We start from the raw sequence: 271,408 nt of genomic DNA, 5'->3' as shown, positions 1-271,408 counted from the left end.
CAGTGAAGCAGTATTTTTACTAAATAGTTAAGTGTCTGGGCTCCTCATTTAGAGGAGCTAAAGACATTAGGCAACAAGTCACTCAACTTCACCCCACTGCATGGACAAGCTCCTGAGGGTTTTTGCATTTTCCAAACACTGAACAGATTTAGCTTGCCATCTATTCTTTAAGGAACAGATCACTCCTGGACAAGGAGACCAACCTCTTCTGGATGGCATAAATCTACAGTGCATCTGCCAGCCTATAGAGAAATCCTTTTGGGGAGCAGCATTTTCGTTTGCCTGAGTTGAACCCAGGCTATCTCACAGTCTTACAGGGTCAGATTAATTCTATATATAACTGTTTCAGGGGAAACACAATATTTGTTTTGTCTGCTACGGGATAATGAACTGGGCATTTTCTCAGCTGGCATTTCACATCCTCCAGAGACGGAGGAATTCCCGTGAGCTGACAGCTACGTGGTTGTTGGGAGACAAAGCTGTCAAAGCGTGATTCTTTAAAAGTCAGCGTTCAGCAGCATTGTTGCCATGACACATGGCTCCAAGGAGCCTGGACAACATGCAGAGGCATAGGGCATTCCTCGCATTTATAGTCTTCCCACGTGTTTTTTCACAATAGGTTGCATTAATGCAACCAGGATCAACTTTTGGATTCACTTAGCTGACCAAATAGATCATTGGGTAGAGAGCTGCAGAACTCTTGACTATTTACCTCCTGTGCTCCTATTCCTCACCTTCACCATGCCTTGTGTCCACTTCTGCCCTTCTTTCTCTGCAGAGGAAAAGCCTCTTGTTGAATTTAAAACAAAAAAGAATGGGTTAGGTACCACAAGTTCAGATGACCAGGACTAAAATGTGAGATTAGTACTCTGTGGGAATTTATGCTGAATTACAATGGCGAACATCTTTCTTATGGAAAAGAACAGAGAGACACCATTTGTTTCCTTGATGTACATACTTCCCAGAAATATGCCAGAAATACTACACCAGCCAGAGATAAAGAGGGGACAGGAGACAGGGCTAGGGTAAGTGCTTTCTAAATTGGTCTTGTTGTGGCTGCTCTGGGAAAATTAGACAGTAAGACTTGTCCCTGCTATCAGGCAGCATTTTTAAAAAACTATGCGATTTTATCAGCTTGGCAAGAAAGCATTAGCTCCAGCAGTAGAAGAGGGGGTGGCTGATGCCATTTGCACTTATGCAACTATTATTCAATGGGTCTCAGGAATCCAAAACCAGCAGCTGTGAGCTGCTGCAGGTGCCTCCATGGGCAGCACAAAAACGCTGCCTGAGGGAGGGGTGGGATAAAGTCTTTGATAAGTCAGGGCTGCTAAACCGGGCTGCCTTGATACAAGAGGAATAATGCACATGCTGGTTTTTTCTCCCCTTCAAGTCTTCCACCAAAACTATACCTGTATTCCCTAAAAACCCAAGAGCTTAAAAATGCTGACTGATGCAGGTTAGTATTTTCTAAAGGACCTAAGCCCTTTGCAATGTAACTTGAGTTACTTTTTAATGTTTATCCTAAGTCTCCATTTGCCTTTTCTATGGAGCCAGCTAACGAGTTGGCAGCACCCCGCAGGTGTGGCAGGCTGTCCTTCCCTCTCGTTGCCTGAAAAGCCCTTGCAAGCTCAGCAGTAAGTTGCAATGACATTTGGCTGTAGCATTTCTTGCTTTTCTTAGTTTGCGTTTCCCATTCCTTTCAGGAGCCAGCTGCCTGAGAATGAATTCCCAGCCTTTCTTATCACTTAGGCGTCTATCTTTTGCCTTAATTGCTTGGTGCATTTTTGGTGTTGACTTGCTCAATAACTTGCAAACGCAGCTATGAAACTGTATTTTTACATGAAACTTGTTAAAGTGGAATTAGCTTTTGTACCCACAAGAAAGAGAATATGGAGAGAGAGAAATACATACACACGTCTACGTATGTATGCACGAGTCAATAACTTTGTGGTTTCCCTTGTGTGCTTGCAAAGGGCAAGCAGTTCTTTTGCCAGCTTCCTTGACACTAAGATTAGCGCTAGAGACAGAGTAATACATCACAAATCAAGCTAAGAAAGTGAAAGATTTCCAATAGGGTTTTTTACTGAGTTTATGAATATGCTGTCCTAAGTGTCAGAGTTAAGAAGCTATAAAACATGAAAAGATACACAGATTAGCATCAGTATTAATGTATCCAGGTTGGTGGCAATAACTCTTGCTGTAATTCACGACAGAATAGACATGAAATGATCTTTTCTTCTTCAAAGGGAACTGTTCGATAGCTGTTTGCCCCTTTGTGGGACAACGACACGTAGGTGCTTCCATAGGAAGCAGGTAGTACAGAGGGAATGACACCGGTCAGAAGGCTTGAGGCAGCAGGTGACCAATTTGTTCCATTTGAACTTGTGCTGTTCCTTATCACTTAACCAAGAGGTTTCTGGATGCCTCTAACTCACCAGCTGAAAAAAGAATGGAGAAATGGAGCAGTTAAGGTGCAGTTCAGAAAGGGACAGAACTCCTGTCGTGGGTTAGGCCGCTCCAGCAACCGAACCCCACACAGTTGGTCACTCACCCACCCCCACCCCCAGGAATGAAGGAGAGAATTAAAGGATAAACCGGAAACCCGTGGGTTGAGATAAGAACAATTTAATACAGATGATTTAATACACAGGGTAGATGCTCACCACCCCCTCTTATCCGCAGCCCGTCTCATCCCGAAGCTGCAATCCCGGATGAACACGAGGCCCCGAAATAGAGAGGGGCAGAGAGAGAGAGATAGTACTCCGAGAGTGGGAGTACTGGGAGAGAGAGGAAAAAAAAGGCAATAGAGCAAAAGCGCAGCAAGCACAAAAGAGCAGAAGCGGCGAAAGAGCCAAAGCGCAAAAAAGCCCTTCTTCCTGGCTGACCCTCACTTTTGTACTGGGCATGACGCTGCATGATATGGAATACTAATTGGCCAGTTTGGCCCTCAATCTTAAGTTCCACCACAAATCACAAGGGGAATCGTGGCCCCCTTGTCCCAGCTATGCTCCCCCCTTATCCCGCCGTGCTTCTGCACTCCGGCACACTGAAAAGTCCTTGGCCAACTACAAACATCAGCTTGCTATCAACATTCTTCTCAGAGCGAGCCTCTGAGTAAAAGCAAAACACGGAGCTCTTCTAGCTGCTAAAAAGAAGAGTTAACTCTGTCCCAGCTAAAACCAGGACACACCTCCTCACAATTTCCCTGACAAGTAGTGCCACTGCACTCAATACACCAGCAGGAGATGAGGCACCCTTGATACCATCTAACATTTGATTCTAAGGAAACACTGAGCTGAAGGATCTATGAGACCTCAAGGTCTGTTTTCTGAATGTCAGTAAGAAGATCGAAGCCTATCTCTGTGTATTCAGTGTTAAGATCATGTACCCTTGTAGTGCAAAAGCTTTTCCTAATGTTCAGTTCGAGCCTCTCAGGCGCAGCTGCTGCTTAATTTTTCCTCTGCATTTATTAAGAAGAATTTGTCTCCATTGTGTTTGTAACTGCTTTTCAAGTACCCGTAGGTTGCTATTAGTTCCTTCTCAAACTTGCGTTTTCCAAACCAAACAAGCCTAGCTCTCCAAATCACTGCTTCCATGCCACATGCTTCACATCCCTCATTATCTTCGTAGTCCTCTGTAGGGCAATCTCCAGCTTCTCAAATCTCTCTCTTGACTGGGGAGCCCCAGACTGGACACAGTATTCCAGGTACGGCCTCACCAATATCAAGTAGAGAGGGATAATAATTTCCCTCAGTTTATTGGCCATGATCCTCCTAGAGCAGTCCAATATATCTATTTGCATAGTTGGAGAGTGTGAATCTGGAGCCCACAGTAACCCTCAGATACTTTTCAGCAGGGCTCCTGGTCGGTCGGTTCCTATTTTGTACAGATCCATCCATTTGAAAATCTCTACACTTCTCCTTGTTGGCCTTCGTGAAATTGCTGTTAGCCCAGCGCTCAGGTTTCACAGGATCCGTCTGAATTCTCCCACAGATCAGCACAACTCAAACTGAAGATTTGTACCTCAGCATATCCAAACACAAAGAACAATAGGGTAGATCAAATTGAATTACTGCTGTTAAAAACAACAGCAACTTTCTATACCTAACACAAACCCTCCTGTCTTTTCACTTGATTAGCAGGTATTCTACCAAAAATCCGCTCCTCCCATTTGGTTCTATGGAAATGACACACCTATATTCAGCTCCAGGGAACTATGCCTAGTTACACCAGTAAAAGATCTCATTCACTTTTTCTTGTATTACCTTGAAACTGATGTTAACAACTCTTTTTCTTTTTTTTTTTTGTGAAATCCTGAGGACTTGTGACTATCTGTAAATTACTGTTTGCTATGTGCTGCAGATACTCTGCACTGACACACTTCTGTCTGATCTGTTGCTATTTCAAAATCTCTATCTTTCTACAGTTGATAGCAACTTAATATTTTATGGAAATCCAACTGCTTTAATTTTAGGTAGACATACAAACATTGCCAGCCACATTATTGGAAAGGAATAAATGTCATCTTAATAAACTGCTAGGAGAAGTCAGTTCACATAGTGAATATGTTTGCCGATAGCTTTGCTGACCACGTAAATTCAATTCTGTTTGAAATGTGTTTGTGAAATCAAGTGAAGAGGACCAGTTATGCCTTTCACAATATAACTGCAAAGACAAAATCAACACTGAAAGCAGATAGCTCTCATATTGATTTCTCTGAAAGCAGTTAACAGAAAAGTGTATTTCATGCACTTTGGCAGTTCTACTCCTTACTGCTATAAACACATACAGAGTAGTGCCTCAAAATGCTCATCATCTTATTCCATTCAGGATCAGAGAGGAAGTACTATATGGTAATGAGCAGAGCAAGTGGGAATTTTTTGTGCATCTAGATAAAATACAACTATTTAATGATCATGGTCATAGTTTTACAGGACAGATGAAGTATAATTATCTGCTCACTTTAACAGATGCATTAATGGCAGGAATGGAACTATATACTTATTTATTCCTTTCAGTTACAAGTAATGTAAAACAGCTATTTTAATAGCAGAAGGAAAAGCGTTTATTTATTTTTCACAAGAGAAAGACATCTTTTTAAAGATAACTAATGGTTTCAGGCACTTCCACTTATGGGTACTCTTCTTTCAAAACTTGAAAGTCAAAGGCTTGGGGAAGCACCTTGGAAAAAGCAACATCTGAAGTACCCTAAGTAGGGCACACCGCACTGTGACTCATTTCTCAAAGTCTCTCCAGAAACAGTGAAGATGACAAGACAGTGTCATGTGGGAAGGATTTTGTTACAAACAGTAGAACTGCTCTGCGTATAAAACGAGACTATAATCCAACACTGAATAACAAAGGAGATGTATCAATAACTGTTGTATTTTAACAGCTGTCTGAGGTACCAGATGACTTTTGCTGCACATATTGTCATCTCCTGATTAGAAAGGGAAATATATAGACACACACACAAAAGTAACACAGCAGTGACATAATGATTTAAAAATACTCTAATAGCACAAGATGAATTTCAAGATCTAACCAACCAACAGATAATGAATCATTTTCTTATTTTTAATTTGGCAAGTATGAATCTAAAACTTGCCTTTTTTATCTCTGCTATCTTGTCCGCATATAAGGTTTGCTTTCCACTACAGGCTATTTTAATGGAATTAGATATTAAAGTCAACAGGAAATAAATCACTGCTTCCAAGACGGCCTGTTTGAATTTGGAATTATTTTTTTTCCTACTGCATCAAGTTAAATCTTTCTTAAACAAAGACAAACAAAAAATCGAGATATGACTAGTCAATGACCATATTAATCCATGTTAGGCATTTCTTTCCCGGTAAGTCAGAAAAAGCCACTTTTAAAATATAAAACTTAATAGGCAATATTACTTTTAGATTATTACTTTTTAGACATTAGTCAAGTACTGCTTTAATTTTAATTTATAAGCCATCACTTAACTTTACCAACTTACTCAATATTTAGATATCTGGAGGCTGATTCCTCCCTACCAGTGCTGTCAGTGCAGAATCATTCCAGTAAAGTCACTCCAGATCAAAACCTGACCAAAAGGAAAACCAGCCCTGTATGTGTTTATGTTTCTTCCCATTTGGTATACGAATAATTTTGTTAGAATTGGGTGCATCTAACAATTTTTACTATTGACCACAATTATTTTTACTGTATAGTGTCCAATGCCCCTGGGACACTATAGGATGGAATTTCCTACATGAATAAGTTGCATCTGCTGAATATTACCATTTGACTAATTATCCCTTCCTCGACAGAAGAGAATTCACTATCCTAACCTTTATCTTTTTAACTTCAGAAAACTATACATGTCTACCCTGCACAGGCACCCCAATCTCCATTACATGCACAATGTTAGATTGATTAGTTGTATAAAAATCTGTTTGTGCCTAATGATGCTATTTGCATAATGCAAATTGCAGCATGTCTGTTTTTTTGGTGGCATTGCAAAGGTAATTCTGCCTCCTTTTTCTCTCTTCTCAAACTTTTCTCCCAAAATACCACTGATTTTTTTTTCTAATTAAATTGCTACATTTTGTGTCTGCGTATGAGTTTTCTCATTGTGTCCGTGTTTCAAGATCATGACCCACAGCAGCTATGCGCCCCTGGCACAATGAAACTGTCAACGACAGGGCAAAAATGTGGCATTTAGCCCATGAAATTTGGAAGCCGCCCCCGAAAGAGATCATGTTGACCATGGACATCTGTGTTTTCAAAGTGAAATGCAAAATCCACTTCTTTGATCTAGTCTTCTGCTCAGTAACACCACATTTATAAACAAACATGCATCGTATAAAATAAACATTGCCTTGCTCCTGTTGAGCAGAGAGAGAAAAAGGCTCCTTCTGTGCTCATTTTATTTTTGGGAGGCAACAGGACATTACAGCAAAGAGGCGCTTTATATAAGGACCTAGAGATGTGGAGATTTTCCAGAACTAACAGCACATTGTGCACTGACAGTGTGGTAAGGCAGGCAGGTTTTACCAGTAATGCCTTGCAATTCTAGCCGCATATTCAACTGAACCCCCACCTGAAATCTGCCAATGAAAGCAGCTTTAGCTTGCACACAGCAGTGACAAGGAATGAAGATACACATCAGGCTGATGAGCACTAAGAAGTAAATTGTTTGCCCAGATGGAAATCAATAGCTCTCTTCACTCTCTTCATTCTTTGGCAAGATCAGGAGCTTTGGATGGCAATTAAAGCTTACCCAGCTGCCAAGCGTCTCAATTACACACACAAGAAATCCCACATTTCTCCTTCTACCTGAAACATCCCTTGTGCCACATTCATTAAGCTCATTACAGTCAAGCCTGCTGCTGTTGCTAGCACTGACGTTTCTTTTTTACAGAAAAAAACCCAAAACAAATCCTTGCTTGCACCTGTCTCCACCAGTGAGTGGTCGTCCCAAAGCCCCATGGATGCCCTGCGCCGGCCATCGGCCCCTGCACCACACAGAGATTTTGACAATGCTCTTCCAGGCAATGTCTTCCCTCTCCCACTCCATTTTCAGTGCTTTTCACCTCCCATTCAATGTCTTCCCTCTCCCACTCCATTTTCAGTGCTTTTCACCTCCCATTCAATTTCGCAGCCCACTGTCCTCGCCCAGGGCATTTTCCATCAAGAATCGCCCTCCTTCTCATTCATCAGTCGCTTGTTTCTGTTACTCACACCAAACTTCACCGCATCCTCTCTATCCGTCGCTCTCGCCACTCAGACTCCGCATTACTGGCCGCGTTCGGAGCAGCATTTATAGACCGTGAGAAGCAGCACGGGCCGCGGGCGCGATGCAGTGCTCACCAACTGCGCGTGGGATCGCGCACGCGGACTGCCCGCCCGTGCCGCCTGCGAATGCTCACCGGCACGAGCAGGAAACCGGCTTTCTAGGCAGGCATGTCATTAGCTGCGTATGCCACTGAGAGTGTTCCAAACAGAGCAGAGAGCGGTTTCATTTTGACGCCCATGGACTTGTCTGATTCTCCTGGAAATGAAGCACTAGCTTTTAAGTGTTTTGTCATTACAGTGTTCATCCATCCTTTGTGAACTGAGGCAGGTCTGGATTCTAAGAGGAAAGAGCAGATTTTACTCCCCTTGTAAGGAACAATATAGCAAAAATTTCTCATAGAACTTCATAAACACTTTAATTTTTCTGGCACTTTTTTGGTGCTGTATAAATAAAAGTAACTAATGGACAGCTGAACTTGAGCAACGCAAACAATTTCCAGGAACTCCTCCTAATTGTCCTTGTCCAAAATACATGTTTTTTTCAGAAGCCTTCAATAATTCAGGTCTGAGTCTAATGCAATTAGTGAAGCTGTGCAAAACGTACTGAAAAGAAAAGCCACTAAAAGCTCAGGCCTCTTATTTTATCATTATGATTATCACTTTATTATGAATTACAGTGGGAAAACCCATTAAGTACCTGTGGATCTAAGAACAAAAGCTCTATAAAGATGAAGGTAAAATAGCATCCCACTTAGCCCAACAGCACAAGACCACAATGCCCAAGACCTTGTGCTGTGTAAATCGCCTTCTGTTTGCACAAAATGGTTAGATTGTCTTAATTAAGCCACAAGATTAGCTGAACAGGGTTCAGCTACATTCACCAAAGAACAAATAAGCTATGGGATACATCAAGGGAGAAAAGAAAGGGTAAGAGGTAATCTGTCATTCCCTCGGAGCCATCCGTAACCTTCCAATTACATGTAAATGTCTAAGGAGGACAAAGGTTAGAATGAGTATTATGAACATTAAAGAGTATTAATTTGTGTTATGCTTTTTTTTGGGTCCTTTTAATAGCACTTTGATTCTCATTTATCCTCAGCCTCTGCTGCACTGCTCTGGAAGGGCAAAGAGGCCTTAAAGGCAAGTATAAATGAGTTTACACTGCCAGAGAAGCACAAGGGCACCTCAGAGCTAATGAAAATGATCTCCATTATCAGAGAAAGAAAAAATACTGAACAGCCAGTACTATTATTGACACAAGAAATAGTTAAAAATTTCACTTCATCTCAATGCATTACATTTTGCCAATAAATACCATATTCAGTCTCTTTTAATACAAATAATTCATATGGACATAAACCGTTGCAAATAAAGCCTGATGAGAATTCTCCTTGAAGGAGAAAATGACCATCTGTCCCTCATCAGCCCGGCACAAACGAGATGCCTTGCTATTTTATAAAAGCTGCCAGTCAATTTTAGGTGTGGGATCATCTATCACAATAGGCAACATGCCATCTCCCACACTGGTGAAGTGCTGTGCAATTTGCAGCGCTGTGAACATGGTTTGTAATTATATTTGATAGGGCCGCGGGATGTATTATATAGTTTTTACATTTAGCAGCTACCGCAAACTCTTGCCTGGCATTAGCTCCTAGGGGTTTGCAGTAGGAATAAGGAGGAAGAGGGGGAAAAGACGTTCTGAACTTTTTAAGAGAGTTTATTAAAAAAAAAAAAAAAAAAGAGAGAGTTTTAGGAAAAAAATTAATAGTATCTATGTGGGAATGTTTTATTATTATTCTTTTGTTGTCAGTTCAATTGGACAACATTCCAATACGACTATCGAGAGAACAAAAAAGACAACATTTTTTAATTTTACTTTTTACTAGTAAATTTTTTACTAGTAAAATTTTTTACTTTTTACTTTTTAATTTTTTTACTTTTTGTTTTTAAAGTCCAAGGCTGGCAATATCTGTCTAGGTATGTCACAGCCAGACCAGTTTTCTTCTGTTTGCAGTGATTTGTAAGCACAGCTGTCAGGAAATATTGAGGCTGAAACAGCGGCATGGCGAGGCCATCCTTAAACACTGATCCCAGGGAAACACTGGATGATTTAAGATTAGCAACTATTTAATCCATTTTGGCTTGGAAAGAATTTAAGACTAATGAGAAGCTCGAATCGAAACTTGAGTAAGCCTGAACTAAATTCCCCTCCTGACACTTTTCTATTCTTTTGGTTCTTGGGTCATCATTCTTTGCATGCTGGGACCAACAATGCCATTTATTGTAGCCTGCCCCATTTTCCTCTTGCATACAAAGGGAAAGCTCCCTCGGTGAATGCCAGAGGCAAATACTGCTTTCTCAAAAAGTTACATGGGAGAAGTATGCTTCGGCTTTTGTTTGCGTACTGTAATTTTCAGCTGCACTGAGAGCAGGCTGAGTCATTCATAAATACAGCCTTCAAACTCTAAAGGTCAGCTGTGCTTTTCATAATAAAAACCTGTTAACACAGAATCATCCTGGCAAACCCAAACATCATTTTAAGTAATGTTATCACAAATGACCCACCATGATAAACACACCACCCATAAACTGCTACTCTGCAGATTACAACAAGCAGTACCAAAACAGGAAAAAGTAATGGGGATGAGGTGGTCTTGGAAAGGTCTAGGAAAATCTGTGACGTTTTTCACATACCATAGCTTGATGAAAGAGTTTGCAGAAGTGCCTGACACAGCTGAATATGAGAACACGTAGACTTCTGAAGCAGGAGGACAACTTAGGAAAGAAGCAACGACACGCAAAGAATCAGCTCATGAATAAGAAGCCTTGTAGTGAAACAACAAGGGCTAGATGCAAATAAGAGAATAACATTTGAGATATAGAAAAGAAGCACAAGCTATTTTCCAAACATAATGAAAAATTCAAACTCTTTCAGGGGCTTAAGGGAATTTGAGCTTCCTTCACCCAACTCAGAATCAAGAGCTGCTTAGAAATTGTTGCTTTACTTTCTGTTGGGTAATCATAACTTTCGAGCACCCAGAGTACTCCGACAAAGAGCTGTAAGCATGGTGGCTGGGTGAGTGTGGGATTGTCTCCTCCCAAATAGAGTGGCTGGCTGTTCTAAATGCTGTAGCACCTTCACAGCTGGATTTTGCCTGCACCAGGTTAGATGAGACTAATTCCCTTACACATGTGCCTGGGCCTCAGCGCTCACTGGAAACTTGTTATTTTTATGAAAATAAGTTAGAAATATGTAGAAAGATTAGCACAGGGTTACTTCCATATGAGAGCCATAATGTATCTTAAAATTTATGACTGGATTTGGAGCTGATGAAAGGCTACAGGTTGACCGACAGAACCTAAAGCTCACACGAGCGGTAGCGGGCAGCAGCTGTCCCTAGCCTCTCGCACCGGGAGAGCCAGCTGCCACATCCCGAACGGCCTCGTCCCTTGCAGCCAGTGCCAGCAAGGATGCAGCTCGGTGCCAATTGTCACCGAGATGTCTGTGTCCTGGAGAGTTTCCCAGAGATGGCCAGAGTGACAGCAGACAGGCAATGCTGAGCTGCGCAAAGCGCTCATGCACAAGGGACTGAATCCTCACATATCTCCTAAGTCCCTTCCTCCTGCCTCAGTCATGCCAGTGGTCTCACCATCTTTCCATCCGCTCAAGCACTTGGAGTCAGACAACTTTCCTCTCCTTCATTTCCTTACCTTTCCTGTCCTCCCAAAGTGTGTTTTTACCATCTGCAGATCTACTCCTTGCTCCTCCTTTGAAAATCCATCCCTGGTCTCATCAGACTCTAATACCATCTCTTACATACACATCCCTGGTGCTCCTTTCAGGCTCACCCAGACTGATGTTTTCTTCTCTTTCTTCTGCACCGCCTCTCCATAAGGAAATGTTTTGCTAATTCTGCTCAGCTTACCACATCTTTTCTTTTAAATCTCTCCTCAAACTCACTCTCACCAGCCTGCTCACAATGCGGACAAAGTAATGCCCAGTTACATGCATTAGTTTCTCAAGAAGTTACATCTCATTGCGATATAACTTAACTTTTCTTCCATGTGCTTGGAGACAGGGCTGCCGAAGGAGCTGTCTGGGAGACAGGACACGTCCCCCGCACACATGGGAAGGCTGAGGAGGAAGAAAACACTTCCCCCAGCTGCCCTGCTCAAAGGGTGGCCACCACAATCCCCATCCAGAGCCAGTGATTAGACCCCCAAACTGCTATCTGTGGCCCTGGCCCCTGCTCTCCATCCTCACTTCTGTCGGAAACATTCAGCTCTTGGTCTTGCTTAAATTTGGATTATTAAACTCCCTGGCCAGGAAACTTGTGCCATCTCCAACAAGAGAATTTTCCTTAAAGCATTTAGCTAATTTCTGGGCACTGACAATTTACCAAATGGAAGGCCATTTCTATTTCCAAATAGTATAGAAATGAATGGATTTGGCAATACTTGTTTCTAGTATTTGTTAAATATTTATTCATGCTGATTAGAAACAACACTGTTCCTGTGCCCAGTTAATTCTGCAGAGTGGGATTAGCAGCATGTATCATTTCAGCTGACTGACTCTTAGACCAACTACAAAAGCCAAAGCTGGAAGCCTTGGAGTGAGCATGTGTAGACGGAAAAAGAAACAAGAACTTATACACATTTTAAAATATTTGTGCTACGGGATTTCTATTGCAGATATCTAAATACTGAAATGCCTCACACCATACTGCTACCCTGTTTCTACATCCAAAAAGGCACCAGAGCTATTGTCACAGTTTCTCTGTTTGAGAGCTTGTTAAAGCTTGCTCTTGTAACCTCTACAGGTTATAAAAAGGCCTATCCCTAGTGAAATATGTATTTAATTTGTATTTTAAATCATTTTTGGAAACTAGACCCAGACTTGTTTTATACAGAAGAGTACAAAGGCTTATGGCTGACATTTGCCTAAGCTTCAAACTGTACTCCAGTGAGCTAAGATCTTATTTTAACTTGCTTCTATAGATTTCTGTTGGTAAGTGGCTGTAATGTTATTTTATTTGCAGCTAATGTCTTGAAAAACAGAAGGTATCAAAGACAGCAATTACAGAGCCTGTTTTCTCCTCTGGTATGGGAGCATCAGTGAGAAGCTGTGCCACTGATGATTGAGGGCATTTACAAGACAAACTGCCATGAAGATGGAAAACAGGAGAAGTACAAGCGATAAAAAAGTGAGCGAGGCAGTGCAGGAAGGGTGCTCAGTGTCCATGGAAGCCACACCATCGGGTAGCCCTGGCTAGAGTGCTGTAAGATTTGTATTGCCTCAGTAATGAGGAACAAGGCAGGCACCCCAACCAGAAAAAAATGAGCTGAAAATAGATAACAATGACTGGATACAAATACAATTTATAAAAGCATGCTGTAAAGCCAAGCAGAGAGGTACTGATACCATTTAGAGACCCAATCCAGGCAGCCTGAGCCAGATTAGAAGCTCTTCTGAAAGCATAGGTGTGTCTGTGCTTTAACACACCAAAGAAAAACTCTGCTTTAGGGGATCACCTAAGCACATATGCTTGTATCTTCAAGCAGGATTTTTCGCTGTCAAAGCACAGGTGATAGCCCAAGGATATGTCATTCCCCGCAGAGAAAAACTGATCTTAGGCAGAGCGGATCGCCTTTCTGCCTTGAGCCTGCGCAGCCCGGAGCATGCAGCCTCCAGGGTGTGAGCCGAGGGACACTTGCCTAGGAAGAACTGAGAAGGAAGGTGAGGATAAAGTAACAGGTGGAAGAAAAACCGTAGGGACGGTGTGGGTATGTTTCAGATGCCAGTAGGAGAAGTGGGTTAGAGATGGGAACCTTCTCAAGTGTTAACATCTCCGCAAGAATCTGACATGAAAAGCAGAGTTCAGCATGGCACTAATGCATCTTCTGTGTGTCTGGGTCTAGGGAGGAAAGAAGTCAAATCCATTTCTGCAACAGAGCCAGGCTCTTTAGCTGGGACAGCCTTCCCACATCTCCCACCCAGTGCCCAGGCAGTCACCTCACAGCTCAGCACACACAGGTACAGGATGGAACTTGTTTTTGAAAGTCAGATGTCAAAAGGACACCTCTTTTTCTTTTCCCAAAATGGAAGACTCCTTCTGCTGGAATCAAATAATTGAAAAGTTGCTGAAACAAGAGAGTAACAGTTAATCCTGCCCAAAGGGTAGATCTAAATTTTCCCTGGAAAGGCTACTGCATGTGGGATTATATATAGTGGTTAACCAAATATTCAAGGGACATTAGTAATTACCATAACATCCCACCACTTACTCTGTCAAATGCACAATTTATGCAACAAGCCCACAACTTCAAAAGGAATTTGTTTACTTTAAAAATAGTTGGAAATACATTTCCAACCCACAGTTTTTTCCCCAATACCTTCCTGTCCCCACCTCAAAAAATGCCTGAAAGGCTTCTAGGTGTTTTGTGCAAACACCTTTCCCAGTGAATTTTCCCCAGTGCCATTCATTTCTAATGCATGGCATGCCGGGGCACACAGATCCTTCATTTCCCCACTCTCCTGGCAGAGCTGCGCACCGGCTGCCAGTGTGAGATGACTGCTCTTGACACTGGCCCCCGGGTCCAGAGCCCTCCTGCCACCCCAGACACCTACCTCAGGGGATCTCCCCTCAACTTTCACACTCATCAGGGCATGGAAGAGGGTCACAAAGAAGGTGGCTGCACAGAAATTGACCTTTATGCTGCAATTTCTTAAAATCTAAGGTTCATAGAAAATACACAGTTGGAAGAAGAAATACACCAGGGAGTTGTAGATGGGTGTCAGAGGCCAACAGTTCCCGCCACTCTGCAGCACCAGCACCCCAGGCACCAGAGGTGCACCAGGATGTGGGACAGTTCACGCTCCCCTGAGCTGCTTTGCCCCTGATTCGGAACAAGCTGTAGCCCCAGCCCCAGGGAGGGCAACCCCTGCCCTTGCCCTTGCCCAAGGGAAGCAGCCAGCTCTTCCACCCGGAGCCAGCAGCTGTCAATGGGAAACCTCCCAGCCAGGACCGTTCCAGGCTGCACTGAGTCAGGACCCTAAAAATAAGAGCAGTCTGGTTCCACTCCCTGTGCTCTTTGATCTCCCGGCCCTAACGCTGTGCTGATCCACGGCTTCTGGAACACTTTGCCAGCCGGGCCGGTGGCCTGCCTGGACTTGTTGTAACCTGCAGCCCCATCGTTTCAGTGATGTGCCAATTGAAAGCTTACTCTTTAAATCTGATATGTGTTTTGGTGACTTGCTTCTTTCTTACCTACGCTCTGGGAGCACCAAATGCTTTTAGGGACAGGGGATCAGGACGTGTCCCTAATAACATCATGTTTTTAAAGCAGCACTTCAGTTTCTGGTGGGATTTATTTAAAACTGTGGAATATTTATAGTGAAATGGAACTGAACAACGGAATAAAAATAGACTTAGTAAGTTAAACATATGCCATTAACTGACTTGGTACCGATAACCAAGAAAGAAGTAGTGCTTGGTAATATAATTTCACCTGATCAGTCTAGCTTAAAAAACATGCCTTCCTGAGCTTGTGCTCATGACCCTCACCTGGACATTTGTCATGGTTTGATGTGGGGGGGGATTCTGGTGGCAGGAGAGGGGCTTTGCTCCCTGTGACCTCCCTGGTTTTGGAACCGGGTCAGACTTGGTTCTGGCCACCAGATCGGACTGCGATTCCCCTCAGGGTTGATCCAATTGGCACCTCTGCGAATTGCCCTATTTAAGTCGGGACCAAGGAACCGGAAAAAAAAAAAAAAAAAGGTGCTTTGCCCAGGAGCAAGGAAAGAAGGGAGGAGGGCACTGCCCCCGCTCCCTGGCTCCCAGCCAGCACCGCCCACTGAGGATGGCGGCAGTGGAGCCGTCTGGGGAACTCAGGGAGCGCCCCACTCCCGGGGTGCCCACTGGGCTGAGTTCACCTGGAGAGGACTGAGAACTGAGAGAAACAGCCGCATTGACACCAGGTCAGTGAGGATTGAGCGGGAGGAGGTGTGCTGGAGCAGAGTTTCCCCTGCAGCTGGTGGTGAGATGGCAGGCGGCCCCCCTGCAACCAGGACGGCCTGGGTGGAGTAGAGACCCACTTGCAGCCCGTGGGGAGAAGATGCCTGAGCCTGAGGATGGTCATGTTGGGACGCACGACAAGGCAGAGAGGCATCTGGAGTCTGTGTGACGACCCACGCCGGAGCGAGTGGCAACAACTCCCTAAGTATCCGAGACTGTGGTAAAGCCCGCACTGAGGTAATCCGATGGGGAAGGATTGCATCCTGTGGGTAGGACTCACGTTGGAGAAGTTTGTGGATTTTTCCTCGTGAGTAGGGGATCCACTGGAGCAAGGGAAAAGGGTGTAAGGACTCCTCCTCCTTTAAGAGAGAAGTGGCAGTAACAGCACGGAATGAACTGACCTGCACCCCTCCAGTCCCTGCCCCCTGTGCTGCTGGGGAGAGGAGGTAGAGCCGGGAGGAAAAGGAAAGGGGGGCCAGGAAGGAAGGTGTCGGTTTTAAGATCTGGCTTTGTTTCTTCTTACCCTCTCAAGTAACCGGTTTTGTTCCCCTTTGTCCTTTTAAGTAACCGTCAATAAATTGTTTTGCTTTAAGAAAGCCAAGTCTGTTTTGCCTGGGACCATGGTTGGTGGGTGCTCCCTCTGTTCTTGTCTCAACCCTCAGTCCTTCCATTATATTTTTCTCCTCTCCACTTTACTGGAATGAGAGACCGGCTGCGTGGAGTTTAGTTGCCGGATTGGCCTAAAACCACAACAACGCTGAACATGGTCCACAATCCCTGCCTTTCCCCGGTGCAGGCACAGCTCACTGTGCCTCGCGGCATGGCACGCCCGCAGGAGAGGACCTCCGCAGCATGGGAGGCAGCTTCCACGCCCACATGCAGCCTGTGCCCATCCCCCTGCCTGGTCCTGAGCTCGCCGTCACCCGCAGAGCTCTCCCAGCCACCCCTCTTCTGCCCCGTGTTCCGCTGAGTTTCGCCTCTCACCTCCACGGCTTTGCAGCTGAGCCTGTGCTGGCCGAGGCTCCTTACTAAGCCTTACAAGGTTATTTTGAAAACCAATCTTGCAAAGATATGGGAACTGAAAGCCCCACTTTGTTCATATTTGTCTTCCCTTGGCTGTGTGCATGCCAAAGGGCTATCATCTTGCTTCCCAGCTGAAATAGAAATTCAGTAATGCATACTTGGGGAGTTCTGTCACTGCAGTTATCATTTAATAGTGACAAATAAGCCAGGGAATAAAACAAACAGATGGAAAATGGTCATCCTCATCTATGGACACCTGCTCTGGGATGCAGTCTGTAACAATCTATATACACTTCAGAGACAAAATTACTATACCACATGGTGGAGAGTATCTGTTCAGATCTGGGAATGAGTTACAGGAAAGAAATAATGAGTACCAAAAATGGCATCAAATCAACAGTCTAAAAAGTACCTAGTTGTAGTTTTGAAAATAACAGATTATCTCATTCACAAAAAAGCTCTTGAATTGGGAAACAAAACAAGGGTAAAAATATCACTTAAAGAAAACCAGTATGAGCCCCAGCACTACTCACCCTCAGGATGAGTCACTGACACCACAAGCTTCCAGAACGTTTTCAAATTTGGGTTACCAAACCCGATTTTGTTCAAAAGAGGCATTCCTCTGATTAGGAGCAAGGTGGAGCCTTCCATGCACTTCATTTCCAGGCTCTGGCTTTAAGGCATTTAAGCCGAAGTTAAGAATTTTAAAGATTTTTAAGGCTTCTGAAGCCCATATTGAATTTGGAAAACCTACACGCTCAATACTTCCAAAAGGCAAAGCCAACCTGGTTGTATGCCTAAACAAGATTTTAGGAGCATAATACCACTGTCAAGCATCCCAGTCTGAGTATGGTTTACAGTAAAAAAGAAGAACCTTTGCAAGAAGACCTTGTATCTGTTCCCTCAGCAAAATCAGCTTTATTAGAGAAGCAGACAATGACACAAAGAAAACTTGCCTCTATTCAACAGCAGCCTCCCAGCTAAAGTTTCCAGTTTCCATCCTGCCAAAATGTATTTTCATTCGTGCGTTTTGAAAGTATCTCAAAACGCAGATAGGCAGAGCACTCTTACGTAACTATGATGTGGCCTCATGCAATGAAGTCACTATCTGGTAAAATTTCAGCTGTTTCAGTACATAAGTATTTTAAGACTGGGATTGCCGGTCTTTATTTGTGGGAAGGCTAGATTCAGGTTTCCACAAAACGAGTAGAAAGAATTCTTTTTCCCTGCTCTACCCCTCCCCTCTTGGGTTTAAGAGGAAGCAGAGTACGTCCTAAATATACATACATTCATTACCTTGACTTTCTGAGTGCATATAAATACGTCAAAATAGCTCACTAGCTTTCCCCCTCAGAAACAAAGCCTAAGTAGATGACATAAGGTGACAATTAATGTACTAAGACATCAAGACTTTTGCACAAACAGAACAGATACTACTGCAGCTCTGGACGTCGACTTGAATCCTTGATGTCCAACAACGTGTTTGGAAAACTTAATAACAGGAAGGAAACAAAAGCAGATGTAAACACGGAAAGAAAATTGAAAGCAAATGGGCTGAATTTTGGTGGCAATTACATAAAACAAGTGTGAGCACACAAAACATATATAAAAGCCTTATTGCATGCTTTAACATCAATTAAAACCATCATTCCAAAAATAACTTTCCCATCAAAAAAACATCCACAGGAGGAACAGAAAACTGTTATATAAAGGGAATCAAGGTCAAAAAAGAAGGTCCAGGAACAGTGATCTATTCACAAACCCTGAATTACTTCAGGTCTTTCATGGAAAAATACAGGGCAAGTGTAGGCTTTCTCACTTCATGTGGTTACAACTATAAATACATCTTCTGCTGACCTGCAGGTATTTACTGATGCCAGGCAGACTAAAGGGGAATTCTTGCCAGCTTTTTGCTCCTTTTTTTGATAACAGGTACATGTCCACAGCCCTTAGCCATAGCAGGGTCAGAAATTACTTTGGGACTCTTACCAGTGTGAGTGGCTATTTTTACAATCCACTTGTCTAGATTGGTGGGATTTTCCCCATTAGATAATTGCTATTTTAAGATTAACTTGTCAGCCAACACGAGCCAGAAAGATGAGATCCAAACTTTGCACTGTTTGTATCACCATCTTGAGTGAGTAATCTGTAATGCTGTAAAACAACTCATTTTAGGCAACCGAGGCACATAAGCAACCTTGCAACATTTGGCAACATCAGCCCAACCAGCACCACAAGTGGGCTACCTGGCCCAAACAGAAAAGCATTCAACTTGTTTCAGATGCTGCCCACTGCTATTTGGCAGCAAAACCGAATTAACCATATATCAAGATGCAGATAATATTGCTTCTAAGCCCCTGTATCTGTCGCAGGGTCACAGAGAGCTTGGAGGTGCATCACTTCACTTACCTTTGCTTGCAAAGAGCGTCCTGACAGATGACCGTCCTTGCTGCTGCTGGCTGTTACTTGAGTGCTGAGCAATGCAGACTGGGAAAGAGCTCAGTTGTACGGGAAATATATTGTTGTTTTTCTTCCTGCATAGAAAGGAATGGATTCAGCATGTGCCAGACTTGCCTCTTTTTTTTTTTTTGACAACTTGCAGGCCATTGTTTATCAAATGGCACCCTGAATCTTCTGCGTCATATTCTCTTTGACTTAAATACTTTTCACTAACACAATGTGTATGATGGCAAACAAACAAATTTTAAAAAGCAAGACTCCTGTGGAAACAAAGTTTACCATTTCCCACACAGATTAATGTTGATTTTCCTAATGAAATAAAACACTTGCATGTAATTCCGCTCCTCTGTACTCTAGATGAACTCACAGCCTCATGCTGGATCTTTTCAGTTTGACAGCTGATTACAAACACACTGGAATCGCCTCACCTTCTTACCTTTTTTTTTTTTTGGAGAGAGGCTACATTTCCATTTCGCTTCTGACATTTTTGTTTCCTCCAACTAGAACAAAACCATTCCAAAAAATATCCATATCACCTTCCCCACCAGGGAGCTTCAGGGCAAGCTGATGTGGCAGAGGCATGACGAGCCCCTAAGCCCCATATCTGTGAACTATCAGGCCATTCTGTGGGGTTGCAGATGGCTGCAGCCCTTCTAGACTAACAGCCTTGCTGTAAAGGATTAATGCATCAAAGGGTTCAAATATTTATATGAAATGACATAGAGGGTGCTGGGGCTGTTACATTCATTTAACATTTTTAAATGGTATCTTCTCCAAAAGACAATATTCATGGGTTTGTTTTTGTTTTGTTTTAAAAAAAAACAATATTCTTTTGAACTTAAAATTTTCTTTGGAGATCTGTTTCTTGAGGCAGCCAGGTGATCTGTACTTACAGAAGCTCTACAGTGTTTTGCTCTGTTATTTTTTTTTTAAGCAAGCTACAGTTGTAAATAAGACCTCTGATGACTAAAGTGGCATGGGATCAACGTGTAAAGCTTTTTCAGGCTGTTTATTAGAACATCTGAGAAAGCCTGGTTCACTTTTTCCTCTGCACAAGCAAGTTTCCTCTGCCTCTGTGTACAGCAACAGAGGGCAGAAAAACACTGGGAAGATGTTGGAAAATATGATAGTAAAACTGCAAACGCTGACAGGTGGGCTCAGAGGAGGTAAATCTCTCCATCATCTTGTTTTTAATGGACTAGATTTGATATTGAAGCATTGCCTTCCCCTCCCGTTTAAGAAGGAGTCTATTTAGAGGGGCAAGAGGAAAGGATGCAGGGCGGGAGCGAAGAAGGATGGTGCTGGCATTTCACTCGAATTCCTCTGAGCTCTGCGGATTCACTCGAGTCATATGTGCTCGCCTGCCTCCCAAACCCTCCCATCCCCGGGGAGCGCGGGGACCCGCCTGTGAGCAGGGCTGGGCTGGCTCAGCCCTGGGAAGTGTACGGGTTCATCCCCAGGAGCAACTCAAACACCCTTTCCAGATGTGACGTGTCTGGGCTGCAGCTGGGCCACCAAGCTCTGGCTGCCCGTTTCAGCCAGGCACAGCCCTCAAACCTCATGGCAAGGCGGCTGGCCAGAGACGATGGCTCAGGCAGTGCCGGGAAGGGTGTCGAAGGCACCTCCCCAGCAGTAACCCGCCCCTCGGGGCACTCTGTGTTTAGAGCCAGGGCTGTACCCACGGCCTCGCTGCGCTCGCCCACGGCCACAAGAAGTAGCGGAGTTTCTTGCTAGGAACATTGCAAAGCGATTTTAGAGAAACGTATCACATTCGGAAAACCCTCCTCAGCCCTTCCCCGGCTCTGCTGCCTCTGCGCCTGCGCAAATGCACGCTCCACTCTGAAACGTTAACAGTCCCCCCCCGGTTTCTTTGCACCATGAATAAGCTGCAAAGCTGCCAGTGAGGGACGAGGAAGGGACGTCCCTTCGGGTCCCCAGCCCCTCTCGTCTGGCAGCCAAAGGCAGGGCAAAGCCCGTCCCATGCCCATGGTGGCAAGGGCAGCAGCAGGAGCTCACCCAGGGGTGCTGGCAGGCATCGGGAGCGGATCCAGCCACGTCTCTGTGCCCAGGCTGCAAGGCCAAGCAAACCAGCTGGAGTGTGGAGGAACAAGGGCTGTTCAGTGGTTTTTAAAGGGGAAATTATTTTTCTGCCAGACCATCCCAGGCTTCCAGCACTCCCCACAACATCTGACCACAGGCTACATTTAAAATATGCTCTCTGGCTCTTTCTCACCGGGAGGGGACGCAAATAACAAGCTGGTACAGCTTCTTATACTGCCACATTTTTCTGGTTAGTAAAATCTGTGGCAAAAACATGAAGATCCAGATGGATTTCAATGTGCCAGTACACCAGACGCAGGTTGGATGCCTGTACGATGATGGGCAGCTGGACATTGCCTCCTCTAGCAGCGCCCTGGCCTGCAAAGCACCTCAACTTTGGGGAGGTGGAAAGGCAGGGTGACTCAGGGATATCTCTGCCCAGTTTCCAGTAGCCCTTCCACCAAACTGAATGCCTGGAAGTGCTGGTGGAGCCATGAGCAAGTTGTGGGCAGTGGAACTAATGAGATCTCATTTCCTATGGATTTGTGTCTTGCGGTGGACTTCTGGTGTCTGAAGACCACACAAGTGCCACGGAGACACTTTCTGTGGTCAGGGTGTTCATGCCCTCTCCCTCTGTCTCCCCACCGTGGATCCTTTCTCCAGTCTCTAACTGGAGCCGTGCTGGGGCTGCTGACTCTCCCAGGGCATCGGCAGGGTCTCCTTCCTCCCCGGCTGCTCACCTGCCTGGGCTCTACCTCCAGCTTAATCTCTCGGAAACAAATACCTTCTTGTCACAGTTGGCTGAAATTGATCCAATAGCTCAAAAATAGAGGGTGAACTAGCAGGCAACAGCGACTAAAAAAAAAAAAGCATTTAATAAGAAAGCCAGCATAACAACGTTACAAAAACATTATACCATAAAGAGGGAGCAGTCCAGTCTCGAGTCTCGCAGCCACAAAGGAAAACTTTCTCAAGGCCAGCAGGCACTGGGCACATACTACACACCTTTGAGCGCTGAGGACAGCGAGGGAGGGAGCCATGACGGGGGCTCCCAGTGACCTTCCTGGGCAGCAGCACAGCTGCCTCCCCAGGCGCCCAGCTGCATCCCCAGAGCGAGGACCGGCAAGCGTCCGACTGCCGCACAGCTTGGCCGCAGGTCCCCCAGTGCAGCAATAGTGGGGTGAGCGGAACAAAGCCGGTGGCCTCCTCTGTTCGGTACACACAGCTGGGCAGGCACGCGCCGTGTTCCCCATATTAAAAGTGGATGTGTGCTTTGCATATGTGTTTACCCTCAATGAGACTAATTATGTCGCACTGGCGAGGAAACACCTTTGAACTCTGCTGACTTGCGTGTGGCTCAGTGCCACAGATGGGCTGTTGTCGCAACAAACGCCACTTCACACTTATCTTTGGCAAGAGCGGTAAGAGCAGATGCTTCTCCATGAAGATACACGACACAACTACTGGAACAAATTAAAAGCAAATGAGAGGCTACCTGGCCTAGTTTACAATGCTGGAGGTGTGACATGCCCTAAAGCTATATAATTTTTTAAAAAGACCGAAAACGAAGGCGAGCACATTCTAGTGACCATGAAGCGTGCTGTCGCAGGCAGCAGCAGGACCGCGGTACAGCCACGAGTGCACCATTGCGGCGCCCATTGGAGGAAACCGATGATTCTCCCTCCGGTGCTCAGTGGCTGCAATAGGGGTGAAGAGCAACGGAGACGCAGGCTTCCTGCCCACCCACTGGGCACCAGCTGGCAGCAAACACAGCCGTTGGGCTGCTGGGCCAAGGGAAGGGGGCTTGGTCGTCCTGGAGAAGGGAAGGCTCTGGGGGGCCCAAAAGCAGCCCCTGGCACCTCCGGGGTGGTTATCCAGAAGGCAGGGCCAGGCTGCTCACAGCACTGGGCACAGGAGGGACACTGGGCATAAACAGGAGTGAGAGGTTCAGACCTGGATTTTGAATTCCAGCCTGAACTATCCAGTGATCTTATATTTTCCCTGTGCCTTGGCTTCCTACATGTAAAATGCAAAGGCACATATAGATAGCAATTCCCGCTGACAGTCATTTCACGAGCACGCACGCACTAAGACTGTATGGCATCAGAGACCACAGAGGTTTAAAAATAAGTACCTTTTTAAGACAATGAAGAATAAATACCCATCACATGAACAAGTGCAAAATTAGCTGGAAGCATGTTGTCTGTGGGACAGGAATTCACTTTGCTGTCAAGCTGGTTTGCGGCAGAGCTGACGGGCCGCAGGGTGCGATCCGACGGCACATCCCCTGCCGCAGCAGGCAACCGGGACAGTGGGACACAGCCTTAGTCTGTAGTTACAGCTTAGTCCATGCATCCCACACCTTCTCTCTTTGCGTGATAACCTGCTTCTCAAAATATTTTCCTTCCTAAAACTAACATGAAAATGAGAGCAGAAGAAACGCAGCTTCAAACTGCTGTTCAAACAGCACTGTTACTAAAAAGCAGAAGAAAAAAAAAAAAAAGAAAAAAGCTGAGGATGCTATCATGTGGTATCATCTGGAGTAGAAGAGAAGAGACTGACAGGCAGCAAGAGGCTTCCAGATATGCTCAGGGAAAGATGGCTCCCATTCACATCAACAGCAAAATGTCACTCGGCATCTGGATCAGGACCTCCCTGCGCTGGAATTCAGCTTTCGGATGGGGGCCGGCTGCTCTTTTGTATTGACTTGTCCGTGCCACAGTAACACTGCTGCTAACACTTAATTTATTTTGTCCATTTAGGAGACATCTAGTTATCTCAATTATTTAACAATGTGTAAAATTACAAACATATTCAACTACAATATGTTCCTCTTGCGTAAACCTCTCCTCTTGGCCACATACATAATGAAAACCCTGTTGAGTCAGTAATAAAATCCAGAACGCTTTCAAGTCTCAGAACTGAATGTTCAAATTTTGTAGCTCACTTCCTTTTCTAACCAGACAGCAGGGCTGCCAAGAGAATTTCTGGGCGTTCAGCCCCTTTTGATATACATATACATACACACACAAATATATATAGCATTTTACCAAGGTTGGCAGAAAGCAGGCACTAATTGTTTTTAATGCAGTTATGAACAAATACATTTTTAAAAGAAATCAGAATACTACTTGTTTTCATCTGATGGAACAGACAGCTCAGACCCAGACAGGGAAAACGATCAGCTCCAGCTCTGTCAATAAATAAATATTTGCATTTCACTCCAGCAGAGGAAAAATGCAGCACTGATTTTAGGAACCAACCTCAAAAATTCATGTGTGGAAATACCACGGTTCTTTATGCAAATGGACCAGTTGCACATGCAAATACCTGATTTGCATGAATAATGGCACTATATGCATGTACGGGTCGGGCATATCATCTAGCACACCATGTTTTTGGAGGCTAAGGCACATTCCCATGAAGACCAGAGCATCCTCATCCTGCACTGAAGCCAACCAGTAATGAGTGAACCCAGCCAATCGCTACTGGGAAAACTTCAATAGATAAAGACAAGAGACTTAAGATTATATTACACAGAACTCTTGTGATTCCTGCTCAAAAGACTAAATAGCTTCTAAATTGTTTGCACTATTTGTAACTATTTATAACAACAACCACCACCACAATAACATTTATTTCTTTTCAGAGGCACTGTCTGCTTTTGTATTTATACTGTAAGGAGCATATGAAAAAGGGGACCAAATAGATTTCACATATGTCAATGCAATACAAGAGCAGGCAGCAGCCACGTGAAGGGAAGGACAAACATTCAGTGAGTCTCATATGGCACGGAAACACAAAGTGAAGTTCAAGTCTGAGAGTTTTCCCACACTTGGGCTAAGTACATTACCAACAGCCACTGAGGTACTCGCTGCCATTGTACGGGAGCGGGATGACACAGGGCATGATCCAGCATCCCCCCAATGCACATGGGTACTTATACTGGTGTGGCAATGAAGAATAACCAAATGTGAGATAAACTGGCAAATAATCATTGGCTGAGGAATGAGACCCTATGGCTCTTCACTTGACAGGCGGAGCAAGGTCATCCTAACCTACCCCGTGCTCTAAACTAGGAGACCTTTGCATCGCTTTCATGATGAAATCTTTCCACTGTCAGTGGGCAATGAGTCAGAAAAGGAGAAGGATGCTGTTTACTGAAAAGCTCTTGGAACTAGAAGGAGGAAAAGGGAAGTACACAGGAGAGGCTAAGGATGGGTTCCAAAAACAAGATAAGAAAAATAAAACACGGACAAAATGTGGGAGTGAGGATGGAGGTGGAGGCACAAATACCAAAGTGAAAGGAGAGGGGGAGATGTGCTAGAAGAACCCAGACAGAAAGCTGAATACAGGTAAGGAACAGCAGAAGGGTCTGAATGGGAACACGAGAGATGAAAAATGGGGAGACAAAAGGTGTGGGGTTCCCAAGGTGTGCACCATTGATGTGCATGCACCCTTTTTTGAAGTGAATGCATAGCCAAGTTGGCCCTAGTATCATCAGGACACCAGCGACCCTACCAGGACAGGCAGCTTGCACTGGCAGAGAGTATAAAATACAGGTGTCTGCGCAGGGAGAATCATGGCAGTGACTAGAACGACTGGGATCAAAGGGAAGACCCATCACATCCTCCCAAAATGCCATTCCTCCCTGTGCGAGGGGTCAGCTTGTTCATTGGAGCTGCTCTGCACACGCTCTTGTCATTCGCAAGCGCCATTCACTCATGCTTCAGTATTTCGATGCCTCCTAGACCTTAGCACACCCTCCTGACACTCCTGTGAGTCATGAAATAACATTTTATCTTCTCTCTACAGAGGGGCATTAAACACAGGGATGTGAATGGTTCATCCAAGACCACACTGGCAGGCTGTGGAAACCCAGAGCTTGAACCCAGCTCTCCCAAGTCCCAGGAGAGAACTGCAGCTGCTAATGAGAATGAAGAAAATTCAAAAAATGCAAATGAACCATCTTGAACGTTTTATAAGTGAAACTCCTGCTGCAGGCATGAATGGAGGAAGCGCAGACTCCAACAGGCAAATTCTTTGCCACCCCATCTCCCGAGTCCCAGAATCCTGTCAATCTGGGCCAATAAATTTCCCCAAGCCCAAGACATTCTCTTGGCCCTCATCCCAAGCTCACATAAGAAGCTATTTCATAGGCGAGGTTCTTATTTACAGTTACTCAACTCCCATAATATTTTATCTGAGGTGGCATTTTTAACACTCCCCTCCCCAATACTGGATGAACCGTCTCTTTTCTTCGCTTTATAGGTTTCTAACTAATCTAGTTTAAAATCCCATAAATATTGGGATGTTTCTGTGCTGCCCATTCAGACAGGAGGCTGGCTGAGGAAAAAAGCCCATTAGCATTAAAATGATGGTGACATCCAGGCTGAAGCTGACAATTCATTCATTTTTTAAGTCCACTGTCATCATGCCAGCTGCCCTTCAGAAGCTGACTGCGTGTCGACTGTGTAGCCTCCTGAACGCGCGGTGCCAGGGCGAGGGTATCCTGCCGTAAAATCCAGAGAGTCACAGGTCCTTGCCAGGTCGCACGGTGAGTTAATGTCCTGGTTTGCTACCCCTGGGAGACACAGGCTGGAGCCTTTGTTTTCAGCAGCCCTGGGTGCCACTCTCACAGGGTTTAATCTCCAGGGCCAGGACGAGCTCACAAACGCCAGGAACGGGGCACCAGGAGCAGCCACGGCAGAGCAGGGTGCCTCAGGCCAGGGCTGCTGCCGGAATCAATGAATCCTAGTTTGGGTCTAAGATAGCTGCGTTTGCTGGAATAGCCGGTGCTCACAGCTCATGCACCATGAAGAGGTGTGGGTGGGCCACACTGACCCATGGCTTATAGCTCCACTTGCGAATTGAGAGTTGCAATATTCCACCACTTCTCCTGGCTGTGCAACAACCCCCGGTGCTGTTGTGGGCAATACCAGCGCTGGCAGAGGAGCCCCCTTCTCTTGGCATCCTCCTTTCATGGTGCTCCCAGGTGCAACGGGGGGTGGGGGGGGTGGGGGGAGCGCGGTCTACACGGTGCTTGTCAGAAAAGGAGCCTGCAGACAGGGAAGCTGCAGGCAAGGGCAGCCCAGTGCCCCTGCACTGGCAGCCCCAGTGAGGAGAGGTGCTGAGCTGCCTGTACCAGGATGATGGTGTCCTGCGTGAGCAGGCGCCCACGGGACGCCCTTGTTGTCACCAGGACAGCAGGTCACCTGCAGTCAGGGAAAGATGTCCTCTGCAGGCAAAGCTGGTGGGAAAGCAGAAACCTCACACGGACTCCTACCTTTATTCACACACTAAGATGATTGTTACATTTTATATATATATATAGCTATATTTAATCATAGTGTAGCCAGCCCAAATACAGATGTCTGCTTCCTAACTACTAGTATTTCTTCAACAGAAAACTTTCCTGAGAAGTTAGCCCAAGAATCCCTTTTTAAATGTTAATCTTTTTTTTCTTCAAGAGTTAAAGAGCTGCTAGCTGTTTAATCAGATTAACAAAATAAACTCACTTCTCAGCAGAGGATAACTTCTGAGGAAGTTAGAGGGAAGCAGATGCCCACTCCTTGTGAGCTCTCCAGAAACTCAAATGTCAGTTCAGTTAATTAATGTGTAGTATTAATTAATTAATGCTATTTTTGACCAGATAAATCAGCTTCATCATCAGTATAACCAAGATCAGAAGCTAGTGCTCAGGTAATACCTCATCCAAGACCAAAGCTAACGTGTAAGATATCTCCCTGAAAGTGGATTTCCCTCTGTCCCATCAGCATCCTGCAGGTGTGGGAAGCGTGGGGAGGGCTTGGCACATTTTTGCTTTTCCTGCAGCATCTGGTCCCTCTCACCTGTCAGGAACACGTCCGCTGGTAAGTGTCCAGGCTCTCAGCCATGGTCCTGAGCCCCAGCTCCCAGTACATGGAAAGCCACAGGAACCACACCCCAGCCTGTGCCCCCACCCACCCCCCTTCCCCGTGCAGGGGGTTGCTGCCCCACTCTGCTCGCTGCTGAACTCTTCATTTCACACCTGCCTTCATCAGGGGCACTTCAGCAACAACCCTCTCCTCCTGCAGGAAGCGCTGCCTCCTGACCATCTCTTTCACTGGCTACATAAGTGAGGAAAGGCTTCTTACCCCACATCCTCACTGGCCACCATCTAGTCCTCTATTTTTGAAATACGTTAAGGCCCTGAAACGTAAAATTTGGGGTTTTACACCAGCTAATATTAATAGAAACATTCTCAGGATTTTTTCCCCAGTGTAAATGGAATGCTTTTATTTTTTCAAGCATGCCCCTGCAGTGCTCACAGGCCAAACACTGCAGCATTGTACCCGTCCACGCAGCTCGCTATAAACACATCTGTCCAGCTGCTCTGTCAGGCCCGCTGAGCTCTCCATAAACCAGGAAAAGTAACCTGTACATTAAATATTTACTGTTTTCAGCGTGTATAACCTAAAAGTGTTCTTAGCAGCATAAGTAAGGCACTCTTTTAATCAATGATTTTTATTTTGACACAGCACTGTTACCTCCTGAAAAAGCCCACTCCTTGAAACCAGAGGCTCTCCTCTCACAATTGATTACAAACATTATTGTGTTATCACACACCGCTCACCTGAAAGACCCATCCTATCTCCCATTTTTCTGCTCTGATCCCAAATTATCCTGTAAGCCTAAAAGCTGAGCTTGTGGGGAGTTTCAGAAACAGACTCCAGGTTAGGCAGTAAGAGAGGACAGTAACAGACCCGTAGTTGGCTGTGTACAGAAGGATATAGACAAGTGCAGAGAGTTAAACGAGTGAGAGAGAGAGTTAAAAACAACACAGAAGCAAACTTCTTTGAAAGTAAATAGCTGCCAGCCAGCACTCTTTTTTTTCTTTTTATTAAGGATTAACGTAAAAGCTAAGTTTTAATGCTTGCTCCATGCAAAAGAGCTTCTGCTTTCATCTCAACACTGACACTCAGAGTCATAATTTCTGTACAACAACAGGAAAAGATACGTTCATGCAATCGTAAAAAAGTCTCCGCACCAAAGTAGTCTGCTGATAGCCCCTGCTAACCTTTACTTCCTAAGGACATCAGTCCCTGGGAAAACAGTGGGCAGCAGACAGGCTTCCTGGCTGACTCAGGGATGTCCTGCTCCCTGTGGGGCTGCACAGGACACCGGGAGCCTCATTCCTGGCTGCTGGATGGAGCCCACCAGGACCCTTCCACAGAGCAGCCCACCAGCTCTCACCAGCCAGCTCCCTCCAGTGTTATTTTAGCCCCCAGCAGAGGTAAGGAAAGAAGAGATGCTGTTCACGTAGTATCTTCTTCACTTCCCTAGAAAAAAGACCCCAACCAGGACTACAGCACAAGACACATCTTTCAGATTTGGATGCTCATCAAGCCTTGAGATGGTTGAGCACTTCTCCCTAATCGCAGGCACGTAAGACTGGGATGGGCAGCTATTTGCACATTCTTGGATCGTAACTCCGTCTCCACAAACATTCTTAAAGCATATACATGATCTATTGGCTGCCTGCAAGTCCTCCCTATCTGCAAGGATGACATCGTGTCTACTTATTTGTCTGCTATTGATTTTTTCACTACACTATCACGGACTAGAAGAAAGGGGCACAAACCAGAGAACGGTGCAAGTAACCAATCCCTAGCAGCAGAGTAGCCCTGGAGGAGGTTGCAGCTGGCTTCCTTCCATCGGTTAGCTCACGGGTGCCACAAAATCAGCACACACAACAGAAGGACACAGGCTAGCTACCACTGCAAGGTGCTCACATAACATGTTGGTAGGCAATAGGTATGAGCCCAGATGGAAGAGAATGGAAATAAACAGTAACGCAGCAAAGACAACTACAGTCTCACCGTGTTTTAATAAGCTTGTGTACGTAGCAGAGAATGAGTAATGACTCTGGACAAAGCCAACAAGCACCTCAGGGGATTCTGAAATTAATCCTGTGACATTTCAGCAGCTAGCCTGGAAGTGCAGTAAGTGACAGAATTCACTGTGTGGCAGAGCACATTCAGCATCCTGCAAGATCAGGCCTCCCCTTCTACTTGCATGCAAAGAAAAAAATTACATTAATCAATACTCACTTTGTTTTTAAAAAAAAAATAGCTACAAAAAACACATTCTTAAAACCAAAGGCTAGGCAAGTTCTTACAGGTCCCATGTATCAGTGACCAGAAACCCGGTTCCATCAGGTTCATGAACAGCCGAGCAGGAGGGAAGGCATCAAAAGGCAGGCTGAGGGTTCCCCTAGCTCTGACACAGACCTAACCTTCAGGAAACATAGCTGTAATTATTGACTATAATGAAACAAAATTACTCTGAGGAAAGAACAGTTTGCGGGTGTACTTCAAATGTCGAAAAAGAAAAACAAACAAGCAAACCTGAACATACTGAAGAGAGCTCTTCTGGGGGGACACAGTCCACAACACAGCTAAAAGCAGGAGGCAGTGCTCTTGCAGTCCTCTCCCAGGGGCAGTTAAGCTGCAGAGTGCAGCAGACAGCAGCCTGACAACCATGATGGACCACAGCCTGGAACCTGTGCTTTGATCAAGGATTTCTCGGGCACAACCCGACTGATTGCAATCAGGTTTTGGCTACCTCCAGTAACATCTTGCAATCATGAGCAATTTTCTTTGGTGCTTGCTCATTTCGTCTTAACAGATGTCAGTTTTGCATGCGTTGCTCCACTGGGAAACACCGCACTCATGAGGACCAAAGCTTAAAGTTTAAGAAGTTTCTACTGAGGTCATTTGGGATGTTTAACTGTCTGGGGTAGGATCTCTGCCTGGGACCTTTGCTGGTGCTGCGAAAGAACCTGTGTATGCTGCTGACACCCCAGTCTCCTTCATGAGACATAGCTGTGAAACTTTTTTCCTACAATATATAAAGAAATTTCAGGCTATATTGCTATCATTTGCAAGCTGCATCACTGCATCAGACGAAAACAATAGACATGACTAAGAAATCCATGTGTAGCCTGGTGCTAGCTAGGACCACCTTTTTTTGTGTGTGTGTGGCATGGAGAGCTGAAGTCTGTAATGGTCTTTTCATTGCAGACTTCAGCTGCGAGGATGTGCCTGATGCAAATCGCATCTTCTGAACATAGCCTGGTTTAAGTACACATGCACAAGAGTAGGTGAATATATATGAAGTAAATCCACCTGTCTCACTGAGGAAATGGAAGTGGCTGATACTAAAATTAAGTTAATGTCAGATCCCTGAATGACAGTGACAAAGGTATTTTGAGTCTCCAACTGGGCAGGGGCTAAGCAGGAGCTGCTGTAACTGCTTTGCATTTCTGCATCCATCTGAGGGTGAGAAAGCCGCGTGGTGTGGACAGAGGAGAGGGTCAGTGGCTCAGCAGGGACACCCTGACCGTCAGCAGGGATCCTCCCTGCCTCTGGTACGCTGCCACGTCCCTTGTGTCTGTGTACAGTGTATCCGTGTGGCAGCGTAGTTTGCATCCTGAAGCAGCAACGAGCACAACTGAACAGTCCTGCAAATTTTCCTTCCCCGTTTTCCCACAGGGCGCAGAGGCTCACAAGTCCCCCTTCTGCTTCCACACAATGGGAACCTCTGGGACACCTTGACAGCAGCTAGAGGAAAATGCAGCGCGCCTACAAAGCACTGCCTCTCTGTGCACAAATACTGCAAAGCCAACACCCCCCTCCCCAAATATCAGAAACCCCAGGCGAGGCACAGACTATATAAAACCTGTCGGGCATTGAGCACAGCTAAAAGTAGGGTAGTAGGGAAGAAGAAGAAAACAAACAGGAAATGCCATACTCAAAGAATTCGGCATAAGCTCTGAGCAAATCAAAGCAAGAGAAAAAATCTGAACGACTTGAATTTTAGCTGCCGAAGCCTTCTGGCTACTCGGCCACTCTGCCTGCGCCTCGCTGTGCTTCATTTGCCCCGCTGGATTTGCACCTCCTGTGAGTGACTGAGGAGCCATTGATGCTGAGAGGACTGATTTAGTGCGGCAGGAACTGGTGGCCTGGCAGGGGCTGCGGGAGAGGCCCAGCCCGAGGTAGGTAAACATGGGAAGAGGAAAGGACACAGGGAAAAAAGACTGGAACAGGGAAAAGAAGAAAGAGGAGAGACGGAAGAAACACGCAGCAAAGGATGGGCAGAGGAAAAAGAATGAGAAAGAGGAAATCGAATGCAGTACAAAAATGGCTGGACGCTGGGTTTAGTAAGATCTTTGCTCAGAATTCACATGGCTGTAAACCTCCGGTGTGCTCCGGTTTGGTGCTGGATACTTACTGTCAGTGGGAGCACCAGCAGCCGGAGGATCCTCCGTCCTACACAGTGCTTCAGCTGCTTGGCAGCCCTGTGCATGGCAACGGAAAACTGAGGCTGGGCAGAGGGAAGATAAACCATTTGGTTATTTTTTTCTTCATTTGTTTCGCTGGAAAGTCCTTTCCCTAGAGAGACATAGGCCTGTGAAAATGACAGGATATACTCAGTAAATCTGTAATACCCACTGCATAAGCCAACCGTTTCCAATTCCTGCTTTGCATTAGCCAAGCTCCCAGCAGACTTTACCTGACAAACAGCAATTGCCTATGGCACGAAAAGTGAGGAGCCAGGAAAATACTCTTCATGACGTGAAGCAGCGAGCATTTCCTGGTTCACTTAGGACAACAAAGGTCTGGGACAGTACATTACACTGAATAAAATCTAAAAAAGGAAGTTAACTCCAAACTTTTTCCTGTTTCCTGACGTACATCCAGGAGATGTAGGCACAGTCTGGAAGGTAAATGCTGGGTCACGGTTTGTGACAGGGAAATGCGTGCAGGGAAAGCCTATGAAAGGGTCACGGTCTAACCTGAACTCCAAAGAAACTCAACCCATCTCAAGCGTTGTCAACTACTTGAAATTCAGGACAGGTTTGTGAAAAGGTGCTTCAAAGCTTTCGCAGTGACCTTTTTTTGAGCAAATGTAGGTTCAGTTACAGTTTCCCATCAAAGGTGTCTGAATGTGCGGTAAGACATGAAACCAAGTGAGAAAAGGCGCTATTCATTGACTTTTCCTGTGGCATTTGCTGAATGTTGTGAAAGTCATAGATCAAAGCTAAAAGCTTGGTGCGTGTCCTTAAATTAGATGTAATTAAATAAACAAGCGTTTGCATAAATCCCTGAAAAGCGAAACTGGCCAATTTAACCATGCATTGGTGCGCCAGCCTCTTCTGACTTCCCAAAATTTTTGAAAAATTTTCAAAATTTTCATTAATCGAGGTGTGTTGAATCACAAACTCCTTTCTCCTGATCACAATGCTGCTGTGTAAAGAGTCACCCTGGGGAAAAAGTACCACTCAGATTCTCCATCTGAAAACCACTGTTTAGAGTGTTAAAACTGAAGTACCACAGAAAAAAACATACACCTACAAAACCAAGGGAAGCCTGGCATACTGGATAGCTTGGAGTCTAGAAATGGGACTGAGCCTCACTCCTCCTCGTCACCAGCTGGGGCTCAGCCAAATCAGTAGGGATGGAAAGTCGTTACTACCATTACTGGCAACCATCTAAGTTCGCCAGTGGTCTCTGTCCAATTCTTAATGGACACATAAAATAACTCCTGTCATCAGAAATGGCACTAAATGGTATATATTGGCAGTCTCAGGAGATAGCTGCATGTAACTAAAGACTGAGTTTCCCTTTCGGCTACTGTCCTTTCTGGTCAAAATGCTCTGTATGCTTTTGAGGCATACAGTGATGAAAAAAACCACTGCCGCCTTCTGTAGCGCAAGTTCTGGGCAAACGGGGCCTGGAGCTTTCATCCCACCACCTGTCCCAAACCACAAACCCACCACAAAGTAAAAGGTCAATCTAATTTATTCGAATGCAAAGAAGAACACGAAGAGAATAAATTGTGGGAGGAAAATACCCACAACGGGAACCCTCCATCAGGCCTGGCCGAGGCACGGGCCTAGTCACCGCCGGGAGGAGGGACGGCAGGGCTGGGACACAAGCCCCTCTGCCCAGCACGGCCACCGCCGCGGGGACTTCCGTACAGGAGGAGGAGGACGGGGCCGGGCTCCGCAGCCGCGGCCGGGAGCGGCACCGGTGTCCCCTCCGACGGGGAGACCCGTCGCACCGCCCCCGCCTCCGCCCGCGGGGTCACGGCATCCCCCCGCGGGGAGAGGCTGCCCCGTCCCGCCGCGGGGTGCCGGTGCGGCTGCCCCTGTGCTGCTGCGCGGAGCCGCGGCCGCTTCTGCGGGCGGGTGTCGGAGGCCGCGCTGCCCGCGCCAGCCCCGCGCCGCGCCGCGGGCCGGAGCCGCTCGCAGGCAGATGCGCGCTGGAGATGAAGCAGAGCGGTGCCTGGTTTTGGGCAGCCCGCCGCTGGGAGGGGGGCTGTGCCGCTGCCGCCGGCCGGGCCGGGCCGCAGACAGGGGCTGTATTGTGCCCCCTTCCCGCGCCGCCTGCGCCGCCCTGGCAGCCCGCGTCCCCCCGCCGCACTCCTCCGGCCAAAGCCACGGCCGGGAGCAGCGCTCCCAAGACAACAACAAACCCCCTTTTCTGCGGCTCCGGCACGGTCCGACAAGGCCGCCTTATTATTCCTGCCGGGATTAAAACACAAACCCCACCACCACGCGCACACAGACTGGCGCACGCGTCCCCCGGCCCCTGCGCACGGGGCGCAGCCTTGGAGCTGCACTTACCGGCGGCGCGCGCACAGTCGCCACTCAGTCCCCGTGAAACGGTTCTTTCTGTAACCCTTTCGGCGGTGGCACCGGGCAGGCGACGAGACGTCTGGGCTTCGCTCCTCCGAGCGGCGGGGCGGCCGCCGCCTCCCCTCCCTAACCGCCCATCCTTTCCGAGCGGCGCACACAGACACTCACTGTATGGAAATGCTACGCAGACAGGTTAATCACATCCCCCTCCTCTTCGCATCCCTCCCTCGCCACTGTCTCCCTCGCCCCCTCCCCCCTCCGCTTTTCTTGGGCTTTGGAGGTTTTTTTCCCCCCCAAAGTTTCGCCTCTCCTCTGAATCTGCTCCTCCACCTTCCAGCCTTGAAGGCGACCGAAAAAAAAACCCAACCAAACCCCAAATTTGTGTTGGGAACAATAATCTCATTTGCAAAGAAAAATCCCTGGAATGGCGACTTATTGTAACGCCGCTGGGTAGCAGACTCCACTGCTGGGCTTTTTTCAATAAAGGAGCGAACTGCCGTATAACGCCAGTTGGCTCCTCCAGCGCAATTCTCCTAAATCATGACAGACAGATTGCGTGAAAAACAGGAATTCCAAAGAATTTCCTGCCCTGGGAAGAGAAGTTAAGGCTATATTTAACAACATCTGAAGCTGTCGAGAATGCTTTGTGGTTGGATAACAGAGCAGAAAAATGTGAAAAATGCAGGCTACTGCTATACCAAATATGGAAATATTGTTACGTCTGGTGTCTAAATCCCCATCTGGAAATACTTACAGCCATGAAAAGAAAAGACGCCACAACAGAAGCTTCAACTCCCCTCCCCAACCCCAAATCTTAAAACTTCAACAAGGAAATACTATTCGAGGACGCCCGGCTTGAGCGAGGGACGCTAAAACCGGTGATAACGAGGCAGAGAGAGGGCCCTTCGCGGCGAGGCCCGGGATTTCCTGCCGTTTCGTTCCCGGCCTGAAAAGCGGGTAGCTCGATGCACGCTGGGCATCGCCGGGCTCCCGGGCTCTGCGGAGACGCGAAAAGTTTTGTTTCTCCCTCGCACAGCAGCAGTAACGACAAAATCCCGGGTACCACCCGGTTACTATGTGGACAGTGCACAGAACGTGACGCAGCCCCGTGAAGCGGTGCCGCCGTCGGTCACGCAACACCTGGGGCGGGGGGCGGACAGATGCGCATCTCCGTTGCCGCTCGCAGCGCAGGTGGCCGGGCGCCGCCGCCCGGGCCCGGCTCCTGCAGGGCACCCACCAGCACAGCCCCGAATGCAAAAGCTCCTTACGTTACGTTAACATCCCCGTGTTTAGGTGCGTCTGTAAGGATAACGGGGAAAAAAAAACCCCGCATAACGGGGAAAAGCCTCCGCGGCCTCGCGACGCGCGGGGCAGCCCCGTGCGTGCGCCCCGCGGGAGGAGCCCGTCCCACGCCGACACCTCCTACGCCCACCCCGCCCCCGCAGGAGCGTGCGGAGGAGCCCCGGCGGGGCCGGCAGGGGCGGGCGGAGGCGGGCGGGGGGCGGGGGGACCCCCCGCGGCAGGGCCGCCGCCAGCGGCCGCGGTGCCGGGAGACGGGGCGGGGCGGGGCGGGCGCGCCGCGCGCCAGCCGCATTCCTGGGATGCCGCGAGCGCTGGACGCGGCCGCGGCCCGGAACGCGCGACGTCAGCGCCGCGGCGCACGCGGCGGCCCCGCGCCCCATATAAGGCGGTCGCGCCCGCCGCCGCCTCAGACCGCGCCGGCTCCGCTCCGCGCTCGCAGCCCGCCGCCGTCCCTCGCTCCCGCACCGCCGGCGCTGCGCTAGACATGGGCTCCACGGGCACCCGCCCCGCTCTGGCGGCCGCTCTCCTCTGCTTGGCCCGCCTGGTAAGTGCCGCGGCTCTGCCCGGAGGCGGGGAGGCGGCGGGTCGCTCCGCTCCTCTCCGCTCCCGGCACTCACCGGCCGCCGCTCTGCTCCCGCCCCGCAGGCTCTGGGCTCGCCCTGCCCCGCCGTCTGCCAGTGCCCGGCGGCCGTGCCGCAGTGCGCCCCGGGCGTGGGGCTGGTGCCGGACGGCTGCGGCTGCTGCAAGGTCTGCGCCAAGCAGCTGAACGAGGACTGCAGCCGGGCGCAGCCCTGCGACCACACCAAGGGGCTGGAGTGCAACTTCGGCGCCAGCCCCGCCGCGCTGAAGGGCATCTGCAGAGGTAAGCGGCTCGCCCCCCGCCTCCCCCGGGAGAAAGACCCCCGTCCCCGTAGCGCCGAAGTTTAGTAATTTCGCGTCCATGTATGGTTATGCTTTGTTGTTGGTAGCTTGGCAGAAAGGCTCATGACTTCAGCAGTCTGGAATGCGATTCAGTATGTCTGGGCTCCGCTAAACGCACATAAGGAAAAGTGATTCCTGACTAACTTATTGTTCTGGCCCCGCGTCTCCGGGGGATTGTCGGGAGCTCCACCGTAAATTGAATTTAACAGACCAGCAAATACCTGCGCTTAAGCGAGCTTTTCCCCCCGCTGACTCCCTCCTTTCCCTCTCTGTTGATCTCTGCAGCACAGTCCGAGGGGAGACCGTGTGAATATAACTCCAAAATCTACCAGAACGGCGAAAGCTTCCAGCCGAACTGTAAGCACCAGTGTACGTGCATAGATGGAGCCGTGGGCTGCATCCCGCTCTGCCCGCAGGAGCTCTCTCTTCCCAACCTGGGCTGTCCCAGCCCCAGGCTAGTCAAAGTCCCCGGGCAGTGCTGCGAAGAGTGGGTCTGCGATGAAAGGAAGGATGCGCTGGATGAGCTGGAAGGCTTCTTCAGCAAAGAGTTTGGTCTGGATGATTCCGAAGGTGAACTAACCAGGAACAACGAGCTAATTGCCATTGTGAAAGGAGGCCTGAAAATGCTGCCTGGTGAGTACGGGCCAGTCTGTGATAGCAACAGTTAAGGGGAGGAGGCGGGAGGATGGCTGTGTGACTCCTTAGACCCCGAGGGAAAGAAAGAAACCCAGTGAAGGGCTATGTTTAGGCTAAGCCCTCCTTTTCTTTTCCAGTTTTTGGATCCGAGCCACAAAGCCGAGCTTTTGAGAATCCCAAATGCATTGTGCAAACGACCTCCTGGTCCCAGTGCTCCAAGACGTGCGGAACTGGCATCTCCACAAGGGTAACCAATGACAATCCCGACTGCAAGCTCATCAAAGAGACAAGGATATGTGAAGTGAGGCCATGTGGCCAGCCTAGCTATGCCTCCTTAAAGGTAAATGCAGACTCTTGCGGTGCTCCTCTTCTTTCCAAACTGCTTTGGGTAGGGGTAGAGGCTGGAGAAGAATCTCCTGCTAATAATGCTATTGTCTCCCCTTTACAGAAGGGAAAAAAATGTACCAAGACTAAGAAGTCCCCATCCCCAGTGAAGTTTACTTACGCTGGATGTTCCAGCGTGAAGAAGTACCGCCCCAAGTACTGTGGCTCCTGCGTGGATGGCAGGTGCTGTACGCCTCAGCAGACCAGGACTGTCAAGATCAGATTCCGTTGCGATGATGGAGAAACCTTCACCAAGAGCGTCATGATGATCCAGTCCTGCCGATGCAACTACAACTGTCCGCATGCAAACGAAGCTTATCCCTACTACAGACTGGTCAATGACATTCACAAGTTTAGGGACTAAGTTGTGTTGGGGGTGGGATGCTAAACAGAATTTTGAAGTAACCAGCCATGGAGAAAGGACCTTTGATGGAAATGGTGCCTTGCCCATTTGAGGGCAACATTGAGATGTTATGAGAGTGCTCTGTGCATCTGGACACTAATGCAACAGAGATTTAGGCATACTTAAAGCTTCATAGTACTGGAGCAACTTTACTGCTTCTTTTAGGAGCACCTTATCTAATTACAAACTGTTTTCTGTTTGTAAGGTAAATGTTTTGTTCCGGTTATGAAAACTTTTTTTTTCTATCCTGTTCAATTTAACATTATGCTTCTCCCCCTCCTTCCGTCTTCTCCCACCTTTTCCCAACCAAGTTGGAAGTTACATTCCTTCCTGAGGTGGGCACTTGTGGGGTGTTCACAGTGGCAGCTATTATGTACCAACTGTAGTTTAATGGCAAACAGAAATCAGTTGTTTTAAAGCTGAGTATTTTATTTATCAAACTGTAGCTTTTTGTTTTTCTTTGTGTGTTTTTTTTTTTTTTACCCCTTCCAGCCCCTGTAATACTGGAATAAGTTGTAAATGATTTTAATTTTATATTCAATGAATTAAAAGAATTTATTTATGGAATTAATCATTTAATAAAGAAATATTTACCTAACTACTCTTAGTAGAGTGTTCTGATAAGCAACGCTGAACTACAGCAAATGCAAGAGCTTTCTTTGAAAACTTTGAATCCTGAAATGCTTAGATTCTCTGAAAATTAAAATGAGCTCTACTACAGATGCAGCAAAGAAATAGAAATGATGTTTTGAAGTGGTATATGCAGTCTCTAACCCCATGCTCTATAAGGTATATACAGAAAAAGCTGCTTGGCATTGAAGGCAAATGTTTGATAGAGAGACTGAAATGTTAATTAGACTGTCAGATTATTCAAACCGTCCTGGAATTTGCAACATAAGGTACTTCATTAGAATGCAGTGCATGCACGGTGATGTTGAACATTGGGATGGAAGTGGTCCTGAGGTCTCACATTTTTTGGTGGCTGCTTTTTGCAAATTAATACATTTCTGTGGCAGAAGAATGTTTCCTACAGTCTGCAGGAGGTAGTTTGCTTTCACTAAATTCAAATTAAATGAGCTTGAAGCAATGACTTTTGTTAATCCTAATAACCCACTGATGAAAAGTAAACATACTGTTAACAGGAGAAGAATGTGAGGAATTTCAAGTACTTCTCCAATAAAGTAAAAGGCAAAGCACCCACTCTTTTCCTCACGTCCCCTTCCCACTTTTTCAGTATGTAACTACACTTCATACTGTGGGACACAGGTGACGTTCGGCTAACGGAGGGAGTTGTAAGATCAGATAGCTGGCACACGGTAAGAAAATGACATTTAAAAAAATGAACTAGAGGAGGATCTGAGAAAGCAGCATCAAACATTTGCACTATTCCAGTTAGCATAAAGCTGTGCTACAGGTAAGACTGAAAGGAAACTTGCAACAAGGTTGTGCTTGGTTTTTTTTCTGTCCTCCTTATGACTAGTTAGTTCTCAGGCAAAACATCCTCTTGTTGTCTTTATTAAGAAAGCTACTTCTCTTTAAAAAAAAAACAGACTGATTTTAAGGGTTTAGAATTGTGAAGGGGTGGCACCCAGTGTCATACAGTCAGATGCAGAAGTGGTTAGAAGTCAACTTTTTATTAGTTTAGACATAAATATTTCAATAAATGGCCAAATATCTCAGAAGGTCATCTCTGGCAGCTCATGCTTTGCCTGAGAAATTACAGCCATCTCTCTTCTGCTCAGTCAAGTTCTCTCCCTGAAGGCATTCAAAACTTGAGCTGTTTTGGAATCCACCATCTGGCCACCGGTCTCAGCAGTACCTAAACTTGTCCGTACAATATTTGTTGACAATAAAAGTGTGAAATGCGGTGAAGCGCTTCTGTTTGGCTTCTACTTACATCTAGCACTGAACACTTCACTACATCAGCCGCCCACTGAGAAATCATCAGGTCTACACGTGGGGTCAGAGCATGGAGAGAGGAAGAGAAATACACGGCTCACAGACACACAGCAGCTGCATGCGCGTTCCTCACCATCCCCACCATCACTTGTACTTGAATGACGCCCGTCTTTAAACCGACGTAAGTAACAGTTCCCCGAAAAATTACATATATGTGTAACTATACTAAATGTGTAGACTATATGTCCGTAACATGCACACCATATACAAACAGAAGTGTCCCTTCCAACTCCTGCCTGAAGCGTGGCTCTAGCCAGGCCCTGGGTTTTACAACTCGCACTTTGGGCTTTTCATGTTTCATCAAGTAGAGGGGTGGTTCTGTGATCTGCTCACTAGAAAAACATACTGTTGGGAGAATAAGGGCTGCAGGAGCAGATCATGCAAACAAAGAGTAAAATATACTAAATGAAATTATCCTGCTATAAAGGGAGGGAATGAACCCCACTAAAATGAACTGCAAGTCTTCCAGAACTGGGATTTCACACCAAATGATCATCACTCATACTGTCCTCTCTTCACTTTTTGCATTTCACAATTACATGGCAAAACTACTAAACCCCACAGTTCTCAATACTGTAAAAGGAATCAGTGCCATTTTTTGTGCATCGTCTTTGCACTTGCTTTGAAATCTTTACGTCCTCTGCTGTTCCAGCAGAAAACCCCTAAATACTAGGTATGAAGATATAAATGATAAAAGCACAGGTTCCTTTAAGTGCAATCAGCAAGGCTGACAGGTAAGGTTAATGAGCACAACTATCATTTTACTTCTTGGTCAAAAACTAAAATATTAATATCCTTCTTAAAGATGAATACTAAAAGATGAGGAGTTAGGAACATAATAAATAACGTACGTGACAAGCCGCAGGAAGTTTTCAGCACGTTTCAATGCCGGGCCACCAAGCAGTTCAGACCCTGAAAACACGGCCACCTGCGCCGTGCAGAGCCCCTCGGAGCCGGGCAGCCCCCGGCCAGCCCCGCGCCGGCCGGGCGAGCCCCGGCGGGCCAGGAGGGCGAGCAGCAGCGCCCCGGCCTGCGGGCACAGCTTTCAGCACCGTCCGCTCCGCAGCAAACCCCGCTTCAGCCGCCCACCTCTGCCGTCCCTTGTCACCCTTTTGGCTGCTGCTTCTTAAGCTGCTCCGACCTGTCCCGCCGGCCCCGGACCGGCGGCCCCGGAGGAAGCGCCGGGCGCTTCGCTGAAGCTGCTGCTGCCGCCAAAAGGAGCGTTTGTCAAACTACAGTTTTGGGACCGAAGGAAGGTGTAGTCTTGTATTCAACGCACCGATTTACAAGGGTTTGATGGTGGTAACGACTGTAATATCAGGGTTATCGATCAAATCTTCCCTAGCAATGAAGGCAACACAGTAAAAAGTTTCTGCTTCCTTCAGTGCTGCATCACAGGAAACAAAATAAAAGCAGGAGTATGCAGAAAACAGACTTCCATGATTAAATCCTCTCTCCTGGGATGCTGCTTGCTGGCTTTCCTGAATGAGCAGCAGATGGAGGAAAAGCTACCATCTCATTGACAGTGGGACAGCCAAGATATTAATTAACCCTTGCTGAGCTGAGCCATGAGAACCTCTATACTCCATATATAAATTACTGAGGAGCCCACAGCAAAGCAGTCCCCACAGGCTGCCTGACCCTCCAGTGGGCACCGTCTGGGAATCAGGCCCATCTCCCTGCTACTGCTGGAAAGCCGGCAGGCTGCGCAGAGACAGGTGGAGACACCGTGGATCAGTGGGATTGCTGCCGGAGGTTCTCCAGCGCTCACAGTCCACTGAAGCTGCATGAACGCCCCACAGGTTTTGAGGACTGAAAGTTTTCAGTGGACAGGCATTCAGGGTTGGAAGTCAAACCTACCCACCTAGAAAGCGGCAGTTAAACGCGTCACACCAGAGACTCGCTCTTGCCAGATGCTCGCCCTTCTGAGCTGATCCTGCAGAAAAGCAATTCGATGCACGTGCACATTTTAGTTTACTCCTGTCTAATCAGTGGAACTATCTCCATGCCGTGCCCAGAGAGCTTAGCACACAGCGAGGGAAGGCTGGGTACTTGTACTGGCTGCTCTGCCTCAAGCCTGTTTTTTCATGTAGACATGTCCCTGTTTTCATCTTCACAATTTTTTTTTCTCACGTTACATAGCCACGTGTAAAATAGCGTATAGAAACACAGAGGAGCTACAGTGAGAGCAGTGATGTACAACTAACTTTGGAGAGATCTATAAATGCATTTCAGCTCATAAACAACTGGGCTGCATTGAACTGCAGTGAGACTTGATGTCCAGAAAATATAAATCCTGTAAAAGAAGACTTCAACCAACAAAATGGTATGATAAGCATCTGTAAAGACCGAACACCAAGAAACTAAATAGATGATATCCAGTATGCTATGATTTTTTCGCCCAGAAAAACTAAAGAGCTATGACTTCTACATACACAATTTATATTGCAGAGGATCCTGAAAGACCCCAGGCACCATTCACATAAGCAACTTAACCTGCCCTGAAGTACAACCACTTACAGGATGGAATGTAGCAACCACCCAGGAGGAAAAGACTATGCAATATTTTGAAAGGTTTTCCTTTACTGCACAGAAGAAATTTAAAGGTAGGGAGCACTGATTTGCCCAGATGGGAATCTAGCTAGGACACATACACAACTCAACCTCATGATGAATGCGGTTTCAATAAGAATGAAGGGCCTCCACTATAAATATCAGTTAGCCAGCAGTTTAGTCCAGCAATATTTTGAGAACACTGGTTGAACACTAGATCAAAATATGCCCTGTATATGGGCCTAGTCAAAGACACCATTTTCTCTGAAGCTACTGATTTCCTTCAGCATCTCAAACCAACCAGGTTAGATCCTAATTAGTTCATGAATTTGATAAAATCAGACATCAACATCATGGCTGTAAAACCAGCAAGTCCATTAACGAGAAGTTAAACCAAGAAAATATCTTTTACTGTACAGAAGCAGATGCTTGTGCTGTAGTGGAACAACCCCATTAAAACCAGTATGGATGCCCAAACACAGCTGAAAGTAGAGGTTGGGAAAAAAGGTCAACAGAGATACTACTGAGAGTTTAGGTAGGAAAGCGATGGGGACTTCTCCACCAAGCTTTCAATGCCACCTCTGTCTGCTCTTTCTCCTGAGTATTTATACCTCATCTGCCAACTTCATTTTTACCTCACTTGGGCATATCTCTACTCCCTATTGGCACTCTTGGCAAAACAGACAAGTTCTGGGGCCGCAATATGATTCAGTAGAAAACCTGGAAGCAAGGAGTGGAAAGGCAATAGCAGCTTTCATGGTCACTTCTTCCTCCTTCTTGAGGCAGAGCTGGGATGACAGGAAGAAAGCGGCAGTGTGATTTTTAAAAAACACTTTTGCGTTCTCCACCAGCTGGAATGCAGGAACCAGCCAGCTCCCACTGTGGTAATTTATTCTCTAAATCGAGACTTCCCCTCCCCTCTCGTTTCTATCCCTGCTTCTTTGGCAGATTAGTTTTAACCTGTTCTAATTTGTCATGCAACCCCACAAACAGCTGTACTGATGCAACTGATGCAAAAAGAAGCCTAATGCAAAAGAATCAGAGAAATATGAGGACTACTGTGCCAGTTAAAAAAATAAAAATCCACTGTTTCTATCACTAATAGGAGCCAGTAAGTCCACAAAGACTTTCTCCTTGCCCCAAAGGTAGGCAAAGCTCTAGCAGCTTTCCATGCTTTCTCACTCTATTCATTTTTCCTGCCAAAAATCCTACTACAGTACGATAGCCTGGAAACGCTTTTCGGCAGGAAAAGTTAGCAGTGGCGAAATCAGGCTGAGCCAGTGGAACTTGGCTTCCAAAACAAAAAAATGTGACAATGCACAGAGCCAATGAGGGAAAGAAGCTCTTGCAGTAAAAGCATCATTAGAGCTGCGTCCCTGTCCAACGCGTCACTGAGATCTGTGAGGACACAGCGGGAACACATTTCTGCTATCAAATCAAGACAGACAGGCAGCAAAACAACTATCCCTGTTTTTCCCTGGTTTTACATGTCACCTGCAACTTCCCTTTCAGTTTCAGTATTTATTTTGACTTGTTTTTGTTGCCATTTCTTGTTTGTCTTGCATACATGTGACTTCCTTCCATTTCACCACAAATTTCCACCAAATAAAACCATATGCACTGCCATAGCAACATTTTAATACAAACACAGTGTAATCTTTGTTCACTGAAGTACACAGTTAATTTTTTTTTCCTCTTATTAACAGAACCTGCATCTGCATGCAGTTTAACTGAATGTCATAGCAACAACATAAACACAAATTCAAGATATTTTTTCTTCTGGAGGAAGAGTAAATGTTTTCAGGAAAAGAGCGTGGGACTTAAGAAAGCAGACTGAAATGTTTGTGACCAAATACGGCATGAAGTTATATCATCACAGCTATATATTTACTCTCTGAAAGCCTGCTCTTGCAAAGTGTTACACATTTTCAGTTCCTACAGATGTCAATAGAGAACAGTCATATCTGGCAGGGCAAGGTCTGAATCACAGCTATGCTTACACGCAAAACGTAGGTGTGACTTGCTATCAGCACTATGGTGAACTCAGAAACTGATGTACTCTTTTAGACAAGAGTGCATGTTCTGCATGGTAAACAGCTTTACTCCTAAAGAGAAGTAAAACTGCTCTGTTCGAGTGGAGTAACAAACACTGGCCCAGCACGCCTCTAAGACCTAGCGCCAACCACGCATTTTGCAGCATGATCCTCTCTTCCTCTATGGATCAACAACTCCTAAGGCAGACATAAATACAGTAAAACCCAGAATTCAGATGTGTTCATTCAAAACTTAGCTGTTACACTGACAGGGGGTATAACGTTGTTTACCCCTGACAATACTTCAATAACTTATGCCTCACACCCCCAGGAAGTTATACAAAAAAGGAAAAGAACCATGTCCTCTCATATGGCTGACTCAATCCTACCTCTTGGCTATTGCTAGGCACTTAGCTATGCTCTATTTTTGTCCTGCATGGCTTGTGAGAAGGATGACTTCATTAAGCTTTTAATTTTTTTTTTAAGTAGTGCGTCGATTCAGGACAAGAGCCTTTACTCTCTGCTTTGTAAGCTGATGGTCCTTCAGCTCATGTGTGCTGTGAGGGCTCAGCGTTTGAAATCTGAAAAGTCTAAACATCAAAAGAAATGCCCTAACAATGCTACCACAGATAGCTTGCTCCTTCTGTTACAAGCAGTTTATAGAGGCAAATAAACAAGTAAGCGTAATAGGCATAAAATCAAGCACTCAATGCAAGCTGGTGTTGACTGGCGAAGATTAAAACAACGTCACACCGTTTTCATTCACAGACATCATCTGCGCTGAATCAAGGCAGAGTCCTGTAGGGATCCGCGTATAATATGATTACAATAGTATGTTTTCAAAATGGACAGAACTGAAGTCTTCCAGGCAGCCTCAGCTCCATGTCTTAAATTTCAAGTGCTCGACTAGAAATTTAAAAATACAGCTTTTAAAGATGTATTTTCTCCCTTCAGTTTATTACACAGTGTTCGTTCTGGGTTAAGTCACTCAGAGAGGAATTAAAAACTTCCCCTGACCGTCTATGAAAGCGTTAGAAACCATCTGCCCAGCCAAAGAGTGCATAAACTTCGATTAAATCAGTAACCTTATTATCATGAAGAATTACCATTGTTACAGGACCTGCACTAGTCACCTGTCATCAGTAAGGCTGTACTTTTAGCCAGAGATCATTTTGATTTGATTTTATAAACAAAAAATGAACAAGTTTTGCTGAACTGAATAAAAATCTTTGAATTCCATCTTGACTTGCATTAGATAAATCACCACTGTTCAAACTAGCGTAACTGTTATCAAAACCAAATAAAAATAGGTAAATAGTAACTTGGGAATGAATGGCAAACACTACCAGGGCCTTTTACTCTCAATTTGATTGAACTCTGGAAGATGATTCCTAGCTTTGTTTGGGAAATTTCAGTTCTAGTAACCACCACAGGAATGCTCCTTAATAATTTCCTAAAACCTTCTTTAATGTAGGAAAAGATTTAAATCTGTAGGATAGATTTAACAGCATCTTCATTTGAAAACAAATTATGGTTGCGTTTGGCTCACAAGGAAGTTTAAACTAGATTTATATAAGAAAAAAAAGCAGACAAACTCTTTCATACAATTAATGAAAACCTCCCAGAGTGTAGGAAAGTAATGCAAATTACAAATCTGCGTTCCTCAGCCAAAGACTAATCACACACACATGCAGATCAACATTAATATTTGCAGCACTCTCATTTCCACTGTGTGCTATGAATCTTAACAGAAACATCACGCTTTTACTCCAGATGAAACATTTTCTGGCAAACGAACTGTGGCAGTTTTGCTGTTCTGCTCTTTTATTGGTGTTATTATGAATGGGTTCAAGACTGGTTTAATGTAATTTGTGGCTACTAAGTCAGCATGCAGTAATCACTGATTAGGAAAAGCTTATTCACTTTCACTGAACTGAAAAAATATGAAAGCAGTACCTATAGGTAGGAATCTCAGTCCTTTAAAAAGGGTTAAAAAAACAAACACTGAAACAAGAGGTGGGCAGAGGACCAACAATGACTAAAAAAGAAAATAGAGCACAGGTGGCTACTGCCAGGCAAGAAGAAAAACTCCCCTGTTTTACCAGGGGTTGCAAAACACGTAAGAAAGAGGACATGTGATACCACTGTGAGAAAAAGTGGTATGTGACTACAAAAGTCTGACGCTCTTTCCAAACTTCAGTAGTTCGATGTCACGGCGAACAATTTTTTAATGACGATTTGTTTGCAAAAGCGTGAGAAAAAAAAATTTCTAAAACTCTGAACATCTCAAAAATCCCCTCCACGCAGCATGACTGGTAAGGAACTGACAGCCTGGTGCCCTGAAGCCTAGAGGAGAGTCTGGAAGCTCCACGCCCTTCCCATATTGCTGCCACCAGCCTCCTGTGACCCTCAGCAAGTTCCTTTACTGCTTTCTGTTGTCTTTCCACTGACAATGTCAGCACTGGCAGGAAGAACACTTAGGACTGAAAAAATCACCTTCATGGCGTTTAGCATGCACCCCACGCCACCAAGTTGTCACAAAGGTGCTAGTCTCAAGCAGGAGGGAGACAGACCAGGGTAACAATGATGGTAGCAATAACCTCACAGAGGCTGTTTACAAAGTGATCATGTCCTTAAGACTTACTAATGCTGACATTGCTAGACCCTTGCAAACTAGCACTGATTCCTGAGAACTCCCTGGAGCAAGTGTGCAGAGGGGCCCACCTGTCTCACATGACTCGCAAGACACACTGTTCTTGTCCTCCAACAGACCCCACAGACGCCGGGCACTTAGACACAGTGGTAAGCGGTCCTGGGACCTAGAAATCTTCTCACGAGTTAACAATAGATTTCTATTGTCAGCAGATGATACAGTACAGGACTTTTTTAAGGTTTATTTGTTTTAAGTAGTAATTAGTGATATTCCAGTAAATATTTATGATACCTGGCTTCAGTAGGTAAACTAGTAATATGAGATGCGCAACATAAACATTGTTTAGAAGTCCAATATATTAATTAGCACTAGGGACACCTCTGTGTCTATTTCTATTGATTTTAAAACCCCATGCTGATTTAGAAGATCAGGGCAGAAGATCAAACACACAGCAACATGTCACTTTGGTTTGACCTGTCCTTAACACATTAAACAAGATGTAACCAATTAAGAAAAAAAAAGGAATTGCACCAGGCACTCAAAATGTCACAGCAGAAGATTTAAGCCAAAAGTAAGGTAAGATCGTTTGCAGCAGTTCAGCATGACAAAGAAATACCCTAAAAGAAAATTAATCTAATGAAACATCAGTGGATTTTTCAGTAAGTTTAAAGCATTAAGACTCAAATCCACATATAAATACAAATATGTGATTGGATATTTAAACTCTGAAATCAGACATTGAGCTGTTAGGGTAAATGGAAAAAATATATTGTTGAACTTACTTGGAAACTTTAAATTTCTGTTACTACTGATTGTTTAAGACACGTGGGACTAAAGAGTGCAATTAAATAAGAAGATAATTTTTTTTCTGGAACCAGTAATTCCTTATTTCTTTATTTACACCCCTAAATATGCATACTAAATCCAAAAATAAGCAGGCAATTTGGAAGCATTGCCTTTAGGGAAGGAAGCCAAACCAACCTCTGAGAACTCAGCTGTATAATAAAAGATTTAATGAAATGAAAAAAAAAATAGAAATAAAACGTGCATTCGACCCTCCTTCTCTCAAACAACTGTCAAGCCCTGTCCCGAATTTCCCCTTCTTCCATAGATGAAAGGGATGAACTTTCACTGTCCGAGTTCTCTGCAGGTTCACTGGCATCTGAAGGTGTAGGACACAAAACAAAAAACAAGCAACCAATTAGTTCAGCAATGTTGTTTGTTCATCAAACAGAAGCAGTTTCATATCTTCTTTTGCTTTTAAACACACTCTCCTTGAGGAGAGCTATTTCATAAGACAATCAGTATCACAGCATGGGATGAAGCCCTGGGTGGGACCTTGCTCCTTGAAGGAGAAAGCAAGACAACGTTGAAAATTCTTTTAGTTTTTAAATCTTGGTCTTTCAGTCAGGTAGGTAAGCAGAGTATTTATCCTACACAAAACTCTTCCTTTTCATCCACTGGGAATCTCAAATTGTTCTCTTGGCTTACTGTTTTAAATATTGTTTCTGGGTTGCTACATACATATATCACAACTGTAACGAATTACAAATCATTTACACTTTTATTAGCATTTCAGTTAAGACAGGGAACTACTAAGAAGTTCTAAACAGAAATGGAAAATTAAGGTGATGCACCTGTGTGCTCCTTCCATATGTTCCAGCATCCCAAAGACGGTGTTAAGCTGTGTGAGTCCATGAGCTAAAGCTGATGAGGTTAAAGTTGCACAATAACTTGTGCTTTAGGACACGGCTGTTGTGCTCTGCTGAGATCATATCATGAAGCGCTCATTTCCCAAACTGGTCTTCAGCCTCACACCCCAAGACTCCTTCTTTAACAAGCACTGAATCTGGTCACCTTGTGCTGAGGTCACCAAATGCCACTGGTTGGTGGCACTCAAGCAGCACAAAAATAAACTACAGCACAGCAGGCCCATGATTCACACTCTGCTCTCATTGTTATTTTCAGTATTTGATCTGACTATGAATTTTGAGCATTTAGTGCCAGATGCTTCATTAAAGAAACGCTACCAAAAGGGAGCTGATGAAGTGTAGTTACTGTCTTGTCAAGATAAGTTCTACAGCTGGAAAACACAGATAATACATAGGACACAGTGTGCACCTGTACAGTTTCAATGGAATTTGTTCAAGAAAATAGAAGCATTTCACCCAGAAACATCAGAGGTCACATTTTGTCTACATTAAATCTAGTGTATAATCAATTAACATTTATATGCCAGATATGTACTGAGTAATGCACAAAGTAAGGACTGTTTTTGCCCCTAAGTCCTGTGAAAGCTTCTATAATCCCCTACTATCTTCACCATGACTGACCTTGTATGCTGAATCAGAGCACCTGTAGTTTTTGCTATAAGTAAGTCAAGCATCAAAACATCACATAAAAGAATGTGGCAGTCTTCTGACTCAGCAAAGCTCAACAGAAAAATTTTAGCTTTAGTTTAGTCTATTACAGCAGGTTTATTTAACAGGAATTATAGATTGTTTGTCACTCAGAAAGAACATATTTATGGGTTTGATAGCACTGCCTACAAATTAAGATTGCCCAGTCCTTCCCACCATAAAACAGTCCTGCAATTTACTTGTAATGTAAAATTTAAATTCTGGGTTTAAAATTTTTCAGTGCCCAGTTCCTTCCTCAAGCCTTATTTTTTTTTTTTTTAAGTTTCAGCCAAAATACTTCAGCTGTTTCTAAGAACGAGGATAGGAGAAATAGGCTTTGTCCTCATTAAATTCTAGCAGTTTCTTTTCAAAGGTGTCCAGCTCTAGCTCTCCCCCGGTCTTCGGGGGGTAGTAACTTGAACTGTGGGGGGAACAGTGATCTTTCCTCAGCATGTGCCTGTTGCTGTGGCTAAGAAAACTTGCCTTTGTTCTTTCTGGGGAAAGGGGTAGATCTGAGATTGCTCACTAAAGAAACATCATTTTAGCAGCTAAATTCCCACAAGACTTTGTTTCTTGTTCTAGCCTGGGTCCTTTGCAAACAGAGTCTGGAGGGCTATAGTAGTCAGATCCCCCATGCTCCAGCAGACACCCTGGCAGATATTCACTCGTCAATGTGGCAGCTGTTTGCCTGGAATGCAAAAGCGAGGTCAGCCGGACAGGCGCTCCAAGACAAGCGTCCTTCGGGGTGTGCATGGAGAAGGCAGAAAGGAAAGGCAGTATGGGCAGAGCTAGGATAAGCAAGAGCAGGACGGATGGCTCAGGAGGAGTGTACAACTGATACAAAAAGCCATACATGGCGAAGAAACTGGACTGCAAGAAACACACAAGATGCTGCAGCAGAAAGGTCACTTTGGGAGACGGGAGTGGGCTAAAGCACCTCTCTGATTACAACAGACTTTGCCCTGGAAAGTCTGGAGGTGAATCCAAGATTTCCACTCTCAACAATTATCTGCGAATGCAACTGGTAAAGTAAATAAATACCATTTTTTCTCCTTTTTTTCTGTAAAGATGATACACAACAGAAGAGTACAATGATTGTGCCACGTTTCAACATAAGTGATATTTTGTCTTCAAGTGGAATAACAGCAACAAAAAAGCCCTCCAATTTTTATATTCATGTTCTGAACATGCTTTTCCTGAAAGAATCTAGAGTTACTGTGGCAGGCTTCCACTCTTAAAAGAAAAAGCTCCAAGAACACAGAGTCCAAATCAAACTCAAGGCTGAAGTGTTAATACGTTAACGAAGATGATGTACAAAAATAACGCATGATTTTCAGAACTTTTATCATAATATTTTTGCCATTAGCTATAATGTTTTGCTATGTTATACCCAAGACACCTCAACAGGGAGCTATGCACTTGATTTTTATGAAATTTTCAGAAATAGTTAAAAAAAAGATTAAGAAAATGAATGGTTCCGCAAACCTGAAATAGCTGCCAATATTCCCTGAGTACCAGTTTCAGGGATGATTGCTAACTGAATGATCCCCGCAGCAGAGGTTACCACCTTGAAAATACACACTTGCACTGCTCTGTGACAGAGCTGTCAGCACTTCCCCAGCTCTCACTGGCTCTCTCTGCGCTTTGCCCTTCTAGTCTGCCTTTTACAGAATCAGCTAGTTGTCGAGGCAGCATGACCTCAAAATATAGTTGTTCAACCAACACTTATTTGAATCTGCACCCTTAAAAGGGCAACCTCCCTACTAGCTCAGGAGACAATGACAGCCACTCTATTCAGATTGAGTTTATTAGAGCTGAGTAGCCACAGGGAAATAGCCATTGCAACCATATTTCAAAGCTTTTCCTCAGAAATCTGTAAAAATTGCAGACTGGCTCATCACTTTAAAAGTATGGAATTTGATAACTAAGGTGACTAGCTGGGGGACTAAGAGACAAGGGAACTGATGCCCTGTATCAGCAGCTGCAGAAAACGAAGTGGGATAGGAAACATTTATACTGTGGAGAAAGATGGAAATTAAATTCAAAACTTAAATACAAACTCCTGCTAGACCTGGACTCTCCTCTAAGTTAACTCCAAGATGAAAGTTTTCCCTCAACTAAGTACTTTTTGAAAGATAACATTGTGCTTTTCACCCACACGAAGAGCTAGTTTGTCATTACAATTTCTAATAACTATCCTGTAATTTAGAATTATTCATCCAACATTAGGAGTTATGCTAGGAAATAATGGAGAATGATTCCTTTGTATGATTAGCAGGCTTACTTAAAACTCATCTTCCCCAGATAGCTTGACTTTTAGAAATAACCACTCTGTCAAACGTTGCTACATCCAAAAATTTAGCACAAGCCTGAAAAGTTGTGTACCTTAGTGGCTAAGATATACAAAAAAAAAAAAGCATCAGTAAACAAAAGTTAGGAAGAACACATACAATACAGCTTATGGATGCAAGCAGTTTTAAGATACAGCATTCATAACAGCTTTTTAATAGCGATCTTTTAGATTCAGAGGGAAATACAAGACATGCTGCACATTCCTGGCATTATTAATAGGTGTCCTTAATTATTGTTTATTTAACTAAAATATCTAAGTATAGCATAACAGGAAATAAATATATGCTTACCTTTGCCAAGAACCACCATGTCATTCTTCAGTGTTTTCAAGACCACAAATAATGTTGGATACTCGATTATTACTTTGCCTTTCAAATTGTCTAGGAGGCTTCTACTGGCATCCAGTTCGTGGTACCTTAAAATAACAAAGAAGAAGTTTATTTTGGATTTTAATACTACCAAGGCCATAATGTACACTTTCTGGGGAAAAAAAAAAGCTTTCTGGCAATTCACAGGATTTTCAGATGATATCATGTTCAGAATAACTACCTCTTCATTCAAATTACATAAACAGTTTTATTATCCAGCTACATAGGTTTTTGTAAACCCTCCTAACATCTAAACAGAAGAACAAGAGGAGAATCAAAGTCAAATTTCTATACAAGCTGATATGTTTTATACGTTCTTAATGAATATCTTTACCAAAATCAGATACGGACATAGGGCTATCAAAATGGATATATTTATAAAAATTAGATTTTAAATTAAAAATAACACTTAATACTATACTTAAGAGCTTTACAGGTTTAATTTACATGGTTAGTAACGTACCTTATTTATTATGTTTGCTTATGAATTATCAGTGAGGTACTGAGAAGATGAAATAAAAAGCATATCTGAACAACTACTCAAAGGTATACTGGAAGTGCTTAGAGCTCTTGTTTTTGTAGAAGTAAGGGCTCTGATACCCAGACCACTGGGGCAACAATTTCTAAAAGATGGTACAATATCCCCGTTTATGCTTAACCAAATCTCTGCTTACAGCACCATCTGCAAGAAACTCCCTGTAGAAATCCCCATATATGTGTGTTACAAGAGGCATGTGACTCGGATGCACGGTCCTTTCCCAGAAAAGGGCTCCTCTTCACCCTGAAGGGTGAAGCCAGGTACGTTAACAAACGATGCCACAGTAATAAAAAGTAAACTGAGCATCTGCTTCACAATTATTTCCTAGAACTGTAATATTCCCTCCCAACCCTGTAACTGGAAACCTGGATGTGAGATTTTGGGGAAACGAAGGGATATATCAAAGCCCTCTTGAAAGAGAAACCCTGTTGCTTTCACTGGCTGTACTGCAGCATCCAACAGATGCCTGATATTATTGCACTGCAATCTGAGTTATGCAATTCTTTCTGTAATCAGCATTATTAAATTACTACTAGACTATTGTATCAGTTAAAGACAAATGAAGTTCAAAACCAAAATACACTGTTGGCAATAAGTGGAGTATTTCTCATAGCTGCTTTACTTTCTCTGATCATTAACATATTATGCAGTTGGGTCTTCTTTTGCCAAAAACAACACTGGATGGGTGAAGAAAATTACATACTTTATGATTTACAGTAATGTGTGATTAAGAACAGTAGATCAGAGGAGTCGGCAGAGAAGAAGAATATTGAAGGTGAAACAGATTTGAGTTCTTGGGATTTAAGGGAAACTTAGTTTGAGCAAAAATTATTTCTCTCTCATATTCAACTTCAATCATCATGAAAGTATTTGGTTTCATGTTTCTCTCAACCCAAAGTAATTATGACCTCTTCTTACTGAAACCTTTTAAAAGGGATAACAGTATATTACGATTCTTATTGAATTAATGCATTCATAACTTGTGGATTAACACACATGAACAGAAACATATTTACTGCTTTATTTACAGTACTCTAAATGCAAAGTATGGCAATACCTTTCCTTTGGCAAGGATCTTGACACATTCTTTTCTGGTTAAGCAAACATTTACCACCAAGAGGCTAAAGTAATTCACATGCCACAATACACTTTCCATTATCTCATGTTTTAGACAAAACATCTTTAGCGTCCAGCTTGGCATAAGATAAAACATTTGTACTTAAAACTATTTTATGATAGTAAATTACTGAAGTGTTAGATCACTGAGTCAGAGCTTTATCTTTTTTGTTTTAAAGTAAAATTTATTGGTTGACAGTGACACAGAAAACTTCCAAATTTTTAGTGCATAATGTGGGCTGTAAACTTCAGGGAGACTATAATAAAGGAGGTTAATGCTTTAAAGTTTGCTGTTATTGCCTGTGCTATCCAAAAGACCTCAGTCTACTACACCCTCTACTTTATACACAAGACCAAGTTGAGGTTTTCTGCTAATCCACCTGTCAACCTTCTTCCTTGACTGTGCATGCTTAAAAGACCTCAAAAGAAAACCAATACACGTCACTCAATTCCAAGTCTAATACAGGATGGCTCTTGAGCAAGACTGATTTTCAGGTTCTCTCTGAAAGACTTTGTCATGAAAAAAACTTCCCATTTTATACCACAAGTGGAACAAAGCCCTACTCCAGAGGGTGAAGCACACAGACCTATGGGCAAAAATGACTGCCCTGTAAGGGTTTTCCAGAAACCTAGATATGTACCCAACTGCAATTCTTACTTATGAAAAGGCTAGACCTGTTTGGACAAAAACTAAAAATGAAAGGGCATTACAAGTGTTGTATCTTCCTGTACTGATTAATCACCAGATGAGCTGAGGCTGTAGGGTAACACTGGAAGGCAGGCACTCCCGTGAATTCGCAGGCAAGTGGTCTCAACACAGGTCGAGGATGGAACAGGGCGAACATGGCAATCAGACATTACCAGACACTCTTTTATCACCAGTTTTACCTACTTGTCCTGTATCACTGAGACTGCGTAGCCTGCTCAGTAAGAACTGATAACTGGCTGAAACCTTCAGGCCCTTCCTTCCCCGTGCACTTCAAGTGACAAATGAATGATGATCAACATCAGCCTGCCCTTTTGCTCAGACTCTGCTGTGCTCCAGGGCCAGTCACAGCGACCAACTTAACCGCGGCTGCCATCCTAAATGAGCTCCCTCCAGCCCTTCGTGCCAGGACGGGTTTGAAGATCAGCCTGGCTCTGAACGAACTGATCCCCCGACAGATGGGACTCCCTTAATGCCCCATCTTCATGTCTTTCATCAAACCCTCACCCTGCTTTCTCTTTTCTCCCACTGCCCACTTCATACAAATTATCTGCACTACGGCTTCCCGATCCCGGGAAGTCCACTGTATTCAGCGGGACTTCTCTTTGTACCCCTCTCTCTGAATATTCTTTCCTCCCTGGTATTTACTTTCCACATATTTTCCCTCTCCCTTCCATACATTCTCTCAGCTTCGTCATCCGACACCCACTATCTAATAATATACTTTCTTGCCCCACGCAAGGCTTTATGCCCATGCCACAAAGCGAGAACAGGTCTGGATTCCTGCTTAATAAGAGGACCCCGTCTATAAGGACCACAAAGAGACAATCTTGGCAGACAACAGCTTTTGATTTTAGCTGGAATGAAATAACAATAACAGTTTTTTAAAGGAAAAAAAAGAAATAAAATTTGCCTGCCAGTCGGCAGTTTAAAAGTCTACAAAAATTGTGACCATTGAGAAAATTTAACAAGATTCAGCAATCCCACATCAGTTCCCATACAATCTGTTACATTTGTTCTACGAATGGCTTTGTTACCTTTCACAAAATGCTGAAATTAATGTGGGTCTGCACTTCTGATAACATCTATGAGTTTCTGCAAGGGTAGTTTCCACTATCTACAGTTATTCCACCACCTTCCAGGAATTCAACAATTCAGTCTCCTAATCTGTCTCCCACGGGGCTGGAATGCCGTATTAGGTCACTGCATCACAAGCATTGCTCCCCTCAAATGGAGCCTGTGGCTATCATCGCAGTGGTGTAACTTGTCTCCATGAATTCAGACAGCAGGAAATTCCGTGCTGATCAGGTTTTCCTGAATGTCATCTACAGGAACTTTAATGTTAATAATAATAAAGAAAAATCTGCAATCTGAATTAAAGATAATTGCAACCATGTTATATCTCTAGGTTATTTCTTCTAGACACTGAAAAGAGAAGAAAAAGGTTTTAACCATCTAAATAATTGTAAATATTACTGAAATGCATATTTGTATAATAATGTTCATAATTTTTCTGTGAGAGAGATCAACTAAAACCCTGGCACATATTTTAAACAAAGACGATTTTTTTTTCCTAGAACTGAGTGGAAACATCGAGGTATTTACTTGGCATAATTTGGATACAATAAATCATGCTACCTATTTTGGGCCTAGTCCTAAAAATCCACAACTAAACTTCTGCTAACTTAGGGGAAGAACCAAGATTCCACTCCCATGCCCTAACAAAAGAGGGTAGCACTTCCTAGGTATCTGCATTTGCCTAGAAGAGAGTAAAGACTGGGTACAGCATTTAAAGTTTCTCCCAAGCACTCATTCTGCAGTGCTGCAGCACAGCAAAGATAATAACTAACAGATGGGCTTTCATTCCTAAGTGGTGAATAACCTCCTCGTGTGGTTATGATTTGGTGAACATGGAAGTAGTGAAATGCACTCTTGAATTAGGTACGAAAGGAAAGTTATATGGCAGAAAGGTAAAACACAATATATCGAAATAATCCACAATTTTTATATTTAACTCTGTCACTAGAACTCCTGTCATTCTAAAAAATCTGGAACACAGTGAATTTTGTTAGTCCGTATGTGTGAAAAAGAGTTAGAAAATTCAACAAGCAAAAAAGCAGAGACCTTAGAAACTAAAAAAAAAGAAATGACTTGCCATAACACTTCCCTTACTAATTCTTATCAGAGAACAACATGAAAGACTACTCTGCTTGAACGCTCTTTTAAGGAAGGGGGATGGGAACCAAGTTCAAGTTAATATTTTAATATGAAAAAAAAATACTACAGTTTACACAAATATTTTAAAATCTGCTAACTACTCCTTCTACTCTTGGTCTATGATTTTTTCCCCCATCTAGGATGTCTGTAATTTGCCTCAACTATTGTTCACTAACCTCTCCTCCACACTGTCGGTACCTGCACAGCTCAACATATACCAATCCAGACCAGTTGCCTGGCCAATTTCTTTTCAAATCAGATCCCTCTCTTAAGTAACACTTCCATCACAGATATTCTTTTTCTGAAAAAAGGAAAATTAGGACAAGAAACCTTCTCTTATCAACCATTTCACCCACAAATGCTGCTAGGAACTAACTAAAAAAGGACAGGAAAAAAATTTGCCAGCATACCAGGAAAGCATCTCACACATTATCATCATCTCCTAACTACACCTACATACACAGAATACATAAAGGCTCTTCCAAATAACAAGAAAACCATGAAGTTATTCCTTTTCCTTGCCATATGTCAGCCATAGATTATCCTCAAACAAAGACCATATTAAGACAAGCTGTAACAATCCATGGTACTCCTCTCTTTTATGGGCCATTAGAGGCCCTGTCAATAGGGGAATCTAAGAACTGCTGAAAACTAAAGTGTAAAGATGGAAAAAAAAAATAAACTCCAACACCGCCACAAAAAAAACCCCTCTTCTTACAAATTATTTCGGGAGTGAAAACATCCTGGAAGAAAAAGAAAGTAATATCCAGGTGAAGGCAGCAAGAACACAAACTGTCACCTAAATTATTGGCACAATAGTAGATGTCCAGAAAGATTAATGGTTTGTTCAATTTTGCCCTAGAAAATATATAAAACAGTTAACGGAAAGAAGAGGGAAGCAAAATAAGACTACAAGTAGTCATCATAGAAGCACAAAGGCTGTCCTTGTTTAAACCTCTTGAGAACGAGGCAATTGCACAAAAACACAGTACAAGTTGTTTAATGACAATAATGGAAGAATATATCAATTGATGGCAAAACCCATAAAGCAGATAAAGCATCTGCTGCAACAGTTTAATGGAATGAGCATTAAGAATGATGTGGTAAAGAATCAAGATGCACAATAATGGTCTAAAGATTAACTGAAGTACAAACCATTCTGCATCTTTTAGTTATGGGAGAAAGTACGACAAAACAGAAGGAAAATGTGAAACTCGCAAACGTCAGTGTCGTGGGTTAGGCAGGACAGTCAGTTTCTTGGATTCGGTAGAATTTGTTTCAAAGAATACAGAAGTAAAGTGATACTGAATTTCAAGAAAGCAAATACTTCCTCATCTCATAAGACAAAATGAAAAGAAGTAACAAAATCCAGCAAGTAAAGATGCTACAATTCAAGTGCCATCACAGCAATACTCCTTTACACATACAGGAATTTACTTACTTTGCCAAAGCCAGGCAGCTTTACAAACTGCACAAAAGCTCAAGGTTTAATCTTTAAGTGGTATAGAGCAGACATACTGAAAAAGGGTATACCCCAATCATGTAAGGCTACTATACGACTGAGATAAAGAAACAAACAGCCTAATGAGTTAATGACAGCCAGAAGTCCTAAATGGGAATATGAAATTTCACAAGGGAAAAGTTACTAAAAAGAGAGTTGGTTGACTACTGAAGATCAATGCCTAGTGTCAAAAACTGGAACGATATGAGTGGCATCTTAGAATCAGAATCATCTGGTTGGAAGAGACCTTCAAGATCGAGTCCCACCATTCACCCTGCACTGTCAGGGTCCCTAAACCATGTTGCTCAACACCAAATCTACCCTGTTTTTAAACACTCCAGGGATGGGGACTCCACCACCTCCCTGGGCAGCCTGTTCCAATACTTCACAACCCTCTCTGTAAAGAAATTTTTCCTGATATCTAACCTAAATTTCCCCTGGCGCAACTTGAGGCCATTCCCTCTCATCCTGTCATTCATAACATGGGAGAATAGACCAATCCCCATCTCCTTACAACTTCCTTTCAGGTAATTGTAGAGAGCGATAAAGTCCCCCCCGAGCCTGCTCTTCTCCAGACTAAACAGTCCCAGCTCCCCTCAGCCACTCCTCATAGGACAAGTCTCTAAACCCTTCACTAGTTTTGTTGCCCTTCTCTGAACCTGCTCCAGCACCTCAACGTCCGTCTTAAAGTGAGGGGCCCAAACTGGACACAGTACTCAAGGTGTGGCCTCACCAGTGCTGAGTACAGGGGGACAATCACTTCCTGCTCCTGCTGGCCACACTGTTTTTGATACATGCCAGGATTCTGTTGGCTTTCTTGGCTGCTTGGGCACACTGCTGGCTCATGTTCAATCGCTGTCGACCAGCACCCAGTACAAAGGGGTGGTTCCCCAAAAACGCAGGGAAGTCAAATATTGGACTTGTACCATTCATAAAATACTGGCATGATCATGGAGAAAAAGTAAATGTCTTCAGTCTACTTTAATTACAGTACTCTGTTACATAGCCTCATGAAACATTACTGTAAATAATTTCAGAGATGGGCGGTAGACTAAGGAATCCTAAAGGATGCAATGAAAAACTCCTAATACACCAAGTTCAGAAAACTAACAGGTTAAATTTCATGCAACAAATTAACAGAAGTAAGCAGTACACTGTAAATAAACAGAAATATGAAACTAATGAGAAATCAGTCCTTGTAAATTTGCAATACATTTGTTACTACACTTGGGTTAATCTAATGAACCTCCGCTTCAGGAACAGGAAGACTTGATACTTCTGTAATTTTGGATCCCTAGATAGCAAATTCTAACTTCCAAATTTAGCTCATATGGAGATAGCCTGAATACCTCTAACACTCTGTTCCAATGATAGAAACATAGCCACAAATTTTTACTTATTTGTATGGGAATCACAGTGCCATAAATCTTCCATTAAGGGGTTACTAATGCTTTACAATGAAAAGGAAAGCTATAAAATAAAGAAAACAATTTATTTTCTTGGCAAACAAGCAGGAAGGTCAATTCCCTCCTTGGCGAGGTTGAAACAATCAGCCCTAGCTCATTTCCGTCAAGAAAGAGAAAAAACAGAGGGATTCCCTTTGGCAGTATCAGGAGGAAATAACAGGTTTCTCCTTCCTGACTGGAACATGAAGAGGATCTCTTCTACGCCGCCTTTGTGAAAACGCTGCTGGCTATGCTGCCATGTTTCACAGCTACAGTTCAGCCTACCACTCCAACTGCCCACAAACGGGTTTGTATCTTTGCTCCTAGAAGTCTCTTACTCCATGCTGCCTGGTCCCTAAAATTGGGAAACTCGTTTAAGTCAGCATCTCACTGTGTCTTTTTCTTCCAAGAAACTAGCAGCAAATTCTCTTTTTCCTTCAGAAAAATATTTTAACAGCAACCTAGTTGAATTAAACTCCTCAATACACCTCACAACATTTATGCTAGACTGGAATAGGACAAATAGTTTGAATGTTATTTGTCCTCTACAGCCCATTTTTATTAGCTCCTCTCCCCAGCCAAGGGGCAACAGATTATTAACATGTTTTTTTCCAATGACAATCTTTCCTTGGACTTTATGGCCTGTCTTCTTGCCTTCAAGTCTGCCTTGCACGCTACACAGTACACGGACTTCCACGAAGGCATATTCCATACTATGCATATGTTACATAGTACATACATACAGGCAAGTTTCTCTCTGCTCTGTAGTAGAGAGGGTGGGCTGAAGCAAACAGCAAGATTTTTTCTTGAAACAGCCTTTCCTAGATGCACACTTCCTCAGAGAGAACAGAGAAAATCTGCCTGTGCATATACTGGGTATGCTGCTCCCATGCTTCAAGACCAGTTATGACACAGGAAAGAGGCTACTGTGTACAGTTTTCTTTATGTATAATAACTAGGAGTTTGCCTACCTGCTTTGCAAACCTGAAGGGTCTCAAGGTCTTCTGTAAGCATCACAGGCAGACCTGAACACCACTAGATGACTAGACAGGACAAACCACTGGCTGAAGCCGACACCAATGCTTTTACTGTTATCTCATCCTCCACTGCTGTACTTACATACTCCTCCTCTGTAAGTGGTCTGGATCTAACTTGCCGCAATATAGACAGTAGAATTTTGGAGCAGAGCTTTCAAATAAATCTTTGTGCAATAGACGTCTCAGTCAGCGACTCTCTAGCTGGGACGCTCCAGAAACCTAATGCAATACCATTAATTATAAAACAGTTCATCCAAAGGAATTCAGCATGGGTTACAAAACGCTGGATTGTTACTTTAAAAAACAGGCGCCTACTGGTTCATAAAGGAATCCCTTCAACAAAAAAAAAATGAATGATTGCTCAAGATAGAAAGATGGACAAATTCTGGTGGGTTTTTTTTTTTTGGAACCATCCTAAAAATCTTCTCAAAGGTCAAGTAATTGTAGTCAGCCATCATAAACATTAGTTATGCATGATACAGATTCAGACCATACATACTTCTTATACTCAGCAGTGACTAGTTTTCTGCTTTCCATCTAGGTTGTGTAATACAGGATTTCAATGAAAACTAAGTAGATAGGAAGGAAAAGTGACTATTTTTTACAGTTAAAGCTGCGTATGCTGGCATCTGTTGCTCTGCATCGCTTTTGTCAGCAGAATGACTGATGTTCAGACAAAGAAGGAGCATGTGAAAAATGACAGTGAAATGGCTGCAGTAACAAAACTAGAAAGCCTGAAAGGACTTACAAGCAATGTAACAAAGTATCAGTAAGAAAAGCTGAAGTTTTAATAAAACTCCACACACAACAAAACTCAACACTCTGGGAAAAAACAGCATCAAGTATTAATATACAGAAAGGCTGCGTATAAGAAACAGACTACAGACCAAATTCTATTTCCCCTCGAACAGTACAAAGCTGCCAGAGCCTGACTACAGTTGTGCAGTGAAGAATGACTATTGTAAGCTAGCTCCCTGCTTTTGTAAAGCTGGCAGAGCTGCTTTTGTGCCAGCTGCTGCGAGCTAGAGTAATGAATTCTACCGTCAATCTTCTGCTGGCATAGGTTAAAGCCAGCTTGGGGTCTGTTCCAACTCATGCCAAGGCCAGCAGTTCAGCCAGGGATTTGTATCCTTAATTCCTGTCTCATGTATACCACGTACTACGCCAATGTGAAAAGCAACTGCTTCCTAAGTAAGACTAGAGACTCTCAAGTAAAACATCCCACACTTTTCAACATTTGCAGAAAATGCAGACGAGGAAATAACGCTTGAAATGTGCCAATTCTAGCACGCTTGTTTTGCTAGATGAAGTAGTATTTCTGAAATGAGGTCATAATACGATGATAAAAAGAAGTGACCCATGCACCACACTAATAGCAGTAACTTTTAAAAGCAATTCAGTTATGTATGAAGAGCAGAAAGCAAAGGCTATATGCTCTGATGGTTTTACATGAAGTTGTTCACAAAATAGTAACGCAGAAGGAAGTGCCCTAGGAAGATGATATGAAAAATTAAGGAAAACACTAACACTATGAATATTTGAGGCTATCTGTAACCTATTTAAATATAACAGTTTTCATAATCTGAAAACCCACTGACAAACAGATACCTATTAGACACTTTTAAAGACAGGAAAATAAATAACCTAATATAAATACTACATTTAAAAAGGTTTGGTTCCATTACATTTATATCACTCTTTGAATTCCAAGACGACTTTCTAAAAGTCGATTGGCATATTTGCACACACTAAAGCAAAAAACTTACTCCATCTTCCTAAATCTATTACTGCGACTACTGCGACCTACTAATGTGATCTAACCCGTAGTTATTTAAAAACAATAGACTACAAAAGAAATTCTCTTTGAGCACAGAACTCAGTCATCCAAGGAAATAACTTTCATTTCTGCCAGCTGATCTTGAGACAGGGGAAGCTCTCCAAAATTACTAACATCATCCAGCCTTCTGGAAGAAGCAACTGCATTGGATCAGTTTAAAGCAAAATAAGTGTTCACCACCATAAAGCAACGGCATCTAGTAGAGAAGAATTTCTGATACTTGTTTTAGCAGATTTTCTTCCCTGTGGTCCACAAGAATTAAGTGGCAAACATGCCAGTATTTTCATGTGCACCAGCCAGTGTCACCACAGACAGTAAGAAGCCCACTAATGCTGGAATGGTACAAAAATGCTTTTGATATATTCGGCTGAGTAACTGAAGCATGAGCTCCACCAGTAGTACTGATATAAAAAACAATGCTATGGACTGATTCTATACGCATCCCTGTATGGTGTGGCAGTTTTACAACAGGAAAGCTACAGGATGCAGTCTGGTATTGCTCTGTACTCCTTCTCCTTGAAGGATATGGTCCATTGAAAGCAGTGGGCTTTGCAAAGCTTTTAAGGCCAACCAGACTATCTTAGCCAAACACCTAAATATTCTGTCAGTATCTACTGGTATCTTCAAATTCCCCAAAAGTCTCTACGACTTTTTCTGAAACAATGTTCGCATGTCATTCTGAATACATTAACAGGCAAGAAGAAAATTACCTTATAAAAGGACCTAACATTGATGTTTAAGAAAGTATTAATTCCATTAAACTAAATGCATGTGATTAAAGACAGGCAACTATCTAAACTAGATTCAGCGAGATGTTACTGAACCCAGTAAAAGAGATATCCCATTTGCGTACTTCAACTTCGTTACTATTTATGTAATTAATTGTCTCATAGATTAAAATATCTACTGTAAACCAAGTCTGTTGCAGTTATTTCTCTTCTAGAAATAGGATCCTCATATTATAAAGATGAGTAAATAACTTTCTCATTAAATATTTGTAGTTACAAAAAAACCAAGAATTCTGACCATTAACTTACTTATAACAAATATCAAAGGTCTGTTGGATTTAGGAACTTTTTTGTTTGTGGTGGGTTTTTTTTGTTGTTGTTGTTTTTTGTTACACAAAGCCTAATAAGGCAATTCTCAGGAAAATAAGGTGTATTTCCCAAACCAGATTGTATAATTGGCAGTTGCATCTTTCCTTTCCTTAGTGGAAAAAGCAATACTCTTACCATATGAAGTCACTTTGAAGGCATCCCAATAAAGGGCTGAAGACAGTCAGGACACTAATTATCCTGAAGAAAGAAAAGACTACTTTATAAAAGAATGCGGACTGTAAAAATCATCCAGAGGCCGCAGTTAACCTTTCTTGGAATAGTCACAGCCGAGGAGAGAATAGACACCAACCACCAACTAAATATTGCATAACAGGTGATAGAAGCAAGTACCATCAAATGGAAAACTATTATAACCAATTCAAACGCACATTTTTCCAAACCAAGCTTTTAGAGGAAGAAGAGAGTTGTGTAACGCTCGTTTTTTCAAACTCGCCTTCATAAGAATCCTTACAAAGTAAGTGCAGTTAATGAGAAGACTATTGAGTGTTGGAACAGTTACAGCATTACAGAGCTTATTAGGTGACAAGTAGGGAGGAGAGATTACGCTTAGGTTGCTCCACATAATTGCGGAGTGCTTTCCAATTCATACTGGAAAGCAATTCTTACAAGCTGGTTTTACAGAACACAGAAATAAGAGCTTATCACAAAGTTCTCCAAGAACTGTCACCACTGATGATAAAAGGCACCTAGCAAGAGGAAAGCAAGCACCATGTTGTTTTGGCAGCTATCCATGATATCTGCACACCAGTGGATTTATCCAGTTGCTTTCTGAAGTTCTGCAGAACTCCTGTGAGGAAGCAGAATCTGTACTACATGGCTAATTTACATTTCTGGAGAAACAAAAAAGAAAAACCAAAAAATTTAAAGCATTCTGCAAAGGACCTTCAAACTAAAAGGCCATTTGCTGTGAAACAGAAAACAGGCAAAACTAAACCACAAACTCCAGTTTCATAAACAATTGCAGGAAATACTAAAATCCTTCTGTGACATACTTATCTTAAAACTGAAGGACTAACATTTTATAACCCATAATAATCCTGCTTCGATGTTCTCTGAAACACCATTGCACTTCCTCAGCAATATGTAATTGTAACTATGAAAAGTATTTTTTTCAAAAGGTTCTGCTAAGCCCTAAAAACAACATCTGAGATTCAACAACGTATATTTACGGTCTTTCTGTTATCTGTGCTTGTAGAGAAGAATTTTTCTGGTGGGCGCAGGGGAAGTTTTGGATAACACAACATTAATGGAGACTTACATGTATTAGTAGACTACACCAATCCTGCTCCTGCAGTCTGCCCAGAGTGACGGAAGAGGATTTTTGCCATACAGGACTATAGTACCTAAAATCATCCAGAATGAGGTTAGCACAAGATGAGGAATTACTCAGAGCTGACAATGGCACTCAAGACTACACAAACCAGCAGTTAACAGCTCCCACTGTCCAAGAAATGTGGACAAAAGAAACATGAGAGCTCTGTCCGTGCAAAGCTTTTGTTCCACACTGAACACCGCTATCAACAAGCCCTTCCCGTCTAAATTGCAAGTACGTCCACTGCAATTCCAGGTATAATTTATAGAATGAGAGCCATAAATCTCAAATTAATTTAACTGGGGAAGCCAAAGGAGAATAAATAAAATAGATTCTTTTCTTACTTAACTGTATTGCAACTACAGTAAAATTTAAATTCCCTTACAGAGCCTTTATCGACAACAACATGTGGGCATAACGGCGCTGAGTGCACCCCACTGGCAGAGACAGCCCTTGTGTCGACAGAAGATTGCTTTCTGCTGACATAGCGTCTCATCATTTCAAATAAAACTTTGTTCTTTCCTTTCAGAAGAGGAATTTTCTTTCAGTATGTTGCTTCCCTCGACCTGTGTGCACGGGTCACAGCTGGGCCGGCTCCACCAACTTGTATGAACAATTCACATTATTTCCAAGTGAGGAACGGCAATTCTCAAGTCAAAACACTTTTATATTTTAACTTTCTACAGTTCTTTTTAACTTCAAACTTTACATTCACTAAGCAGGATAAATACCAATTACTGTGACTTTGGTATCAACCAACACAAGCTGATTCTGGGAGATCAGATGTGGCTCAAACTTAAAGGTATTTAAGTTAATTTAATTTAACTTCATGAAGAAGAATTATCTCTCAACAAATCTGTGAGCTAAGGAAGTGTTATACAGATTTCAGACGAGAAAAATGATTAAGTAACAAAAGAAACTGATCATCATAAGTGATAGATGACTTTGACACTAAATTGGTTTCTTTCCCAAGCCTTCTACACAACTTACATACTCTACTTCAAAAGATTAAAAGGTGAACTTTGCCTGCTATTACAACAGCAATTTTTCCTTCTTTTCTAAAAAAGGAAATATGAAAAACCAAGCACTAAAATACCAGGGAAAAACCCACTTGTGTATAAACTATTTTTAAAATACAAATGACTATTCAAGATCATTGCTTAACACTGCCTTTCCAATCACCTACTGCAAGAAGATGTACAGCAGTAACATGCTGAATGCATTTTCAGTATGAATGCATTTTTCCTGCACTAACTTAATTACTTGAGAAGGGGACAGAGGCTGGTCATGCTCTGGGAACCTGTCCTAAATACCATTATTAACAGATGAGCAGAAGAGTCTGCTAAAAATATTTTTTAAATGGGAAATTGTTTCTGATCTCATTTCCCGGAGCTGAGCTCTAGAAGGACTTCTTTACTTGTGTGCAACAGCACATACAACTTGTACGGCTAAAGTGCCTGTGCTGAATAGCCCTTCATGGAGCACTGGGAAATACACTGGAAAGACAGACAGAGAACTGAGAAAACATCATCTGCCCAGGTGCTTCTGGAATGAACTTTCTAGGGTAGTTCACAATACTAGCATTTCTAAATTTTCCCCCTAAACACTCAGAATTTGACTATTCTTGAACTAAATGGAAATCAGTCCAGTTATTTGTGTTTCAGAAATCTGTGTAAATGTCTGTTTAACCCCTCCTGCTAGAGCCAGAGAGCACCAGTAGGTTTTAATTACCTGGACCAGCTTCACCTGGGACTTCCACCCACACTCCCTGCCCAGGAGTCCAGGAATAGACTAGACTAGACAATTTCAGTTGGAAGGGACCTACAACAATCCTCCAGTCCAATTGCCTGACCAATTCAGGGCTGACCAAGTTAAAGCATGTTATTAAGAGCATTGTCCAAACGTCTCAAACACTGACAGGCTTGGGGCATTGACCACCTCTCTAGGAAGCCTGTGCCAGTGTTTGACCATTCTCTTGGTAAAGAAATGCCTCCTAATGTCCAGTCTAAACCTTCCCTGGCACGGCTTTGAACCACTCCTACGTGTCCTATCAGTGGATACCAGGGAGAAGAGCTCAGCACCCGCCTCTCCACTTCTCCTCCTCAGGAAGCTGTAGAGAGTAAGGTCACCTCTCAGCCTTCTTTTCTCCAAACTAGACAAACCCAAAGTCTTCAGCTGCTTCTCACAAGACACTCCTTCCAGCTCTTTCACCAGCTTTGTTGCCCTCCTCTGGATGTATTCAAGGACCTTCATATCCTTCTGAAATGGTGAGGCCCAGAACTGCACACAGTGCTGAAGGTGAGGCTGTACCAATGATGAATACAGCTGCATATTCATCAGTCTTGACCCGCTGGTTGTGCTGTGTTGGATGCGCATCAGGATGCACTACACCCTTATGGCTACTAGAGCACACTGCTGGGTCGTACTGAGCCTGCTGTCAACCAGCACCCCCACATCTGCAGGGCTGCTCTCCAGCCACTCCTCTCCCAGTTCATACTTGTGTCTGGCATCCCAGGCGCAGAATCCAGCATTCGGACTTGTTAAATTTCATCCCATTAATCTTTGCCCAAGGCTCCGATCTATCTAGATCCCTCTGCAAGGCCTCTTGTCCCTCAAGAGAGTCAACAGCACTTCCCAGTTTGGTATCATCAGCAAACTTACTAATGGTACACTCAACTCTTGCATTCAGATCGTTGACAAATATATTGAACAGGACTGGCTCTAAAATTCAGCCCTGAGGAACACTGCTGGTGACTGGTTGCCAGCCAGATGTAGCCCCCTTAACTACAACCCTGTGAGCTCTGCTGTTCAGCCAGTTCTTCAGCCTCTGCACCATGAAGCCACTCATCCCACAGTTGGACAGCTTGTCCAAAAGGATGCTGTGAGGGATGGTATCAAAAGTCTTACTAAAATGCAGAAAAACTACATCCACCACCTTGCCTTCATCCACAAGATGGGTGACCTTATTGTAGAAGGTCATGTATCAAATTAGTAAAAAGGACTCTCCCTTTGTGAACCCATGTTGACTGCCTGATGATTGTATTATTCTTTAAATGTCTTTCAATAGTAGTCAGTATAATCTTCTCAAAATTTTTTCCAGAAACTGAGGTTAGACGAACAAATCTGTAGTTCCCTGGGCCTTCCCTCACACCCTTCTTGTAAATTTGAATGACACTGGCGAGCTTCCACACAGCAGGGACCTCCCCAGACTCCCAAGTCCTTTGGCAGATGATCGAGAGGAGTTCTGCCATAACATCTGCTAGCTCCTTCAGTACTCTGGGATGAATCCCATTGGGCCCTATGGACTTGTGAATATTTAGCTGATACATACAGCTGGTCCCTTACAATTTCAGTGTCCACAAATGGAAAGCCACAGTTTCCACACTCGTAGTCCTCCAACTTGTGGGATCGGGCAGCCCAAGGTCTATCAATATCACTAAAGACTAAGGAAAAAAACTGCACTGAATGCTTCCGCTTCTTCTTCATCCCTATTAGTCAGATGACGATCTTCAACAAGTATTGGTCCAATGTTTTCTTTAGACCTCCTCTTGCTATTAACGTACTTAAAACAGCCCTTCTTGTTATCCGAAACAACACTGGCTAGTTTCAACTCTAATTGAGCTTTTGTGTCTTCTCCCTGCATATACGAACCAAGGCCCTGTAATCTTCAATTTCTCTTAAAACCAACACGTTTCTAGCTGACAACTCTGACAGCAAATGTTACAACCGTAAATCAAATAATAATTGCAAAGAGAGGGAAAAAAAACCTCAATCAAAACCATGGAGAGTTTGGGCTTGAATTTCAAAGTATGTTACAGATTTTTGAATAGTACTGGGAAAAAATACAGCACAAACAGGAAGCTCAGTTACAACTAAAATTCTTGTAATATAACTTTTTTCCTTCCCTTAGAAATAACACACCATGCTTTAGGGAAGCATATTATTTACATTTGTTACATCTGAAGAAAAGAATGTATTTTAAGAACCCTAACTAGGAATCACTGGTGAACCACAATAAGCTGTGATATTAAGATGATACATACCCTTTTCAGTAACAATGACAACAGGGTGGAGTGTTCAAAATGGTATTTATATCAACAAAAATTATTAAAGTTTAATTCTGAAGTTCAAGATTTTTGTCTGTTCTGGAAACAAAGAAAACTATTCTGCACAAGTCTGAATTCTGAAGACCTAAAAGCCCACACCCAGAAATATGGTTAGCATGAAGAGTGATGAGCTAGTAACTTTGAGAAAAATGTGTTATTTCAAATGCAGTGACTGCATGCTGATAAGCACGTAACTTTTGCTGCTGTGATTTAAAAAGACAACTCTCCTCAACTATCACTTCAACTCTCCTGGGGATGTTACCATATCCACAGAGGAACTTGCAGAAGGGAATGGATGTCTACATTTCTGGAGGTCAATTCAGCATTTCAACACAAACTTTTCTTTGCTGCAGATACTGTTACATGTGCATGAACTGCTGCTGAAACAGCTCAGGTACAGGCACATCACTATTCCACTAATGCAGCTGTGAGTGCCCTGGCTTCTTAAGTCATCCGAATATGAGTCAGCTGAATTTACTACTCAGTAATTACACAGGAATTTCACTGTTGATATATTAAAAGACAAAGAAGTCACATTTCTGCTGAATTGTTTTTAAGATGGCTTGTAATTACTCACTGAAGTTTTAATCCATAAGATTATGTAACCTCCATTTGTAACATTAAAGACTAAGAAATGTATTATTTCTTTTTGCTATTTTTAATTAATAAGCACACAAACTGAAGAACCACTTTACCTGACAGAGTTTTGTTTCCTGTTTTCTATTTTCATTAAAATCCGTACATCTGACTGAGGAGACACTGTATAGATTTTTAATCTGAAAAAAAACCACAAAAATGCAATGGAGACAAAGAAACAATGTACAATGACTTTTCTTCCTATCATCCGTAAGAGACGGTTATCTTTCACATGTCAACAGCCAAAAGTATGTATTTCTTCATAAAGACAGTATTTTGTCACATACTAAGCATTTTCTATAAATGAGGGCTATAATTACTAGTATGTTTTTCTAATTACTCTAAAGTAAAAGGTTCACTGTCACCCCCACTGAGGTTAATTATGGTTACATTTTTTAGAATTACAGTTGCTTTATTTGATCTTTACGCCACGAGTCAATTTCTTAATCTTTTCCTGGTTTAAATTAGGTGGCTATACTCCAAGGTTAGTTGGCTGGTGAACGCTAGGATGGTTTTCATTGCAGGAATTGAAGATGTACTGCTGACTGGGAAACCAGCTCTGCATGCTGAAAGTGTGGCTAGTTTAAGCCATTTATTCAGAACTGTTCCCTTCTTTTTTTAGGGCATTAGATGAACTAGGCAGAAAAGTTATTCAGTACACACCTTTGACAAACTACAGGATCTGACTCCACTGGATCAATGTACGGCTTAAGGATATCAGTGAGTGTTTTATCATCGGGCACCCTTTCAACAAAGATAAAAATCAAATACGTAAGACATGGTTCATCACGTACACAAAAATCTATTATCTAAGTCATTTGGAGGAAGCTGTATATTTGCACGCTACAGCGGCAGCACAACTGAGTAGTTTATGGGAGGATCATAAATGCGTATCAATACAGGATAGATAATTGGCAGCTTTATCTCGATTTCAACACTGGGACTTCACTGGCATCTACAAGGAGTAAACAGATGCCTATCTCTAGTTTCTAACCCTGCAGCAGAAACATGCTGTTCCTGCAGCCTAGAAGCAGACGAGGGCATACTTCTCGTCCTCCTTCAGGCTAGGAAAAAAGGAGAAAGATTTGTCAACAAAAGCTTGGGTTTTGGCCTTTTCAAAATGTGCTTGTGGGCTTCTCTACAAAGCAAACAATGCAACCATTTCTTCCTATATGAAGGTCAGCTCCAGTGTGCAGGTGAGGAGGGATGGCAAATCTTGCTGAACATCTGCTCCACGAGAACAGAATACGTTAGGTGTACAGAGTATCACTGTCACAAATACTAAAGTTGCTCTGTTTACAGTTTACACAGAGAAAACAACTAGCAATCAAACATTTTGTCTGATTTGAAAAGCCTGCTAGCTTTCAAAGAGGAAAGGACTTCACAACTTTTAAGAGGTTTTTTTTTTTTCAGTTGAAATGCCCTTTAAATTAAGACTAAAAATAATATTTGAGTTTACCTTGTATAATAGAAATAGATAAAAACTGATAAAATATTCTGCAGTACAATTTCAGTAGACTAATTTAAACTTTATAAAAGCTCTATACCCTTTTAAAGTATATTCAGCATGACAGTGAGGAAATATGAGCTTCAAATGCCAGTAGAACTTTTTCTCCCTGAAAAGAAAAAGAAATGCATATTCTTAATGTTAGCTGGTAACTACTACTTGTTTTTTCCATGATAAAGCTCAGTAGTCTACGGCATAGGCACAGAAGAAAACATGCAGTCGGGCATGCACAGAAGCCGAGATGTACTTTGAAAGATGCAATGTTCCCAGATCCTGATGAATTTCAAGTCCTCATAGGATGAAAACCGATTCCTTACAAATACAGGTAAGATATCACCAATTAACTGATCAATAGAATTTCACATTTTAAAAGGGAGTATCTCTCAGCTGACTTTCTATACGTATAGCTGTCCTTTAATCTCAGAAAAGGAAACTGCTTTTGGCATATCACCCAGGACAGATTGCCAAACCTGTGCAACAATGATAGTCAGAGATCCTGTCTGAAGCCAGCTTCTACACAAAAAAGGGGACTTGACTTTTCACAGCAGTGGTGGCCTCAATAGAAAACATGTCATGAGCAGGGAGGGAAGCTGCATTTTGGCAGAATATGGTTAACAGAAGTTAGAATAAACATTTTACAGAAAGATCAGGAAGCTCTTGGTAGAGACCAATATCGATGTCACATTCCTTTCTCCAGTTTGTTAGCTTCAAGATCCATCTCCCCTTTCCAGCTAGCATAATAAATATCTGAGAATAGAAGCTACTGCAGCACAGTTCCAGTGCAGTATCATCTTAAGAAAGGCAGTATTACCTAGAAGATACTTCACTAGATTAGGAAATCTTTTTGCCTTTTTACTCATCTACAGAAATGCTGCTGGAGTCAATACTGATTTAAGACAAGGCATTTTTCCTCTTATTGCTCCAAATTCTCCCATTCGGTGTGACGAGTGTAACGGTATTTTTCTAAAAGAATCTCCTAAGAAAAACCACAGTCTAAAAGGTAGGTGCACGGCCCTTTGCTCTGGTTCAGAATTTTACACTCATGAAAAACAGCAAAGACTTGTAAGAGGAAGGCAACTACTACCATTTAGAAAACAGAAGCCAGACATATATGTGAAGCGTAGAAACGGCTAATGGTACTTCCTCTCCCCTTTTTTTTTTAAACACTACTTAATACCTATGAATCATTATATCCAGGAAAATCACCATCAGATATGAAAAAGATTCTGGTACTACAATTAGAAGCAAACACAGTGTTGTTCTAACTTGTTGTTTAATTTGTTTATCAGGCAGGTGAAACATTACCCAGCAGGTTCTAGCTGGCTGCAGAGACAGATGTACGTGTACCCAGTAGCAAAACAGTAAAGTTAGCTGCTAAGTTCAATTAACTATGATACCAATTTTTAAACAGAAGCACTTTTTATAAAGTGCTCTTATCAAATAAATAATCATTCCCTTACCTATTTATTCCTAGGAGAAAACTGAGCTTTACAGCTGAAATATACTTCCAGTAGTATAAGTAAAATCAGAAGCATTACGTGTTTACCAAAAAAAGAGCAAGCAAGAATCCTAGCTCCAAAGAGCTAATGATTAGAATAAAAAGAACTAATGAAGGTCAAGGTCCCCAAAGCAGCATGTGACTCAGCAGAGCTGTGCAGTATGGCTTGTGATTCTTCCCTTCTATCTCTTATGTTTGTTAAAGCTGAGAATGAGAGAATCTTCCTTAAATGAGAAGGTGATGTTAGAGCACATTCAGTCTGAAAGAGGTAAAAAGATTGTATGACCAGAGCAGATAGCACAGAAAACATTATTAATTACATAGCATATATAAATAGAAGCTGACATAGGATCTTGCCCCATGAATTTTATGCTGTTTTGCCTATTGGTATGATACTGTCTTAAATTCTCAACCAGAAAAGCTTTTGAAATAACTCAAAATCAGTGAGTGGAATTTTGGAAGCTTTTTGCAAGACGAGTGAAATAAGCTTTTGCAATTCTTCATCTTGATTGCTGAAGGAAGCATCAACACTACCATATGTGTAGAACGAACTAGAATATCAACAGGGTTATGGAACTAGTTCAATTGACTTGCGATTAACAAGCTTGTGATTCCTCTCTTGGACACACAGTCGTATCTGGCATTTAGCATGGTGTGATATTCATTCAAAGCACTTTCACAAGGAGACTTCAGTAAAAATTCTTAATCTCCAGAGAGAAATAGGGTCACCATCATTAGCTGCAGGAAACACTAATGATGGCCATATTTATTGAAATACTTGTAAGAGCTGTATTGGATGAGGTTTTTGTTATATGTTATCAACTAAAATGAGGCTTTCTAGCATTTTTTTTGTTAAACTTATCATCTTCCACAATTTTTTCAAACTAGCCATGTTTATCTACTCTAAGTGACCAACCCTTATTGTGACATGGACTTTCTTTCTGTCAAGTTTTTAAATCAAGACAGCCAAAGCAATGGGAGTACTGCAGATCTTCCTCTCCCAAGTGGAAACACACAAACTCTGACACAGATCAGAGAAACATGCATGCGGTCTAGAGAGCTGTCTCCAAATCAGGCCTTTGAAGAAGACATGTTTCAGAAGTACTCTAGCTATCTGCTACCTGTTGTTAGGAATACTCTTTATGTGTCTGCAGAAACGGTCATCACACAGCACATTCTGATTTCATATGCAAGACCAGTTCCCTGTGGGCTCACTGAGACAGACTCATCTCATCACTGCAGCTGTATAATCAGCTTAAGAGGGTTCTTTTCAGACTTTCGCCTGACCTCCCCCTTCCAGGCATAATTTAGTCTATGGAATAGTGCACAGAAAGAGCTAGGAATCAGAGAGTCTGAACACTGAAGTTAAAAAGATAATTCCTTTTCAAAAAAGTTTCACTTTGGAAAAACAGAAATTATTTTTTTTCCCCAGCATGCAAAGACCAAAACTGCAGTTAAGTACTTCATCTCTCTTCAAAGTACTCTAGTCTGAAAGTAAGTGGCAAGCAGGAACAGGTAAAATATATTAAGAACTAGGTAGGAGGAGGCAGGAAAAAAGCAGCTTAGAACTGGAAGAGCCTCAGACTCTTCACTATACAATGAAGTCCTGAAAAACAACCTGATGGATGCCTGTTACTAATGTGAAGCATCCCTCAACATCGCTGATCTCTGCCCAGTCAGAGAACTTGATGTCAACTGTAGATGCTATCAAAGCTGCTTCACAACAAGTTCTGATTAAAATTGGATATCCTGGCTCCAGATCTCAGTGACTTCATTTTCCATTATGGCTCACTGGGGTAGTATTTCCTTCAAACACAACTGACATGTACTATGTTCAATTTCTAAATGAAAATGCTTAATTGAGTAAGTCATCTGCAGTTGAGTAACAGCTCACTGCATGAAGTGTTCCATGCCGCTCAGCTTCCACAGAACGCCATTCCACCGTTTTCTTGAATACCAAGGCACTGACTATAAAACTACCAAATGGCAGAGATCTGGAAGAGGCACAAGCACATCCTTGATGTCAGTAAAAGCAGCATCATAGCCCATCCCTGCACTGCTTGGCTTCACATCCTATTTTGGCTACTTCAGAAGCATGGAAACTGATCAGAGGGAAAAGAAGAGCCAAGCACCTCTTCCCCTGCGTGAGATGTAGCTGCAAATTATGTTCAGAACCACACAGGCTGTTTCGCAATTACTGTTCTTCTAAAGCAAAGTAACTGTCTCTCTCTCATTTCTCCTAAAATTCCCCCCAAAAAATTTTCTATAATCAACTGTAGGTTTCACAGAACTACATGAAAATGATTTTGGAATTAAAGGACAGATCTACAAAGGACTCGGGGACTTGGACATACCAGTTAAGTGTCTTGGCAGATTCTTCAAAGGGTCCAATGATTATGTGTTTCTTAAAACATTTATGAAATATCTCATAAAGCTTAACTTTCTTACCTAAGTTTCCTCTGAACAGTCAGTTTTGCCTATATTGCAGCAGATGTCTGAGTGTATATATATACATATATGTAAAATAAAACATATATTGACAAAAAATTCCAAATTCATCACATCTTAAGGTACCAATCGCAGTTCTGGCTCTGCAGAAGTACTTCACTGTCAGCCTGTTAAAGATAGTGATTCACTGACGATTTTGTTTCTAGTTAGCAACTAATATTCTTAAAATATTTTAAAAATAGTACACAGGACATCTTACATCAAAGCGCAAATACTGTAGTATTTCCCATGTTATTTTGAATTGATAAAAGAGATTAAAAGGATATAAAGAAGTTTAATGAAGGACCAGTTATCCTTGAATTTGACAATACCCAGTACTCTCACCTAATGCACTGAAGTTTAATTGAAATACTGGGCATTCAGTATCTACACCTGTGGATAATAACGCCTTCTCAACTTTCTTAAGCAATGGAGATTCTGCCCATGTAAGTGCCTAGATCCTCTTGTGGGTTAAAAAAAAATTAGTAACTTAAAATAACACAACGTGCAGAAGTGTGATTTCATCCTCCCACCTCCCCAACTCTCTGTTCCTAGTGCCAAACTGACTTTGTGGCACTTCTAACAACAGCACACAAAAGAGGATGTCTCCATTTTGTTGAAACTTCATCAAGCTAATTCCTGGATTTGATGTATAAACAGTAAAATGGAAATATTTCTACTGAAAGTTCAAATGTTTCCTAGTTACAGTAAACAGCAAGACAATCCATGAAGAAACTGATGTGCACTTCCTTTGTAACACATATGGTCTTCTATCAAGGGGCCTCCCAGCAGCAGGAGATGTTATTAGCCATATGTGTTGCAATAATCAAACACGCCAGGCTTGAACTGAGAGTCCAGTGTGAATCAAAGGGACACTGTCAAGGCTGAGTAACCCAAACTATAATGGTCTTTAAAGAACAAAACTACTGTCCTCTTTAACTTCTGCAAATAAACAAAACACCATCAGATTCACTATGAGAATAAAACATTTCAGTTGCAAAAAACAGGAAAAAAAAAAATCATTGCAGGTACAGAACTCAGTCAGTATTCATATTCACATGGGGATGTTCTGAAAAGTTACTGATTTACTGAAACATGTGAACATCCTGCTCACCGGTCACTACAGAATAGCGTTCCTTTGCCTGGGAACTGACTTTGGTGGGTCCTAGAAAGCAAGCAAAACTATGTACCAAGTAACAACTAAATTCAAGTTCAACAACTCCAATGGTATAATTATTAGCCCAAAACCCAGCTCAGGTTAACTCCTTGGTAAATTCTCAAGATCAGCAATACTTCAAACAATTTTAATTATCCCCACCTAGCTAAGGATCAGAGTTGACATCTTAGGGCTTTCAGGTGTACCTCAAAGTAGCTTCTGTAACACTAATAATCTATTAATTGGTGCTAATCCCAAATCTCCACTCTCTTTGTTCTCAGAATTAAATCAAAGGAGAGAGATAAAAATAAATTCCTTCCACCAGGGAAGAAGACTTGTAGCCCTCTGGCGTCTCCTGGCAGGAAGGAGAGGTGAGAAGAATTTTGCCTGGGAACGGGGTGGAGATGCCTATGAGAGTGTGAGCAGCAGGGAGGGCTGGAGCAGGGCAGCACAGACAGCAGAGCTAAGGGAGCTGCACTGCCCCGTTTCAGCTGCTCACGGCTGCCGTCATCTCCCACCAGAGAGCCAGGAGCCCAGCAGTTGCAAGTTCCCTGCCCTCTTCCCGTTTGCCCTGCTGGCTGGAGCTCCCCAGTTGCTGCCCTAGCCCTCATCCCACCCTGGTCACATTCTCCACCTCTTTCCCAAAGGCCCTCTCTCCCAGCAGGCCACCCCAACTCCACAGCAGCATGTATCCAGAAAGGAAACTATCACTTCTATTGGAAAATAAGGGCACCACGGGAAAGATAGGGTGAACTAGCCCATTGAAAATACTTTCCAAATAAGGCGTCCCAAACCATCTCTAAGTCAGATATCTCACGAGTTCACAAACCGGACTCAGACTGTACTTTCTAATGACCCTCCATTATCTAGATAGTCAATATTACAAGTTAGTCTAATCCATGTGTTGCCCAGCATTGGCATGTATGCTTTCACAACATGGAATTTAACAAACAAACTAATGGAAACCAGGAAATTAAAGAGTCTGGTTAACAGATCCAAATAACCACTGATCTGTCCTCCAGAGCTGGCAGGGGCAGGGGATGACACAAGAACACATCTTGTACTTGCTAGTTTTGGACTATTCTGATTCCTGCCTTGTACAGCCTAACAGCTGGGGTCACACGGAGAGCGTGAAGAGGACATCAGAGAAGACTCTTCTCAGCTTTCCACACACATATGTAGAGCAGCTTCCAACCTCCACCCTCTGGAGCAATCTCTCTACAAATCTCAACTCTGACAAGCAGCATGAGAAGGGGCTCACATCTGCAGAGGAGCAGACACATCAGACTGACCACTGTCAGGTGTTAAGCTTATATAAAGCAACTATTTGCACAGCTTTACCCCAGTTCAATTTAATATTCAACAAAACGCCATGAGTGTCGTGAAGTCACATGGGGTAGGTGTTAAATGGCTGATATTCACTGGTTCGATCAAACCTGAGGTTTGATTCCTCAGGAACACATGTAAGGAGAGTATGCAAAACATGTCAATTAAAAAACAAAAAAACCCCACAAAGGTTAATTTTTAATCTGCATCACTAAATTCAAACAGCCCACTGCTGTGTGAATAACAGTAGCAGAGAGGAAACATATCCTTTGTGCAGTACTCACTCAGCATATTCCATACCCTTGGACAGTGTTTACAGGAAAGAGATGGTTACTTCCCATCCTCTTAAGAACAGAGAACATTATTGTGTTCTTTCTGATGGGATGTGAAAGTCCCAGAAAGGCTACCATCCTAAAGCAACAACAACAAAAAACACTCTGGGACCTTATGATTGACGAAATCAGTAAGGCATTCTCCCAGACAGCCTGTGAAATGCTTCCATGCCTATTGGCCAATAAGTCACCCTCCTTGCCCATCCTCTTAGTTTTTAAGTCTGCTTCTGTTAAACAACATAAAGCATGACATGTGTGAAAGCATCATCTGCTCAAAGCTTAATTTGTTCCGAATGCAAGCTACACTTCAGTATGTACCCGAAAAGGCTTTCTAGAAAAAGAACTGAAAAACATGGTCAGCACAGAATTGTACCACGTCCAGGATCTTCCCAATACTGTCAAACCTCCCTGTAACTGTGCCTTTTTTGTTCTTCTGTGCTTTTCTTACCTACTGCTCCCACCATCCCTGCGCTTTCTGCCTCTTAAAAGACCACTCCCTACCCTGTACTCCTGAGGGTGTTTACATTGTTTTACCCGTAACACTGAGGAAATTCCCCAGGGAAGTTAAACTCAGCTCGAAGCCTGAGATGCTTCAACAGCAGGAAAGAGCAGCACAAGAGAGCTGTAAGAGTTAGAGCACGTGGCCAAGGAAAAGAACCAGTGCAGAGGCAGACAGTCCCTGCTCATGTGGCAAACACCTGGAAGGTTTGGGCTATTCCCTGGTCTTTTCCGACGGGAGAGCCTCAGTGATGTACAGATTTGGGGCAGAGGGTGGAGAGAATGCCCCAGATTGCCTTTCTTTCCCTTGATCTACCCTGGATTTTCCCCAGCAGAACTGGTACGACACGTACCTTTAAAAGGTTACGCTTCTACAACCCTTCCACGCCTCGTTCCGCTAAGAACGGGCACCGGCAGCGCCAAACGCCGCGCTCCGGCCCCAGCGCGGAGCGGGGAGCGCGGCGCGCGCCTCTCCCCTTGTCCGAGGGAGACCCCTGGCGGCCAGGCGGGCCCCGCCGCGCGCCCCCGAGAGGAGGGAACACGGACCATTCCCATCTGTCTGCCTGGACCCGTCTCTCAGCTGTGCCGTTTCAAGCATCCGCGTCCGCCAGCGCAGCACGCAGCAGAGGTAACTCCACTGGAAGGACCTCTTCAGGCTTAAAGTCAGCCTTTTCCAGAGAGAGGGATTTTTGCAGTGATTCTACATCAATCCTCTATCACAAACCTTTAAAGAAGTGTCCGCTTTTTCCAGCAACAAAACCCGTGTTTTTTGGAAGATGAAATACACAACAGCACTGATTCTTCCTCCTGTTACTAAATGTTGGTATTTTTCAAAACAAAGCATGAATTACACAAGCTGTTAAACTGAGCTCAAAAAGCCTAAAAAAATGAAAACCTGCAGCACGAAATACTGAATCTAGATAGCTTTTGGAAAGAAATCGTGCATCTAACAGATTTTAAAAGCGAGCGTATCAGTAACAATTCAGATGCTCGTCATCATGTGTTCAGTGAATACAAAATATCGCTGGTTCTAACTAGCTGAAGACTCACATGCAGTTGAAGGTGGTTGAATTTTCTCTTCTTTTTGTAAATCCAACAGGAAGCGTCCTCAGGTCAATATCACATCTTCGAGCTTTGTTTCTCAAGGAATATAACTAGCAAAAAATAAAAACCATTTTTTTTAAAAAAATCTGAATAATATATTCAAAACCTTAAACACCAGAAGAGTAATGCTGATTGGTATTATGGGAAAACTCTAGAAAAGGCCACATTTGACAAAGTACTTTCTTTGACTTTTTCAAAAAAACATCATGAATGAAGAAGTTGATAAAGTAAGCCTAGAAACTATCTGAAACATTTTCTGGTGAAGTTTTTCCATGGTTAAAAACCAACATAGTAAAAGTTTTTTAACATATTGTGAAAGCCACAGCCAGCCCTTGTGGGTGTAATACCACCCACGGAGCTGGTTTTTGGGCTACAACCCCACCAGCAGAAGGGACGCAGGAGCACCATCTCAGCCACTCCAACGCACTCCGATGTGAAGGTAGCACTAAGGTTATCATCCCGTACACATGCCTAGGACCACACTCTAAAAACTGCTGCCTATGTAGCATCTCACTGTTTTCAGTGCATGTTTTCAGGACATCCTGGTGATAGGCACACACACAGAGTACAACTTCAGCCCGAGAGAAAGCTGGACTCCTCTGAATTTACTTTGTTATCAACATCAGTTTTCTCCAACTGAGTTTAGTGCTATATTTAAAGATATCTTCACAAGACTGAAAAACAATGTGGCCCGGATGCCTTTCTGTGGCATATCAATGAGTCCAAGTATTTTGGAGCAGATTTGAGATTTCTGTTTGTCCAAGGGTTTTTGTGTTTGTTCCCCCCCCTCCCTTCTTCATCTCGGTCTTCGCACTTTATTGTCATAGGACTTTCAGGAAACGTTATACATTTCTGTGATGTCATTAATGCTTTACTGGAATTGGAGGAGTTTCAACAAATTGCCCTCTCACCCTTAGAAGGCTGGCTTTTACTTCATTGTTACTAAGATTTATTCTTCGCAGAACTCTAGTTGCTTCATTTGATATATGGGGAAGCATGTAATAATTTTTAGGCAATTAATAAATCCAGTGTTTACCTGGGAATTTTGTACTTAAAAATTCAAGAAAGTTGTGGAGGTGGAAGGAAGCATTCAGGCTTTCTTAACATGCATGTTATCATCACACAGCAAGAGTGGTCATGCATCAATTTTAAGAACATACACTGTTAGCAATTTACTCTTCTAAAGAATTGGAGGCAGCCATCAATATTATCATTACATAAACCTAGGGACTTCTTTTGATTTCTGGCTCTCAAATTCAGGGTCATTCATACCTTCATATGAGAGGCATCAGCTCTGAAATCTGAATTGGGTCTGCCTCAGTGGGAATTCAAAGGTAGTCAACCCTATCTCCAACAGACCAAGTTGCTACTTTAAAACTTACAAGTTTTTTTGTTGTTGGACTATGCACTATAGGATGTCGAGCAGCAGCATCAGCTGTCCTTCCTACATCTTCCAGGAAACGATAATCTGAAGGTAAAAAAAGAACAAGAAAAAACATAGTGCTAATCTAGTAAAACCAATGAACTTTAAAAAGCACAAGAAATATTCTTACCACTCAAAAGGTTCAAGTCAGTAAATTCATTTACAGAGATAAATGCTGTTTTATCCCTGACTCCATTACAACTCAATGCAAGCTTATGCTTCTTTACACATAATAGACTGAAACGATATAAAGAAAAACATTAACATGTCACGTTCAGCATGAGTGAGAAAAAAAAAACAAAACAATTTAAGTCAGATAATAGATACCTGCACGAGTATTTCATGCATCGTGGACATCTGTACTTAGCTTCCTCTTGACTACACGTTTCACATCTGAAAGAAGTAAAAAGTACCTCTTAATAAAGCATCGTTTTTGTGCCTGACTGGCCTGGGCCGGTGCCTGCTCAACAACCAGGCACTATGCCTTCAATCGGCATTTTTGGGAAAAGTTATCTGAACCTTGAAAGAAGAAACACAAATACTCTGGATTAGATAAGGTGGCAGACAAAATAACACAAGCTATATGGAGTATCTCCAAACACGTACAGAGGTCTTACGTATATAAAAACACTGAACAGACGCTTGAAAGAAAGAGAAAAACCCTGTGCTAACTGCAGAGTTGGGAGCCCAGCAAGGCTGTATCAGTTTATGCTTTGTGGCCTAGTTGTATCAGTGCTTTTCTCTGTTTACATCACCTGTAACGTGCATCATACCATGCTGGCTTAAAACTCTCCCAGTTTTAGGTAGATGGAAAATAAATGTCGAAGATTCACACTAAAACCTGAACACTGCATCTCATTTTTTTTAATGAAATAGAAAAACCAGGACAATATAGTCAGCAAAACTTCTGTCTGTTAGCAGTGCAACCTCCAAAGTCAGGGAACCTCTCAGGCACAACCTGTTAGTCTTTATGAATATAGCTAACAAATATTATCTCATTAAAAAAAAAATTCCTCTACTAATGTAATATTCTGCTTTTTAACGAAGCTATTACAACAGATGTTTCTCCTCTTCTTTAGGAAAAGGTTCTTGCTACATTAACTGAAACAATTCTCACTTTTTATCTATTTTAATTTTGACAAACAAGAAAAGGAAATAACCCTCCTCCCACATCAGTAAAGTTTTTAAGAACGGCACAAACCCACCACTTTTAACTACTAGAGGAAAACTGTAAACCTCAAAACATTGTTGCTCCTCTCCCCACCGTGGCTCGCTGCTGACAGCGGGGCGCGAAGGCCGAGCTCAGCAGTCCCATCTCCCGACGCGAAGGCGGCTCTCTACGCCGGCAGCACGAAGCATTGCAAGAACGGAAAAAAAGCGTTTCGCACACCGCAAAGCAGACGCTGGAAATCCTCTGAACGAGGAATCCTCTCCTCTGCGCCCAGGGCCCCGCAGTGCCCAGCAGCGAGCGGGGCTGCGAGGCCAGAGAGAAAATCGCCCCGCGCCCGCTGCGCGCAGACGCCACCGACACGCAGAGCGGCCGCTGCTCCCTCGGGCAGAACCCACCCCGTGCCCGAACAGCCCCTCACCGACACGACACCGAAACCGGCCCGGACCGAGGCGGTCTCGCCCATCGCGGGCCCGGCGGCTCCTCTCCGAACGCACAGAGGAGAAGGCAGCAGGCGCGGGGGCCGCAGGGCAGCGATGCCGCGCTCCTCCGGCACCTGCGTTCCCTGCGGCTCCCGCGTCCCTGGGCGAAGCGGGCAGGCCCGGCGCGTAGCGGGCCCCGCCGAGCCCCCGGCGGCCGCGCAGCCTCTCCCTTCGGCGGCCCCAGGAAGGCGCTCCCGAAGCCCAGCCGTCCGCGAGGGTCGGCGGCCACGGCCCTCCGCAGGACAGCTGAGGGCGGTCCCGCGCCCTGCCCTTGCCCCTCACCTTTGCAGGGACATCTTCCGCCCGCCCGACGACCGCCGAGGCCTCTCCGGGCCTTCCTGCTCCGCCATGGCTGCGCGGCGCCGCCTCCCCGCGCGGAGCCCGACGGGGCCTGGTGGGGGCGGGCCCGGCCGCGGCCTTTCCTGGGCGGCGGCGCCGCCTGGCGGCCCTCGGGTGGCGGTGGCCTCGCCCTGCCGCGCCGCGGGCCGGCGCCGCCGCAGCCGGGGCTTTCCTCGGTGGGAGAGAAGCGTTCCGCTTCCACCTGCCTGCGGCTGGAGCCGGCCCGCGCCCTGCGGCGCCGAGAGCGTCGCGTAGCCGTTAGGCTTTATCCCTCCTGCTTTGAGCTGTTCCAAAGCCCCGCTTCCCACGTGCTTTTAATGGATTTTTTTAACCATGCAAAACAACAAGAAAAGCAAAAGAGAGAAAAGGATTCTGACAGACTCTTGTAATCTTGCTTTAAAATTAAGGGTAGCAAAGTAGGCGACCACCTCAGAAACCATGAAAAATTAATTGCAGAGTACAGGTACTCAGTACTTAACGTAACATTGTGGGACAAAATTGTACAAAGTCTACCGTGAATGCTTTCTGGAGCTCCAGTAAAGATGTTTGAATACAAGAGGCTTTCCAAAACACACACGGCGCCATATATAAGCACACTGTCAAACAGATGCTTTCAGTCGAATGTTTGTGAGAACCTGCAACTCAAGCGATAAGACACCTTATTATCTGTCAACGTCCCACTGCACAAGTTCATTGTGCTGTCTGCATGGGATCTGCATTTTTGCCTCAATTACAGAAATGCACATATTTACATCTGAGGAGCCTTATAAGACTTTAAGCTATTTGGTTTTAAAATAGGTGATTTCTGAAACATGCTAATACAAACCATAAGTGTAGGTTATAAAGAGTTTCCAGAAATAGGGTAATGAGACTCATAAAAAATATACACAAGCAGAACATCTTCTAAAAGGTGATGTTTTTACAAAAAAAAAAAAAAAAAAAAATCACATCATCAGCTCCACAGTCAAATTAAGAGCAAATGTCAAGTGATGCTGTCAGAGTGTGATGATCTTGAAAACACAAAAAGTGATACATTTTCTCTAAACTTCATCATCACTCTGTAATCTTGCTTTTTTAAATCAGATTTCCTCCAAGGGAACAAAACTGATGCTTCGATATAAAATCTAAAATGGGATGTACACGTACCTTACACTGTAAAAGTAAACACTGTTACTTTTGCAGTATTCCATGGCATGAAGTGTGTGCTTTTCCCCTTGGTAAAGGAAACATTGCCACCTAACAAGTTCCTTTCTAGAGAATTTTCATCATTACTAAGAATGAACTATACAATACGAAACGTAATAGTAAAAGACAAACAGATAGCTTGGAAGCTTATTTATTATACTTTGGTAAGTATGGTTTCCTGTGGATCAAGACAGTTAAACAAGTTTGTTGGAACACTCCCCTGCTCCCCAGAATAGTCTGGTTTCACCTTGCCATGTACTACTGAGCACACTTTGGATGCATAATAGATAAGGCATATCATTATAAAGAGTGCTTTTCCTAACGGTGGAATTGTTCTTTTTACTAACAAAGATGATGATTCAACATTTTTAGGCTTAATTTAAAAATCCAAACTTGTCTAATAATGTTGCAAAAAATGGAATTTTCTAGGTTGATGAAATGCTGAATCATAATTTAACAGCAGCTATCAGAAGACATGCTGTAGTAGATTTTTTTTCACAAGTTACAAAATATATACAAAATATATCATCTTAAAGTGCCTTTGGCATTAAAAATGTTAACTGAAATACAGAAACAAAGATCTCAAACGACTGTAGGTAGCTCTTCTACAACAATTTTTACAATGCTATAAAGCTAACTGTGCTGACTATATGCATCATATACAATATGCTTTCTCTATAGCGTTTCTAAAACAGTACCAAAATATGTTAAACAAGAATCCACTAAATAATGTTTTAATTGTAGTGAAGTAGGTGACCAACGATTTAAAATAAGTTCTTTACAACAGAAACATATCATGATTAACCAGCACATACAGTCTGAAAGATAAAAAGGGACTCAAATAACTCTGATACGGCCACAAGCACCTTGTGTTATGGAGAGCACCAAGGCAACATGGACAGGAAACACAAAAGAGGTAGTGTGCCATCTGTTAGATGTATTTGTCCCAAAAGGACTATAATAAAACAATGTTTAAGAAAAGAAACGTATTGTACTGTGGCATAATTCACTTTTCATATATAAGCTATTGCACGTGAGGGAGAATTAGCCGGTATCGCTCCTTAGTACGTATGTCTCCAGCTTTCCTCGGGATGGTATTTTTGCAGTGCTGTTAAAAGAGATTTGTAAGAACACTAGAAGTCCTGAAAAATTTCATGTTCAGGTATTCAGTTCCAGAAATTATGCAAGAAAGAAACCAACATTTTTTTTTTTAAAATACTTTATGAAAGTTGTAGTATGAAAGTTGTAGTCTTTTTTTTTTTTTCTTTTTTCAATGCCATTTCTCCTTAGGAGGAAGTCTTTTTCTTCCTGAGGTTCTTTAACCAACACTGTCAACGATTCTTCAGTTTCCTAGTAATTTTGCCTGTAAGGATCATTACTTTTGCAGTCAATCTATGTAGCAATTCCATGTCGATGCAAAAAAACCCAGAAACCTTAAAGGAAGCACACTGAACCACTTTCTACGAAGTGCTGCTGTCCTGGTTGAGATGAGGAAGTGCGTTAAACTTGAACAACTGGAAGCTGATTAGTGTCCTGAGTGTGAAAAAGAGAACTGTGTCTTATGCCAGCTGCCATCTTCAATCTGCAACACACAGAAGCAGAATATTAAGATTCGTATACAATGATGAGCTTCGAAACTCAATAGGAATGTGCTTAAGGAGTGAGAGGAGAAGTGTCCAAAAACATTTTTTCTCCCAGGCAGTTCCTAAAGAAGCTGTGATGTAACAAATGCCATTTCTCCCATGCAATACCATGGGCACTCCTGGTGAAACTATAACTGGAAAAAAGCCCAACCCAGAATCCAGCTGAAACAGATGCAGACAGAGTGCAACATGGCTCAGAGCAGAGTGCCTGTCACTTTGCAAGCAATCCTGGTCTCACGTAGACTCTTAGATCTCTTGCTAAATTCATCTCTGAATCTGAACAGTAGGTCTCAGGTTATGAACTCTACAGGCACTTGAATGACTTTGTAGGCTCTTGAAGAAGAAATATGGTGGATGAGAGCTGCTTTTTGTTTGAACTTTGTATTGATATTCTAATCCTTTAAAAATCTCAGTAAAAAAACTGATACCTTATAAAAATTATAAATAACCTTATAACATTGTCTGAGGATGGGAGTGCCTTGATGTTTGCAATCACTCCATTCTTAAAAAACATCAAGTCCAGTGGACACCACTGAAAAGTGAAATCCCGGCAGGGAGGGAAATGTGTGAGATTCTGGGCCGGATCTGTATGACATAGTTTCCCACAGAAACAGCAACATCCCTCATAGAATCTCACAGAAAATGGCACTTTTCAATAGGCCATCACTATGTGCCTTAATTTTCTCAGAGATTAAAACAGTTGAAAACAAGACCTGGGAGGTGGGGACAAAGGGCTTCAATGACCATACCTTAGCTGCATGACCACAGGCTACAGCATCGCGTTAGCGTGTGATAATGAAGGTTTGAAGCATAACAGCTTCAAAGTGCTTCAATAAAACCACCTTCTGTCTTGAGATTAAAATCTCACTTGACATCCCTGTGTCGATATGGAACCCGTCTCATGTCTTTCGTTAGTTGTAAATGAAGTAGAGCTATAAAACACTGACAGTCTAAAGCGCTTGTCTCCTATATTTCACAGTGTTCTACCAAGATGTTTACCAAATAGGTCCACATCTTGGTGAGCGGAGTAATCTAATAAGCATTAAAAAATAAATAATCTCTTCCAATTTTTCCTAAATACAAACATGATTTAATATTTAATTAGCAATGGATTCCATTTGCAATCATAATTATTTTATTAAATACTCAAAAATTGACTCACAGTCAATGAATTTAAAGATATTTAGTTTTCAAAAAATAATTTCTAGCCTGTTTGAACCTGAGATTTTGTGTTAGATAACCTCAACAGAACTCTTAGTGAAGCCTGCATTTTCATTTGAGAGTACCTGTTCCTAAAGTTTCCTGGAGGATCTCTTTATTTCTGTTCTGATCTCCCTCCGGAGTCTTAGCAGAGTCTTGAAATACATGACACCTCGATTTGAACAGCAAGTATAGGTACCCTGTGTTTACTGGAATTGCTTTTTACGTTTAGGTAGATGTTGAATTAAAATATCAAAAGGTTGGCATATAGAGACATAGGCAGAACAAGGTAGAAGTAAGCTTTAGGGGATATGAATCTAAATGATTATTTATTTGCAGAAAGTTAATAAAGTTTAAACAGTAACTCTATTATGTTTTAATAATAATAATAAAGTATTTACCATGCATTCAATCCATAAGCACCTTCGGTTTCAAGTAGCGTGCTTGCTTTAAATATTTGACCATTCCATCCTTTGAAGCTAACAGATGTTTTCTGGTCACCTGCTTTATTTAATCTCCACATGGTGTGTTCAGACAATGAACGGTGATGCTAGGGTTGCTTCTGAGCTCAGTAAATGAAGGAAGTGCATCTGCACTTTTCCAATGCCGAACTCCAGCTAAATTCCAAGAGAATCGCATCGTTAGACTTACAGCTGGACTATGCTGAATGACCACAGCAGCACAAAGTGACATGCACATACATGTGTGGTGTTCAGGCATGGCAGCATGTATACACGTTTACACTCCGGGATCAATGCCAAAGAGCACTATTTGTGTTTTCAGGAAAGCTGTTAGGTTCTATTATAGTGGTTACTATAAACAGAAGCTTTTATAGGACATTTTCAAAGCTTAAATATAAACATTTGCTAATGCTTACAACCTTGTTGAAACACAGCTGGGCAAAACCCGCTATTTTTAAATAAGGAAAGTGAAACAAATGATTTTGCGATTCAAATAAAAATATTAGCAGCAGCAGTGTTTTAACTGCAGCCACATCATTCTGTTGTTTAGTCTTCTTAGACCACAGGTTCTGGCAATACCTACATCCCATTAAAAATCCGAAAATTTGTAAGCATACTTTGATTTTTATACAAGAAATATAGTTATTCAGTACTCAACAAGAATTTCTTTAAGATTAGATCATATTCACGGATCTTCAAAATGTAAGAATGTGTATGGGAACTTTATGGTATTTCTGATGCTCTTCAATGACTACAGGGCATATGCAAAACTCCACAAATATAAAATTTCGATTCCGAAGGGTTTAAGGACTTCATGTAAAGAGGAATGTGGATTAAAGACATAAAGGAAACCATTCTCAGCCTAATGACATTTAAAAGCAGTTAAGTGTTGAAAAGTAGTAATAAGGTTCTTCCCATTGCAATGGCCTCAGCATCTCTACACTAGCTGCCCTGAGTGATGAGTTACTAATGCAGCTTAGAAGCATTTCAGGCTTATTTTATGCCTTGTATAGAAAAGTATAAAGCAAACCAATATAATTCTATCAGCATAGACGGTAAGTAAATGAACAAAGTGAGAGTTACACTAACAAATATTGCCTCCAGAAATGTGACCTCTGTAACAGAATTCAAGTGTTCAAGGCCAGGTTGGACGAGGCTTTGGGCAACCTGGTGTAGCAGAGGGTTTCCCTGCTCATGGCAGGGAGGTTGGAACTAGATGATCTTTGACGTCCCTTCCAACCCTAACCATTCTGTGATTCTATGAATATATGACATATCCTTCCACAAAGATGCATATTAAACCCCCCTGAAATCCAACGCCTTTTAATGAGTTAAGTAAATAAGCATTCATTTGTTCAGAGTTCCAGCACAGATACAGTCTCTTTGGAAGCAATGCATACCTTTGTCACGGATAGTGGTGTTAAACATGTCTGACCACCTGCAGTGAAGTTGCAGAAAACTTCAATGGCATCAGAAGGACATCCAATATTTGGGTCAATCCAGTATTTTCCTATTAGTATATAATCCCAAGTGGAAAATAAAACCAAAATATAACTGTTAATAAACATTTTGCTAAAATATTCATAGTTTTTGGCAAGTATTACATATAGTATCAGCATGGCTTCAATAGGAAATTAAAGAAAAGGAAAATGAAAGTCTTTTCACTATTATAATTCTGCTAATAACAGAAACTGAGCAAGATTATCATAACCATTCAATTCTGATTACATATACAATGAATTTTGAATACTGTCATAGTTTCCAAATGTTTTGCTACAGCTAAATAGTGAGAACAAACGGTATTTCCAGTCTGCTCTTTCTGTATTAAAACTTAACTATTTTCTTTGGGCTTGGCTTTATACAGATAATATATTCAGGATGTAAAATATCAATCTAAATTCTCTTGCTTTCACAGCATCTCAAAGCTCCTTTCTTTCTCTACTATCTTTCTCCCATCAGACACTTCTACATGACATATCCTAGTGATGGTAATAAGGCGTATTTGCCATTGTGAATCCATGGGATTTGATCCAATAAAAGAAATAGGCAAATTATATCAGGATTTAGCTTCCCTTAATTTACGGTTAAATATTGGTGAGTCTGTGCTCTACAATTTATATGGGAGTATGCAATCCTCTAAGTGGAGGACTATGTCAGTGACCTCCATGGCCCTAAGGGACTGAGATTTATTTGGGAGAGTAGAGTTCTAATAAAGGTTAGGCTTATCTTTACTGGAGTCTTAAAGAATTGATCTGTCCTTATATATGCCATAGAATGGTGCTTTCTCTGTAATCTCTAACTTCATTTCCTATTTCCTCCTTAGCTTTTAATGCTAATATTTGATAACAAGGATCTTTACAGGTATTTATTATTTTATTATCCACTCAGAAACTGAATTATGTCATGGTATTGACACTACAGGTTTAAATATTTTTTATTTCTTTCAAATATTGATTCAGGATCTTCTGGAATGCAACAACCATCAGTGTATCTGACAGCGGTAGTATATTGTATACAATTTTCTCATTAGAAATCTAGAATCTGATCCACACAAAATTCATTGCAGATTAGCTATAAATACTTGGGAAACTTTTAATCACAAAATTGGATTCAGTTTCAAATTTTCTGAACACTTTTTTCTACTTATATATATAATCCGTCTCTAATATCTATGTAAAATTAGAACTCTACGTACTTTAATCTTTAAAATTACAAATTTTATCTTAAATAAAGATAGCTGCAACAGGCACACTGAAACACGACATAATAAAAAGATCTACACATTATAATTTTGATGTAGAAAGTAACATTTGGAAGCAACACATTTCAAAGCCTAGTTGTGTTCAAGCTTTAATGAAAGTGGACTCTTACCATCTGCCACTTTACGTTCACAGTAAAGCAAATCCCTGCAGATGCGTGCTGGGTTATCCCGTGTGCCAAGGGGGTTCTTGATGCTGTGCAGTAAATTGCTAAGGTAGTGCAGTGTTTTGAATATCTCTGTACTGTGATCTAGTAAAGTTACTTCAGTATTCTGGTATTTCTGTCAGGAGCCATTAGCAAATGTGTTACCACAAAGAAGTATCACAACAGGAGTATACACAGTAGAAGTCAAATGGCCATTGAATAGCCAGACAGAAGCAAAGTATTTATAAGGCATGCAATCAGCCACATAAAACAAGGTAAGAATAACATATTCCAATGAACAAATTAGTAAATTTTATTTAAATTATCAGAGAGTGAAGTTATAGGCAGGTTAAGATCATGCAAATATGTCATTATGACATGTTGACATTAAAAAAAAAAGTAGATACAGGAAAAAAAAAGAAAAAAGAAAAAAATTAGTGCATTTTTAAAGTGTACTTAGCCATTTCAGATTTTGAACAGTGAAATTTACTCTTAGACTTAGCCTAGAAATATATGCAAATGTATTTGACTTCATGTAAGGAAGCTCAATATAAGGAATTTTCTTGCAATCAATGGGACCACACACTTGCATATATGTCAGTATATTTCGGATCAAGACTTAAATGCCACTATCATTATCTGTGGCTGAACAGATAGTCTGCTATGTGTGACAGTCAATAAATTTCCATTACTGTCAACCATGACAAAAAGGTAGAAATGCTGCTGTTTTATTAATAAATTTCAATTGTATTTATAAACCCTAGCACATTTAATTATATTCTACAGTAATTACCGGCTATCCATGATTCATTTTAAATTGTCTTTGTAAAGAAGCCCTGTTCTGTCCTCAAAAAATAGAATTATAATTACAAAACCTGCATGACAATGTAAATATACTGAAATTTATTACCTCCATCTGCAGTGCAGCATTTGACTCAATCAAAGCTTGAACCAGCAGCGTTGATGTCCACTTGTTTCTGAAAAAAAGATATTTCAGATTATAAAAAGATGAAACAGGAATATTCTAAAATGCAGGTGGTAAATTCTTGGAGTGGTGTAGCAACATACATGATAGCTTCATTGTTTTGTCATTTTAGAAAACAAAACTTACTTTTAAAATAAGATCCTCCCTTCCATTTCCAAAGAATGCAAGCGTGCATACAGAAAAAGCATATTTGATTTTTATTTGCACCCCCATAACCAATTTAATGATCATAGTTCTGGAATCTGCAAAAAAGATACTGTAATAGTTGTTACAGACTTATGTTCCTCCAGCCATTTTATTTATATACTTAAGAAAATGAATCCAGGTAAATGTGAAAAGGTGTTTATTCCTTTTCAGAGAAGAACACAAAGAATATGTCAATCAGCCATCAGCAGCAGACAGATCAAAGTAGTCCTCATGATGCATGAACAAATACCAAGACTGACAAATTAGCCTCTGAAGGAGGAAGCCCATTTCTTGTGTATCTTTATTCTCTGCACTGTGTGATGTATATATCACATCCAGACAACAGGTTTATTTATTTTTATAGAATTAAGTCACCCACACAAACATGTAATTCTTGCAGTTTGTTCTCAGATTACATATATCATTAGAGCTTTAGGACACTTCAGATATTGAGTCTGTCCTAACTCGCACAATCCTTTAACAATCGAAATCTGTGTGTGTGTATATATTGGGAGAACACCTGGGCCAAAAATAGCACAAAATTTTCTGTTGCTATCTTTTAGTGTTCAAATGCAGAAAGGGAGAAAAACCTTTTAGAGTGTGATAGAGTTAACCCATGTCAAAAGTATGAGTGTGTCCATGAGCATTGCCTGTTGAGGGCTCAACAGCGTGGCAGAACAGAACTGACAGTGTAAGATAGAAGGTTCAGAAAAATGTATTACTGTAGTGATGGAAGTTGTAGAAAAAACATATTTGCATTTCATGTGCAAGTGATGGAACAAGCAATGCATTTGAAAAGGGGAGACTGTGTTGTAGGTTAGGGTTGTTACAGAACTTACTCTTGGTCCTGGTGGTCCAGGTCGTCCCTGGAAAATGGAAGAAACCAGATATTAGATGCTTCACACGTTTATATAATGCAATCACATTGGAAAAACATAGGTATGTTTTTTTATGCACTTACAGGTGGCCCTGGCTGGCCCTGAGGTCCCTGAGGACCCTAGAAGAAATAGAGATAAAACGCAACAGTTATAGATGAACATTTCTGCTTTTATATTTATGTGGTTTTTAAATCACAAAATGCCACAAAGCGTACAATGAAGATGATGTGATACCAGTTCTGGTAAAGCTGTAGATTGTTAGTTACTATTCTTAAGTACTACACTCTGTTAATGCGTGAATATTCCTGTTAGGATTGCTGAGTTGTCTGGTTATTTGTTTATTCAATTATTTTTGGTATTAAGAGAATATTAGAAGTCATACAAAGTATTAATATATAACATGCTATACAATGTGCCAGCATTATTTGCATGTTGCCAATACAAGCACTACAACAGATGAATGATCGTAAAAGCGTTGCAGGTAATGTTATGACTGATTGATATGCTTAATCCATGAATATCTGCTAGGCATTTACTAGCTCCGTTTATTAGCAGTGTCAATTTTCAGCCAGAACATGTTATGTTCATTTAACAGTGATATTGCAGTCTGCCTTCACATTCAAGAAGTTATGCCCTTGTTTCCTCATCTTAAGTGGCATCATTTTAGTGTGTAGGATGAAGCAGTGGTGAGGAGAGGAGGAGAAGGAACAGCTGCTTTTCCCTAGCTTACACTGTCTGCAATGCACATAGTCTTAAATTTAAGTTTTAGGCTTGCCATAGGGTTGGACATGGACCCTCTCAAAGACAATAATCCCATCTGAGTTACTATGAAAATTTATTAATACACAGTGATACTTGTGTCAGATTTTCTTCTTTAGTCTCTATATACTCAAAAGCCTCTAGGAGCTGCTGTAACATCAACAACAGCAAGAACAATGACATGGAAAAGAATAGATAGCAGGGCCTTAATACAAGTGACAGGGCCTTAATACAAGTGAAAGAAGGGATGAAAAGCACAGGCCAGACTTGCATTATGTATTAGTAAAACCTTTTAACATAACTGAGCTAATTTAAGCAAAGCACGCTTTAGCCAGTGCTGCTTGTACCAATTATTTGAGCACAATACGCTGTCCCAACAAAGGCCCTCTTACACCAATACGGTCATGCTAGTACTAAGTCTCTGCCAAAAGAGAAATAATCTTATCTGACATGGTCATGCTGACAAATATTGTGAAAATGATCTAGTCAAAGAGGTATTAAGTTGTAAATCACTTAATATAGTAATAAGAAGTATTCCTGCTGCGAGATTTCACAGCAATATCTGTGTGAGCGTCACGCTTCAACTGCTGAACTCAGGCTGTGCTTCAAGCTGCCACCAGCAAGGGCAGCTGGAAACAGATTGAATCTGGCCTTTCTTTAACTAACATTGATTCATGTATATTTAAAAAAAAAGGATCTCAAAGCAGATAGGCATGATTTACTTAAGTCACTGAGGCTACAAATTTATGAGTTCTTAGGAGAATACCAGCTACATTTCTTACTATCTCTAGACACATTTGTAAGGCAAAGCACATGGTATCTACTGGGGAATGCATCTGTCAGGGGTTACAATGATCTCCGCAGCTGCAGAAGTTCAGCGTGCCTGCACATCACCTTCCCTGGCCATGCCAGAGGGGCTCAGTGCTGGATTATGAAGGATGTGAAAAGCGGGAGCCATCAGGTAGTTCCTAGCACCAGGGCTATACCAACAAGCCGATGCTGAGGGACTGCAAATAGCTTTGATCATGTTTTACACATGATCTTTAGATAATAGGGGAGAATCAAAACTGAAGCGATTTCTGAGTGTTTAGAGAGATGGTCTTCTGATACTTAACTAAGGCGACCTTAATGGCATAAACTCTAGGGACTGTAAATATTGTCAGCTTTTCAACTGATACATCCTGACCCTATTTACTTATGTTTCATCCACTTACACCTATCGAAGGGACTCTAAGCCATCGTTTAGGTAAATATTAACTGATGTTTTATAAAGATGTTATCATTAATGTTGGAAAATTGAAATCAAAGAATAAGTCATTTTAGCATATATAGTAGTAAAGAAATCACTGTGGGTTCTGTGGCAAGTACCTAGCTTCTCTTTACTCTTCTGAGTTTGATTATTGCCCAGCTTGAAATTTTCTTTGAAATCCTATTACTACTAAATAGGCATAAAATATTATTGTTGTTATTCATTATTAAAAAACTGAGGAGAAATGAGTTTGCAGGATGACATTCACTATTTTCAGGTAGTCTCTCAGCTGTTTCAAATCAACTGGTTTTCAGAGAGCTACACTACTGTATGCCAGCTGAGAAGGCTGACCTCCACATTTAATTAATCAGATCAGCAACTCAGGTGCTGTTAGACGGCGGCAGGATAACTTCAATCCCATGTGGATATATTACTGGACTGTCTGATCATGCTTGGTGAAGTATGTTTAGCATAAAATGAAAGAGGAAGTGTGAAAAACAAACTTGAGAAATGAATTTGACAGTGAAAGGATGTATTTGTTTATCTTGGTTCAGGACTTGATTATGCAAATACCAAGTCAAGGCAAGGCACAAAGTCTTTAACAGTTTGTCCCTAAGTAACCACTGCTCTCTGATGAATAGATGTCCTTGTTCTGGGTGCTAAGATTTAGACATTCCAGTGGATTTTTCAGATGACTGAATGCCTCAGTTAATATTCTGTGTTCTTGGCAAGTGTCACAATTTTAAGACTCAAAAAGTCTTGGGACAAGAACAGTTCAAATTTATAGTGGTTTCTGAGATAGAACTGAATATTCTAAAAATCAAAACCTGCACTGTTCCAATAAACTTCAGGTATTTTGCAAAGGAGGAATGTGATTTGTCTTGATTCACTGATTCTTTGCCAATAAAACCCATGTGAAAAAAGGGTAAATACTGAATGCTGTTTGTTAACTATAGAGAACTACTTTTAGGGATATTAGATTTCTTAACTGCACTAAAACTTCAGAGGGCTATGTCAATTACCTTTACAAGCCCTTAAAATATAACAAAACTGCACCGAGTGTGTTGAAAATCCTGTAGAGATGTTACTAAAAAAAAAAGTTTTCTTTCTTTCTTTCTGTTGCGCAGCAAAATAAGGTTAAATTACACTTTTCAGGGATTAAGTTAATTGCTAAATGTTTTACTGGAACGTACAGGATTACCTTTACAAACCCACTTAATTTACTCTTTGATCACATTAGAATTTAAATGAGAAAAGTGTAATTCCAGTTCATAATAACAAAAGCAGAGAACAGAACAGTTAGTTTTAGTGTGCTCTAATTCTTTAATCGCTTAATTTGGTTGCTAGTACAGCAGTTCAAAGGCCAAACACCAAATCTTCTTCTAATACTGTGAGGCCCTGATTTTACGTGCAATGATACATATGCTCTAACTTTGAAAACACAAGCAATCCCAAGGACTTCCATATTTTCCATGACTCTTGAAAATTTCCAAGAAACAGAAAGTGTTTTTAAGAAAAATGATTAATGTTAAGCTTTCCCTGATCACTTTTGTCATTTAGATGTTATGTCACCGTATCTCATAATGGGTAAAGCCCAATAACATCCTGCAATATAATAACCTGGTACCCAATACAGTGTAGTAGCTGCCATTAATGACTGTAAATCTAAGATGAAAGATGATAATAGAAAATTACAGATTATGCCTTATCATATCATATTGTATTTTTTTTTCACCTTGAGGATAGTCACACTCTGGAACACATTGCCCAAAGAGATTATTCAATCTCCATCGCTGGAAGTTACCAAGACCCAGCTGAATAAAGCCCTGAGCAAAGCGATCTGATCTCAGAGCTGACTCCTTTAAACAGGAGGTTGGTCTAAAAATGCCTTGAGATCCCTTACAACCTGGATTATCCTATGATGCTATTATAATTCATTATGTGACATGCCCTGAAATAAAAAAAAAAAATTAAGAAAATAAAACCACAGTTTCATAAATGTCAGAATTCTGAAACAATATTCCAAAATGTACTCTGTGTTTTTCTAAATTTTTCAATCACAGTGATATGATTATTTTGAACTGAAAAATACTTTTGATTAAATTTTTTTTCCAGAAGCTCTGTTTCTGACAACCAATTTTTCTCCAGAAATAGCCTACAAGATCCAAACTTTGGCTCACCACTGACCTCAACAAGGAGATACGATTTTTCATTCCATATTTTTCAGGGGGCAAAATATTTCTTTTTAGTAACGAACACTGCATCCCTGACAGACTAAAACCTCTAACTAAAACTTGGACTGCTACAAAAAAATTAAGATCTTTGTGATTCCTGGAAGAATGCCAATATCCATTTTAAAGGTATAAATTCAAGCTACGAATACATGGTTGGATGAAATTATTTTCTCTCCTTTGTATCTGAAAATAGTTGGAAATAAATCCTTTTCTTGCCTCCATAATATAAACTAACGCCACTGTGTATAATTTAAAATTAAACATTCTTCTTCTGAAGACAGTCTTAGAAGATGAATTCTTGATGAATCCAAGAACTTATTTAGGAGATGACTTCTTAAACACCAGCACCAATAATGGAAATGAGTGTTTCTTCTTTACCATTTTAGATGGTTTTTATTAGTATTTTTAAAATGTCTGCATTTTTAGATCTTTACTGTCATAGCAATTCTTATCAACAAATAGTAGAAAAAAAACAGTTAAGAGCATTAGAATCAAAGAGGAAAGTTCTCCAAGACGTGTTCAGCTAGCTTAGTTCCAAGCCTTAATTCTTTCAGCAATTTTGAATATTTCTTATTTATTTTTCAAAACTTTTGTAAGACGTTTAGGTTGGAATCGTACACAGGTGGCTGCTAAAAGCAAAATACAGTAAGACAAGAAAAATTAAATGATTTTAAATGAGGTGGGGTGCAAGGCAGGGCAAGAGCAACAGGAATAAGGTCACATTGTCCAGTTACTGGAAAAGCAACTAATTATAAACCTGCCATATAAAGTAATGTCATAGGTATCAACTATCATTGTATTCATATTTGCTGTAAATCCAATAATCTAACAGCTTTTCACATAGCCATTATTAATTGGAGACTTTACTAGCTCTAACACAATTTTTTAATGAAATCAAACATTTATTAATGTACAAAAACTAATGTAGCATTCTTACTGAAAAATGAAAGATAGCAACTTCATAACCTATCAATGCTGCCTTCTGCTACTACAGCTGGCATACACGGCATGGACACCCATCCTCAGCTCTTGGCTTCTACTGAACTCTCCCTCTCTAGACAAGATCATAGAGATCATATGAACACGTGCATGCATGCTGTGCTGTGAGGCACTGGAGCATTGACAATAAGCGTGACAAGGAATTTTTCTTTTAGACCTGAGCTGTGACAGATTTGGAGTATGTGACTGCTACATGATCAGGGGCCATACTGCCCGACAGTACACATCCCCTGAGCACATCTATGTGAGTCCACTTGAACAAGAAAAGGTTAGACTTTTGACTTATGCCAGCAGCTTCCTTAGCCAGCGCTCTCCAGGAGCACAACACGACTGTCTGGCACTCAGAGCATGCAAAAGTACATTCAGAATAACACAGGAATAGTTTTTACACTGCCAAAAAAATGAAAGCACAAAAACTGTTTCATCTTACCATTTCACCCCTTGTGCCCTTTTCACCTCTTGGTCCCTGTAAGAAAGAGAAGCTGTTAATCCAGTATGCGTTCTAGGCACCTAGGATGGAAATAAGCAAATTAATATCCATGAGTTATACTGCTCACACGAAAAGTCCAGTCTCACCTGTGGAAGTAGTTACAACTCTGGGGCTTTAATTTTCCTGTACGATTAGAAAACTAAATTATTTGAAAACATCTTGTAATTCCTATATATGTAAAGCTGATGTTTTCCTCAGATTGTAAATGTGTTTTTTTTTTTTCTCAGTAATTTTAACTGTCAGTGTCCTCCCTGTCAATTAGCTATGTTCTCTGCAATTTGACTCACTGTAATACATCAGTGCTTCACCATCTTAAAAGTAGAGAACAAAACCTGGTACTCTTTGTCACTGATGAAATCCATAGGTTACATATCTGTTTTTATAATCCCATTAGTTCTCCTCTCACAGTCAGATTAGACACTGGTTTTCTGTCTCCGTCGCGTTTTTGGTTAGTTTTGCACTTAAACCGTGTTTCTGAAAACAGTAACAATCTTACAGTTCTTCTCTGGAAGAATTTTGCATCTTGATGGCAGCATTTCATAACACAGAGAAGTAATCTTCAGCTGTAATGCTTTTTTAATGATAATGGCAAACTATTACATTCAATATGAAGTCTATTAAAAGCCTTTTACAAGTGTACACAACTCTAAAGATTTCTTCCTGAGTGGGACTGAAAAGAGTTCAGCAAGACTTAAAGTACTGTCTTTTTCCTAGCAGATGGAAAGAATAGCCTAATTATAGTAGGAATATTTCCCTTCTCCTTTCTTTTTCACTTGTAAATATTTGTATTTATTACTTTTATTGTATAGTGCTGATATTTTTACTATTATTCTTTCAATGTTTAGACATTCTCATTCACTCCAAGTCTTGTTGATGAGACAGAGGAACTTGAGTGGTACAAAGACCTTCTAAAACTACCTTACATGGCTGGGTAGTCTGCAGACATGAGCCACAGGGTGCCCTTGCAGGACGCTGCTCTGGCACAGGGAGTGCAACAAGGGACGGAACCAGGGACAAGGGCAGAGCTCCCTCACTGCAGAGAAATGAGGGTGCATTGAGGGTTGTCAGAAAGGCCAAGAAAATGTTTGAGTTGTACCAGGGACCTCACAGCACCTGGAACACCCCAACAAGGGCTCGTGGGCACTCCCAGCATATCTAGAAGGGCACGCTGGACAGTTCAGCCCAATCAGCAAATAAAAAATAAACTACATTGAAAGCGAGTGTGGCTATCTGCTAGGTATGTCTCAGACCTAAGGCTAAGAAAGAATATCCAGGTGGTAACTATGTGCTGTTTACACATTGACTCACCCACTGCCCCTGTAGGCATGCCCTCTGTATACTGTACTTAGAAGGCCACTGCAATGACTTTTTTGTCATTTTTTTTCTTGTTTGCATTACAGATGCTGGAGTCACATATGTTAGCTTACCAGCATGATATAATGTTAAGATGATCCTGCTACTTGCTATTTGCAAATAGAAAAATGAGAAGGTTGCTAGTTGCAAAACAGATTATTAAAAATAAGGGTAGATGAAATAACCAAGTTATGCAAAAGAGAAAGGAAACTTACAGGCCTGCCAGTTGGGCCTGTTACGCCTTCTTGACCAACAGGGCCAATATATCCCTGTAAACAAGCAAAGAATTTATTAGTCTACCATGTTTTAAAATGAAGAAAATCCTCATAACATGTCCTGGTTTAAAGCACAGTGCACAACCCTGGTGAATATCCAAAAGATCATGGTGGTATTGTCTTTCTGAATATGGACCGTATATTGCTACAAAATCAGCAAGGTAAAATTATTTAATAATTAGTAATAGTTATGGTTCGAAAGCCCACATACATTCTTTTATGTGAAAGCTGATGCACTAAAAATAGTGGAAACTTAAGTACTGTGGTTACCAAAGACCACATATTTATTGAGCTACAATCAACTATATCTTGAGCTCTATTACTGCCCACAAGTACTCTTGCAAGGCTGTCAGTAAGTGCTGCTAAAATGTTACTTTCCTGTTCCATTTCACTTAGAACAAACCGCTCACTTTCACTGTTTGTCTTGTATATGAGTGTTTAGAAAAAGAAAGCAGCTATTAGAATAGGCCCCTAAAGCTGCTGCTCTGCATCTGGTTAACTGAACTAATTCAGTTTTGTGATGGCAATGGCAGCAGTAAGAGGAGAACGTTTTGTAGTAAGGCTTTCCATGGTGCAATCTTTCCCCCTTTTTCCTTTTTCACTTGATGCTGTGGATGCAAACTCCCCAATATTAAAAAATGTTAAAGATGCTTCCACATTTTTGGTGAGTAGCAAAGTAGAATATCATGAAGAAGGTGTCATGAAGAATGAGCTAATTCAGCTAAGTAACCTTATAGATTAAAGGAAATATTTATTAAAAGAAGACTACCTATTAAGCAATAATGCCTGAGCACCACTGCGTCTTACTGTAGGCAGTTTGACCCTTTTTTCTCTTGCTGTAGGATAGAGCTATACAATCAGCATTATTGTGAGTAAGAAGAAAGAGAATGTTCAACCCTAATAGACAAAGGTAAGACAGTGATAAGGATAGTTGTGCAGATAAAATTATCCTAGGAGAGTCAAACTTTGTCAGAAGAGCTTGACTTTTTCCCTTCAAGATCAGAGTTCAGCTCTGCTTGTGTATCCATACTCATGTTGCAACCAGAGCAGTGTTGCAGTACAGGCAAAGGGCTTCTAGTGAAGCCAAAGTGTCAGAGAGAAATGTTTGTTTAGAGGGTTCTGGACTTGTTAGTAAGAAAACAGATGATTCTCTAAATTAAAAACGTGCCACTTGCAAGCCATCCTGACAATCTCTTTTATGGAGTGAAACACTTACAACTTGGCCTGTTGGACCTTTCGGGCCCAGAATTCCAGCTAAGCCAATGTCTCCTGCAGGACCCTGAAAACGCGAAGGAACAGTTTAAGCGAACATGGACATTAGCTATCCACTTCTTTCAATCTCTTGTAATCAGTGGAAGTAAGGTAAGATAATTTCTAAAAGCAGTAACAATTAAAACACCAAGCACACTGACTCAGAACGTTCATCTTTGGGCATGGAGTACACAGTTCTACCTACAATGTTCCAACAGCTCAGATAGAATTTGAACAAATTATTGTCAAAGCTGATTAATTCTATGCTTTCCTAATGTTCTCACTCTGTAAATGGCTTAAGATCTAACAGAAAAGAATGAGCACATACTTTTGGACCTGGGAATCCTTGAAACCCCATTAAACCTTGATCTCCATCTTCTCCCTGTAATAGAAGCAGTTATCCTTACTATTATTTCATTATGGTAACTCTTGGACTACTTGTTCTGCATCAACCGCTGTGATTACGTACAGTTTGTCCTTTCAGTCCAGTGTCTCCTGCTGGTCCTTGGTCACCTTGTGATCCTGAAAAGCCTCTTTTGCCTCGCTTTCCTGGATGACCCAGAAGCCCTTTTTCACCCTGTGAATAGGAAGATAATGCATCCTTTATTACAATTATGACAGTTGTAAATGTAAAGACTGGTTTCCTGACAGAGGTGTGGAACACGCTTTCTCTCTAAGAAATAGACCTACTCCATTCATTTTATTTTCATCAGGAATACTTCCAATAATTATACTTTCACTAAAATGTAAATGCAACTTGACTGCTTTGACTTGGAAACATCCGAAACCCACACATGTTGGATCATTTCCAGTATAGTATCTCCCACTGCAAGCACTAAAATCACAAAATAAAATACCGAACAGGGAGGTTAGAAGCAAATTTAAAAAGTAATCCTCTGAGCAAGGAATAGTATAGTTATGGAACTCCTTGCTGTTAGACTAAAAGTTTACATTGATTCAAACAGAAACTAGACAAATTCATGTAAGAGAAATCCTCTGAGGACTGTCAAATATGTGGAAACCATGTCTAGCTCAGAAGGTTACCAAGCTGCAATTAAGGCTGGGAATATACACCTTTCATGCTTGCTTTGCACATATGCTCTTTCCTAGGTGTTACCTTTCTGCTGTAAGACAGACATACTTTTGGCCTGCCTCAGTATGTCCACTCTTAACGCTTATTTTGCACTACATGGTAACAGTTTTTCTTCACCTCATCTATTCCCTGTCTTTTTGAGGTTGCAAGAATTTCTGAGCAGGAACTACCTCCTACAGCTCATTGTCTAGACAAAGGAATAAAATCCAGACTGGGAGCACTGGCAATAAACTCTACCAATATTGAACACAGTTTTTACTAAAATATTATCATGACAAGATAAAAAGACAGTATTTCCCTCCCCCAGTTTTCAAGTAAGTTAAGGTTTTAAAAACTGCCTACCTATAAAATCTCACAGAGCACTACAAATCATGATTTTAGATTAAAAATTCTATTCTAAATGGAAAAAAACATCTGACATGTTTCCATTCTTTGCTTCTTTTACCTCTGAAATGAGTCTAATTAAGATGAGGATATACTGATGTTGGGTACCTGGAACTGCCTGAAAAATGGAGCACACTCAGATTTATTTCTTTCTGACCGGGCTGAACAAGAAAAATTTAAGTCCTATGATAAATGAACATCCCAGACACGCTCATTAGCCCCCAGACTTGGGACTTAGGCTTGAAATTGCAATACTTCTCTGCTAATAGATTGCTTAGATGTTCAAATCATCCAAACTCTTCTAGTAGTTACAGAAGCTTAGAAAGAAAAGTCAGTCATTTGGCTCTAAAGCTTTGGGTGAATAAATACAAAGTGTTTTGAATAGCTTCTGGAGCTGGGAATAGTATCCAGACAAATGGGAACTCTGTTTTCAAATTACAGTTTACAGAAACTGCCAGCACAACCTGCAGTCTTACCCTTCAAATAAGTTTTGATGTCAATTACTCATATGACTAACAGTAGCATGGTGGTTCCACAATCACTGGATGCACTATGAAGACTAAGCAGTATCAGTAATATTGTACTTAAACAACAAGATCCCACCTTTAGTCCAGGTGCTCCTATGGGCCCTGGCATGCCTGGTAATCCCTTGGGACCTCGAGCTCCAGGATAACCTGCCAGACCTGGTAAGCCTGAATTTCCTTTATTACCCTTAACAAATTGAAAATAGTTGATTACAAGCAGAACAGCCAAACATGTTTTTTCATTGTATGCTAAAACAGGCATATAACATAAAAACAGTCAAAGCCACTTAATGCTTTATATATATAAGGAAACATATTGATAATACATCAAAATATATGGAAAGACAATGATCACCAGCATCATCTGGATTTCTGCTAATACTCCAAAAGCAAAGCCTCATCATACTTAGCAATAAAGCTACATGTGCTTTAACTATGGGGTGGATTAAGGTTTCTGAGGAGTCAAGTTATTTTAGTTTAACAAGTTGCTGACTGTCAGCAAACAAATGCTAACCATGGCAGAGCCCATTGCAGTTATTCAGTTCAGTATTTGTCTTAAACCTTGTTTTGTCCTACCTTAAATATATCCTGATGTCATTTGCGTGGGATCACCTACCTAGACCTTGAAAGACTTCTGAAAACATTCAAGAGAATCAGTTGCCAACTTGGGCTTATGTAAGGCATCTTCCCTATAAGCACTCTCCTAAATAGGAATAGTTGCCTGGTTGGATCACCAGCTTAGGCACTAATGATCGAGAACTAGTGAGGAATCTTCTGTCCACAGTAATTGTGCATTCAAGTATATATGGAAGCACTCATATAGGCATACCAGTGACTGTTTTTACCTTCCACAGGGAATCATACTCAATAGTTTATATGAGCCCTAACATATTTGCCAGACATGAAAATTTGTATGTTCAGATTAACAGCCTTTAATGCTGATGCCTATTTAATTCTTTTCTAACTCTATTTTGAAACATGCAGGAAGGGAGAACTAATCTCTGTTAATTATAGAACATGACTCCATGAGATAGTTCTTGGATAAGTGTTGTATGATGTCTGAGGATTCTGAGCTTATAATAACGAGCTCCTTCTGATAAAAACAAGGTGCTGAATTCATTCATTACAGATAGGCTGAAAATATGACCGAGATTCAAACCATTCATTTTTTCAAGAAGGAAGTCCACATCAAGAAATAAAATGAGACTACCTTCCCACAGAAACATTCAAACCTCAACATGCTTATTTCTAAATACCAGACATTCTGATAATACTGGTATGATTGTGTGCACTCTGTAAGGATTCATATACAATAACTTTACCACACCAAGAAAGATCAGAATATTTGTTATGAAAACATGTGAGAACATCAGACTATAACAAAAGCAACTATTTTTAATGAAAAGACATGTTACTAGGTACATGGAGTTAAGCCAATTTTGACATGTTAAAAAATACAAAATGGAAATTTGCTACCATCCAAATGAATGTCTCTGTGATGTCATTTACTAGCAACATATGCGTACATATATATATATATATATATATCATCTTTCATATGACATTCTGTTAAGCATTCATAGAAATAAAAAGGTTGTATGAAACAGGATTTTTATACTAAATGTGATTTTCAGGGCTTCTGAATATGTTATTGTGACTTAGAGCCTGATAGGCTGATAACTTACATAGCAAAAGTTCAGTTCTCTTTATTCATTGCAGCAAAAATGAGTTTAAAGCCTCTTTTTATTACAAATTGTAATGCTACTAAATATTGTTAATATGGAGTAATGGAGTTTGTTTTAATATGAAAGATAACATTTTGAGTGGAAAGGCAAAAATGCAAGAATTCTTTGGGGTGATACTCCTAAATCCAACTCCAAAGAATTTTAAGTACTTGAAAGAGGTTCAGTGGACATTATCTAAAACTGAAGAGGCTCGCACAGGGTACATCTGCCCCCTACAGGTAACTTGTTTAATTTTCAATTTGTTCAACCAGAGCACCTCGATTAATTCCTAACACCAAATCTAAGTTGGCATCCTTTTATAACAATTACTGGTCCGTCTAACTAGAACTACTGAGAAATAAAATAACTGAAATCAAAGTGATCAGACTTTCAACAATGACAACAACTAAGGAATTTTCTCCCTCCTCTCTGGTGTGAATAAGTGAAGAGCAGTGTCACTGCTCCCAGGAGCAGCAGGCAGCAAGTCACCACGCTTAGCCCACAGCAAAGAACAGACAAAGAATGGTCCCAGGTACCTCAGATACCTAATACTCTTTTTCACTAGTTTTGGGCAAAGTTTCAGAATTGCTTAGGTAGAGAGACATAGGTTACAAATTCAAAGACAAAAAGGAAAACGTGGTATTATCTCAGGGCCTGAGAGGAAACAGTCTCAGTTGGGTTCTGTGTCTCATTTTCGGGAACAGAACTATGAAGCCTCTCTCATTAATAAAGCATTTTCACTTGGCTGTATTTACTACTAACATATGCTACTGAAATATTTCTTCTCACAGCACACTTCCCTTATGCTAACTTTACATCCTGGCCAGAATATCAGCAGCAAAAGAGGAAGAAAATAAAGAATTGGTCTAATTTTCAAGATACTCAAGAAACTGAGAACGGTTCCTTCTGCATAAATGCCGTAACCTTAGAAAAATTTTAATGCAAAATGACAAAGGGGAGCAATGTTCAAAGCGACTTACCTTAGGGCCAGGCTTCCCTGACATTCCAGGCTTGCCAGAGTGGCCAGGAATACCTTCTGGTCCAGGGTAGCCGACTGCTCCTTTCTGCCCTGCTGGCCCTGGTTTTCCCTTGAAACAAATTGAAATCAAACACAGCACTGTCAGCTCTTGTCATCTTCACCATCACAGATCTAGATTTCAGTCACAGTATTTCCTAAACCCTACATAATAACAGACCCAGTGACGGAATACTCATAGATGGGTCTCTGAGATAGGATGGTTGGTTTAAAACACTATTGGCTTAACCTTAGACTTGCGGTGTTGTGGGCTCTGAGCAACTTCAGCTGAAACTATGGGGCTGACCTCTTTGCATGCCAGACCTGGAAGACGACTGAGAGTGTTGATTCTTAAATTGAAGCAAGGAAATCTGATAGAGTCATCTCTTTATCCCTGTAAAAAAACCAACCGTATACCTTTTCAGCCCTCATTTTACTAGATACTCTGTATTAAACATATGTAAATTATTCAAATTTTTACATATAAAAAACACATACAAACTTCTAATTAGACAAGTTTGTGCTAACTGTTGCTATACTTGCACAAAAAAGCCTCATGTCACATCCACCAAAGGAACAATGATTTTTTTCTTTACAATCATTTTGCTTTAGACTGACATATGCTATCTTAACGGACTTGGAGTTCTGCAATTATCTCTGTATGAATGTAATTTTCAGAAATGTAAAATATGCTAACTACAACATACCTCATTTGAAAATGTATGGTTAACAACAGTCATATAGAATATAAGAAGTATGCTATCTTAATCTTATTTCTAACTTCTGGTTGCTGAATTATCTTGCACTTGGAATGTGCTTTAAGACTTCCTCAAGTTCCAGTTCTACTGTCTTCTCCTCTTTCCTGTCCTGTAGTCTTGCCTTTTCCCTTTTTCCTTTGTCTGCCAAACGATATGCTCTCTGCAGTCCTGCAGAGGAAAGAGCCGAGTATTTACAAGAGACAAAGAGTCTCCTTGCCTTCAAAAGGCTCTTTTTGCACTCTGCCCAGCAAATACAAGCTCTGTGAAGCAGCTGCATTTCTCTGGTTATTGACAATGTTTTGATGTAAGGTAGTAAAAGTTATTTACAATATGTGCTTGTGTGGTATTATTTATTAGCCTTGATGCACTTCGTTCTTGGTTATGTTTACAAAACACCTACTGCTTCCTGCTCTTTCTTCTCCCTCAGGGAGAAAGGGATGCAAGTTAGCTTCTCTACAGTAACTCAAGAAAGAGCATTAACAATTTCAGCTCAGGGCAAGCAAGAGAAAGAAGTAAACCTCAAGGGATCTGCCAGCCGTATTGTCATGGTTTGATGTGGAGGGGGTGGGGGTTCTGGTGGCAAGAGAGGGGTTTTGCTCCCTGTGACCTCCCTGGTTTTGGAACCGGGTTAGGCTTAGTTCTGGCCACCAGATCAGACTGCCATCCCCCTCGGGGTTGAGCCAACAGGGTGCCTCTGCGAATTGCCCTATTTAAGTCGGGACCAAGGAACCGGAAAAGGTGCTTTGCCCAGGAGCAAGGAGAGAAGGGAGGAGGGCGCTGCCCCTGCTCCGTGGCTCCCGGCCGGGCGGCTGCCTGCGTCGGGCCGGCGCCGCCCACGGAGAATGGCGGCGGCAGAGCCAGCTGGGGAACTCGGGGGTACCCCACTCCCAGGGTGCCCACTGGGCTGAGTTCACCTGGAGAGGACTGAGATCTGACATAAACAGCTGCCTCAACAGCAGGTCAGTGAGGATGGAGCGGAAGGAGGTGTGCTGGAGCCGAGTTTCCCCAGCAGCTGGTGGTGAGATGGCAGGCGGCCCCCCTGCAACCAGGACGGCCTGGGTGGAGTAGAGACCCACTCGCAGCCCGTGGAGAGAAGATGCCTGAGCCTGAGGATGGTCGTGTTGGGATGCACGACAAGGCAGAGAGGCATCTGGAGTCTGCGTGACGACCCACGCCGGAGCGAGTGGCAACAACTCCCTAAGTATCCGAGACTGTGGTAAAGCCCACACTGGAGCAATCTGTGGGGAAGGATTGTTTCCAGTGGGCTGGACTCACGCTGGAGAAGTTTGTGGATTTTTCCTCGTGGGTAGGGGTCCACTGGAGCAGGGGAAAAGGGTGTACGGACTCCTCCTCCTTTAAGAAAGAAGCAGCAGTAACAGCACGGAATGAACTGACCTGAACTCCCCCAGTCCCTGCCCCCTGTGCTGCTGGGGGGAAGAGGTAGAGCCGGGAAGAAAAGGAAAGGGGGGGGGTAAGGTGTCGGTTTTAAGATCTGGTTTTGTTTCTTTCTGTCCTCTCGAGTAACTGATTTTGTTTCCCTTTGTCCTTCTAAGTAACCATTAATAAACAGTTTTGCTTTAAGAAAGCCCAGTCTGTTTTGCCCAGGACCATGGTTGGTGGGTGCTCCCTCTGTTCTTGTCTCAACCCTCAGTCCCTTTATTTTTTTTCCTCCTCTCTACTTTACTGGAGAAGAAGAGACTGTGTGAGTTTTAGTTGCTGGATCAGCCTAAAACCACGACACGTATCCATCATGGACATATGGATCCAGGCTTCTGTAGGCTGCAGCTGTTCAAAGAACTGACGGGAGCCAGGAGTGAACAGTAGTACAGTTCTGTGCAATAAAATCTGATAACTTGCACATGGACCACAAGCCACATGCAAAAATGATCTAATCAAGTAACTTTACAAGTGGGAAGGATCTTGTTATGTTACCTGTACTTCACTTCCATGTGCTGAGTAACTGATTATAATTCAGTGTAATTCAACATAGTTTCAAAAATGATACTTACTTTCACAGAGGTTCCTTTACACTTCCTGGATAATAAGAAGGTTCTTTAGAGTGAGTGTAAGACTTTGTGGTACCACCGATATGACTCAATTTTGGTTTTATTAGTTATTACTTTCTTTGTTTTATAACCTGCATAGACTGTAGAATTTTGTTACTTACAGGAATTCCAGGTTTGCCTGCCTGACCCGTTGCTCCTTTCTTCCCTGCGGGACCCTAGAAGTTACAAATACTTGTGAACTGACAAATGTCTTAAACTCAATCCTCTAAGAAGAGCTGAGAATTGTTCCCCTCTAGTACATATGTTCACATTGCCTGGTTTTAGGACCAGATTATTTCCATTTCAGAGACAGCAGAAAGTTTTTCAAGTAGAAGTGAACACATTTTTGGTAGAACTATACATATTTTTCCCTTTCACAATTGGCAAAGTGTAGTTTTCAGAACTTTTTCAATACTAAACACTAATAGGCACAAAAAGTTTTTCACTATGAATCTGGCAATTTCTCCTCTATCAGCCACAGCTCTGTAATAAAGTATGCTTTTACAGCACTTCCTGTGCCTTTTAAAAAGGGAAGTCCTGAAAAGTAGGCAATGTAGATGCACTGAGTATATGTGGAAGAGAATGCTAGAAAACATTAGGGTTACATATGGGAATATTCTTTTTATCTAAGATGTACACAAAAGATAAAATTTACTTAAAACCAGACTTTTTTTTTTGTCTTGACTGATCTAGGAATTTGTTGTCTTTGAAAACTGAGTGATACTCGTAGCAGATAACATTCTCACAAGTGGTTTCATGACACAGGACGCCAAGCACCAAGGAAGAGAAGCTCAGAATGGGTCAAAAGCATCTCTGAGAATTTTGTTTATAGAATATTTTTCACAGAATATAAAGATTTATGGCATGAATTTTATCCTACCTCTAAAAGACAAAACCACTTGGACAGTAGGGACAAGAATAATGCTTATTAGCATCAAATAGAAAAAAGCTTCCAAGACTTTCTGGATTAATTATTTTTAACACTGTTCTTAAAGCAAAAGTGATGCTAAACTACTATGCTGCAACATTAAATAACATACAATAAACTGAAAAAGCTAAGGTCACTGTAAGTATAAATGCTTTATAATTACTGTAAATACGATAAAATCAGCAAAATTTTGTTGTATTCCTTAATTTAATATCTTTTGGTTAAGAAAGGCATAAGAAAAGTCCACCAAGCAGAACAGGAATGTGTACATTCAAAGAACTTTATACTGTTTTTATTAAAATTTCTGAATGCATATAAAGTAAACCCAGATGATTCAGCACTGCAGTTTATGAGATTGGCTTTGTAAGGCTTGCTAGAGCAGCACCAGTCATGCCACTGGAGTTAAGACTGTATGAAGGTTTTCACTGTTAACATCTTTGCATAAACCTTTAGGCTCTTATGGGTTGTTCCAGGCTGGATATTAGTTCCATATTTGCCAATGGCAGTTTTAATCTGAGGGGCATTTGCAACACAAAGAAAACATTTTTCAAGAGCAAGACAGAGGAATGACTGATTTTACTCTGTGCTGTGAGTAGTTTGTCAAATGCAATATATCTGAGCTCATGGTTACAGTACATGCTGACAATATCTCCACATCATGTTTTCTTTCTCTTGCTCCCCATTCCTAATCTACTACAGATTCTTGTATTTACCTAGAAAATTTTGAAACTCTAACAGAGTTGTGCCGTGGAACTTCTCAGATAAAAGATCTCATTTAAGTTGCAATGGCGATTGATATTGTAAGAAATCTTTTAGCCCAAATCTTTTGAAATCTCAAAAGCCAATGAAAGTCATCCCATGGGAGAATATAAAATACTTTTGGCAATTTTCAGAACACTACCAAGATGAACTATTATTTCTAAAGGAAAAGATGTAGTCTTTGATCTTTTTCATGACTTGCTCTGTCGTTATTCCTCTACTATTCTGTAGCAAATTCCATATTTCCAGGTGTCTCTGAAAATTCGGTGCAGTGCAGTGCACTACCAGGAGGCTTCATTTACAGATCAGAGGAGTAAAATGCTGGGTGTCTTCCAGAGCTAGTTTGCCATAAGGAACTCAATTTAAAGGCATAATTGAATATCACTCAAATGTTTCCAAAAGAGCCTCTCACAATGCTTTATATCACTCTAAAGTAAAACTACTTATCTATTAAATAATGCATATTTACTATCTGGGATCATTATGCAATTTTCATTCTGTATTTTTATTATCCCTGCAGGTATGAAAAGTAAACCCAAACACTGAGCTTTAGCCTTATATACAGTTTTCCAAGGATAGTCAGTGAACAGTAAAAACATACAAATTCCAATTAAGTGCAGTTTTGCTTTACTTTTTTCTACTTACTTCTGAACCTCTTTCTCCTTTTGGTCCTTGCTCTCCCAATTCACCTGGCTCTCCCTTTGGAAAGAACATATATTAAATAAATAAAAAAATAATCATTTGAATGCAGATGAAAATGCATTTTCAACACCCAATAAAGAAATCTCACTTTTTTGAAACACTTACTGGAGGCCCCTGTTGTCCAATAGGTCCTCTAAGCCCTGGAAGACCTATATGACCCTGGGAAGCAGAAAATACAACATATTGCAATACAAGTAACTCAGGATGTCATGCTCAGTGAGCTATAGATTTCCTTGTAAAGTCCATCTTAGGAGGTTCTGGATGGCCTCAGCTTCACTGATGTGACCTAGATAAAAGTATGCTCATCTCTCCTGAGATCAGACCTTATGGAGCTTTTCTTCTTTAAATTCTCCACTCCAAACTGAAAGTGGGAATTACATACTGTTTAAACATTTCTGCACTTCTGTGACCACAGATCATATTCAGTTCATTGATTTATCACTATGTCTATCTGTAGTATCCGTGTAACTTAAACAGGATATTCTGCGTCAGGGACTCCTTTTGTATTTCAGCAAACTGCATCAGTGATTAGCATGAGTTGCCATCCAGTTTGTATTTGCTGAAAGACTGAATGCAATTCATAAGTAATTACTAGGATTAGATTTACAAAGAAATAGTGCTTAAAGTTCAGAGAGAAATCTGAATTCATTCAGTATTACAGAATCACAGATTTGTTTAGGTTGAAAGGGATCTCTTGAGATCAGCTAGTGCAACCCCCCTTCTCAGGCAGAGTCAGGTAGAAAAGGTTGTCCAGGACCACGGCTAGTCAGGTTTTGAGCATTTCCAAGGATGGGGACTCCACAGCTTCTCTAGGCAGCCTGTTCTGGTGCTCAGTCATCCTCACAGTAAAAAAGTGTTTTCTTGTGTTCAAAAGGAGTTTCATGTGGTTCAGTTTGTGTGCCCTTTGCCTCTTGTCCTGTCACTGACACTACTGAGATGAGTCTTCATTCCCTCCCATCAGATATTTATACACATTAAGGTCACCCAAGCCTTCTTTTCTCCAGCACAAGTGCCAGCTCTCATCTTCTCCTCATATGAAAGGTACTCCAACACGTTCTAAGAGCCCATCAGTGCAGTAAGGCACCAGCAAGCTCTTCTCTGCACACTTCTAAGAGAAGACACTTCCGCTATGTTACTCTGCATGTATGCACAGCATGCCATATCCAAGCAAAAACAAAAAAGACAAGAGGCATTACCTTGTAGCCTTCATCACCAGGTTCTCCTCTATCTCCACGTTCACCACTAGGACCCTGGAGAGAAAACCGAAGGGTAAAATATAACAGCTGAATTGAAACAATGCTGTAGTGAAGTATAAAAAGAAGGCTGGGATTTCTTTCAAATTGGTCTAACCAACCAGATGGAACCAAGGATTACAAATATTAAAATGAGCTTGTCTAAAGGAATAAACATGATTTTTTTCCTAAACAAAATACATGGCAGTCAGACAGTAGATATTACCTAAAATATTTTGTAACCAAAGACCAGAAGCTAAAAGATACATCTTACATGGGCATAAATAAAACAGGAGTTGACCTCAGTAGAACTTCTCTAGGTTTATACCCATATATATATGGTATCTGAATTAAAAATCTCCACAAATAAATGAAGAGACTTTGTTTTCAAGATATGCGAGGAAAGCTCTCTTATGGTTTCCGTAAGAAAACACATGAAAAACGGAGTTCTTTTCTGAAATTACTTGTACTCAGAATCTGCTTTAATTTTGAAGTTTGTCCTAATAACATGGCAATTTCAGTCCCTCAGTATGCCTCACACGTATGAGAACTGCACAGGAACAGAGGGAATGGCATGATTTTTATGAGTCATGTGGTTCTTCCTGCTGCATTCAGATATCTCGCTGGCCCTACTTTAGGGAAAGGCCTTTACTCCAGTCCCACAAGAACTGGGATTTTCCCCCAGAATTTTAACTCTCATTGTAACAAATGGATCAAATCTCAGTCAAAGGAAAAATGATGGGATAGAGAATCATGCCCATAGAAGGTAAGAATGGCCAAGGCTTTCCAAAAGACATGCAGTCAATTGTTAGATGAAATAATAAGGAACTGCCTTTTTCCCACCTAGGTCTTAAGGAACATAACGAAGAAGCGGCCAGGCATCACTAACTGCAATGTATCTTTACAATTCAGAAATGAATAGATTAGCCACTTCTAGCACATATCCACCAACAGATACTATTATGCAACTGTTTGTATACTCCACTGTTTCGGCAGTCTCATGGCATATTTCCTAGAGGGAACCCCACAAGGTGGAAAGGCCTTGCTTGCAGTGTTCGAGCAGTTAGAATTACAGAGCCAGTTCAGCTGCAACAGAATTGGCCGGAGTTTCTTCTCTCATGCATTTCCATACTTAAGAACCTAGTCCAGACTCTGTCTTCAGTTACATCAAGGTCTTACAGTCCTGTCTTTTGAGAAGGTGAGGTATAAATATTAAGGTTAATCTGAGGAGAAGCAGACTGTACAAGTATTACTTCTGGCACAATCAGTTTCCAGGAAACACTTTTAATAAGATTTTAAGATGGTGCTTTTTTTTTGGTATATGTTTTTAATAGCTGCAGAGATACTTCACATACAAATTTAGTAAAAAAAAATTGTTACAAAATGCCAGTCTCTCTGAATCAGTTAAATTAGCTTTGTAGTGATAATGAAATAAGCCAAAACATATTTCTGGTTAGTAAAGCAATTAGGTATAATTTGGGATAAACACAAAGGGTAAAATTCTGTTCCAAAATGTGCTGGGCTAAAAACAGACTAATGGCATTAGCGTAATTAAACACAGGGCACATACTCTTAAGCAGGAAAGATCACATGACTGCATTTTTCAGAGAGGGATTACAGATGAAACAACCATCAGTCTACATTTTTGTACAAGGGGGTACTGACTCCTGAGACAGTGATGTAAAGTTCCAGAAAGAGCCTGTATTCTCTTGTCTTGAGAGGCACTAATATAATTTTTTTTTTGAGAAAGAAAGACCTACTGGTTCACCTATGGGCCCAGGTGGTCCAAAAACTGTATTGTCTTCTCCCGGGTAACCCTAAAACAAAGATAAGTATTACAAATATTAACTTGGAAATACAACCTCATCTACAATGCACACATGTTCAAATGCTAATAAACACCCGGAAAGCATACTGTATAGATGCTAGAAGTGAATATGACGCTTATGGTTTTAACACAGTGAAGATGGTAACTATTTTAACATGAACCTAAATGTCCTAAAGACATTTAAAAATAAAAAACTTAAGTATTTGCTCTATTCTCAAAGGCAACTATAAAAAAAAAAAAGTATTTGAAGAATGTCCATGTAATCGTTTCTTCATTTAATGAAAAAAGGATAAACAGGATATCTGACAAGAGGAAAAAAAAAAAATTTCTTCCACTGTTTTGAGAAACATACTTAAAATAGACAAACGAATGTACAGAAGACTCCAATGATCAGGCTGAACTCTGTTCAATTTTAAATACGAAACAACTTCCATCCAAACTAATAAACAAAAACTTATCAATTCCAGGTGATATTTACCAATATTTAATACAGAGGCTCACATTTTAAATATGATAAAAGGTTTCAAAAGTACAACAAAGTGCTTTTTCAGAAGCGACCATGCAAGCTAGACCCCTAGCTCCCAACAATTAAATTTTCAGTTATTGTTTCTGAAAATGATATCAGAACATATTTATGACATCACTGCTGACTGCCTATTAGCAATGTTAATTCCAAAACTGGCCCTAATGTAAGAATGCATTTCTCTTTTAGGTGCAACTCCAAACTAATCTTCACGAAGGGAATCCCTGTACCTGCTTGGGGCTACAGACTTCAGTCAGCACACAAATCTGTTTGCGGGATTTGAAGCTTAAAAGAACAGTGAATTTGAGACTAAAATAGCAGCACTGAGGCAACATCCTGCCTCTAACTTTTATATTAAGCACAGACCTTTGTCCACCTTACTTGGACTTTCTGCAAAATCCGTGGGTGTACTCACAGGCTTAAAGCTAAGTAAATACTTAGCTGGTTCCACACTGATTATTTCTATCAGCAGCGCTCAGTAAGAGTGGTGATATCTGATAAAATAGAATATGTTTCTTACAGCGGGTACCTTATGTTTTACAACTTGAAACATTTCAACTGTATAATTTGGCTCTGCCTCTGGATGATCCATTTCCCCAGTTTTGCAGTTCTTTTCGTATTCTCTCACAACACTAACAAATATTGCAAATGGTGGCTTTTGCTGCATGCTGTGGAAAACAGTGAGCATGTGGTAACACATTTCCACCCTTTATAATGACTCAAACTATAAGACAGAATAATCCACCTTCATACCTTTTCTCCTTTGGGTCCTGGGGGCCCTGGGGACCCTGGAGGACCCTGATGACCCTAAAGCAAACGAAATAAAAATTAGTTCCAAAACAAATAATTAGAGAAATAATTAATTCCAAACTTTCTTTTAGATGTTTGTTACTATTATTTTTTTGCTGCTTCCTAATAATGCTAAATAGTGATGTGACACAAAATAAATGGGCCCAAGCAGAAAATGTATTGTGTGCAGGAAAAGCTCTGTGCATAGCAGGAAATCAAAAGTTCTGGTAGGGCTTGTTGCAGGTGGTTAGGGCCACTGATGGAAGTTTCTGTTCAGAAAAAAAGACATGGCACTCTGATCTGTAAGAGCAGAACTCAATCCATCTATGATGATGATCATAATAATTTTTCAGTGAAAGTCACAGTCTCTTTATGTCCTTCAACTAAACTCATTCAATCAGTGTTTCTGTTACTGAAAGGGACACTGTCTGCCCAGACAGTAAGCAGAAGTGGTAGTAGTATTTGCTGAACTCCCTTTACAATGAACAGTTATAGTAGTTTTATAGGAACTTTATTGACAAAGAGTGGAATGCATTGGACAGACAAGGGCTTCAAATCTGTGGGGAAAACCAAATGCTAGAGAACTCACAAAAAAACCCAGTCATCATTGCTTAAGGCTAACATTTCAGAGCAGGCAATCAAATGTCACACAAATATATGTGAGCATCTGACACTCCTGAAGATATTTGTGTATTCTAGATACAGATCTCCCTGATATTTGAAATGATTTAGAGTATCACAGACTTACCTTAGGGATGTGTGTGTACATAAATTCAGTAAAAAACTCACCCCATAACCTGGAATTCCTGACTCTCCTTCAGGTCCCATTGCTCCTAGAAGTCCCTGTTAAATGCAATAACCAATGATAGAAAAATGAGGTCTCTTGTAAGATGTTACAACAATGTATACTTTCAAAGTTATCACTTTGAAAATTCTTCAGATATTGAAATTTGAGAACCACAGACAATTTTCTTATTAGTTCCAACTTCATTTGGTAAAGAATACTGGGCTTTTCCCTGTTCTGTGGAAACAATAGTCAACATTTTCAGTCCTAACCTTATAATCCCTGTGCATATTTAAGATCAAAAGGATCTGAGCTTTCAGAGGTGCAGAGAAACTCTGTTTATAAATGCTAAGCATGACAAGAGAAGCTAGGAGTGGTCCTCACCTTAGGAAGTTGAGTTCCAGTCCTTCTCTTGAAAATATTGGCCATAAGATAGTTACTTTACCTCTGTACTTCGTGAGTTCAGGGGCACGGTGCTGCATTCACAGGACTGGGCCCTGAAGCAGTGATTTGTGCATGTTGCCTTACTAGTGTGGAGGTTGCACGTGCCTGCGCATCTATCAGTGCGGAGCAAGTTTGGAGAGCTTTTGTTGAGAGGAGCTCATAAAATTAAGAGAAATACACTTAGTTCAGTTAACTTTGGATCAGGTTCCCATTCAATAGGAGTAGCAGTCCTCATCTGAAACGCTTTCTTTCAGCCATGGCTAAGGCTTATTTTATGTAATAGTAAACCCCATGATTTCTCTTCTTGGAACTGGAGAGGTTTAAGAAACAGCCACAGCAGTGAGGTTATATGTGGACTGTGGGGCATGAGTATTTCATGGCATGCCCTGCCATCCTGCTTCTCTGACTGTCAGATCAGGAATCTGAACAGAGCATGAGATGACTCCCTCCAGGTCCATGGTCCAGGTTTCTGTCTGGAAGGGCGCACAGGTCTCATTCTGATGCTGAAAGACCAGGGCATGCATCAGGATGCACAGGCTGGGAAGGACACTGTCTGCATTTCCAGTTACCACAAAAAATACTTATATGTGCTACAGCTGTGACTTGCCTCTTCCTGTGGAGAGACATGATTCTGCTACACCAGAAATACGTGAGCTCTTAAATATACGTTTTGTACGAACCAAGGGACCTCGAGTTCCTCTTGCACCTTTGGGACCAATTTCTCCAGGCTGGCCAGAGTCACCAGCAGGTCCAAGTTCTCCAGGAGGGCCAATCTGCCCCTTTTCCCCCTGTTGGTGTTATTGTATTAAAAATAAAAAGAGACCGATACTAAGTTTCAAAATGCAGTTTATGATTAACCAAAGTATATAACAACATTACTTAACAGGAGTATTACTTTAACAAATGTCATTTACTGTAGTTCTCAGAATGTCTGAATCCAGAACTCCGCAGTGAAAAAAAAAAACTCTGCTAAAGCCTTTCTATTTTTTTTTGTTTTAGCCAAAGCTTGACATTTTTTGATAGCAGCAAAAACTGTTCTGAGTTGCAAAATCACATCCTGATACAAATTTAAATTTCCTGAGTTTCTGAATGTTATTGACTGCAGAATGCTGACAATTCTAATTGCTATGGCTAGCAAGAAAAAAAATTGACTTGGAGAGTGACATAAAACAGGGACAGACTTGGTTCAATGGAATTATTTTGTAATGTAAATTCGAGGTTCAGATAAAAGGAAATGAACTGGGGAAGATGAAAAATACTACCTTCTTTCCTAAACGGCCCCTCTGACCTGGGTTTCCTGGTGTTCCTTCAGGACCCTGTACATTTATTAGGGAGAGAAAAAGAAATGACTGAGACAGGCCCCGGAAATATGTTTAAACCGTGCGCCAAATTGGATAACTGAGCAGGCTTTTGTAATGCAGAGATGCAGGAGGAAAAATCTCATTAACTGTGGTTATGACCAAGTTAGCGGGACTGTTTCAAGTTACAGCTGAAATAAAAGTAGGCAAGCATCAGGGATCACTTATCAAACTAATGAAAACACACTGAAAATAGGGGGAAAAATCCAATTAATCTTGTCCACAGAGAAAATATTACTTTAGGAATAAAATCGCATCAAGATAAACACTTGATTTAGAGAAATACAATACACAGTCAGAGGAAAACTAAGAAAACCTTGGGGCTGTCAAGTGCCAAGAACAGGGCCCTCACACAACATATTGCAGAGCAGAGAGCTGACTCAGTAAGTGCTGGTGCCTACCATGCCTGCCTCTTGGTGACTGTGTAATTGGGTGTGCTGCCAGCAGATGAAGGGTGCTACAGAGTGACAGCCCTGCCGCCCTCCTTGTCACTTCAAAAAACTGATCATCCCAAAGGGCTGGCTGTGTCCATTGCACATGGGTTTCAATTTACCCAAAAGCTCTGAGAGGTAGAGGAGGTAATTCAGCTTCAGTTTTGAATAAAGAGAGATATATTTGAGATTTTTTGAGTCATTGTGGTAGTAAGTCAGGGTAAACATAGTTTAAACTGATTTGTGAAGCTCATTTGTTGCTTTTTAAACTTTTGTTTAAGGAAAATGCAATATTACTCACACCCCCAATAAAACTGTGAGACAACTGATTATAAAAAACTGGTTTCCATGTTTAGACCAGGATATTGTGATCTGTCTGCAGCCCTAGGAGGTCAAACCAAAACGGTGATGTGAACACTCCCAGAGGCTGGGGAGGATGACTGAGGAGGGAATGTGTGGAACAGAAACGTGAAAAATTCCTCACTAACCACATCCTCCCAAAACAAATTGCCAGACCCGCCTGTTTCACTGAGGCACGGAAGCAGTGCTGATGTTTACTGCATACAAGTATAATTACACACAATGTAGATATGCCAGGACTGAGCTGTTTTATGATAATTTTAATGTATGAAACTTTCTAGCTTCTCCAGAATAGCCAGCTCAAAGCTCCTTCACTAGGAGAGTAGCTCACTGTGAAGAATCCAGGACTAAAGAGAGCCAATTTTAACACTGCTGCTTAGAGGACAGAGGGGACAGTACTCGCAGCCATTGACAGCTGGCCCTCCAACTAATGTTTACTCAGACTCTATCATCACATAAGAGCTACAGAGAAGGCAGCCGGAGGACTGAGAATGAGAACATGATGATTTTTAGGAAGGGAATCTGATGTCTGATTTGAGGCTACATACTTGCTTTGGAAACTGTGCACCAAAATATTAGTTCACATTAAGAAGCTGCATAAAAATTCAGCAAAATAGATTTTATAGATGGGTTTTAACTACTAGGAGTGATGCCAGAACAAATAAGCGAACTGATCTAACGATGTTGTCTATGGTTCCCAATGCTCGTTTACTATTTGACCTGTGTACGCTTGCTGCCATTTCTCTTCATCTGCAATATCTGTTTCAGTTGTCTATGTCAATTGGTGCTGTCATGATATGTTTATTTAATTCCTTTCAGGGAGCACCAAAATGAAGCGAATTAAAGAACAAACGTCTTTTAAGAACAAAATTAAATAATGAAATTCTTTCTTCTCTCTCCTTACTTTTTATAGCATATGCCTCATTACAGGGTGATTGACAAGGTAAGAAGAGAAGGTCCGCCACAGACATGACATCACACCACAGCACAGAATTATCATCCAAAGTACTGCTGCCTGGCACAGTAGACCCTCATTTCTGGAAGTCAGCTGCAGCGCAGGATGAACAGCATCCACAACGCTGTCTTTAGAACACCTTGGCAATAGCGTAGAAAGCCCGTTGTCAGGAAAGGCAGGCCATTTTCTGATGACAACTGATCAGGAATCAACAGCAGGAATAATTTGGATTACCTGATATCCAACATGTGATATTGGTTTTAAGCCACTTTTCACCTGCCTTGTATGCCTTACCAGACAAGGTACTATAATCCACACCAACACTTTAAGAAATCCTGTGCTGTTGGTGTCTGTGTTGCAATAATTTTGTAACTAAAGAAACCTCAATGTTCAGGATATCACTTTTTGTAGAAATTTTATTTTTAGACCTTCCTTTTGTTGTTAAGGTTTATTAAAAGGAATAACGGCTAAGCATCTATGTGGTATGAACACTGCACAAAATCTTAAACCGGAACCAAATCTTGTGTGCTCTAAGGTCTAACGCTTCATCATTTACAAGCTGCTCAAAGTGGCAGTTCTTTCCCCGAAGGAGCTTTTAATCTAAACTAAAAACCAGATAGTCCTAGGACAGTAAACAAAGCCATGAGTAGGGAAAGTGAAACAAAACAATAAAATATCCTATAGCACAATTTATCGTAGTATATGCATCTTGCCTATTTCTTTGGGTGTTTTTAAAGTTTAAAAAATGATCTAATACCTTGAGATTGCTCACAGTCTCCAAATAAAAGTAAGGACAAAGGCTAATGGCAGAAGGTTGTCTGGAGAGGAGAGATCTGAAGTGAGAGGCTCCAGGTTGTGTGATGTATGTGTCTGGATGACAAGTGGTGAGAAATCACTATCTGCTAAAAGGTCTCAGATTTAAGGTAGGAAAAACACTTGTCTCCTCTCTCTACCAATGCTGAAAAGTTTAACCACAGAGAAAAGGGAGGCAAGCTAATTTAAAGATAGTCGCCTCTAATTGCAATAGAAAATAAAAAATAAAAGAAGCAAGCAAAATTAGAAAGAAAATAATTACAAAAAGCAAATGCACCACAAGTCCACTTAAACCTGAAAACACTTACAGGAATGCCTATTACTCCAGGTTCACCCGGGGGTCCAGCAATTCCTGGTAACCCTATCTCTCCTTTTTCACCATCTTCTCCAAGAAGTCCCTGGTCTCCAGGGTCTCCCTAAAACAGAGAGAAAAACAAAAAAGCTTAGTCAAGCTGCTGCTACAGAACTACTTATTCTTGAGAAAAGTGAACTCTGCATCTTGAAGTCTGACAAAAAGCAGACTAAAATTGATGAGAATCTTACTAGTCAAATTCAGATCAGGCTCCATGTTAGGGTAAAGCCCTTTCTATCTCATTCATACACCTAAAGCCAGATCTTGCTTCATCCATTATCAACAACCTAAGGGCATCATCTGTGACATCCCCTGTCCTGCCATCTGTCACAGTCCCTGGCACAGCATTGATCCAATGCAGGGAGCAGGGCAGCCTTGGCTCGCTCTCTCCAGCATGATAGCCACCACGGAAATAACTGTACTCAGTTCTCTGGCTTGCATTTCTCTGTCAAGCCATTCAACTTTCCAGTCCTTGTAGGATAGGTAAGTGCCTAAAAGGCACAGGAAAGCCTATAATATACAGGGCTTCCTATGTTAAAACTAAGTGCACTCATCTGGTTTCTGTTGACCTGGTGAAATAGGAGAAAACAAGAGATTTGGTTCCTTAGGCTAATATGTCTGCTATATATCAACTGTAAAAACTTAATGTACCTTTGGACCATCTTTTCCTTGAACCCCATCTTCTCCTGGAGGTCCTGGTTCACCCTTATAGAAAGGAGCAGTTGAAAACAAAGTTATTGTCTAAACTTCCTGACATAGAAGTATTGCCTTGGAAAAACTCAGACAACGAGCTTTATACATGCTTATTATCTTTTGGACAACTTTTATGTTGCTATTACAGTTTATTTGTCTTCATTTTTCACTGATGTACAGAGTCACAGACCTGTGAATCTCAAACACAGGAAAACATAAAAAATGAACATTAGAAAAATAAGGCAATAGTATGTCCATATAACACTGAAGATTTGGACAGTGACATTGAGATTGTTTAGTTTCAGAGTATATAACATGTAATTATATTAGCCTCAAAAATATACCTATTCTGTCCAGACATGTTTATGCGGGTAACTACTATATTGGCATCTTTAGTGACTCAGTTTAGAGCCATGAAAAACTCATCATTTACCAACAGTATCGGCACTGTGGCATTTTAGAATGTTTGCCTTTCTCAGGTAAAGACTCTGGCAACTTGCAACTTTTGATGTAGATAGTAAAAAAGCAAATATGAGCTGACCTATACTTATAACATAGTATTTCAGACACAGTGGTATGGTTAAGTCCAGAGCATCCACTGTGGACCAGTACCAGGAATAACTCTTCTTCCAGGACAGGCAGAATTGTGAAATGCACCTTGCTGAAGATTTTAGGTAGGAGGAAAAGATGACAGCAAGAAGCTAACACAACAAGAGAGGTCAGTGGTAAGACTTAAGTCTGAAAGGGTATAGTTTATGTTCTTTTAAAAGTGCCCTGGATAAAATCTGTTTCTAGCACTTTACAAGGTTTTTTTTTCAGCCTTCAAAGGTAGGCAACTCTTTGGGTCAGATGAGGGGGGTAAGACACACAGGAAGAATAAGCAGGGGCACAAGTGCTTGCTAAAATCGAGTGCTGAATGAGCCATCCACAGCACCAGAAGCAAATCAGCTGCTTTAGATGGCGCTACAGAGAGATACTCGGCTCTTCTGAGACTATAATGTTCCCATTATCTTGTCTAGACTGGGTATCTGTACACAGCATTATTGTGTGCTGTCACCTTAACGGCTGGGCTGGACACCCTTGGATTTTCTTTCATGGTCAAACCACCGGTTCATGTGTCTCGGTGACATGAGACACTTAGAAATATTTCAATGTTATAATCAATACTCTTTTTAACTTGCTACAATATTACTTTTTTTTTTTTTTTTTTAAAGGTATCAGAAAATAGCTTCTTACTGAATTCTTCTGATAAATCAAAGTTTCTCAACCTGCATTTCTGACATATTTGTAACAAACTTTCCTTTTTGGAAGATTTGCATCCATAGCTTACCCTTAAACCTTGGTCGCCTGGTTCTCCAGCCTTCCCAGCAGGCCCTATGTCTCCCTGGAATATCACAAGAGAAATAAATCATCGGATTTTAAGAGACAATATTCCTAACAATGATGGATTTTACAGATACTGCAGTCATCATGACAATAACAATATTTCTTAATGGCTCATTTCCTTTATCACTTCCTACTTGACTAATGAATCAGATCACTCTGATTTGCTTTTATGGAAATTTGAAAATTTAAACAGTATAACAGAATAATTTCAACACTTACCTTTGCACCTGATTCTCCCTGCAGGCCTGGTTCTCCTTCAGGGCCAGGAGGTCCCTGCATGGTACAAGAGCTACTGTTACACATGGTAACCAATGACAACTTTGAAACCACCAAATAATACAGCCAAAATTGAAGCAGAAAAATGGCATGAGACTCTGGGAAACATGCATGTCTGAAAAATCAAATTAAGACAACACAGTTCTTTGTTCTTACTCAAGCCCAACAGAAGAAAAGAAAGGAGGATATAGGATGAGCTCAGGAAGTGTACTGTGGATCAGGAATGTATTGAAGACTCAGCAGTACCCCTAAGCCTGTACCTTTCATCATAAATTACTAGCAGGCTAAGCAATCATCTATCTTCTGTAAATCTGACTGACAAATTCATCACTGTTTAGGCTTGGAGCCAAGTAGATACAGCTTTTGGAGAACAAAGCCCTTTTTGGAGTCTTCAGCCCTTGAAGAGTTAATGGTATCAGATTGCTTCCTGTAAAGTTTACATTTAAACCTTTTTTTAACAGTCAGTCAGAAGACTGGATTTTGGATGACTGAGGAAGCGTCCTTCTTTGAATAAGCCAAATCCCTTCTGTTCTAAGTGAGCTCATCCCTCAGCTACTTCATTGCAAATGTGGCTAATACAGTCTGTCATACTTCTTTCAAAGAGATATTAAAATAAAGCAAAAAACAGAAGCAAAAGTTAGCATGAAGACTGCCTGCAGCTACTTTTCTTCATCTACCATTTGCAAGGACATATGATTAATGCTGTTACACTGTCTAACTGCAAGGAGAATGGTGCTTCTGGAAAAAAAAAAAGAAAAAAAAAAAAGTAAGTCGTTTGCTCAACTAAACATTCACCTTCTATGTGCAGATGTCATGAACGTATGCCTGAAGACAGCACTCACAACAGAAAAAGCTGCTTATTTTAGATATTTTTTTTTTGGTAACAGCTTTAGGTAAGAGAGTCTCTCCGCAGCTCATGGTATTTAAGTCAGCTGCAGTTAGTAAGAAAAATAGTTTCTAAACACATCATCCAGGCTTTTTCAGTTGTTTGAGTGTTTGTAATTACTATATAAATGATTAAAAGCTCACCTCAAAACCCATTTCTCCAATAGGGCCAGCATCCCCTGGTTGTCCTCTTGGACCCTGGCATTAAACAAAATTTTGGATGCATCATTAAATTAACATTAAATTACATGGTATAGTCTTGACTTTGTCATAACTGGCATAACTGTCATAACTGGCACACTTCTATTTCATTGTTTTTCCTCTGGATCCAACAGTGTACATAAGTACCATGATGGCATACAGTACTGAAGACCTCATTGCCCATCTTAACATACTGAAATAACAGATTACGAATAATAGCACAGATGTCTCTTCTTTTAGACCAAAAGTAAATTATTATCTAAACTAAGCTCTCCTCTTGATTAACTGAGACTTTGTTTAATTAAGATTTATTAGACTGTCTGGTTTGCTTTATGGAAAAGCCTACAGTCTCGTATGGAATTAACTGAAAACAACTACTGTGTGCTTCACTATGGATTTAGTAATGTTTATATAGTACAACCACTGAGGTGTAATGGACTAAAGGCTGGAGCCTTTTTGATGATATTAGCAACCATACTATAAGCATTTTCTTAAAAGCCCTACCGTAAGTAATAAATTTATTGCAGTAACACGTAGGGATGGTTTCCTAAAGTGGCACGCTCAAATTCTCTGCACATAGATTGTCCATCCCTGCTCACAGCGTGGGATTTGTGTGCGGGGGGATAGAGGTTGCCTGTAGCAGCTTACAGCTGATTTCATAGCCATTATGAATGTACGTCAAGACAAATCAACCCTCTGGATGTATCCAGTCTTTGAACTTTCAGAAAGCTCATATACATTTACTCCTTTGGGACCCATCTGCGTTTAAGTATAGCCTAAATTCAGAACATTCTGTTGATTTATTATCCTCATGTAAAAGAAAGATGCTGCTACCCATATTTATGATAAAAGCCTTTTAAGCAAATATTTACTCTTTTTTGTTTCACTTAGTCTTACAGACTATGCATATGGTTTTGCTCCTCCTGATGACTTGGCAGTGACAATGCGAGTATATTCCTTCCTTGTAGCAATAATGTAAACTGCATATTACTGACAGGATTTTCAGCAGATGCATATTTTAACTCTATAGCTTCATTTAAGTGTGAACAACTGAAACAGCAGTCAATTTCCATTTGAGAAATCACTGGTCCTAAACTAAGTCCATTGGTTTTCATTTGCAGCAACTCCATGGCATTCCACTAGGCAAGGGGCACAAAGCTTAAGTTTGATTCACGAGTGAAGTATTTCTTCATAACATTACCAATCCAGCAGACTTAGCTCCATAGTAATGTGTCTTTCCCCTGAGACTTTCAAGGAATTTCAGATGCCAAAATTTTATAGCGATATAAGGACTCCTTTTAACCATTAACAACAAGTACTTTTCAAAGGAGGATTTTATTGAAATGTCTGACAAGTAGGTAGACTGCAATTCAGATCAAGCCTGTTACTACAAATAGTTCTAATTGCTTACGTTTCTCTGCTCATCCACCAATTATTAGGGTTTTTCTGTGCTGTGCAGAACTAGTGACAGAGTCAGAGAAACTGCTTCAGCAGCTGGCTTCCATGTAGCGACCAGCTGACAGAAGATGAAATCAAGCTGTTTGGATGGGCAGTTAAAAAAAGAGCTACCCATTTCATTTTGTAACATCTTGCGTAATTTTCATCACTTATTTCTAGCTCAACAGACCATTTTCCATAGACATTTTATTCTTTCAGCACTTGAAAGAAAAGGTACTCTTGTCCACAGGATAAGCTTTTCTTACTTCTCACACTGCATGTGTAAATTCTACGATGATGAGCACCACAGAAATGTAGGTTGCTCAAGAGTAGACTACTTAGATTAGATAAGGCTGATAGTCATTCTATATATATGAAAATTCAGACAACCAGAAAATAGCAGGAATTTTATGTATAAGCGTTGCATTATAAAGCTCTCAGTTGTCATGACATGAAGATTAGATAAAATAAGTGAAAGAGAAGTGACAGAAATCCAATAATAACCGTTACAAAATACATTTTCTGTTGACATATTTTGCCACTCCTACACATCAGCAGCTGAAGTTAAGTAGGCAGTTGTATCTAAAAGAAAATTTACCAAAATAAAACCTGTTGTTGGCTGTTGGTATTTTTCTAGCCCCCAAAAATGTGCAGTGGCTTTTTGTAAGCATGCCAGCCTAGGGATTAGTAGAAATCATATTTAATAATATTAGAAATAATAATAATTAGTAGAAACAAGATACTTGATATCAACAGTTCACTTTTAAGATTTAAATTTACTATGTCATTTGATGTGCAAAATAACTTTTCAGAAGCAATGAAAACACAATTTTTGACAACTCTATTACATTTCTGCACTATAAAATGGCAGCCTTTTCCCAAGTTCCCCTAGGACAGCACACACTCTGTCATCGTATTTATATAATCTGATTTACACCCAAAGATGGTGATGCAATAGTATTCCCGTCATGGCTATCCCTTGCGGCACTTTGCATATATTTGCTACAGATCCTGCATGATCTTCTGTTATAATATTAACCACATTAAAGTGAGTGTGGCTTTGAAATAGTAACCATCAGAGCAAGGATCCATCCAGCAGAGAAATGACTGAGGTTTATTATAACAGCCTCTCTTTTGTCAAAAACTTAACCTGCCAAATAGATGTGGTCCCTGAGTTCCTGAATAACTGAACAACATACATTTACACAATCCATAACGCACATGTCTACCTCAATGCAGTGTAAAGCCACATATATTGCAATTCAGATTCTTTTATGACCTTTTATGTTGTGCATCCCTTACTACAGTACTTCCCATCGTGATTAACAGGTCTCCTTATGAACAAGTTACACTAAGCAAGGGAGGCAGACTCTAGCCCTGCAGTTTTGGAACAATTACTCCACAATTCCAGCTGGCAACCCTGAATCTTGGTAAAATGGAGCTTGAGTTACCAGGGGATTCAGCATAATATGTGGAAAAAAATTTTAAGAAGGCATAAGGATCAACTTACTGGCTCTCCCATTGGTCCCCTGTCTCCTGTGGTTCCGGGAAGCCCAAGCAAACCCTGAAAGATTAAAATACAATAAAAAAACAATTGGAAACAAGCTGTTTCATATTCTGTGAAAAGCCGCTTCCTCTCTTATTTCTGCTTACTCAATAACTTGCTCAGAAACATCCAAGAAATACATGCAGCCTTTTCTTCTGGTTGATGTGCATTGCCACATCACTAGCTCCCGTGGCAGGTGAAGGATCCCTGAATAAATCCTTCCTCAGTTTCTTTTCATAGGGATGGATCTTAGCTGACCCATCATTTACCTGTTCCTCATCATTCTCCTTAGACTCATTTGCTGCTTGTGTGCACGCAAACTGGGCCTAAAGTCAATGTAGTAACTGTCCTGCCCTACAAACTGTATTGATGAGTAAGGTTCACAGCCCACTTTCTACTCAATCTGGCCCAAAGCATATCTGTCTCACAGTCTCTTCTACACACTGCACCTGTAGAAGTAATAGAGCAGTATCTTGTACTTTGCAATAAATGTACTAATTCCCATCATTTCAAACTAATGAGGTTTTTCTTCATTCATTTCTGTGTATATAAGTACATCTAAAAGTCCTAGTGAATGAATAAGAAATGAAAACTCATCGTGTCAAGGGCGAGAGGCAACAAGCTACTAAATCTGAGCAGAAGAGGCAAGAGAAGTACAGTGACAACCATTATTTTGAGTGCCAATTTCAGCACAAAATCACCACCATTACTGCCGTGTTTCTGCTTTACTGCTTCCTCCCTTACTGAAAATCAAATACAATTTGGACTGACAGGTAACCTTTGTAAAAGAAAGCCTCAAATACAACATGTTAGGTTTCCATTGAAAGAAGCTCTAAAAAGAAGAATTTCCTCATATGTGTGTGATATATGTTTTACTTATTTTTCTATATTTATCCCAACATTGATAGAACACATCTACTTGAACATCTATCACAGAATTATTTTTCCATGTCACAATAACTTTCTCCCTTAAAACTACAATAAAACTAAAAATACCAAACCAACGTCTAAGACCTCCCTACTTACTACAATCACCATTTATTCTACTGCAATTTGCTATTGTATTGTATTCTGTGGACCGCCATCCATGAAAATGCTAGTCTTGTAGCAGACTAGACCATGTTCATGCTTACTCTCACTTTTGCCCCTGATTCTCTGTATGAATAAATGCAAACAGTAGTGTCAGAGTTTTCCAGCTGCCCTAGACAAATTCCCTCATATCCAAGTGTGAAGCAAAGTAGGAGAAGGAGATTCTGTGGGGAGTGTTTTGGTAGAAGTACTAGAGAATTTCATACTCACAAGAGCACCCTGATCTCCTCTTTCTCCTGGATTTCCAGCTTTACCCTGGTCAAAGACAAATATTGAAAGATAATGCTGGCTTCAGATAATTTCCAAACACAGCTCAGAAATTAGCTGTAACACTGTTGTTAATGCTTACTACAGAGATTGGCTCCAATACTTACAATGAGCCCAGGAACTCCTTTCCTTCCTGGATCTCCTCTTTCTCCCTGATAAATAACCAACAATGTGTGAATTCTATGTGCATTTGCTAGACAGCTGCATGCAGTTGCTGTCAGTTTAAATGCTGGATAACTGCAGAAAGTGCAGGTTCAGGCTTAGATAGGCTTATACCATAAGAAGGAAGTACCTGAAGAAGGCATAAATTTGCATCTATCCTCCTGGATGAAATGGAAATTTATGGCTTCTGACACAGTGGGTTGTTCTTTTGTTTGTTTGTTTTCTTTTCTTATCTATTATGGTCTATCTAAATGACTTGTATAGTACAGAGCATGCAAGCACTCACCTTAATGCCTTCTGTTCCTGGTTCTCCTAGATGACCATCTAAGCCCCTTGGCCCCTGAATATTGAAAAAGTGATTTGGAATATTAATTACACATTATTTTTGGTTATCATCAGGGAGACGCATCACAAGCTTTAGGAGAGGGGAAACATGTTTTGTTAGCACAAAAAACCAATTTCATTGTATGTTGAGTGTGAAATAAAGCTTCAAACAATAAAATAAGTTTCTAGTTTGCTGAAATATGAATTTAAGAAGAAAGATGTTTTTGAAAATATGTAAAGAAAATGTTCAGGGTCTCTGTTGGAGCCAGCTTGCCAGCTGATATTTTCTGCTCTCTTTTCCGTCCACTTTGTATGAATGCAGCAGACACATATTTAGAAGAATTTAGATGAGCACTGATTACATGGAGTGCTTACTTTTGAGCATATTGTAAGTTGTATATGCAAAAATCCAGCTTGCTTGTAAGACTCTAAGCCAGACAGATAAAGTTCTTCCATTAGTAAATCAGTTTGAGGCAAGATTAAAAGCAATTTATCATCTTGCATAGTGAACTGCTCTATTGTTACACTAAAATATCTCTTGTAAATTGACTTTTTATAACCAGTAGATGAATAAAGATAACCTGTTATACTATTGTATGACAATATAGCAAATATTTATTGTCAAAACATTCAGAAATGATTAAGATTAGAGATCTAAATCCATTAGTTTACAAGCAAATGAAAATTTTTTAAAACAGATCACAAGCAAAATGGAAAAGAATATTTTATCCATGCTGACTTAGGGTTATTTCCATAATTCTAAACAGCATGACTGTTTGGGTATGGAAAATAAACTTAAAACCAGTTAATAACAACCTAAAACCAATGACCACTTTAAAGCAAGAGCTAGATAAGCAAGACAGAGCTAGGCTCTTCACAGCAGTATGCAGTGGGAGGATGAGACACAACAGCTTTCCTGGGGGCATCGGGCTGGCATCAGAGGGAACTATTACACTGCTATGGCAGCACCTAGAGGAAAACAATCTTTATTTTCGGACTGCATTTCTGAGTTGTAGAGAATCTTACATCTTGGGTCATGGTTTATAGTGCAGGGCAAGCAATCATAACTGATTTCCAGAGCGTTGTAATACTGTTCTAATAGGTAATAACAACAGGGGCTTGTAAAATGACTTTGTTGAAAACACATCTGATTTTATTTAGGTTACTTTCCCCTCAAAAACATCTGTGACTCCCTTGTCCCTATTCGATTTTTTGGGACAAAACATAGCAAAATTCTGTGCTGACTTGGATTTACTGATGCACATCAAAACCTCTGTCACAACAGACAGTAAGCACTGATCGGCTTCACTCTGGAGCTAGAGTGAAAGAAATGTCTGACTGGTAACTCAGGAACAGTGTGTATCGAGAGTCATTTAGGTTTTCCTCCTGAAATGGAAATCTCTCAAGAAAAGGCCTTTCTTGTGAGCTGATATAGTATTACAACTCCTGGCAGAGCCTGAAATATCCCACAAGAAGCTTATCCGTCAGCATTTCAGCACTGCTGCTTCTGGCCAGCACAAGGAAACACATAGAAACCACAGGAAAAGGAAAATGAACAGGCAGGGAAGGCTGAATACTTTTGATACCTCGGTAGTTTGGGACATAGCTTTTGCAAAGCAATCCTTGGGTTAGCCTAGCCACCATTCTTGTTTTGGTCTAAGCCAGGATGATTTACAGGCATATTTTAAAGCTAGAGGAGAAAAGAGGCTACAGAACAAGGCACTCTGCGTTGCTGCATAGTTCTCCATGAGAAAGGTCTCAAACCAAAGGGAACTGAAGTCTATGGAAAAAGCTCCTGGTGACTTCAGTAAACTCGGAGACCACAACAAAAACACTAATGGTGTTTTCAAGGATGATGGAGGCCTTTATAAGAACAAGACTAGGCCTCACATTAAGGTTATGTAACTGTGTAAACCAAATTATTGAATTATTATATAGCATAATTTAAAAGAAAGCTAAATATCTTGATATAAAATTAATGTCAGGTTACTGCTGCAAAGCAGTACTTTTACTTTTTCTCTAACAGCTATCTATAAGGCATATAAAATGGGTTGTGATGAAAATTCAAGGCACACTAAACAGGTTTAGAGATCCATGATCTGATATTCATTTCAGGTGAAATGCCTCGGAAGAGTAGGAGGAGAAGGGAGAAAAGGAAACCTTGAGATGGAGTGAGGACAGGTCATTAAGCAAGGAGGGGGAGAAGGAAGAAGAAGCTCACGGAAGAGCTGCAGAGGAATCCCCTAGGGCAACATAGGGAGGAGGAAATTCAGAGTGTTAAACTGAGCAATTGCAGGATAATTTTAGTGTTTCTCAGACTTTTTAGATACATGATCTGTCATTTGGCTTTGTGCATCCTCCACAGGAGTGATCAGGGGACAGAATCTCAAAATACTCGAGGAGGAAAAAAGACATATGTTGATTGCACAGAAATTTCTTTCTAGGTTTTATCTTCTACCATTGATAATATTAACAGATAAATTCTTTGAACACTTGTGGATTCCTTTTAATCATAAAGGACGTCATAGCCCATAGTTTGAGAAATGGTCCTGACAGGAAACTGCACAGGATGTCGATCTGTGTTATGCGCATAACACACCAAAATCTTTCTGCTAGTCACATGGTTCTCCAGTGGAGTTTGCATCAACAGCCCAGTCATTAGGAAGAGAATCACAACTGATTTGATTGTTAATAATCAAATGAAAAGGCCTACCATTCAAATCACTAACCTTTCGCTATATAATTTTGAATGGAAAACAACATAATAGATGCTCAGCTTCTGGCTCTGGGCCATACCTGCCTTTAGCCTACCTCTAGCCAGCCACAGAACAGCGTGCAGGAATTCAAGGCACAGGCAATTTAACATTCTAACAAAACCACATTATAACATTCTTATAAATAGTATAGTGTGACTCATTATTGGCATGGATTAATTGGATCTGTATCATTTCCAACTATAGCCAGCACAGAATGAGAGATACACATGATTTGCCTGCTGTTATTTAATTTAAGTTGCAACAGAGCTGAGGAGTAAGGCTGCCAAATGATTGCTGCTACTTTTTTCTTTGGCACGGGTTCAGCTTTGTTTCTAAAATGGAACACATTACACTGAAAACTCTAGGATAATAAGCTGAGAAAAAGTCCATCTAAGAAGGCAAGAAGCACCAATTAACTCTTCCTGTTCTTTCTCAATCTGCCTCCTAAATTGAAGAAGAGTGGATAAGAGAAGAGATCTGTGTGACCAGCAGAAAGGTTTTGGCGTGTTATGTGCATAACCTTGAAGCATGCATAGGTTCCATATTCTCTGCTGTGAGGAGTATGAAAGATATAACTCATTAAAACTGCATACTGATGTCCTTGGGTAATTGAGGTTCTTCATGTCAGTACAGACACAACTGAAGCAGAGATGACCCTACTGGCTGTTACAGACATAAGCTGCTGTTGCCTGACCCCAAATTTATGGCACTATGTCATTTATCTGCATTTTCAAAATTGAATTTCATGAGCTGCATTCCAGGAAAGTAAGCACAGAAAAATTATTGCTTTTAAGCTTTAAAACATCAAACATCAGCTGGAAGAATACTAACTGCTAAGAATCCTAGTGGCTATTGAGAATTTTGCTGAGGTCTCACTCATGAAATGAATCTAATGATACAAGACCTCTTCCTCTCAAATTAAAAGCTACATTTGTATTAATTGAATATTATGGTATAAACTAAAAGCAGCACCAGCCTTTGACATTGTGACTTTCTTCTCCTTTACAAACAAGGACAACAGAAAAACTGCAACAATGGCTTCATGGCTGCCTACACTGCTACCAGCATGTCTTCCAGACCAATGTATTTTTGCCTTCTGGTCATGGAGAGAAATTCCTCCTCTTAGATACAGATATTCCCACTCCTCAAAGTGTCATTCTGCCATTGAAGTATCTACAAAATAGTGTTCTTCCTCTGTGTTTTCATGAGATTAACACTAAAAAAAAAAAAAGTGGGTCACAGAAGAACCCACTCTTCCACATGATTCCAGCTGAAGCGCATCAAGTCTCAAGCACTCAAGCATAAGCTGAGGAAGCTCTGCTAGCGCTATGCTCAGTGGCATATCCCCCAAATTCCTCTAACAGTGAGATAGTCCAGAGACTCCTAGACAGCCTGCCTTCAGCTAGCCAGCACTCCCAGCTGTACTGGAGACTGAGCAGCTGGGTACTCTCAGGCAGAAGTAGGATGCTGGGTAATTTTGCACGAGAACCTGTTGCCGAAAGGTCCAGAATTTATGAGATGACGGAATTCTACTCTGTGACAGTGCAGAAGTAGAGGGGTCAGCGGTCCTAAGACCTCCTGCAGATTCCAGCTGTGAAGATGGGATACATTAGTTTCAATACACAACAAAAGGGAATTTCCATATGCTTCTATTTAACGTCCTTATGCGACTGGTATGCATTTTTCCAAGGCCTGCCACACACAGCTCAGAGTTCTGACACTTCTCTTTCTGAATCCAGTGATGACAAACCCGAGGTTTCAGGGGCCCTCAGATATTTTCCTTATGCAAGATTCCACTTTGGGTCTGATATTTTTATCTTGAGAGCAGACAAAATTCTCAGGGGCTTCAGTGGGAGTTTGTTCACAGAGCCTGAAGACCTGGGTCCGCTCTGAGACCCCCTTCCATGAAGCATTCCCAGTCATGCTGGATGAAGGCAAAGGCATAAACCACAACTCCAAACTGGGACTTCCACAGAGCTTGGGATGTTTGGGATTTATTTTGAGTGATCTTTATAAGCAACGTACTCCATGATGTGCTGCCAAAATCATAGAGACAGACTCCCTCAAAGATTCCTGTCTCAGTTGGCAGAAGATGTGACACTCCTTAAATAAAAACTATCTTCTATCTTCAAAACAGAATCTAAACTAAAATAAGTCTTTCCCTCATAGAAACAATCACCAGGTAGCAGATGCTGCTGGGACGGAGGAGAGCCTGCAGGGGAGGACTCATGTTCATATCAGTATCTTGACTCTGACTCCAGCTCTGGTGATGCTGGCAGACAGACTGGCCAGGAGGGAAGGATCAGAGGAGGAGTTTAGAAGGGAATGCTGTGTCCAGAGGAATTAGAACGTAAAACCTGCAGTAGTTCAATACCAATCTCAGAGACGACTATTTACACTAAATTACTTTTGATTTGGCCTTCTAACTCACTGCGTCCTATAGGACACCAGTCACACTGAAACTCTGGTGCACTGATAGAGCTCAAGGCATTTTCCTTTTTAGATGAAGCTCAAATATCAGCATTTAACAGTGAAAATGAGCGCATATGTCATCATCTGATGCCACTGGCTCGTGCGTCCCAGTTCAGCATAACGCTTCAGCATGTAATTAACTTTCAGACATGTTCCTACTGAAATCAGAGAGGTAAGGCATCTACTCGTTTTATCGAATCAGGCCACTGAAGAAAAAGCAGTGCCAAGCTGCTACTTCTTTTCAGTCTCACAATTGATTTGCACTTCTGTTTTGATTTACATTTTCAAATTTGCCTGTGAACAAACAAGGCTGATTTTCCCTCTGCTCCTCTACATTAAAGCAGAGATTCGCACTCCTATCAGAATGTTGTCTTAGTTATTAACGTAGAGCTCCCAGGAGCCCTTAGAGCCTCTCTCCACTGAACACACTTGTATACACCTTTTCAACACTTCAGAAGCTACTTCTCTGCTAGCTGATGCCTGGGGTAGGACACTCCTGCTTACACCACTTCTTGGTAGTTCACTGTGTTTATCAGCAGGAGGTGGATTCTTGCCCTCTGCAGCTAATTAAGGTTTCTCTTTGAATTTTTTTAGATGTGTTGCATAAACAAATATATCTGCATTTCAGTTTTGCCTCACAAACAGGCCTCAATAAACTTATTTTTCTGAGCACTGATAGATTACATATATGTGACATATTCAGTTCAGAAATCAAGTAGGTGACCTGAGAGATGTGGGAAGCATTTGCTATTTGTACATGTAAAATTATCAAAGTAATACTGATTATTTCTTAGGGTATACAGTTTTGTGTCTGTTTTTTTTTACAGATAATTCATTATTAAATGAAAATGTCTATTATTAAAGTAGCAAATTAATTCCCCAGAAAGGATTTTTTACTAACATATTGTTTTAAATAGGCTTTTAAAAAACACATCTATTGTAAGGGAAAAATGAAGACTATTTTCAGAAGACCATATAGATTTTCTCTGATGATGGCGGGTGTGTCCTTTTCCATGAGCTGCTGAGATAACTTCCTTAATCCTGAAAACCAAAGTTAGACAAATCTCCTACCGATAGGTACTTCAGACTACCACAAGAAGTTCTAGGTTTATGTAGATATATCCTCAAATCTGCTTCACCCATTCAAGGAAATTGAAGTCTGGGATAAATTATAGTCTTTGTCTGAAACTAATCAAAAAAAGACCCCAAAACAACCCACTTGGCATTGCCAGCTGGAAATCTCTCTAATACAGAGTAACTCAGAACAACTATCTCAGACTTTTAACAGAAATGATACATTTCATATGCTGCATTTCACAAATCGTTTCAACAAACTGCACCATGAACAAAGAGGTAAATTAAAACAGATTTCTTCTGAAGAAGGAAGACTTATCTGAAATAAATGAAGTTTCTCTTATGAACAATCCTGTAGCGTACTGTGAAGTTGCTAAGCATTGTATATTTTGAATATACAAAATATTCAAAATATAGTTTCAAATATACTATATTCATATTAAAATATATAATATATTCAGATACATTATTTTTAACATACTGAGAATGTAATTCCTTCCCCAATCTCTTATTTAATTGCTTAGCAATGATGAAAAAGTAATGTAGAAGAATATATAATTAATAAATTTTGTATTACGAAAATTGATAATCACAATAGTATCCAATCTAAAATCTTATTTCAAATGCAATGCATGCTTCTCAAGTATCTCTCTTTAACTGGAGTGAAACCTCCAGATCTTACAACTTTTCAAATTTTACCATGCATTTTCTTAGATAACATACGTATCACAATAACAAAGTAGGATAAAGGAAGGCTATAATTGTATTTTGCTGTAGCAAGAAAAGTGTCTGCTCCCTATGACAGAAAGAAACCAATAAAATTGTGTCACTGACAAGGACTCAGGGACTTTATCAGGAATGAGTGGTAGGCGCTGCCCAATGCGAAGACCACCTGTGAAGACATGCTCGTCCAGCTACTGATACGAGTTGTACAAGTCTCAAACTGCTAGGTGAGGCTGGTGTTAGAAGGGTGCATCTTCACTGCTATTCTCAACAAGCTCCATAAATCCAGTGAGAATACAGCTGCTCACGCTGCAACCAAACCCACCTATACTAAGAACTAGAAGTGCTTCCTGCAGGCACCTTGAGCTCAGACTGCAAAAACATGACCAAAAAAACTCCAGACAGGAAGTACAAGCAACTGGTGGGGTTTATGAAAACCACGTAGTCAACCATCCCCAGGTAACGAAATACAATACTTTCACTAATAATGATTTTACGCATTGTGATCAAATGCTCATACAAATTGATGTGGACAGAATCCCTCTTTGCTTATATGAGCTTTGCATCCGTGTTTTGTATACAGCGAAAAAATGGTTCCCATTTCCCTAATAAAAATGCATGAAATAGAAGTTACAATCTAATCAGAGGTTTGAGATTCTAGCATACACTATCTTCTGACTTTGCTTTTTCCTCTCTGAGAACTATGTTTGGGTGGGTTTGATTGTCTTTCCAAAGACATAAATGACATGTAGATACAGAAAATAGGTCTTAAAACATTGAAACAATCCAATGGTAGTTGTAAATGCCAACATTTGCATATTTATACAGAAAATAAAGCCAGTGGTTATTTTGGTTTTGGACCTGCTCTCAGCTAAAATCAATGGCAAAACCCCATTTAATGTGTAATGTGAGGAGAAATGAAGATTCATATCGTTTCCTACATGGAAATACATGTATCTTCTGCCTGATTTCAGTACAAATGGCTTGTGTCTGGAGGACAGAGTTCAAAGGAAGCAGCTGTACATGGGTTACACATCAGATTCATATAGGCAACATACGACTCTCTAAGCAACACAAAACAGCAATATTACTTACTCTTCTTCCCTTAGGTCCCTGAGGCCCTGGTGGTCCTCTTGTCCCTGAAGGTCCCTAGATGTCAAATAAACTTATTATTTACCGTCTTCTAGACACAGATTTCTGAAAATTACAAGGCTCATGTACATTGAGCAATAACCAATGCAACCAATACAAACCAATCACTTTGACTAATGGTTCAAATTCAATTGTGTTAGTACAATTTATCTAGAAAAATCTAAATAAGAGACTTTATGTAACTTCATTGTGAATAAGAAATCATGATGTGACTTGGATAAATTATTTCTGTCCAACATGCAAAAATTGCTAAAGGACACTTGTATCTCAACAACATTATGTTTAAAAAGTCTAATAATTTGTGATAGAAGATTCCATTTTTGTCTGTACTGAAGACCCATAGTGGCCAAATTATAGCACAATTATACACAGTAAACTATAACGTAATTTATTTTTGATTAACAATGTAACTAAACACATAACCAATATATTTAAATTATATTAGGCATCAATGAATTAAAACTAAAATTGTTGTGCAATTATAAAATTATAAAATCCTTAAAAAATTCCGTTCCCTTACTTGTATCAAAAGAGTGATTATTAAATGAATGAGTAAATGATATAAATTAGTCTTCCTGTCCCTCATGGATGATCCTGATAAATAGCAGGTGAACAGACATTGTGTCTGGATGGGTAGATATTCATGACAGTTTTATAGACTGCAGTATAAACTAGAAACCATTCTTAGCTTCAGCAGAGCAAAAAGACAACTTGAAAATGTCTTTTATGTCAAACTGAGGTACCACTCTATACCTACAGGTAATCCTTCTGGCCCCACAGGTCCAGGGCCTCCTGGAGGTCCTGGGTAGCCCTAAAATTGAAATAAATATAGAAAAGCAGAGCAGTTTCATCAAAATTGTTATTATAATAACAACAATAAATCCAGCTACTTACCCGAAAAATTGGAGGTAAGTTAATAAAATGCTTAATCTTGCAAAATTTATTCCCAAAATTTTGTTTAGAAAATGGATATTTGTTTGGATATATCATAATAATTATTAAAGTAACGTAAAAATTTTTCTACCACACAGGCACTAGCTGACAGGGATTTACTGAAACAAAAGCTGCTGAGTTCTAAATGAATTTCAAAAACCTCATGTCAAGGCTGTCACAGCAGGAAATGAGAACACATTCTGGTGTTGGCAGGAATGGTCAAGATAAGATGTGCTCTCTATACATTCTGGAGCCACCACAGTGCTCTCTAGCAAACACACAACTGAACCCTAACCACTTCTCCACGAGAACTTCAACACGAATGTGACAATGGGCACAGGTGTATAGCTTTTTACTTCTGCGCCCCAACAACCTACTTAACATGACAGTTGCCTCTAGACTGTCTCATGCTGCATGAAATGTTGCATCCTGATTTAGGACAAGTGGTGTTGTCAGGAAGCCAGTCCTCCCACCAGAGCGGCACCCAGGGCTGTCTGGGTACTGCTGTGCAGTAAAATTAGAGGTGATGCTGGTTACCAGTCTGTCTATTAGAATAATCTGTGTTAAGCCTGTCTACAAAGGAGATTGTTCGCTTACTTTCCCTCCTTTATTTATCTCTCCTTTTAATTCATTATGTTTAATTTTTCAAAGTAAGTCTGCTTAGAGCCATTTTTCAAAATCGCAGTCGCTCTGTTGCTTCATTCAGCGAATCACTTTGCAATGTCACTTCCACAGAGGGGATAAAGCTCTTAAATGAAACATCCCAGAAGCAATGAATCACAAATGCTACTCTTTTCCATAAAGCTTGCACAGTCAGAAGAGTGAGAATTCATTACTGTTTTGGAAAGTAAAGCGCTTCTGTAAGTAACATAATTACAGAATCTATGTTATTTGTAACTTACCGTGACACCTTTCTCTCCAGGAGGACCTACTGGTCCTGGACTGCCTCGCTCTCCCTTTTATGAAAAATTAAAAAGAAAATAACAGTGAATGCTTTTTCCCTGACTCGTTCCATGTCCACTGGGCCAGGCATATCTGGCCAACGAGGCTAACCTTCTTCAACAACACCACAGCAATCCAAGAGGTCTTTCATGAGTGTTGTAAGCCCATAGTCTACAAGAGACTTCGTTTTTGCAGTGCACAAACACATTAGTTCAGGGACTGTCCTTCAGAAACAGTGCAAAGGCCTTTTTTCACTTTTGTTGCATTTCTGCACTCCTTCCTCCTAACAAGCCCACTCATATTTTGAAAACATGATAAAACTGAATTTCTCTGTCTTCCCTTTTCCTAGAAGACTGAAGAGGAGATTTGGTACATCAGTCTTCGTGAACTGCAGCTAGCAGATCCCTTTTCTCTCTGTTGGATGCATCATATTTATAGTTACATTCTTCTTTAATCCATAAAATTCACCACAACAAACAGGCAAAAAAGAAAACATTGTTCCCCTCTCTCTCCTTTCTTCAGTACATGTTAGGAAAGCACAGATATAAAAGCAAGCCCTTCAGCAGTTGCAGAAGTGATTGGAATACAAGAAGTAGGAAGGGTCTTTTTCTTGTCTTCCATACTTTCTTACCTTATATTTGTATAACATCCAGCCCAAACATCAGGCTTGGCTGTAGATTATCCCCATACAAATATTACTTTTATTGCAGATAGTACACATGACATAGCGTTAATGCTATATTTTATGTTGCAGACTGTTAAAAACGTATTTCTTCAAAATAATTATGCTGGACGTATGTTGGTTATTTAAATCCACATAGCATGTTTACATTGTACTGTTTAATCCATAAAAGAGGAAGATAAATTCTACAGAAAGAGCATAGCAATGACAACAATTACTTCACCATAAAGAAGCTTAGTTGTGTTTGCTGATAGATTAATTAGTCTTTTACTGCCTTTTCCCTTCCTAGCTAAACTAGCAGCAGTATCCCAAGGTAATCTTTTTTGGGCCAAGTGTAATTTTAAGGAACAAGAATCCTTTCACACTGAATTCTAAGATGATATTATGATTAAAAGCATATGAGACTTGTCTAAATCTTCCATTGATGTATTTCCTTTCAGAGATTATATAAATTATAATCAGATTTTCATGGAAGTTCTAGAACATTATTAAGACTTTCTCAATTAAATATCTAAATAGCAGCCACCAGCCTAGGCGAAATAATTCAGCCCCACAGGGAAGAAATACAAACGGTGCCAGATCATTTTGACAAACAATTATGATTTCATTATAATTGAAGCTGACATGCAGTCCAGTAATAGTTTCCTGTTTTTCAGTTTTAAAATACTTCACCTAAACAAAACCATGTCAAATATGCTTAAGCTATTTATACTGTTCTAGTCAAGTCTGCCAAACTTCACTTTCATAAACACAACTGCCACTGCACAGCAGACAAAACTAACAATGTTGTCGTACTCAGTTAATGCATACAGCCAAACTTTACCTTTCTACTTTTCTCTTCATTATGTAGCAGTGCAAAGCCAGTGACTACTGCACAAAACAAGGATAATTTATGCCAGTTTCTGTGAATCGATAGCAGTGAATAGTAAAGTAAGTGCCACAATATGAACAAGATATTATAGAATCATAAAATGGTTTGGGTTGGAAGGGACCTTAAAGATCATCTGGTTCCTCAGCTCTAAATTCATTGCCAAGTAAAATCAAGGATACCAGATGAACACCTCAAATAACAGCATCATGAAATAGCTACATGGATATTAGCTTTATTAGTGGTCAGTAAACAATCTCTCAGCAATATTTTATCCCTCAATGGTTTTCAAACCTGATTTTTGCTGCTGAGTAGTCAGATATGTTATTATACCTTTTCGCCAAGGCTTCCGGATGGTCCAGTTTCTCCAGGTAAGCCAGTTGATCCCTGTACAAAAAGTAAATAGACTTTTATTAGTACAACGTCCATACTAGTTCATGGTTGGCAGCTCCCCAGCAATCCAGTAGCAGAGCATGGCACATTTCTTCATCCCAGAGAACTGCTGGTCTATTTGTGTAAGTGCTCCTGTGGGGAAGTGATGACGGCACAAGCTAACCTGGCTTACAATCCATGCAGGAGGATCACAGCATCTAGACACACCAACAGTAAACGGCTATCGCTCGAAAAAAAATTACATTAATTTAATCATCATACTTTTCTACTACCCAAGGTCTGCCACTGAGCTCAGTCTTGCAGAGCTAGAAGCTTTACAAACATGCGATTAAAGGTGATAATTGCTCTGGTAGTGCTTCAGTCTGACCACAAATTTCAAGGGGAATAAATTCAGTGAAACAAAGTAAAAGCCAGTCAAAACAAAAATTATATTGGATCAGGTGTTGTCAGAATTTTCCCTTTAAGTGTTGTAGTCTCAAATGCCTTTTAAGTTGAGAGACCAGAGCTTTTCAGTCCTTTTAAAGATGATAATTTTTAATAATTCTCTCCTGAGGCTCTCCCACAGATTTTCACTGGATAGAACAAGTACCACCATATGGAATAGGAAACATGAGAGGAATTACTTTAAAAAACTTATTCCCAAGTGTCTGCAATATTCTCCTTATTATCAAACTACAAGAAAAAAAATAATTATAGTGCAAGGCCACAATTGAGAAGAGTATAAAACAGTGAGCTTGAAGAAAAAGCAATAGATGCCCAAAGTACATAGCATGACTGCTCATGAAAGACGGCAGAAATGTGGAAGCTCCTAGTGATATAATACAGAACTTTAACACGTTTGTAACACTTGAAAAAGCAAAAATTATTTGCACTTTAAAAAGTGCAAATAAAATAGCAATTCACACATTGGCATTACTATCTCTACATGTGTAGGAATGTACTAGCTTAAGTAGCACTACATTGGCACTTAAGTGAGGTGTTTTTTTAAAAAAGCATTACTTCAGAGCTCACTAGACAGCTCGTGTTCCTTTCAAGACCTTACTAGTAGTTTATTCCATAGAAATAACGTCATAGCAGAAAGACAACATTCCAGTCTGAGATCTCTGTTTTTGAAAAAAAAACTAACAATTTTTTTAGCTTTTACCTGTGTAATTTCAATAGAATTCAGCCTCAAGTACTTTAACATAACAGATGCAAAGTAACTAAGAGTTTATGACGGCTTCTTGTTTTCTTGGACTGCTAGCTCCTCTAGAAACCTCATAGTTTAAATATATTGCAATAAGCCATTGATACAGCTGCCTTTGAGGCTGACAATACTGGCATAAACTATTTTCTGGAAGGGGCTAAAAAGATAAACAGGCACCTCTATAGCTGCTAGACTGATGTACTATGTGTGAGAACTTGTGTATTATATGTCAGAACATAGACGTCTCTTGGCAGCAGCCAAAGATTTGTCCTGGTGATACTGGCACTAAGGCAATGCCCTGACGTCACTGGCAGGAATGAGGGACTTTTGTGATGAACTCTGAGAATAAGAGCTACCACTGCTACCAGTCATGGCCAACAGTGGGCCTCAGCACCTGGCAGAAATTTGTGAGACAAAGAATTACCCTGTACTCTTGGTTACCAAGATAAGGGATGTGGAGGTATGGTTTCAAAAGACTAAGACTAACCCCTTTGATTCTCTTTTTCCAGAAAGGATAGAAGATGTAATTAGAGCCAAGATGTAACTCAGACCTATTCTCCTTCCATAGAGACACTCCTGATCTCCCAGCCAATGCCACACTGCTTACAGGACTGAAGATGCTGATTAGAAAGGTAGGTAGCTGTGCCTTGCACCAGCAGTGAAGAATTCACTATACAGCCCCTGATCAAGTCTCCTTTTCAATTCAAAAGTATTGTCTTTCTAAGTTGCTCTGGTTTGAAAAAGAAGAAATTATTAAGAAGCAGAGATTGTGAATGTGCTGTGTATTACCCAGCACATTAGGTCTAGTCTACAACCCTTCCCAGAGTAAGGACAAAAGTTGGCTATTGAGAGTAGCAAGTTTCCTAGACACTGGCTGTTCCTCAGAAGAAAATAGTTAAGTAAAGAAAATTTATAGTAAAAATGCTAGAAGAAGAAAGTGGATTTTTGTTGATATAAAAGATGGGGAAAAAACCTCTGGATGAGTGGAAGTGGATATGTATGGAAAGCAAAATAATAGTCAAGATGATGAGAAGGACTGAGCTAGTGAAATGGTAAAGGCAATAGGGATTTCAAGAGACCAGCCACTAAGACTGGATTGAGGTTTCAACTCTCTCTCCTTCTTCCCTAAGAGAACGACTACAGTCCAAAGCAGGTTTGTTGAGTCAGTGTCTTCCAGCATCCCTTCAATCCTTTGTGGAGCAGTGGTGGATTCCAAAAACCAAACTGAATGTATTAGGCAACAGAAAAGTAAAGCAAAAAAACCCTGAAATGTTTTTTAAAAAATCATCATGGTTTTAAACCTTATTAAAACATTAGTCATAAACTTTCATTTACAATGATTTGTGTAAAATCCTCCAGTGACAACAACAGCATTTTAGAAACCTCCTTAACAGGAGCATTTCTGTGGAAAATTAATCAGAGACCAGATCTCACAACTAATATATGCCTGAAAAAGACAAAAACATCTTGCCAGGGCATATGCTCTGTGTTAGAAACTGAACTGTAGCTGAAAAATTGAAAACACATTTTATACTTAAGGCAAACACAAGTATAGAGTAACCCATTGAAAAGCTTGGTAGTGAGAAACGAATACTCAGTTTTTGTTTCAGATCAGTGCTTTTGTGTAACTATTTTTGATCTGACCGAAAATAGTATATTGCTGAACCACTGACAGAATTTTGAAACCAAAGACTTTCAACAGAGCCTTTATATAGAACATATGCTTACCACTGCACCAGTATCAGGTACGAACTGAATGGAGCAGCTATTTGTATCCTACACTTAGAGGTAAGAGTAATCTGAAGTTTTAAAGAAAGTCCTGTCTATAGACCAGTGAGAAACAGGATCAATTTTGGAGTATGTATTTTCTCAGAGAAAGGAGAAACTCTAGTAATTTGGGTTATTTGAAAAGCTAAATAAAGAACATATATTAAACTGATGCCAGTTTACTGCCAGTTCAATTACTGAATTAGTTACTTTTGAATCTCTTAGTGACTAATATTACATTTACCCTCTAATGGCATGTTAGTTTGAATTATCAAAATGCAAGAGTATACTAGAAAATGGCCCCATGTCAGACCTTGGCATCTGAGGAGCTCTTTCCTGACAGCTGTGCAAACTGCTGTATGTGTGCCACAAAGTGACTTTAGGTTTTGGTTGCATGGTCCTTTTTTATCATTTAAGCTGCTGGTTCTACCTCCATACTTTCCAAACTATTTCCTATCTCGTACCCACAGTACTAAAAATGTTATGCAGTGACTATAAGATCTGCTGCTACTTTACCCAGTATTGTGTTGGAAAGCATCATGTTTGAAAGGTAGATGCTGTTTTCTTCTTTTTAACACTGAGATCATTGACGTCTTTGTCTGTTGAATCACAGAATGTTAGGGATTGGAAGGGACCTCAAAGGATCACCTAGTCCAATCCTCCTGCTGGAGCAGAACCACCTAGATCAGATCACACAAGAATGTGTCCAGGCAGGTTTTGAACATCTACAGAAAAGGCTACTTGTGAGAAAGCTACTTGGGAGCCAACCAGAGGCGATAATCTGTGTGAAAATCCATGCTTTGTTACTGCCAGTGAATGAGGTGAGCGAAAGCAGAGACTCACCATATTTGTACCTCACAGCTGATGTTTCGCTCAGTTTTTTAAAGGACTCAAACCTGCAACTATCTGAATAGTTGAAAGTCAGAATATACTGGCATCATTGCTTAATCTACAGCTGTTTCAGGAAATAAATAAATGGGTTAAATTTTGCTCCCAATAACACCAGTACAAGGTAGGGTAATTCTATTTGATAGCGTTATGCAGAGAAACACCTGCATTTAAAGGAAGCTAGCTGATGAAGTGGCAGCAGGATGTGCTCACTGGCAAAACATTGGAAGCCAAACTGCAGACGCCATGCGTGAATACTATTCCTCTATATTTTTCTTCCCACATCACCAGAGTACATGAAATACATCAGTTAAATTCAGACAGACAGCAAAAGGCACAAACAGTGAAAAGACTGGATGTGTACTGGTACCTACAGTATTATCGAATAGTTTAATGCATGCTAGGAACAACTTATCCTTGATTATTGCTAAACTAGCCTTAAACATTTTTCTCATATTTTAGTGTCACAAAATCAATTGGGCATGCAAATAAGTATGGATATAAAGCTATAGACATGGTAGCAGGAAAAAAACACCACAGTTGCAATATAACTACTACACAGGTGGTATCTGACTCCCTGGAAAAGCTGAATTCCTCAGGGAAAGAGAAGAGGACTAGTAAGCTTTTCTGATGTTCTACTAGATCTGCAAGGGTTCCATTTGTATGTGAATCTTGACCATGAGAAAAAGGCAGCCTGAGGTCAGTACTATTAGTGGTAGTCAGGACATGGTTCACTTGCTGGAAGAATATTGCATTTTACAGTTTACTTGCCATAAGCAGCTTGAGATGACATGAAGTGAATTGGGTGACAAACTCCATGCCAATCTGAAGTATTTTCACTTTTCAAGTGACAATCAGAATAATGACGCTTAAAGTTGTTCTTGGTTTTGATTGTTAAGTTCACACTGGTAGCTTTTTGTAATCTGTGCAAAGGAAAAAAATATTCTTCTGAAGGTAGATATTACTCCAGAGAGTCGTATCTTGGGTAAATTGAATTGAGATAAAGTTTAATTACATTTATGCATCTAACTAGTGGCTTTTTTCCCTGGGTAACAAATCTCACACGGAACAGATTATCCTTCTCTTTGACTGCTCTCAGTGGTATACGGAACATGACTATCTTGAAGTGTTAGTCCTAACTTGCAAAACCAGAAAGGGAGTAGGGCTGTGGGTATTCTGTGGGGTAGCATGGCAGCTGAAACCAGCTGAAGAAGAGCACTACTAGCAAAAAGTCCTTCAAGAAAAATGAGCAATGGCTTGAAAAAGCTAACCTCCAGATCTTGTAAGCTGTTTCCCCACTCTTCTTGAGAGAAAGACCTAGCAGCAATGATAGTATATCAGTTCATCTATGGTAAAAACAAAAAGCACAACATAAACACAGAAGTATCATTATTACTATTCCTCGTAAGATCTTCATAGAACTTACATTAATCAGTATCCAATAGGTTTCTAAAAACAGCTGAATTAGTTCCTTCTTCTGAAGCCTCGGGCAACGTCCCATGCATTCACCAGTCTTTGAAAAAAAGGTTTTTCCCTTGATTGACTTTTCTTTTTGGCATATGGCTTACAATTCTCATTTGCATATCCCCAAAGCCCAGACTTTCATGATAGTTCAAAGAACTCCTATTGAGCTTCCTGAAAACATCAGTTAAAACCCATTTAACCTTTTCTTCAAGCAAAATGAATTGCACTTTCCATTCTCCATGAATTAAGCATCCCTGGTACCTAATCCAGCTAAATTTTACCTCTGCAGGAGTTGTAGTAATTACTTTATGGGAATTCTTCTCAAAAGCAACTCAACTCCTAGGCACATGGCCTGACTGCAGAATTTTCTTGCCTTCCCCACAGACTCTCTCAGGTTGACCATTTTCTGCCACTGAGAGCCTGAATATCAGGATTTTTCTCTTTGCTGGACTGTAGCTTCCTATTCTTTTTAGCTTTTTTTTTTTTTTTTGGACAGGGGAAGTACTTCTCATTTCAGCTTGTTTTCTCTTCCACTGTTTCAAAAAACTATTCACAAATGGGCAAATTTGCTGACACGTAACTTTTCCAGATCTTTGAAGATTATTTTTCCAGGATTTGTGTTCATGAACTCTGCTTATTTTAGCTTGTCCTTTTGACACTGGTTGTACATGCTGCAGCTGACAGTTCTACCCTTGTACTCTGTCTCCATATGTGTATAAATGTCAGTGATTTCTAATTCAGAAGTGTATGGGCCAAGGGCTGAATTTTTGTAATGAAGCTGGCAAGGAGAAATTAGAATTAACTTGCACTTAGTTATTCACTGTGGCTCAGTCTGGGTTAACACTAGCAGTACCAAACAGTAACACAATCCTGACAAGCAACTGTTTTAAGTTCAGATGAGTTCAATTTTGTGCCATAAAAGTTGAGGAATTAATAATTTTCTTAAATCATCCTTGACACTTTAACACAGACAGGTCATTTGTATGAGATGCTTGAAGCTGGTTTCAAATAGTTGCCATCTGTCACTGGATAGCATCTGATCTAAGTATACAAAATCTAGTGGCACATGTCAGCAAAGTGAGATTTTTCTTCCCCCCAGGTTGCAAGGGCAATTTTCTCAGCTGAAGTGGTTGTTTCCTTTGGCATGACTTTCATAAGATTTTGTCTCATCAGCAGAGTAAATTTGCTCTGCCTGCTGTCCATTACTTCTCATCATCTTAACCAATCCCTCTTCAATTAGATTTGACTGTCCTGCAGTCAACTGAGTGTGTTGCAGCAAAGGACAGTTGCTGGGCCCTATCACAGCTTTGGGCTCTGCTTAGCCAAGCAGCACCACCTGAACCTGCCCACATTCCCTATTAAACAAGGCATATGTGGTAGCCAGTGAAACAGTTTTTGTTGTAGGATTCAGTTAAGGAATAGCATCTGAAGTCTCATCTTAGGCACATTCCTGATCTAATATTAAAATGTGTTTCATTTTAAGCTTATGAGCACAGTTCACATTTTATAAATTTAGTCTACTCAATTTCTACACTGGACAAACATCCAGAAATACTTTGGCAGAAGTGTGCTCTAAAGAGTCAGCAGCTTCACGTGACCTAAGAAACGTTGGACAACACAGCTTCTAGCCTATTGACAAAGCTGTATTTCAGTACATATGTCATCTTACTAGACTGAATAACCAAGTATTATGGTCCAATGTCCTGCTGTTGAAACTTCCCTACTTGTGCACAGTTTCCATCTGTATTTTTCTAAGCAGATATTAAGCAGTACTTGACCTGGAAAAGCTGCCACAGAAAAGCAATAACTATTTTGGCACCTCAGGCAGCAATGACATATATTAGTCAAAGATAAAAGATGGATGATACCAGGAAAAGTAAGAAAATGGAAAGAAACAGAAGAAAACTATTGGTGCAACCCTTTGGTATCAATAGCAGACATGCACATGTGCTTCATGTCATAATTTGCTACGAAATCAACATTTACAGGATTTATTGTTGCAAAATTGCTTCTTTTGACAGTTTATTCAGGAGCTGCGCTAGTTTTCTTTTGGAGAACTGGAATACTGTGATGGATTCCCCATTCCTGAAAACCCAGTGTTGTGTATTTCAACCATGGGCTTAGAAGTATACATCATAATCTGTAATTTGAAGAACGTAGTTAATGAATCATGAATAAACATGATCATGAATAAACAACAAACAATAGATAAGCCAAAGTAGGGGGTGGCATGGAAGGAAAAAACCATACACACTGAGTTTTATTAGACATTGGACTTCCTATCAACTTTTTAGCAGCTTCTTTTTCCCTTTGCCTTTACTATTAAATACATTGTATAGTAACTGCACATTGTTTAGTGCTATTTGTACAAATCCTCTTCGTATTTGGTGTCACCAAGCATCTGGTAACAAAAACTTCACAAGGCCTCAATAAGGACTTACTTTGCACCATTTTCTGGGCTCCATCTCAATATCTGTTACAGCAGCTAGTATCATTTGTACTTTGTCTTTTGTTTTTCAAACTTTTTTTCCTGAGGGGTGTGTGTGGCATGTTTGATTCCAGAGACCTCCTGGAGTCATCATATACGCCACCAGAGACAATATTGAATAGCTGGGAGTGGATTTATCTGTGAATTAAGTAGTTTGGATTCTCTCTGCATGCCAAGGCAAAAAAAAAATTACTGGTTACAAACAGAAGATGGTGAGAAGCTGGAAGTAAAAACTGTGTCCAAAGTGTGCAGAAGCAAATATTTTGCATCAGGACTCACATCTGGAAAACTGTTCTCTGCGTATGAGAAAAACCATCCTCTACCTGCTAGTACTTTTCAATTTACTTAGGAAAAGCTTAACTGGTACAGATTACAGTGTTGAATAAAGCGAAGGGAAGGGATTTTGAAAGGTCTTCCTGTGAGTTATGCTGAGGGTGTTTGAAAGGCTGTCTCCTCCTTTTGGTGTTTCACCATTGGCCTAAATCACAAGACAATATAATCACCCTAAAGACCATGTAGTGGGCATGAGTCCTCTGCTGCCAGATAATACAAAGGTAATACAATAGGATCAAGGGCCTATGAAGCTCATTTGATTAAAATGCATGTAAATAAAGCAGAAGACAGTCTACAATCCGCCAGTAAAAATAAAGAGTATTTATCAATAATTTATAAACTACTTTAATTCTCAAGTATCTCATGTCATCCTGTATCATACACAATTCTTCAAACAGCAAGTGTGGGAAGTAGTAATTAACAATAAGTCTTAACTACCTTTCTTTATAATGCTGTAACAAGGCTGCAACATTTCCTCTTGGCACAAAGAATGTTTTTGTTATTTTATTCTTGCAGCTTGTCCCTGACTACAGTTAGGTAATTAGTATGATTATTTCATTAAATCATCACTGCAACAAATAATCATTGATTATATATTTGAGCTAGTGAATTTCACATTTGTATTAGAATGGAGCTCATTCAGTGATGAATGATATTATGGTCATACAAAATATCTGAGTTGTGCAAAATGTGTGCATTGAATTCAGGTTCACTGAGGAGCAAAACAAAGCCCATGACAAATCCAGAAACTTAAGGTTAAGTAACTAGCTTCTGTGACTGTTTTATGTACTCTTATTAATGTATTGACTTAAGATTGAGTTTAGCTTTGTCTTTTGTTGAAGATTTTGGTGCATGTGGCACTGTACAACAGAATAAATGGTATCAATTTTCCCTAACATGTTACAGGCTAAAAACCAGCATTTGTATGTAATGAAAGCATTTTGCACACTGTTGGGGGAAAAAAAAAAGGCAAGTGTAATGTCAGAGAAGCGCTGGTTGTATGGACAGGAGATTATATTACTGTGCCCCCATATAGAGTAATTTTTGCATGTCTCCATAAAAGCAATGTAGTGTTATAATGTCCCATCCATTCTCCTCTACTGTGACATCCTCGTTCCCCAGTACTCATCCACGTTTGCCCTAATATAAAAAGATAGCAATATAAAACCCTCCAGATTTTTCAAATGGTATCAATAAGAAAATTATTGCTTTAAAGCTCTGATTATAACCTAACAAAATAAAAGTTTTACTATGTATAAACTGCTGAACAGCTGTCTCACTTTTAAGTGGACCTTATGGCATCATATAGCATTATCAGTTCCTGTCTAAGCAGATACTTTAACTGAAGAGTCCAGCTTCTAAGTCCCCTTCCCTGAAGCAGCAGCTTGATCCGTAGCACTGAGCCCAAACCAGTGTATGGTATCACTCCTTGACACACATAAACTCAAGAAACAAAACTAATTTAGTCATGTTCTACGCAACATATGGGTAACTCAAGCATAGGTCAACAAGCTCACACCTGCTTATAATTCCCAGACAAAAGTTAAAAATGTAAGTATGCAAGAATATGGCTTGTAAGAAGCAATTTTCCGTTTCTCTCAGCAGTCTCAACAGTTTGGAGTCATAGATGTTTAGATAAATTGGAAACAGTCTACAGGAGAGTAAGAATGTGACTTAAATTATCTAGAACACATGAAAGGCTAAGTGAATCGGGACTGTTTATCCAGAAAAGAAATAATGAAGGAGGCACACAATAACAACCATAATTTGTAAAATGCTGTTTCCAGTGGAAGGGAGTCAGGTTACACAATTGGAAGAACTTTTTAAAAATAGAGACAGAGAAGCCCTGGGCTGCCTGCAGGTCATGGAGCCTTCGTTCCTGGAGCTTTTTAACAACTGGTTATCCAAATATTTGTCACGAGTCATATAAAGATAACTGATCTTGTCTAGGCAGTAGAGGATGGACTACATGTCTCTTCAAGGTCACCTTGAGCTCTGTGATTTTATGGAGGGTGGACAGAACAAGTCTGCAAAGTACATCTCAGGCTAAATGTAGCGTCTCAAACAATTTCACTGGAAAAGGATCATTCATTCATTTACTCAAACGTGCCTTGGAAGATCACTACAACTACCTGTAATGTTCACTCAATCCATTAGGAAAAAAGAAGAATTAACTCTGGAAAACACTTTAAATGAAGAATTTCTTTAAATAGTATGATTCTGAAAGACCACAAAGGTATACCCAACATATTACAGCTTCAAAGGCAAACGTCATCAGAAAGTTACTGCAACAAATTACTCATTCACTTTCAAATAAACACAGAATTAAAAATAAAACTAGAAAGAGAATTCAAGCTTACTGCTTCACCAGTTTTTCCAAGGTTTCCTTGATCTCCTTGTTCTCCCTGTTAAATGTAGAAAACAGATGATGTAGCTCATTAGAAAAGTAATTTCTTTCATATGTGTACATTAAAGTCCTCTATTTTTCTAGGAGCCTCTTTATTTTCTAAATTACGTCTGCCAATTAAAACTTTAGAAGCTAAAATAAAGCAACTAGCAAAAATTTAATTTTGTCGGCGGCTAATTTAGATTTTGTAGAAAGATGTAAGCACTATCCTAATGTATTTAGAACTTGCCCACAAAAATGGAAACTATGTAATTAAGGGTTCACTAAACAAATTAAGTCAGCAAATACAAAAAATGAATGATTTAGTTTTTATTTACTTCTTCCTTTCAGCAAATTACTTGCATTATTTCACAACTGCTTCAAAAGTAAATGTTACCTGTGCACACTATTGGTGACTGTAATTTTTTTATGAAATAATAGGAAAACTGACATTTGAGTGACATTTTGACAAATTTCTCCCCAAAAGCTTGGAAGTGGCATTAAGTATTAGATTAATTAATTCTGTTCTCCTCGCTGCAAGTCACGTTACGTAACCCCGGAACATTGCGCTATGTATTTTGCAAGAGGAAGCTGGGTGTACGCGCACTATTAATTATCTGGTTACAACTATAATCTCAGTGCCCTGATGAACAGTGATTTGGGTACTCTTTACTCAGATTGCAACTCTGCACTGAGAAATTCTGCTACCACAAGCTCCTCTTTCAAACTGCAGCACTTCATCTCTCTCATCCGCCCTCACATCGCCGAAGTCCTGCCAGTGCAGGAATGCCCTGGGTCCCTTGTTGCTCCCAGGCCCAGCCACCCTCATATTCCCAGGCAGCTAAATCTGTTTGACATATCCCTGTCTCCTAGAGCTGCATAATTTCCTTCTATTAAAAAAACGGGCTCTTGCAAGAAAGCAGAATCACAAGTATGATATATATTTCTATTATATGGAAGCATGTGTACTCATATCCTTTCACTGACATGCCACTCTATATAGCAGTGTATAATTGTACACAGTTGATACTCCAAACACATTTTACTTCATACCATCACTTACCTTTAAACCTTCTGGTCCAGGATCACCTACATAACCTTTCTGTCCTGGCTTTCCCTAAAATAATGATTAGAATAAAATATTGTACACATTTTATTTTTAAGAGATCATTTAATCCCTATTTCTGTGTTTATCAAAATATGTGCACTCAAAAATGTACCGTTTAGTAGTATTTAATACCAACATTTGAAGCTAGTGTATTTATAAATCCATATCTGAAAATACACTGTTGATTACAGCAAATACTGGCACAGTAAGCAGAAATCTGTATTAACTCTTACAGCAGTTAACACAGAGGAAAACCAGTCACAATTCAGGAATCAAACACATTTCAATTTCACTTTAAAAACCATATTAAGGAGACAAAGAAAAAGCAAGGTCATGTTCTCTCCTGGCTAATTCCAGCAGATCAGGAACTCACACTAACAGAATTTGATGTTTAGACTTCATGGACTGACGTCATAACTATCCTTCCTCAACTAGACAAAACCAGCTCAAATATCCTCTCCTCTTTGTTCATGGAATTGATTATTTTAAGCCTCATCTCTCTTGACTAGCATTTTGCTGCTGACAGATCTTGCTGCTATGATACTCAGTTAATAACACGTTACCTGGAAGAAATACAGTAACATCAATCAGAACAGGAGGCCATGAAGCAACAGGATCTTTGAAGCATTTTATAAAATACATCCCTCCCTCTGTTGTCACTCACACAGACCCACAAAGGCATAAAAAATGGAATGCTTTTCTCCTGAATTTTCAATTAGATGTTTATAACTTCATTATGTCTCACTTTTAGGAAGTTGTTTTCCCTCCAGGTGTGCTTTACTTCCTCTACAACACAACTGTTTGGTTATCCAAATAGCATATCCCTACCTAGACAAACTTTCCCCATCTGCTCTGAGCCAAAGACCCTAATCCAGAAGTAAAGGTCCAATGGACTGGGTCTGGCTCTTGAGCAGGCTGCTAATAAGATCACTGAAGCCTGACAACTGCAGAAAGAAAATAAACATTGTAATGATTCAGTAACAAAAACATGCAGATTTCTGTTAAAAGGAAATCATCAGCTGTTGTTCCAGTAGATTGAATAATTGCAATCACAGGAGTCTGTAATGAGAGCTCTCCTTTCCCCATTGTCTGTCCTGAGACAAGAGCAACTAGAGCAACAGATAACAAACAGGTTTCTTCAAAAAAGATGGGATTTTTCCATTTGGGTCTTTTGCTCTGGCTGCTCTATGCCTGTCTTTCAGAGCACAATGTGTGTGTTAGTTTCTGGGCATCTGAGAAATTCTCTACATGGCTTAAAACGATATAGTCTTCGTAGGTTTATGTCTTCTCATATTAATCCTTTTTCTCTCTCTCGTTCTCTCTCTGCCGGCCTGAATGACTTCATTTTGTCCTAAAAGTTACAGCACATATCACTGCTTTAGGAGCAGACTGCTGTTTTTGCCAATGGATTAAAACATGGCACAGCCAAGAATGCAGGGAAAAAGGATGGTGGAGAGAAATTCTGAGAGACTCAGATAAAGCAAGCCATGTCTTTCCACAGAGCTTAGCAAAGAACAAGCGATGGGCTTCTGCAGGTTATTACATGTTGTTTAACTACTTTGCTGCAAAGCAGCTTAAGGTCTTTCTAGAGAGCAAGACTGTAACATAAAATGTTTTAAATGAAATTCACTGAAAGAAAGCTAGTGGCCACTATTAACTACCTTAATAATTTTAATCATATCAGAACTGAACTGGAGTTACAACTTGTAAAAGTTTCTTGGCTGTAGTACCCCAGCTAGGTACCAGCTGTGAAGGATACACAACAGCTGCAAGTTGATCAGGAAATGGAACAAGTGGATTTAACTGGTAAAGCAATTTGAAACATACAGATTTGGCTTTAAACAGAAACGCAATACAACTGTAAATTACACATCAAGGAAAAGCCACTGACAGAAAGTTAAACTAGGGATGGCTGCTTTTCTGCTTGTAGAGCCCTAAGAAAATTACTCTTCCAGGCCAGGGCAATCCCAAAGGAAATATATGTCCCCTAAAATATTGGCTGAAAGTTCTGCCCTTCCCTTTTGGGAAGCGGCAACCACCTGTGCTTCCTTTTACCTCACAACGGGTTGACAAAGGTGTGTATATTTTAATACAAATATCTCTCACTATCACTCCATTCCCATGCCTCCACAAGCTTCTCACATGCCTTCAGCCCACAGGAAGACATACCACCTTCAGAAAATACTGCACTGGGGGAGCAGGCAGCTTTGAAGGCACTTTTTGTTATCTTCAGGAGGAACTTCTCACCTTACAACTATACAAATACCCCCTTTCCTTTTACACGTGTATCTCAGAAAGGAATCAACTCACAACAATTCCTTTTCACGTTCTGGTTTAAAAACAATCTCCCCCCCTTTAGAGGCATTATCTGCTCCAACAATGAAGATACAAAACCATAATAAAATGCATCAATGCTTGTACTGACTGAGCTGAGCTTCACTGACAGTTACAGTGTTAATATTTAGATAGCCTTTGAGAAGGAATTATTTGGGAAGAAACTAAATCAACACAGTCACTCCTTTAATGTGGCATCTACTGTACTTTCACAGGACAAAAAGAAATACTAAAAAAATCAGCATTTTTTTTTATTTAGAAGGATTAATTTAAGAGAATGTAAGTATTTGGCTTTGGAATAGAATGGGTGGGAAGAAATGAATGAAAAGAATGAATTTTGGAAAGAAATGAATGAAAAATCAAACCCTGTGATCAGATTCAGCTCAAAAACCTCTTCCTAAACTCAAACAGGCTGAACTTTGTGGAACCTGAGATATATCCTGAGTAAGTGGGGAAGCATTCTTAGTGGTTTTTTTTAGACATGGAAATTCTTTTCCAAGCTGAGACCTGGGAACTGTAGTGCAGGCTCATATTCACCTTCTGTTCCAGCAGAGGATGATCTATTTTGCTGGCAGCATTGTTCAGGTGGGACCCAGGGTTTTTTGGTCTAATGTACATTTTTTAAAGCAAATGTTACAAACGAGAATGGGGTGGGGGTGGTGGGGAGGAGGAAAATGAGGTGAAAAATTATGGCTGCCTGCTTGGTGCATGCCTAAACCTGAACTGGGGGCTGAGCACTTTTACCTGAAAACCACCTAGTAGAAGAAATGAGGAATTCCAGAAGCACTAGAAACCTGTTCCATTACTGTCCAAGAGAAAACTAGAAAAGTTTCATAAGAATAACCAAAGGTTTACCATATATCACCTACAAGGATATTTCACCTAGTTTAGACAAACCTTAGGAAAGTCAAGATAACAGCGGCTGAAAAGAGGATTAACCTATTAACCATGCCTACAAATAAGATCTGTAGGACAGGAACGAAGGTTGTAGGGAGAAAGAAACAGGCAAGACTTTCAGATAGAAAGGCTACACATTAGGAAAAAACATCTGTAAAACAGGCAAAGGACTGAAGCAGATTGCCAAGGAGAATGAAAAAACTCCATCCCTGGAGGCTGCAAAAAACAACTTAGAGACATAGCTATCAGCTAAAGGCATAGCTGACAGCTAGTGGTGCCTCAAGGCCATGCATGGCCAGACCACTTCTTCAGGTGTCTCTCAGGGACCTCCCCTGCCTCCATAGCTGTTTAATTAGTACAGTGACAATACAATTTTGGTGGCTTTTCCTTTCAGATGTAAGCATTTACTTTTTTAAACTCTTAATGGAAAATGGAAACAAAGCCTATGTAAATTAAACGAATGTGAACTTGCAAACAAGCAAGCATAATTTAAAAAGACCAATGTGTCCAGCAGCTTACTGACTCAGTCCTGCTAAACTGTATCAGATTTAACAACTTGATGATTGGGACTCTTTCTCTCTCCAATGCCATCACACAGGCTATGTTACAGGTGAGAGTGAAGCAGCAAGAGCAAGCAGAGATGGCAACAGCGTTCTGAGCAGCAGTGTGAACAAGCTGGTCCAGAGCTGTGAAACAGCTGGAGCCAACAGGAGCCATAGAATTCAGGCAAGAGCAGATGGGGCCCGGGATGAGAAGGAAAACCAGGCAGGGCTCCCCATCAAGCAAAACTGCTGTTTTCCCTACCTCTCATTTTGGGAAGGGATGTTAGCCAGGAAGCTACTCAAAAACGTCTGGTGACAGCAATGCTAGGGCCCACCTCAGATCCACACATTCTTCTCTTAACAGCTTGTTGTGAGAGAGAGAAACCAGGGAGCCATAAGACAGGCCAACAGTGTGCACGTTTCCCATTGAGAGAAATCAAAATCAAAATGATTTAGGTTGAACTGACCCAAAATAGATTAAAAATATTTCAGTTTCCTAGGTTACACAGAAATTTCTCTCTTGGGTCACTTTGACACCAGCTGATGGTGGCCTGTGCATGCCCAGTGACGCAGAGAATGTGAAGGCAGGTGTCTCACTGCCCATGAGTCACCCGCTGCAGCATCTTCTTTTCCAATTGCCACAGTACAACGTCGGAGATACTGTCCAACCATGAAGCCCGTCCCAAGGAGGAGACTCAAAGTAAGATGCAGCCAAAATAAAAATTTCCATGAGGCTCTTGGCTGAAGCTCAGGCAGATTAAACTGAATATTGAACTGAGTCACAAAGTACTTTGAAATTCTGTTCATTTTTTTGCATGTTTTCCTGAGCTAAAAGAGGTTTTTTTGTTTCTGTTTTTTGTTTTGTTTTTGTTTTTTAATTAAACAACTAATCCATAAGCATTTTAATATTGTTTCTAATGGAAAGCAAATTCCTAGCTTTGCCTAGCTAATGAACAGGAAAAATGACATAGGAATATGTCACTCTAGAACCAGGAAACAATGGGAATCACCTTCTCAAGTTCATGCAAGAAATGGGAAATCTTCCAAAATGAAGATCAAGCCAGTGATTACCACACATAAGCAAATCAAAGGTAGAAGATTATATTGCTTTCAATAAACTTAGTGACACTCCTGTAGTCCCTAGTGAAGGTTAGTACTATTTTTAGCTTAGATTTTTTTCTAACAAAATCAGCTTCAAGTCCACTAAAATACTCTTAGACACTATCACATTTCTATAACTAACAAAATTGCTTGTCAGTTTTAAACTTTTATCTGTTAAAACATGTCAGCAGAAACAGCATTGTGACATTCCAGCTTTACTGTTTTTAGCAACTGTCTATGACATCAGTTTGAAAATGATTTCTTAAAGCATGAGCCCTTTATATTTCTCCCTGAGCCAAGTCTCATGGGGAGTTCTTCCCTAGTTTAAATATTTTGATATTTAGATGATAGCTGATTCAGTGCCTAGGAAGTGCATGGTGGTTTCATTCGCCTCAGAGGAGCACCATAAGTAGTTTGTTGTTGACTCTTTCTTTTTCAAAAATTTTATTTTGTGCACTATGGCTGTGTTTTCCTTTCAAATCCGTGTATGGAAAACCATTTCTCCTCGCAGTTCTGCTTTGAGCATGCACTGAGGAAAGAGATATATTTATTCAGGAGATGCCATTTTAATGCAGTCACTTCTCACAGTAAATTTACCTTTTAAAGCAGTACTTCTGCTGAAAAATAGTCTACCCTAACAAAAATACTTATACTCACTCTTGGGCCGACTCCTCCAATAGGTCCAGCTGGTCCTACTTCTCCCTAAAAGAAATTAGGACTTCAATAAGCTTGATGTCAAGTCTAGCTTTAAAAAAAAAATAAATCTGCAGATAACTTAGTATTTATTATATCATCTTAAGTTTGCTTCATATGTGTTTGTGTACAGTTCTGATGGAAACACTATAAGAGAGACTAAACTAATCTGATTTTAGACAAATTCATTAGCCAGAAAGCCATGCCCTATGCAGACACTAGATGCAGTCAGAAAAGCTGTGAAACTGTTGGTATACTTAACATTATAGCAATATTTTCACAATTGTGAGCAGGAAGAGTCTCAGCAATGATGGGTCAACCTCCCTGCCTACCCTGCAGTTACTCTTTTCTAGCAACATTTGACACTTTCTGACTATATAAGCAGCAGGAACATTCCTGCTTTTCTCCTCCATGTTGCTATGGCACAGCCACTAAGTCAGCCAAGCCATTTTTCCAGGGTTTACCCTTGTCTTTTGTCAGGAATGGAGGGAGGATAAGGGTCAGGCTTGTCAGGTGTGTAAGAGAAGAAATGAGACACTGCTTGTGCTGCGCAGTGCACTGATATAATTACACATGCTGGGGAACTGCAGTGTTAATCCTTCAGGGTTCGCTCATTACATGTTATATTAAAGCATGAATTTGTATCAATGCCATGCCAGGATATCATGCTGTGATCATTTTTTGGTTCACTGATTCTCCTCACTATGGAAGATTTTCTATAGCTTTGGGAGGAAGCAGTACACTATCTTTTCAATTACAAGTGATAGGAAACAGAGGAATTAAGAAATTTCTATCTGCAGCTTCCTGACTTCTAACTAAACAGATCATTTTGCCTCTGTTAGCTTTTACTCACTCAATATCTGTCATGGAAGCCCATAATTAAGCTACTTAGAAGTCAAGAGATCTATCCCCAGAATAATTGATTAAATTATTTCTCATGTTAATTACTTCTAGCCTAAGAGACACAAGTTTTTATTTTTATGACGATTAAGAATACTCAATAAATGTGTAAGATGAAAAGCTGCCTCCTCCCCCTTCAATTAATAGGAGTCTAACTGTTTACCTCAGTGTGTCTAGGATACTGTAATTAAATTGATATATGGTTTCTATCTCCATATGAGTCCCACCTGCCATCTCCCCAGTGTAACTAAAAGAACCATATCCCACTCTGGATACATATCATCTGAGATTCTACTGAAATAAACCACATAATGGATGTACAGCCCTGTAAGGTCACTAAAATCTCCTTACAACACCTGCCAAAATGCAAAACAAATGTGAAATTTTGCATGACATCACCATATACACCTAACCATTGTTGTCTAACCCTCTCACCCCTCGGAACTTTTTCTTTTAAACATAATCTCTTGATTGGATAATTTTTCCATCTTACCTCTACTCCTTTGGGTCCTTGTGGCCCTGGAGGTCCTCGGTCACCCAGAAGTCCCTAAACATCCAAACACAGTGAGAACTTACATCAGCTAACAGTTTCTCTCCTCTTACAAACCTGGACAGAAATGCAAAGCTGAGGAAGTAGACCTCATTTCTTACCATTGTTATTAGGATTTCCCTTAGGAAGCCAGGAGAAGATGCAGCAGAATTTTAATGTCTGCTGGAAAACCGAGTATCTTACAAACTTTTACTACATAGATTTTTCTGAAGGTTTTTTCATTTGTCTTTTTAAAAAGGAAATAAGAAAATACTGGAGCTCACAAATGAACAATTCCTCTTTTTTGAAGACATAAAGCATACCATCGTATTAAGATTAAAGCAGAACCAATGTAACTCTTACAGATCTCCAATTTAGGTAGTCTTTAGCATAACACGTGATGACAATATTGCAATGGAAATTAACTACAAAGTTAATTTAAACTACCAGCTTATCCAAAACTACTTGTGATTTTCAGCTCTTACTTTTCTGTCAGGATTATAATCAGCTTCCCGGAGATAAAGCACCTATCCTCTGCCAACTCTGAGTTTGTATGACTACTGACACCAACGTTTTCAAAACTTTGTTAAAATGACTTTGCAGCTAGCAGTATGTCAAAAATCTCAGTCATCCCAATTACAATGGTAGTAATTGGGAAAAGCACTTGACCTGGCATACGACAAAAAAAATCCTAAAAATCTGTGTAAACATATTATTATTCTTCTGGGAAAGCTAAGCTTAAAAATATCACATAAAGAAACAAGAACAAAGAAAATGCCCTTTAGGAGAGATATGATTAGCCTCTGAAGAAAGCAATGGTGGGAAGTTCCAAATGTAAGCCTTATTCATTGCTTACTAATGACACTGAAGTCTAGACAGAAGGTGCAGGCATTAGTCCAGTAACAGTTTACTTCGCATGCATAATGAAATGGAACAGCCCACCTCGAGATACTGAGTTTTGTCAAAGAGCCCATCAGTCTGGGAAAGACTGGGGTGGACTGCTGTTTGACATACTATCACAGGAGTGACAGGAGGGCTTTTAGTAGCACTATGTAAGTAATGTTCTTGTATAGTTCGTCACAAAATTTTTTCATGGCCAGAACTTGTTTTATTCTAATAGCAATGCACATTAGGAAATACAGCTTTCAGAACAATGTAATTGCACAGTGGAAATGTTACCAACTCTGCTACTGTACACACCCTTCCACTGCACTTAACTGGATCTGGAAAAAAGTCCCAGATTGTAAAATGAATATTAAGACTAAATGAAATTTCCATCTCCTCTTTGCGGTTTCAGGCAACAAATAGAAAAAGAAGTTAGTCACTAGACGTGTGCCAAAGTGTCTGGAAAATATCGAGGGAGTCAGCAAATGAAGGTATCTTATATTTCACATATATAACTTCCCAGTTGACCATCCCTTCCAGAAGTGGTGAAACTCCTGATAGCCACTTCTATTAAATGTGTTATCCAAATAAACATAAAGGAGCAGAGGAAGGAAGTTCTCAACTACTTCCATGGTATAACACACACTGCTGGAAAAACGACAGTTGTAGTCAGCATATTCTGACCATCTTTTCCTCTCACTTTTTCCGGTTACAGAGCATAAATACTTGCAAGAATAACATAGGAAACAAACTAAATTATTTCAGAACTTCTTAAAAACATTCTTATTCCCTTTTTTTAAATTTCAGTGTGGGTTGGGTTGTTTTTGGTTTTTTTTATTAAGTGGTGGATCGAGATCAAACACCTTCTAAAATATTGTTTCCAAGCTGAGTAATGTGCTGTAGACCAAATTACATAACGAATCCTTTGAACATAATTTCAGATAGGTCAGATTTGCTGATTACTGCACTAATTTAGGGAAAATTGACAATCCAGACCTTCTACTGGTATTTAGACATGGCTGATCACACTGACAGAGCTTAAACTTTCCACCAAAAGGCTGAATTTCTCCCATTCCAACTGCTAAAAAATAAAGCTTACCCTGGTTTCTTGGCTTTTAAAATTGGTATTGCTTCTGAGGAAGCATAAACAAAAACATGAGGAAAAGAGCAGCACAGTGAGAACAGTTTTCTAAAAATAAAAGCTGGAGGAAATTTTTTAAAACTGCAGTGAACAGAAGACAGCTGGTAATCCCGAAAGCCAAACATTTCCCGTGTTTTATGCAGCCCTTCTCCCTTGGTACTAGAAGCAGTGTAAGAATTTTTCCAGTTTGGTCATCTTCCTTTTCAGATGTAAGCCATCAGTTCTCCCTGATTAGAGCAGGCTGTCTAAGCTTTTTGTCACTATGACCAAATATGCTGGAGACCACTGAATCTTGTTCAGCTTTGTAATTTCTGTATCAAAGGAATACAGAATCTTAAACTCGGTGAGCTACCTTTTAGTACTTTTTTTTTGCTAGAATCTGTGACAAGGCAATAGATCAGTAATGTATGTTTTAAACATCAATCTAATTCTACAAAAAAAAAATCTAATTTAATACTGTGGAAGAACATGATTCCACTTAGTAAAGCAACTGGGCAGCAACTGGGCAACAGGGATTAGATCTCAGTCACATCATTCATGTATCATCTTGGAGGATTAAATCTGATCTGCAGTTCAAGAACCATTGTATTTCTTTTCTCCTATTTCCCCTTAATGCTAGACAGAGTCTTGCATCAAAAGGTTAAATACTCTGGTAATCCAGAAACACAGAAGCAACCGCCACTGCAATGGTCAGTAACACTCATTCATATTAAAGGCTGTTAACATTATACATACATACAGACAGACGAGTTAGCAAAGTAATATATTAGAACTAAAGAAAAAGTCCACATCTGTCTCTGGAAATGTATTTTAACTTCTCTCCAATTTGTTGTATTCGATAATGAGTCCTCAGCCTTCCTAGTAAATTCATGTCTGGGCTATTTTGGGACAAGGCTTTTGACACAGTTGAAAGATACGAGATGCAGGAAAGATTGGCTATGGCTTGGGCAAATGGATTATTTGAGATGTTCTTAAGAATTATTAACTGTAGCATGGAGGGATTGTTACAATCTTCCTACAAATAAGACTGTATCTTTAAACTACTTACTGCTCCCTGTCCTATGTTTTCTTGAGTAGTCTGCCAGGGAATTTGACAATTCTGTTGATGGGAAATCTTGTAATTTCCATCTCTGTTTATTCATGGACAACTTGCATGTTTCTGCCCTCTGGTTTACTTACAAAGCTCAAAAAGGCCCTTCATTGTGGTAGGATAAATAAACTGTCTCTCAGAATAGAGTCATTCAAGTATCCTTCTCTGCATCTAGTCCCACTTGTTTGACTCCTCCTGAAATACAAATGCCCAGAACTGTGTGTGCTACTTAGATAAAGTCTTCTCGTGCTTTGTGCAGTGGCGTTAATGAGACACCTTGCCTCATGTGTTCTAGAATTTCACTTAATTTCTAACCACCACATCGTGCTTTTATTTCAGAGAGATCACAGTGCCTTTCTTCTTGTCAGGTGCAAAGCTCTATGTTTAGAGCAGGATTTTTTATTTCAGTCCCTGCATGCATCAGTCCGAAGTAACAGAAGTGAGATGAATTAGTACTAAGCACAGTTTTTAATATTATCTAAAGATGCTCAAGTCTATTTGATATACAAATTTGATTCCAGCATACTTGTGCCTATTTATCAGTGAAAACGCAATGCAAGAACTGTCCCAAGGCTGGTCAGTGAGGAACTTAATTGGTACTTGCCTTTCAACAACAAGTAGTCAATCTTTAGATATTATTCAATCACCTTCCTCTAGGTTAATTTCTGACCCACTTGCATTTTTTTATACTGTCTCTATCTTTCCCATTTTGAACAAAAGTTTTGTATGTGGTTTTATCCAAAGCTTCACTGAAAACTCGATATACATGAATTATCTCCTAAACTGAGTCCAAAATATTAGTCTACTAAAGAAAAGTGGCTAAATTGATCTAGTGTAGTCATTTTTTGCTAGATAAATTTTATCCATTTTTATTATTTTATCAATTATTTAATCTGGTGCGTGAATTTTATCCATTTTTCCATATCTTTAGCTACTATTTCTTTCAAAATTTGTTAAAAAAAATAAAATCTGTATTACTCAGGTGAGACTAGAGAGATTTGCATGCACTTGGCATGTGTTTTATTTAAATATAGGTGAAATATATGCTCCTTTCTAGCTACACTGCATTTTCTCCAAATTTCCTTGCACTTAACTTGCCATTACATGCTTTCATCTAACACAGTAATTACCCTCATAACTGCGTGGACAGCATTAAATATTAGATTAACTTCCTCATATAAATACCTGAGGCAAAGTCCCTGTATTTTGACAGTAAGATTAGCTTCTCATAATGCCAGTGTCCATCTCTCAGAGCTTTTCCTCAGAGATTTATACTGTTTATTGTTATGAATAAGTTTTCATACAGTCTTACCTTAGGACCTTCAGGGCCATTTAATCCAGGTACACCAATATCTCCTGGAAAACCCTAAAGAAATCATACAGTCAAATGAGTTACAGCATAGGAATGTTTCCAATGCACTTGTTTTGATTCTGTTCATTCATTTAACAAACCTGAATCACAGAAACAAGAAATAGACTTGTTCTACAATCCCCAAAATGTCAAAATCCATTACGCTTCCTTGAAAGGACTTGGATAACTGACAGATTTTAGGCAGCTTTCACTAAACTCAATTTAGCAGATGTCGGTATGGGTTTCGTTTCTCTTCACATAAGACTTTTTATCCACTAAGCAAGGTTTGAAATAAAACAATTGGATTCGTCTTGATGCACAAAAAAACCCACAAAGCAGCCAGCACCAGGTCCTGTACTCATGAATTCAACTGTTTTGTGTTGTGTTTTTTTTTCCTTTTTAAAAAAACAAAACAAAACAAAACACCTTAAGGAGCAGCTGAAGCCCTTTAATCCTTGGCTGCACTTTAAGGACAAGATCACTGCAAGATTAAGAAAAGGGTAGAAAGCCTTTTGCCTCCAAATCAGCAGGTGCTAATCCAGGTCTGGCTGGCAGTAACTGAAGGTCACCAGCATGTAGCATTATTCAGAATAAGCCTTTGTGAAATAGTGTGTGGTACAGGTCTAGCTGTTGGTAAAGAAAAAAATGAATATGCAAAGAAAATGAATCAACTAAAATTATCACCCCCAAACCACCTGGCCCATAGGCACTGAGTAGGACACCATGAGGATGCCTATATGTCAGAGGAATTCAGTGACAAAATAGATTGCTTTATAAGGAATTACTGTATTTTAAGGAAACAAAAATGATGCAGCTAACCCTTATGCAATACAGTAGTGAGTTAAATTTCATAAACATCCAGTGAAGAAACTTGTATATAATCTTTCTATTTGTCTGATAAAGTAAAGCACTGGTAATTGACTCTTTAGCTAGTGCAGGATGTGCTATGTCACCTTCCAAGATGGTATTTGATTTTGTTATTTATATAAACTTCTAAATGCCATTAAATCTTACCTATCTGAAAACAGAAAGACTGCCACTGAAAAGTTCTTCCGCTGAGTAAAATACTCACTACTACCTCTGCGTACATCCATTGCCTAACAGTAGTAAAACCAAGTTTCCTTCTATCTTAGCAGAAAATAATTTCAGATTAAAAGTTATAAATATCACTCTTTGCATGCATACTTTTTCAATAACCCAAATGAAAGCATTGTGCATGTTCAGAACAATTCAAAGAACATCTCATAAAGAACTTCCAGCATGAAATTCTGTCTGGCACTCTTCCATACTAATGCAGGCTAATACATGTCATCATTAAAGCTTCAAGAGTCACTTTTTAGGTTCTCTAAGCAGGAAAGAAGTATTAAATAAAAAGCCTCACTAGGTGGATAATAATTAACCCTACTCTATTCTTCCAGAACAGCTGAGCTTCAAATACCATTTCTAATGATTATTTCTAGTTAGCTAAGATTAATTAAAAAAAAAAACCCTCAACTTACAGAGGTAAAGAGAAATAACATTAAAGCAAGTGGTTTGGATTGCAAATATTTTTAGGTGTGTTTATATATTACAGAAAAAATAAAGATATAAACCAAAATATGAAACAGAATTATACTTACTTTAACAAAATCAGTTTTAGCACTTGAATGCTAATGAGTATTAAAGCAAACCACTAAAGAGTGAAAAAGAACTGATCTCAGTTTTCAGAATAGATGGAACAACCCTAACACACAGCATTTCACAAAACATCACAGTGGCAATTTCTTTTTTCCACAAAGCAGCTAACTACTAGAAGAGCTGTGCAACAACTCCGACATGCCTATAGGTGGCACATAACACATTATTCACATGCGACCAAGGCACCCACACTGATACCTAAAACACTCTACAGTCGGCCTACATTTCTATACAGCTCATACGAGGATTTTTAAAAAATCCTGACCACATTTATATACTGAAATACACTGAAGAGTTAGGTCAATTCTTCGGCAGTTGATAACTCATCCTTTCTTAATTTTAAATTTGCTTATTTACAGACATTAAATAGTTACTGGGGGGGTTTTGTACATCTGTAAATCTTTAACCTTCTAATGTGTGAACAAGTGCTAAATGCTGACACAGGGACAATTCTCCTCATGGCAATAAACATTCCAGAAAATAACCTGTCAAGAAAAATGTCTATTTAGAAAGATCATTACACTTTTATAAGGTAATATGTCCACTTATTTATTTATTTATGCAAATACTTCTAGAATAAATCCACAGTAAGAACTATGAGTTGTAAGTGTTGACAAGTACTATCACAGAACAATCATAGAATCATAGAATGGTTAGGGCTGGAAGGGACCTTACAGATCATCTAGTTCCAACCCCCCTGCCATGGGCAGGGAAACCCTCCACTACACCAGGTTGCCCAACGCCTCATCCAGCCTGGCCTTGAACACTGCCAGGGATGGGGCATCCACAACTTCGCTGGGCAACGTGTTCCACTGCCTCACCACTCTCAGAGTGAAAAATTTCCTTCTTATATCTAACCTAAATCTGCCCTCTTTCCGTTTAAATCCATTGCCCCTTGTCCTATCACTACATGCCCTTGTAAAAAGTCCCTCTCCAGCTTTCCTGTAGGCCCCCTTTAGGTACTGGAAAGCTGCTATAAGATCACCCCGGAGCCTTCTCTTCTCCAGGCTGAACCCTAACTCTCTCAGCCTGTCTTCATAGCAGAGGTGCTCCAGCCCTCTGATCATCTTCGTGGCCCCTCCTCTGGAATCATGACAACCTTTTCACACCAGGCAAAGTCTTAGGACTTGAGAGCACTACTGGCCTGAGAGCATCAGCACTAGCAAAGCCTTTAAAAGTTTAAAACCTTCATGATTTTAATCTTTGCTGTAAAGCTGGATTTAGTCTTTTCCTCTCGAGCACCACCAGACAGAAAATGCAGATGCTATGGCAGTATTAGAGCACTTTTCCCAAGATGTTCTCACATTAAAAATCCTTGAGACAACTAATAATCCAGAACACAGATAGTTACTTCAGATAATTCCAGAAAATGAATGAACCAGAAAGGAGTTCTTAAAACACCTCAGCAATGGTGTTTGCCATTTGGATTCTGAGTAGTGAAGAGGTATATATTTCGACCTATATCTGAATTTGCCAAGAGCGGCAATTCAGCAATTACCAATTCAGCAGCAAGCTCCCTGTGAAGCTACTAGAGATTAAATATCCATTATTTTTCCGTAAGTGAAAGGCCAGGAGATCAATATATAACTTCCAGTATAGACTATTTAAGGGAAAATAAATAAACAAATAAATAAAATTGCTCAGTATTATGACTTCTACTAAGGAAATGCAAAGCACACATTCTGATCTTCCCATCAGCCAGAAGCCTGGCATCTGGTAGGTTACGAATTATTTTCAAAATCTTGGAGATGTGGCCTTTTGCCAGCAAGCAAACTAGAGGTGGTGTCAGAAAAACCTGAAGTACCAGCTATCTCAACACAAACACGCTTTAATCTTGCTGTGAAAGTGTTGCTTTTTGTACTGAATACATTTAAATATATGAACAATAGCAATACATATGTTAATTTTATAATCTTTAATTAACAATAAATGCAGAGATGATCAGACAGCTGCTATGTCAAGGCAAGCCTTTTTATATTGAAGTCCATGCCTCAGAGATAAGCGAACTGCAAAGGCTGTTGTTTTTCTTTTGTTTGTTTTCTTGTGTGGCTGCTAACATGGAAGCAGAATATCAAAAATGTTTGGAAATTACACTCCAGTTTCACTAGGAATTGTCTTACATTTGCAGTATTCCACTCCAAGCTGTTTCCACACAACATTTGCCAGCATTACTATTAGTCACTGACCCTCGTGCCCTCTAGCTCCTCAGCAGCCTTCGAGGGGATCAGGACACGAGCACTGGTGCAAGGGCACCACAGAGCAAAAACCTCTCCAGGGACTGTGGTGGTCCCTTCAGTTGCCAAGTTTCCCTGCTCCAACATTATTTCATTAAATCACATGCTGTGTTTCATGTGAATGAGAATTTAGAATGCATTTTCAGAAGCTATACTGACTGGATGCAGCCCCTGAACTTCAATAAGAAACTTTAGAGCTTTATTACTAATTATTATCAAATTACAAAAGGAAGATTTCTGCATAGAACTATAATCTCTCTAAACTGAGAAAACAAGCTGTGATTTTGTATTTTAAAATAAAAATTGTTTATTATTCTTCTGAAAGGACACACTATGCAGAAATACAATTAAATTTTTTAAAAAATCTATTTTTTTCTCAATACAATTTTAGAAATGTCAGTATTCACACAGTTAGAGGACTTTGCTCTCTGACACTTGTACAACTGCATGACAGCGTCAAAAATGTGTCAAGTATAAACATGGAAGTAGTAAGAAAAAAGATTTGAAATGAGCTTTCTTCTGTGTGTGCCAATCTAGCCAAAGTTTAATGCCAGCATTTTTAAAAGGCAGAGACAAAACTTTAATTTTTTCCTGCCAACCTTCAATTCTGATTTTGGAAAGGGTGGAGGAAGAACTCTAACAGTACAAATTACAGAGAACACAAAAAGGACAATCATGGATTACAGCATACAATACAGGAGAGCTTCACAATTCACTGTTGCTAAGAAGTCAGTAAAACGATGCTGGTTGCTTTATGCTTTTGTCTAATTGCACATGGCAGATCTGTTCAGCCATGCTCACAGAAACACTAGTGATTGATTTTCTTGTGAAAGGCTTAAAGTCATCAGTTTTCCAAATGTTATGCATCATCCTTTAAAACCATCTAGTGCATATAAATATTATACGCAACACACATTAGAACCACTATATTTACAAGAAGTAGTACCGAGTGTGATCTACTTTATGGCATGAGCAAGGCCCTACACCAACCCTTCAAAACATGTCATTCACAGACCTGCTTGGCTTCTTGATGGCCAAGAAGGTGGCTGGTGATTCAACTGACTAACTGGCACAGCAGCACTGGCCACCTATCAACATATTAATGACCAAGTCTTGAAGTATTCAGTAAATCTACAATATGAAACATTAAGAGCTTTTGTAAGAACTTCAGTGCAGACCCACTCCAAGGATGAGACAGGATTTCCAGAGGGACCTTGGCACAGCTTGGTTAGAGCTACACGTGCTGTTGAACTCTGTTTAACAGTCTCCCTGTCTGCCCTGAAGACTTCCAGTAGTCAACCCACAAGGTGCACCACAGAAGAGGTGGTCTCTTTAGCAATCATGGCTCAAGGAGACCTTAGCCACCTGACCAGTTATTTTCACAAGTCTCAAAAATCAAGCCAGTCATTCAACATCAACAGCTACTTTTGTGGAACTTTCCAATACACATAAAAATGCTAAGCAAAGAGATGTATATTTTAAAATTTTGTTCTGACTTATGGTGAAAACAAGGATCAAATGTGGGCATTTTTTAGGGGACAGAAATATCAGATTATGTACTTATTTTAAAATATTCAGGCTTGTTCTTTGTGTTACAAGTCCTCCAAAAACAGTTAAATTATCCTCAGTTAAATTAGTTTAATTAAACAGTTAAATTAGTCCTCAGATTAAGGTCTGAGGAATGGGTCTTCTTTCAGACATGCTTTTAATGATCTCAGTGGCTGTGTGATTAGGCAAAGCCTGAATACAGAGGAAAGTCATCAGGAACAATTCTGTGCATTTTGAGAACTGAGTATTCCTAACTTTAAACATTTGAAAAGAGACTAGTAACTAATACTCAATGAAAATCCTTGTGCAAGAGGAACTCTGTTCTCTTGCAGGAGGATTATTTCAATGTATGTTGCTTCTGTGCTGCTGACAACTGTACGCCCATACAAATCAGACCATGTCTAGACTAAGGCCAGAACAAAAAAGTAAGGCAGAAATTTCAAATTTATTTCCAAGACTACTGTTTCTTCTAAGATCAACACCAAAACCCAAGAGCCAAAGCAGTGCAGGTGTTTAAAACCAAATAAAAAACATTTAAATATTAGCTTTTCTTACTCTAGGCAGATTCAGAATGTTAGGAGTTAGATAACGCCCTGGTAAGGCAACACCAATCACGTTTTGTTTATTTGCATGTCCCTTCTTTTCTAGTGAAGTCTCATGACAGCTCTCCCTGAAAAATGAAAATCTCCAAGACAACAAATTCTACGCAAACTACCTATAAGGTCTGTGGAACAGACTACAATTGAACAGGCACAGACTGAAATATCATAATCACTCTGAAGAAAAATATAAAACACAGGAGGGTCACATGAACAAGCATTGTTCAATATTATTAAACAGTCAAGATGAATTGAATATTTCTGCAAAATTAATACATATTTCTTGAAAAAAAGATCAGAAAGATGTACTTTGGTCCAATAAATTTGTGAAAGGACCAGTTAAAGATTTTGAGCAAAGGCAAGCAGGAAGTATAAGCAATTCTACAACAAGAACAGTTCTTCGTATGTATGTCAGAACATGCAATTAATTCAGTCATAAAAATGTCTTTATTTCTGTATTTCCTTCAAGTTGTTTGCACATAAACTTATTTTATTTGATGCAGTATTGAAACAGAAGGCTATGGTATCACTGCATTCAAGGCATTGTTAGTACAACCTCAAAATATCATGTGATAAGATAAAACATGCATTAAAAATAAACTTTTTTTTAAAAATTAACAACTCAAAGCAGCCAGTGATTCACTTAAAAGTACAGGCCTTTTCAACTGTTTACTATTATTTGAACGTATCTATCCTTTTCCTTTGTAATGCTATTGCCTTGAGCATGAAACATAGCAGCTGAATCCCATATGAGTACCTTCCTGAAAGAATAAGTGAACGACTTCAGATCAAAATACTGCACAGATGAAAAAGTTCTATTGAAGATAGTGACTAATGCTCCCTCTGCTCCAGATGAAACCTATTTACAATACTCAGAGCACGTCTGAAGGCACATCAGAAAGGAAACTATAACCCTCATTCTTGGGGGATAATTAAATGTGATTCATAGAGCAAAATTTATAAAATATTCTGAATACACACGGAAGCCTGTTAAAGCCTTGTCTAATTTCGTTCACTTTAACAATAAGCATTACATACTTCATCGTACACAGTAAATACAGGCATTGTGGGTTAAAAGAGTCAGACCAGCACTTTCCAGTTGTCATACCAATAAAAGAAAGCTCTCTAGAAATTTGAAATTTTGTCTGTTCAGTTTTATATGCATGACAAAGCAGGAAAATGTGTAAACTGATGAAGAATATGCTCCAGAAAGCGTGTACTAAAGACATCCACTGCTTTGTGAGCAGCATGCATTCAGGCACACAACAGATCCTGGCTCTGCGGCAACATACCGAGAAGAGAATTTGGCTTGACATGGTAGGACTTCTGTGCTGAAAAAAATGGACTTGGCAGTCAACCCTTGTATGGCTGCTCAGAGAGCGAACACGAGACCTCTGACCCTGCCTTTACTCACTCTCGCCCATTAGCACTGCAGTTCTCAAATGGAGCCTAGCTATGAGTGGGTGGCTTACTTCAACTCTGATCTGGTGTACCTAGGCTGCACAGCTGCAGAGGAAAGATTTAGGAAACAATTCACTGCTGACCTGTGTGTAAAAAGCCAAAAACCCAGGAGGATGAATGAAGCCTGCCAGGCCTGCTCCCACTGTTGTGTGCAGAAATAACTACAGACTTCAGCTGCTATAGTGCCTGATTTACAGCAGTTTACACAGGAAGAAAATTAGGGATGTGATTGCTTATTCTTTATACTGGAAATGAAATACATACTCAAAAGTGTAATTGGAGAGACCAAAGGATCCCCAGTTTCTTATTTCACATGTACCCAAAACAAACTTGAGCTTATTTTACATGTACCCTAAACAAGGGACTGGAGCATTCATAAATCCCACTGTCTTAATGTTGGACAGAAGAGAGAGAGATAGTTTGAAGTAGGATCTGACAGATGCTGCCACTGGGCAGATACAGGCTCATGCCTCCCACTTGTAGCAATGCCCAACAAATCCCAACACAATCTTTTTTTTTTTCAAATAAAATCTTTCCTAAAAGGCATATGGTATGGGTTGTCATGTCTATACCAAATTCAATATACTCCTCTTGTAAGACACTAATTCATTACATTCTGCTATTTCCAGAAACATCAAAGGGAACATGCATTATAGGATGTAATGTTTGTTTTCTGCACAGGGTCACAGGCAGTTTGACCATTAAGATAATGAAAGAGGAACAAGGAAAGCAGCCCTGTTTGACCTGCTAGCTGTCTGGTTTTGGAAGAAACATGGTTAGCTATACAGCAGTAGGCTTTTCTTGTAGGAAAATCCACACTGATCGCTCACACTCACACTTCATATATCCAGTTGTGTCTAAATAGTTTCTGACAACAACTAGCTTATTTTTATAAGACAAATTAACAAGGAGAGTAAGATACAATTTCAGTTTTAAGCTATTCTTTTTTTTTTTTTCCCCTTTTTATTACAGAACTTGTAGAATTTCAAATTTGTTCAAGATCCTGGTATACTGCTGTCCTACATCCCTTCTATTTCTGCTATTTCATCATATGTTGACTATGTTTTTATGAATTCAAAGGTGGCAAAACTTCTTGTACTTGGATCAGCCTGGCGTGACTAAAGGCAAGAGAAATATCGCTTTGTAATTTTAAACCTGATATTTTGAAGATCAATATTCAAAGAAAAATACCTGAACACTCAAGCTTTAATTACCTAACAAAAAGCACTTTATTTGCTTTCTAATGGCTGAAGTAATTCTGCACCCTCGAGCAAAAGGAAATGCTGAGCTTTTCAGGCAGGAAATTTTCCCATTCGTATCTGCCCTGAAGGTACTAGCTCAGAAGGATGAATTTCTCCCCAGACCCAAAGGACTGGCATGCCTGGATTGGAATAAGGAACTACGAAGGACTACCAGGATAGGTGTTGGGGTCACCGGGACACAGGCTTCAAGGCCAATTTGATAATTAATCTGCCGCAGGTCTCCCTTACTGGCAGCTATGCAAAGAGAAAAGATGATACAAGGATCTCTTTTGCTAACAGTGAAGAGGCTCACAAAATCTAAAATTCTGAACCACAGAAGGAGGCAGCTCTGGGCAGCATGCACAAGCTTTGTGCCTTTTTCATTTTTACTGAAGGGCACAAAGATATTCTCTTGCCATTGACTGAAACATATTGGCTTATTCTGAAAAGACTATTTTGTGTTCCTACAACACATTTCCAAGTGAGTTTTCTGTCAGTGAGAACTCATCACCAATAAGAAAGTGTGTTTTTTAGGATTTAGAGGAGCTATAACAACAAAGTAATAAAACCCAATAATTTATTCTTGAGGATCAGAGGCCTTGGACTTCCTCTTCTAAAAGGCAAGACTGCAGAGACTTGGTTTGAGGCGATACGCTCCCAGAGTTATTGTATCTCGTAAGGCCAGAACAACCACCATTGCTAATATGTTTCTTCCAGACATATTTTTAAAAAAGTAAATAATCCGTTGGGGGAGGCCGATTTAAAAAACAAAAAAATCTTCATTTTTTGCTTTCATCTCTCCAGCAAGTATATGTGTGTCTGTGTATGCATATGTCCTTCCTGTACAGTCCACAGCATTTTTTACTTTAGCCCATGATACAAACGCCAAAAAGCACCGAAATAGAACAATTCAGAGACTGACTTGGTTTCTGTGTAGACTTCCATAGTATTATAGAGTTCTTAGGAAACTGCACTGCTAGATTCAAGTGCTTGGCAATGCTTCCTATGTAACTGGTGTTTATTCTTTGCATTCCTTGCAAATAAAGTTATTTTGTAAGAGATAAATATGCAACCAGGCTTGGAAAATCCCATTTGTAAGCATGCTGTAGAATTTAACTGCGTGGTGTGGTTGACACGCTGGAGGGAAGGGATAACATTCCAGAGGGACACCTTGACAGGCTTGAGATGTGAGCCTGTGCAAATGTCAAAGTTCAACAAGGCCAAGTGCAAAGTCCTGCATATGGGTTTGGGGCAATCCCAAGCAAAAATATGGGCTGGCTGGAGAATGGACTGAGAGCAGGCCTGAGGAGAAGTTACTTGGCAGTGTTGATTGATAAGAAGCTCAACATGAGCCGGCAATGTGCTCTTGCAGCACAGAAAGCAAATTGTATCCTGGGCTGCATCAAAAGAAGTGTTGCCAGCAGGTCGAGGGAAGTGATTCTCCCTCTCTACTATGCTCTTTTGAGACCCCACCTGGAATACTGCGTTCAACTCTAGAGTCCTCAGCACAGGAAAGACATGGAATTGTTGGGAGTGAGGCCAGAGGAGGGCCACAAAGATGATCCAAGGGCTGGAACACCTCTCCTATGAAGGCAGACTGAGAGAGTTGGGGTTGTTCAGCCTGGAGAAGAGAAGGCTCCAGGGAGACCTTCTAGCAGCCTTCTAGTACCTAAAGGGTGTGTACAAGAAAGTTGGACAGGGGCTTTTTACAAGGGTCTGTAGTGATAGCGCAAGGGGCAATGGATTTAAACTGAAAGAGGGGAGGTTTAGATTAGATATAAGGAAGAAATTTTTTACAATGAGGATGGTGAAGCACTGGAATAGGTTGCCCAGAGAAGTTGTGGATGCCCCATCCCTGGAAGTGTTCAAGGCCAGGCTGGATGGGGCTTTAGGCAACCTGATCTAGTGGAAAGTGTCCCTGTCCATGGTAGGGCAGTTGGAACTAGATGATCTTTAAGGTCCCTTCCAACCCAAACCATTCTATGATTCTATGAATTCATAAATGCAAGTGTGCCTGAGAAACCACATGAGCCTCATTCAAGGTGTAATCCCTAACACCTGGATTCAACAGAGAGCAAATCCTAATCACATAGGCAAAAGAAGCACTACTTTGTTTTCAAAGATCCTGTATATTAATATTTTGCATTTAAAAGATTATGAACAAGAATCTTGTACTTTATGGAGGACAATGAATTAATCTGGTAAGACTGAATAAAAAGTATTTTCTAATTCAACTAAGACAAAGTCTTGTGAAGCAAACCCATTTACCTCTGATTTTTGTAACTTAGAACTAAATGATATTCAATTTACCTCTATCAAGCAATTTCTTACCTCAGGTCCTGGAGGACCCAATGGTCCATGGGATCCAGGATCTCCAATTTTCCCCTTAAAAAAAAAAATCCAAACAGATTGTTGGTGATAATTTATTTAACAACAGATTGTTATGAAGATTTAAAAAACATTTATCAAAAAGAAAGCCAACAAAAGTGTTGAGATGACTTTTCCACTAAATAGGAAATTTTATAACTGCCTGTGTTTGGATTCAATTAAGACTAGCTCTTCTTCATATCTCTGACGTCACAACAAAAAAATGCAAATTAGCTTTAGACAAATAAAACTGGGAGTTTTGGGGTAGTCCCAACACTCGTATAAAAACCCCATTGAAATACAGCTGTTTTCATAATAAAAACAATGTATTATTTAAAAGTCCAGGATGTAAATGTTATGGATATTGATTTACATACTTAACTATAGAGTTCAAGTATCCAATCATGGCCAAAGAAATGGCAGTTTTGTGGTTAATAATAGTAAAATTGGGTCCTATACACACGTTATAGTAACTCTATTATATACAAATGCTGACACACCCAAAAACTGACGAAGGTATTTCTCTAAATTATATCTGTTCTTCCACATTTTTAAATGTTTGTTGCTGCTGCTGCCATAACTAGGTGTTCCTTAAGCAAAGTTAAAGCCTGATTTGGAAATTTTTTTTAAAAAATTTTTAATGTACATGATTTTGTTGTAAACATACTCTACAAAGCTAAACATTATATTGCTTGCAGGACTGAGGTCTCATATCTTAATTTAACATAAGTCAAAAAAGTTAATGACTTAAGTTTGTGCTTAAAATCCACAACTGTTCAGAAATAGGCTAATTCAGATGCTTATCTTTAAACGATAACGCTTATATCTTTAAAGGCAGAAAGACCAAGTTTTCCCATCTGAACTTAGGCAAATTTATGCAAGTTTTTTTTGCAGGATTAGTGTTTATGTTATAAATTCTCTGGGACAAAAGTAGTATTTTTTTTTATTGCGTTTAAGGGCCTATGACATCCATGAAGTCGAAGTAGGTTTATGAGATAGTGGTTTGATTGCACATAAGAAAATTGAGCCTGGAGTGATTAATTCTTTAACAGCATAAAGTATTGGCAGCTTTTAACTATACATCAAAAAGAGGCAGATAGAAGTGCTAAAAAGAGGTGAGGAAAAAGTCAGGTAACCTTATGCAATGCCTCTTCTGCCTCAACTTTTACAAACCCAGCCGAAGTGGCAGCACTGCATAGATGCCTTTAAAGTTGCTAAAAAACAGTAAATACTGGAATTCATGACTACTCCTATCCCTGTGAGAAAAGACTGGTCATTATTAATGAGATTTCCCACACTCTCTTCAAATCCACCTAGCCCAAATGGTCATCCTGGCAGCTCCCAAAGCTCTCAGTGGATTTGTTTCAAACATTACCAACACGTCTATTCCCCCACAAAGTGACTGTCACAGAATACTCAATGTCCTAAGCATTCCCATATTAAAATCTGAAATACAGACTGATCTCTGTAATAAAATCTCACGTTAGGATCTGACTCACTCACTAACCAGTCACTAGACCTTAAAGCAGCTTAGACCTTATTCTTTGTGCATTTTGAATTAGGTAGCTTCTAGAGGATTCCATGCAGTGTGAACGTAAGATAGAAAGAAGTATTAAATATAAAAACATGTATTGATATATTGAGAGCAAAAACCAAGATGGAAACTTACTGGAGGTCCTGGCTTTCCTCTGATTCCTGGGGGTCCTGGTAAACCAAGAGCACCCTGAAAAAAGAAAGCTATTAAATACGCTTGAAAATGTATTGTTGTGTTATGTTGAAAGCAATACATTGCTACACTTTGACACCTGAAACAGGCTTCTAAATAATTCTGCAGTATGAGAAATGCTTTCTAACATTCAACTTCCACACAACCACATAACTGCAGTAAGCAGGAGTGCATGGTCTGGCATACTTCTATATAACTATTCCACTTCCATCAAAAGAGTTCTCACCGGATATACCAGCCGAATTGGAAAGATATTTTTGTATATATATATATAGACCATGGCTGCTTCTAACCACAGTTGGTCCAGGTGAGCTGCAGATGAACCTCAAGGTTCAGGGGAAAAATATATTTTTACAACAGTTTCTTAGCAGGTTTCAGATCATACCATAATTCTTTTTCATTTGATGCATCTCCAAACACACAGCAGCCATAGTTCTGCCCATGCTCTTTACTTGTCTTTGTTCACTACTTTCCACAACTAAGTTTTAATTAGCATAGCATATCTCTAAAAGTATGTTAATTCAGTGATATTCAGTAACTTTTACTACTGCATTCTACTGTTATACAACTGACTTGTTGCATTTTAAGAGATTCAGAAGCCTGAAGAAGTTCCTGAAATTGGACAATTTTGTAAAGCAATGCAATTATAAATTACCTTGTCTCCTGGGTACCCCTGGTCTCCTGGCTCTCCTGCAAGGCCACGTTCACCCTAAGCAACATATTATTTCATACAAACTTATGTATGTAGCTTAAAATGTGGTAGTTATTAGATTTAGAGGATGAGAAAGATGAATTCAATATTCAGTATTTAAAATTAACACAGATCTTTGAATGACAACGCAAACACTCCCTCCAGGGAACTCTACAGACACAGCACTGAATATTGTTATGCCCAGTATTAAGTGCTCTGTCCAGAAGTAAGCTTGTCTAAAGTACCAGATCGTGAGACTGAAGTAATTTAAAAAAAAAATATAAATCAGAAGAGAAAAGCAATCAAAAGGAAAAAGAGGAGGCTATGTCAAGTACATTATTTTGCTCAAAAGATTTAATGAAAGGAGTCTGAAAGAACTCTATATCTCTAAGATAATGTAAATATTTAAATCACCTTATCACCTTTCATTCCAGGCTGTCCCACACTCCCTGGAAGACCCTATTAAAATGAAGAAAACAAAAATCCAATGTTTGTCTATAATTTGGAAAGCGGCATAGGCAGCAGGCTGTGGGATCATTTAGCACTGTACCATGGGCCCTGGAATTCCTGATGGTCCACTCGGTCCTGCTGGCCCAATGCCTCCCTACAAGACAGCAAGAAAGGTGATTGCATTAAACATTTGATGAAATGCAGTAACTTAAAGACTGGTAACAGAATGTGGCATTTTCTGCACCACAGAGAGAAACTAAAATCATTTGCAGGCTAATTTCTTGGGGAAAAAAGTATCCATATTATAAGACCTCGACCTTTACAATTCCCAACCTCATCAGCAGAAACAGAAGAAACGAAATTTCCCTCTTTTCCTGTAAATTGTGTATTCAAGAGAAGATAGTAGTGCATTAGGCAATAAGCTTTCCTTTGTACTGCAGCTGCACATTTGGTGGCTATTCCCTCTGTCCTTAGGGTTATATGACATCACTACTCTGTAAGCATCAAATTTGGCTTAAATGAATTATTCTACTGTAAGTAGTGTCATAAAAAAGTGACTTTTTTCTAGTATTTCTCATATCTCAGTGACTTCTACAAGTTAGAACAAAAGATGGGATTCTTCTAAAATACTAAGTGTGGAATTTTAACCTAAATTCCGACAGGCACACTAACTTTTTCTGTTCTCATGCACCTTCAAAGCCCTTACTACATCTCTCCTTTCTGGGATTTATATGGACAGGTTTATGACTTGAAAAAAAAAGTGAACCAGAAATGAGAAAAAATAAGTATCTTAAAAGATCAACACAGCAACAGCAATAATATTAATGTAAGATGGTGAGTTAAACATGAGAAATGAGTTAGCAATAGCTAAAACTATATTACAGAGGTAGAAGTCTGTCTACTCTCTGCCTATTGACCTTCAGGGGAAAAAAAAAGCAGCATTACATCTCTGTGGCTATGCAAGAATTTAGCAGCAAATATGAATACAGAAATCTTTTCCCACTTGCTGAGAATGACATGTAAAAGATGAGATGGACACCTCCCGCCTTCTAGTTCAGCACACATTCATTATTCACTGATGACTCTTTCAGCAATGTTAGCAAAAAACATTCTCCTGGAGTTATCATCAGGCTCATGGCTCACTGAAGAAAAAGGAAGATTGACTTAGCATCTCAATGGTGATTGGTAAAGCTCCCAGGAAAATTGTCAGTCTGTATTGCTTTAGTTTTCCATGACTGCTTAAATGATATATTCTGTCATGTTAGCTGATGCCAAGATAAATTGTTTACATTGCTGTCTCTTACTTGTGCTATATATTCTAGTTCAGCAAGAAATTTCTGTATTAACGATAATGTACATTGAAACGCATACTTATGGTAACAATAGGATTGATTGAAAAAAACCACAGAGGATTACTGAGCTGGGAAATTTAGCTTACAAATGTAACAGGAAGAAGTTCCAAAAGAGCTTTACAGTATTCAGGTTGATGAAACTACTGTCACGGATTCTAGAGATATTAGCTGACCTAATTAACAGCAAAGAACTGGAACTACACAAAAATAAAACTGGAAAATTATCTCACTGATAAGAAAAGGGTTGAATTAGTAAGTTTGTCACTTTTTTAAATTGTCCTCCATCTACAACAGCCTCACTATATATTAGCACATGTTTATTAGTTTGGTTAAAACTTGCTGACAGATAGAAAATAAAAATGACTTCTTGTACATAAAGCATACCTGTTCCACCATTTCTATAGGGCAAGTGAAACTAAAACCAAATTAGTTTTACCTGTCAAAAAGATAATACGCCAGAAAAGGAAAACTAATGCTTCCTAGTATCAGGTTGCATTTTTTTTGATGTAAAAAAAAAAGTCAAAAGAAAAGCTAGCTCTGATAACTACATTTGTAACTTTTCTCAAAGTCTTCATCTTATTAAAACTCATGGCCTTGCAAATCTTGAGAGACTGACTGCTCAGCCAGCCAAAACTCTGAACTTGGCAACAGCTTTGCATATTGAAAAAATCATGTATGGAAGGAATTCTTGGACTCAACTTGCTGATGTTGCTCACTTTGCCATTGTTCTCATGAACAAACACAAAAATATAATTAGCTCTTGACACTGCATACAGCTGGACTGGACAAGCTACCTGAATTAATGCTGTTGGTGTCTGTCAGAATAATATATTTAATCTCATATTCAATATTGCGTCTTGTAACAGTATAATGTGTTATAATTGACTGAGTATTTTAGAACAAACATTGAGGTCTCTAGTTCTTTACTCAGTTATGGATGACCGCTAGCATCTGCCTGAATAAGGGTCACATGAAAACAGAGGCCAGGGTGCACCAACCCACTTGGAGAGCAAGTGTAATCAAGGAACAGGGCTGCTCCTCACAAGCTGTACGTGGGGATGCTGGGATCACCTGAAATTCCCCTGGTGTCTTGGTGAAATTCTGCTACATTTTAAAGAGCTCAATGGTCCCTTGTAAAGGAATTCTGAAACAAAGCACAGCTCTTTCAATTATCTTACTGACTGGGAAAGTGGGAACCAGAGCAACTAATATGATGTAATACAAAGACACAGAGGAGTGCATAATCGCAAATTTTACTGTGCCTATACACTGTGTCAGTACCAACAAAAGACTCATGCCACTAGATACTGAAGTCCTCTTTAGTGATGTTCTGACCTTAGTTCAAAATCCCAACTAAATTTGCTGATGCTTTGTAAGCTTCCAAAAGCTTTTCAGAAATCCGGAGGAAATGTTGCTGAGCCATTTTCCTCAACTGTAAAATCTTACTGTACCAGTAATGTCTTATCAAACACGGAGAGTTGCATAAGCTGCATTTCTACTGTGTCTTGGCTAAATAAAAGAAGGTATCTTTAAAAACACCCTAATACATCCATAAGATCTATTAAGCTGTCTGAAGGATGCACAATGACCCTACCTTTACGGAGCTGCATTTCTACATCATAAGCACTTGTACATACATATTTTTGTTCACGTTTGTCATCCCAAGCACTAAACTCTATTAAGACCAGCTGTTCATTTGCTGAATTGTTCCTGCCTCCAAAAATATCAGTTTGCAGCATATATACATATACCTCAGCTACACACGAGTGTAGAGATCAAAGGAGCTCTCTGCTCCACAAAAGACCACTAATTCCTTGCAGTCAAATGGAGTTGCAGCAGATTATATGAAGTTTCCAACAGTTCTGGGGGTCAAATTCTAATTCCAAGAAAAGAAGTGAATATCAGCACACTTCCTGTAAAAGTCCTGTTCCAAATTGTCACATTGCGAAACTGAAAACTATATAGAGGAAGAATTAGCATAGTAATTGTACATAATGAAAAAAGAAATGTCAGTTTCTATGTTTTGCTTTCTTGTATCTACTTTGTATACAAATTATGTAGAGCACATGGGCATATAATCAATGCTCTTTCACACAGCTGGAAATGTGTAAAACAGTCCCACATATAAGCAAGAGATGGCAGGCCAGTGAAATGGAGTACACAGGTAAAACAACTATTGATTTCATACTGGTCAAAATTGAAATATACTATCAATTTTTGTTTTTATTTTTTCAATAAATATCTCTCATTATGATTATATTTCAGCTACGTACAAGTGACATTTGGACTGATGATTGAAAATAATTTCTATATTTCACAAAAAATTATTGACGCTCAATCTCCCTGTGTAAGTGACTGCAACTCAGCAACATGGCAAACAGAGCTTTGACCATGCAAACATTTATGCTCATGAATTCTAGGAAGGACTAAACTTCTAACAAAGTTTCAGTCAAAATAATTGATATCTTTTTAGAAGCAATGCATATTAGACTTTTTTACAAATCTCAGACACATTTGTACAATTATCAAAGTCCTTGAGATAAAATTCCAAAGACAGTCATGTAAGAAAGAAAAGTAAACTATAATTCAAACTAAATTCTCAAGAGTGAAAACTCTAGTCTCATGAGTGGTTCAATTGGCTCAAACATCTCAACTGACAAGAACGCAATGAGTCATGTTTGCATGATGAAGGCTGGAAGCTACAGGGAGGTTACATGACCAAGCTTGTGGGTCTTCACTATAGCAATGTCTTAGCAATCCCGGTCAGGCAGCAAGGGACTTCTTATAGGAAGATTTTTTGTTATGAACCTATCATTAAGAACATAATAATAATAATAATGGAACTCAACTGTCATACTTCAAAGGAAACATTAGATGACCATCAATGTAAACTAACAAACTTATCAAGAATGTTTCAGATCTCCAAATATCAAAAACCACCACTGGAGACAATCAGGGCTTTCTTAATTCAAGTGTAAACATGCTATTTTCTCCCACATGTTATGAACTACGAACACAGCTGGGTAGCCAGCCCTGATTGAGGCAACAGCAAGAACCAAATCCAGGTTCTCTATCAGTAAACACTTGAATTACTTAAAATAAGGGAGTAACACTACATGATATGAAAGTATCAATCTTTCCCACCTCCTGTAGGACTCATTCATGTCACAGAGCTTCTCTCACGCAACTATAGCTTGCAACTCCATAATGAACATTACAACCTCATTCTAAAAATATTTTTAAAAAATTGAATACAATGCTGTATATAAGATAAAGTAATTTTGCTTAGGAATTAATTCTGCTTAGAATTTGGTAGCCATACACAGGAATGAATGGAGGTTGTGGATATTAAATGTTTGAAAGGAGTGTACTTTTTCAAAAGTAATGCTGGATTAAGGGTATAAACTAGCAAACTCAATTGTTTCAAATAAAAACTCCAGACAGACCAGATCAGAAATAAGCATACAAATTCAAACTAAGTATAGAAGTACTCCATACCAGCAATATGTCAGCAGTTTTGTAGAGTGATTTTAACTAAAATCATGGCTAACTAAAACAAAATCTGTTTAAATCTCCATATTCTTATATTAGTTTTTATTATTTCACAAACATACAAGACAAATATTTTAATGAAGCCATATCAGAATAAGTAATAAAAGTGTACTCACTCTTAGTCCTGGAAATCCAGGAGGACCAACACCACCAGCAGTTCCCTTCAAAGAAAATCAATTTTTGATTATCTGAATTTTACCATTTCAAAAAATTGCCAGTGATAAGATAAACAAGTGATTTGCAAGGCAAATCAATTAGGATTTTTATAGATAGTTCCTGAAGAATGACAGCGTATCACTGTATAGGGGAACATGCTTATCTAAATCTCCGATTGTGGAATTAGATCTCAAGATATTTGCATCATGAAATCATTTCTGCATTAGCAGGGAATATGAGATTTATTACCATGATATTTAAAGTGGGAAGAAGAAAAAAGAATTTTTTTGGGGTGGAAAAAACCCACCACGAAAATCTATTAAGATTCCTTTGAAAGATAAATAGAACACCAGCTCAGTTCATAGAAAGATCTTTGCAAACTAAAGGCTATACTCCCTTCATGAAAAATTATTTCTTGATACAAACGACAGTATTTGTACATTATGTAGAAGTAATAATTTCAATGGTAGTCTACTACTGCCTCTGTTACACTCAGGTTTTACTCAGCAGAGGCTACATTTCTGAACACCATGGAAAACAGATGCCAAGTCTCTTTGACCTGTGTGAAAGGGGTGTCATAGCCCTCCCGGTCAGCATGCTTCATGCAGGCTGTCCCAACACCTGAGACCTGCTACTCAATGGCAATCATACATAGGGTTCACTGCAGCCCATTGGCACGCTCAGTGAAGAATTTTACGCAGACAAATCAGAGCCCACTCTGAAGCTGTCCAACAGAGCATGGCTATGGGCATGGCATAGAGGACACCTTTGTGCTCTCCTCCCTCCTTTGGTGCCTACTCATCTTCTCCAACCTGCTTCAAACTAACCACAGAGGAAGTTGAATGCTCTAGCAACATCCTCCAAGGCAGACTGATATCCTCAGAGAATTAAGAGGCTGTTGTGGAAATGAAGGACAGCATTACTCTGTTAAGCAGAAGAAATTAGGCATGGAGACAAATGTCATTAGTGTCAAGTCAGCACATGGGAAGAAATAAGTTCCCTTCAAGTTCCTGCCACCACAGGCCTCCCAGGCAGCCCCTGCTCTTCTCTGCCAGCTCATGAACAGGCTCTGTAAATATCCCATTAGCATTGAAGCCCCCTGCAGCTGCAGCTCTGGACCCTTGCCTGAACAAGCCCTGCAGGGTGATTTTGGGGAGGAGGGGAGAGGGCTTGCTGCCTGTCTGAGAAGTCACTAAGATCAGCAGCTGTCTTGGCAGATTAGAAAGAACTTGTTTGCAAATGCTCGTGTTAAAACAGACTTCTTTGTGAAGTGTAAGTCTGTAATTTCAGATCCAGGCTTTCTGAGCTTGTTTCTATTAAAGTACTGTTGTTCTGCAGATCTTGTGGAAAGAATATCGGCTTTATCAGGAAAGGAGGGAGACTTTGGAGCACCGGGAGGGGAAGGAAGAACTCACCTTTTTATACAATTTGCAAAGCATTTGGTGACACTCACAACCCCTCAGAGGGCTTTCAAGATGAAAAGCACCACACAGACATCACCTGACATTCCCATGAGGAGAAGTTTGCCTCAGGGGCCAGAAATGCAAAATAATTTTTTCCTATGTTCCAAAATGATGACACCAAACATTGATAACCCACCAGCAAAATTCATGTAAGATTTTCTAAAATAAGTTTCTAAGATGTGTTTCAGGAAAGGAAAGGGTGGGCCTTCAAAACGGAGACCATCTATGCCCGGTTACTGACTCTGGTCCATATCAGAACAACATTTAGGCACAAACTGACAACAGTTTCCAAAGGCGCATCCAACAACAAAAGCAGATTCAAATACTCTGCTCTTTTGCCCAGCACTTATTGCTGTTCACTTGTCTAGGTCAAAGTCATTTCATTGGTTTGTCATATCAAAGGAAACCTGAGTTTGCAGTGTGCAGCCAGAATTTCCCTACAAATACAGCAAGACAGCAAAGCTCCTCTGAGGGCAGCCAGTGAAGTGATGTGACTATGCCACAGTTTGAATACCATACCACAAGAGCACTTGAGTCTGCACACGCTGCCAAGGACAAAGCTGTTATCATACTGATTATAATGCACTAAATGACATACTAGCATGATTGTATTCAGTAACAGTTCAAAGGATGAAATCAACTATCAAATGCATAAGCATACGAAAGCCAGGGTTTTGGCTCACATGCAGAATCCCATTTTGTTAAGGTGATCTTAGAATAATGGTTTAATTAAACAATGCAAAGTCATATCCAGTGCAAGAATTTTTGAAGACAGAACGTTCATTAGTAATGCAATGAGGATAGTAAGACATCTGATTCTGAAGGTAGTCAGCACATAAGCAGTGGAAACTCTGTTCTCTCAGCAGCTCATTCTTTTCTCTCTTTTTTATACCGCTGCTTATTACAGTACTATCCTAGTAATTTCTATGAAAAAGTAACAGTCCAAAATCTTCCTGTGGACTTCAAGACACTGCTTTTGAGGCAAAAGTCACCCTTCCATTTGGGAGGGGAGTTAATATTGAGTGTCACAAATTTTACCATGTTAGTCAACAATTTGATACTTACAGGATTTCCATCTGGACCTGGGGGCCCTCTATTTCCAAAGTCACCTGGAAAACCCTAAAACAGAAGAGAGAATGCTTGTTCTTTATTATCCAAGACATGAAGGGTGGTCTGAACACTAAATTCTTATAGGTATTAGAAATTAGGACATCAGCAAGCAGATTCAGAGAAAGCGATGGAGGAATGCAAGAAGCAGAAAGTTTCAGCTGCACAGTTCAAATGAATGGAATAGAATAGTTGTATTTGTCTCAAAATCATAACCAAAAAAAAAGATACAACTATACACAATGTAAGCATAGGGCAAAGTCAGATGACTGAATGCTTTAAGAGCAATATTAAACAAGTATTACTGAAATTGTTTGCTTGGAGTCTCTTTTCCTATTTAGTATTTTTATTTCAAATATTTTTTTCCTGTTACCTACAGCATTCACTAAAGCATCTGTCTTTTATTCTCTCCTTATTCTTTCCCAGATATTAATGGTTGCAGTTTCACTGTGACACATGTTCATTAGAAATCAAATTTTTCATCTTTCTGGCACAACACTGTCCTTACCAATGTGAAGACTTGTCTTAGTCAGCACCTACAGACTGAAACAATAACTCAATCAAGACCTGGAAAAGCCTCATTCATTTTATCAGAGTTTTGACTTCAGAGACTAGATTATCAGGACAGGGAAGAAATCTAACTGGCCAAGTCAAGTGTCAAAGTTTGAAACAGAATTTCCATTTCTTGCTTGAGAAGCAAAATGAAATGGAAATCTTCCACTTCGATGGCTCTAACCTTTCTTGCTTCCTCTCAAGGTTTTGCAGATTGTTTTTCTTCTTTCTGATGTTGCCCTTTGTAGAAGCACGAGTTGCGAGGGAAAAGTGGTTTGGTTTTGGATTTTGTTTGTTTGTTTAAATTAATTTTTATCAGCGTACTATTGTGAGGCAGATCTCACTATCTCTCTGGAAGAGCCACATGAATCAAACTTATGCTATTACTTTGAAGTAGCATCATGCAATATTTCCATGATTTCTATCACTGTATAAAGTTAGGAGAAAGGATGGAGCACACATATCCAGAGAAGTCAACATCATTTTTAATTACATTGTAAGGTCCATAGAATAGCCTATCACAGAATTTGCAAAATATCAAGCTGGAAAGGGATTCTGCCTGGAAAAAATCCAAGCTAAGGCACTCACAGGAGATATACTTTTCCTGGAACTGAAAAATCTTGCACACTATTAGAGCACAGAGATAAATGAGACACGCATTGACCTCAAGAAATCAGCCGCAAAACACCAGAGCATTACTAGTCTGTTTCCATGGGGAAAAGGAGCAAATTCTATTTTACAGTAATTTTTACATGAAATGCCCTTTGTCCTTTCAAGATTTGAATGTCTTTTTACCCCTCCGTGTGTATCAGGAACACTGCTTCAAGGCATTAACTTTTCACCTCTGTAAGACTGTGTTCAAACCTGCTGCAGGTCAAAGGCACAATTAATTTGGCCTTTTTAATCTACCTTTTTTGGAGGACATCCACATAGCTGTGGACTCAGTATAGCAGTGTCTTTCCTTAATGAAATGGGGGACATGCATCATCATACCATTTTATATGAACAGCAGTCAGGAAGACAATGCAAAACTGTGGAAAGGAGGTAGAAAAATCATATCATAAACCAAAGTAGTTAAAGCATTGCTTAAGCCATATTTGGCTTTAGTAGTAACTTTAACCAAAATTCTATAAAAGTTAATGCAACTTTTTATGTGTGTATATATATATGCACACATACACCACTAAAACAATATGTTGAAACAACTTCATAGGCTCTTAATTCGCATCATCATGCATGATACTTTGCATCAACCTGAGACATGCTTAACATTCCCTATACTATCTTTTGAGTTTACTGGGTGGAGTTTCTTTCTGCATTCTCATGCAACTTCAAGAAAGTAGAAGATAGGAATGCCTCTCAACAATGAAATTTTTATTCAGGATCTGATAATGGAACTCACAAATAAGAATCTATAGCCATAACTGTAAGATCTGACAGTACAGGTCTTTATAGCGTTACTGTCTTATCATTTAAACAGTAGAGGTTCATAGGTTAACGGTCAATAAAGCTGATTTCATTGATTCTCAATCTGTACATCATTGGCCAAATTTTTGCACAACTCTGAAAATGTACTGGGTATTTGATAGTGCCTATGTTGTCAAGAACTACCAGCTGACAGGATGTAGACAAAGAATAATTTACTACCTTTTCCTTAACAGCATAATATTTTGGTTGTACTGCCTACTATTGATAGATGTTGGAAGAGGCAGAATTGCCATAACACACATGAATATAATTTTTTTTAAATAAGATATCAAATAACAAATAAGGTATCAAAAGTGAAACAGAAGATGTAATGGGACAGTTTTAGCAGCCACCAGATCATAGATGCAGGTCACAGTGATGGTTTATTTACAGCAGGAACCCAGCATACCATGAGTTATGAAAGGGACAGATTACCCACAGTCATTATAATTCCATTCTCAACAGCATGTGTCTTGTAACTGATGCTGATAAAACTATTTTAGTAAGTAGAAAAATGAAAATGCAATATAGGAGAACAGTCAGAAAAGTCTAAAATTGGAAGTAATATAATAATAAGGCTGTCCAACATGTGTTTTATTACATCAATATTAAAATTTAACATTACTGTAAAGCATAGGTAGGATGACTATTCATAATTTTAATATAAAACAGAACCTGACCTGTTTTTACAGTTACAATGGACTTGATTAATAAATTCTTGGTACCATTTAAAAGGTCTGTTCTGTCACATTGACTACTGGTTGTAACTAACCCCACATAGAAGAAAACTGCATAAAAACATTTCCCCAAACATAGTCAAAATATGTATGCAAAAATCACTATCCATCACACTAACAGGACAGACAATGCACTAAAAATACAGCAGAACTAGCCAAATTTCATATTACAAGCATATAATGGAAAGAAATTGAATACATATGCTTTTACTATGAAGTATTTATTAAGTATATTTTATGCAAAACAAATTGAAAATTCAAACAAACTCTCACTTGATAACCTTTTGTTGTGGTTTCAGGCCAATCCAGCAACTAAAACTCACACAGTCTCTCCTTCTCCAGTAAAGTGGAGAGGAGAAAAATATAATAAAGGGACTGAGGGTTGAGACAAGAACAGAGGGAGCACCCACCAACCATGGTCCTGGGCAAAAAAGACTTGGCTTTCTTAAAGCAAAACAATTTATTGACGGTTACTTAAAAGGACAAAGGGAAACAAAACCAGTTACTTGAGAGGGTAAAAAGAAACAAAGCCAGATCTTAAAACCGACACCTTCCTTCCTGCCCCCTCCCCCCCCCCTTTCCTTTTCCCCCCGGCTCTACCTCCTCCCCCAGCAGCACAGGGGGCAGGGACTGGGGAGTGCAGGTCAGTTCATTCCGTGCTGTTACTGCCGCTTCTTTCTTAAAGGAGGAGGAGTCCTTACACCCTTTTCCCCTGCTCCAGTGGATCCCCTACTCACGAGGAAAAATCCACAAGCTTCTCCAACGTGAGACCAGCCCACAGGATGCAATCCTTCCCCATTGGATTGGCACAGTGCGGGCTTTACCACAGTCTCGGGTACTTAGGGAGCTGTAGCCACTCGCTCCAGCGTGGGTCATCACGCAGACTCCAGATGTCTCTCTACCTTGTCGTGCGTCCCAACATGACCATCCTCAGGCTCAGGCATCTCTCTCCACGGGCTGCGAGTGGGTCTCTACTCCACCCAGGCCGTCCTGGTTGCAGGGGGGCCACCTGCCATCTCACCACCAGCTGCTGGGGAAACTCGGCTCCAGCACACCTCCTCCTGCTCCATCCTCACTGACCTGCTGTCGATGCAGCTGTTTCTCTCAGTTCTCAGTCCTCTCCGGGTGAACTCAGCCCAGTGGGCACCCCGGGAGTGGGGCGCTCCCTGAGTTTTCCCAGCTGGTTCCACTGCCACCATCCTCAGTGGGCGGCACCGGCCCGACGCAGGCAGCCGCCCGACCAGGAGCCAGGGAGCTGGGGCAGTGCCCTCCTCCCTTCTCTCCTTGCTCCTGGGCAAAGCACCTTTTCCGGTTCCTTGGTCCTGACATAAATAGGGCAATTCGCAGAGGCGCTGATTGACTCAACCCCAAGGGGGATGGGAGTCCGATCTGGCGGCCAGAACCAAGTCTAACCCGGTTCCAAAACTGGGGAGGTCACAGGGAGCAAAGCGCCTCTCCTGTCACCAGAAACCACTCCCCCCGCCCCCCCCGCCCCAAACCATGACACCTTTACAATAAAGATTTTGGTAATTGAACACTTTGTTCCATTTCAAATATGCCAGAGTTGTTACAAATAATAACTATTCAATAAACCTGCTAAATAGTATTTTGAATTGTAAGTGTATAATCACCTTGCACGATCCACTTTTCATATACTTTAATATTGCTTTCCAAAAATGAGATCATATTTGGGATCTGTTTTCTTTCAGAAGAATCTCTACCAGTCAGATAGGGTTTGTTTTTTTTTTTTTTCCTAAGAATTACTATTAACAGAAGTTTTGTTCAAAGAAATGAGTTGTATCCTAGAACACAAGATGAGGAGTGTGACTTCAGGCACTATGCTATTCCCATGACAGATTTCCTTTAGTGACAGCACCCTGCCTCAAAGCACCAGAGATGTTAACTTGTGGACAGTGTCAAAAGACGTTTTCATCACAGCTATCATTGTCTGGGGTTAAAACAACACACATTCTCTAAGCTTGTAATCCAGCAAAGTACTTCAAGCCAGGTTCCCATGTGATTGCTCTCTTGGTTTGGTCCCTATCGTAGTAGCTTTTAGTCAAATAAGTACTTTATAAATCATAGAAAGAATTTGGAATAAACCTGGGGATTGAGGAAATAACAACATTACAGAGGAATCAGTATGAATGAAGGTAATCACGGACATTGTGCAGAGGTGCTTTTGGTGCTGTGTCACCTGTGTGAAACCTCTCTGAATTGATTTACATGAATAAAAATCCTTACCAGATCATAGCCTGGAACTGACAGAATTTGTGTTTTTACTATAAATGAAATCTAATTGCTTACCAGAGCATGCACAGCACCAACTGTTACGGACTGAAACAAGCTACTATACTGGCAATCAGAAGGCTCAGTAAAACCTGCCACTGAGAACGAGATTCTAATGAAAAACATGTTTTCAGAGCACCCTACTGTCACCTCCTCTTCTTTTTCCACACTGAGCACAAGCCTTTGTTTTCTGTCCAGGTTCTCCTCCTTTAATGCTGCATGTGACTCACGAGCACAACACCCTGCCAACTACTGCAATGTACCAATGGCACAAGACCCCTTCTTGCTCAACACTCAGATGCACAAAGTAGTGTTTGATTCAAATCATTACCGAACTACAATATGGTCAATAACCACAGGAGCACTCTGTGAACAATTAAAAACCAGATTCTTTGATTTTATAGCTTAACGATTTGATAGCAGCTTCAGAAAGAGCAGTCTATCAACTTAATGACACTTTCCTTTGCATGCCTTTCTTTACATCAAAAGGGACTCTACTGAAGGCTACTGTCTTTTTTGGCTGGTGCTAGATCACATAGAAAACAAAACATAATTAAACAGAATCCTTTGCAACTTTCATAGCATATATTAAGGGCCAAACAATGGTAATCATACTACTACTGCTGAACAAGCTTGTTCAACGTGTTAGATGAAAGTCATCTAACTGCTGAGCACAACTGAGTGCACAACCGGAGAACATTATCACAGTTTCCAATCTCAAACCACAAGCAAGTTAAAACTGGAAATTCCTGGATAGGTTCAAAGACCTAAAATAATAAGGTTGCAGCAGAAAACAAAACACTTGGCATTGAAGACATACCACAGGAAATATGTAAACAGTGATAATGTATACTTGGCAGATTCTGCGTTTATTCTCAGCTGTAGAAATATATGTTTAGTAGAGGACAGCTTTAATTTACCATAGTCCAGAAACATCAGACATTAGAAGCAGCTGATTTGCATTCAAACCAACATCAAAATCAGACTTACGAAACTTGCATTGTATCTGTACCTTGCGCTGATACTAATTTTACAGCATATATTTATGTGTTTCTGTCATCTTTTAACTCTCAGGTAGCTGATATTAGTAACCAGCCACAAGGCTCATCATGTTAAGTCTTCTTCACCTCAGAACACCTAGTAGTTATAAACTGAACAGAATTTGCAGTACTTCAAAGTACTAACTGGAAACAATAGAAAGGCATCTATGGAAAAAATAAAACTAACATTTTTCATCTGATTAAAGTTACAGAGTGAGTTACAGGTCCATTTACATTGGCAGCAGAAATTGTAACAAGTGTCAGAAGATTTACCTGTCTCCCTTTAGGACCTCTTTTTCCACGGAAGCCTGGAATGCCCTGAGAAAGAAAGAACCCACCATAAATAGGTATTCATTTATTCAATAGCTTAAACTCAAGTAATTAAACCTGCATTTTATTGGAAAAGATAGTGTGAGAAGAAGCACCATTAAAAAAAAAATATTTGAGCAAAGAATCATAGAGACAATATCCTATAATGGGTGCAGAATCACAAACTTTGCTTGTCTTTACTGCGGCCACATTAGAATATCTTTAAAGAAGGGCCATGTCCTGCTTCCATCAAAGTATATGGCCCGACATGCTTTGTGCTCAAGAGAAGCAAGAGAAAGCTCAAGCACAGAGTGACAGAGATAAAGATTTCAACGACTGATTTTATTGCAAGTGTCACCTGACAACTGACAAATATTAATTATTGACTGAAAGAAATGCTTCAATAAAAAATACTAATTATGGACCTTGTTGGTGAGAAAAACACACCCCTAATCTTTGCAGCTCTAGATTAAATTCAAATAATAATTTGCAGCTGCTCCCCATTTAACTTTAGCACCAGTGCATTCATTGATTACACTAATTAGATATGACTTATTTAATTTCATCCACATCAGTTTTGCTTTTAAACAAAGACTCGAATGAATGTTTTTTCCCCTATTCTAACGTATATTGCATTACCATTCAAACATCAATATTTCATCAATGTTCCATCAAACCTACCCTTTCCCCTTCAGGTCCTGGTTGTCCTGCCACACCTGGAGGTCCAATGAAGCCCTAAAAACATAAGAAAACCTCTTGATTACAAGGCTGCTTCCCACCAACACTGCTTGTCCCTCAGTATTGACCAGCTGTGTGTTCAAGATCCAGGGATTATTTTCAGGCTCATTTGAAACTACTGGTGAAGCTCAATCAACTTAAATATGACTAGGATTTACTCTCCAACCAACAATAAAAACGATTTTGTATTATAAGGGGTACAGAATGAATTAATAAAGAAGTACTAAGAAAGTGTTCAAATAAGACGAAATTGCATCAGAAACCTTATTTATTAGAATAAATACCAAAAAGCTACTGAAGTTAACCTTATTCATGAAATACTTCACAAAAGATGTTCTCATGTTTAATAACACTGTGTGGCGTGGTCACTGTTATGTGCAAGAGTCCTAGAAAGTTTACCTTGTCATAAGCAGAATGATGTTCTTAAAGTTCAGTCTCAATGCATTTCTCTGCCATCTTCCCCTCAGAAAATCAGAAATAGATCCTCTCATATAATCAGTTGTAGGTACACAGAAACATCCTGTTGTCTCAGCAGAAATGATAGTACAAGTCACAAAAATAGTAGTATCGATGGATTCTGCACTACCAGATTCAAACTGAGATTGGAACAAAAATATTGTTCCTAAAAAGAATCCTTTGTTTTCAACTCTCTCTCTCTAGTCCTCCGATGGTAACGATTTGGGTTTTTTGGGTTGCCTTTTTTTTAAAAAAAAAAATAATGACAGATAGCACCCATCTTGTCATCCAGCTCTACTGAGAGTGAGGAAAACAAAGGCACTTCTTTTTTCACAGTTTCTTAAAACAGCTGAGAAGCAGAGCATAGTTGGATTGCAGGAATGTTCTGAAATTAAAATTCTAAAGACACTTCGTATCATGTCGCTATATACCTCCATGGAACACTAGTATATCTCAACAGGACTGCATCATCGTTTTTATTGGAGATTGCTTGTAGAATTCATGTACAGGACCTAGTCTTAAGACCTGACAGGTGTTTTTCCCTAAAATTACTCATACATTGGCCATTTTTAGCTTTGTGTAAACAGAGAAGTAGTAACTTTTCAGGAAATGACAGGGATCACAGTGTCTTGTTGCTTGAGAGGAGAATGAGACAAAATGCATTGAGAATCTGAGGAAAAATAAACTGAAGAAATGTAAAAGATACAATCCCTGAGGGTGCAATATCTGCTGGCACTTGATCCTGACAAACTAATTTTTTCCATCACTGTAGTGAAAACTAACATTAAAAAAAAAAACACCCAAAAACCCCAGACATGTTTCAGAAGCTGCATCAGGTAAAGGCTTTTAGTAACTACATTATAAAAACAGGACAAAAGCAAATCTAGCAATACAATAAGATTACTTTAACAGATACTTAAGAACACAGCACACTACTCAGCAACCTGTACAGCATGATCTGAGGGCCTGAAAACACATAGCAAAAAGCTCCTTCGAACCCTAGGTGCAATCAGCAACATTCAAGTCTCCTGAAAACAATGTCTACTGCCTGATGGTGAGAGTCAGTCTGAAAAAATACTCATACAAGCATGTGTAGGCATGCATATGTGCCTACTCAAAAAAAAAAAATCAAAAAAAGAGAGAGAAGAAGAAAAATGCCAACATATTTTACCTCCAAGAATATTCAAAAGCAATTGAATCAGCAGAGCACTAAAAGCCTTCAGTCCCTAGGATATACATGACTACAACTGAAGCATTCTAAAATCTCATGATCACTTTTACGGTTTTATGTGACAAGACGGTTTCCCTCTATCAACTTCTGTAGCTGTTACAGATTGAAAATGCCAGATACAACTCCTTTCTTGACAGCTTCCATTACGGAAATAATGCCTCAGGCAGGAAACCTCCACTCCTCTTCATTCCCTGCTCTCACACACCCACATTCAGTATTGCTTTCCTTCTCTTGCCTGCATGCATTCCAAGTGAGAGGAAGAGCAATAACATAAGACTGCTTTATGCTGCTCCCTGTAGAAAAGAAAACACTAAATCCTTACATGTATCTTGAAAGAAACACTGTTTTCTCTTTTGCAGGTTCTGTAAAGACAGAGTGGTTCAGCAGGCATAGAATTGGCAGAGCTGAATGAAACTCCTGATCCTTTCTTATGTATGGGTAAAAATAGACATGCATGCCAAAATGCTTAAAATGCTTACTTACTCTTACACCTTTAGGACCTGGGTTACCTTCTGGTCCAGCTAAGCCCTATTACAAAAAGATGTGAGTTGTACTTCATTTTAAACAACCAGGTACACTCTATTTAAAAGAACTGTAACAGTATTTGTTAACTGCAAACTGGCAATACGTTCTTAAAATAATTAGGATGGAAGATGGTGTCATCAAGCAGCTCCCTGGGACCATGTTCAGAAAGGTATCCCATTAATTCATGGCTGGAACTTAGACAATGAATGAAACTTCTTTTACATCAAAATTATTTCTTCTAGGAGGATTGTTTTTTCCAGACACAGTAAATCGGCACTACAGTGACATAATTTCACAGGATTTTTCATAAGCTTTTATATTAGGACAGATTTCCAATTATTTTCAAACTAATGTCAGAATAGCATATATAGTCTAAATGCTATAACATTTTACGTGATTCAACACAAACATGTTATCACCCATTACTATATAAAATATTGTAATTGGATTTTTAAATATACAGCCATTACACACCCAATCCAGTAAAATGCTGGAAAATGCAGTAAAATTGGTCAAATTTACCCTTTAAGCAGACACGAAACCACAAAATCAATTGTTGAGTTTGGCTCATTTACATATATGAGGAAAATAACGAATATTTCTACTTATGTCTTTATTTGCATTACTGGACTTAAGTATCCGTTAGCTTATATGTAAATTAAAAAGTAAAATCAATATTTATACGTGCTTGTGTTTATAGAAAGCTGCTTTCTGGCTTTATTGGTTCTCCTTCTCAAATATCTGAATGGGGGTGGAAAATGTAATCTTTTAATGTTCTGTTTCCCTAAAGGGCTGAAGAAATAGTTTCAGCAGTGAAGTAAATACATTGGTGAAAATCAGGAGGAACTATACTACCACAGGTAGTTTCCTATTGCTTCTGGACTTGAAATATGGAGAAGATAAAACACATAGAACCACAAGAGGTTTATGAAGGACTGTAAAGTGTTTAGAAATTCAGTACTTTGGTAATGGCATTTATGCATTCCAGAAAGGTACAGCATTACTGCATCTAATCCATCCAAGTTTAAAAATCACAAGACTCAACATTGCCTTAAGGGCACTACCTGTGAAAGAGATTTGTTTCAAGAATAAAACACATTTATACTATTAGTAGTTCCAAAAGAGTTAAATATGGTACTTTTGAAAAGAACATACAAGAAAAATCCCCAAACTGCAAAGACATTAGAATAGTTACTGCACCTGCCTGCCAGGGTAACCAACTGCCCCAATACTGCCAGCCATTCCTGGAATTCCCTAAGTGGAAAAAAGTGAGGAAAAAGAAAAAAACAACGAAAGAAACAACAAACAGGTTTAATGTCATATTTTGAAGTTTGCTTGTTTTGTCATTTCTCTTCTAACACCTAATCATGTGCCACAGCTTAAGCTCATGGAAAAATTGCTTTTTAAGCAAGCTACATGGCAACACACTAAAATTTACTCATTGTATGTAAGTATCTACACCAATTTCAGTTACATACCCTTTAAAAAGCATTACAAGAAAAGCAGTCTAAGATTTTGTGAAATACAACAGTCCACCCCTTATTTTCATAATAGAAACACAGATGCTATTTATAAAAAGTAATCGAGGAGGACTATAAGAGACAGGTTCTTATAATGAAGTAGCTGCACTCGTCTTAGATGTATTTTAACAAACGTTTTGAATGTTTCATTAAAGAATCCTCGTAGTCTTACAAAGCCAAATGTCTTTGTTTCTTCCAGAAGCAGGTCAATATAGCACTGGATTAGTCATGAATGTACAGAACTTCTCTCTCTCTTCTTCCTCCTTAATCAAATCCAAAAATCATTTTTGTTGTTTTATTACTTAACATTTGCACATCTGACTGTTTATTTTCAGAAAAATGTGCTTTTCTGAAATGATGCCAAACGCCACGGCCCCATCACCGAGACATAGGAAGCTCCACCTATCTTTGTTGAGTTAATTTTATTTTAAACAAGCCAGGTCCCTAAACTAGACACTCTCCCAGCCTGACCCTTCCACTCGTTATCATATATCAGTGTTACCATAGCAATAGATCAGGACTTTCTCTCTGAGCTGTTCACAGCTGATTTATGGTGAAACAGCAGTCTTAGGAAGCACAACTCAGAAATGCAGATGCAAAAAGTATTTTTTGTTTAAATGAGCTGCCATTGAGATGATTCTGTCACCTGCTTTCAACCGGTAGTGACTCATCTTCTGACAGATGTTCTGTCATGGAACTAGGATCCATGGTCTCCTGTTTTGGCTCAGCTGTACCTCAAAATATGCGTATATGAAAAAACTAAAAAAGCAGTATAATTGTTGCATTTGCAACTTATCTTTTAAAACTTTTCCTTCGTTACCAGCTGTTCAAGAGGTTCCACAATTCACAAACTCAGAGGAATTTGTGTCCTCCGAATGAAAACGTCTGTCCCTGCTGTAGCTTCTAAAAACTACAGAAACAAGTAGGTGCTACAGATGACAAGTACCTGTTCTAACTCATCACTTTCACCAGCCAGACCTGAAAATACCAATAGTAATATCTAAGTGCAAAATAAAACTCTTCCATCCAAAGTGCTCTCTTAAAAGTCATGTCGGAGTATTTTCTAAGTGATAATAATGAAGGAAAATATTTACAGCAGCAGTATGAGAACACTGAGATATCAAACAGTTACGCATCACCATTTTTCACATTCTTGAACATGAATTGCTTTTGAAGGAACTTACACGCTTGATTACATGAATAATAAGCAGAATTACTTTTCAATGCAAGACTCACTTTTCCCCTCCATGATAACTGATTACTTTTCACCTGCATCTTCTTCAAAAATTAAAGTACTCTTCTCCTGATGTTAAGAATTACTTTTTTTTTTCCCACTGGCTATCTCTTTATCTCTCTGCTAAATTATAGTCATCACAGAAAAATGCCTGTGGGCTGGTAAGAAAAATCAGCACTCATTCAGTTAAGATTTGTGGATAAAACTCATTAAAGTCATGGGTGATGTGCATGAGTTTTCATCTCCCTTCAGATGTCTATTATCTGTTATCATCACCTTTTCCCTTTCAGTGTCATCTAAAAGGTGACTCATGCTTCCATCTATTCTACCATGAGGACTCACATTAATGCTAACAAGACACATCAGCAATAGCAATCAGACAACTTTGAAATTTATATTCAGATTGCTTCTTGAACTGACATGGAGGTGAGAAAAAGCACTAAATAATAACCATTTAATTTTCTACATGCTAGGAGATTTAAAATGCATTAAATCAGAGGTTTTGAGAGAATCTGAACTCTGCATCTAACAAGAATTTTACAACCACCTCTGCCAAGCCACTTTGATAGCTGAAGAAAAACAAACTGGTCTTTTCCATTTCATTTAGACCATTTTTACTACGCTGATCTCTAAATAAGTTGACTTCTTGGTCAAGAATTTCCTTAAGCAGCCAGTAATTTACACTGATTGTTTATATTGAACACTTATATTGGATTGTGCATTCTTCTGTCCTTGATTGTTCATCTGTAGAGCACAGCATACTGTGCTTTCATTGCTTACCTGCTCACCCTGTGGCCCTCGCAGTCCTGGATAACCCTTAAGGCCCTGCAGGTAGAGAAACATACCTGATAAATACAGTTAAACACACAAAATGGACCTTTTTTGCCTATTCCAGTCTCCCTTTATCACGGAAAAAATTTACCCAAACTTGCTTGCCTGCAGCATTAGTGTGGTTTACATTTAACAGCTCATATGAAAGCTAAGTTAGAGAAAAGTAGTAAGAAATCTTCATGTCAGTTTAAACCATTTCAAGATATCAGCATGCTTAAAGACAGTTCCAGACTGGTACTCTTAAACAGATGAGTACCTAGGATGCTGTCCCCACTTATAGTAGAAACTGCAGAATTGGATTTTGTACACTGCATTTCCCCATTTCAAATCCTTGTCACTATGCCCTTTCTGAACAAGGCAGTTCAGAGGAGGAGTGTAAGTAGAGGGTCATCCCATACTGTTCTAGGCCACTCTCAAGACAGACCGACCTTCCAGGACACACATATCTTTTTAAAATTAACATACAACAAATTTCAGCCCTTATATTATGGAATTTATATCAGTAGGGAGAACAGCCTGTTCCTCATCCCAGAACTCTTCCCTATGGTGCTGGAATCATGAAGCTGTCAAACTTTACTCCTTGTGCATTGACCATTTCATGCATATTTTATCTCTTAAAGAAAAAAAAATTAAAAAAGAGTTGGACCTGCTATCTGCATCAGTACATTTGAAAGCGAAACCTTCTTCTTGGATGCCTTTACACTGTACTAAACATATCCAAACAAACTGGCTTAAAAGGGAGGTTGTAACAGTTGCATGATTGATGCAGAAGCCAAGCATCTGGCCTCCAACATCCCTTGCAAGAGGTACTGGGAATATGCAAGTTCCAAAAGCTGCAGCTTGAAAGAGAAAGACCAAAACAATCCTTATTCTGGATAGAAATCTATCATAAAATTGACCTCAAAGACATTGACTGAGTAGCGGGAGTGCCTTGGCTGATGTCAAACATCTGGCTGCCTTGCAACATGATGATACTTGTTAGTCAGTAGAGATTTGAGACCCACTATAATAAGAAGGAATTCTGCAACTGATTTCAGCAGATTGGGTATCTCGAAGTTTTGGATAAGCTTCTATGTAACCACAAGAGCGTTTCTATATGAAATTGATTTTATTATCATATACAAAATTAAAAGATGGAGTTATTGTGTTTGGTGACAATTTGAGATAATAGAACAGCGTGACATCTGTCAGGCTTAAAAAATTGCAATTTTGCTATTATAGATTTGCTTGAGGAATCTTGATCCAGAAGAGACCTACTCATTAAGAAATCCAAATGCCTCATTTTCTCAAAATCCAACCCAGCAGGTGTGTCCTTTCATTTTGCTCATCGCACGCAGGGCATTGTTAGTTTGCAAAGCTATCATGTATTCTGGGTTCAAACCTCTCCTATAGCTTAAGTCTAAAAAATTTACATATGTTATCTTGTATCTAAGGAAGCGGGTCTGCGATGCTGTTGGGGGGGGTGGGGAGGGGTGTGTGGGGGAATTAAAAAATCTGTAACAGATAGCCAGGAGCTGATCTGGATAAATCAGTTAATATGAAACATCCTAATTTACTATATTAATGCATACCTAAAACCGAATTTTTATTGAATTGCTAAAATAGGATCAAGGATGCCAGTGTAAGCCAGTAACTCATCTGTAGCTTTCAAAATGTGCCTCAAAGCCACACAGTTTTTTTACAGTCCCAGCCCACTCTGTATTTAATGACTTTTATCCATTTCAGAATTTTATCCTCTCTCTGTGCTTAAATGATCAACTAAAGTAGGTGTTGCTAGAAGAAATGTCTCAGTAGTTTATTATTTCTGTGCAAGAAGAAAAGGAAAGCAAATGCTGCTATACACAGAAGCATTCGAAGAGAAGTTTATCACAATTTAGTTCCAAAGTAGGTCTGTTTAGCTGATTAACACCTGCATGGACAGTCTAAAAAGAGGGCACATAAGGAACTGAAATGATGAAGGAGGACTAATTACTGGTGTGCATGTTTCTACACAACAGTATTTTACTTCTGCCAGAGGAAAACTGCTCTGAACGCATATTTTAGAGTGGTATGCCCATATTCTTATTCAGAGTTAACAAAGCCTCAATCCATTCTAACTCAATGCAGGTTGGGAATGAAGCTAAACCACACTAAAATGAATATCATTCCAAAGACAGAGTTTTCACACAGGAGTTTCCTTTTCTGTGACTTAGCTAATCCTCTTAAAATTCTTAGTTTTTTATTAGTTTGTGTTCATATTCTTGAGTATATCCATATAAATAAGATCCAGTTTGCTCTAAGCTAAGTTGAAAGTAAACAACAACACAAATTAACATGCACTGGTTTGCAAAATGAAATATCTCTCAATTTTTCATGAAGATTAATGCTCTTTAAAAGTTCAATGTGGAAGAGAAAAGTTTGAAGCTTCCAATTACAGCAAATATAGACTTCAAGCATGTTACAAAGATACAGCAAGTTGCAAGAATACTTTGGTCTGCATAAGAGAAAAATCTTTACCACCAATTAATTTGACTCAGAAAAGACTTCATAGCAAGTTTAAGCGTCTGACTGCTACCATATGCCTAGCACAGTGCAACCCAGACTGAGTGAAATCTGTATACAGCAAAATGTAGATGTTAAATCATAACAGCAAGGACTGTCAAGTCAAGTTTTTCCATCTTATTGGTGCCCATTGTGTTTTATTTGAACTTTTATGCATTTGTCATTAAAATAAATCTGGCACAACACCAGCAACCTTGCTAGAGAGCTAAGAAGCTTCTGTAACCTCTAAAAATCAGTAGGTGAAGTGTTATACCTAATGCTACAACCATCAGCTACAGACAGATATTAGTCTTTAAAAAGTGCCAGAAAAAAATTTTCTGGGCATGGGGTAAGTCTAGTGCATAAACAGCTTTCCATGCTGTGTCACAGGAGCCTTTGCAGTGCTCACTTACCAGCTCCATTTTGTCACCACACAGCATCCAGCTTTGAAAAGACTTCTTCACCAGCAAATGGTTTGGGTCAGAGCTTTTTTCCTTCATAGCTCCATTCTATCTTGTTTGCTGATGTTTAACACAACTAAGACTTCACCTAGCATCTCTTAGTCAGAATATCCTAATGAATGGAAATATCAATTAAAAAAAAAAGCATATATATAGGAGATGGACCTTTTCTCTATCTAATTCATTAGAGGAATTTCTCTCACAGAGTTAAGTTTTCTCCTGCTCAAGGAAAACTGCACTCTCTAGGAGAAGCAGTGGGAGACACTTCGTAGCATAATGTTGACACCACCTCAGCTACTGCTTTGAAATTTATCCATTTGCCTTACCCTTTACAGGATATAAAATAAAGATAAAAGGAAATACAGAGCCCTTCTCAGGTTGCAACTTTTTCCCTTCAACATATCTTACCATATTACACGTTAGTATGAGAATTTGAACAGGATTATATAGATCCAAATTCCTGTGATTTACTGTTACACACGTATTAGGGAATAAAGCTAGCCCCAAAATTGTAGCTGACCTTTTTAAAAATCTTTAACAATGTCATTGTAAAGTATCTGCAAACACACAGGCACTGAAGTCATTCTAATGTATTGGCATGATGCCCAGCAAGTTAATGCCCAGGAATACTGTCCTTTGGCTGACAACCTACCCCCCAGCACTGGCTAGGAGAGGCAAGTACTTGCCCATCTGTACGGTGAAGCAGGCACGTTAAGGAGAGAGGGGGAAGGAGGGAGCTTCCACTCTGTGAGGTCTCTGGACTGATACAAGGGAAGTTTTGAGTACTGATTTAAAGATAGCCCTGTCAAGACAGCTCCAGATAAGAGATCCATGCAACCGCTCTGGAAGCGGCACTCTCCTCAAACTATCATCTCTCACCATTGCTTCTCCACTTCTAAAGATGCCTGAAAGAACCAGGCCTCTAAACGCTCTATAAAAATGCAAGCTTCTGTTCTTATGCTAGAAACAGTTTGGAGCCCTACCCCACGTAAAACTTGGCTTTTTATAGTGTATTACAGGCATGAGAAATAGGTCATATTTTATATGCAACCACGAGGACACATAATCCAACGCATGGCATGTAATGAAAACAAAAGTCAATGACAATAATCTGTTCCCAGTGTCCTGATTATTAACATGCTTGTTTTACTATCTCATAAAAAAACCTGTACATTCTCAGCTTTATAAAGAGAAACACATCATTTTATAGTTCTAATCCAAAACAGTAGTTTATTAATGCTTTTCTATTGTATCGAGGGCTTCAAAAAAAACTTTTTTTTTTTTTGCATAAAATGAATCTTTCCAAGAAACTCTCCCAACGCAATCTCAGATATGCAGAAAAACAGAACCAAAAGGAATGGAATATGGAATTCCAAGTGGATATGGCTTCTCCAAGTCATTCTTGTCAAGAAAGTGAAAACATGCACACTTGCCTCAAACTTTCACAACACATGTTGTATAAGCACCAAATAAAGTTGCACAGGAAATTCAGAGCCAGGCAAATTTTGATTAGAAAACTTGTCAAATGCAGTTTCCTCTGCAGCACAGACACCCTGGGGCAGGGAGACCAGGCCCAGTGGAGGGCAGCAGGCACTGCGGCGCACCCTCTAACTCTCCAAAGGTATCACCTCCAGTTAAAGGGAAATGGATGATGAATTCCATAAAGAAACTCCTCAAATTTCTAGGTCTTTCAAGAAAACACTGACAAAAAGTCAATGTGACAAAAATTAATTGCCATGAAACGAATATAGATTTGTACTACACTATTAAAAATATCCAGAAGAACATTAGAGCTTTTATTTACTATCAGATATCTCACTGTTTAGAAACTACTCAGTTAACATAGCCGACTGTCAAAATTTGGGACACCATTAACTCATATGTAGGTTTTTATTAATCTTCCTTTTTACCTGGATGAGAAAGAATACCAGAAATATGTTATTTATTCAATATTACAGCAATTCCCCAGTAGTACTGAGGTACAAAGCAAAAATGGAAGTATTTGATTATTATGCAGTTTTTTCTTGTAGCTGCTTTACTTCACATCTACTTGTGCTCACGTTCTTTTGAAGATAAATTTCCAGAACACAATAAGCTAACAGCGTGTTTACCTATTTACGTATTTTGAAAAGTAATAACTAAAGATCAATTATTTAAAACACAATAAATTGTGGGCTTGTCATTAAAAAATTAAGCGTGAAATACTTTTAACTGTTTACAGGTGTAGTGCTGTCCAAAAACCTGGCGTTCTTATAATCTGGGTCAGAGAGAAGTTATCTTAAATGTGGTTTTAGTTAGTGTCTGATGTGTACAACATGGAAACAGTAAAATTTCCAGAGGTCAAGTGAGCACAATTCTCCTCAGTCTCTAACCTTTGGGTAAGGAGTGAATTCTTGTGGGAGGAAGAGAATATGATGGCCATAAGACTTTGATTTCCTTGTCCCTAAATGCCAGTCTTATAATCCAGAACAAGTGACAGCTGCGTCCCATCTAAAAAGCTTTAAAACAAGAACTACTTTCCTTTCTGAGCAAAACTGTAAAATTGATGAAACAAGAAAGCACAATACTTGGGGAATCTCAAGGTGGCCCAAGATCCGCAGTGACAAAAACTATCGGTGTCCAGGCTTGCAGGTTAACTCTCAAAAAAGGAGATGCAAATTCTTGTCACGGCTATAAATTTTCTCAGTTCATAGAACTGAGGGCCATGTGGTTGGCAAAATAAATTTCCACACTTCTCCTGATGCTAATTCAGTGATAGCTTCCTTTTCTGGTCATGTTTTTATTACGTTTTGATCAATTCTAGAAATGAATGACTAGATTTTTTTTTTTTTTAAAGTAACTTTAAGCTCAGGAAAGTGTTGAATGAAGCAATCCTAAAACATAACATTGAATATAAATTTTGTTGCAATGCCATTTTTCTTTTCTTTCAATAGCAAGCAAGCATTTAATTAATATTCCTTCTCTACATGTCAAAAATTAAGCCCAAAAATACCAGGGCCTACCTGTGTAACAATTCATTCCATCCATTTGATGGACACTTTACAGCTGCCTTTAGCATTACATACTACTTCAAAATTCTGCTGTGATATCTGTTCTCCATGTTTTTCTATTACACTTGCAACACCAAACTATCTTCTGCAACAACAGCGTTTAACAGTACTTTTCCCCCATGGCCTCACCAGTTTATCACCATCTGACTAATCAGAGCAGCCTAATTGGACTTCTGTCAGGTGACCTCTCCTTCCATATAAACTGTATTCATTCCCTGAGTCTTCTGTGCTCATTTCCTCTATAGACATCCTTTATGTTCCCTTCCCAAAACTACCTGTCTGCCTTATGCTTTCCTGTACACAAAGGACTGCCACAATTTAGATATTTCTTAAATGCAGTGTGTGGCGCCTGTCGTTTCTCATACTAAAAAATACCATGTTATGTAGCATCCAAAATCGGAACTTATTTCACTCGAGTTTTATTTTAGCAATTCTGGCACATGTTTGGAAAAAAGCAAATAAGTGCAGAAATACTGAGCACAGGATCCCATGAAGCTTTTTCAATTCTACAAAATACACAGTATAGAAAAAGAAATGAAAATTACTGAAAATTTAATACAATTGACTTAAAAATGGCTGTATCTCGCAGGCAAGCATAACTTCCCTGGTACCTATTCTGTTGGAGCAGGAGCATGCCATGCCTTTTGAAGAACACCAACCTAAGCAGCTGTGATTACATCTTAGTGGTAAGAAAAGGTTTTGTGCTGTTGGTCCTACAGCCTGACACAGTAGACAGTCACAGTACCAACAGGTCTAAAGCCCCTTTACTGTCTCTTGATTACTAGACATCCATCTGATGGCCATGGATTGAGCCAAGGAGGGTTATATCAAGATGGAAACAGAATCTTACCTTCTGGCCTTTGATCCCAGGTGGGCCTGGAAAGCCTATGGGGCCTGGATCACCCTGTACGACAAAATATCCAGAATCACTATGTTTCACCGGAACATGACAGGACTGCATGACATGTAGGACTTCAGATCATCTACACATTCTTGGACATTTGGTATGAAATAGATAATGTTTTATGAGGCATTGATCTATTTTTTTAGAGGTAGAAAATCAAAAAGGTAACAGTTCCTCAATTGCAACTATCTAGTGCAACATGCGTGCTCCTGTATCATACAACATGGCCAAATCATGGCTGGAACAGACTTAGTTCACAACCTCACAACATTCACTTTTAGCCAACGTAAATGGGAGTGAAGAAGCTATACAATTATTGAAGTAACCCTTCCCTCAAAGGTGAGAGGTTTCACCTCAAGTTTATATATATTTTTAAATATTATTGTGTTTGTGTTACTGTTATGCCAACAATCCTCAACCAGGAATCAGGGCACCATTATGGCATTTGTGCATAAAACATGGCATAAGTCTAATCTGTGTAAAAGACAACATGAAAGATGCATATAGACAAAGGTGTTATGGTGGCATACACCTATTCTCATTCAAGTTCTTTAAACTTTGCAACTACACGATGGTATACATGAACAAGAATTAGAGCATCTCAAATCTAGCACTTGGAAATGTTAGGAGATGGAAAAAGATGCATTTTCTTATGGCTGTTGCAGTTGGAAGAGGAGGGAAGGTTGTTCCAGTTCTTTTTTCCTTGCTCAGGACTGACAGTGGAGAGACTCACTCTTTCAGGATTAGTGTCCAAATTCAGTGAGTCAAGCAGCAGATCCTAGAAGTGAGTTAGCATCAAAGTAAATTCAGATCCATTACTTAGGGTAAGCTAATTTGAATTGGGTGAAAAATTAAGAACTGAAAACAGTAAGAACTATAAAAATGCGTATTAACTCTGTATTTTTTTTTTTTTATTACAGATGTATTCTACATGTATTTAGATGTAGGTCATGCATATACATGGATGGGCTTTAGACTGTTCTGTGGCAGCTTGGGATCATGCCAAAAAATATACCTTGAGTTTCAGGTAGACACAGCTCACAACAGTATGATTAGCTCACCAAAGGCAAAAGATAGTTAGATTATAGTAATGTTGCTATTTCTACAAAAGCTGCACTTCTGTTTCTTATCAGTGCATCAACAGACACACTTGTGAATTTTACTCAGCACCTTTTAACATTGAAAATATATATTTGTGAATTTTAGGGTTTGACAGAATGTATCTGTTAAAAAAATACGTTATGTGATGTACATCTCAGCAGCTAGTAAACAATAGTTATTTATTAATTCTTTCTTCATTATGGAGAGTGGTCCTGGACTCCTACAGTGTTTTCTACTTAGCATAAATGCTCCACAACTGAACTACTAGAAAATGCTCTTAATAAAAGTTAGCATAAATACAAGATATTCTAAAACATATAGCGTAGGCTAACACATTAGAATGCAAACATGACATTATGTTTTTAGTGTTATCACATTGATTTTAAAGTTTCATACCGAGTCAGAAGATTTGCAATCTAAAAATGAAATAACCTCAAGCTTCCAAGCCCATAATTTCTGTGAAGAACCATTTTAAATATTTATACTCAAATATTTTGAGCAGAAAGAGCAACCACTAGTTTGGCTAAGGCAGCTTAGGAAGAGGAGCTAGCAAGAAGAGCCTCTGAAGTGAAAGCACAAATCTTAGCATCAAAAGTCTGCTAAAAAAAGTGGTTAAATACAACATGACAAGCAATAATGCACGCACTTATCACCAAATTTTGTCTGTCTTACACAGCTTTCTGGACTAACACAAGGTACTAAATAAAACTGGAATCTGTACTTTGTTCTAGCAGAATTCAATTTCACTGTTCTAAAAGTACTTCCCCTTCATTTTTTTAAATTTTATTTTTATAAATGAAATCAAATATATAATTTAAGTTACAGCTTTGAATATAATTTTTTTATTTGTCATTGGTTCATTACATCACCTATGTCTGCACTGGTCAGTCTCACATAATTAAGTATCAAAATACACCAGTGTCACAGAAAATACAAACTATGGTGCTGTTGTAACTTGTCTAAATATTAAACAAGACTTCAACAAAAGAATGGGACAGATAAAACATTTTTCATAATTAAGAAAATAGTACCTTTTCCCCACGTTTTGCCTGTCCTGGAGAGAATCCTGGTTCTCCTTTAGGGCCCTGTCACAGAGAAATTAAGCTCACTAATATCTTCAAGGAAGAGAGTTTCTAATAATACATGTGGAAACAAATATTTTCAACTGTTATAGCAAGAGGAGGAGAAACATTCATATAAAATGCACTTGTTATTACAGATTTTTTTTCTTGAAACTTTTTCAGTAAAGAACTACAACAAAATATAACAGTCTCAGTTCACCTCAAAATGAGATTTACATTTTCCAAATCTCATAACATCACAAAAACATTTGATAAGCCGATGTGATTGGTAAATCTGAGCAGGATTACAGCAGAGACCAGCTGAAATGCTCTCCCCATGTCTCTACCACTTCGGGACCACCTATTCCCCAAACACCGTGCAAGATTGTCTGACTGTATTACTCCATTGACTATAACCTTGTCCAGGCTTCTTCACACTCAGTACCCACCCTGTGCAGCACAGACATCGCAGCTGGGAAGGACAGAGCTGTAAACATGCAGCAAAGGCCTCTGTTCAATTACAAATTACTTTCTAACAGATGATACAGCTCAACATTCTTGGCCAGGAATTAATTGAGGAGCAAATGGGGAACCCCTTGGTCTAATTCATACCGAAAGCTGCATACAAAAGGCACTGTAACATTTCACTGACAGCAGTGCTAGTTTAAAGATACTGCATGCCCTTCATTGAAAGAGAGCTAAAGTTGGGAAAAACAGCCGTTTAGACATTGCCGGCACAATCCTGTTCTCCAGGGCACACTGGGCACTCAGAGGGACACACAAGACACACAGCACGAGACTTCCTGGTGGTCAGTCATTCTACATCTGTAACATCCAAGGCTTCCACTGGAAATGCTCCAGGGCTGGACCCTCCCATGGTGTGTGGAGCTGCAGAGCAGGGGTTATCCTTCCCGCCCCAGCTAAGATGTGCACCGTCTGAGGCCGCTTGAGAATCTAAGGGTGTTGAATACTAAATAAAGACTGGAAATATGGCAAAATGATCTGTGGTGTTAAATCGATGCGTTGGGTCACAGCGAGCACAGTTTTTCAGGATGGCAGGAGTCATCCAAGTATTTCCCAGTTGATTTACACTTTGGAAGGTAAATAGTTATATTCCTTGAACAACTCTAATCTGTCTTCTGCTTCCATTTTCCAATGTGGGTATGTTAAACTACAAGTCGTAAGAAAATTGCCATCAGCTCTTGGTTAGTGAAAACACAGGCCACTGATAACTTACCCACAGCCTTTCCTTTCCCTTCTAAGCATAATTAATTCCTCATTATTTTTAATCTAAAAAACAAACAGCTATAGTTATGCATGGCCTTCAGTTGTGGATTAACAACATGTCACCACAGGTCAAGATGTGAGGATAAAATAAAGCACTTCATTATTTAATCTATGCAGCATTACGGTATAGTTAGAACAGTGCCAGAATCCATAAACTAGATTTTCTTAAGTAATCCATTTTTCAGAGAGTCAGGAATACTGCCAAACCTCATGAATACCTTCAAATGACTTTACAAACACCCATCACCTATTTATCAGGAATTAAATGCCAAGAACATCAGCTATTCATTGAAACTACTGGCACATGCTCAGGGCTGAGTACTATACCGTAAGGGCATTAGCTAATCTTGTCCCATACTTCAAAAGCAAGTGAATAAAGGATGCTTCAGCACAGGAGGGAAAAAAGCATGCATCTCAAAGGCAGAACAAAATTCTGCATTTAGTTACTGCCAGAAGATTGTTGCAACTTGTCTGTGATGTTTTAAGATCAAGAAAAAGTGTGTTTCGTTTCAGCTTACATAGTCAGTGTGGGTCAACTGGATCCTCATAGTCAAAACTTGGTGAGCACCTGGCTAATTTTTATTTAAAGAAAAGTGTTTCAGAAGATACTTGTATTGAAAGGATAATTTATAATCTAAAGGAAATGAAAGAGATCACTAAGCACCTACTAATACATGCATATATATTTTATGTATGTGTATATATGTGTACATGCATACATATAGTTCTTTCTGCTAAAATCATGGAGACAGCTATAGAAATGATCAGGATTATGATCCAGTGGAGGTGGAAAACACATTATAAAACCAAATCCTAGGAGTAATTGGTTACAATTATTTTCCTAGTGATGTATTCTATTATCCAGCCAGCATAAATCATAAATACTGTAAAAAATAACTATGAATCTCTAACTGTTAAATATTATAACAGAAATTAACTGTTCCTATAGAACTAGCTAATAACAAAAGCATACACACAAAAAAAAAATCAGTCACTTGGTTTTACAGTGTTTGACACTGAAAGCTTTATTAAATTTATTTTTATGTCCTCAAGCAGTTTTTAACACCTGTCATGACAGGCGAAATTCCTGACATTAGGAATCGTACTAAAACAAATCATGGTTGCTGCTGTTTTTTTCCAACATATCTATCAAATTGCTCAAACTAAATATGAGTTGAAGGCATTCTGCAACTGCACAAATCTGTCAAATCTATTTAAAGGACTTACGTTACACAAGTTTGAAGGGTTTTATTTGAAGCTTCCAGTCTAGTTGTGTTGGTTTTTTTTGTTTAAATATCACATTTCATAAATCTTCAGAAAATTATTCTAGCATTAATCAAGTGATAACGCCTGAAATATTAGAATATTTAAATATCAAAAGGTTGGGCACTGACAGAAGAGAAATTTAGAGAATGACAGTAAATTTTTCCTTCCTTATTTTCTTTTTTTTTTTTTAGAAAAAAAAGCAAGGCAAAAGGTTACAGCAATTAAATGTTTATTCTCACTTAAATTCCAGTTTATCAAAGAGGCCGAGCTGATTTACAGGAACTCTTTTAGGAAGCATCATTCTGCACATGCAGAGATTTATCTTCTCCTGAATAAACTGCTATTTTGTTTTGATTTGAAGTTCAATTTGATTGATTACATTTAATTAAATTATGTTTATAGTAACAGTCTCCTTGTGTAAACCAAAGAAGGCCAATTGCTTCTATTATAGGAAACAATTCTGAGGCTTCCAAAAAGTCATTAAGAAGTTCATGTATTTACATGGCAACATGGATAAATTAACTCACCTTTGGACCTGGCAATCCTGGCAAACCTGGATTACCATGTGGTCCTGGAATACCCTATAAAAAAAAAAAACAACAAAACAACAAACCAAAACAAAACACACACACAAAAAACCAAAACAAACCAAAATAAAACAAAACAAAAACAAAAAAAGAGTGAAATTATTCAGTGCTCCACTTAACAAGTGTGAATAGTTTGCAGAGAATCATTTTACTGCCTCATTTATGAGAATCCTTTGCAAATGGATGCTAAGAAACAGAACATGCACATCTTCCTAAAAAATTAAAAAGTTGAGCACTTTTTTTAAAAAAAAAAAATCTCAGTTTCTGTTGTCTTCTCAAGTAATTCTTAACAGATATTTGTCACAGAGTCACTGTAATGTTCCTCTCCAGCTACAAAACTTGGAGGCATGGGATAAAAATCAGAAAATTCACATTCTGAGGTACCCAGCTATACACTGCAAAGAGAAGGAAGTGGATCAGTTCTCACTGACTTAACAGATGACTCAAAGCAACGTATTACACCTTCTCTAAACAAGTCACAGCTAAAAACCCTTCACCAACCTGATTCTCTCACAGCCAGTGGAGAAAATGGGCTTGTTACTAAAAGAGTCAGACTTAAACCATTCCAGGAACAGAATAGGCTATCGGGACTACCTATGCCTTCTGGGATAAGTGTCTGCTCCTGCAGTACACACAGCAATCCTCACTTCTTGACAAACTGCACATTAAGGAAAACATGCAATGGCTGTCAGCAGCTATTCATCTTCCAAACACTGAAGGACCAAACTGGTAAAAACTATGCTTGGTAAGTAGGCAACAAAGCTTTTGTTACATTCACTAAGGTCAAAATTCCACCTAAACAATTAATCCAAATACCAAAAATAATAAGAATCCTTTTCAGCTAATCTCATATATATTCAGTAGTCTAACAACAGATAAACTCAGTTTGTCTTTCCCTCACATGAGGCTGAATTTATTGGTTATACCTTGCAGTAACACTGAAATGCTGTATCTGTTAAATGCTGCCTCTCACTAATGACCATGTTGACAGAGCTCCACAGAAATGCTAATCCCACGTGCTGTTTAAGAGCTTAATTTGCACACTGACAACTTTGGAGGCTCTCTCAGCGATTTAGGAGAAAGGAAACAAAGAGTGCCAATGTAGCTGCAGTGCTGAAGTGGCTCCTAGCTTTTGCTGCTTGCAATGTTGTTATCTTGGGGCATGGTAATGCAACACGGAGGTGCAAAAGTATCCTCATGAAATGAGAGGCATTGGGGGAATTTCAGCTCCTCACTGACTAATTCTGAAATTGCTGACATTTCATTACTGAGAAACCCAGAACAAGCCAAGACACTTAGGAAACCTGAGCTGTCAGATGTGGACTTCTCTGCCAAAGAAGTAGAGATCAACACCAGTTTTTAATGGAAATCTCTAACTATGAATCTGGCATTGATACCCTGCCCAAAGCATCCAACCCATGTGAATTTCTGTCAGGATCAAGTTTGCACACACACCTGAGACACCTTGAAGAAGGCCTGGGCAACGCAGCTCTGCACTCTCCTGCTTCCGTTCGACATCTTGAGTCACGTTTCAGAACCACAAATAGTAGCTCAAGTGGAAGAAGGCAAAAGTCACAGGGTAGACTGGTAGATGTGGACATGAACTTTGCATCAACAAGATTTTACATGGGTTTTTTGGCTCAAAAAACTCCTCTATCATGCCATATATCTTCACTAGCTGTACTTGCTTGAATTCATCAGTGTTGTACAAACTAAAGGACACTGACATTTCAAAAACATTTATTTCTTCAATCAAAGAGTTTTATAGACTTTCTTGGCCCATATAAATATGTATTTTAAACTCAGAACTGCTGGTAAATACTTGTCTTGGCCATTTCCATATTTTTCCAGGTACCCTACTCTAAGCTGTCTCTTCACATTGTCCTACTCAATAATTAATGCAGAAAACTCACATAGTAGAGCACTGTGCTCTTAAGTACTCTATACCTGTTAAAAAAAGACCTGCAGGAGAAAAAAATCCCAAACAACCAACAACGGAGCAAGAGAGATCTCACCAAGATGCATGGCTTCAAACATATGGGCAACATCCTCTAAACCAAAGACAACTTCCCACTTTTGAGAATCTACTTGGGTATGTGGGATCCTGCCTCTGATGCCAGACATATCCTTGACAGAGGCACTATGCAACACAAAAAGCTGAGTTGTAAGAATTGTTAGCTCTTATGTAGAAGAATAAATTGAAAAAAGGATCCAAGAAGCCAGGAAGATTTGGATTTAAAGGAATGTTTTTCACTTTATAATTTTAAACGTGTCTCATCCACTCCATAGTCTCCAACTGCTCTGAAGCATCAGTTTTGGTTTTGGCCCCTTTGACCAGTGCACTTTACTACCCAGTCAGACCAAGTTTTGAAAGCCAGCGAAGCACAGGATGTCCAAGACACTATTGAGCAGCAGCTTGTTTAAACGTCCCTCAAACGCTGAGTCAAAACTCCTCCCACACATCTGCTGAGCCTTCATATAAACTACTCCCTTATCTCCCACTTGCGATTTGCCCAGATGAGTGCACTCCAGCCATAACCACTCCCTTGACCTGAAATCATCTACACAACAAATCCTTACCTATTCCTTCCAGCTGCCCTTCCCCTAAACCCCCAAAATCAACCACAACCTCAGGGACTCCTCAAGCATTTTTTTCTTTACACAATTGTGCAAACACAGATTTACACTCTTTTGTCCAGTCGTTGCAGTGGCACAGGCTTCTCCCACGCTCTTGGCAGCCAAGGTGCAGGTTTCTGCTCACTGTGGCAAAGCCTGTGCTCTGTCCCCTGGAACAGGGCAAAGCTGCTGTCCCTGCTCATGTTGGGGTACATCCAGTCACATCAAATAAATCAACGTTTGCTACTGTAGCTCATTGCTTTGGCAAATTCCTCTGATATCTATCACCCATTTTATCAAGCTGCTTTAACACAACAAACTAAAACAGATTTTTGGGAGGTTTCTTTTCTTTCCCCCTCTCTGCCTTGCAGTGGTTAATCTTGTATCCACCGCCTGATCCGATGTGGCCATTGCATGCACTGCTCACTCCCCCTCATTCCAAAAACAAACGAACATGACCTTAGATTGCAGCAGATGGGAGCAGCATGGAAAAACTGAAAGTTAATATTGCGAGCAGCAAAAGCTAGGTTCAAACTTAACAATGTTCTGTGTATGCTCCCGTACATGGCATTAACTATGCTCAAGGCTCACAGCACAGAAAACCTGTTTGCTTTGCCTTACTTTGACCTACCTGCCAAATGTTAAGAATCTTACCCTTTCATAATTACCAAGCATATGAATAAAGTTGAGAAACAAAATGATGCAAACTCCAGTTTGATTATTGGTGACCTGCCTAGAGCTACAGAAGAACACAGTCGTTTTACTCACCCGAGGACCCCTCTTTCCTGATGGACCAGGTAAACCTGGAGGACCTGGAGGACCCTGGCAATAGAAAAACAAAACAATTGAGGCTAAAACCTGATACAAGAACAGTATCACAAGTCTGAATCAGACCAGTTCTTCTAACTGATGACTTTCTGCTCATGCAGACCTTCTCAGCTTGAAAACCAATTCCCAAACTACAAGCACGTGTGTTTTTAATCTGGCTCTAAATCATATTTCTGTTTAGAAAGTATCTTATGTCAGAGGAGTTGGAGCTAACAATCTAGATAATACAAATACACTTAAGTAAAAGTTACTAAAGGAAGAAGAGATCAGTTCAAGGATTAGAAACAAGCAAGTGCAGTGCATTTCAAAACATAGAGAATAATTAAGCCTTTTTAATAAGCATGCGGGCATGCCAAACACGTCTTAGAAAAGTCAGGATTAACTGTGGAAAAAACGAGATATCGCCTCACAGAAAAGACAGACGTGAAATAGAAGAAAATAAGCATGGACAAATGATTGTTCAGTTTCCCATTAAAAGCTTCTGATAAGAATAACTGGTAGCATGTTTACCCTTGTGCATAATTAATATCATTCTCTTTAAAGAAAATGCTTTTTTTTTAAAATGTGAATATATTTGCAAAAGATACATCTGGTTATAAACTAGATTAGTCACTATAAGAACATTGGACAGTGTACCATCCTCTGTATATCTAGTTGTTTTGACCACAGAAACCTTTCCTTTTCTGTGTGATTGCTGTTCACATTCAAAACTTCAGGATCTACTTCGTTGTACTCAAATACAAATGAGAGCTCTAGTCTAAAATCTGCACTGATTTATAATATATTTCATCTATGACACTTGAGTCCTAAGGAGGCATGGGCTATTCTTAATGGTAAATTCAACTCCTATCCAAATGGCAGCATGGTGAGGCTCAGCTTTAACAGAAATCAAGTACACCCACCACAACAGAAGATGAGCATCGAGAAAGTCAGGCCTCATGAAGAAGGTCAGTCAATGATAGCAGGAAGGGATTAAACTTGCTCTTTCACCCAGGCTTCCTTGCACTCCTGTGTTCTGTATATAACACAGCCTTTCAGCTGAGTCACTAGGCAAAAACACTGAGTATCATACTGTTCATCACCTAACAACACTGCTGAAAGCTGGCAAGGATACCAGGGAAATCAGAAGGACTGCTATGGTGGCTGAAATGGCCAACTTGCAGGCTTTGCAAAAAACGAAAAAGAAAAAAAAAAGAGAGAGAGAGAAGGGAGAAAAAGACAAACACCATTTGGGGTTTTAGTAGCAACCAAGGAATCATTTTATCAAGACAAAGCTGCATTTTTAAAAACCTAAAGTTTTGTGGAAGTGATATTTCTTTTTCCTTGGAAAGATAATGTCAATGATAGAGAAGACACTGCTGATTATGGACGTCAGGTATTGTCAAGCCAATTATATTCATTTGGCTAAAATACACACCATTTTGGACAGTTCTGGGAAAAACACTGCTGTTCTGAGGAGAAAGAAAACAAAAAAACCACACATTTTCCTCTCCAATTAATCATAATAATCTCAGGAGTCTGACTGTAGTGCAACAGCCTGTTTTTAGTTGTGAATATTTGTATGTCCATACATACTGCATTAAGTCATGCTAAAAGCCATACCCTGCCCTTCTCTCTCTGTGTAATTTAGAAGATACAAATCTGTGTAACAGTCAAGGTCTTTAGATGAAATTGTAACACGTCATACTTTTAGCAAAAGAGGTTCGCTCTTCAGCCTGACTGCATAAATGCTTACTAGCATCTTCACATTTTTTCTGAAGTAAAAAGACTCTGTGTTTAATAACAAAAAAAAAAGTGTAGCAGATAGACACATGGAAAGCACTTGACCTGACATTCTTGTCCAGCTCCAAAACTGTACCTTAAACAGCACAAAGAGCACCCACTCTGTCACTGCTGGAGTAGCATGCTTTCTAATCTCTCTTCTCAAATTGCAAGTTAAGAGATGCACTTTGCTTACAAAATTATCCCGGGACTACACGAGGAAACATATTACATTTTTTATTAAGTAAAATAGTTGCAACTAGCGTGCATTCTTTTGCTATTTATGGTACAAAATTCTTCTCTATTCCTATTTCAGATGCTCTCTATATTTCCTCAAAAATACACTAAGAGCCAAAACTCACTATTTTCCTAATAGAAATCTTAGTGAGTATTTATTAATATTGCTGATCTTTGCTGCTGATTTATTGAATGAGGGCAGTGAGACCATTTTTCCCCATGTGACTTTTTAATATTTTTTAAACTAGTACTTCCTTCCTTTGCAAAAAAAGCCTGCAACAAAACCCTCACTTTGATTACACTACTTCATAAGTAATTCTCTCTCTTCATCAAAATAAACACAAAAAGAAGAAAATCTAATCACAACCAAGACCTCAACAACCCCTAAAAGCAGCAGTAAAATGTATTTCAAACTGTGCAGCCAGAGATGAATAATGCTTTCCCAAGGCTTTCTAAAACAAAGTCAACAATTGTAGATGAAATCTCTGGTTAACAATAATTAGCAATTATCATCAGCAATCCATATGTTTGATTAAAGTATTAGCAAGGACTCTCCTTAACTAGAGCCTGCTACTCCTTGACCTCCAGCTTAGAATCTTCCCTGGAACTCAAGCAACATCTCTGTTGACAGCAAACTTCATGGAGCACACGTAAGTCTTCCTGGAAATGCTTTTTCAACTACTGGTAAGAAGTTACTCCACTCTATGTAATACTTTAATCTGTGAAAGCAACCACAACTTCAAATCAGCATGACTGGTCTTATACTAGCTAGAAAACTATTTATGCCTTTTAGGCATCCATGTAAGCCCCACAAGACAACTTCTGCAAGTGAGCCAGTCTCTCAAACCAAGGAATTAGTCATTCATTTGAATAGCTTTTCCTCCAACTACTGGAAACAGTAATTAAACAAACCTGAAGCAATCAAAAGTGTTAATGTGTTTTTTTCGCATTTGACATTTTAACCACCACCAAAAAAATTGTGTCTTTGTGTAAATATTACTGAAAGAAATTTAAAATTAATTTATTTAATAAGATTAGCTTACTCAAAACAGATCCTATGTACCTTAAGAAAGGTACTACAACTTACTGTCCTTAGGAATTGTGAAAATTTCATTTAACAATTGAGGGGAGAAGCTCAAGTTTCAAATAATCATGGCTTAATCCTGAAATAATAAAAGTTGACCATACTCCTCCAGAAATTTTCACTACCTTTCAAATGGTCATTGGGATGAATGTAATGGTGAACTCTCACAGACATTTCCTAGGATACTGAAGCCCTTCTATGGATGCATGTGTTTTAAACTTGCCCTATGCCAGAGGTAATAGCAAGCATTTGATTTATACATAACAAGCCTCTCAGATTTCAGATGCACAACAGTAAATTCTGTATTAAGTAGTTAAAACTTCTGCACAGGCATATGCTGATCCTGCTGCCATTCAATACTAAGTCATTCACTGAAGTTTCTCTTTAAAAGGCATTTGACTACACTTCAACTACTCGACCACAGCTCACCTCAAACACTTCTTAAAAAGACTAAATTAAAGAAACATATGAGTTTAATGCTTGATCCATCAAATACCTAAGGCAGGCGGTCCTTCAGCAAAACAGCAACAAAAAAGTGAACCTTTCTGCACATCATCACCAAAATATCTGAAACACAGCAGGGAAGTAAACAGAAACATCAGGCTCCAAACTGTGCTACCATTACTGCAACCTTCTGCAATTGTTCCAGTCTGTCTACATCCTTTTTGAAACTCATCCTCCAAAATTGAGGATGCTTCTACAAACCGCAGCCTCAGTATACCCAAGCCAGTAGAAAAAGAGCCTGTCTCTGAGACCCAGCACTTCTAGTAATCACGATAAGATGCATTTATTTTCTAGTGCACTGTAACATCACTCTACCACCCTCATCTGACTGCCTAACCAATTACTCCTCCATCCTTTTTACTTTTACTTTTTTACTTTTCATTTATGTTCTATTGCAATAAGTTTCACCCCATCAGTTTTAGACCATCTGGAATCCTGACTACGTCACTCAGAACTCTTCTACCTACTCCTAGCATGTTGTGTCTACCTTTTTAAAGCATTTTGCTTCATACAGATATTAATCTAATTATTGAACAACAATCCCACCAAACGCAAACGTCCACCTATTTTTCATTCTTGTTTCATTTGCATTTCACTGGAAATGATAAAAAAATCCACACACTTCTCTTTCCAAATGTCCTAGAACAGGCAGTCACTTCTGTATGGTTAACCTCCTTTCTTTACAGATGAATTAAAATAAATGTTTAAATACTAAGACTAACATTATCTTTTTGCTACTAAAACAGCAATAATCTTATATTTTTATCTGAATTAGCAGATACTGAGGTAGATTTCTCAGCCTGGGTAGGGAAACATGAAGGTTAACTGCAGAGCTAAAATGTATGAGAGTGATTACCTACCCTGTGGCTAGGGAGAGCCTCAGCAAGCAATTTTGTGCAACTGAGAAACAAGCTAAGAGCTAAATCTCTGCTGATGCTACCCTTACTGCTGTTTTTTTAGCACCACATTTAGAACCTCTGAACTGCCCTCTTTCAGGGTTTTCACCCTCACCCCTCTTGGTTGGAGTAACAGCATCTCATCCAGGACTCAATTCTGCCTAATGCAGGGTTTGCACTTCCAGTTCCTCCTGGTAATACCTCCAGACTGCTTCTCCTTACCAACTAAATAGCCTAAGGAACATGGCCTTTTGGTCTTCTACTATTTCTCCTCCTGGCTGAGCGACTTCATAATCCAGAAAGTTTTTCCAATAGAGAAAACTAATTCCTAGCTCATTTCTCAGAGAATGCCAAATCCTATGCAGGTAGGCCTGCAGATGCAGTTACCTACCAGAAACTAACCTGAATCAGCTCTTCAGCTGGCATCAGCCCCTCTTTCCACCAGTGTGGGAGTATGTATCATGTTTCTGCAAACTGCTTTAGGACTGTGCTATGAAGAATATAAGTTTGAAAGTTAAAAACACACACCAGATTTATTTATTTGTTTAATCTTTATATAGTGCCAACATCCATTGCAACACAAAAAGGAGTGGTTCATCAGATGAATGGAGCAGCTTTCCCTCTAAAATGGTGGTTCAGGAGACCACACTGTTCCACTTTAAACTCACTTTATGCTTTTGTAGGAGATTTTGGTCATTGCAACTGCTAGTATTTTAATCAGAGTCTTAATAGTTGTGAAGAAATAGGTGCCCTTTTCCCTATGCTATCCATAAATGAAAGCCTGAATTCTGCAGCCTTGCTTTGCAGTGGGGTGGGTGAATTCCACAGCTGTGGAATCATGGAATACAAGAGGCCTAAATATACAAGGCAAGAATCAGTTCTTCTGGTAGATAATTAAAAGCTGAAATGAAGCTGAGGAGTTTAAGAATCACAAAAGCTAGTTCTTGCCTGTCAACTTCCACAGAAAGAACGTTATTTCTGTGTTGAAATCTTGAAAGAAGGTTCAAACCAACCACAACATAATGAAAGAAGAAAAAAAAAAAGCAGGGAAGAATTTCATGCCTCATCAGGATTTTTTGCTGCAAGGTTCCTCGTTGTTGCTTTTTCAGGCTCCCCACTGATAAGACTCTGGGTACTTATGTTTTAAAGTCTCAGAGCCACACAGATAAAAGATGGATTATCTCTGGTCTTCTCTACACAGGTGTACTAGACTGAGAAAGCAAACCAAGATCACCTCTTCAAGTTCAAGGCCAACAACAGTTGCAGGTATGCGCCACTCTACCTCCATAGAGCACAATTCTTTACAAAAGCTTGTGTGGAAGAGGCCATTCAGAGGCCTCTTCTCCCTTTGACATCAACCTCTGGCAATACAATGCTTTAGCTTTGCCTCTGTTCCAGTGGGTGCTGCTGGTCCCTTCAGCCAAACTAGTGTCCACAAAGGTCTAGATGAACTTCCCAGCTCTGTCAAAGATCTCTAAGACCCTGGGCACATTATTTAAATCCTGACGCACCAAAACGCTACAGCACAAACGCACCATATTCATTGGTACAGACTACACCAAATGCAAGGTCTGCTCTAACTGCCTTCCTAGATGAGATAAACTTATGCACCCCCAGTCTGTAAGAAAGGCACAGAAAATGGTAACATAGATATCTTTGAACTCTCCAAATCAGCTGTCACCTTTAATACTGTATGTATAGCGTTTTCTGTCTGAGTCTAGAAAAAAAAACCAAAACAGAGCATTTGCTTGGAGTGCCTTAGTAATGCAATCAACCAACCATTATCAGCAGCCATTTCTGTGCCACGTAAAAAAAGAATGGCTTTAACTTTCTTAGCTGTAATTGATTGAAATCACAATGGACAAGCTATGTGCTAAAGTTAAAAGCTTCCATTAGCAGTTACTAAGCGTAGTAACTTCAAAAATTTAAGTTAGCCTCATGTTCATGACAGCCACATACTTAGTGATATGTCCCCATAAATACTATTATAAGGGACAAAGAGGAAAAAAAAGACTGACTTCACATTCAGAAAAGATTAAGCAAGAGCACCTGTGGACTAACATGAATTACTTGTTAACATGTTTTTCAATTATGTAACAATCCCTTTGTATCTGGTTACTGTTTAGAGTAAAAATTGAACTTTTAAATAGGTTTTCAGTTGGTGACTACCCTAATTAAAAAAATATTTCAGTGCTGAAAGAACACATGCAATAAATTCACGGGCACATTCAAATATATATTAGGAGCTGCTTAACACATATCAAATTGCTTTCAAGTAATAACCATGCAAAGGCACACACTAGAAAAAAAGTAAGAGCAAGTGGAATTATCTACTCCATGCTATGGTTCAAAATGCTATTTTAACCGAAAACTCAAAGGAGCAGTAACTATCATATTTCCTAGGCTAAACAGGAACTGCTGTTCTTTCTTGTCTGTAGCTTCATATACATTGCTATCATTTTTGTGCATTAAAAAGTTCATAAGCCTTGTGCACACAATAACAAAGGACAAATGGGTTTCTATTAAAAGCACTACCTGTGCATTTGCAATTTTTTAAAGGATCACTTACCCTGCAAAGTGAAGAAATGCCACAAAATCTTGTAAGATTGTTCTAAAAATCATTTTACATGCAGGGTTGCATGACCCTGTAACCTTGAGTTACAAACGGTTTTACTGGTCTAGATTCTGCAACTGGTCCCTTTCTACAGTTACCGATTTTGATAGCATTGTGAGAAAACTCTGTCAGTCTTCCAAACAGCCTAGCTGTTCTTTTCAGGAATCAGTGTCTACATTTGTGTACTGTATGAATTTATCCTGTGATTTTATTAAGTGAGGAGTCTCCATAATTAGCGTTTACAAATATCTGGCTGCATTTCAAATTTTAAAGAAGTCTGGGTTGCCTACCACTTCACCAGAATGTGAATGTCTTTGTATTCTGCCAGTAAATAAAAATACACACACTTACACCAAAATTACATGCAGGAAAGAGACATACTTAAGGTAGACAAACATTTGTAGAGTACAGCCAGAAGAAGTTGAAGCCACAGCTTTGGCATGCTTTCGAGGTTTCTTTCAAAGCCTCTGTTAAATGTATGTTGCTGCATTATGGTAAAAAGAGCAGTAAAGATAACTTACTGGAGGTCCAGTTTCCCCCTTTGGACCTCTGACACTTCCCGTTTCAAACATTTTGTCGAGATGCTCATAGTCATAGGTATAACTATCAATACCAAGGTCATAACTGCTTTCTGTGTGATAAAACTCATCAGCATCAAATGCACTTTCCTGCCCTGGACGGAGCTGATTATCCAGAGAGAGGTCAGCAGGCAAACTGTACAGGGTTGTGTTGAAGATTTGCTGCTTTTTGCTTGGTTCACCTAAATGCTGTTTTGCTTTGTCCATTCTCTTGCTTTTAGTTTTACTCTGTTTTACAGGGGAGATCAGAGAAAGCTCACTTTGCCAGCCAGCGTCTTCTGTAGTATTATCTAAAGCATTTGGATACGATCCTGTGGGGGTTTTAGTGACGTTTCTTTTTTCGCTTGGCTCTTGCTGAGGAAGAGGCAGATGGACTTTCTCCTGGAGTTCTGTTTCAGGTCGGGCTTCCAGCAACAGAGGTTTGGCCTCTGCAAGCTCCAATGCAGAGACATTCCTTGACTCAAAGTATTTTGGCAGAAAGTGAATCTGAGCAACGTTGGTGCCAGGAATGTTTGATGCTTCTTTCCTTCTATAAGCTGATATACCTTCTGACTGGTTTTTCTCATCAATCATCATTTCTGAAAAAATATCCAGCCCATCTGACACATGTGGAGCTCCTAGCCGAGATCGGTACGTTTCAGCCTGGCGACACTGCTGTTTCACATATTTACAATAGTTTGCAGAGGCTTCAGCAGAGGGAATAATATCTAGCTGACATATAACTCCTTCAAAGCTGACAGAGTGAGAGTTCATCCTTCCCAGGGTAAATAAACCATCCAAATCAAATGTCTCCACTTCAGAAAGTACTTCCCTGCTATAGTACTTCTTTCCACACTCAGCAAACATTGAGACAGTCTTGTCTCTAATGTCAATGGCAAATGAATGCCATTGTTCATTATGAACACTATAATCAAAGAGTACAGACTGCTTCCCTCCAGTGTGTACTGCTACCTTTCTCGGTAGCAGCTGGACACCAAACTGCAGTCTACTTTTGTTCCTAATGCTGAAAAGGAAAGCATTATTTACTCTGTAAGAGTACAACCCAACCAATATGGTGAACTGATGCCCTAGATTTGATGGTATGACTTGAAAAACGGGGGACTCGATATGTGCATCACTAGTTATTACAACTCCTGATATGGTTAGACGAACACCCTGAGGTAACACAGGTGATGAGGGCACCGTCGTCTCTGAGGGCTGTTGAACATCTTTCACAAGGCCTAGTTGATGAAGAACATCTATTGCTGTAAAAAGAAATAAAGGCATACTGTTGATTTTGTTTACAAGCTCATAAATTCAGATCCATATAAACAAATGTACACATGACATCTTAACAAATCTGTACTTCCCAGTGCACATATACTGCACACAGCAAGGTCACCAAGTCCCTAGTGTAAGGCACACCAATCTTTCACATAAATCAAACAAATAATAAAGTCAAAACAAAAAATGCACACAGAAAGGCCCACTTAATGCCCATTGTAGCTTAATTCACCTACGAAACTGAAAAATCCCAATTTGCTGTCTTCAACTTTTTCACAGTAGTCAATGAACATATTTTGTCAGTTCCTTATTTATTTGGCTATTCCTGCCTACTCTTTGAGCAGATAATTTTTTTTTTTTAACTTTTTCTTCTGCAAAAACCTTCTGCAATAAAACCATGCTTTTCCTCTTTATCTGAAAAGTTTGAATAAAAGCATTTAAGGGGAGTGTTGTTTTGTTTTTAAGAAGAGACAAGCTATAACAGTAACAACTCAGTAGAGCACCAAAAGATAGGCACTGGCTCAAAGCAAAATATGAAGGTAAGCCTTGTCGAGGAGCTACAATGTGCTGCAGAAGTAATTCAACTGGTACCTGGGCAGAACTGCTGTGCTCCCACCAGGGAGCTCTCCCCCCGCCAAGGAAGGCCCTGTGTCACTACAGACCTGGCTTCAAAGGGAATCGTTTTCCCAGTGGGATCACCCTTGATTGTATGTATCTGTGCCAAAGTTAGTCAGACTAAAAGAAAACAAAGATCTCTCCAAGGGGAGATGCATCCGAGCGTGCCACCGCCTCCTTTCCCTCCACAGTTTACTTTTTAGGGCCACAGATGAGGTGAACTCTGCAGAAGCAGAAGTAGTGAGGAGCAAGGAAAGAGGAGAAATGTCAAGATCCAAGGGGCAGTGCTCCTATCTTCTGGCTTGTCTGTCCTCCCCACAAATGCAGGGCTGCTGCTACCCAGACAAGTTATTGAATTAAGAGTGCACTTCACAGCAGGAGACAGCAGTGGACATTAAGGAGACCAAGAAACTGGCTGCCCTACTGATTTATGTCCCATAGATTTGGCTTTAGTATATAGAAATCTAGATAGATCTTCCTACAGGCTGGAATAGGCAGTGGTGTTTTCATTGTTGGATTCTCTAGTGTCTTACATAGTGTGAGCTTCGTGCTTTAGCCCTTTCCTTAGCCTGGACCTTATAGTATCTCCATCTTTCACCTGGCCAAAAGTCTTCACCTAATGGATAGAAACACAATTATCTAGCCTCCTGACAAACTGAAATCATATCTGACCTGGGGTAAGAAATCAAAACCTCTTTCCTCCTAAAGAGTAAATCAATGGTTGAAGATGACTCAATTCATTTGGTATTCCCTAAATCAGATTTAGGCATGTTGGAGTCAGTGAGCATAAACACCTTCTTCCTTCAGGATGAACATAGACACAGTTAGATCCCTTATGATACAGGTGAAACAGAAACACTGCAAAGGCTTGAGCAGGACCTAAACTGCATGTCTCCAGCAGTCATCCCGTAGGGTCACAAATAAGACAGCACTTGTAGCACTGATTGCTAAAACTGCTTGTCTGGATGTTTGTGAAAGGTGCCACAGAAATACCGCAGAGATTGAGACAAAAGAGAGTCATGGAAATAAGAGACAAAAAGGTTGGGGGCTAAAAGATACGACATGAGAAAAGGCTAAAGGAACTACATTTGCTTTGCCTCGATATGGGAAGATTTGGTGGAATTTAATTACAGTTGTCCATTTTCTGAATTGAGGTTATAGGGAAAACAGAAAAAAGCTGAGGAGTAACAGGCACAAGCTGCAACACAAGAAATTCCAGCTCCATACAAAGAAAAAGCATTCTCATCACAGAAGTGGTTAAGTCCTGGACCAGGAAGCCAGAGACATTGGGTAATCTCCATTCTTGGAGATTTTCAAAGCCCAACTGGACAGGACCCAATAACCTGAACTAACTTCATCGTTGACCTTGATCTCAGCAGGAGGAAGGACCAGATGAATTCAAGGCCCCTCTAACCTACATTTTCCCATTTTCTGACCAGGAGGACACTGAACATTGTAGTTTTCATAAACAGTATTGCACAGAAGCATATGATACCACCTTTTTTCCCCAAACTGGAACAACTGGCTGGACCAGAGCTTCAGTGAACTGCATCTATTAAAAATGACTAGTATGTAACAGTTGCACTAATCTAATAAACCTGACTGGGAAGAAACTGGCACTTTCCATAGCATTTAGCTGACGGTACTTTTACTATGCCCATTGTGCTTCTATTCAGTAAATAAAGCTATTAAACGGTATAACAAAAATTTGGAGTAACCAAGAAAAGTTAAGGATTGTCTGCTATATTAAGAGAAAAGAGCAACTGAAACAAATGGATGTTGACTTTTTTAGTGGAAAAAAGATCTCCATTCCCAGTCTTTCATTTCTCTGTTTACTGAATGTATTCATAGCAAAGTTTAAGAATAGACAGATGTTGGCTTAGTTTCAGTGGTAAGTTATGAAAAGAGCCTGAGATTTCCTTGAGAGTAGTTTATAAATTGGAACCAAAAGCATCAACCTGAATGCACTGTACATCTTGAAAATTAATTACACACCTTGTAGTGCTTCTAGTCATGTTTGAGATTCATGGACACGCCAAGACTACCCTGGCAGGTAGCCAGTGCAGAGAGGTATGGCGAAAACGTATCTTTGCAGAAAGTCATGTGTACGCCAGTTTCTCAAGATGTTTTGCCTCAGCGCAATTAATTGACCGTGGCTGTATTTTTATCTGTCAAACTGATAACAGAGGGCAGGCTATAGTAGCACTTCAAAGCACAATGCATCTGCTAATGAACCACCACACTTTCCCAGAACCCCGGTCCTGCATGGTCTGCACGTAGTTATGGAGAAGAAAGCTGTACTTGTATTGCCCTTGTGAAAGCTAAGAAGAAACACAGGTCCTGAGCTCTGGGCAATGCAAAGGTCTTATGCATGCAAATAATACCCCAAGACTGGAGACACCACTCCAGCACTTCTATGAACTGGCTGGGCCAGCTGACTGCACAGAGAACAGCTAGTAATCTAACTTAAGTTTGTGCCTAAGTATCACATCCTAACCTGAAATATTTGGCAAGTACTTGTATTTTAAAATATCTATAATTATCTATTTGTATTTAAAAATAGCAATGCACGTGATCTGTCTAAAGTATTATAAATCGAAGTATAAACCAAAAAGCTTCAGCTTAAACTGGCTTAAACCAGTTAATTTAAAAGTGACATTCAAGAGTATCACTACTAAAACTCAAACTGCAAGTAAAATTGTCAAAATTTTGGCATTTCTGATTTGAAAACAGCACAATGTTTTAAAGTTATTAAAAAAAGGAAAATCATCTGAGAGAATGATGAGAAATAAGACACATTCTCCACATCCTGCAAGTGAATTTCTGCAAACAATGACAGATCCTGAAGAAGCTAAACACAAATAAATGCTATTTGTAAAATGATAGCAAAAGATTAAGTATCAACTGATTATTCCTTACTGACTTGCTGCTTGTTAAGCCACTGTCAAGCCAAAAGGCTGTTCCAAACTTTTTTGGCCAGTCATTTCATTTCTGGTCCAACATGTATTTTTATTTTATTTTAAGGCTTTCAGAAGCTCTTGGCAGTACAGAGGGTTTCGGGAGCAGGCAAACCTCTCAACTCTTCCTTTCAGCCTGACAACCACTATTTTCTTTACATATCAGTAGTCAGTTTTCTTTGTTTACCCATGTCTGCACAACATCTGTCTTCACTTACTGTTCACTCAACCCATTAGCCCCCCAAATTGGAACAGCTCATCTTCTTGAAAGAGAAGTTGTTCAGGGGTTTTGGTGTCAAGTGCTTTCCTTCCACCTTCTAGGAGGACTTGAAAAATTCATAACCTTACTGCATCATGAAGGGAGGAAAAACCTAACACAGGTTTTGGCAAAAAAACTTCTGACTCTCTTGTGTCACAAAAAGATCCCAAAAAGAAATTGGGGAGGGATGAGCAGATTTTGCTATTTGATCATTCCACGCTTCTTTTCTATTCAGACTCGTTCGCTTTCCACATTCCTCCATACTCATGACCACTCTGAAGGCAGAATATTTGGGGTGCTCTCTCCATTTCAGCAATCCCAGTATACGCATTACTTGCCTTCCGTTTATGGGTACGGACAAGAGAGGGTCATTCATCGGTCAGCCCAACCAGAACTAAGAGTAAGTACTCATCAGGTTGCCTATTTCCTAGGTGACGCTGCATCTGCAATTGGGTAAATTAAGATACCTGGCTGCAACAAATGCTGTCCTGGACACCAGGCTGAGTGATTGGCATAGGAAAGCCAACCAGATATATGGATTCTGTATGTCTGTGGGCCACACTCAAAGTACTGTTCCTAAAGGCTGAGGCTGTATCTTTACATATATTTAATTGAGCAAAATTTATAGCATCCTACAATATGGACAAGGAGTAGCTTCTCAGGTAAAGCATGCACAGGCTGTCTCATCAGCTCAGGAGGGAAGGAATGTCAATTACTCTAGTCAGCATCTTCATATTTGGCACAATACTTTTTTTTTTTTTTTTCAAAATACAGCTGCCAAGAAAGTTTTAATAACAACTTAACTGTTAACATATTCCCAATGGACAGACAATCCTGCTCCTGGACAAACTCTAAGCACTGCAAATGGAATAATGCTAGCTCTGCAGGTTATATACCAAGACTGAAGGATACAACTGAGCTGCTCTTTTTTTGAGGAGGTTTCCTCAGTCTGCTGTTCTCCGAACTGCTTTTTGCAACCTTGTTTACACACTGTGCAAATGAGGGACCAAATTCACCCACAGGCAAAAAGTTGCATCAAGGTTCAATGTATCATTTTGATCAAGGCAAGCACTTAAAGAAAACGAAATTGTGTATGGCATCTGCGCACATGGGGTGGAAAGGAGCTTCCATTCAGTAAGGCTTCTCATACGGCTATCTGGAAATGCTGTCAAGTAATAAAAAAGAGAATAGGAAAGCCCCTTCATCTGCTGATGACAAAATAAAAAAAATAATCAAATATAAGCATGTAAAGACTGGAGACTTCATCCCATTTCTGTGAAGCTCTGTGCATGGAAGTACTCACAGCTGAGGCAAATAAACCTCAGATTGCACCCATTCCCCTGTGCCACTGCCATCCCCCAGTCCTGTAGCCCTCACAGTCCTTGCCTGAAGTTCTGTTAGAAATGCAATTCTCAGGCTGAGGCACATGAGAAGTGAGAGAAATTGTTTCTTTCTTTGCAGAGAAGGGTGGGCCAGAAGGATGAAGACAACTCAAGCCATCACTGCACACCTCTCTCTGGCATCCATCACCTGCTCCTGCTCCACTAGGAAAGCAAGTCTGCCTCCCTAAATCAGCCTCTTCCCTTTCCATCCCTGCAGGCTGGAGCAGGGCAGGCCACACACATCTATGGGTGCTGGCCCTCCTCCTCTGAGAAATTGGCTCAGCTATTAGAAAAATCTGGGAAAATCCCATCATCACAAAAGCATATGGCCCCCATTGAGCTGAATGTGAAAAATCAACAACCAATCTTACCAGGCGAGCAACAAGTGACTAATGGAAGGCAAAACTACAAAGAGAACAGGGTGAGAAAAACAAAAACCACACAACTGAAGGAAAAAAAACCCAAGGTTTGCCAGTCACATGGAATGATGAGAAGGAAAAGGCATTGGTGAGAATAACGGTGGGAGGCTGCTGAGATATCCCACAGGGCTCCAGCAAAACACTATGAAGAGTGAGTCTTGTCTTAGTCGTGCAACCCAGCTGTTTGTATTCAGCTGCGTATTTGCAGTTAACATACTTACCAGCCAAGGATAACCTATTTCTTGCTTCACCTGTACGGTGACGGAACATGGCAGAGAACCAATGCTGCTACTCTCCTGGCAGATAAGAAATGACTAAACGGCACTCTAGCCTCCACCACATTGGGATGCTAATATTCCCACAGCAGTCTCTAACGCAAGCTGAACATCTGGTGCAGTTAAAACAGCTGGCAGATTAAAAAAGAAACTAAGAACAAGACAACTATTTCCTCACGAACATCTGCATCTGAACGCAAAACCAAATGAATACACTATTTCACTTTTTGCTTTAATGATGCCAGCCTAGACTAAGCCTTTATTATATGCGGCAGCTTGCTTGCACAGCCCTAAGTGCAAAGGTAACTCAGTCATAGTTCGCCACCCCCAAGGACACCCACTTGCAGTGAAGACACAATCAAAGCCTTTTCACTGTACAAGGCTTCTCTATTATGAAAGGCTTGCTTAAATATGTCAGCAATTTCATAGACAGAAAATCTGAGTAATTTTCAAAAGGTCATCTTTTCCAAACTGGTTGCTTTAAACTTTTGCTCTCGTTATGCTGTAGCTGGTATTTTCTTTAAGTCATCATTAAGGAACTGAACCTAAGGTCATTAGTAACAACAGCCATTTGCTCTTTTGATCTAGTAACAGATTACATAAATGTCCCGTTATAAAAAAAGCTTTCTCACCTTGTTTGGGTACTTGTGCAACACCCACAGCTATACATATTGCAATAAAAAGGAGAGTTTTCCTAAAAGGGAAAGAAAGAAAAGACCATGTGAGAAAACATCTAAAGTTTGAGAACCCCGAGGAATTAGAAGCTTGGTTCAACAACCAAAGTCAATGGCAGGATACCATTGACTTTGGCAAGTCCTGGATCAAAGCCATCATCACATGGCACGACTTTCCACTGAGGCTGAGAAGGCATTTTACACAAAGATCAAGGATTATGTATGCCCTCATGTATAGTACATATATTTTACACTGGCTTACATTAATAAAGTAACTGCATCTGGTTTATATTTTCTTGCAGCAGCCTTCAAATATGAATACTGATATGTAGTAAATTTCTTCCTGAAAAAAGTTACTGTAAAGAAACCTTAAAATAAAGGGCAAGTTAACACCTGTAGAGATCATTAGATACTTTTGACCTGCTATCAGTCTTGTCACTATATCACATCTTTTTACCATAAATGAAAATGTTGTGTCAGACTTTTGTTCCTGTATTATAAAATTTTGTCATGTTACAAGCAAGACGTGCTCTTCACATACTAAAAAAATCCTATCACATTTTGACTTAAAACTTCACCCTCAGACAGAAGAGTGCAATACTGATAGGTACTACAGGCTCACTGATTACAAGGAACATATGTAAGGTTGATATAGATTATATGCTCAAAATTTGCTTTAAATTAAAAGTGTTGAATATTGGGCAAAGAATACATTTTTAACAGACAGTCTGTTTTTGACCATGGTATTTTTGACTCAAGTATCGCATTAGCCAGATTAGCATCTAATCACACACTTTTCAGTAATTGAATCTTTTAAAAAATAAGAAATATATTTTCTGTTAGTGTTGGACATCCAGGCACAGAAACAAATATATGTAACAATAATAGTAACATATATCTATTTAGTTCTAAGAAGATATATTTCTAAAATATCAGAACTATAGTTCTGATACTAAGTACTCAACTCACGCTCAAGCCTCAGCTCAACCCTCTTGCTCATCAACACATGTAACCTCATTGGTTTTTTTTAAATGCTAGATTGACTAAAAGTGTTTGCTGGGCCACGCTAGAGAGCACTTGAGTAGCTGGAAAAAACAGTATTTTAAAGTAACACAGTTGCAACTAAACACCTGTAACTTCACCTGATGTAACTTTGTCAGCTAATTAGTCAGGTTTGCACAGAAAAAAAAAGATGCAGGAAGAAAACCCTACCACTTCATACAGGAACATAGGGTTCAAACAGCAATGACAGACAAGTCCCTTCCACTGAGCGTTCACTGCCAAGTTGCCTTCAACTCGGAGGATAACGTGTGCATAAACCAAGTATTAGTAATGCTACAATGACAAGAAATCATACTATGACTTAAATATTTATATATATGTGTGTACATATACACACACAGATCAGTATTCATTGAAAAAAATAATCTTGCTATTCCTTTCAAAGGTTCGCAATTCAAGCATTCCAGAAACATCCAAGCACATACACAGAGTGAAAATCTGGATTTATCAATTTACTCAGTGAAGCAAATTAAAAAAAAGTCAAAATTCATTGATCGAGCACAGCATGGGTTTGATTACTTACTTTCCTTCCACTTAGGCAGTTTTACCGACAGGTTTCACCCCAGTTTTCAAACCAAGTCCCCCTTTGGGGAAGGAGGTGCTTTACAGCTAGTGTTGCTGTTTCTTGCGGGCCCCCTCCCCAGTCCAGTCCAGCCCAGCCCAAGCAGCTCTCAACCACCTCTTCCCCACACCCAGCCCTTGAGACACTTGGAGACCAAAGCCTACTGGCTGATCCTTCCCTGAGTTCCTGTTATGAGTAAAACACCTGTGGCAAAAGCTGCGAGGAGAAAGGAAGCTGGATAGACCCAACGAATTCCCATTCCTTACAGGTGTGCGGGTTCAAACAATAATTTAAAAAGCATGCTATCCACCACTACCCACTCTCCACCTGGCAAGCCTCTCTGCTGTCCTTTCTTGTTCCAGCTGATCAGCAACCTGGACTGTATTCACAAACTGCCACACTGATTTTCAGGCAAAGCCCTTACTTAAACAGGATTTCAAATTACAGGGGCAGGGAAGAGAAGCTTTATAAAATTAGATGAAACATATTTTTTCCTGCTAAGATAAGTCTTAGAATATCCTGCAGCATTCTTTTAAATATCTGCTCAAAGTTTTCAAAGCAACTAAGTTGGCTGTATCTTGGATAAAATTAGGTCCACTTGTTACACATCTACATGTGGATTTGCATATTGTGAGAGCTTAAGTGTTGGCAATCAGAACAAATGAGTAATTCAAGGAACAGTAAGGCACAACAATGGTAATGCTTCTGTCACTGGTATTGCCATTGTAAAACTGTAGATACATCATGATTTTAGAAGAAAATGTACAGAATGTACAGGATATTCAAAAATATGCATCAGTGCTTCAGTTCTGATCTCAGAAGGGGAGCAGGGTGGAAACTGCCTTACAAATAAAGTGCTTGTAAGGGCATGTTTTTTAATCAACCACTGCAGTCCCTAGCTATTCCTTTCTTCAGACTTTCTCCTGCTGCAGCCATGAAACATCTACTGGAGCAGTTCTGCCACTTCTGTAAAAGACCGAATATTGACTGTTGTCCAAACAGCAGGTCAGATACAGGACACTCACTTTGGGGTTTTTTTAGCTCTTAAGACCAGAATTCAAGTTTATAGTTTCTGCGTCACACAATATATCATCTTTGGATCTAATGAGAAGCTCAGTGAAAGGAGATAGCTGTGTTAGGAAGAAAGTCCACGCAATGCACTGTATCAGCTAAACCCCAGGATAACTATTTCTTTATTTGACTTTAAAGGGCACCAAATGGATTTGTAATTAAAAATAGCATAAGACGTTTTAATTAACTCCAAAGTCAGGATGCTCAAAGGACTCCAGAGATCAAAATACAAAGATGACTCCTCTTAACATTACAACAGCCTCTTCCACAGCATCAGGCAGAGACAAGCTGTGTGTCAGGTATCTCCCTTCGTCACCTCCCAGCAAATGTTGTAGGAAGGCAAGAAATTCCAAAACGCTCCCAGGACTGTAAATTATGCAGATGTAACGGGATATACAGAAATATTCACTGAGAGGTAAAGACAAATGTCTGACTTACACAGTGCTCTCTTGCTAATGTCAAGAACAGATGCGTGATCAGCTAAGAGAAAAAACAGAGACCAGAGAGAACCATAGGTCTGGAGGTCCTCTAACACACGGGAAAAGTTAGTCTTCCTTCTACCTTTTCTCACAACAAGTAAAACTTTTTGTAAATGAAACCGTGTGCAACCTAAAGTGAAGTTGTACAAGGGAGCCCTCCATGGCTGAAGATGAAAAAAAAATGAAATTCTGTCTTTGAGAGAATATGTTCTTACAAACTCTCCTTTCTTGGTCAAGATCACTACTCTTTGCAGTTGCAGCTTTTAAGCTCAAATTAAGCTCTCACACCAGCACTGCCACTAAGCCACCAGGCTCCCTGCTGTGTAATGCACCCATCAGCTGCCATGGCTGCAAGGAAGACAGCAAGCAGCATGCAGACACCTTGGACCATGTGCCTTAGCTGAGCCCATAGCTCATGGAGAGACTTGCCCTGTTAGGACACAGCAATAGAAAAATGCAAAAGCATGGGGCAGGGAAGCCTCCAGCTGACTCAAATGCTGGCTATTTTTCCCTATTTAACATCACACATGAAGCTGTTCCAGTACACCTTGGCTATCTATTGAGCTTCCTCCCCTCCTCCTACCTTCTCATCCTCTCTCCTATTTTACATGCAAGCACAACCTGAGGGCAGTTATATAATTGTTTGGAGGAGGGCACTATTAAATATGGTTGAGCTATTCTACCACTTAAAATAGAGCTTATCTTTCTAATACGTTTGACATCTTGAGGCTGTTTGCCTCTTCCTATGACTGGACAGCAACTATTCATGTTTATTTTTTTTCTATAAGGGCTGATGGATGGATGAGGAAACTGATAAGCTTCAAAGCAAGTTGTGGCAAGCAACGATGAAAAATGCCACCCTCTAAAGACTATTCAGCAGTGTACCAAGCTCGGGTTTGGTCAGTGCACAGCAGTATCCTCTTCACTCCAGGCTAGTTTCCTAAACCTCAAGTTTGAAAGAAAAAATACCACTAGCTGGCTGCTAGAGAAGGCAGGAAAACCTGTTCCCTGTGTAACTGGCACAGATGCATTCAACCCTGCACTCATCAGTGATTATGGTTTAAATACCAGCAGGTGCCCCACATGCATTACTTCATTTAGATCTCCTCTGAGGACTACTAAGGAGAATGGCCCCATTTGTGTCCATCACGCCTGAGGAAGGCTTTAGGAAAAACAAGAGGACTTACGGACAGAGATGCCCTGGGCCTCTTAAAGACCCCAAGCTGTTAAAAACCTTATCTTTCAAGATCCGAGAAGAATAATGTCTTCCTTTGCTGCTATAATGAGATTAACCAGCAGGTCCAGTGCCACTTCCCAAGTTTTAAGAGACCTACTATCAACATGGCTGAGGGGACACAACAACCTCCAAAGCCTCTCCTGGGTGACAGTCACATGCCTTTTTGGCATAGATGCCACTACACGGCTAACCAATGAGGGGAAAGCTTCTGAATCCTTTGCCACAAATTTACAATTTGAAAGAAGAGAAAAAGGAAGAGACACAAGATAAAGTGAGAGGTAAGGATCAAAACATGTCTTGTTCTTTCCTTCTGAGGAGCAGTGGCCTAAGAGGAGTCCTGCAACAGTGCTGTGGTTCAGAGAAAGGAAACTCCCTGCCTGGTGGCCCAGCCACCTCTGGACAGCATTTGGCTTAAGATGAGAAACTACCACGTGCAGAAGAACAGTCAACTCTTACTATTTCTAAAAGGAGAAAAATCAATGAAAAATATATGATTTTAGAACCGTTTTATAAGTACCTCACTGATTTCTTACACTAGTTCTCTTGTCTAGATAGCGTACACTGCTTTCCTCTGTATTAAGGCAAAAGTGTACAGCTCAAATTCCCACTCCTGTGAAATATTCTCTTCTTTCAGGGTTTGTCTCTGTACATTTTGTAGATTACTCTTCAAACATTCTACAACTCAGCACTTGCAAGAGACAAGGGTAACACAAGGCTGTTCATGTTTTCAAATTAAACATTCCATCAACAAATTTGGTGAGAGATTTAGGAGTCATGCAGCTGTAGGAGTTTAATTTATTTAGCCTGGAGAGACATCCCTATACAGGTAGCAGGTCAGACCTAATGGCATTTCCACAAAAAGGTGGTCTAGGTTGCAAGGGATTGACTGGTTTGATATACGTTAAGGAAATCTGATCCCTATGTGAAGAATTCTGGTTTCTTAACACAGACAAGCAACAAGGTTGCTTTCTCTCTAGGCAAATAAATTAATTAAACAAGATAGAAGCATTTAGATACATATTCTGAAGCTATCTCTGATTTTGAACTGAAGTAGACTGTATCTCTGCTACTGTAGTACTTTACTGCAATTCAATTTATATCAGCAATATCCCTTCACAGATATCAAATAAAACCCCTTTTCAAACTGCACTCAGACAATTGCTGAAGAAGTCCCACAGACACAGCCGTTCAACACACGGATCTCCTGGGAAGGCCACCTTCAGGCAGCCACATAACTGCTCATAAGCATTAAAGCACACCCAGATTATTCACCAGGCACACTTTAGCAGCATAATCCTTGCTACCAGACAAGACAAATGCTTCTCTGTCTCACTCAGAGCTCTCAGTAAACTTAATTTAAGCCACAGCCAGAATAAAATAAGCACTTTACAAAAGGAGACGCATTCTGGTAACTTCTATAACACCATTACAACTATCGAGAGTTCACATTCATCTTGCCTAGGCTGCTTTTAGGCAAATCACGTAGGAGAAGGGAGTTCTACCTCTGCATCACAGATGATGATGCATAAGAAATACCTCAGCCTATTGCAGAAGCGTGCAAATACAGGGCACCTCATCTGGTCAGCTGTTATTAAGAGAGTAGCCTCAGCTCTTAGACATAAATTCTGGAGGCTTTATTTGTTTGCTACGTTTTAATAGATAGGTACCGAAAGGATCAGCAGCCGCGTTACTTGTGGGTGCAGAGGGACGATCTCCCCAGGATCCCCCTCGGGGTGCACCAGTCAGGCAGCTCCCGCTCTCCGGGGGCCGCACACCCGTGTAACCCTCCCCGGGCCCGGCTCCGCAGAGCCAGGCTGCCTGCCGAGGCGCGGGCTCGGACGGGGGAAGGATGACACGAGGGTGCTGGACGGGACCGGGAACATCCAAGAAAGCAACAGGGAGAGGAGAGAGAAGGGAGAGCGCCTGGAAGGGCTGGGGGCGTGTGGAAGACAGGGACGCAGGGGCGGGCTCCGTCCGAGGAGCCGGTACCCCGCAGCCCCTGCCGGTCCTCCGGGAGCACCCGGAACCTCGCAGGGTTACAGCTGGTGTTCGGAGGGCAGGGTGGGGGGGACAGCCCACCTCGGCCGCCGTCCTCTGCTCCCAGGAGTAGAGCCGAGCCGTAGTCCCCAGCTCCCGTCCGGCCCCGCCGCCAGCCCCACGGCCGAGCTCCCCCCCGCCCCGCGGCGCGGTGGCGGTGCGCCCCGTCGCCGCCGGCCAGAGGAGCGGCACCCGCCGCCACGCCTCCCTGGCTCCCGCTTACGTTTGTGCTGCGGGAGAGATGCGTCCTCGCCTTGTCCTCTCGGCTCCCAAATGCATTTGTATGCATTTGCCCGGGCAGCGGAGATCCGAGGGAAAACCGGAGCCGAGCGCCGCGCCGCCGCAGGGTCAGGTCCTGTCCATGAATCCCTGCCGGCCCCAAGGTCTCCGCCGAGCTCCGCGCAAGCCCGAGGGCGGCCCGCGTACGGCCCGCGGGGGCGGCGCGGCGGGGGGGCCGGGCGGGCTGGGGCGGGGGCCGGGTGGCGGGGGAGCCCCGCGCCTGCCCGCGGAGTCCGGCGGCGGAGCGGCGCTGCAGCCGCCTGCCCCGGCACCGGCGGTCCTCCTCGCCTGCCTCGGTGTTAAATTTCAGCGCTGGCTGCCTGGCGATTACATCAGCAAACACGGCCCCCGGGGCGGGCCGGACCCCGGCTGCGCATGGTGCGCGCTACCCCACTCAGGTCTCCCCCGGGCGCGGATCCGGGACGGGAACCGGAGCCGCCGGCGGCCCCGGGCGCGCAGAGCCGAGCGCCGTCCTTCCCAGCACCGGCGGGCCCAGGTGCGCCCGGCAGCGCCGCCGACCGCGGAAGGGATGGGGATGGCACAAACAGGTGATGCCGTTTCGCGAATCCGAAGGACGAGGAGTGCCTTCCGTTCCTGCAGGGCTTCAGCTGGGAAGGCTTGGCAAGAAGCTGCAAGTTAAATGAAAATGTGGGGACGGAGGAGGAGGGGAAGGGAGATGATGAAATGGTATAAAGGGAAAAAGCTGAGTGTGCTGGAGGTTTTGCATCTCGAGTATAACTAGAGTGGGGTCTAGCAATTCTCCCTCTGGAAAATGTTTGAAGAGCAGATGTAATTTGGTAGCATTACAATGCCAAAAGAAATACGACACCCTTCACTATCCTCTTCCTAAAGAGACAAAGTTGTTTTTAGCTTTCATTTCCAGTTTTCTTACCTTGTCCTAGTAACGTGGTCTATTGCAACTTTATCCTGTAAGACAGCTTTACGCAAACTGTCTCTCAAAACCAACGAGGTAGAGTTAAACAATACCAGACTTTGCGATACACGCTGTACAGCAAACCTGTGGTCAAACCCTGCAGCCTTGCTTAGGAAAAACTTCCATTGACCTAAGCAGAAATTTGATGTGATTTAGGACTGTGGTATTTGGCTCTTGCTGGGTGTTGCAAGAACAAAGATTTCGCATCAGACCTGCAGCAAAGACCTTCAAGTTGTAGGTAAGATAGGGAAAGGTGACATGAAATTAAACCAAACGTATTGCCAAACAGGAGAAACAGTAGGGCACAAAGAAAGGTTGTACAAGACAAGGAGCTCATATTGTTATCACTGAGGGTGCTCCGCTCAGCTGAAAGGACCTTTTCTGGGTGATGCTGGTACTGGGAAGAGCCTGAAAAATGGGGTTGGGGAAGGAAATTGTGAGGCAACCAAGGGCAAACCTAGAATAGTGAATTTTCTTGGGGATAACAGAAGCCAAAGTTACAGGGGGAAAAATATTACTCACAGGCAACACACCTGAGTGTTGTAGTGTTTAATTTCACACTCAAATTAATTTTAAATACCTTGAATCATCCAGAATCTATATAGTCTCATTGACTACCAGGAGATTTCCTGACAACATTTTGTCTTCCTATCCACGTACCTTATAGAATCATAGAATGGTTAGGGTTGGAAGGGACCTCAAAGATCATCTAGTTCCAACCCCCCTGCCATGGGCAGAGAAATCCTCCACTACACCAGGTTGCCCAAAGCCTCATCCAACCTGGCCTTGAACACTGCCAATTACCTTGCACTAAACGAAGTGACAGCAGAACATGAGAGTGTATTTGTTCACTGAAGAGAACACGGTGCCTGCCCAGGGAGGAGTTGGACACTGCTGCAATAAGGTCTTTGTCAGTAGTACTGTTCTAAACCACACTTGAATGGCTTCCAACAACTGCAGTGCTATATTTCATTTAGGTTTTGTTTATTAGCAAATGAACTAAAATGTGTACATTACAGATAGGGTTTGGAATGGTTTGGTGCCATTCCATGAAATCTATCAATCCCTTAAATAAGATGTCTTGTGTGCAGTAGACAAAAGGTCGATTTATTAACCCTTTAGCATCAGCATTAGGGCTATTATGGAGGGAATCCTGCCCTCCATAATTTGGGATCAGCTCCAAATCTCTTCTAAGCTTCATGGCAAAAATCAGTATTAGTTTTATTCATAGAATCACAGAATGGTTTGGGTTGGAAGATCATCTAATTCCAACCCCCTTGCCATGGGCAGGGACACCTTCCACTAGACCAGATTGCCCAAAGCCCCATCCAACCTGGCCTTGAACACTTCCAGGGATGGGGCAGCCACAACTCTGGGCAACCCGTTCCCATGCCTCACCACCCTCAGAAGGAGGAATTTCTTCCTTAGATATAATTGTAATCTACCCTCTTTCAGTTTAAAGCCATCGCCCCTTGTCCTATCACTACATGCCCTTGCAAAATGTCTCTCTCCAGCTTTCTTGTAGGCCCCCTTCAGGTGCTGGAAGCCTGCTAGAAGGTCTGTCCAGAGCCCTCTCTTCTCCAGGCTGAACAACACCAACTCTCTCAGCCTGTCTTCACAGGAGAGGTGCTCCAGCCCTCAGATCATCTTTGTGGCCCTTCTCTGGACATGCTCCAACAGGTCCACGTCCTTCTTATGTTGGAGACTCCAGAGCTGAACACACTACTCCAGGTGGGATCTCATGAGAGCAGAGTAGAGGGCCAGAATCGCTTCCCTTGACCTGCTGGCCACGCTTCTTTGGATGCAGCCCAGGATACAGTTGGCTTTCTGGGCTGCAAGCACACACTGTCGGGTCACTTATTCTCATTCTTACACTTGCTTCTTCCAAATGTTCTTACAGCCTAATAAGCAAAACCTACTATATTTAAAGCTATCAGATTACATGTGTTTATTTCTAGAGCTATATATAGCCTTCTGCGTACTTACACACACCAAAGGTTGTGGTCAAGCTCCAAATGTGTTAGCACTCATTGCAACACAGTGATGGTGGAGTTTCGTTTCCTATGGTAAGTGTTCTGAGATCCTGTTTTTCCATGTCTGCTATCTCCTGCTTGATCACAGCCTATCCGTGATTTCTCTTATCTCTCCAAGTAAACCCAGGGATTACTGAAGTACAAAATTAGTCCTTTCAATGTATCACTTCTTGCCTTTCTGACATGATTGAAAGCACTTCTTCTGTTTGTTTTCTTCTTTCCCAGCAGCTTTTTCCTGCGTTCATGATCTGACTTGCTCATCTGTCACTCCAGATTACAGCTGCTAAATTCCATCCAGGCTTTGAGGCACAGAACAGGAGCTACTCTTAGACAGTGTAAGAGGCAAGGAAAATGGTTCCTATCTGTGATTCTCTTTCCAGAAAATGTACAGGGGAGAGCAGTGGTTAGTATATTGCCAGAGCCTAAAAATAAAATGATCAATTAATAAGAATTTGAAGGAAAATGTGTGAAGTGAGAATGTGAGGACTGAGTGTTGGAGCCTGAGCGAGCCTTATCCCACTGCAGTCAGTAGGAGCTTTACCTTTGACTTTAGTAGGAGCAGAACGGGACCCACACAAGTTTCCTGGTACAGTCCCAGAATTAGGAATTTTTGGCAGAAGATCCATGCTGCTATGGACCTCCCTTTGGAAAACTGATTTTCCCTGCACACCACAATATATGGTGTTAGGCTATGTACCAAAACTGCTGGAACCTAGTTCAGCAAAATATTTATTTAGAATTCTCTCTGTAGCAGCCAAAAAAAGTTTAACACATTGCTCTGGTTAAAGTTACCAAGCTATCAAATATGATTAAGAAGTACAAGAAATGGAAAGGATTACAGCATGTCTTTGACGACAACTGGCTAAAAATGAAGAAAGGGGGACTCCAGGTCTGAAACCATTAGACACGTCTGTTCTTTGTAGAAAGTGGAAGAAATTGTAATGCCCAGTGTCTGACTTCTCTCTCTAGTTATGCCTGTTAGCTTCTGATTGAAGGAATTAGAGAGAAGCAATGTTCTCCAGTTTCGAATATGTCAAAAATCTGGAAATGCCTCTAAAGAGCACAGTTGATGACTTTTTAGATTAATTCTATGCCTTCTAATCTTCTACTAGCAAACTAAAGAGATATTTAACATAAATCTACATTCTGAAGAATTTGGAGATCAGAGAATTTTTCTGCCTTGCAAGACCAACACACAAAAACCTGTGAGGGGAAGGGGCTGAGAGAGGAGAGGAGAGGAGAGTGCTGTGGGTACATGGGACTGAACTTCAGAGATCCTGGCATAGGGAGAAAGGATTAGAGCCAGGACTGACAAAAATGCCAAGCCACAAATGACCGTATAGACCAGTGAAATCCTTAAGATGCTTAGTTAAAGCAAACAAGGGACTATATCCAGCCAGGAGTGAGAAACAGAAGAGAGCCTCAGTGAACCGCAAGAGAGAGTAGATGCTCCAGACCACAAGGCTCCAGCGGCTCCAACTGAGAAAGGTGACTCAATGAAGCCAAGATACTTGCAATTGTTTACAAGACCAGGTATCATCCAGTTTTAGAAAGTCACTGCTATAGCAGAGACCCACCATAAGCACAGTAAAAACTCTCATGGAGAAAGCTGAAATGGGTGACTGAAGCAAAGCCTTCTGAAGGAGCAACCCCACACTCAGCAGCCGAAAAGCTGTGACGTCTTGTTCCAGTGACGGCATGTCGTATGCCATACCAAGAATGTGAAGAAGCCTAGCCAAACACACAAGAAAATATTAAAGGAAGAGAGAAGCCTGAGAAGCAGTTATTAGGAAAGTAATAAGGGAACGGAAAATACAAGAGCAACGAGTGCTATGTGGGAATGGCTCACCAAATGAGAAGACTCATTACCGAATAGGCCAAACTGCCAAGAGAGAAGCACAGTGAATTTCCATCTCAAACAGGAGCTCTGGAGCTTAAGAGCAACTGATGAAAGAAAAAACAGAGGAGGAGTTAGAGAAAATCCAATGACTTTCATTTGTAGTTAATCTTTATCCCATCATCGATGGAGTGTTTTGCCATCCAGGCAGGAAGCGGAGACACCCACTCTTACAGGCGGGAAGATGTATTTGACATGAGGTATTTTCTGGGATACTCATTCAACTGTAAATCCCCTTGTAGGTGAAGTCCATAATTATGACTAAGAGTCTGTGCTCCTCGAACCAACTTACCACCTCTACCAACCTGTGCTGAAAGAGACCCAGAGAGCCAGACAGGCCTCAGCAGGTGTGCTTAACCAGTGTTCCCCCACATGGAGTGGTGGCTGTGACCCCCTGCCATGGGCATTCAGCAACCTTGGTGGAGTCCCCTGCACCAGGGCTTCATCAGCAGTTCTCCCCAAAGGCTCCTGCCCATAGGAGGAGCCCTCCTCAAAGGGTGCTGATTCTCTGTCATTGTAAAAACTTGCCCTGTTTCCATCAGTAAAAGGACACAAAAGCCTATTTTTGCAAAAAATAAAAAGATGTGGTTGTCCTATGTGAAAAAACACTAGCTCATAACACTCAAGGACACTTAACCTCCTCGGCAGTGCCCTTTCACATCAGAATGATGGTCAAAAACTAGAGACATCTTATAGGACATCTTTCTACAGGATAAAATCAGCAGGTATTTTCTGAAAACTGCTCTCTGTAAAAGAATAAGAATGGAGCCCATTTGGAGTGAGACTGTCCACATTCATATGGTACTCTCAGCCCGCTAGCAAAATCTCATCAACACTAAAAATTGCTCACACATCTGGAAGAACCAGCACAGTCATCTGAGAAATATGAGCCACAGAGCCACTCTGCATTAGGCCAGTGCTTTTTGAAGATATTCTCTTACTTTTCTCAGCAACTGTGAGAGATGCTTCATTCCGCAGTTCATTAGTCCTAGAAAAGGACTTTACCATCTCTTTCTTTACCATCTCCACTTCCAGCCCTAGGGTTGTGCAGGTTTTCACAGTGCTGCCCTGCAGCCAGGGAAGGGTGTTCCCAGATATTCCTTCTGCCATAACTAAAATACAGCATGGGCTTGCTTCTGCAAAAGCAGCACCTCGCATCAGATGAGAAAGAGGAGGACTGAGGCTTCTGCAAACTCCCCTTGCTGTTGCAAGAAGCCTTAGTCCTCCACTTTCTCACTGGTGAGAGGTGAGCTACTGATGCTCAGTGGCTAACACCACGTTAAATCTCTGCCTTGGAGTAGGAAGACTTGTTCTCACATTAAAAATCTTATCAGAATTTTCTCCCCAGTTATAGAAGAAAAAAATTCCATGAGACTCCAGTTTATGACCTTCAAAATCATGCAAAATATGGTAGTTTGAGGCACCATAAGAACATCCATTTTCCCTTCCCAAACTTTGAAAGAGAAAGACATAACATCATGATATCGTGAATACTTATTAACTCCATCTCTGAGAAGAGAGAAATTCAATCACAAAAACATAAATAATTTGACCAACTTCACATAGTTGTCTCAACCATTAACAATAAATGATTGCTCTGCTATGGCAGAAAGATTCCTCCAGCTTCTCACTGATTCTCTTTAGAGGTTTTTAAATATCCTGAGACTCTTAACACACAGCATACCTAAATCATGCAGAACAATGGAATAATTTAAACCTGACAACATTTGTTGATGACATTCATCAAAACAGGAGTTTCCAGACTCAGTAAGTATTAGCAATATCAATGAAAACGGAAATTGCACTATTTCTCATTTTTTTTTTTCACATATGTAAGTCATCATGAGACTTCTCCAGTACTATTTAGCTCCCAATAAAGAAAAAAAATAGGGCTTATTGTTTGTTGTTTTGTTGGATTTTCTGGATTTCAGAAGAAAGTCAAAAGTATTGTCAAGTACAACAGAGTATTTTTGTCTGATGAGCATTTAATTTCCAAATTAAGAATTCTAGATCATGCATGTATAATGGCAGGAAAAATTTTCTATAGAGAAAGAGACTTTAAGTAGATTGCTTTTCCTGAAAATACCAGACAGATGAATATGTGGAATCCAAGACCAAAATACATTGGCACTAACTTCAATGCTGATATTTTTACAATAGTAATATAATTAATTTCTGTAAATCCCTTACAGCTGTACCACCAATATAGGATAGCATTTTTAATAAGCTATTTTCATCACCTTATTTTTAGAGATGAAATTTTGATCCTGTTCTCCAGTTATTTAAAATTGAGTAGATATGTGACCAAGAACTACTGTTGAAGGAACGTAAAGGACTAGGTCTTTCACCAGGCACAGAATTGTTTCAGAGCAACCCTTCCCCCTTCCCATGTCATGGAGAAAAGTGAAACTGAATAAAATCCTCCTATAAACAATGATTAAAAAAAAAAACTAGAGAAAAAATATGAATACATCTGAAAGATGAGTCTTTTTTTCTGCTTGGATCAAACATTTTCATTAAGCCAGATGTGCCTGGATTATTCTTATTACAGAAAGTCGTAAAAACTTCATGGTTGTTTAGTTGGCTTAGACATAGTCAGAAGTTGAACAACAGATGATACGAGTAGCTGCACCATGTTGACTGAAACACGCATGCAACAGTTTAATGAATGAACATGATCAAGGTTGAGAAGTCCAGAACTTGTGAAAGTACCAGCATTAACTTTTCTTTGCAACCTTATATTGCACACTAGAGGTCTTACAGGATCGTGGATTGTTTTTCACAGGGCTCCAGCACCTTCTTCTGGTGCTTCAGGTCCTCCAGGGATGGATGGGCATTGCACCCTGGGGCCTTCACAGAGCATAGGGGTGAAACCTGCAGCATCTCTCCTGGACTTGAGGGAACTGCTGCTGTTTGAAAGGCTGACCACCTGTGTGAACTGTAACAGCAAAGGCAAAAGACATCAGGCTGGCACCACAATGTACTTCACTGCCAGATTTTAGCCATTTTCTTTGAAGCAAGAGATGCCAAACCTTTCCTCAGTCTCCGTTTTCAAACACAGGCACAAGGATATACTTTTTTCCTCCCTTCAGAAACTACTGGGGCTGTTTCAAGTTTTCTGAAACCACCCAGCCGAGACAGACATTCACACAGACCAAAATGTAGACATCTCTAAAACCAATAAGAGCAAAACAAAATTACATTAAAATTCTGTAGTTTGTTCTTTTTTCTATTTTATAGTTAAGGATCACTTTTTTGTCTTAAATACTTATGGCATTAGAATGTGTATACAAAAAATAGCATTTATGGTTATCAGATGTTTAGCTTTGCTTTAAATTGGTTGGCCAACACATGTAAGCTAGCTGCTTTTTTCCAAAGCGAAGTATTCTCTTAATAACTAACTTGCAATGATTTCAAAGTTACATATGTAAATATAACAGCATTCTTATTTGTCTTTTGAAGAATTGGAACAAAATGGATTTTAATAAAAATTTTAAACCAAATTAATATTTTATTCCTTTACAAAGAATGGCAGCTATAACCTTTCTTATCTCAGAAAGTATTTTTATAGTTTAAATACACATTAAGGAGTTGGATAAATATCCCCAGATGTTTTCAGAAGATTTGCATTATTCTTGAAGTAACATTATTGATTAGAAAATTATTTCCCTATGCTTAATATTCTTTAAAAGTTGGGGTTTTTTTTAGGTGAGTTGTTTTGTGGTTTAGTTGGTTGGTTGGTTTTTGGGGTGGTGGTATTTGTTTTGTGGGTTTTGGTTTGGTGGGTTTTTTTTTGTTTGGGGTCTTATTCTTTGTGCTTCACTGGGGCAGTATGAGGCTGATCATAAAACAGAGCCTTCCTGATAAAGTTTGGGCAGTTCATTTGGAGTATTCACAGGTCCTAAAACACCATGTTTGCCAAAGCAGACTCCTGAGGAAACAGTGGCAATAAAAGATGTTAAATTTTCAAAGATGTGAAAACCTCTCTTCAAATCCATCTGGATATTTCAGCAACACACTTCTTTACATGAACAGAAGCTTAATTTTTGGCAATATTATCTCTACCAGGTCCAGTTTACCTTTGCAAAATCCCCGTAACTGTCAAATATACCTGTGGGTTTTGTGGAAGAACTCCAGATTTCAGGAAGTTGGTCACAGGAAAGGGGAGCATTTCCCACATGCCTCTGACAGCCAGCAGCAGCTCTGTGCCTTCACGCAACGCCATCTTCTGCACTTTGGAGGACAGAAGAGATTTTGAAGGTCTTTTGTTAAGCAAACTTGGGGATAGGAAACTTCCTTCTAGGTTTCATCCTGATTGCTGGGAAGAAATTGCATGTGCCAGAAACAGCCAGGCAAACACGCCCATCTCCAGTTCTGCGTGTAGGACAGAATGCATTAACCCATTTGGTCAAAGGCATGTGTTTATCTTAATGAAACTTTTGAGGAAATCCTGGTTCCTGTAGGAGCACTAAAAGACTGATCACTGCAGTGAGGCCATCATCAAGTAGTGGGATGAATCCCAGTGGCACCAAAGCTGCTCAAAAGCTGCTTGTTCTGCACTACGGGATTTTATGCACTGAAGCTACTTCACATGGAAGTCAGAGGAAAAAAAGCAAATCTTCATTTTGCATAGCAGCAGGTAACATATTACTCCAAAGTTGTAAATAATTTAACAGACTAGTTATCAGAAATATTTGCTAACACCGACAATACTGACAATCACTTCCTTGTTGATGTTAGGGGATTTATTTTCCATTCTTTTCTATGCCTCTCCAGTTCAGCTGCTTCCCTCATTTGACAATGTTCCATAAAGACACTGAAGAAAATGATACCACAAAGCCTTTGGAAGTGGGAGTGTTTACAAAGCATATAAATAGACTGTGCTGTATCCAGAGTAATTAGTTGTAAGCAAAGTAATAAAAAATGTGGAGAACTTACAAGTACACCAGATGACTGAAAATCCAAGATTTTTTCAGATGTTAGGGATAGGTTGCATGCTATATGCATACAGGATAAATGCTAGTGCATAATCTGAGGGCAAAAATAAGCAAGGTGCTACGTTCAGAACAAACGCATGTAATCTAGCTGAAATAGCAATTGAGCCAGATGTTAATTTAGCTCACGACCCTAAAAATACATTTCTGCAATCTGATGCGCAATGTGCAAAGAAGTGTGTGTTTTTCTTGACTATTTACTGAAAACTGAATTATTCTGAAAGAAGAGCCTTAAAAACCCTAGAATTCTTCAGAACTTTGCCATTGCAAATACAGCTTCTGGGGACAATTATTTAGAAAAAGAACAGTAAGCACTGAAAATATAGCTCATTCCTATTGTGTAAGTAGCTAGTTTGCAGTGAAAAACCCTGGCCCTCCTTGCCCCCTGCTGTTATGTTTTAAAAATTAATGCAGGACTCCATCAGCTCAATGTTTATTTCAGACAGGGAGTTTTTGGCTGAGCTGTAGCTAATGTCCTTGGTGTGTTTTAAGTAGCATATCAGAATGAATCATCTACTTTGGTAATACTGTACTATATTTCTGTCTCTTGTTTAAAGAAGTAATGTGTAGCAAGGGAACCTTCAAGGATCCAGTCTGGGAGACAATTATATGTACACATGCTGCGATATGCGACTGCAGTCCATTAAACAGCAGCAACTCTGAACTTACACACTCTATACACCTCTCTCAATTTACCTCCTGTAGTCTAAAATAGTAACTAATGCTCCCACTTTGTGTTTCCCAGAAGAATATAATAGAGAAAACCCCCTCTTAATTACATCATTGAAACCATTTTGTACTTCTAAGCACAGTATCAAATCCATGCAAAACATCACAAATGCTGATAGTTGCCATAACATGTGCGATCTTCTTGGAAAGCCAATGGCTTTTTGGACCGCTGAGAGCCCTTTTTGTTCTCAGAAATGCCCTTTCTGCAGAGGCACACTCAGAGCTTGAGGTTAATGTGGCAGCTGGAGACAGATGCTGGTTGTGCTCTCAGTCCCTTCCCTGCATTGCTGACTTCAGTTAGACACTGTTAGTAACACTCTTGCACTCCATGGGATGCAAGATTCATGGTCTTGTTTCATCTCATTCAGTAGCTTCCTCATCTGCCCCTCTCCACGGTGATACTGTCAGATAAATATACTGTAGCAGAGCCCGGCCCTTTGTGATCTTGCATCTGTATTCTCTCTCTACCATAGCACTGTAGCATGGAGTTCCTTAACACCAGATTGCTTCCTTCCCAGTCTGTTGTTTTGTAGTTCCAAGTGCTGTAAATGCAAAAAGCTTGATGGACAGTGGCACTTCAAGTTGCTTTGGGCTTCTTTTTTGTCCTGCAGTCCATAAGTTTGAAGAGATTATCCTCTCAAACGATAGCAGCGGTGTTATGATAGTGTTTTTAGTTCTCAGTTATTTAGATTGACATTTCTAGCACCACGTTAGGCTCTACAGCAGAGGCTCGCTATTGTCTACCTGAGCTCACACACCTGAAAGAATTGCACACTGCAGTATGCTACACTCTGATGATACTCCTGCTCAATTTTAAACCAAGACCAGACTAATAGGAAGTCATTTAGTTTTCCTGTTTAACTCAGCTGTATCTCCTGATCGTGTCCCAAGAATCACTGGAAATCCCATTCTTTTACATTTTGCTTCTCCTGCATGGTGCTGGAACCCTGTGCCTTGTGCCTCTTTCTGCTCTTACCCCTTTGCTTGTGCTGTGCAAAGCTGTGGAGCCAGATTGTTTGACATCTTGTTTGGTATTCTGCTTTCATGGGCAGCTGAGCTTTCCTGTGCTCCCTGTAAGGGAAAGAACACACACAGAGGCAATTACAGGAGCCAAACCATGCTGCACATCTGAACAGCAAGTCATACAGCTGCATCTTGCATGTGGCTTCATTTTTAAGTTATGTGGTCTGTACACAGTAGCCTAGTTGCAGGACTTTCATAACCTCTCAATAATCAGAAAAGATTTCAGCATAATCAGGAAAGGTTTCTTTGGCAAACATATCCAGTGTTTTATCTCCTGACTGTATACAAGCATAGACTTCATCTTTTTCATACTCTAATGATAAGGAAGATTTTTTTCCCCCCTCCTACTGACGATTCTTAAACCATATTGCATACTCATCTATCTTCAAGTTTCTTAAATATATACCAGGCTATAGCGCTATATGTAGAGATCTAAAGTAGAAGGACAAAATAATTTTTAGTAGTTTAATAAAAATTATTGACCTTACATGAAAACCCAATGGTGTGATTCAGAAGCTGAAACATGCTATGGCTAACTTAAATGGAACTATGACAACTTTTTAAAAATAATTATTTCTCCCATCATATTGGGGGGAAAAAAATCCACAAATCTTTCTTCATCTTTCCCCAGCCAACATATTTTAAGTTAGCTTAGCCAGATGGATTGTAGCTGCCCAAGGTGTTTTCAAAGTGTTAGAAACAGCTCTCCATTTGCTAGTTCTCATGACAGATTATACAACAGCTTTATCCTGTCCTTGTACTTAGGAGTTTGGGCTTTTTTTTTTTTTTTCCCCCCTCAAGATGTTCTGGCATTTGTTAAATTACTCTTAAGTGGTTTGTTGACAGCATAATTAGTTCAGGAAATGTCATAGCCCATTGTATGAAAATCTTGGGTTACTTTCCTAATGACAGGTAATGACATCTCACACTGTGGGTTTATTTTGGTTTGCTTCCCTTTGTCATATTTTCAGTTTTATTTTAGCTTGCAATTGTGCAATACTGAATGTGATACAGGAGGAATTCACCATGAGAGATGAATAGCCAAATCACTTACAAATTTCCCCACCAGACAACCTGTATTTTCTGGATACTGTTTTGTATGTAAAGGAGTAAAATAAGTACTTACAAATAATTAAGTTTTAGGAGATTGGTTTTAGTCTCTCAGTAGAGCAAGTCAAGTCACGCTCTGGAATGATACTCAGATATATAGCTCATACTTTGCAAGTCTTGTCTTCAGCAAGAGTGGTTAGGAATCCTTTATTTTTGCCTAAACATGATATATTCATGAGTCCCTTGTTTCAATGATGAAAGATCAGCTTTAAAGTTGGCTAATTTCAGACTCTCCTTTCCAGAGAAAAGCCGACCGCAAACTAGATTAGTAGGAGAGACAGCGGGAGAGTAAAGCTTCTATGTTTTGATGCCTCAGAGAGGAGCCTGGATGTGCTGTGGAGCCAGACGCACCATGTGCTGCTCCCCACTGCCTTGCCACCCCCACACGCAGGTTGTTGAGGGGTACACAGCCACCCACCCAGGCAAGGAGCCAGGGCAGGTACTCAACACTTCCCATGCTCACCACCAGCCCCCCGACTCCGGTGGCACCCTCAGACAAACCTCTGCAGCAGTTCATCCGGGAGACGCAGATGGAGGGACTGCGTACAATATTGCAAGCACCCAAAGCTGACAGTGAAATACTTCAGGCTGCAGATGTAGTAACAGCTCCCGCACCTATAAGCAGCTACCCTGAAACACATCGTCCTGTTTTACTCGAAGTTTAATCAAGTTGAGAGAACACATTCTCTTTTCTGCAGGATTTCTACCTGCAAAAATGTACCTACTGCTTTCGATATACAAATATTTAAGAAAAAAGTAGCAGTATCCAATGTTCCTTTCGAAGAGACAGATTTTTAACTTGTTTTCTGCAGAGTCATCTCACAGGGACATGTCTCAGCTCTTTTGCAATAAAACCAAGGAGATGTAACTAATTTTTCATTTCTTCATGTCATCATGACTGAAGCAATAGCTGCCAATACATTATCAACAGCCACACAACACCATCTAAAACTGAACACATTTCAGGGCAAGATTCACCAACAATTTTGGTGAAATATTTATGTGCCTGTGACAAAAATAGGAAAAAAAGTCCTAACAAACCAAAGGGCATAAAAAACCTATCATGAAAATGCTAGCTGTTGAAACAGCTTCTTTGGGAAGATCTCAGAGGTCATCTGAGTATGAACATTTACTGAAAGGGTACATTTCCTTCATTGATTTTTCAGGTACTAAGACAAGATTTTATAGATGTTATAGTTAAGTGTGACTGATTTAGAGAATGGTTAATTCCACTGTTAGGTGTTACTCTGTACTTGAATAACCTTTCAGGCCTTTTCTGCAGACCTGTCGTGCAAGTAAAGAAAAATCATTAAGAGTGTGTTTGTCCCAAACATTTGAGGGGTTAGTTTATAGACTCCATAGCTTTATACAAACAACTTCAAACCCTTTTAAGTCTGGAAGAAGATACATGCCTAACTTGGAAGTCAGCAGTGTCACGTGAGCTTAGGATGACATCAATCTCTTTATGAAGAAAGACGGTTTCTCACCCTGAACCTGGCACTGTTTGCTTTCTCAGGAAGAATGAAGCATGAACAGTTTACTTCCAGGATCTTGCAGTCAGGGCTGCTTTACAGCTTCATTATGCGAAGATCCAGAGACAGGAGGACATCAACCTCAGCAGCCTCTGGGCTGAGCTGTGTTTTCACCACAGAAGACCTTTGCCTATTCCTCACCTGGAGCATCTGAACCAGTACCTTCCCTTTGCTGAACATGAAAGTTGCATACGGGAAACAGCATGGAGAAAACCCCACTAGTAACAAAAATACCTCAGTCTTAAAAGATTCAGAACAGTATCAGGCCCACATAAAGTGGAAACGGGAAAACATGAGGTATCGACCTGTTGTACCTTGCTGCATCATGGGCCACTTTGGGTGAAACAGATTTGGTGGGTTGTTTTCAATGCCAGTCTGCAGGCAAAGCATGTTGCTATGCCATCCTCAGGGTAGCAGAAGTCAGCATTGTCAGGAGGTCTAAAATCACCACCAGCATTGCAGTTCTTCAAATTCAGTGGCACATGTCCTGCCTGAAGGGCCACATTGTCTTTCCCAACATGTATAGTTCACTTGGCCTGACCAATGCAAGCACCAAGCAGCTGTGCCAAAGCGTGTTTTCACTTCTAACCTCATTGCAATGGAGTCAGCACAGGGGCACAACAGCATCAGCCCTGATGGCAGAGGCATGAAGGGCTGAGGCAGAAGCTGTGCTGACGTGAACAGGGCAAGGGAGGTAGAACAGTCTGTTGGACGGGGACGTCATGCCTCACTCTGTGGGACAGGTCAATCAGCTGCATTCCAGGTGAACATACTGCCGGTATATTTGCACTAGGATTCACACTGTTGCTCAATGAATTTTAGAGGATTAGTCAGTCTTATCACTGTACAGAAATAATCTGACTCTAGGAAAGTGAGAAATCCCACTCAGGGATTAGGACAGTTTCAGGTCACCATCACACCTTCCTCATTCTGGATGCTAAGGGATCCCAGGTGCAGCAGGGATGGTGACCCCCTTGGGCTGCCCACCAGCTCCAAGGCAGCCTGGACTCTTGTGCAGCGTGGCTTTACCCTCAGCAGTCCTTCCCCAGCCGTGCAGCACTTGCTCTGGAGCCTGAGGGATCACCCTTTAAAAGAGCCTTTGGAAGGGCTTCAGCAGCACAGGGGTCTCCCAGTCCTGCAGGTGACTCGTGACGTGCAGTTACCTGGGATGAGGATCTCCCCTCTGATCTGCAGGGGGCAGCTCATAGAGGAGAGACCATGGATGGGACCAAGTCCTGCTGCACCTCAAGCGCTGCAGCTAGGAGCGCAGGGCTGGTACAATGACGTCTCTTTGGACACCAGAGGCAGAGGCAAATGTAATCAAGAGTACAGTCACTACTCGGTTCGGCTGCTTATATTTCTCATGTACACTCAATCAATTCTGTCCTCTCTTCATTGTGTTTTCTACTTACTGCACTGACTTCCATGGTAATATTCTAGATTTATTGCGTCCAGTTCTGGAGCCCCCAACATAAGAAGGACATGGACCAGTTGGAGAGGGTCCAGAGGAGGGCCACTATGGCACTAATCATTCTTATCCAGCTGGACTGAGTTGAGATAATGAACTACTAATTAACTACTCAACTCAAGGTACCTATCCTGCCCACAAGAGGCAGGCCATTTCCTCCTGGCTGCGGAAGATGCAACAGCGTCCCTGGTGCCGCAGCCCAGGCTGGTGAGCAACAGGCCACGAAGATGATAAGAGGGCTGGAGCACCTTTCCTATGAGGACAGGCTGAAAGAGTTGGGGCTGTTCAGCCTGGAGAAGAGGAGGCTCCGGGGTGACCTTATAGCGGTCTTCCAGTACCTCAAGGGGGCCTACAAGAAAGATGGGGAGAGGCTGTTCAGGAGGGCCAGTTGTGATAGGGCAAGGGGTAATGGTTTTAAAATAGAGGGAGGTAGAATCAGATTGGATATTAGGAAAAAATTTTTTACCATGAGAGTTGTAGAACACTGGAACAGGTTGCCCAGAGAGGTGGTGGATGCTCCATCCCTGGAGACGTTCAAGGCCAGGTTGGACGAGGCCCTGAGCAACCTGATCTAGTTGGAGATATCCCTGTTCCTTGCAGGGGTTTGGACTACATGACCTTTGAAGGTCCCTTCCAGCCCTAACCATTCTATGATTCTATGATTTACACTAATGAGAAGAGTAGAATCACACCTGCTGAATTCTCTGGCAGTTGTCTTTTTTTTTTTAAGTTAATCTAGTAACTAGGCATGGAGCAGACTTACTCAGGAACACTTCTTCAGCCAACAAGTGATGCTAACAAGAAAAACTGAAGGAAGTATTGTCATTCTTTACAATACATTTGTAAATGAACAAAAATTCTTTGCATCTGGTATTTTAATTTAGCCAGCAGGTACTTTTCATCATTTGCTAGAATGTTATGCCCGTAATAACAGGGCAATAAGTGATCCAACAAAACCAGTTGACATCTATGAAGCATATTAAATATTGATGTCTGGCTTGGGACTTGGACAGAACTGAACTGGTGACAAAGCAAAGGAACCAACCATTTCCCAGACTGTGACATAGTAAAAAACACCAGAAAGTATCCAGCACAAATTATTTTTCCATTTCATTTCCTGGTTCAACAACCTTTTTTGAATGAAAGAATGCATCTTCTTGACGACTTTTCCAGCCTTGTTTTAGAAGAGGAAATGGAAAAGACTGTGGTACATGCATTAAAAGCAAGGAGAAAGCTGTATAAGCTTTGTCATGTTTCCGCATCATTCTAGATAAGATTGAACTGTGACTTTCTGTAGGAAGCTATTGGAATGAGCAAGTATTACAGATATTCTGCAAACAGCAACAGCTTGTGGCTGGTGACCCTTGCACAAATTATTTATGGAAAAGCTAAAAGGAAAAGTATCTGTCCAGGTACAATAAGCAAGCCCAGGAAACATGGCATGTTTGAGAAGAATATGAAGAGATGATGTTTGACTAACAGCAGACAAGACTTTAAGCCACAACTTATTGTGATACTTTTTGCGTGGTCAAAGAAGCTTGTAATGAGCCCTGGAATGAAAAATTAATAAATACTTTATGGCAAGGACCTTCTACTGTTTTTTGGGGGCTTCTCCCCTTTTATCCCTCTCAAAACAGCGATAAGTGAGATGTCTCCTTCACTATTACAAACATGACTTCCATGAGAAGCATATCTGAGCTTCAGGGAAGGTGGAGATGGTTCCAGTGACTGTGTCTCAGATGGGTTTCCTGTTTCTGCCAGTCCTCCAGCACCACTTTAGCAGAAAACACCACTATTCATGCTGCAAACTCCCTTTTGTACTCATGTAAAGCAGCCTTACCATAAGTGAGAATCAGCTCCAGATGTCTTTACGGGAAGTACTACATAGGAAAAATGCATAGCCCTACAAATATAGAAACCTTTCCTCTCTCCATCCATTTTCAAACCTGATATTTTCCTCAGACATATAAAGACACATATAATTAAGCACATTGAGCTCACTGTAGGGATGCAAATTTGTAGCCCTGGTCTAAGTTAGGCCATTTGAAACAAAAGTGGTGAGACAGACCACTAATCAAGGAGAAAACCATTTATAGAAGGAAGGAAAGAGGGGGACACGGCACGTCTGCGCGTGGATCAAGCGATGGCCTTGCACCTGCAAGGGGCCCCACTGCAGAAGCGACACGTTCTCCCCCTCCCAGCATCCCCACAGCCTTCACCCAGAGCCTGCCTTCTCCCAGGTGCCCTTGGCAAGGGTCAGAGGACAGGAAGAAACACTTTTTGCATTTGGATGATATGATCAGAGGCTCGCCCATTACTGAAACATTGTATTCACAGCTTCCCAGGGTCTTACAGACAGCAGAGAGACCACAGGCAGGGTCTAAGCTCAAGTGCAAGGCTTACCGAGTTCATACATAACTTGGGGGGGGGGGGGGGAGGAGATCACTGGCATACACATTTTCACTGCAATGCAAGCTATACCAAGTTTCCTGGTGTTCATTGCAGGGCAGGAGTTTGCAGAGTGGCAGTTCCCCCAGGTTTGCTGATGAGCAGTAACCAGCTCCTGGGTGAGCAGCTGTGGGGCAGTGGCTAGGCTGTGACTTGCAGCACTGTCCCACTCAGCACCCTGATGCTGGGCTCCGAATGCGTCCAGTGTATCACTACTGTTAAGTGAAATTCCATTGCATAGTAGTGGCGATATGCAGCTACAGAGAAACCATGTGTGCAACCCTTCTGACACAGACCTGGCAAGTCTCACTCAGTGAGAACGTAGAAATCATAGATATTTGCCATTTTCTTCCTTTACACAGCTGTCAATGTAGGCTGACAGGGCCAGTGGAAAGCATCAAAGCTGGGAGAGCTTTTAGCATCTTCTCTTACATAAATGCCTGTGTTATGCAGCTGTCCCTAAGTTTGCAACATTTGCAGGAAATCAGTTTGGATGAAAGTGGAGCTCTGTGCAGGTTAACCATTTGTTGTGAGCCTTGGTTTTGCTCCTATTCCAGAAGTAAATTGAACACCCACGGTGAACATGAAGTGACGCACCAGGCAGCTCCAGTTTCCATGAGATACTGGTTTCAATACACTGGAACTTCTGGAAAAGCCCATCTGCTCCCACGGACAACTCAGTGGGCATGGGGATATTTGTCTCCCAAAGCATTTTTTAAACCAGCTAGATGTGAAAGAGCATGCAATATGCCTGGGTAAACAGGGATGGAGGCACAAATTGCCCATAAAACCTGTTATTCTCTTCTGTACGCACTTTACCTCTTCCTGAAAGTCTTGCTTTTTCAAAAAACTCCTTTAATTTGAGGACAGTTCTGATTAAATCAAAAGCAGATAAAAGTTGGGTTTCTTCCCTGCCTGAAGCCTGACAGGGAGCAGGAGATGACCCCACCGCAAGTTTGTGCTGCTCCCACACTGCAAGGACACCTCCTGCCCCCGTAGCCCTCCCTCTCGTGGGGCTGCCCTGCACATGCCCACAGCTCCGCGCCTCTCCCTGCACTCACCCGGCCTCTGTCACCCACAGGCACAGCTGCACCTTCACCCAGACGCCACCACTGCCGGACACAACCAGTGGCACAGAGCAGTGCTGAAAACCCACCATTTAGCTCATTTCTTCTACGCCCAGCACAGGTAACACCAGGTCAGTCCTGCACGATCCCCCGTGCCTGCGCGGAGAATTAAATAGCATCCTTGGACGCCTTCGTGGGAAGTAAACGGAAGGCATGCATTACTTACCAAGAAAGGCCATCTTTAAGTAAACTTTTATGATTCAAGCTGTCCTGCAGGACAAAGCCTCCTTTCACACCAAAACACAACATTTAAGATTGCTCCCCTTCCCTTAGAATTCCTCTTTCTCCAAAGATCACACTCCTCCTTTCCCATGTTACCAAAATGATACTCCCAGAACAAGCAAGTAATAGAGCAGCTGTGCCAAAACAGCAGGAACGCTTTCCTATAGTACAGTTCTTGCTGAGTGATGAATTTAAAGGAGGAAGAGGTAAATTCACCCTTGTTTTATTCCCTGGGGAGGAGAGAAACAGGAAATGTTGCTACTCCAGAGTAGTATTTTTGGAGTTCTTCATTGACTGTTTCCCCTCCTTTTCAAGACCATGGGAGATATTTTTATTACCAGCTCAGTGAATGGAAATACTGCCAGTGGAGAGCAGGGATGAAAGTTACATTACTCAGTGAGCACTTCCAGATTATCTTGATGCCCCTACATGCCAATGTTTCAACTCATCTGCTACAGATTTGGTACAGCAAGTCTCATTACCCCGCTGCTGAATGCTGCCTGTTCTGTGCAACAGTATGAAAGAAAGATAAAGATGTGCCTCCTGAGGCCATAGTGTTGGTCTGCCTACCCCTCCGCAGCGGACATGGCGTGAGACAAGATGGGAATACTCTGCCACATGCCGTGCTCTCACCAGCTGCTCTTGGACAAGCTGCTGGCTAAAATCTAGACACGGCCCTTAGAGCTTTCTGTTGAAAGCTATAAAAGCTCATTAACATTTCTTATCAATTTGCAGAATAAAGTTTGTGATATTACTAGTGAGCAAAACTGCATTAAATAAAACAACTATTCCTGTGTCTGTTTCAGCAGCCAGTTTTGGCCCCACATGCCTATCAGCTTTCTGAAACAAACCAAGAACATATTGCCTTTAAAGGCAAAACAAGTGTTGTGAGTTTTTTTCTAATACTTTATTCATTCAATCGTATCTCATATATTTAACATGGCAAGAAAAGTCCTTAATATATCAGAATGCTCTCAGCTCCCAACAAGCTGAGCTGTTCATCACACAAAAAACATAGCTGAGATAGTAAAACGGACCTGGAGAAAGCTTTAAATTATTTAAGCTAATTCTCACTATGATGCAAAGGCACTTTGAATGAGAAAAATGAGGACTCATTTCAGCAGGTAGAAGTCTAAATTCTTCACCTGTTTGCACAAAGCTAAATCACTCAGATACAGGAGGATTTAGGTGAATGGCTCTGACCCCACACATCGCTTCCATGCTTCCAGAGCATGGAGTCTGTGGGGGGAGCCACAGACACATCCAATCTTTCCTGTCTGAGATGGTGTTCAAGATAGATTGCTGGATTTAGTTATATGCAGAACTTCAACTCTGTGTGGTGTAACACAACTGATTTCAGTGATGGAAGCTCAAAGTACAAAGCTGCCCACCACCAGAACGGGCAGAAAAAGTTCTTCCCCTTTCATCTAACAGTCATTTGCCGTGTGACAAGGTAGTTAGTGAGAAGGATTTGGAAACAACACTGTGCACAGCGTATTTTAACTATTGGACTTTTTTTTTTCTCCCCACTTTTCACCAGCTATAGAAATCAAAGTTTATAGTAGAATTTCTTTTCACAAATATTCTACAGTGACAGAGGGGAATCACCAGTGCATCACAAAAGCAGTGACACAGCACACACAATATAAGTGTACCACTCTTTCATATGTTTTCCAACCTTTTACAACAAATAATAACTCTGTTTTTCTTCCCTTATTTTACACCAAGGCTATAAAAGAGAAAGGACAGTCAAAAAGCCCAAGCACACATCTGTAATCACAAATCTATGTACAAACATTTTGCAATATTCACACATGTGACTACAGCTACAGTCACATACAGTGACATGTGTGTGACAGAGTCACACACATCTGTGCTATCACAGAGATAGCAAAACAACCCATTCAGCTGCATTGAATGGGTTTCTAGACATTTGTATGTGAGTATCATAGCAGAGAAAGGAAATAGCAGAGAGGAACCAAATAAGTGCTCAAAGCACCCATCCACATGCAAGCAGTAGCAGCTGCATTCAACCAACCATCAGAAGCTGCAGGATGAAGCACATCCATTTCTCCCCAAAAATATAAAAATAACCCAACATCATTCTATAAAGGATAAACTTTGTAGAACTTCTCCACCCTTCTAATCATGAAACTCCAACCACAATATGTAATTATTTATTATTGCTATAATTATTATTATACTTACTTACACAGGGCTTCTTGTAGAGACACCCAAAACAGCTGCCCAGGGCCAGCATTCAACCAGCTGAAGAGCAGCAGCTCTGCAAAGGACCATCTCAGCAGTGCAGGGGCACCACCCCCACCCCTCCAGCAGCAAGGGGTGCTGTCTTAGGCCTTGGTGGGTATTTAGGGAAACCAGCTGATTGTTTGGGACTGATCATTGTAATTATACACCTCAGCTGGAGCTTTACCTAGGGCTTCTGCTGAGGCTGTTTCTTATCTAGAGGGCCATAGTGTATTTAATCATCAGTCTGTATTTTATGTCTTGTTCATATCTGTGTTATTTACATTTTTCTGGCTCACTGAACAGCAGCCCACATACAGGAAGGTGGGGGGGAAGACAGTCCTATCTCATCAAAACCATAGCACCTTCAAAAACTGGTAACATGGGGTTAAAACCTTTACCCAAGCAGTCAAATTCCCTTGCCCCAGCTTTCAGAGAAGAGGAATATATATATTCACATTTCTTTTGAACTTCTGAATCAAGCTGGAAAGGGTTCAAGTGCCCAAGAGCAATATATTGTAGCTGCTGGGAGATAGGAAATTTGCATACACATTCCTGTTAATATGAATAAGCAAGAAAAGAAGGCACAAACTCCACTTCTGCATAAAATACATCCATCTTTATGCTCAAGTGGTTGATGAGGTAAAACTGTCTGCCTGTAAGCAACTTTTAACATAGAATCAACAATCGCTAATAAAGCAGCTATTTAGAGAGATGGATAAATACATCGGTGTAAGCAGGTGCAGCTCCGCTTCAGTCCACAGCATGAACACGCCCCACACCAGCAGTGAACAGGAGCCATTGTAAATGGCACATTTCAAAGCAGGTTCAGAATTACACTCGATGTTGGGCATCATCACATCACCATTCCAATATGGTCCATATTGTGGTAGTGGTGGTTTTCTGGGACCTGCAGAAATAAAAAATGCTTCTCTTGGAAAAAAGTACATTGCCATGAGCTGAATGATGGATAAAAAAAAAAAAAGGTCCTGCTGCATGTCCTCCAGCCTTGGATTTGCTTAGCTAAAGTGAGTGGAAGGCCAAAATAGGACAGTTGATTGATAACCCAGGTTTGTCTCAGTAAAGGTGACATCATTCCTCAAAATGTAATTTAGTGAGGTGATTCTTCTATTCAGTCAGTTCACTGTGCAGTGTTCAGTACAACCTCCAGCGCACGCTGTACAAAAGAAGCTCTGCCCGAGCTTTTTTCCTGGATCTTTTTGCACCTGTGCATTGAAAGACCATGAGGATATTTCATGCCAGGATGTTACTGGCTTCTCCACAGACACATCGTGTAACAGTCCTCCTCCCGTGCCGCCTGCCTTCAGGCTCTGCTGGTGCGGAGCACGCACCGGTGCCTGCTGGGCTCTGCTGGCTGCTCTCCGAGGATGCCGTTCCACACCAAGTGACTCTGGAGCGGGGAGATTTACACAGTGTATATACGACTGCCAGCTACAGACCTGATAATATCTAAACACCCACTTTTCACCTCTTTCGGTTAAATGGGTTAAGTCCATATGTTTAGCTTTTACTTTTTCACATTCTAGAGCCATAAATACACACCAGATGTGCGCAAGAGGGGATGAACTCCTGTCAGACTGCAAAAAGCTACGTCAGAGCCTGTCTTTATGTTTCCAGCCGTTTCTGAGGATGCTTTTGTGGTTGCTGGTACCGGCACGGTGACTCCCACTCATGGGGCCCTGGGGAAGCAGCTGTGTGTCAGGACCTGGTCAAGGTGGACTCCTCTCTTCACCTTTCACCATCAAGGACTTGAGAGCATCTGTCCTAAGCGTGATACTCCCAAGATGTATTTCTCTGCAAATTGTGCCTTTTGGGACTCAGTCTCCTAGAACTGAAGCATCAGTTAATTAAAAAAGTCAAATACAGAAAATAGAAGTAATATGAACATTTTAACCAAAGTGAAGAGATCACAGTCTCGCCTTGACAAGACGTTCATGGTAATTTCATACATCATTCTGCTGTCAGTAATTATTAATGAATAGCATGAAGCATGTGAAGTTTTCACTTGCTTTCTCATAGTCTCACATTTCTTTTTAGTTAGTTACTCTCTGTCTAGTGGAATTGATTTTGTACTCCATATCAGAGGACTCAACACATTTACGGTTATTAATGTCTGTTTGGAGGAATAAGTTTTTAGGTATCTGAAGATTTTAGCTTTTTTTAAAAAACGTTTTCTAAAAATATTTTTTCCACCTCAGAAATAAAAAGTTTTTCTCTGTTTATCTTTACAGGCTATAAAAATCTTAAGGGATTCCTTCTGCTGTAAAGTTTTTTGTCAAGCGAACATGTGTCATTTTCACGTTGTAATGTGAAAATGTAATGTTCACAATGTAAGCGAACATTATATAGAGGTATTGTGCTATGCAAGAGATTTTTTTCACAATAAATTATAGTTAATAAAGAAAAAAGTGCTCTAAACATAAAATTAAATCATTCAAGACAGTAATAGCATCATCAGAAGTTGGTTTGTGTTACTTATTAGACAGATGTTCCAAATTCTAAATTATCTGCAGATTCCATAGAAAAATTTTCCCCATGCTTAGTAAATATTACTTATGATTTTGCTGAAAATTGAGTGTATTTAGATATAATGCACAGTGCAAGTAATGATCTTGATTACCATAGGAGACAGTTAATCAAAACTGCTCTAGAAACACTATCAGAGTGCCTTTGTTTAGCTGAGTCCAGCTGGGAATTCCACATATGTTAGGAATAAGATTTGCAGTTAATTGGCAACAGTTTAAAAGATTTGAGAAAAGTTCCTCTGCACAGGAGGGCATAATCCATGTCCACAGAAAGTCATATTTGACTCACAGATGCATCTCCATCTTGAAGACAAGCTCCTGCTGACTTTTTCCAGCAGAGCTGGAGCTGAGGCATCTTCTGCTGTCACACAACCACCCGTTTGCTTGAAGCCTTTCAGGACAGAGACCAGACTGGCCATTTCTCCTACACATGGGGACGTGCAAGTAGTGCCACTGCTGAGAAGCAACTTACAACAACCAAGTCACTTTTCTTACATAAAACTTCTGAACAAAATAAACTCTCCTAGTAAAATAACATTTACTCAAGCCATCAGCTTATGCCAGAGACAGCAGAAGGTTGCTAAGAAGGTCTAACCCAAGAGGATGTTTACAGTTTAAGATTTGTTTAGCACTGATGGTATAATTTGTGCCATATGTTCTCCTATTTACAGTTTTCTACACAAAGCATTTTCTATTAGACGTGGAGTACAAGGAACTTTCTAGCTCTGCGCCTTCCCCTGTGACACACCCCTTTGTTACAGCTGGGATCACCCTTCCGTGGTAACTCCTGGCTGAGTAACATGTCCCTTGAATTTCTTATCTGGTCTCCAGCAGCAGAGAAAAGTTGCAGCTGATGTGACTGATTTACTGAAACCTAATCTGACAGAACAGAGCACACATGGAATACGGAACATTGACTTGCTTTTCCAATGACCTTCTGTATTCATCTCAGGAGAAAACTTCCTTTGGAGGCTGTTTCCAGCTGGTAGCCTGGGACACTCTGGAGTCTTTTAGCAAAAAGAGACATGCTTTGTGTTATTCATCATACTGAGATTGCAGCAGCGGTAGTAAATTAGTGAGCATAAATTGTCATAAGTAGTCTGGGAAAATCCTTACTCTACTGGTAGAAGTATTCCTGTTGGTGGTGAAGAAGTTTAATGTGTGCAGGTGAAGGTGCCATCCCCTGGGGGAAGCAGTGGAGGGATCCATCCATGCCCCTTCTGCCTGCCCTGCCCTGCCATGACTGAACACAGAGTCAGGATTTCTCCTTTACCACATCATTGTTCCAGTGCATTTCCCTCCTCACAGCTCTGGAGATGTCTCACATCTGTCCCCACTCGTTCCTGTCTGTCCCACCTGGACAGCCCCGAGTTGGTGGGTGCCTGCCATGGTGACCACTCACGCCACGTCCCGTACCATCCATGGAAGGCGTCTCAGCCAGAGCCTGTCTTTGTGGCAGGATCACAAGGGCTGACACAGAGAGGGCCAAAGACAAATAGAGCTTCTGCTGGCTTCCCCTGCACCTGCTGATGCCCTTGCGTCCAGCCAGCAAAGTGGCATCTGTCACGGCCAGACTCACAGCATTCCGTGTGTTGTGCCTGCTTACGCTTGTGCTGGGCTAACCATTGCTGTTTGTACATCGTGTCTTGGTGCAGAGCCTGCTTCCTCCATACAGCTCTCGTTCAGAAACAAATGGGAGACTGTTTGGGCTGATGTTGTCCAGAGTTTTCACTTTCCCAGGCGGGGCAGGGCTTTGCCTTATTGTAAAAAAAATCATTTTTCTTTCTCCTGCTGTTCTTGAGAGCAATGTTTGGGAGCTAATAAAAAATGAAAGATGTATTAGTGGGTTTAGGTCAACACAAAAATGTAAAACAAAAGATAAAATCGAGAAAAAGATTGTCTTGAAATCCTTTGCATGGTCCCGTTTCTTTGTCCTGTGGCAAAAGAATATATATAGTGGAAACTACCTCTGGGTGTGAAGTTTATGTTTCTCTCATGTTTTAGCTTTACTAGGAGTATAACCACGGGCTGGAAAAAGGGAAAGGTCCCACCCGAGTGTAACTGTGGTTATACTGGAACAGCACAGGTGTGTCCTCACACCAGAGCTGTGCCCACTGGGAGCACTGGTTTCCCTCGGTGCCCGGCAGTGCGTGGCCTCCCCCTGGGGCTCTGCCTCTGCCTTTCCTCCCCCTGCGCTAGCTCCTGGGATACAGCCCTGCTCCGCAGCGACTGCCTCTAGCTCTCGCCTGCTTCACTGCCGGGCATTGTCTTGGTCAGTGCCATGCGGCACTGACACCAGCATCGGCCGCCGGACTGCTAAAAACCCCATGCAAGTGATGGGCAGGATCTCTGCTGCCCTGCTGCCACCACAGCCTCTGTGTCACCCAGGCTGTGCCAGTGTCATCTGTACCCTGAAAGGTAAGTATTTATTTATCCGCCAAAGTTTTCTTATTGTAGAGATCAGTGTAATATGATAACATCAGTGCAATGCTTGTATTCCAAGTATCACTGAACGTACTTGTTGGGCAGGAGGGAGCACCTTCACTCCAGTAAAATGGAGTCAGCAATGCTCAGCTCACAGTGCAGCACAGCAGTACTCATTACTGATTGTCATTCCTTTTAATTTTATCACAGCCTATTCCTAACTTCCTCTTGCAAATGTATATATATATATATATTTTTTTTTTTAAGGATCCTCACTTAAAAATAGACCAAGGATGCTAATATAGCCGTAAACGTAACCCATCTGGCATCTTTGAAGTAAGTTCTTCAATGATTTTGCTGAAATCAGCATGGCTCACTAACTGTTAATTAAGCATCTTCATCTGGTGGACCACAGCCTATAGAATTAAAACTGTGAATAATAAAATGAAGAAAACATAAAAGAGTTTCTTTTGGTCTGGAGTATCTCCACACCAGAATGAGATCAAAAATGCTGCATTATATTTTATAGGCTGACAGAAGTTCAAAGCTAACGCTAGACAGAAATTGATTGTCATCATTGGATTAAATATCTATGATTCAATCAGATGTGGTTATTAGTTACAATAATTCCTGCAAGAGTGCATCCATGAATAAAACCAGTGAGTATGGTAATCATACATAGTCACAAAAATGTTTAGACTTATCCAGGAGCATCCTTACTACCTGTGGGAATAAGAATCAGAATTTTACTGTGGGATGCCGGAAACAAAATAACAAGCAAGACACTGGGGACATTTAAAAAGATGCAAATTTCATGTAATATGCAGCTGTCCCCAGCTGATTGCCAAGGGACCAAGGATGTGCCTTTACAATGATAGCGTGTAGCAGCAAAAGCCCATTCCTGACTGTACTTTGTCAAATACCTCCCCAAAAGCTGCCTGCAGACAGGAGCCAGGGATTTATGAGCAAACCAAAGCACTGGTACAGAACCAGAGGTGAGGCAGCTGCTTGCTCTGAGTGCAGAAAGCCTCCACGCCTGAGGTCCTGCTGTCACGCTGCTTGCACTCTGAGATCTGAGAGAAAAGAGTGGATAATAAGGAGCTGCTCAGGACTAAATTTCATTTCTGATGCATTTGGGGTAAAATGATATTCTTCACTGCTCACACGTTTTCAAAAATTGAGTGCTGCTGAAAATACCTGCAAGTTTTGTAGCAGGAACTGTGTAAAAGCTCTTAAAAATATGACACGTACGTGAGCACTTGCTTTGAATAGTAATAGTAAATGGAGACCCTACATCTTCTCTGGGAACTGCTTAATATAGTGGACTTAGTAACTGAACAAGAACTTGGGAGCATATTTTTCACATCGATGGGTTCTTTGTTTTATGTTGGGAAGCATGTGAATGAGCTCTGGATATGAAAATATATATAATTGCATATGATGGTTAAAGGAAGTCTACCAGACTAACTTCTTGATATTAAGCAAACAATTTTTTTAAAATACCATCTGGAATTAATGAATATGACATAAATCACATCTAGCCTGAATCACCTTTAACTTGCGACAGGCATTTATATGTAGCATAACACGGAATGGAGAATAACCAAGCTTTCTTCTATTTGCTCTGAGACATTTCAATGGACCTTACGGCTGCCAAACTTTTCTCAGCTGAGAATTGTTATGACCTTTTTGATACCACTATTATCACAAATTCTTGATGATTTGGCACTACAATTAATTTCATTGGATACTATGGTACAGCAGCCTAGAGAATTTAATCGTGATACCTACAGGAGGGCAACTATGTTTTAGAAATTTGAACAGAATCAACTTGATTCAAGAGTTCATGCAGATAAAAGACAAAAATAATACTGTGCTTCATTTCATTTCCTCCCCATTTCCAGTGCTAGTACTCAAACAATACTACCAGGGATATTCCTGCATGAACCACCGTAAATATCACAACGATGTAAACCCTTATACTGTGCAGAAAAACGAGCAGTATGCAGACCAAAGACATAATAAATGCTTTCCTGACACTGACTCCAACAACTTCCCTTTAGAGGTATTTTGCTGTCATACCTCTGTGGCAAAGGTGGTTATTTTCTTTATTCCTACTGTGAATACAGGCTATTAACACCTCTAAAATGATTCTGCACCTGTGAATATTTCTCTAAGAGCAACGACTGTGGAAGAGGCAGACTGTAGAGCTGTCTAGAAAGTGATGGTGGCTTTCATGAGCAAATCCATGACAAACAAGACATTTAGGCATGCAGGTAACAAACAAGAGGCCACAAGGATTTAGTTTCATTCCTAGTTTGCTGTATTTCCAGTTTTGGATGACTAGAGGTACATTTTAAAGAGAGTTACTGACACTAGCACACTTCTGAAAAGATTGCAGAAACCATTGAATGACTATATTGAATGACAAATTGGGTTTTTAAAAAAAAAAGTTAAGTTATATCAACATTTTCCAAGGTATAAACTGGATCTAGTGTGTGTGCACTTGCACACCCACTCAGATCCTACCATATGCCTGTGTTTGGAGAATGTAAATTTCCTCAAAATTTGGGGTTGTTTGGGGATGGGAAGGAAGATACCAAGGTTCTAGGTTCAGCTAGGCACTTGATATTTACTCTCGAGGACTGATTCCTCATCTTACTGATTGCAACGAGCTCCTTGTCACTGAAGAAACAGCAGAGATAAACATTCACTTTGTCTGGTGGTCTGCAGTTCACAAGCTCCCCAGCTCTGAAAGTAGATTTGAAATTGAGAGGAAGGCAAAGAAGCCCTTCTGATTCAAGCAAACTGTCCTTCCTTGGGGAAAACTTCTTCCCAACCACCACTGACGATGCAAGGGACAGAATATCCCGTGCCAAGTAAGAGCAAAGGGTTGTTCAAATGGTTCCAGCTCTTCTGTATCCTCAAAGCAGTAAGAAAAGAGTTGGCTTTTTTTTGCTTGCCATGGCTGGCTGTGCCTGGAGATCAGAGGGTGTCTTTGGTGGGGCAGGACAGTTTCTCAAGGGTGAAAGAGAGTTCATCAAGAAAATTAATCTTCGTGCCTCTCACCAGCACTCTTACTGGACCTACTTCAGTAGTCTGACAAGTGGGTATTGGTCGTCTGCAGCATTTTCTTGTTTTTGCAATACTATAGTCCCATTTTTTCCAGTTATTGTACTCTACTGTGATGTCCTGCGAGGAAAGACACATGAGATGGCATGTGCCTGAGCTGCTGACATTGAAAGATGCACTAGATGCAATTTTGCCAAAATTAGGGCCTGTTCACTTGCAAGCACAGTTTTACATGAGTTTCTTTGTCCAACATATGAAGCATAGATCGTCTCAAAGCAGATGGAGGCAAATGAGCAAAGTCTAATACACAGTGAGTATTCAAGAAAAACAAAAGAATCACAAAAAGATAATTTCTTCCAGGATATTGGCTGTCAGTCTGGGATTTCCTGGGTTCCTTATATAAAGTTTTACTGTTGGATGTGTGAGTGGGATTTTTGTCTAATTTTACCAATTTCCATCATTACCTCTTTTCTTTTATAAGATGAATATTCTCATAAAAAGCAGGGTTTCAGCTAATGAGGTCTATATAATTGAAAGGCTATTCAACATTCTTTTTTTGAGCAGATGCTCCAGAGGGTCAACCCAAATTTATCATTTAGTTTCACAGTGTTAAGAACTACAAAACTACTGATTATTTATTTAAAGAAATCTAAATATAGCTTCTTTTAACTTTTTAGTACCTAGAGAATAAAACAGCTGTCAGCAATATGTTCTTCTGAGAGGCGTTCATATGAACACTGTCTGTTGTTTCTAATTTCAAAAATATGGCCGTAGCCAATAGTCACCCACAGATAGGTGTGCAGTCCAAATAGAAATTTTGTATTTGCCAGCGCATATGCACAGTAAATATGAAGATGGTAATACTAAGTTTTACACAGTGGAACAGTAAGGGTTTTAAAATTCCTATCAAATGCCTTGACACTGTCGGATGGTTACCAGGTGCCTTACTGTATGAATTTTATATCATTAGGGACATATTTAAGAAACATGATCTGTGGTGCAATATATCACTGAAATCACCAAATTCAAATGCTGAATTATGTTGGGTAAAATAATTTCTCACTTTTGACGGATTTAAGTGGCTTAATGCGTGGAAGTTATTTTGTCTTACAGGCTCTGTAAGCACTTAATAGAGATGTTTTCAAGTGGACAAGCTAAGGATCCTGAATAGGATCACTGACTAAAAAGGTGCTGCATGTGCTTATGGCCAAGTTGTCTGGTTAACAATTCTCCATATTTCTGAATAAAACAAAAATCCCAGTTTCAGAAACCAGCTACAGACTTTTACTTCATTTACTGTGAGTAGAAAAGTATATGACAAACTCCTGGCTGTGTTGATGTCAATGGCAAAAACTCCTATGGAGTTTTCATAAAACCCTGGCCATTGACTCTAACAGGTACTATTAGAATATCAAAAAATTAGTTAGATAGAGGCTGAGCATGGGAGCAGGAGTTGTTTCATTTAATATAACACATTGTGTGAATTAAAACTTACTTTTTGTCTTGGTTTCATCTTGACTAAGAACAATAGCATGTCTGAGGACATATGGAGAAAGTTGCACACAGTCTTCAAGTAAAGATAAGTTCACAAATTCGTGATTTTTTTTTCCCGTGAAACTGCATGCAAACATTATTTTTAAAGAAGGAAGGGAGGGGAAGTAGAGGAATGAAACCAAGCCTTCTAAGGTATTTCTGTAGGAGAGTATTATTTCATTTAGCTAGGAATACCAGGTATTCCAGACAAAAGGAGTGTATTTTGAAATGAGGGCACAATAGCTACACCACAAACATTCACACCCTCACTTTGCTCATAAAACACTTTTTTTTTAATGTTTGTATGCATGCCTGAAATACGTTACATGTCCGCACATTTCTCATATAAGTGTGGGACTGTTAATCATCACCACATGTGCCTTCAGCTCTAAGCACTGGAAATGCGCTCTCTCACACCAGTGAAGTGGAGAGGAGAAAAATATGATAAAAGGACTGAGGGTCGAGACAAGAACAGAGGGTGCACCCCCCAACCATGGTCCCAGGCAAAACAGACTCAGCTTTCTTAAAGCAAAGCAATTTATTAACAGTTACTTAAAGAATAAAGACAAGCAAAACCTGTTACTTAAGAGAATAAAAAGAAAACAAGGCCAGATCTTAAAAACAACACCTCTCCACCCCCCTTTCTTTTTCTTCTTTGATTCTCTCCCTCATCCCTGGGGGTGGGGGAGTGAGCGACTGCGTAGGGTTTGGTTGCCGGAGCGGCCTAACCCACGACAGCTCTCTACTAGCAGCAGTTGGGTGCACGTTCCATGAGCAAACAGAACATCATCAAAAGCTTTTGCAGAGGCAGAATAAACAGAACAGTTCACTGAGAGCAGTTTACTGCTTTGAAGGAAATGTCTGAGACTGGTACTGACCCAGAAAGCCTTTATTAATGGCCTACAGATTTCTAGTTAATTTAATTTTGATAAATCTAAGTTAATCTTGAGTAATGTAGTGGTATGGAAACAATCTAGTTCAAAGGATGATTAATCTGTTCCAGTGTGATAAACATAAAGTAAGGATAATTAATTCCAGATTTTTAGATTCAAGAATGAAAGCTTCTGAATGGTTAATCAAATACATACAACAGCAAGATAATTCAGGAAGTCTGATCACAACCCTCATGCCCCACCAGAGGCTTCATCTATCATAAAAGAAATAATCTCATTCTCGGAGCAACTTGACAGCAGACAGACATTGTACCCAAAACAATCCATCCCACGTCTAGCCATCCATCCAAAATGAACTGCTTGGGCATTCACCTTGGAAGGATTTCTGTAATCCATATGCTCTTTCATACAACTTTGCAAGTGTATATGAGTCTTCAGTATGATGTCCTGTTGGAAGCACTCAATTTATACTATCCCAGACCAAAGCAGATGTTAAATCACTAAAATCTGGAATCAAATCTGGCAACCTTGGACATACCCTTAAATACTTCATCCATGTGTACAGTTCTTAGATGTGTCTCTTCATGCTTTGGGAAGTGAAGTCTGACATGCAAAATGAAGTATGAGATTCGCTACTATAAACCAATATTTATCCAAGAGGTAATAGTTACAGTAAAATACACTTTTCCCCTATTTTAGTAAATGATACTGTGAGACTAATAACGATAAGATTTTAAAACATAAATTGTAGCCAGGAATGGGAAAACCAGCAAATTTAAGGTGGTCCTGAATAAGTAAGGAGATATGTAGAGAATATATTGGGGAGGGCAGTTGCTGTTACAGTCTTTCTGTAAGATTTAAGCTACTTGTGCTAGAGGTGAACACAAAAAATCAGCACCAGAGAATACTTACTGAGTTCACACTGAGGGCTTTTTGGCATGGTTGCCATGTTTCCATTACTTGATTGGCCAAATTACAGCCGTCACTGAAATGTGTCATTTGTGAGAAAAATGAAATGGCTATTCAAAACAAAGTCTTCACTGTAGAGTTGCATAATCCCTGGGAAGCACATCATCCAGAGTTTCTGAAACTTCCACAGCTAATGTAAATAGCAAGATGTAAAGCAAAGACAAAATGGAAATGAGCAACAAGTCTTGGGGCTAAATGACATCTTCACTTGGGCTGTGGCAGCTGCAGTGAATAGAAAACTCAGGCATTAGACGCTAATGCGTGCAAAGGTATTTCTAATGTAACTCTGATCTGACTTCCAAAATAGGCTTTAGAAAATTATTAAAAAGTGTGTTTGTTCCTGCCTGGAAAAAAGTTGGAAGGAAGGAATTCACTTCAAGAGTTTCAGTATTGTTCAGCGAAAAGACAACCAAATCATCAAGGTGTCCTTTAGGAACTGTGGAAAGCGGTTAGGTCAAGTAATGTGAGTTAGCCAAAAGGCACAAAGAGAAGGATGCTTACAGGGCTTGTGAAAAACTGAGTGTTTGGGCACTTGAAGTTTCCATACTTTGACTGTTCAAAAAAGTGTTTGCACAGAAAAAGCCATTATTTTTCCTCTATGTGATGCTGAAAAGTGCTCCGAAGGGGGTGGAGTTGGACTGATGGAGCAAAGTTCCTATTTTAACACAGAATTTTAGTTCATTAAATATA

At 40.4% G+C, this 271,408-nt stretch overlaps 3 protein-coding genes across 6 annotated transcripts; 1 reads left to right on the top strand and 2 right to left on the bottom strand.

The window, feature by feature from the left end:
* Positions 1-36,775: 36,775 nt before the first annotated feature.
* CCN1 (cellular communication network factor 1) lies at positions 36,776-38,596 on the top strand. The gene is made up of 5 exons (XM_086617384.1): positions 36,776-36,835; positions 36,937-37,153; positions 37,498-37,845; positions 37,986-38,188; positions 38,297-38,596. The coding sequence occupies exons 1-5, from the start codon at positions 36,776-36,778 to the stop codon at positions 38,594-38,596; spliced, it is 1,128 nt and encodes a 375-aa protein (XP_086473510.1).
* A 10,230-nt stretch (positions 38,597-48,826) lies between these two features.
* ZNHIT6 (zinc finger HIT-type containing 6) lies at positions 48,827-83,853 on the bottom strand. Of its 4 annotated transcripts, none has more exons than XM_086617314.1 (10): positions 83,785-83,853; positions 82,180-82,245; positions 81,983-82,089; positions 81,812-81,897; positions 80,376-80,479; positions 72,069-72,137; positions 71,185-71,265; positions 70,581-70,661; positions 52,875-52,999; positions 48,827-48,995 (listed from the first exon to the last, which is right to left on the bottom strand). In XM_086617314.1, the coding sequence occupies exons 1-10, from the start codon at positions 83,850-83,852 to the stop codon at positions 48,910-48,912; spliced, it is 873 nt and encodes a 290-aa protein (XP_086473440.1). In that variant the 5' UTR covers position 83,853; the 3' UTR covers positions 48,827-48,909. The 4 variants fall into 4 exon arrangements, with proteins under 4 accessions (XP_086473440.1, XP_086473442.1, XP_086473443.1 ...); XM_086617316.1 differs by having other exon boundaries at positions 81,986-82,089; XM_086617318.1 differs by lacking the exon at positions 48,827-48,995 and adding an exon at positions 65,726-65,810 and having other exon boundaries at positions 52,937-52,999.
* A 4,526-nt stretch (positions 83,854-88,379) lies between these two features.
* On the bottom strand, positions 88,380-237,527 carry COL24A1 (collagen type XXIV alpha 1 chain). Its single transcript, XM_086617742.1, is given in 56 exon segments — positions 88,380-88,423; positions 88,426-88,486; positions 89,731-89,840; positions 91,202-91,370; positions 92,145-92,186; positions 92,188-92,211; positions 93,245-93,271; positions 93,367-93,402; positions 98,955-98,990; positions 100,583-100,636; positions 101,859-101,921; positions 102,222-102,275; positions 102,363-102,470; positions 103,974-104,081; positions 106,599-106,706; positions 111,769-111,822; positions 111,931-111,984; positions 113,022-113,075; positions 114,818-114,874; positions 116,162-116,215; positions 116,987-117,040; positions 118,106-118,213; positions 118,688-118,741; positions 121,651-121,758; positions 122,346-122,399; positions 123,718-123,771; positions 123,993-124,046; positions 125,079-125,132; positions 128,083-128,136; positions 129,923-129,976; positions 138,081-138,134; positions 138,895-138,948; positions 139,973-140,026; positions 141,896-141,949; positions 152,442-152,486; positions 153,531-153,584; positions 160,536-160,589; positions 165,000-165,053; positions 176,130-176,183; positions 177,835-177,888; positions 178,547-178,600; positions 178,997-179,041; positions 179,133-179,186; positions 184,053-184,097; positions 186,621-186,674; positions 193,021-193,065; positions 193,738-193,791; positions 195,965-196,009; positions 197,207-197,260; positions 199,541-199,585; positions 206,473-206,526; positions 208,659-208,712; positions 211,769-211,822; positions 215,213-215,266; positions 222,890-224,190; positions 237,191-237,527. Coding segments are annotated over 56 exon segments (4,845 nt in total).
* Positions 237,528-271,408: the final 33,881 nt, after the last annotated feature.

Source organism: Tauraco erythrolophus, chromosome 10, assembly GCF_009769465.1.
Source record: "Tauraco erythrolophus isolate bTauEry1 chromosome 10, bTauEry1.pri, whole genome shotgun sequence".
Taxonomy (NCBI): domain Eukaryota; kingdom Metazoa; phylum Chordata; class Aves; order Musophagiformes; family Musophagidae; genus Tauraco; species Tauraco erythrolophus.
The sequence above is the reverse complement of the archived record's forward strand: the minus strand, read 5'-3'. Positions and strand labels throughout refer to the sequence as shown.

Excerpts from the sequence above, each read along its gene's own strand:
- CCN1 (XM_086617384.1), top strand. The coding sequence starts at position 36,776 with ATGGGCTCCACGGGCACCCGCCCCGCTCTGGCGGCCGCTCTCCTCTGC. Across the intron at positions 36,836-36,936 it reads TCCTCTGCTTGGCCCGCCTG|GCTCTGGGCTCGCCCTGCCC; the intron begins GTAAGTGCCGCG and ends CCCGCCCCGCAG. Across the intron at positions 37,154-37,497 it reads GCTGAAGGGCATCTGCAGAG|CACAGTCCGAGGGGAGACCG; the intron begins GTAAGCGGCTCG and ends TGATCTCTGCAG.
- ZNHIT6 (XM_086617314.1), bottom strand. The coding sequence starts at position 83,852 with ATGGCGGAGCAGGAAGGCCCGGAGAGGCCTCGGCGGTCGTCGGGCGGG. Across the intron at positions 71,266-72,068 it reads GCTGAATATACTTTAAAAGG|GGTGCCCGATGATAAAACAC; the intron begins GTATAGAGCTTT and ends CTTTGTTGAAAG. Across the intron at positions 70,662-71,184 it reads GATCCTGTAGTTTGTCAAAG|ATTAAAAATCTATACAGTGT; the intron begins GTGTGTACTGAA and ends GTTTTTTTTCAG.